Source organism: Hesperophylax consimilis, chromosome 11 (assembly GCF_061612785.1).
Source record: "Hesperophylax consimilis isolate HC1 chromosome 11, BYU_Hcon_1.0, whole genome shotgun sequence".
NCBI lineage: Eukaryota > Metazoa > Arthropoda > Insecta > Trichoptera > Limnephilidae > Hesperophylax > Hesperophylax consimilis.
The window spans coordinates 33,971,243-34,259,600 of NC_142846.1; the positions used below are offsets into that span (position 1 = coordinate 33,971,243).

The following is a 288,358-nucleotide window of genomic DNA, read 5'->3' on the forward strand; positions in this document are numbered from 1 at the left end:
TATTATTAAATACATAAAAGAAAACCTAAAATTAAAATGAGGTACGTGGAGAAAAATGATCCTGTTAAAAAAGTGATAGCATGCCAATTTACTGATAAAATATTAGTCAGTCAGAATTTATCGAGTTCACGTGTTTTTTCTTAATAAATATCATGACGGAATGCGACAATATCAGTATTTGTAAACACGTGTTCTGCCTTCCTCATAAAGCATCGCTTTTAAATGATACTTTGTTATGAACTCATTCGTTAAAGGCCTGCAGTTCCGTTTTTAACAGGAAAATGAATGATTTTACCAGATTTATAGTAAGTTAAAATTATTTTACATCAATAAGTTTTCTCAATATATGTAATTCATTAGAAGGTTGTGGGAAAATATTTAAAAGAGGGTTTATATATTTTTTTCTTATTAATTATATCTGCATTGATATTAACATATTTTTCTTATTTGTAATATTTCAGGTTTTTTTCAATCTGCGATACCTTACAACCTGTATGAAGTATTTTTAACCCCATATTTACATACAAAATATATATCATTTTTCCACAAATGATGATGCGAAACATTTAGATTTATTTATTGTTTTGGTGTTTAATTCGTAGAACTCCATTTAATGTTTTGTGAAAATTTAATTGAAATCAAATTATAATAATATAATTATTAAGTTCTGCAAGTATTTTTTGGTTTTTATTATTGTTACAGCTGTTTCGGCTTTCAAGGCCATTTTCAAACTATGGTTATAACTACGTTTAGACGACTTATTTATATGATTCAATTTTACCCCCTCCCAATTTAGAATTCAAATTAAATAAAATAAATAAAAATTAGATTTAGTTTATAAAACATATAGTGATTTCAAGCAAGTTATTTGTCTTTTGATATTAAAAAAATTATCGGCAGTCAATTTGAAATGAAAGAATTGTATGTTTCATTTTATTTAGGTATGTGATTCATAAATAGTAATAAATAAATAAAATATTAATCTAAAGATTTTATGTGAATTTCATGGTATTTGCAAAAAATTCCAGATAAGCACATCGCACATGTGGAGTAGCAGGTCCCCTTGTCAGGGAAAACCGTTGAAGATTAAAACATTGCACCAATCTCTTGATTTGGGAATCGTTTTGCAGGAATCAAATTTCTATTTAATGAAATATACTCTGGTCCAGAAACCTTTAACTTCTCTCGGGCCACTTGAATACCTTTTCACCACTTTTACATCTTTTTATGCCACCGCAATGTGCAGAAACCGGCGCTTTGTCAGCCATATCGATACTAATAACATTTTTTTTTTAATATTTGAACTTTAACAATACTAATTTGGGAAATATCATATTTCACGAAAAACCCCTCATAATTCAAACCAACCTACTATGTTAACCCCTCCCCTCAATGTAATTTGCCTATGTATATAAACCCTAGTTTAAGACAAAATTGTACCAGTCTGAAGATGGCCCTAACAGGCTGAAACCGGTCACGCTCAAATAAAAACAAGTGGAAAAAAGTTTAAAATTGTGTTCTTTATATATATTGATACTAATAACACTGACTGTGACTGGCGAAGGCACTTAGCCCCTATTAAAGGAAAACGACAATAAAGCCTTACAACCAACGCCATTTTCCGGAATATTAAAGAATTTTTACGGCAATCAGTGGCACTTGAACCCTACCGTATGATATTGGCAAGTGCTATCCATTTCTTATATATAATATATTTTGGTATTTTTGGCCGTTACAGTCTTTCAGTTAAGCTCATCCCCAGAAGGTCTGCATTTTCAGAAGTCTCCTTGCCTCTTAAAGAAATATACATTTTTTTCCAGCTAAACTGCCCCCTTTCGTTTGTGGAGTTTCCAAAAACCGTCCAGGATTCATCGGATCCACAGAGTAATCCACAGGAAGTCACCGTTTCTGTAAACGCAGTCAGTAAAGATAATTCGGTAGACTCTCCTAAAATGGGAAGGCTCCCCAAATGGGACGACGAAGAAACCTTCAAGTTCGTGGAACTCTACAAAGAAGCTGAATGTTTGTGGAACTCTGAAATACCGCAGTACCGCCACAAACCTTCAAGAATAAAAGCCATAATGGCTATTATCGAAAAGATGGATTCTTTTGGACTCGTGAGAAGGGGTGAAAGCACATCGGTAAGTAATCAACATTATATTTTTCATCGTGTGGTTATAGAGATGAGAGTGGATATAATTTATAGGTATTTTATTAAACAGCATTCGGTTTTAAAAAACTATTATACCGGTATTCAGTATAATAAACAGGACAAAATTTTCGCGAGCCCAGCCTTGAATTACGGGAAAGGAACAAAGCAATCGCAAGCATAAGCAAACAGTTCGTGCAAAAGTTCCAATCATTTGAGGTGTATGAAAGCCATTTTCGCATTATACAGTTTTGCCGTCGTAATTTATTTGCTTACTTGTGAAAAATTTAGTTTGCGCAAATTAACTTTCGTGCAAGCCGTTTGCGCGGTATAATGTTTTGCCGTCTTAACGTGCATGCCTACTTGTGCGAATTAGGGTTTGCGCAAGTAAGATTGAGCATGTAGACGGACTTTAAAAGATATATTTATTTTTTGAAGATGCTTGTAGCATTATTCACGTAGGTACTTACTTACAACTGTACTAACCAATCAAACTGAACATTAGTTAAGTTAAAATTTGGCTTCTCTGAATCTCCAAATTATCTGCATTAATAATCAAGACCTTGCTCAGCGGTGCAGTTGTTAATCGATACTTGTTTAATATCAGCGTTGAACTGTCAACGTGACGTATGCGTAGTTTTTGTTGGAATTTTAATTAGATACTAAAAAGTTGTTGATATTTTTATAGCAATTGGCATTGATCCAGCGCTCAGTGAAAACATGCTGGTGAAATTAAATATTCCTTCGCAAATCGAATATTTTCCAACAAATACTTTTTTTAAAAACTTGACAAATAAAATGCATTTTACATGGTATTTACATGCATTCATAAATTGTTCTACTTCAACAATGTTTATCTTTACAATTAGATGAACTCAACAGAACCAGCTAATTTATAATATTAATTTTCCACCTTTCCACGCACTTTTTTCGTATAATAAATTTTAGTATAATCTGTTATATAGGGTGTCCAGGGTCAAGTGTAAACTTCTATGTAAAAATATTTTTGTATGAGAAAATTTAAATTTGCTTTCGAAAGAGTTATTTATCTTTTTTACTTCTACCATCATGTAGAACCACCTCCCGAAGTTAGCGCACTTCGCCCCCCGACACCCTGTATATGTCAATAACATAAGGTACTTTTTTTCAGAACCAATCACAATCCACAATTCCCGTTGATTTCGAACAGGATAATTGGGAAGTTTGTTATGTTGACTCTAATAAAAACATCAAGCAAGAGTCATCGGATGACTGCCTCCTTTCGTCTGTTACCCAAAAAGAGACTGATCCCATTGAAGAAACAGATCGGCATACACCTCCAATTTGTAACAACTCTCCCCCTATTGGTACAGATGTATCTAAATTAAGTAAGCATGGAGGTGTTAAAAGGCCCAGGGTGGAGTTACCTACCCCTGTCAAAGAAAATGAGCCAATTGAAGGGGTTGATTCTAAAGACAATGAGAACGAATATCATATCTTTGGAAAAAACGTAGCGATGCAATTGATGAAACTATCGACAGTGCAGTTTGTTCTAGCTCAACAGGAGATCCAAGCAGTTTTGACCAAGTGCAGAGTCTGAAAAGGAAACAAAAATCGTCATCTTGTTCAAAGAGTTCTGATGATTCCGATTATTGATTTTTGTGGTATAATTATTTTAAACAGTTTGAATCTGTTCTTACTCCGGCGCTCAGTGATTTTTTGGAGAAGGGACGCTAGACAATGAATTTGAAAAATCTTTCTCCTCAGGTTAATTCACCAGATATCAAAAGATGGGATAAAATCTCTTGTCTATATTGTCTGCAGATTATATTCACACTATAATTTATTTATTGCATCTCTCTTAACATAAAACACGTTGTTTTTTCACATAAAAATCAACCTCACTAGGATAAAGCCTGTATCGAAATAACAATTTACATTTGAGTGAAGCAAACATAAGAGTAAACACAAACATAAAGTAATTCTACATACAAACACTACATATTACTCTATCAGATATGTATAAAATCTCTTAACTATATTGTCTGCATACTATATACCACTCTTTCAGATATGTATACAATCTCTGAAGTATATTGCTGCACACTATATACCACTCTTTCAGATATGTATAAAAAAATCCAGCATATTGTAAAAAAACAGATGTGATGCTAATTTTTGAAGTACATTTAAAATTTGAAATATGTCATTTTCTTGACATGTTTTGTCTGTTTTATTTTTTCTCTCATTTTCTTTTCCTGTATTTGTAATCAACCGTTATTTTATTTTTACATATGTGTGACTGGATAAACGGTATAAGCCATGCACCTTTCTATTAATTATTACCTTGGGTTTGTGCTTATACATATACCCTTGACTGTTTATATGTTTTTTTATCTCTTGTTGTTTGTTCTGCTTCATCTCTCCGTTTTGCTTTTGTACTGTATTGTGTGTAAAACTTATATTTTGATATCAAAATATAAGTTTCTAATTTCTTTCGAATTCTAATTGGATTGTACCGACACTTATTCCGTATATTAACTGCTTTAATTTTTTTATTATTTAATATCATGTCATCCAATTTTATAATAATGCGTGTGTACGCGCAAGTGTATGCATGAGTACCACCAAAAGTTGATAGAATGTGTTGTCATCGACGAGGAATCAATCTGCCGAGTTTCAACTGGATCGGATGTAGTGCAGTGGGTTAATTTCCACTTCCAAGATTCCACTTCATTCGTACATTAATTCAAAATCATTATATTAATTCTCTATAAGCACATCACTAGCACATGTGGAGTATGTGATGGTTTGAATAATCACGAAAATAAATAAACGATAAATAATAAACGAACGTGCTCAAAAAAATTTTTTGTTTAGACAACGACGGAAGATTTATTGACAGACAGGCCTGGAGTAAACACATTCACACGGGACAGGGCGCAGGTACAGGCAGTCGAGTCTTGAATTCGGATACGTTGACAGCCCCGAGAAATGAATACAAACCAGAAGTGATGTGTGAGATTACAATTAATTAGTGAATTCAGATGATGTTAGAAAGCTTTGTTGGTTTCTGAATTAAAGTGAAATATTATTGAACCGGTTTTTGTGTGAAGTGAAAGTGGTTGGACTCAGTGAGAAAACAATTAATAATAATGACAATAATAATAATTGGATAATTTGTAGAGCGCCGTTTTGTAAAAACCCACCTCAGGGGCGCCAGGTGTTGTGCAATCGCGATTGTGTTATAAAGTTGTGTTGATTTAAACGTGATTTCGTATACAGTTCGAACTAGATTGCTTGTCTTAAAAACATGAAAATAATAAAAATAATGATTGCGTTTTTAAAACAGAGTGAATGTACTTAAAGGCGGGAAGTGTTTAATCGGGCTAGGTTATTGATTTGGCGAGATGGCATTTATCCACGGAGACCGAAAACCAGAGAAACAAATATATCATTAACTGTGGGTTCGAATCCTAACAGATTAGGGAGGTACAATTTTATTTACAGGAATATTTAATTACCCTTTTAAAGTCTTAGGGAGGGGACCAAAAGTGAACAAATTGCCAGGATTTCACTAAAAGGAAGAAGGAATGCCGGTAGGGGGTAGACCGAAAAATTAAACTGATTTAGCTATATAGTGTGTAACCAGGTAAGCTTCACACTAGGATTTGGAGGTGACTAACAGGGTGAGTTTTTTTATATTATTTATTAAACAACAGAAGTCCCTTTTAAAGGACGGATACAGCATCCAAGTTTACAACCCCTGTCGTCCAAATAATGTTTCGAAAGGGAATGTGTCAATCAGACTATCTACCAGCTGAAAAAGGGAGACGGGCCGATGACCTTTTCGTATATAGGCCGAGGCGCGGTGTACAGTCAGTCAAAGGGGGAGTTTTGCTAGCGTATGACCGCCCAAATAGAAAGCGATCGGATGCAACCAGATAGAACAAAATGAATATCTTTCGTCTGTTATTTGACTTTTCTAATTTAATACTTTTCATCTATTGTTTGACTTTCTAAGTTACGAATTGGGATGCACAAAAACAAATCTAAAGTCGAAAGAGGGAGATGGTAATCTCCGAAATAAAACTACCAACCGAACAACTTTTCTCAACAGGTACCTTTCGAGAGGTAGGCAGCCTCTTTAAATTAAATGCAAAAATCAAACCAATTATCCGTTTATACCTACCTGAGAGGATAGGTATTCAGTAGGAGTTACCCATACCTAATACACGAGGATGCTAGTAACCTCATAAAATAATTACTAGAACCGAATATTAAAATACAGACAGTCCTCATCCTAAATTTGGCATTTCGAGTAGACCTTACATATATCTCACATGATAATTGGCTGAATGGGTAGGCACACAACCTATCGTTGAAAAGCAGGCTAAATGTCGACAAGATCGTCGTGTGTTATCTATGTATTGACCTAGAAAGGGATGTAAATCCCCTACGGCGTGGGAGTTACAACGTTTTCTAGAGGTGGCACGTAACTTAGGACCTTGCGTGTCACATTTTCGCGACTAGATTCGTGACAAAGGATGTCATGGTTTTCCCCTTCTACACTCAGTAAAGTAGATTTTCCTGGAGGTGTATGAGATTGGGGCAATTCTGAAATTGGTGATGAGACCTGGTTTTCTTTATTCTGGCGTGACGGTTGCCGATTTGGAACAAGGGGAGACCCGGCCGGTTGTGATATCCAGACACGCAGATATCGATCGCCTTGCTCAAATTATCATCCATCAGTTTTGTTTGGTAAGAGGAGGAGTCAATCTTAGCTTGAAAAAAATTCATTTCCTTTCCTCTCCTTCTCCTCCTAAAATATATACATGGATGGCGCCGACAACTAACACCATAAATTTATCGTATGTATATCACATATATAAAATCTAACACTTTATTATACTCACATTACCCTATGACAGGTAGAATCACGTAGCTAGTTTGAAGAGCAGGCGACTTCAGAAAAATAAGGTTTATGAAATGGCTTTAAAACACAGCGATAATGGATTCAACTCACTCTATCTCAAAAGAACCAAGGGATACCACACATACATAGATAACTAGGTTTCTAAACCGAGAAACAAAAAACCAACACAACGTTCGGTGAAGCCTTTTTATACTGAACCGTCACGTGAAATGAGTACGTTCAAGGTCGTACGTCACGTGGACAAACTAGGATGTACACACTTGAAGGGGTGTGTAATAAAGAGAGGAGCAAAGGCTTGTAGAGACGGCAGGGGAGGAATTTTCCATCCCTGCGAACACATATGCAAAGCCTTATGGAAAAGTTACCTATGGGACTTTAAAGAAATTTATCGTAGAAAGAAGAGAAGGAAAAGTTTGAAGTAGAAAGGGCGGATCATTACAAGTAGCAGGTCCCCTTGTCAGGAAAAACCGTTGAAGATTAAAACATTGCACCAATCTCTTGATTTGGGAATCGTTTTGCAGGAATCAAATTTCTATTTAATGAAATATACTCTGGTCCAGAAACCTTTAACTTCTCTCGGGCCACTTGAATACCTTTTTACCACTTTTACATCTTTTTATGCCACCGCAATGTGCAGAAACCGGCGCTTTGTCAGCCATATCGATACTAATAACACTGACTGTGACTGGCGAAGGCACTTAGCCCCTATTAAAGGAAAACGACAATAAAGCCTTACAACCAACGCCATTTTCCGGAATTATAATGAATTTTTACGGCAATCAGTGGCACTTGTACCCTACCGTATGATATTGGCGCGTGCTATCCATTTCTTAAATAAAATATATTTTGGTATTTTTGGCCGTTACAGTCTTTCAGTTAAGCTAATCCCCGGAAAAGCTCTGCATTTTCAGAAGTCTCCTTGCCTCTTAAAGAAATATACATTTTTTTCCAGCTAAACTGCCCCCTTTCGTTTGTGGAGTTTCCAGAAACTGTCCAGGATTCATCGGATCCACAGAGTAATCCTCAGGAAGTCACCGTTTCTGTAAACGCAGTCAGTAAAGTTAATTCCGTAGAGTCTCCTAAAATGGGAAGGCTCCCCAAATGGGACGACGAAGAAACCTTCAAGTTCGTGGAACTCTACAAAGAAGCTGAATGTTTGTGGAACTCTGAAATACCGCAGTACCGCCACAAACCGTCAAGAATAAAAGCCATAATGGCTATTATCGAAAAGATGGATTCTTTTGGACTCGTGAGAAGGGGTGAAAGCACATCGGTAAGTAATCAACATTATATTTTTCATCGTGTGGTTATAGAGATGAGAGTGGATATAATATATAGGTATTTTATTAAACAGCATTCGGTGTTAAAAAACTATTATACCATTATACTATTATACATATCTGAAAGAGTGGTATATAGTATGCAGACAATATAGTTAAGAGATTTTATACATATCTGATAGAGTAATATGTAGTGTTTGTATGTAGAATTACTTTATGTTTGTGTTTACTCTTATGTTTGCTTCACTCAAATGTAAATTGTTATCCTCGATACAGGCTTTATCCTAGTGAGGTTGATTTTTATGTGAAAAAACAACGTGTTTTATGTTAAGAGAGATGCAATAAATAAATTATAGTGTGAATATAATCTGCAGACAATATAGACAAGAGATTTTATCCCATCTTTTGATATCTGGTGAATTAACCTGAGGAGAAAGATTTTTCAAATTCATTGTCTAGCGTCCCTTCTCCAAAAAATCACTGAGCGCCGGAGTAAGAACAGATTCAAACTGTTTAAAATAATTATACCACAAAAATCAATAATCGGAATCATCAGAACTCTTTGAACAAGATGACGATTTTTGTTTCCTTTTCAGACTCTGCACTTGGTCAAAACTGCTTGGATCTCCTGTTGAGCTAGAACAAACTGCACTGTCGATAGTTTCATCAATTGCATCGCTACGTTTTTTCCAAAGATATGATATTCGTTCTCATTGTCTTTAGAATCAACCCCTTCAATTGGCTCATTTTCTTTGACAGGGGTAGGTAACTCCACCCTGGGCCTTTTAACACCTCCATGCTTACTTAATTTAGATACATCTGTACCAATAGGGGGAGAGTTGTTACAAATTGGAGGTGTATGCCGATCTGTGTCTTCAATGGGATCAGTCTCTTTTTGGGTAACAGACGAAAGGAGGCAGTCATCCGATGACTCTTGCTTGATGTTTTTATTAGAGTCAACATAACAAACTTCCCAATTATCCTGTTCGAAATCAACGGGAATTGTGGATTGTGATTGGTTCTGAAAAAAAGTACCTTATGTTATTGACATATACAGGGTGTCGGGGGGCGAAGTGCGCTAACTTCGGGAGGTGGTTCTACATGATGGTAGAAGTAAAAAAGATAAATAACTCTTTCGAAAGCAAATTTAAATTTTCTCATACAAAAATATTTTTACATAGAAGTTTACACTTGACCCTGGACACCCTATATAACAGATTATACTAAAATTTATTATACGAAAAAAGTGCGTGGAAAGGTGGAAAATTAATATTATAAATTAGCTGGTTCTGTTGAGTTCATCTAATTGTAAAGATAAACATTGTTGAAGTAGAACAATTTCATATACCTAAGAGATCTACTCGTTCCAAAATCCTGTTTAAATGTAATAATACCAGGACCAAGCATTTCAAAAACTAATTTGTACCCAGATTACATGAAGTTAGTAATAAACAAGCAGAAGTGGCGGATCAATTTATCTGCACGGAAGGTAGATACAAAGAGGCTATAGTATCATATTTTCATTCAATATTAATTTAATCTAAGTCTACTTCAAATTATATACTTTATTTTGTATGCACTTGATCTCCTACTTTTATATCATTCTAGAGCTTGTGTTCATTTTATACTTTCTATCGTCATTTAGTATTAGTATAGTAGTCATATTAACGGTCAAGACAATTGTTTGGCAATAATAGGCAAAAATAGACAATAATAGGCAATACCTCGCAGTCAATTTATCTTGTTCGTTTAACAGCAAATTACAATGAGAAAAAATCAGTTTATTTTCTAGCCGTAAAGGTAACTTATTATCTTACTCCAGATTTGTACGTTAAGGCGAAGCTTAATGCTAAATCACTATTTTGATTAATCTTTATAACGAATCGGTGTACATTATCAATACCAAAAATATGCTTTAGATAAATTGAAGATTTTCCTATCGTTTCGCTTGAGTAGAATAAAAATAAAATAATAAATTACTCAATAAAAAATATAAATGTAAACTATATATTTTTTCCAATAAGTGGTGTTAGGTGTATTAATCAAAATTGGATGTTATTGATCTGGACAACGTTTACTTTCAACAAGACGGCGCTACGTGCCACAAAAGCAACGAAACCATTGATCTTTTACGGGAAAAGTTTCCGGACCGTGTTATCTCTTGAAGAGGTGATCACAATTGGCCACCGATATCTTGTGATTTAACACCTTGCGACTTCTTCCTTTGAGGCCACGTGAAAGAGAAGGTCTACGCCAACAGCCCAGCGTCGATTCAAGACCTCAAAGATGGAATTCGTGAGGCTATCGAGGACATAAAGCAGCCACTTTGCGATTTGGTTATGGAAAATTTCATGAAAAGGATATGGTCCTGTAGGCGTGGTCGTGGTGGTCACTTGACTGATTTTATTTTTCACTATTAACGGCATACCTTCCTCTTTATAATAAAATAAACATTCGAACATTTATATTAAAAAATGGCATTTTTATTTGAATATCAAAATAACACCTCTTATTGGAAAACCCTATAATAAAAAAATATGTTTTCAATAGAAATGTATGAACGAGTAAAGGAAACAATATGGTACTATAGTTAAGATTATCTGTGACAGTTTCACTTGATTTACTTTTTTGATTTATTATAAAATTATTTACAAAATAAATTAAAACCGGTTTGTGCTTGAAATCGAACGATTCTAGCCTATTACGTATAAGGTATACCAAGAATATACACAATTTTGGCTTGTAGCTTTCTCTTAAGTCGTAGCTAGGCGACAGTCGGCACGTTTCTATGCCATATCTCCCTCTGTTTTCATAATCTATAGATAGGAGAGGACTTGCCTTTCTCTTCAAATTTCTGATGCCGTAGTACATAATTATCTGTAAAAAACATAGTAAGTAAATTCTTATGATCTTACTAATAAAGCGTGTTTTAAATTTTATTCAACTGATAAACAATCATTGATAATAATCATAATATTTGGCTAGTTTATATAGCGGTGGTTTCGTGAAAAATCACATCAATGGCGCTGTACAAATATATTTATTAAATAATTCATTAATACTAGATGATGTATGGTAAATGGTTGTTAATCAGTTGTGTAAAATTTAAAACAAGTTTATTAGTAAGGTGGTTATTGTTTTTAATAGTAGGTATATTAACAAAAAATTCATAAATAGTAAAACGTAATTAAAAATTAAAATGCTTAAATTAAAAATATCACAAATTCAGTCAGATTCCTTTTATGGTAATTAAGGTAAATCAGAAGGTTTTATTAAAATTGCTTTTTATTTATTTAGTATTATAGCTAAGATTATCTGTGACAGTTTCACTTGATTAACTGTAGCGCCCTTCGTGGCAGCAGGACGCGTCCTAACGCTTCCTCCAACCGCTTTGTGTTTTTTTAGTATTTTCAAGGGACATTTCCCTGGCAACATCCCTTTGAAATTATTTTTAAAATCAATCCATCAACATTTGAACTTAAATAAAAATAAACTTAATAATTATTAGAACTTTAAAATATGTGATTTGAGTGCAGTGTTTTAAAGTGAATATTCTGAAATTTGCTCAAAAATATCGGACTTTCGAAACGAACGGCGACCGGTAAATGCACTCCAGATGTTTTCAACAAAATTCTCGGAAACTGGGCAAGCTTGGACACTGGCAAGTTTTTTACTAAGCCCAGGGCAATTTATTACCCAACCGTCGCTTTTTATTGCGGACAGAATGCACCACTTCAACAATTACCAGGAACAGGATTACATGGAGATAAATGATGGACTTGCCAAACGTCACAGCGGTGCTGCCAGGGTCTCTTATCTATGTGAGGTGTCAGCGCTTTATTAGCAGCAGATACATACCTGGACGCTGTTGTTGGACGCGGTGGACTCTCTTACTGCAGCAGCTGGTCCAGTTCCTTCACCACTTAGGCTCAGTTGCATCGAAAATAGTTAAAGTTACTTTTTAGTTAAGGTTAAATAAAAGTAACTTTTTTATCATTTCTCGCTTAAATGGGTTGTTTCAACTTCGTTTAAATAAAAGTTAACTAAATTGTTACAAAATAGTTACTTTTATTTAACCCAGCGATGTTCAGAGTTTAAAGTTAGATTTTGGTCAATTTTAGTTCAGCTGTCATCCGTCACCATCTTTCAAGGAACGAAATATTGTTTGAAGAGAAAATAGTTGAAAAAATGTCCGACAATCCGGGTTTTGATAATCGATTGATTTTAGAATATGTGGGAAATAGAAAAAAGAAACAATTTAATCCACGAACCGATCATTTTCTGTGGGAAGAGTTGGATTTTATCGCCAGATTTCGGATGTCGAAAAGTATGGTTAGGCAATTAACATCACTCATTGCTAATGACATCACGTCTACAAACAAGTAGGTTTATTTAAACTAATGTATCTAATAAGTTCTATTGATAATATACTAGCATAGTTATATTGTATGTAACTGACAAAATACATTTTTTTGTCATTTCAGAAATCATGCTGTTTGTGCTGTGGACCAGGTTCTAATAACATTGCATTTTTATGCAACAGGAACGATGCAAAGATGCACAGGAGACATCTCTGGGGTGCATAAAAGTACTGTCTCGCGTGTAGTAGACAGGGTTAGCAGAGCAATAGCCCGCCTTCGGTCACAATATATTGTATTTCCTCAAACAGAGAATGAAATTCAGCAGTGTGCCAACGAGTTCTACAGCATTGCTCGATTTCCCAACACAATTGGTGCCATCGACTGCACCCATATAGGAATTCTCTCTCCTGGAGGGAACAATGCTGAGTATTACCGTAATCGAAAAGATTACTTTTCATACAACGTGCAAGCAATAGTGGATGCCAACTGCAAAATAACCAACATTGTGGCAAGATGGCCAGGTTCTACACATGACAGCACCATTTTTAACAATTCCAGAATTAAAGGAAAACTGGAAGATGGGCTCTATGGAGCCAGACACCTAGTTGGCGATCGTGGTTATGCGGTAAAACCGTATTTATTAACCCCACTGGCAAATCCTGTTTCTGACGCTGAACTTTTGTACAATGAAAGCCAAATCAGGACAAGAAATGTTGTAGAAAGGACTTTCGGGATATGGAAAAGGCGTTTTCCTGCAGTAGGAATGAAATTGAGAATCGATGCCACAAGAGTGGAAGCCGTGATTGTAGCCACAGCGGTGTTGCACAACATATGCACTAACAACAATGTCACAGAGCCACCAGACTTTGTCACCATTCTCCAAGAAATTGACGGAGGACATTTTCCTGAAAATGTTGGACAGGGTAATAATGACATACGACAAAATCTTGTCAACAGTTATTTTGCTCATTTATTGTAATTTTTTGTATAAAATAATGTATTAATTAACTTAAAAATAAAAAAGATTTACAAATAATAATAGAAAGAAAGAAAATAAATGTTTTAATCTATTGTAACGGGGAAATCATTCTCCTTTCGGTTTTCCTCTTTGAATTTTTTTACTTCTAACTCGTGTATATGTTTCATGTGTTCAATTTTCAATTCAAAAATAGCTTCACGATGCCTGTCTTCATGTTTCATCTGTTTAATTTTTAATTCAAAAATAGCTTCACGATGCCTGTATTCCTGTTCGTGAAGATTTTTTTTGTGCTCGAGGTCTAAATCTGTAGACAAATCTACAGATTTTTTTTGTGCATCCGCCAACTCCATGAAATTTCTGCGGACATCGTTTGGCGTGGATAATTTTCTTTTTCTTGATAGGCCTAAAAAAATATTACATTACATTAAAAACGTTAGATAGTAAGTACCTACTACCTTTCTAAATTATTTGTCTAAACTACCTAGTTTAGACAAATTTACTGAAACATTTAGTGAGATGCTGTTAAGATAATAAGATTCTATAATACTTAAGGCACAACTAAACTCACTTTTCAGGGATGGTGTTATTGGTAAGCGTTTAGTCGCTACACCTTGATACTCCGATGCACAAGGGAGTGGGGGATCTTCCACTGCCACCTATAAAGACATCATTATTCCATGTTATTGTGGGAAGAATAATTAGCTAACAGTTGGGGGACAAGTTCCATACTCATAGCGGGTAAATGAGTTCTCCCTTTTCAACACGTATTGTGCTTATGGAAAAGTTTTACAAGACGAGAGATCTGGGTTCGAGTCCCAGTTGCAACCGCTATCTTTTATTTTTTCTGTGTCATGTACATTTTCATATTTTAATTTAGATTATTATTATTATCTTCTTCAATGATATATTACATTGATGAGAATAACCTTCAAAAGTTAAATAGAGAGTTTTCTTATAAAAAAAGTAGTATCAATTTTATTTGTACTTTTGTATGTAATTGTGGTGTCATTTCTCAATCAAATGCCACAATTAACTGTTATACTCTATTTTTTTATTATTTCTTAATTAACAATGATTTTATGATATTTAATCAGTGTTTAGGGTATATTTATACCGTTGATATTAAATAAATAAATAAATTGTAAAAAATATTAACGTCTTTCTTACAAATTCCATCAAAAATGGTGTCTGAACATCCGCTTCTTCCACAGTTGGGTGTTCCGGTGTCTTGGGTCTTATGTGCAGGATCGGGGCGCACGGAAGAATTTCAGCAGCTTCAAACAGAATGTTGGATTTGGTTTTATAACATATTTTGTCATAAATAAATGATTATTCGCAATCCATAACTGTGAATGAAAGTAAAGATGTTTGGAATGCTAATCATACAGTGGATAGTATATAGAACTTACTTATAGAAGCATCGTCATCAAATTCAGAGTTGATCCCTTCCATGGATATTTGCATGGCACCTTGCATCCACGTTGCATTATCGCTGAGCTTGGATGGTGGTGGACCACCCCCAGTCTTTCGGCGTTCTTTTGTGAATTGTGAAGATTCCTGGAAAAAACATTAACTCATCATTTCAATTTTAAAACAATCCACGACTTCAGAAAACAATGTGTGACAATCTACAAACCTTTCTAGCAGACTTTTTCAAGTTTTCAAACTTGTTTCTAAGCTGTTTAGTGGATCTATAACGGTTTGCGGGACAGGAGGCGTTATATTTGGTTGTCAATAGTTCCCATGTCTGGTCCTTCTCTTTGACATGCACAGCATCGCTTTTTTTATTCAAAAGAATATTCTTGTGGGCCTCCACGAGCTCTCTCAGCAAAATGACATCTTCGGCGCTAAAGTTTGAAGATCTCTCTCTGAAAGTAAAGTTCGTCGTATTGAGAAGAAAATAATATAACAAGTCGAATAAAATACACATACGACGATAATAAAACCTACTTACTTTGTGATTGTTTCCATTTTTATTATTTATGTTTAACTGAGCTGCGAAATAACCTCAAAACTTCGTAAACGTCAAAGATGCGTCAAACAAAGACAATGATAAAGCGCGTTGAACTGCAGTGTTGACACGCGTAAAAATAATTATGTGTTTATTTTTATTAACAAACATCAAATACAAGGAAAATTCGAAGCCATTTCGATGGCAACACTGGTAACTTTAAACTAACTATTTTAATGTTGGTGCAACTCAATTTTGTTGAATTTTAGCTTAACTTTAGTTAGGGCTTAAACTCAGTTTAAATATTTAACTTTAAACCTTACTTTAATTATTTTCGATGCAATTGGCCCTTAGGATTCTTGCTGCAGAGTCTCCATCTTCTATCTTCGTAGAACGTCACAGCGGTGCTGCCAAGGTCTGGTATCTGTGAGAGGTTAGTGTGTCAGCGCTTTATTAGCAGCAGACACATACCTGGACGGATGACGAACCTCGTGCTGGCACTGTTGGTGGACGCGGTGGACTCTTTCGCTGCAGCAGCTGGACCAGTTTCTTCACCACCTGGGATTCTTGCTGCAGAGTCTCCATCTTCTATCTTCGTGTCACCTGTTCCTTTACTTCATTTTACTTAACTTAACTTCACTCTATTTTTGTAATATTTATATTTTCTGTAATACCTGCATCAACTGTAAAGCGCCCCTGAGGTGATATCTCACAAAAGCGGCGCTATACAAATTATCCAATAATAAATAAATAAATAAATAAATAAAATAAAATTAACTTATTATAAAATTATTTACAAAATAAATAAAAAACAGTTTTTTGCTTGAAAACGAACGTTTCTAGACTCCGTTTGTCAAGTGATTTTAATGCCTATTACCTACGATATAAGGTATACCACAGACACAGTGGCGGATCCAGGGGGGGGGGTCACGGTGGTCATGACCCCCCCCTGGGCCCCAGCCCAGGGGGGGGTCATGACTACCTAGGTCCTGGGCCCATCCAGGACCTAGGTGGACCACTAATTAAAATTGTTAAACATAATGTTTTTATATATTTTTTGTCACAATATAAATTTTATTTAAGTACTTTCAATATTTAATTAATTTAATATAATACTTTGTTTGACGGCAAACGCATTATTCGGGAACGAACGCATCGAAAATTCGAATGTTACCGCGTCACCGCGCACCGCCACCGGCGCGCGCTTCGGCCGCCACCTTTCATATTATTATGACACATTTCGTGTAACCACGTATGACGCTTGCGCGCGCTTTGTTTCGACTAACGTCTAGCGTCTAGCAAAACCTAACCTCAATCGGAACGACTAAACTTTATTAATAAAGTGTTTACTTTTATTTGTTTACTAAGTTAAAAAAAATAAGTTCCAATATAAGTAATAGTGTTCTTAAAAATTGTTGCTGCAAATTCAATTCATTACAAGAAATGGTAAGTAATCTAATCAGTTTCTTCATTATGCCAGTGTATGTGTGTTTAAACTCAAATGTTATTTGTTAATGTTCTAAGGCTGGGGATAGACTCGTAAGTTTTTTTCCTGTAAATCGCTCTTGAAGGCGAGTTTGGCCAAATTCCCAATGTAAACGACACCAAAAGTCACTTAACGTAATTTTAGTAAGTTACAGAACTTATTCTTTCGGAAGTTTTTTGACAGGTCTGGACAGGTCTAACGCGCCCGCGCGAATTACCAGCCTTCCTATACTTCCTAAAGCAATTTTTAAGGCGAGACACAACCTCGTTCATCGAGGTTTTGCCCAAGGCTAACATTTTAATTTATTTCGGCGAAATTATAATTGAATTTAAAAAAAATAAAATTATGCCGCACGAGGGATGCAAGTTATTTATATTTTAGATTAATAAAAAAATACCTTACAATTAATATATTTTACGTTCAACGATTTTAAAACTTTATAACCCGTGTATAACTATAAAGTTAGCGGACTTAGCGGTAAGTACCAGATTTTATTTTTCTAGATGATGAATAAAAGAACGTATTAGTTACATTTTGTTAATATATATACATATTATATTTAACTTAATCAAGTTTCTTTTTATTAATATTTATATGTACCTATTAATAATTCACTTTCAGAATATTTTTGTTTGGATTGTAAATAAATAAAATCAATTCAAATTTTATAAATATTTACTTTTATTAGCGTTCCCCATAGTTTGAGGATTGTCGATAATATTGACTACGCTGCCGGCTCGGCCGCTGCTGGCAAAATAGAATGGACGGTATTCATCCACCAGGTAACAAGGTATTAACAAGCGTATGGAAGCATCGGCGAACGGAGATCTCGCTGGGCGCTTCTTACGTATTGCAAGCACCGCGTCATGGCAACAATATTTTTTTCAAATTACTTGCCTCGTGCAAATCAGGCCAAAATATGACGGTGCAAGGCGCTCGGTTTTAAAATTTATAAAGCACAAGAATCGAAATATTTCCAGCGTTTATATTCCTCTTAAATATGGAAGTACAGTACTTACATTTTGTTGTGTATAAAGCTTCGGGCTTTTAGACACAGATGGCAGTGCTCGTAGTTTTAGCCTCCGACGACAGAGGGCGTCTCAGCTTCAGGTTAGGTTTCATTTGGAATCCCTCTGGCAGACCGAATCTAGCTAGGACCGATAAAGGTTGACCAACGCGGTTATATTGTACACGCGATATTCTAAATAAACCAGTTAATAACAAGTAACCTATTTATTACTGAAAGAGGTATCTTCCATCCAAGGAGTGTTGGAAGTCTGTGGCAAGAAGTCCACGGCTGACTACCCTGAAGGGTAGAACATCACAGCTGGCGCAGTCGAAGGATAACTGGAGAATTTTTTTTTGTTGTCACACGGCAGCAAAATTTTGTCAACCGGGAACGTGAGGGCTAAGTCACGGGGTGACTTCCAATTGTGTTTTCCTTCGTGGAGAAGGGAGACAAGATTGGTTATCCAGGGCCGTAGAGGCCTAGGATCGACGTTTTCTGTTCTAGGAATTAAGAGGCAATTTACCAGAGGACCATTTTAACAAAGGAAAATAATCCATTGCCAAGGCGAGCGGTGGAGCTAATTTGGAACAATAAAACATTGCCAGGACGTGCGGTGTTTGCAGCATCTATCTATTGCCAAGGCGAGCGGTGGATAATAACAACTTTTGAAGGAATTTCTGGAAGATTGGCGGCGCAGAGAAGAGTTCCTGAGTTAAGTGGTTGTTTTTTTTGTTGGAGGTTATTGTTCCGGGTTTTGTTTTTTTTTCTTGTGTGTTTTTATTGTGGTCTGTGCTTCGTGTAGATATGGAATCGGGAAGAATTCCGAGTTTTAATCATCTCGAGGGAGATTGGTTCGTGTTTAAGCTTCGTCTAGAACAGTTTTTCGTTATAAATGATGAGATTAACGCGGATAAAAAAGGGCGTTTCTGTTAAATCTTTTGGAGCCGGATACACTCTCTTTGTTGATAAATTTGTGTTTTCCACTTAGAGTTACGGACGTTTCGTTTGAAAAATTATGGGCACTTCTTGAAAAACATTGTAGTAAAAAGCGTTCAGTATTCAAAGAACGCGAAGTATTTTTTTCAGCAAGACAAGAGGCGGGCGAATCCATTAAAGATTTTGGGGTTAGATTACGGTCTTTGTCAACTTATTGTGAGTTTGAAGCTAGGTTGGAGAAAAATTTAGTAGATATGTTTGCCATTGGATTATTACCGGGTCGCATTAAAGACAAGATTTACTTGGAAGGGCTGAAATTGTCACTAGCGAACTAGAGGAAATAGCTAATAGTATGTCAGTTTTAGACGTTCCAAATAATTCAGTTAAATCAGAGGTTAACATCATCAGTAAGAATACTAGCAATAGGCATTTTTCTAAGGGCAATAAACAAAAGTTTGCCGCGAGTTCATCTGTAAACAAACCGACGTATACAGTACCATCGGGTGCGAAAACCCAGTGCCGAATTTGCAAGAAAACGGGTCATTGTACTAATTCATGCAAATTTCGCAATGCGAGATGCTACAAATGCAATGAAGTAGGTCATCTGCAAAAATATTGTGTGAATAATAACTTTTCAAATAGTGTAAATCCAATTGTTGAGGATTTTTGTTGTAATAATCATGTGATAGCTTCAATAAAACCGTTCACAGCAGACATTATAATTAACGACAAGCTTTTTAGAGCGATGGTCGATTCGGGATCTTCGTTAAGTGTAATGCAGGAAGAAATCTTTAAGCGTCATTTTGGTTCATTAAAATTATTGGCGGATAACCGTATCATTACTGGGTACGCAGGGAATCCTTTGAAAGTTATTGGCAAAGTTATTTTTGACGTGAAGTTCAAAAATAAAAACAATAATGTTACATTTACAATTATTGCGGGAGGTTCAGATCTAATTGTAGGTAGAGATTTCATGGATATTTTTGGGTTAGAAATCGCTTCAGTACAAAATACAATTAATTCGGTGGACCCTGAAGAGGAATATAAGGATAATTTTATTCGTGAATTTCCGGATCGATCGGTAGACGATCTAGGTTCCGATTTCATAGGCTATATAGAAAAGTGTGAACACTTAGATGTAAAGCGTATAGTCGCAGCGACAGGCTCAGACCCAGAAATTCAAGGAATTTTAGGGCATCTTCGTAGAGGGTGGCCCAAGTGGGTAAATCGCAACAGTTTTTTATGGAAATTCTGGATTAAAAGGAATGAATTATCTATTGAAAATGATTGTTTGTTTTGGCAACATAGAATTATAATTCCAAGTTCGCTTCAGAATATAGTTTTAGATTTGTTACACAGATCGCATTTGGGCATTGTAAAAATGAAGGGATTAGCCAAAGGTTATTTTTGGTGGCCGTCAATGAACAAAGACTTAGAGAAAATCGTTCAAAGTTGCAAAGATTGTGCAGCAGTTAGGCCGTTACCACCTAAGAGTCATTTATCAGTCTGGCCTAATTCAGGATCAGCATGGAAGAGGCTGCATCTGGATTATTGTGGGCCAATTTCGGGGAAAATGTTTTTAGTTATTTGCGACGCTTTCTCAAAATGGGTAGATTGCGTGGAAATACCGAAAGCAGACTCAAGTCATACGATTAATGAGTTGAAGAGAATTTTTTCAAATTTTGGGTACCCGGACTGTATTGTAACTGATAATGGAACCGTTTTTACTAGTCAGGAGTTCAAAGATTTCTTAGAGTATAATAATATTGAGTTTTTAACAACGCCAGTGCGTCATCCCCAAAGCAATGGGCAGGCAGAAAACTCGGTAAAAACAGTGAAGAATTTTTTAAAGAAAATTCTTGTTAATAACGTATTTAAGTCAAATTATAAAGATAGATTATATGAATTTTTAAGTGATTATAGAAATATTCCACATTCCACAACTGGAATTGAACCCTCAGTGCTAATGTTTGGTAGGAGATTAAAATCAACCTTTAGTAGCCTTTTACCTAAAAGTTTTGAAGGAAACGTAGCAACCTCGACAGAGAATTTAGCGAATGCGAATATTAATAAAGGTCAAGAAAATCAGTTTAGGAATTTCGGTGGGGTTGTTTGTAGAAGTTTTCAGATAGGTCAGAAGTGTTTAGCGAGAGACTTCAGACAAGTGAATAAATGTTCTTGGGCAAAAGGAATTGTTGAAAAAAGACTGGGAAAAAACTGTATATTATTAAAATTGTGGGGACACAGATGTCGTGGAAAAGGCATATTGATCAACTGAGAGGATGTCCGCAGCATAGAGAGGAAGAGGCAGAGAGTGAACCTCTCTTTATTACTTAAACGTCAAACAGTGAATATGTCAAAATTTTAGCTCCTATAAAAACCCAGAAAACTATGTGTAAAGCGTGATATTAGCGAAATCCGACTTCTAATATCAAATTCGAACATACAATATCAGTTTCATGGATAATTTTGCCTAAAACAGTGCCTAAAAGTGATAAAAAACTAAAATAAACACCACTTCTGGTAATCGCCGTGACACTTCGATATCGTAAAAAAACTAGGTGTTAAATGTGATATCTTTGAAATCCCACGTAAAAATCAAATTTAAATAACAACTATCGTCTAAATACAGTGCGCAAAAGTTTTAAATAACTTAACACAGTTAGATTAGTGCAAATCGCCGTTACGCTGTGTCTTTTTGCCAGATTAAATTGTCAAATCATTGATACCAACAACACCAACGGAAACGAAAGTTACTGTGAAAAAACAATTAAACTTAAACCAAACTTAAATAAAACTATAATAAAAAATAAAAAGAAATTATTATCATTTATAACTTTGAAATAATAAAAACTTTAAAAAATAAAAATAAAAGCACTCCAGTGACATCTATTGACACAAACTCAAAGCTAACAACAATAATCATACTTACGCCATCTGTCAATTAATCCTAGTGCCATTCAATAATAATTATTGAGAAACATATTTCTATGGGAGGTGCAGACCGGCAAAGACTATTTTTATTTTGAATTTGAATATTTCACACCAACAAAATGCCTAACGTCGATTCTCCAATGAATGAAGCCAACCCATTTGGGACATCTAGTCTAACGCCAAGATCGCCTAATCAAAGTAAAAGAAGGAATCGTGCCGTACGCACAACATCTGAGGTTGCGTCTGATCCTGAAGATTACACTACAAGCCCGAAAAAATCAGGGGAAATTAGTGATGATTCATTACAATTGGATCCTATATTTACTAACAACAGAAATGCAATGACAACAGTAAGAAAATATCTTAATACAATAAAAACAACGATTATTGAATGTAAAGGAAAGATATCTGTAATACAAAAAGAAACTATTTATGTTGTTATGGAAAACTTATTTGATTTCGTCGGCCATATGAACACGGAAATGTCTGAAATGAGGGGAGAGTTAAAAAATCTACAACCACTGGCCAAGCATATTTGTGAGATCAAAGAATTAATTATTAAAGAAAATAAAGCTGTCACAACTAAAATTGACAAAAATATTGAAGATATTAAAATAAATGCGGAAATAAAATCGTATGCGGAAATAACAAGAAATGACAAAAATAATGTGGAACCACCAAACTGCAAAAAACATGAACCAATAGTCATTGTTAAGCCGAAAGATAAACAACAAAAAAATACAGTTACAAAGGATGAAATAAAACAAAATATAGATCCAGTTAATTTCGGTGTCACCGGAATAAGAAATTTTAAACAAGGAGCAGTAATCGTAGAATGCAAAAATACAGCTGCAACAAAGAAGATGGAGGAGCAAATAATCTCAAAGATGGGAGGAAAATATGTCGTGAATACACCTAAACCTAAGAATCCTAAACTAAAAATCATTGGTTTAACAGATAAATTCACTCCGGAAGAAATTGTATCGAAAATTAAAATGCAAAATGATTACCTCGAAACAATTGAATCAAAAATTGAAATAAAATTTATAAAAGAAGTCAAAACGAAACGAGGTGACGTTAACTACATCATTTTCGCGGAAGTTGACGGAAAAACATACCATAGAATGTTACAAGAAGGCAGAGTAAATATTGGATGGGATAGATGTCGAGTATTCGACAACATTTCACTTTTAAAGTGTTACAAGTGCAATGGCTACATGCACAAATCACAAGATTGTAGAAATGAAAAAGCATGCACTCGTTGTTCCGGAACACATGACGACGACAGTGAAAACTGTCAAAACGACATCCAATGCATTAACTGCAAGAAAATGAATGATCGACTAAAATTACAACTGCCAACTGACCATTTTGCTTGGAGTGATGAATGTTCTGTGCACATGAGAAAAATTGAAGCGGAAAAAAAGAAAATTGATTTTTTATGTCACTAAAGACCTGCTCTATGGTAAACAGTAACATAAAATTATCTTCGGACAACCAATCAGATAACGAAGAGAGTTTTTACATCCATAACATACAAAGTTCGCCTGCTCACCATGAAGAGTTATCCGCCAGAGCCGGAAAAACCATCAATATAATGCATCAAAATGTACAATGCATTCGAAATAAAATCTTAGAATTAGAAAATATTTTGTGTGAAAAAAATATCGACGTTTTTTGTGCTAGCGAACACTGGTTACAAAAGGGTGAAGCGACATCTATCAATTTTAAGGGCTATAAATTAGGTTCAATTTTTTGTCGAGAGAGCCATATTCATGGAGGTGTCTGCATTTACCTAAACGAAAACATTGCTTTTACAGAACTAGAAAGTGTTAAACAAATAACGAAAGAATTTGTATTTGAATGTGTTGGTATTGAAATCCCAAAGCTTAAAATGATAATTTGTACAGTTTACTATAATGACTCTGATATAAATATTTTTTTTGAACAACTTGAACTATTATTAAACAAAATTTGCAAAAACAACAAAAAACAAATAATACTCTGCGGTGACTTTATATTATATTGATACAAGCTACAAGAACAAAAACGCAGATTCACTCAAAAACACACTAAAATCTCACAACATACGCTTGATTATTGATAAACCTACTCGTATACAAGGAAATAAAAAAAGTATAATTGATCATATAGGTACAAATATATCAAAAAGCTCTTACACATGGGAAGTCACAGAATTAGCTGTATCAGATCATATGGCACAGTTAATGCACGTAAAAACAGAATATAATATAAACCAAACGTGGTATACAAAAAAACAATTATTTAACACAGAAAACACAAACATTTTTAACAATTACATATCGTGTATATGTTGGGAACCACTGAAATCCTTTGAATCCATTAATGACAGCTACGAATACTTCATTAATGAAATAAATAATGGTATGAAGCTTTGTTTCCCCTTTAAACAGTATAAATATCCCCAAAAACGCAAAATAAATTGGGTAACGACTGGTATTAAGATATCTATTAAACAAAAAAGACATCTGTACATGAAACAAAAAAACACAAATGACCTCACAATCATAAACAATTACAAACAATACAAAAAAATTCTCAGTAAAGTAAAACAGGTAGCTAAACGGAATTACAATAGTAAACGAATTCAAAATGCGCAAAATAAAACCAAAACATCGTGGAACATAATAAAAGAGAACTCAAATAATTCTAATTCTAAAAGTAAACCAAAAATCTGTCTTAAAATAAATGATAACCTGGTATCAGAACCAAAAAACATTGCAAATGAATTTAACATTTTCTTTGCACCACCGCCACCACCACAAAACACATCTCTACATCCACAATCTGCCAAAACAGTCAAAAACAAACAGTCGCGATCATTCTTTATAACGCCTGTAAACAGGGAGGAAATTATTAAAATCATCGTAAAACTGAAAAATAAAAGCAGTGTCGGCACTGACAAAATCCCTATAAAAATTATAAAAGCATGTGCAGAAGCGTTAAGTTACCCGTTGGAAATATTAATTAACAAATCTTTTGAATCAGGAACCTTCCCAGAACAATTAAAACAATCTATTATTGTACCTTTGTATAAGAAGGGTCCTAAACAGGAAATCTCAAACTACAGACCGATATCCTTATTACCAAACTTTTCAAAAATATTTGAAAGAGCCATGTACAATCGCATTTATAACTTTCTCGAAAACTTTGAGATAATATGTCCACAACAATTTGGATTCCGTAAAGGCCGTTCAACAACACAGGCAGTTTTCAATTTTTTGAACAAAATTCTAGAAAATATTAATATTAGTAAAAAAACTGTAGGTATCTTTCTCGACCTCTCAAAAGCATTCGACAATGTTGATCATGAGCTTCTTCTAACTAAACTTGAACATGTGGGTATTAGAGGTCTAGCATTAAAATGGTTTGAATCGTACTTAAAAAATCGTCAGCAGAAAGTTCAAATTTCAAATATCAATGAAAAAATGGTCCAGTACATGGTAGAATCCAAATGGAGAACAATAAACAAGGGTGTGCCACAAGGAAGCATTCTTGGGCCTCTCCTCTTCCTTATCTATATAAACGAACTTCCAATAATTGCTGGCACAGAATGTTCAATGTTTGCTGATGACACCGCTTTGTTGTTTGAATGTAATGGAGACGTTGACGAATTTAACAAACAAGTTAACGAGACTTGCCAATTAATAGCAAACTGGCTGTTATCGCAACATCTATCACTCAACACAAACAAAACCCAAATTTTAAAATTTTGTCCAGTGCAAGCTACACCTATAAATATAAATGTAAACATTAATAATAATATTATCGAACCTTCCCAAACCTGTTCACTACTGGGAATGGAATTAGATATAAACATAAACTGGAAAGAACATGTCTCAAAAATTGTAGCAAAAATCAGTAGTTTTTCTTATGTTCTGGGTACCTTAAGAAAAATATTAAACACCGAATCAGTAATAGCCGCATACTATGGTTATGTATACTCAATAATAAAATACGGTATTATTTTTTGGGGAAACTCGGTAAACGCTAAAGATGTTTTCATCATACAAAAGAGATGCATAAGAAAAATTACAAACTCTGATCGTTTAGATTCATGTAGACCTATGTTTAAAAATCTGAAAATTCTGACAGTCACAGACATATATATATTGGAGTTATGCATGTTAGTACGATCATCTACAGACAAGTTCCCACTAAAAAACTCAACACATAAATACGCTACAAGGCTCACAGAAAACTTACTAATACCAAAAGCAAACAAAACAATATTCCAAAAAGGACCATACTACATGGCCATTAAAGTATATAACAACCTTCCACATAACATTAAACAAATACAAGATACACACAAATTCAAAACGTTACTAAACACTTTCCTTGTTAATAAATGTCACTACACGTTGAGTGAATACCTCACGTAAATGAAACACCTATTTTTATTGGTATATATATTTGTATTTTTTTATTTTTTCATTGGTATATTGTTATTATTTTATCTGTATAAACATTGTAATTAAATAAATGTGGTTAGCTGGAAGAAATGGGGTCTACCCATAAGCTATACCTTTTGTAATTTTAATTTTACAATAAATAATTTTTGATTTGATTTGATTTGATTTGATTTGATTTCGCGTCTGATATGACGAAATGCTGGGCAGATGAGGTTGACACGTCACTCCTTTTGAGAGATTTTAACCGGAGTTCTCTTGATTTCAGGTCTCCAGGGAGAAACAGAAGCCCACCACAAAATGAACCAGCACCATGGGCGGGACGACTTTGTCCCAGACGTCTTTGAAATGACCTCCAGGGAAAGAATCAGCTACTTATAGAGTCAACATCTTTTTGGAGTAGAGTCAGTGCTTAATGAATTATTTAATTTTGTGTGTAATGATATATTTTCAAATATTTAGTTCTTGATTTTAATAATATTGATTTTAGTGACATCTGTTTGCGATTGTATAGATTCGTGATTTTAAAAATAATACTGTTACAATGAAATATCGTAGACAGGTTTCTAGTTAACAGGGGGAAGATGTTGTGTATAAAGCTTCGGGCTTTTAGACACAGATGGCAGTGCTCGTAGTTTTAGCCTCCGACGATAGAGGGCGTCTCAGCTTCAGGTTAGGTTTCATTTGGAATCCCTCTGGCAGACAGAATCTAGCTAGGACCGATAAAGGTTGACCAACGCGGTTATATTGTACACGCGATATTCTAAATAAACCAGTTAATAACAAGTAACCTATTTATTACTGAAAGAGGTATCTTCCATCCAAGGAGTGTTGGAAGTCTGTGGCAAGAAGTCCACGGCTGACTACCCTGAAGGGTAGAACATCACACATTTATTAATAACATTTGCTGCACACGATTGGTCCTAAAGGAGTTCAAATTTTTAATTCATTAGGCCTCACTATTGAGAAGAGCACGCTGGAAGGCATTATTCTACTCTTCGATAGACTGGATAGACACTTCATACCTACAGTGAATATTAGAGTGGAACGATTCAAATTCTTTACCAGGAAGCAAAGAAATAACGGTCAACAAGCTGTTATTATTTGTCTATTTTGTCGTGACAAGCAAAGTGTTACAATAATAATGTCGAGTCAAATTCTGCAAATGCAGAATGCTACGGATATGGTTGGCGAGTGGAAACGTTTTAAGCAATCATTTCTTTTATATATGATGGCGAATAACTACAACGAGGAAAAGGAAATTCAAAAAGTTGCAAGATTCCTACACACAATATGTTGAAGACACAACCTATGTTGAAGACACACCTGACACCATGTTATATTGTGGTGAAATAAGAACACGACTAATAATTGTAATCTGTACTGTATTGGTTGACAATTGACATTACACGAGCCTACGCCGCCCGGGCTTGCGGAGCAAAAGACAATCTTAATGATATACCTAGTGTTACCATATCCAACAATACCTACTTTTTACTTGTATATATTATTATCAAAATTAAATTATAACTTCTTGTAACTGTAACTGACCGGACCTAAGTCCTCCATCACAACACAAGCAAGCATTTTCGGCTTTCTGTGGTGGTGGTAGGAGTTATTGTTGGGTTATTCGTAACCCGGGAATGTTTGTCTTTCTTTAAAAAAAAAAAAAAAAACTTGACCACGACTACGTGACCCCCCCCTGGCGCCAAAGCTGGATCCGCCCTTGCACAGACATAGGAATTAATAGACGAGAAGCTAATGGCGAGGGGTAAAATCAACTGTTGAAGAACGAAGGGAGTAAGGCTGACTGTGATTCGTCAATAAATCAATCTGACAGTAAATAGGCATCTCGCATTATAATATCACCATTTAGTTCTTAAAAGTAAAATCTGCTTTTGAATGAATAGACATTTCTACATGGGAGCGCAAATTACTCGCCACGTTACGAACTAATTTGCGAAGTCCAAATTCGGCAAAGTAAGGCAGCTTCTATTTTCAGAGTCGTAGTTAGTTTCAGAGTATTTAGTTAAGACCTTTTTACAAATGTCTCATAATTTACTTACCCCAGTAAACAACGATGAGCACACTTGAGAATCGCTACATTGTTATGTGATAGTATATGTTTCTAAAACTGATCCATATAATACGGTGTGAATAAGCTTAAAATAAAGTAAAATAATGCTTACTTATGGAATGTAATACGACAATTGGGTTTATTCTCTTTTTCACATCTATTTTTACAAGTTTTCATATCACAAGTCAACATTTTGCCGTTTTATTTCGTAAAATGAACCGATGATGCCTCGACCATAGTTCGCACAAGAATTATGACGTCACGTTTTCAAAATTCACTTGAGGCCATATGCGAGCCCAGCCGGCTTAATGGAGCCGGTATGGGGAGTGGGGATAATACGCTTTTAATCACTTAGGGCAGGTCTACTAATATTCATATGTCTATGAGGTATACCAAGAAAATACACATTTTTGGCTTGTAGCTTCCCCTTAAGCGTGCAGCGGAATTCGACAAGATTAATGAAACCAGAAATGGAAAATAATGCATTCAACTCTTCTGATTTAGCTTAGGATTTAGTTTGCGGGGAAAGTATGTAGTTGCGACTTACAGATAGTCCTATGATAGACGACAGTGGCAACGAATGCCTAATAACCCACGAACAGAAACATCCAGTTAAACACCTCAGACACATCATAATCTCACCGGCCACACTTCTGAGAGCACATTTGGTAAATAGTCCAAAACAGAAAAACACAATACCAAAGTAAACACCATAATCGAGCTTACAATTCCACTTTTCCCCATTTTAAAGAAATGTGTATATATTTTAACAAAGCCCCGAAAAGCCAAAAACCCGGTAGAAATATCAAAACAAGTGGTTTGTACTGTTATATCAATTGTTTTCTTTCAAAATCTATTTTCAATTTTTTTTTTACGGAAGGTATTCGATAAATTTTATTTTTAATAGGTAAATAAAAGTGCCTGCTCGTATTTCGATTTTTTCTGGATGAAATGAACCTACGATTGAAAAACTGGTGTCTCAATGGAGAAACATAGTTCACATTAAATAGGAATCCTTGACTTCCACTGTAGAGTTTTGGAATGAAGTCATGCAATATAAAGATGAAGCTAATAATAACCCCTTCGGTGATTTATGTCAGTTTGCAATGTCTATTTTAACATTGCCGCATTCAAATGCGGACATTGAACGTGTATTTCAGCCAAATGAGTCTGGTCAAAACAAAACTCCGAAATCGTTTGGCGGTGAAAACCTTTTGCAAAGCGGTTTGGTTTAAAAAGTTAAATTTATGTTAGTTTTTTTGGCATTTTTTAAAGTAATTTAGCATTTTTCTATCATATTTTTCCCATCACTCTATTTCTCAATAAATACTAAGTTAAATTTATGTTGGCTTTTATTTTGGCATTTTTTAAAGGAATTTAGCATATTTCTGGCATATTTTTCCCATCACTAGCATATTTTCCAATTTGTATGTACCATTTCTAATATACCGGTCTGAAATATGACTATTATTATTAAGAGTTGTACATCTTTCTGACAAATATGTCAAAAAGATGGCCACTTTTTAAAAGCTCCTACCAAATTTTGACCGCTGAAAAACTACCAAAAATTCATTGAAATAGGCACTTCTCTTTTTATTAATTTTCTCTTATTCCGCTTCACTCTGAATACGCAATATTTCACTTTCAAATAAATGGATTTAGCTTAATTAATTCAAAACATGATTCATTATGTCGGGGGAGACGGAAATATTCGCACTTTTAATTTTAATTTCGTTTATTAAGTCACTTCCGCGATATGTCAATTAGTATGCGGCGCTGCCGACGGCGACTATATTCATATTAAGAGTTGGATTATTTTCATAATATCGTAATTCATACCTACAAAATATTTCATAGACACTGCTGCCAACCAAAAAAAATTTAGTATTGCCATATAAAATAAATAATATCATCGTGTATAATTAATCCATATTAATATGTAAGTCAATGTATTATTTATGACAAATAATCAACATATAATTAAATAAAATAACCCGAATAACAAACAAATATAATAAAATGTGATTAAACGTATTCCGTTTAGGTAGTTTAGGTTAGGTTAGGTTAGAACATGGAAAATAGGTATTAGAATTAAATCACAAACCAGTCTATCCAAAACCTAGCGTAGCCCACATACTATTTGAAAACTGGGATGTAACTCTAAAGGGGACGCGAGCAGGCGTTAATAAAGGGGCATTTTTTTGTTATAGAAAATCACAGTTAGATTAGGTTAGGTTATATTATATTAAATTTAATATTTTCAAGATTTTATTTTATTTAACTGAATTAGTTCCTAGGTAGGTACTGTAACTAACCCACGCCCTGGCTAGGTAAATAACTAGTTGTGGTATTTCCGGCAAATGTCACATTATTTTGTTTCTTTGAAATCTCGTGTGACATGTCGCGTAAGTGACTTAATAAACGAAATTAAAATTAAAAGTGAGTATTTTTCCGTCTCCCCGACATAATAAATCATGTTTTGAATTAATAAAGCTAAATCCATTTATTTGAAAGTGAAATATTGCGTATTTACCGTGAAGCGGAATTCGTAACCTTTACCGATTTTGGTAGAGCTAGGGGTGTAATACTCCCTTTTCTACACAAGGCTTAAAGGCAAAAGCTACAGCTTTCTCAATACACTAATATCAATGTATGTAGGAATGTTGCTTCAATTGGTAAAATCGTAATATTAGTTATACATGTCAGAAATTGGTGCAGTGTCAGTGCATATACTGTTTTACCTTGTCTAAATATCGGTAGCTGAGCGTAGAACTCACCGGCAAGACAGGCCAGTACGTCAACAACAATAGGCAAAACAGATCTTGACGACAAAAACTTGCCGGCAAGATTTTGTCGTAAAAGTTGCTTTTTTATCAAAGCCTTACCTATGTTATTAAGCATCCAAAATTCTGGTCCAACTTTGGTGAATATCGCATTTGAATCAATAGTGTTTCTGCTTCTTACAGCAGATTTGTTAGCAGTGGGTTGTGACATCTTCTCATGCCGCACTTACAAAGTGCAAATGCACTATTTGCACAATATATGTATTTGAACAATATTCTAGTTTTCCAGCTCTGCGAAGGAAGAGGCGAAGCAGGCAGGAGAGCGCATAAAAACGTACTAAATCACTATCATGGGATAGAGCGCGTCGCCATTGAACTCAGTGGTGATGATTCATCACGAGATTCAAGAGCCATTCAAAGGATTAAGGTCATTTTATTTATGTTATATTATCAAGATATTTTTTATGTTATTATTCAATGAGCAGGCAGCATTATAGCGCTCATATCTGATTTCACCATAAGTTTAACAGTAATTCAGTTTTTTTTTAAAGTTAAATAAGTTAATTCTTCTTCAATTCTTCTCTCCAAATAAGAATCCGATAAAGCTTTAAATTGGACTCCATATTTGGGAAGTATATTCCAGGAGAGGTGGCACATATATATGATATATTTTTCACATCTAGTCCGGTGTTAGATCGAGGAAGGCTTTCTTGATTAAATATATAATTAAGTGTGCTCTTTTAGCAATCCCAGAGATATGCGGTTCCGCGTTCAAGTTTTCTGATATTGTAACGCCTATGGTATGGTAACAGCTATTGTTGTAACGTCACTGATTTCTGGGGTATTCTATTAGTTTGTATGCAAGCTTAGGGTTAGTTTTTTCAACATTGAGTTTTAGATTTCCGATTTAAATTTAATCCTAATATTATTTCTCATAATTTTAATTGCATCCATAAAAATATCCCGACTAATTGTAAATGTGAAAGCTTAGAATTAGTTACAGAATATGTCTATCTTGGTGTTACAGTAGATTGCTTTTTCAAATTTTATTTATTAATCTTAAGTAAGCTCACATCTTCGTGTGTGCTAATAGTTTTATAAACATATAAACATGTACATTGTTTGGCAAACATAATCTTTCTTTAAATATTTCAATAAAGTCACAAAAAAGAAACATTAATAATTGAGATAGACATATTTTCTTAATTCATTTTTGAACTTATTAATATTTTCTATCACAGCAATTTCCTTCGGGATTTTGTTATAGAGTTGAACGGCCTGGTACATCAGAGATTTTTGGGTGCTTGTTTTTTTTCTTGTTGGCAATCTAATTTCCTTAGAATTTCTCGTTCCGTGTCCGTGTATCTCGTTATTGTAATTTATTTTTCTTTTCAGTTCCTTAGACATCATCCCTATGTTAATTTTATGTATAAAAATAAGTACATTCAAATACACAGTTTGCTTCACCGTCAAAATATTCAGCTCCTTTAACATGTCTCTTATCCGTGTGTATATGTTGCGCTTAAGTATTATTCGCATTGCTTTATTTTGCAGTATTTGCATTTTTTTCATTTTTTCTTTATTGCAGAGAAAAAGAATACTTGAACAGTAATTAAAGTGTGGTGATATAATTGTATTGTATATTATCTGGCATGTTTCTTTATTTACTTTGTTTCTGATTCTACCAAGAAATGATATTTTTTTTGCAATTTTTTTAATTGTATAGTCTGCATTTTTTGAGAAGTTCAATTTTGAGTCTATAATAACACCTAGATATTTAATTTCTTCCACTTTTTTATGATTTCTCCATTTATAGAAACCTTTGGTTCCTTATGCGTATTTGTTCTGCCTATATGCATGTATTTTGTCTTATTTACATTTAGTTTTAATTTATTTAGTTTCAGCCATTTTGACAATGTTTCTAAGTCACTATTTATCTTTTTGATTGCTTTCTCATAATTATCTTCTGCAATATAAATTAGTGCGTCGTCTGCAAACAGTCTTATTTTGCAATGTTTTAATATTTTTACCATATCATTTATGTAGAGTTTAAACAATATCGGACCCAATACAGATCCTTGCGGTACACCCAGCTTATTTTCAATCAGATTTGATATATTGTTTCTTATCTTTGTTGTTTGTTGTCTGTTGCTTAAGTAGTTTTTAAACCATTCCAGTTTTTTCCCTTTTATTCCATATTTTTTTAATTTTTAATAACTCTTTTTCTATCTATTGTTTCAAAAGCTCTCTGAAAATCTAAAAACACCGCAACAATATGCAAGTTTTTATCTTTATCTTCCTTCTAATCATCAATTACTAAATTTAACGCTGTTTCACATGAATTATTGTTCCTAAGTCCAGATTGTTCGTCACAAAGGATGCTATTATTTTCCAAGTATTCTTCAAGTTGAGATTTAATTATGTATTCCATCACTTGCTCATATTTTGGTAACATATTTACAGGTCGAAAGTCTTCACATTTTTTTGTGTTCGAAATCTTTGGAATCGGTATCACCATAGACGTTTTCCATGATTCAGGAAACTTCCCTGTTTCTAACGATTCGTTTATTAAACTAAGAAACTCTTCTCCTATTACAGGTAATGCATGTTCTAATATTTTAATAGTGATCCCATCTTGGCTGGGCTTTGATTTGATTTTGGACAGTATTCTTTGGAGTTTCTGGCCGTCTATTTTCTTAAACTTTAATTCGCAAGTTTTTTCTTCAAAATTGAAAATTTCTTCTTCTTCTATGATTGGAATATTTTTGTTAATTTCTTCTATACTTGTCACAAAATATTTATTAAACTTATCAGCCATGTTGTTTTCGCCAGCCAATTCGGTTGGGAATATGATATCTTTTTCCACATCTTCACATTTATTTTTCATCATTGACTTAAGTGTTTTCCACATTTTCGTTGGATCTCCCCTTTCCCGTTGAATTTTGTTGATGAAATGTTCATTTTTTGTATCCTTTATAAGTTTTGAGTACTTGTTTCGAATTGTTTTAAATCTATTCCAATGTTCGTTATCCTTTGTAATTTTTGCTATTTTATAAGAAGTATCTCGTTCATATTGCATTTGTCTTAGTTTTTTGGAATACCATTGATTATTGGTTTTAATTACTATACGTTGTTCAGGCATTATTTTATTTATTGCATCAGTCATATTGGTTATTATAGTTTCACCTTTTTTGTGAAAATCTAAGATATTTACATCTTTCCAATCTTGAATCAATAATTCTTGAATCATTTTACTCTTATCGTATCTTTTCAGGTTTCTTCTTTTAATAACCTTTTCGATATTTTTGATGTTTTTATTTTTTGCCATCACTATATTAATGATGCTATGATCTATTTTAGGTGTATCTAATATTTTTACATTTAGTTCATAATCATTTGATAAAACAAGATCTATGAGTGTACAGGTTGATTGTGTTATCCTAGTGTATTCTTTGACCAACTGTTTCATTCCTGTAATGTTGATGATGCTTTTCATTTTCTTTGTATAAAAATCTGTTTCGCATTTCATGTTTATATTAAAGTCTCCAATAATTATATTAAGATCAAATGGGACAAACATATTAAAAAAACCTGTAAAAGACTCAAATCAATTGCTGGCAGAATGTACACATTAAATTTTTTCCTATCAATTGAAACACTTAAAATAATTTATATGTCAATGGCAGAATCTATTATAAGATATGGATTAACCATATGGGGAAATACTAGTATAACCAATCTGAAACAAGTCCAAGTTGTACAAAACGTAATTGTAAAATTACTAGTCGTCCCTAATATTTTTAAACAGAGACATAATACACCGTTGCTGTTTCAGAGTGCCAAAATTTTACCTGTTAAGGCTATTCTATGGCAAAAAATCATAATTCAATATATATTTACCCCGCAGCATAAAGAAAAATTAGAACATAAATACAGTACTAGATTCACGCGCAATGACGGGTTAATAGTTCCGAAATTTAATAATAAATACGGACAGAGAACGTTTGAATACAACAAACCGAAGATATTTAATTTATTACCTGACACTATAAAGCAATGTAAATCTATGAATAAGGTTAAATATATGGTGAAAAATTGGCTATCGGAAAAAAAATATTTACTTTAATATGTATGAAAAATTGTATGAAAAAATTGTTGATTCTGTAGATATAAGATGTAAATTATAACTTATAAAATGTATATGCAACTAAACTTTAAGCACCTGTTGACAAGCCAATTCAATTGGCTTAGCAGGACTTGTTTGTTGATATGTATTAACTATTTATTCAATAAAAAAAATAAAAAAATAATAAAAAAATAAGCCAATCCTTAATGCTGATGCAAACCCTGATGTATGGCATGAAGGCATGAAACTGGCAGAGGTAGGATGAAAGTAGACTTAATGCTGAATAAATGAGATCCCTGAGGTTTTTTGTGTTAAAACTATGCAGGACCGTGTTATAAATGTGAAGATCAGAATCAAATGCAGGGTTGATGTAAACATAATGACTAAGTTTAAGAAAGGCCAAGATAAGATGGTTTGTATATGGCGTGAACGTGAATGTTAGAAGAAGTCGGGGCAAGATAAGATGGTTTTATATGGCGTGAAAGTGAATGTTAGAAGAAGTCGGGGCAAGATAAGATGGTTTGTATATGGCGTGAAAGTGAATGTTAGAAGAAGTCGGGGCAAGATAAGATGGTTTGTATATGGCGTGAAAGTGAATGTTAGAAGAAGTCGGGGCAAGATAAGATGGTTTGTATATGGCGTGAAAGTGAATGTTAGAAGAAGTCGGGGATGCCCGAGGGAAACATACCACAACCAAGTGGATCAAATACTTGAGTCTGTTCATGTCAAGAGTCAGAATAACAGAAAAAGCCAAACTGCGCCTAGCGCCAGTAAAAAAATGGCGACTCTTGACAGTAGATGTCTTGTAGACGCCTAGTTAGATGATGACTGTAATTAATTATATTCGGATGATTAGTATTTTTGTGTAGCGCCGTTTTTATGAAAAATTATCTCAAAGGTGATGTATGAGGACTGTTAGGTATAAGGTATTGTCAGCGCCTGTATAATTTAAAAAATAAAACATCGTTGAAATGGCGTTTTGTGTCGAAAACTTAAATTTAAACTCGAAAAATTTGTGTTCGACCGTAAATTAGTGGTTTTAAAAATAAATTTAAGTCCATAAAAATAGATTTTTTCAATAATTCATATTTTTCTATATTTCTGTATATTCTCATGGTAAGGGTAAAGGTAAGATTATTTTTTTAGTAATTACCATTAAGTTACAGATAATTGCCAAACTTGTCTCTAAAATCGTGAAAAATCTAATTCTTTTTTGTCCCATATTTTATAATTTAAAACACAAATACATAAAGTAGCACATATCTCTACTAGAAATTTTCTATCCATTCATTTAAATAAAAATCAGTTTGTTATTGGTAAGTATTTTGGCCTCAAATCCTAATTTTAGTTTGAAAAGGGTTGTGCAACCGTACCCCTTAATTTGTGACAATTTTTATTCAGGTTATAACTAGCAAAATCGAAAAGTGTATTGACGAAATTGTCGACTTAATCCTGGGCCCAGGTACTTGTTAAATTATTAATTACTAGTAGAAATTTGATATGTGGTGTTTGTTTCGATAACGTGAATTTTTACGCTTTTATAAGAATAACGCAAAATTCCTCTTTTTCGGGAAACTTATTTTTCAATGCATTTTTTACACGTATGTTATATAATTAAGTAGGTATACAACTCAACTAACCTCACCTCGAAAACGCTGCGTGCAAAAATGCTTAAAAATAGTATTAATTATTCCTCCATGTCAATGAGGAAGAATTATTACTATAAATGTAAAAAAGGCCTCCATGGTTAAATGCCATGGAGGCCAGAGCACGGGTAAGCCACCCAGTGAAGCCAACATTACTGGATTGTACTATTAAATGTAAAATATTGTAACAAAATTATTACTCGATTCAATATTTTTAATATATTCGTTATTTTAGAATTCAATATTATATTATCTTTTGTTGTATATATTGTATTTTTATGTCTTTCTATCTATATTCCATACATTCCCATTCGGAATGTGTGGCGAGCGATATGGTGAAACAGGCCAAGCCTACACAAATTATGAAATTATAACTCGTGTGTGACTAGCATTATTATTTAGTCACTAAAATAATAATTGTCCTGATAAAACTTGATTCAAGGAAAACCGGTTGACTATAAATATAATAAGTTCGTGGCTTGATTCAAAGTGTTTGTTTGATTTAGTATAAGATCTAATGTTGTTTTTCAGACGATATGAAAGAAGAAGGGCAGGGGGAGTTGCGGAGGAGGCCCCGCCTACTCCCACCCTCCCATCCCTTCTCCAACACTCCTCTGGGAAGACTAGAAGACTAGAAGACTCCATAACATTATAATAACTGATCCTCATTTGCTACTACTGATCATCACATTTCTTTACCTTCAAAATCTTGAATTTTAAATAAATGTTCGTTGACCTTAAAAACCCAGATTTTTGGAGTTAGTTAGCGAGATAAACTGCAAACATCTTATTAAATATGTTTTCTTTGTGAATTACTAAAAATCAATTTTCCTATGTAGGTATATAAATATTTATTTATGATTCCTATCCTATGTATATCACGAAGTCATTCTAGGCTATTACGAATGTGGGTCGCAACTCTAACGATTGATAACGCCTGTGATTTATAAACTGTGCATTTAATTATTTAATGTTTTATAAACGAAACGTTTATTAATAAAAAAAATTTAATCTTTTCGTTTTCGAGAGGTTCATTCAGAAATACATTTATTTGCTGTGTTTTTAATACTTGTAGTGACATCTATTGAACTTTTATTGTACTAATTAGACGTTCCAGGAACAATGGTTTCGAGTCACCGAACCTCGGTAGTGTGCAGTCGTGTTTACTTCCAGTGCTCTGTGTTTGATGGCTTGTTGACGGCGGGGCGGCGTACAGATAAGATTTATTTATTGTTACCTTTTCGTATTCATTATTTTTGTTTCTGTTATTGGTTTGCGACGCAGTTGCGTGTATTATTTCTATCATTTATTATTTCTAAAATAATAATTATTGTTTAATTTTTTTTTTAATTTTTTGAAATGGAGGAGGATGAAAATCGACCTCCAGACCCTGAGTCCATTTCTAATATTGCAGACGTCTACGATTCGGATGATTCCCAAACTTCTGTAACCATTCCTTCCCGAAAACGACGACCTCCGCTTTGCCTTAATGTACCTCCTAAAATTAAATCTCTTTCACAAACAAACAAATCCCCAATCTCTCATGGAAGTTATAATGATACCATTCCTACAGAAGCAAAAGCCATTGAGCTTATGTATTCTATTTCATCTTCAGCTCCATTTATTGTTAATGTCCAAAGGACTGAACAGGGGAAAATAATTCATCCCCTGGATTTTGGTAAATTTATTTTTAGCTTAAAACTCAATAACCTCGGTATTATAAATGGATCAATAAAATCGGAAGGTCGATACAAACTATCCATAGAATTTAAATCCGCCACATTAGCTAATGATTTTGTTAAAAAAATAGATTTTCTTTCAAATAATAAATTTAAATCTTTCATACCTACTTTCAATTTAACCAGAATGGGCAGAGTAAGAGGTATCCCAACCGATCTATCAGAAACAGAAATAGTAGACGCTTTTAATGACTCTCAATTAACTCCAAAAGTTTTAAAAGCACGTTGTTTGAATTTCAAGGATACTTCCACCGGCACCACTATATGGAAACCTTCCCAATCCGTTGTTATTACTTTTGAAGGTCAAACATTACCATCCCGTGTATTTATTTATTATTACGCTCTTCCCGTTGAAGTATACAGATTCCCGACGATCCAATGTTTCAACTGTTGCCGTTTTGGCCACTCAAAACCTATTTGTCGTTCCCCTCCTCGTTGCTTGCATTGCGGAGAGGATCATCCCTTTGAGCAGTGTCAAAATACAACGAATAACCCTATTTGTATTAATTGTAAGAGCAACCATACTGCTGTTAGTGTGGCCTGTCCAAAGTTATCTAGACAGAGAAATATCAAACATTCAATGGCTGCAGACAACATTTCCTACTTTCAGGCTTCTAAATTATTCCCTCCTACGAAAAAATCTTTTGCAGAGACAACGTCTAACGCTTCTCTTTTTCATTTTTCTTCCCCTAAATCCCCCCTATCATCTTCCCACAAAGAAACAATTTTCAAACCGATAAAATCTAATCCAAAATTTATTCCTTCTTTCGATAAAAAACTACATAATGATCTTTTACTTAAACCGAATGGGAATAATAAATCCCAGGCTCCCAATGGGACTGCCTTAAAAAACTGTTCTACTTCCGATATCTTACCTAAAGTCATGATTGAAAATTCTTCTTTTATTCAAACTTTAATTACCCTATTAATTACGATCCTTTCAAATAACAATAAAGTACCGTCCAACGCTGCCGATTATATGAAATCTTTACTCTCTATCCTTCCCGATGTATCCGCAACTGAGCAAAATACTTCAATGGAATAGTAGAAGTCTATTCGCCAACAAAATTGATCTTGTACAGTTACTTGATGAACATAATATTTCAGTTGCTGCCATCTCCGACACGTGGTTAAAACCCTCATACCAATTTAAGATTCCTGGATATCATTGTCTAAGACATGATAGACTGGATGGCAAAGGTGGCACTGCTCTTATTATACATAATTCTATCCCTTTTAAACTAATTATTTTCCACACTCTATCCAATAATTTTCAGATAGTAGCAGCTGTTGTATCTGATTTACATTACTATCAATATATATCCCCCCCTCTATAATTTGTGTTGAAAACGAATGGTCAACATTTATATCCCAGATTTGTCCCCCGTATATGATACTTGGGGACTTCAATGCTCATTCTCCTTCTTGGGGCAGTGAGTTAACAAACTGTTCTGGCCATAATCTATTAGAATTTATGGATACCTATAATTTATGTATTCTAAATGACGGATCTCCAACTCGTTTCACTGCCCCTCAACATCGGAAAAGTGCAGTCGATTTATCTCTTTGCTCATCTTCGGTGATTCCCATATGTTCTTGGAACATTCTTAAAGATCCACTTTCTAGTGACCATTTTCCTATAATAATTACCTTCCACCATCTATCTTCCACGCATTCCTTTTCGATAAACAATAGTTTTAAATTTAAAACGAAAGACGCGAATTAGAGAAATTATTCTTCAGAATTAGACTCCATTGTTCAAGCATCTAAGTCTTCCCTTGTCAACACTAGTTTAGAATGTGAATTATTTCCTAACATGATAATAAAAGCTGCAGAAAAATTAATTAAAAAACGTAATGTTAACATTAAGATAAAATATTCCACCCCATGGTGGGATGAAGAATGCACTAGTGTCGTTAAATCCAGAAGAGAAGCAATTTCCATTTTCCGTAAATGTATGTCTTTCGAAAATTACCTTTCTATGAAACGTGCCCAGGCAGAAGCGAAACCCGTTTGGAAAAACAAAAAGCGGTCTGGATGGCGAAAATTCTGTGAACGCTTGTCTCCTGAATCTCCCCAGTCATCCGTATGGTCCAATTTAAAAAAAATCTGTTCGTCATATACTCCGCAGCGTTCCAAACATATTCCAGAAGAAATTATTATAGGTTTTGTTGATAAGATAGCTCCTCCGTCAGTTGCCAGATGTGAGGAAATGCCTTCCTTTATTTCTTATCCATCTCACTCTAGCTGGCTGGACTCTCTTTTCTCAGTAAGTGAATTAAATCGAGTAATCAATTCCCTTCCAGACTCTTCTCCAGGCCCTGATAGAATCTTATATAGTTTCATTAAAGCATTCTCAGACATGTCGGTTGAATATTTTTTATCCCTAATTAATTAAATGTTCGAAACAGAATTTATTCCGGAAGTCTGGAAAGTTCAAAAAATCCTTCCGATTTTAAAACCAGGCAAAAATCCATCTGAAATCTCATCCTATCGTCCTTTTGCTCTTTCGTCATGTTTAATGAAAGTAGCAGAACACTTGATAAAGAACAGATTGGAATGGTTTGTTGAAAATCACAGAATTATCTCTCCTAATCAATAGGGCTTCCGGAAAAAGAAATCAACCATAGATAATTTAAGTGTGTTAACAACAGACATCCGTATATCACAGTCCCTTAATTCTTGCACTCTGGCCACATTTCTTGATCTTTCGTCAGCTTACGACGATGTATTAATTAATATTTTGAAAGAAAAATTAATTAAAATAAAAATTCCCTTAAAACTAGTTCAATTTATTATTCATTTACTAACAGACAGATCCATTATTATCCACTTTTCCTCAAAAACGATAAATCGCACACTATGGAAGGGGTTACCTCAGGGGTCCGTAATCAGTCCATTATTATTTAATATATATATATAAGTGATTTAGACAGTATAATTCCTTCATCTATCAAGCGACTTTATTTTGCTGATTTCCTTATATATTTACCACACAAAAATCTATCGCGCGCTGCGAAGGAATTGAACTTGGCTTTACATAATATTAAAGTTTGGTTGTTGACAAATGGGATGAATTTAGCTACGTCTAAAACCAATGTAGTGGCTTTTACGCGCAAAAGAAAAATACCCCCCTTTTCGGTCTGCTTTGATAATGTCCCTCTTCAAATCGTTAAGCAAATTAAATTTCTTGGACTACTTTTGGATCATAAACTTTCCTGGCTCCCGCATATTTCAGAACATTTCAAGTGTGAAAAGGGGCTAAATATTATGCGAGCTGTTTCCAGAGTGTGGTGGGGATCTCACCCTACTACTCTTAAATTAATGTATGGTGCTCTAGTGCGAAGCCATTTGGATTATGGAAAATTTCTTTTCGATCCTCTTCCTAAATATTTGGACAAAAAACTTGAAAGAATTCAGTCCAAAGCGCTCAGAATAATTATTGGAGCGATGAAATCTTCTCCAACTAATTCTCTCCGGGTAGAGTGTGTTGATCCCCCTTAATTTTGAGGAGACAATTCCTGGCTGATAAATATATTTTTAAATCTTTTTCTATATCGCGTCACCCTTTAGAAAAAAGCCTTGATTATTTGTTCAATAACTTAAACAACGAAAAAAGATCGACAGATAAAAATCGACTTCCTCTCCTTCTAAAAAGTTTTCTTTCATTCAAATCTCTGTCCTCTTCCCTCCAAAATCTACAAAAAGATCCTATCCTTCCTATTTTCACTATCCCATTTGATTCTATCAATTATATCCCCAACGTTATAACTTCAGACTTCCGAACTGATATTTTAACCTCATCTAATCAAAATGTTGAGGAAAAATTTAAAAACATTACATCTTCTAAGTTTCCAGAATTTTCACTCATTTACACAGATGGTTCTACATAAGTCTGATAACAAAGATTGTGTAGCTGCGGTACACATTCCCGAATTCGATTTAGATGTGTCTTATAAATTGCCTAAAGAAATTTCTATATTTACTGCGGAATGCTTCGCAATGGAACAAGCTTTGAGTCAAATCCAGCTTTTTAATATTCGACGAGCCTTACTGTGCACTGACTCACTAAGCGCAGTGTTGAAAATTTCCTCAAATATCCATAAACCAGGGTGCTTTTTATGCTGGAATACAAAATCATATTAGAAGTAAATTTTGGTTCCACGGCAAGAAAAAATCCAAAAGATTTATATCCTGTATCTCGAAAATGAGAATTGTTCATTGCTCCATTGAATCCCATTTGTTTAAAATCCGGGTGCCACTCTGTCCACTCTGTCCACTCAGTCCACTCTGCCAGTGCGGCATGGAAAATGTGACTCTTGATCACGTTTTCTTTAATTGTAAAAATCATTCATCTTTCAAAGGCATTTATCGTTTACTTATAAAAATCACCCACCAATCTCCCCTTAGTATTCCTTATTTACTTTCTCTCAACAATTCTCGCATTTTCTCAGTTCTATACAAGTTCATAGACTTGAATGACTTCAATATTTGAGATTTCCTATTCCCGTTTAGATTTATTCCCTTAACTTTAACGGCACATAGCACTCTCTTTAGGGTGAATTGCCTAATACAAAAAAAGACTATATTATTTATAATATCAGAAACACCCTTAAATCTTTAAATGAATTAAATTTAGAGACAATATTGGTTTGGGTCCCTGGCCATTTAGGAATTGAGGGTAACAAGAAAGCCGATTCTCTAGCTGAACTTCTGTTTCTACAATTTGAACAATTTCTGGCTCTAATCCTTTAGATTTTAGAATTCCTATTTCTGACGTCATCCCAATTCTTAAATCCAACACGATTCGCTCCTGGGAAGAAAATTGGACTAATACGAAAACCCGAACTGGTGCTTTTTATGCTGGAATACAAAATCATATACCAAGTAAACTGTGACAATATACGCGCTAACTTCTCCTCCGGCATCTAGCTCAGAATCATACTTAAATATATTGCTGTTCTTATACTTACCAATTCGTATGTTCTGCCTTCTCGCCAACTCGTGTCACTTGGGTGGGGAACGGGGAGGTGAATTTAATTATGAACATCTATTAATTATAAGTCTCGATTTTAATAGGGTTTGTCAAGTGTTAATACTAAATCTAAATTATACTTAGATCTACTTACATCTATAACTTAACTAGTTGTCATATGGTTCGGATTACTTCTTCACTATTCGCATTGTAATTGTTCACTGTAGCTACACTGTTGTCACTGAGTTCATTTTGTTCGATGGCCTTAGTAAGGCCGAAGTCCTAGGTGGCAGCTTCTGCAGTTCTGCAGCTCAGGCCCTCCCGGCCGCGTCTGGTCATCGCACTTTCTTCGCCTCCCGCCCAACATTACGTCGCCGGGCGGAGGACAACACTTGAAAATCACTTTCTCTAACTCGACTGTAACTTCTTCATCCGCCGCCCAGCATCACACCGCTGGGCGGGGAGCGCGTACTTCACAACCACTCCTGTCTCGATCTCCTCTCTCTCCCGCCTCGATCTTGACTGTCCTTCTTTCTTGAGCTCGTAGGACCTGTCGCCCTACCCCGCACTTCTCACTTCTTTCTTTACAACCCCCGTCTGTCAACACTTTCTTTGTCTTTGGGCGCACACTGCGGGACATACTTATTTTAACGTTCAAATTTATTTGTGACGAAATTTGATTCGTCACAAAACCTTGGTTCCACGGCAAGAAAAAATCTAAAAGATTTATATCCATTTAAGGCATTTATCGTTTACTTATAAAAATCACCCACCAATCTCCCCTTAGTATTCTTTGTTTACTTTCTTTCAACAATTCTCGCATTTTCTCATTTCTATACAAGTTCATAGACTTGAATGACTTCAATATTTGAAATTTCCTATTCCCGTATAGATTTCCCATAAAATTATAACCATCTCCCTTAACTTTAACGGCACATAGCACTCTTTTTAGGGTGAATTGCCTAATACAAAAAAAAATGAGATTGATGTGAGATTTTCACCGCCCAAAGTATATATTGTAGTGATTTAATTTGGGGTATTAAACCTCCTTCTTTAGCCCATTTCGGACAGCATTACAGTGTCTATCATCAGGGAAGATGATAGAATTCTAACGGAGTTTACTTTTTATAAAAGAATTTTTATTAATTAATCTGCCCTGATGGTGAATACAGTAATGCTGTCCGAAATACAAGCGAAAGGAGATAGAGAATGGGAAGGTTGGGACGTGCTACCTAGCTATTCAGATCTATTCATATTTTATTGATAAAAATAACACACTTATTATTGTGATAAATGTGTGATTTTATATTTAGTGTAGTATCTAGTAAAATATTTTTAGTACAGTGTATTTATTAAATAATACACTGTACTAAAAATACGAATAATTTGAACAGAGTTTTAGTAAATTTTATTAATATACTATTAAAAACAATAACCCCCTTACTAATAAACGTGTTTTAAATTTTACACAACTGATTAACAACCAATTACCATACATCATCTAGTATTAATGAATTATTTAATAAATATATTTGTACAGCGCCCTTGATGTGATTTTTCACGAAAACAGCGCTATATAAACTAGCCAAATATTATTATTATTATCAATGATTGTTTATCAGTTGAATAAAATTTAAAACACGCTTTATTAGTAAGATCCTTAGAATTTACTTAAGTACTATGTTTTTACAAATAATTATGTACTACGGAGCTAGAACATCCCTAGTCAGAAATTTGAAGAGAAAGGTAAGTCCTCTCCTATCTATAGATAATACAAACAGAGGGAGATATGACATAGAAACGTGCTGACTGTCGCCTAGCTAGATTGTTTTATCAGCCAATAAAATTTAAAACACGCTTTATTAGTAAGATCCTTAGAATTTACTTACTATGTTTTTACATATTCAAACAATAAATAAAATCTAGTCATAAATTTGAAGAGAAAGATGAGGTTCACAAATTTTAAGACACCAAAGCTCACCGATCCAGAAAAAAATTCGTAATACAAGCAGGCACTTTTATTTACCTATTAAAAATAAAATTTATCAAATACCTTCTGTATTTGAAATATAGATTTGAAAGAAAACAATTGTCCATAGTATAACATATTATATAACAGTACAAAACACTTGTTTTGATATTTCTACCGGGTTTTTGGTTTTTCGGGGCTTTGTTAAAATGTATACATTTCTTTTAAATGGGGAAACGTGGAATTTTAAGCTCCATTATTGTATTAACTTTGGTGTTGTTTTTTTCTGTTATGGACTATTTACCAAATGTGCTCTCGGAGGTGTGGCCGGTGAGAAATATGATGTGTCTGAGGTGTTTAACTGGATGTTTCTGTTTGTGGGTTATTAAGCATTCGTTGCCACTGTCGTCCATCATTGAACCATCTGTAAGTCGCAACTACATACTTTCCCCGCAAACTAAATCCTAAGCTAAATCAGAAATACAGAAAAGCTTCTGTTCATGAGCTATAAGTTGAATGCATTATTTTCCATTTCTGGTACCATTAATCTTGTCGAATTCCGCTGCACGCTTAATATGCATATAAATTATAAACAGCACTTGGTTTCAAATGAATTACTACAAGAAATAACTATTTATGTGGTGGGGGATGGTAAAGAAGCATCGAAGTTCCATTTTTTCTCAATCAAAGTTAGGTGTGAAGGTTAAGAAATACGTGCAGAAAAAACATCATTTTCCGCTGACATTGTATTTCCTGCACCAACTCGCTCTGCCGAGCCTACCAAGCAAAATACAGTTCACCACAGCACTGTACAGTCCTGCAAATTACCCTGGCGTCACAGCCCACTGACTACCTGCGCTCCCCGACCACATTCTCCACCCTACTCTGCCCAGCGACCTACCCGTGCCCCGCCCCACCCTGCCGCAACCCTCCTGACCTGCTTTACCACCCACAACCACCTAAATAACAAATGGAATCATACCTATTCGAGCTGGAGAAGCTGGACCCTCCATTGGACGCTCTCCAAGCCTACATGAAAAACATGACTAGAACCATCACAAGAACGCACCCAAGAAAGGTGACGTTCTACCCGGATGAAGTAAACCCCTCGGCCACTACATTCCTATCAGGCACCCCGAGAAAAACCCCGCCCATCGCCACCCAACCGCCCACCACCTCCGCTTCCACCTCCACCGCCTCCACCTCGGTAGACCACAGCTTGGCAAGCAGCACCGCGCTACCTCCATCACCATCAAAGGACTTCCCGCCTCTCTGGACCACCCCGAACAATTCAATCAAGTCAAAACCGCCCACGCCTCCCCAGACCCTCGCTACCACCAACCGCTTCCAGTCCCTGGCCCCGCCCTCCTCCTAAGATACCGATTCGGACACGATTACCACTGACGGAGCTGAAATTTCAGATTTGACAACCATCACCACCACCCCGACTCCCGCCCGATGTCCCATCAAAATCCCGCCCATCATAATAAAATCTGAATCCAACTAGAACACCCTCAGGAAGAAGCTGGAGAACGCCAGTGTGCGTATATCCCACGCCAAAGCTATCCCGACGGGCGTGGTGGTCCACACCGCCGACTCCTCCAGCTTCAGACTATCTACTAAAATTCTTCAAGAGAATAAAACAGATTTTCACACCTTCGAGCTGCACGAGGACAAAACCACAAAGGCAGTTTTGGGGGGAATCCCGACCCAGATCTCTGAGGAAGAATTTCTCCTCGAACTACAAAACCTCGATCTCCCGGCCATCTCCGTCTTCAGGATGAGGTCGAGACCCGACCGCACAAACGTCCCGATGGTCCTCGTGCAGCTAACCCACGCCGAAGAGGGGAAAAAATATTCAACCTTACTCATATTTTCCACCTACGCATAAAAACTGAATTTCTGGACCACAAATCAGCCCCAACCCAATGCCACCGATGCCAGCTGTTCGGACACTCCGCAAAAGGATGCCATTTCCCCCCCCCCCCCCGCTGCGTCAAATGCGCGGGGCCACATTTCACCGCCACCTTCAGAGAATAAAACAGATGTGCCAAGCAGAGAGACGACTCCCTACTACCTGCGCGAATTGCGCCGGCCCTCACCCGGCCAACTTCAAGGAATGCCCCAAACGCCCAGCACCCTCCACATCCATGCCCCGTCGAACTGAGGTACCTCCCCAAGTCACTTTCACCTCCCACCCAGTCCAAGCATCCACATCCTATGCCCAGGCATTGAACCCCCCACCCCAAATACCCCTCCTCCCCCCCCCCTCCAACCTCCCCCCTGCTCCGTCAAACTCTCCCCCCACCCCCCAGCCCTCAGCAACCCCCTTTAGTTTTTCAGATCTATTTCAAAATAATTTATTTTCCAAGATCGGCGAACTCATCGCTGATCTGCTCCCTAAATTCCAATCTGCCACCTCGCCGGCAGACTACCTCTCGATTCTTTTTACAGCAGCCCCTCAAATCATTGCCCTCTTTACTAATTAAATGGCTAATTCTACCAAGCCCTCCGCGCTACGTTTGGCATTCTGGAATGCCAATGGTCTTGACAAAAACATGCACGAACTACGCATTTTCACCAACACACATAATTTAGACATAGTACTCATAAATGAAACACACTTAAACCCCTCACACACACACCAAAAATTGCAAACTACACACTGTACCGAACTGTATTCCAGATGAGCGGGCCTGTTACACTATAAGAACGATCATAGTAAACGGCTCAATTTGACCTAGAAAGTTCGATTAGACGATTTCTAACATAATATGATAATAAGAGGAATTATTGTCTGAATTATTATGTCTCAATAAGAGGAATTATTTACAATAATTAAATGCAATTGGAGGAATTATTTACTATATCGACCAAAGACATTACAAATCGTGACACACTATTTAATAAAAATAACAATAAACATGTCGAATTCCTCTGCATGCTGCTCTTTAATAAATATCGACTGGAGACAACTATTTAGGTCGGAAGTAAACATGCACAAAATAGGTTTTTAGTGTTTAATTTGGGTTATTTTAATAATTGGTACGTAATCCTATTGTAAAATTTACAAGTGTCGGAGAAATCAATCTCCATGTCTCGTGAACTGAGGGTCTAAAGTACCTGTGGGATGGTTTTTTTCTTCCCGATGAGTGGGCTGCCTATAACAACTTATAGGGCTGAAATACTATCTTTTTTGTATCTTTTTTTGACTAAAGGTATTTTTTTTTTTATGATTGTTATATTTTTTAAATTAAGGTGTTTGTAAATTTATACTATATTTTTTTTGTATATTTGGTTGCAATTTATTTTTTTATAATAGGGGGGAAGGTAATGGAGACTGGGAATGGATAGGTGGGTTTGTCGTCGGGGTTTGAACGCCCGAGACATGCTGTGCTCGGATTTGTGTGCATAGGAAGTTTTGCATAGAATGATTTAGCTAATTCTACCACATGGGTTTTAAATGAGGGGATTTTCGTGCCTGATTAATTATGTTATTACGGACAAACCAAGGGCTTTTGGTGTATCTTCTAAGTGTGGCATTCTGGAATGAAGCAAGACGATTTGTGTTACCTGTGCTCCAAATGGGTGAGGCGTAAGACATGATGGGGCGTATTTGTGTTTTGTAGATGAGTAGTTTGTTTTGTATGGAAGTTTTTGCGTTTGAGTGAAGCAACGGGTGTAGGGCGTTGGATGTTTTTTTAGCGTTTGTGAGAGTGATATTTATGTGTTTTGTCCATGTGAGTCGTCTGTCAAGTGTAACTCCAAGATATTTGGCCGATTTTTGCCGTGGTATAGTTTGGCCGTACATCGTTATTTCCTCTCGCGGGCCCGGCCGCCTTTTCTACGAGAGAAAAAGACGGCCACGCTCTTTGAGGGATTCACGTCTATACGCCATTTATCGTACCAATCTTGGAGTAAGTCTATGTTTTTTTGCAGTCGGTAAGTAATCATCTTGGGTGAACAGTATCTAACCATAACTGTAGTATCATCTGCGTACAGAGCTTTATGAGAAATTGAATTTTCAGAGAGGTGAATGTCGTGAGAGTAGACATTGAAGAGGATTGGAGAAAGCAGAGACCCCTGCGGGACCCCTGCTGTCATAAAGCGTTTTATTGAAAGAGCGCCACCGTATTTTACTTGAAAAGTACGTTGGCGTAGAAATGATTTGAAGGCACCGAGTAGTTGGGGATCGATGCCTGTTTCGTGGAGTTTGAGAAGTAGGCCGTTTATCTATAGTTTATCGAAAGCTTTGGCTATGTCCAGGAATATGGCGCCAGTTGATCGCTTGGTATTGAAGCCTCCGATGATAATTTCGGAGACTCTGAGGAGTTGGTGGAGGGTGGAGTGATTTGATCTAAAGCCGTGTTGCTCTTCAGGTAATGTTGAAACCTCGTCAATGTGCTTGAGGAGCCGTGTCAAAAGAATCTGTTCGTAGATTTCACCAATGTTTGATAGAAGGCTGATTGGACAGTGATTTTCGCAGAAGAGGGGGTCTTTTCCCGGTTTTGGGATAAGAATGACGTGCGCGTGTTTCCAGTTTTTCGGGAAATAGCGTAGTCTAAGGGATGTGTTGATGAGATTTACTATCGCTAGTATTCCTTTTTGGGGGAGGGCTTTAAGAGCGAAATTTGTGACGCCATCGGGGCTGGGGGCTTTTTTATTTTTCCGGCTTTTAATAGCGCGGATGACCTCGGCCGGGGTAGTGAAATGTATGTTTGTATTGGGGAGATTATTTAAAACATTATTGATTTTGCGGTTGACATTAGCAATGTGATCTAAATCGGCGTGTTTGAAGCTGGGGCTGAATTGATTTTCAAGACTGTCAGCGAACGCATCCGCTTTGTCTTGATCGTCGAAGACGAGACCGTTTTCGGCGTGAATGGGGTGGTTAGGGGTGGGGGTGGCTTTTTGAGTTTTGGATAATTTCCACAGAGAGCCGTCCTGTGGATTTATCTCTTGAATTTTCATATTCCAGGTGAAATTTACGTGCTCTTGAAGTTTTTTTCTGATGAGGGCTTGGATTCGATTTGTAGCGTCGAGAAAAATCTACATTAAATAATTAATAATAAACCGCTCGACCTACTCCCGAATTATGTACCTGCATTCCAATTCGCCTCGTAAACAAGAGCAACCTACGTACTTCAAGTACCTACCTGCCTATCGACGACAATAATACGGCAGTCCGTCTCGGATACTACGAGAACTCGCCAGAAGGTTCGAGCCTACGGCCTAGGCATAATTGCCACGCCGTCGAAAGTTCGCGAATGATCCAGATCGAGCGAGTGTCTTCGATTTAGTTGCCATCCATCTACCTACTGCTACCGTCGGCCGTCTAGTATAAATAGGCCCGACGCAGCGAGCATATTATCAGTGTTCAGTAATTACTATCGTTCGGCTGCACCTACCTACGATTACAACGGCTTAGTCTCGCGCGCATTCCTAGTATTTGTACACAACAAACGTCAAATATTGTGATTGTAAAATCAGCTGACAATTTATCAATAAACGCTATACTGAGTGAGAGATCTATTCATTTATACACCACGATAACTACAGATTTATAGAAGTTTTCAAGGAGGGATTTTGATATTTTTGCCAGTGGCGGCGTAGGATATTTTTTGTTTTTATTAAATATTTTACTGAATTTGGGAGGTTTTCCTTGAAATTTATTGGGGAGGTGTGGGGAGGGGTTTTGAGGCCTCGTCTATTGCGGACATTATTGTCTTCGCGAAGTCGTCAACCGCTGTATCTAAATCTGAGGGATTTTTAATGTTGGGATTTATGGATAATTTTTCCCCGACTCTCTTCGAAAAGTAGGTCCAATCAGTTTTTTTATTAATTTTTGAAGGGAATTGAATGAAAGGGAAAAGGGAAAAGAATTTTACCCCCCCCGAGAATTCGTTGAGGTTAGCAACACGGGGTTATGGTCGGAGGAGAGGTCACAGATGGTTTCGATACTGTATGTCCAGGATGTTTTGTAAAAAATGGCGATGTCTAAAACGTCAGGTCTGTGTCCGATGCTAGAGAAAAAAGTTGGCTCTACGGGTCCTGCAATGTTTATGTCGGGATGAGAGTTGGCAAAGTCATGTAGGATACGTCCGTTTTTGTTGGCGAGCCTACTATTTCCAGTCAGGGTGTTTTGAGTTAAAATCCTCCGCTAGAATGAATAGTCGGCGTTGGTCCACGAGAAGTAATTCAAGATCCGACTTTTGTAAAGTCTGAATAGGTGGGTTGTAAATTGAATTAATTCTCAATGGACCCGAGTGTTCGTGAATACGGTAATGGAGGTACTTTCTATGGTAGTCAGGGGGGGGGTGATGTTGTGTTTGTGGGCGATTTTAGTTTTCACGAAGATGGCTGTGCCGCCGCCTCGTGAGTGTAAACGGTCGTTTCGGTACAGTGTGTAGTTAGCGATTTTTGGTGTGTGTGAGGGGTTTAAGTGTGTTTCATTTATGAGTACTATGTCTAAATTATGTGTGTTGGTGAAAATGCGTAGTTCGTGCATGTTTTTGTCAAGACCATTGGCATTCCAGAATGCCAAACGTAGCGCGGAGGGCTTGGTAGAATTAGCCATTTAATTAGTAAAGAGGGCAATGATTTGAGGGGCTGCTGTAAAAAGAATCGAGAGGTAGTCTGCCGGCGAGGTGGCAGATTGGAATTTAGGGAGTAGATCAGCGATGAGTTCGCCGATCTTGGAAAATAAATTATTTTGAAATAGATCTGAAAAACTAAAGGGGGTTGCTGAGGGCTGGGGGGTGGGGGGAGAGTTTGACGGAGCAGGGGGGAGGTTGGAGGGGGGGGGGGAGGAGGGGTATTTGGGGTGGGGGGTTCAATGCCTGGGCATAGGATGTGGATGCTTGGACTGGGTGGGAGGTGAAAGTGACTTGGGGAGGTACCTCAGTTCGACGGGGCATGGATGTGGAGGGTGCTGGGCGTTTGGGGCATTCCTTGAAGTTGGCCGGGTGAGGGCCGGCGCAATTCGCGCAGGTAGTAGGGAGTCGTCTCTCTGCTTGGCACATCTGTTTTATTCTCTGAAGGTGGCGGTTAAATGTGGCCCCGCGCATTTGACGCAGCGGGGGGGGGGGGGGGGGGAAATGGCATCCTTTTGCGGAGTGTCCGAACAGCTGGCATCGGTGGCATTGGGTTGGGGCTGATTTGTGGTCCAGAAATTCAGTTTTTATGCGTAGGTGGAAAATATGAGTAAGGTTGAATATTTTTTCCCCTCTTCGGCGTGGGTTAGCTGCACGAGGACCATCGGGACGTTTGTGCGGTCGGGTCTCGACCTCATCCTGAAGACGGAGATGGCCGGGAGATCGAGGTTTTGTAGTTCGAGGAGAAATTCTTCCTCAGAGATCTGGGTTGGGATTCCCCCCAAAACTGCCTTTGTGGTTTTGTCCTCGTGCAGCTCGAAGGTGTGAAAATCTGTTTTATTCTCTTGAAGAATTTTAGTAGATAGTCTGAAGCTGGAGGAGTCGACGGTGTGGACCACCACGCCCGTCGGGATAGCTTTGGCGTGGGATATACGCACACCGGCGTTCTCCAGCTTCTTCCTGAGGGTGTTCTAGTTGGATTCAGATTTTATTATGATGGGCGGGATTTTGATGGGACGTCGGGCGGGAGTCGGGGTGGTGGTGATGGTTTCAAATCTGAAATTTCTGCTCCGTCAGTGGTAATCGTATCCGAATCGGTATCTTGTGAGGAGGGCGGGGCCAGGGACTGGAAGCGGCTGGTGGTAGCGAGGGTCTGGGGAGGCGTGGGCGGTTTTGACTTGATTGGATTGTTCGGGGTGGTCCAGAGAGGCGGGAATACCTTTGATGGTGATGGAGGTAGCGCGGTGCTGCTTGCCAAGCTGTGGTCTGCCGAGGTGGAGGCAGTGGAGGTGGAAACGGAGGTGGTGGGCGGTTGGGTGGCGATGGGCGGGGTTTTTCTCGGGGTGCCTGATAGGAATATAGTGGCCGAGGGGTTTACTTCATCCTGGTAGAACGTCACCTTTCTTGGGTGCGTTCTTGTGATGGTTCTAGTCATGTTTTTCATGTAGGCTTGGAGAGCGTCCAATTGAGGGTCCAGCTTCTCCAGCTCCAGTAGGTATGATTCCATTTGCTATGTAGGTAGTTGTGGGTGGTAAAGCAGGTCAGGAGGGTTGCGGCAGGGTGGGGCGGGGCACGGGTAGGTCGCTGGGCAGAGTAGGATGGAGAATGTGGTCGGGGAGCGCAGGTAGTCAGTGGGCTGTGACGCGAGGGTAATTTGCAGGACTGTACAGTGCTGTGGTGAACTGTATTTTGCTTGGTAGGCTCGGCAGAGCGAGTTGGTGCAGGAAATACAATGTCAGCGGAAAATGATTTTTTTTCTGCACGTATTTCTTAACCTTCACACCTAACTTTGATTGAGAAAAAATGGAACTTCAATGCTTCTTTACCATCCCCCACCACATAAATAGTTATTTCTTGTAGTAATTCATTTGAAACCAAGTGCTGTTTATAATTTATATGCATATTAAGCGTGCAGCGGAATTCGACAAGATTAATGGTACCAGAAATGGAAAATAATGCATTCAACTTATAGCTCATGAACAGAAGCTTTTCTGTATTTCTGATTTAGCTTAGGATTTAGTTTGCGGGGAAAGTATGTAGTTGCGACTTACAGATGGTTCAATGATGGACGACAGTGGCAACGAATGCTTAATAACCCACAAACAGAAACATCCAGTTAAACACCTCAGACACATCATAATTCTAACCGGCCACACCTCTGAGAGCACATTTGGTAAATAGTCCAAAACAGAAAAAACAACACCAAAGTTAATACAATAATGGAGCTTAAAATTCCAGGTTTCTTCATTTAAAAGAAATGTATATATTTTAACAAAGCCCCGAAAAACGAAAAACCCGGTAGAAATATCAAAAAAGTATTTTGTACTGTTATATTAATTGTTTTCTTTAAAATCTATTTTCAAATTTTTTTTGTTATGAAAGGTATCTGGTAAATTTTATTTTTAATAGGTAAATAAATATTACGAATTTTTTCTGGATCGGTGAGCTTTGGTGTCATAAAATTTGTTAACCTCATTTTATAATAACCACATCAGGTATTCAGGAAAATAAAATTCAATAAATGCTGTGTTTAGCGTGTATTATTATTTAAACTCAAGTATATATATATTTTTAATTATGCTCCGGCATAGTGGAGATGGCAGCGCTGGGCCTCGGAGAATCAGCTCGATGCCACGCGTCTCAAAGCTGAAGACTTTGCCAGGGTCCTAGCCAATCTACACATCAAAGAAAAGCTATCGCTGAGTACCATTTTAGTTCACAAGTCAGTTGTGTGTACCTTAGAGTCTTTCGAAGACAATAGACAGCTGAACTCCAATCCGATAGTGGAGAAGATATTAAAAGGGATATCTTTAGCTGGACTAAAGCCTTCGAAGTCCCCCATTTGGGACCCGAGGGTTGTATCATCATGGCTGGAGAAGAATTTGCCTCAACATATTACTCTCTTTGAAGCATCAAGGAGAGCTGCTACCATCCTGCTTTTGGCATTAGGGCGCCGAGTCCACGATCTAACATTGCTCCATTGCACGGCTGAAAGATTGTCAGTGGACATTGAAGGCATCTCCATTTGGACAGTGTTTGGTGCCAAGAAGGATTCGGCAGACTGGCAGCAATCAGGGTGGAGACTGGCTGGCTCGGAGTCTAGGAACATAGACCCTGTCAAAGGAACGGAGAGCGCAGTCTATTATTACCTAGTCTATTTATGACAACTTGTGGGACGGTGAAGGCGGCCTCTAGGGCAGTAATTGCAGGTTGGATTAGGGCAATCAGGGATACTGACGTAGAGGATCCACCTGGCATCATTCGTTCAGCAGTGGCATCTCTGAATTGGCTGCAGAATTATAAGATGGATGATATACTGTCGCGTGATAACTGGAGAAGTCCCAATACCTTTACCAGGTTCTATAGAAGGGAAATTGTAAAATCGGCTGGCCGAGTCAACATCAACCCATTTGTTGCTGACATTTTTCAACCTCTTTAACTGGTTAGGTTAGGTTAGGTTACTGGTTAGGTTCTGGAAATCTTGCCTAAAAATTTAGTACTTGATTTTTTTGCTAAAAATAGTTTTAGCAAATTTATTTAAATATTATATTTGATTCACATTAGCACAATGTCACCAGGCGATAACAAACAATATCTCACTTTATAGATTTTAAATAAAGCCTATGCTACATAATTGAAAAAGTTTTACCCTACAATAAAACTTATATTATGTACTTAGCTTTATTTAAAACCTAGGCAAGGGCTGCCCATAAATAAACCTGGGGCTGCCTGATGAGATCTAATGAAGCCATAGACTAATAATACTTCAACTAGCAGTTAAAACCTAGGCAAGGGCTGCCCATAAATAAACCTGGGGCTGCCTGATGAGATCTAATGAAGCCATAGACTAATAATACTTCAACTAGCAGTTAAAACCTAGGCAAGGGCTGCCCATAAATAATCCCGGGACTGCCTGATGAGATCTAATGAAGCCATAGACTAATAATACATCAACTAGCAGTTAAAACCTAGGCAAGGGCTGCCCATAAATAAACCTGGGGCTGCCTGATGAGATCTAATGAAGCCATAGACTAATAATACATCAACTAGCAGTTAAAACCTAGGCAAGGGCTGCCCATAAATAAACCTGGGGCTGCCTGATGAGATCTAATGAAGCCATAGACTAATAATACATCAACTAGCAGTTAAAACCTAGGCAAGGGCTGCCCATAAATAATCCTGGGGCTGCTTGATGAGATCTAATGAAGCCATAGATTAATAATACATCAATTAGAAGTTGTCCCTGGACCTTACGTTCCCCCCTGAATGCACAAACCTCTCAAATTCTAACCAAAAAAAAACTAAAAAATCTTCAAACCATTTATCTACCAAATACTGTTAAACCAAAACAAAATCCTTTTTTGTTCAAATTCCCACCTACGTCAAATGAAGAGGTTATAAAAATTATTGACAATCTTAACATTCAAAAGGTTCTGATAGTCTTAACACTCATATACTAAAAATCATCAAACACAATATCGCATCGCCTTTATCAAACATTTTCAATAAAAGTTTTTCTTCTGGGGTTTTCCCCGACCATCTTAAAAAATCTATAGTAGTACCGATCTACAAAAGTGGACCCAAAAACCAAGTGGGCAATTATAGGCCAATATCCCTATTGAGTGCAATCGCAAAAATTATACAAAAAATCTTTAAAAATAGATTAAGTAATGTAGAGAGTCGAAAACTTTTAAGCAAAAATCAGTTTGGCTTTCGGCCGGGGAGAGGAACGGACGACGCTATAGCGCAACTTACAGAACATATTTCTGGAAATATAGATCGCGGAAAGAAAAACATTGCACTGTTTTTAGACTTAGCCAAGGCTTTCGATACAATTTCTCATAAATTACTTCTCAAAAGATTACAAAATATTGGTGTGGTAGGTATGCTGTACGAATGGTTAAAGAGTTACTTAACGGGTAGAAGCCAACAACTCAAAATAGGCAAAACAGTGAGTACCTCACTAGACACCAACTTTGGTGTACCACAGGGAAGCACACTGGGACCTTTTCTATTTATAATTTACATCAATGAGTTATGCGAGCTACCAGTAGGCGGAAAAATTATTACGTTTGCAGACGATACGGTAGCTATATTTGAAGGAGAAGATTGGACTGAAACTCATAAACATGCTGAAAGTGGAATCAATGCGATAAAACAGTGGCTTGACAAAAATCTACTAACACTAAATATAGCAAAAACTAGATACATAAGATTCAGCTCAACTATAAAGGGACTACCTAGTACATCATACATAATAAAAACTCATAAGACTAATTGTATTTCATATAATATGGACTTTAACTGCAACTGTGAAGCTTTGGAATGTGTAAACAACATCAAATATCTAGGTGTTATTGTAGACAATCATCTTAATTGGAAACATCACATTGACAACCTTTAAATTGGGATAAGAAAATTAATTCACATATTCTTAGCATTACGCAACATAATTAAACAACAAGACCTAAGAAAAAATTATTTCGGACTGTGCAACCCCATCTTAACGTATGGTTGCATTGGCTGGGGAGTGTCAGGAAGAACAATTTGAGATCCGCTTGTGAAGGCCCAGAAATCCATAATTATAGTCATTATGCGTACACCCTATATGTTCTCAAGCGATGAACTCTACAAAAAATTTAATGTTTTTGATATTCGTCAAAACTTCATAAAAAAGATTATTATCCATGTGCACAAAAATCTAGAATACTTTAATAAAATTGATCATAAATATAGTACAAAAAGTCACACCAGAAAAGATCTCGTGGTCCCAGGGAGCAATACGGCAAAATATCAAAAGACATATACATATCTGGGACCGAGATTATATAATAAAATCCCCCCAGATTTAAATATAAAAAAATGCAAAATGTCCTATATCGGTGCAATAATAAATAAATGGTTGATTGGCTTAGGTAGGGAGGAGTCTGAAAAACTATTATATAATGTCACTTAAAACTATACATGTTTACCTATGTCATATTTATTAAAAACTTAATATAAGACTGAAAAACTATTATATAATGTCACTTAAAACTATATATGTTTAACTATTAATGTCACTTTTAGTAAAAACTTAATATAAGACTGAAAAACTATTATATAATGTCACTTAAAACTATATATGTTTAACTATTAATGTCACTTTTAGTAAAAACTTAATATAAGACTGAAAAACTATTATATAATATCACTTAAAACTATACATGTTTACCTATTAATATCACTTTTAGTAAAAAATTAATGTAAGTATAGTTAATTTTAAAAAAAGAGTAAAAATTAAATTACATTTGGCATTTCAAAAACATTTGGTTCCTTAGAACAGGCAATCTGCCTAGCTAGGAACTAAATTCGACCCAACAAAACGTAATAACACTTGTACCTACTAATTTTAAATATATTATCTTATTATGCTATATTATTACTATTATGGCTCCTTTAAATGTATCTAATGTAAAAAAAATTTATAAAAAATAAAAATAAAGATACTCGAGTCGGGCCATGCCAAGAGTCAGAATAATAGAAGAGTATGTATGAGACGATGTATGAATGTGAATGAGGCAAGAAGTGTGTGCCAGGACCGAGTTGTTTGGCGGTCCGTCCTCTCTGCCTACCCCTGCGGGGAAACGGCGTGATGGTTAGTTAGTTGGAGATAAAATAATTTTATAATAGGTATCGAAAAAATAAGACTAATTAAATACTGAAATTTGAATGCCTATGCTATTTATTTGAAATGCCGAAACAAGACAATAAATAAATAAAATATTGCATGTATTCACAGAAATTAAAAAAAAAAACAAATGACAGCCGTCACGGGACGCCTGGCAGATGTGAAACATCGAAATTGATTTTTATTGAAAGAACTAATTAAATAAGTCTTGATATTTTTGATATTTAAACAGACATTTTATTATTATTAAAATAAACATAGGAAATATATTACAAATTAATAATACATCATCATTAAGAATAGATCTATTGCCAAATTTAGTGAGAATAGAAGATGTCATTGACCTGGTTTTTCAGATCCAATCATATTATCTTTTTGAGTGGTTACTTCAATGCTGAGTATCATGAACCGTACTCCAATAATAGTCCTCATGAACTGTACTCCAATAATTGTCCTCATGAACCGTTCTCCAATAATTGTCCTCACGAACCGTACTCCAATAATTGTCCTCATGAACCGTTCTCCAATAATTGTCCTCACGAACCGTACTCCAATAATTGTCCTCATGAACCGTACTCCAATAATTGTCGTCATGAACCAGATTCCTCAACTATTCGCAGTCCCGCGCTGTAAGGAGAGAAATTTATTTGCTTATACGACCAGCTGGGCATTTCACATGGATTATAAGAACATAATATATACCTAGTAAGCTATCGAAAGAACCTAAGAGTGGCGTCAGACAGGAAGAATGATACTGTTCAATCTGTACATGGACGAACTCACCGAAAGACTAAACAATGCAGGTGTAGGCTGCCACATCGGAGGACAGTGTCTGAATAACAACAGTTATGCGGACGACATGGTCCTGATGGCACCATCTAGAGGCGAACTGCGAATTCTTCTGAAAATCTGTGAAGAGTATGCTGAAGAAACAAATATGTTTTATTACAAACGGCTCTATTGGTCATAAGACAAGGGCAAGGACCGAATAATATTCCTCCAGCTACCCTGAACGGTGTGAACTTGAAGGTGACCGAAGGAAATAAATACCTTCTAAACATAATAAGCAGACGGACGATGGTGAAATCGATAGACAAAGAAGAGCTCTCAGCGTAAAAGCAAACATACTCAGTATAAGATTACCGCCGTAAAAGGGACGCTCTTCCTTTCTTTCTGAGCAACGTTGTACACGTGCGAACTATGGGCAAACTACAAAAATAGTAGTATAGAAAGACTACGGGTCCAATACAATAACGCCTTCGGCACAATGTTTTGTCTCCTCAGATACTGCAGCGCTTCCCGTATGTTCACGGAGGGGCGAGTTCCCGGATATGCAGCCCTTATTAAATCCAGGGTTGCAGGAATGAGGGATAGGATAAGCAGCTCTGGAAATATCCTCACCATGGAAGCCCGCCTTACTCCATACTCCAGCATTGACGCACACTGCAGAAAAATACTAGCTCCTATTATAGTCATGGCTCCCTAAAGGCTTCAACTTACTATTATTATCATTCTATTCTGTTTTATGTACAATTCATCTGTTTTTTTTTTTTTTTATCATATTTTTATACTGTATTTATCTCTATAGGGAATATGTGGGACTGCACTAACCTCTCCACATACCGGAATAAACACTTATAATAATAATAATTATTAATCAACAAACGATTGTAACTAAATAATAATACCAAATGGTAATTTAATTTTTCGCTGCTTCACCCGCCTTCCACTTTGCCAGTGACCATGGGTTTCTCCAGTTTCGATTTCTCTGTTTAGCAAGCAATGTGTCCAAAGTACATAATACTAGTTTATTCCTTATTTTGAAATTAAGTCATAGGTTTATATTTTTAATACATTTTAACTATTTAAGGGTAAGCGGAACGTACTTTATATTGTACGCGTTCACAGATGGCACTAATTTAATTATTTTATTAAATACACTGTTTGCACGTTATGCTTTAAAATGTTAAGATGAATTATTAGTTTGCGCCCGTACATATGCAATATAAATATGATAATAAATAGTTTTCCGCATAAAAACTCAATTCTTTCCAAAAAGGCAAACAAATACAATATCGTATCGGTGATTCAAATAATTAAAATGTGAGCGTAGAGCAAACCCCCGTTATTAGAGTTTTATTTCAGCTTGCTTGCAAAAGGCGTTTTTTCCTAAAATAATTAAATTAGCGCCTACTATAATAATAATAATAATAATAAATTCTTTATTCCGGGATGTGGGGAGGTTAGTGCAATCCCACACATCCCATAGTGGATATAAGTACAGATAGTATTTACATATAGTAAAATAAATAAAAAAGAGATTAAAAAATTAAAAATTAAATTGAAAATGAAATGAAATTAATGCAGAGAAGCACGGGAATCCATCGGATATAAGATTGTGGGAGCAAGTATCTTTCTCCAATGGTCTTCAATGCTCGATACTGAAGTCAGACGGGATTCTATGATAAGAATGTTTCTGGAATGGTTTATCCTTTCCCTCAGTCCTGCAATCCTGGTTCTTGACAGAGCTGTAAATCCTGGAACTTGCCCTTCTGAAAACATTGAGGAGGAAGTGCAGTGCCTGGGGAGTCCGAATATCAATCGGTAAGCGTTGTTATATTGCACCCGAAGCCTTTCCATTGTTCTTTTCTTGAAATTAGCCCAGAGCTCGCATTTGTACAGTATGGTGCAAAAGGCTAAAGCTGGGTCCAGACATGTTCTTTTCTCCGTACCGTACCTCCGTTTCGTATCAGCGTCGCGATCAAGAACGCTAGCTTGGACGCCCGTTCGGTACGGTACGGTGGTACGGCGTCTCGATACGGATAGAGGTACGCTCCGATCCATCGCGAGTCGGTTTTTCGACCCGTTCAAAGGCGATACGGTACGGGTCTGTGCCAGTCTGGACGTGTTCGCGGCGTGCATTGGTCGTGTTCTCTGTCACTACCCGAATCAGCGTGAAAAATGCAGTGGAATAAGTGGCCTTTTTTGTTTTTTTTCGTTAAATTATTGTGAATAACAATGAAGGACGCGCGAGCAATCGTCAAATTCTCAAACACTTCCGCAGTCGACGACATGGTGGGAGGAAATGAACACGCGATGACGCGATGATCGCAGCGACGTTACGGAGATACGGGATCTTGATCGCGACGCGGATACGAAACGGAGGTACGGTACGGACAAAAGATGATGCGTCTAGAGTTTTTGGATCGCGACGCTGGTACAAAACGGAGGTACGGTACGGACAAAAGAACATGTCTGGACCTAGCTTTAGAAGAGCGTCCTTTTCACTCGTGGACTACAGAGCCGAAATCTTCTACTGCGCTTGTTACATTTTATACTCAGTACACGCCTGTGCCTGTCAATATCTTCATCATCCGTTAACTTGTTGTTGATGACATGTCCTATGAAAGTGCAGATAATGAATTTTTCAAGTAGATGTATATCGTATAATTAAAGTTCATTATTTTCCCATTTTAAGTCCTCCTCACAAGGGATATCTGTTCCGAGGAGGACTGAAGGTTATTGTGTTGGTGTATTTATATGTATATAAGTCAAATGTTAATAAGAGTAATGTTGTCACCATTATTTTTTATAATTTCCTCATCTTCGTGTTTAATTAGCTATATTTTGGTGTTGTTTAAAATTGTTTATCTCCGTGGTATTTTTAATTGAGGGGAATTATATAATTTTGTTAGTTGTATCACAGTTACAAACATTTCAAACTCTTTTTACCTACTTTGGGAGTGGAAAACCCAATATTGGTTATATTCTTGCACTTCTCCGCGCTTTGAACCAGTGCCAAGAGTCAAAAGTTTAATTTAAAAAAAATAATATATAATTTAAAAGGTTTATGGGAAGATTATTATGAACTGAGCAGAAAAATTAATTTGCTCGTATTTTTCCACATTAATATTTATTTTTCAAATCCAATTTCAGTAAATTAGATTTTAATTAGAACTACGCTAACAAAGTTTAATTGCCATCATCCAAATTCAGCTATAGAACGAGTTAATTTACCTAGAAATTTAGGAGGTAGAGGTATAGTCAAAATAACTTCTTTGAAACATAATCAGGTAGAAATGCTAAGAACTTTTTTCCATAGGAAAGCTCATAGCTCAGAAATGCACAAAATAATTTGCAAGGCAGATATAAATATTACATTTTTCGGAATAACTTATTGAGTAAAACCTCAAAGTATAATATTTAAATATTGAAGACAATATTAGTGATTCTTAAACGCAAATCTGAAAGACAAGGGTCCTGGGTTCGAGTCCCAGATGTGACCGTTTCTTTTTCTGATTTTTCTGTTTCAGATTTGCGTTTAAGAATCACTAATATTGTCTTCAATATTTAAATAAATATTACACCTTTAAATTTATACGATGAGAATGCCAACATTTTTATAAATCCCAACCAGGAATTATTAGATTCCTGGTCAAATAAAATTTTACACGCAAAACACTTCAATTATCTCAACCAAACGTATGTTGACAAAATTTCGTCAAAAAAATGGTTGAGTATTGGAGAGTTGAGCGCAGAAATAGAAGGATTTATGCTTGCCATTCAGGATAGAGTCATTAATACTAAAAATTATAGAAAGCATATAATCAAAGATACAAATCAAATTGATGATTTGTGTAGAAAATGTTTGGCTTTTCCGGAAACTATAGAACATATTATATCGGGATGTTCTATATTAGCACCGTCCGAGTATACATTTAGGCACAATCAAGTTTTAAAAATAATTCACCAAAATTTGGTAATTAAACATAACTTGATTGACTGCCGTAATATAGTACCATATTATGAATACGAACCAAATTCATTTTTAGAAAACGAATTTTATAAAATATATTATGATAAAACTATACTAACAGACCGAGCGATTAGTCATAATAGACCCGATATAGTTTTACATGACAAAATTAAAAAAATAACTTATATCATTGATGTCGCTATTCCAAATTCCTGTAATATTCAAAAATCTGTTAGTGAAAAAATAAGAAAATACACAGATTTAGGAAATGAAATAAAAAGAATTTGGCATTCTCAGACTATAAAAATATTACCATTCGTTATTTCGGCTACTGGCATTATACCTAGCTCTCTAATTAAAAATTTAGGCGTATTAGATCTATCAAAAAAATTATATATAAAGATGCAAAAGTCGGTCATTTTGAATACATGTAGGATAACAAAAGATTTTTTAAATATTTATGTTGAGGGATCAGTAGGATTTATAGGCCCTGTTAGAAGTTCTACCGAGCCGAACCCTCTGATATGAAAATATCTGGAGTCAGTGAATTATTTTCCCATTTGATCTCTGGTGAGTTGACGTGTTGTTCTTGTATTGTTTTGTATTTATTTTGCTTATATAATGCACTTACATAATGTTGATTGACTAGATGATCATTTGTGGAAAAGTGAGTGGAAGGGTTAAGTTTTTCCTTTGGGGAAGATTTAACCCGGACAACTAAATCGGAAGTTAAAAAAAAATATATATAATTGAAGAAAATTTGAGGAGGGGTTGAGAATAGCTTTGAAATTTAATAAATTTGACGTTGAGTGAAATTTGAAATTGGGAAATATATGAATTGAGGTAAATTTGAGATGGGATTGTGTCTATATACTATTGCGATGTAGTTTAACTGCTAATAATCTAATGTACAATACTGTGTGCGGTGTTTTTTTTACTTATGACGGCATAGTAAAACTTTATATAAAACAAAAAAGATGTTCACAAAACATTACTTCATTTACTGATTATTATCACTTTTCGTATTACTTCTACTTATTATCTAAATATACTGAGAACATCTGTAAACTATATGTACGAGAATAGAAATAAATTAATTTGATTCAGAGATATATTTGAGATTGGGATAGATTTTAAATTGGGTTAGATTTGGGAACATTATAGTTACTTAAACCCCCGCATACCCAATTTCTACCGATTTATAACAAGTTTCTCGTTAACTTTTCCAGTTCCAAAAAAATATATGTTTTTTTTGAAGATGATATCCATACATTTGTGATGCAAAATATTAATTTTATGAAATTCCTTTGATAGAAAAAAATCGCAAAGTAAGCTCCGAAAATTATTTAAAAAACGTTTTGTTCTGTTATTTAATATGTTATAGGCATGAAAAACTTCACATTGTATCTTTAAATGAAATGATTTTTGCTCTATTTCAAAGAGTCGTGTTTTATTAAATATTTTCACCATTTTCGCTTAATTATTATCGTTTTTAATATTAGCGCGCTCCCTCTAACATTCGTATTTATATCATATCCCCCTTTCAAACCATCTTTGAACGCTTACTACGGGACCTTAAGAGTAAGCTACAAGCCAAAAATGTGTATATCCTTGGTATTCCTTATATAGTAGGTAATAAGCATTAAAATTGCTCGACAAACGGAGTCTAAAAACGTTCGATTTCAAGCTCAAAACCGGTTTTAATTTATTTTGTAAATAATTTTATAAGAAAGCAAAAAAGTTAATCAAGTCAAACTGTCACAGATAATCTTAACTATATTGCTGTATTTTTTAAAAGTTGTTTCCTTTACGCGTTCATACATTTCTATTGAAAAAAAATATTGTTTAGTAGTTTACATTTATATTTTTTATTAAGTAATTTATTTTTTTATTTGTATTTTACACAAGCGAAACGATAGGAAAACCTTCAATTTATCTAAAGCATATTTTTTGGAATTCATAATGTACACCAATTTGTTATAAAGATTAATCAAAATAGTGATTTGGCATTAAGCTTCGCCTTAGTTGATATCTCGTGCAGGGAATAAGTGGTGTGGATAATAAGTCTTCGGAATATCAGAAGAGTATATTTGAGAAGACTTGAATGTAATTAAAGCAACGAGTGTATGTCAAGATAGCGTTGTGTCATATTTCAACCTCTCTGCCTACCCAAGCCAAGGGTTGGAAGCCTGATTGTTATTTTTATTTTACATATTTACCAACCATATTTGTCTGATTCCAGGTATCGTTTGGACAAACTCCTGACTGCAAGGTTGCTCCTACCACAGTGAGCGCTTTTCTAAACATATTTTTGCATATCATTTAAAAAATTATAATAATTACTAGTGGATCCCCAGCAATTCTTCGCTATTGCTAATGTCTTTCGGGCGCCTTCCACCACTCACTACTGTATACCACTAAATTACTGTTAAAAAACTACATTACATCGAATTTAATTCGACTCCGTATTTCATTACGGTGCAGAATATTGCGTCTAGTATTCCTCGGGCATCCCCGAATTTTTCTAACATTTAAACATCTACACTCTACACCAAAGATATTAGAAGAACGAGATGTGCTATGAGCAGTTCGTACTGAGTGGAATTGTTTTGCCGAGTGTCGCCGGTTTTGTTCACCAATACTACTGCACACCTTCGCTTGCGCTAAGGTATCCGCACTAATACATAGAACAGATTTCTGTGCGTACACGTCCCGATACCGTTCAAAGTACCCTAATTAGGTAGTACTCCGGCTACGGTCCGGCGGCCAACATAGCATATCTCGTTCTTCTAATATCTTTGCTCTGCACTCTTGGCACTAATAACAACAAATTTTGAAATTTTCAGCGATATCAGTCGACTACTTTTAGAGTTTTGCGAGCACAAACATACGTAGGTATAACCTGTGAGAATTTAACTCAACGATTTGGAATACATTTTATAATATAAGACGTTGTCCTGCCACAGACCGCCTTCTAGGTAGGGGAATTTGTGGTTGTGTGTACTTTTTGGAAAAAAAATTACATAATATGATTTAAGATTTTCATGTCCAAAAGTATTTTTGTTATTTGTTTTTGGGGTGTTATGCCGTGTTGCGCTAACTCCTTCTTTAGTCAACGTTTCGGACAGCATTGCAGTGTACATTATCAGGGCAGATGTGTTAACCGAAAAAAAAAACATATTTTTTAAATCTGGACAACAGCGCCATATATTTCAAGCTGGAACCAACCATTAACACTCACAAAATTTCATTGAAATCGGTTGAGTGGTTTCGGAGATTAGCGTGTACGAACACAGTGGCACGTGATTTTTATATATTAAGATGATGAAATTAATAACTCTGATGGTATAGTGTGATGATTAATAGTAAAAAATATTATATAACGTTGCTGCCAGTATGGGGTTGTTTACGGAAAATCATATTATTAAAGTAACTACTTATTCTCTCTTTTCTGTCAGGTGGAGGGAAGTCCTAAGACTTCACTAACAAGTATCATACCCTTTCTCACAAGACTTGATTAGTTATGCGGTATTCACATAGCGACTTATTCAGAATGGTGGTTTCTCACCAGGGCGATGATGGGAGTATCTACCACTCTGGAAATTTTGATTAGTGGTTCGGATCCCAAGCGTTTATGGAACAGTTAAACAAATTGACTAGATCGTTACTAACCTCAAATATAGGACGCAATAACGATTTGATTGGCAATAAATTGTAAATTTTTACGAATATTGTAGGTATCTACAATTCTGCCATGGTAACTAAAAACACAGTATCTTTCTTGAGTCTCTCAAGTTGTTTAAGATACCACGGCAGAATTCTATAAGCTACGTGCCACATACACCCTGAGAGGCAAACTTAACTCTGGCTTCGACAAAGACCCCATGCATGATGTATTGACATTGTCATAATTATCTGAAGAAGTGAGATTTTCAATGGAGATGTTTCTTGCTTTTCATTGCTAAATCAAATTTTATTTGGAATTTTCTTTCCAGAGAGTAGTTTGCTGCAGGAATCTACCGGACTATTACAATAAAGAGATAGCTGATGCTTGCGACGTTCAACTTAAAACTGAAGGACCTCCAGATATCACACCTTCAGTAAGTACGAACATAGGCAGCACTATCCTCAGAATTCAGACTCCTTTAGAAAAATTGAAATATTATGTTTATATACAAGTACAATGCACATAAATACATTTATAACATAATATCTTCTTAATTCTTCATCAGCTTTTTACCAGTGGCGATCGTTTGTAACACCTTAAATGAAGCATTATATGTAAAGTTTCACAAATTCGTGCATGATGTATGTGTGCACGAGAGGCGCTGAAGTCATCACTAGTGCCGCTGCTTGATCAGTACGTGTCTCCATATAGATATTAATTTATTAAGTTGAGGATTCGATTACCGCTCAGTTTTAAGATGATTTTCGACAAGCGAGATAAATTATACTACCGCTAAGATGGGCAAACACTGGAGTAGATGGCTGGACAAAGAATATAACATGACTTCGTATTACTATAGGTTCCTAATCATAAATTTATATTAGTTGACTAATGGATATTTCTTTTTGCCTATTTCTCTGCGATAGCACCATATAATTAAATTTTAGATTTTGTATTTTGAATATGTATTTTTTTATTATAATTCTTATTTCGAAAAAGTCAATTAAAACGATTTTCTATTAAAATATATATATATATTTTTTTTTAAAAGAAAAACAAACATTCCCGGGTTACGAATAACCTGACAATATTTTAAAATCTCCTACTACAACCACAGTAAGCTGAAAATGTTGCTTGTGTTGTGATGGAGGACTTAGCCAGCCGAGGAATTGAACACACTACGCCTGGGTGGGACCCAAACGCGATGTCAACTCGGCCACCGACCGGTCATATTAAAGGTATTATAGGCAAATATCTATATATCTTTATAGCTGGCTGAATTCTTCGCATAATCAATTTCAGTGGAACCGAGAAAAATCAAAATATATTGTAATCAATTTTAAATAAGACAATAAAATTATTTTCTGTAAAAATATTACATTTACAGGCAGGTAGGTAGGAAACACTTCAAATTTTGAACATTATGACACCTAAATTCAAAGCAAATCCCATTTCTAGAGTTCACTGAACCGGAATTACAGTCACACAATCAAAATTAGTATTTTCAACTGTCAAATTTTTATTTTAAATTTTACCGATTTTTGATTTCTGAATTTAGAGATTTGATGTTTTTGATTTTTTTTAGTGTGAGCGAGTTACCTGTTTCATGAAGAAGAATAACCACCTACTTGCCGAAAATAAGATCGATAAAGCAGCTTTCACAAAATTCGTGAAAATGAACTTAACAGAATGGCCCCCAACAACTATAGATACATCCGTGCAGAAATGCTACAAGGAAAGCGAAACGGCCAAGTGCATTCCACAGACTTTCCTATTCTGCGTTATGATTACGTTGATGAAGGTAATAAATTAAGTCATGGATTTTTTTTAAATATCCCGTTGGATGATGACCGGAACTCAGGGGAAGCAACAAAAAGGTCATAAAGACTAGCTGATACAAAGTTGTCTTCATTGCTGTAGGCATTAAGTTGTGTATCGTATGGTCTTGTGACAGTTGATACCCCAGTCAGTTGATCCCCGACACTTGATCCTTCGGAAAGTTAATCTCCGATAGTTGATCCCCCCAAGTTTTGATCATCTGACAGTAGGTCCCCCGGATAGTTAATCCCTGGCAGTTGGTCTCCCCGGACAGCTGATCCCCCAAACAACACCAACACCAAATATTATATTTACTAATTTTGCTTTTTCTTTTAAGGAATGCCCAACAGCCTCATGGCTGAAAACTGAAGAATGCACAATTCTAAAAAAGTACTTCGTTGGCTGCCCAAATGCTGACATATATAATATATAATATTATCAAGAAGTGAAACTGTGAGCCAATTTGTTAAATAAAATTCTAAGAACATTCAATAAAATGTATGACGACCAGGAGTAGGACGCCACGCTGACCTGATGCCCCTAAATTATTTTTTTTTTTTGATTTCCTCTAAAATATTGTTTTAAAAATTCCACTAATAAGCTTGTGAAATACAATGTAGTAAGGATATGCGTTTCTTATATTTATTCTTAATTTAAAAAAATACACCACAAAATTTAACACAATTTTTATTCATTAACTTCACACAAGTCCCTGAAGAAAATAATTTCCTGCAGAGCCTACGTCATCTTTGAGGATACTGTTTGAAGGGTATTTTTAAGGAAAATAATGAGAGGAAGTTTTGGGGAAGGTAAAAAAGGTACGAGGAGTTTGTAGAAATCTTGAGGTCCGTGTCTCCATGAACGACGGAAGCACCAATAAAACCATCCGTCCCACTACGCTGCAAGGCAATGGGTCCAGAGAGGTCAAAGGGTCTACATCAACTGGCCTCTCCCGATCTCTCCGCCAAAAACTGGCACCGAGTCACCAAATGTAGAGAACACCCATGACAGCTCCCTCTAAAAATATTTTGCTGAAGTCACCTCTCAACCCCAATTATCTCAAAACATTATTCCTCCAAACTCGTCATACAGGAAGACTGTAATGAAAAAATCTGCTTCTCGTCCTCTTAAAACCCGCGGATATGATCACCTTGGCCATTCTTCAAACAACATCATTTCTAATGACAATTCTAACATTATTCAAACTCTCGTCGTGTTACTTATCTCTATAATTAATAACAATTATTCCCTGCCATTCAACGCTGCCTCTTTACTCTCCTCCTTAAATTCTCTTGTTTCCAATGGCTGCCCTGACAGCAGGGATTCTTTAATGGAATATTAGAAGCGCCTTATCTAATAAGGCTGACCTCATCCGCCTTCTACAATTACACATAATTTCTATTGCTGCCATCTCTGAGACTTGGTTTAAACCGTCTCAGCTCTTCAAAGTGAGTGGTTACCAATGTCTGCGGGACGACCGCATTGATGGGAAGGGTGGTGTAGCCCTTATAATCAAAAACTCCCTGTCCTTCACCCCTTGAGAAGAGGAATTTTCCCTTCTGAATGGAAGAGGGGCGTGCTCAGGATTATACCTAAAGGGAACGGCAAACCACTCACCGACGTAAAGGCTTATCGCCCGATAACCTTGCTCCCAATCCTCGGCAAGATCCTGGAAATACTAATTCGGCAGCGACTTCGCAGTACACTTTCACCGTCCAGTGAACTACAATTTGGTTTCGTCCCGGGTAAATCCACCGTGCACGCCATTTCGTTTGCGCTTAACTGGGTGAAGGTCTGCACAAAGAGGTACGTTGTAGCAATCTTCTTAGATATAACTGGTGCCTTCGACTTCGCGTGGTGGGACATGATACGCACAAAGGTTAAAAGTAGGAATTGTCCAAAACGCCTGTTTAAATCGGTTGACAACTACCTATCGGGACGAACTGTCTCGATATCCCATGGTGATTTTACTATAGAACGCGAAGTAAATATGGGTTGTCCCCAGGGCTCCGTTCTGGGACCTGAATTTTGGAATATTGACTTTGACGACTCCTCTAGGTTACCCTTGCCTGAAGGATGTATCATGATCGACTACGCGGATGATAAGATGTATCTTGTCTCGGGGAACAGCAGAAAGGAAATTGAAGAAAAGGCTGGTGATGGTTTGAACACCCTCCTTAAATGGGGGGAGAGGAATAAGATGACCTTCGCTCCCCACAAGACAAAGGGTCTCCTGATGAAGGGCTCTCTCAGTAGAAAAAGAAACCCTACCATCCGGATGGGAGACACCAACATCAAATTTGCAGACACGGTCAAGTATCTAGGTGTAACACTCGATCGATCGTCCTCATTTCTGGCTCATGTTAAAGATGTTTCAAGCAAGGCTCAGGCGCTGTTCCTAAAGCTGAGGAGACTCTCCACCGCTGAATGGGGACTACGCAATCCGGCACTACGTGCTCTGTACAGGGGCGTATACGTTGCGCAAGTTTCGTATGCTGCCTCTGTTTGGGAGCACCGCCTGGATAACTGCCTTATACTCCTCGCTCTTACTAGGGGCCAGCGAACTTCTTTGCTGGCACTATCTGGCGCATACCGTACTGTTGCTTCGGACGCTTTGCCAGTTTTGGCCGGCATTTTGCCAATCGATCTGGAGATTAGGGAAGTCTTAACCAAGCAGAGACTTTCCAGAGGATCCCCGGCAACCCATCTTGGTGTCGTTCTGACACCAGGTGGACCGGGAACTCTCCCTGGACTGCTTCGGACGATGAAGGACCTTTCGCTCAAAGAGTGGCAGGTCCGTTGGGATAGGTCGAGCATGGGAAGATGGACCTTTTCCTTCTTCCCATCAGTTAAACTCAGAATGGAAGGGGCCTTCCTCAAACTGGACCATCACATGACGCAGCTCCTCTCAGGACATGGGGAATTCAGGGGGAGGCTTCACAGCCTTGCCCTGTCTACCCATCCCAATTGCGCTTGTGGCAATACTTACTAGTCGGCCGAGCACATTCTGTGGCACTGTGAGATCTTGAAGGATGCCAGAGACGAAATGATAGACGGTCTGAATGTCCCCATTAGACCGGTGTGGAACACCGATCTTGTTTCTAACAGAGTTAATTTCGAATGTCTGAGGAAGTTTACTAGGATCTGGGTTGAGAGATGGTCTGTGCTTAGAGTCGCTGACTAGTGTGATAACTGAGAACCCCTGGTGTATTGCTCCTGCTCCATGACTAATTCTTTTACAATTCTCCGATTATTGTTTATGCATTCTGTTCTTCTTATTTTTATTATTTTTCTTTCCTTACTGTACCAGCTGCTTCAGATGATTTTCTTTCGTTTACATTTCTTTTAAACAACTTGTATCCTATTTTCTTCTAATTTTCAGTTTTCTTTTCTTATGTTTTGTGTCTAAGGTAGACACACTGTCCTTTTTACAGACATTGCAGACACTCTTTATATATCTTTGCTTAGCTAATTATCTCTTTTACTTTGTCTTTTATCTTATACTTCACATACTGTCCTCTTTACAGACCATGCAAATGTTATTTTTATGCTTTCTACTTTTGTTTTACTTATTCTACCGATGTTCTTAAGTGGCACTTTTGGATTGTTTATTGTTTTTCTTTTTTTCTTTTCTTTTCTCGTCTTTTTTATATGTATTTTTTTTGGTTTTCTTTCTTTTTTTCAGTAACGGCAACGAGTTTACAGGCTAGAACTGAACTCCGTTGTTTGTTTTGTATTGTTTACTTTTCCCCAATAGGGGTTGGACAACGGGCCTCGTCCCCGCATGCACTGCTGGAGCTTCTTTTAATTTCTTGTTTTTACCGGGGGACTCCGCCAATCACCTGCGCCACCCCTGAGGAGCGTTGGTGGTCAGAGGGGTGACTGTGCGGATTGGGGTAACCTCCACCCTGCCTCCGACCTCTTGACGCTTCTTTCCCCTAGGTTCTTTAGGGTTTATCCCTCTTTTTCCCATACTTATCTTCAGGGCACCACCGGGTGGTCGGCTAAGGGGTGTGGAAGTCCTGACCTGCACCAGTCACCCCAACCACCACCAATCTCTCAACAGGACTGCCAGACGTGGCTCGGCGAAACTCCCCCGTCACTCTATTATTTCACTTTGTTCTTTTTGTGCTTACAGGTACTGGAGTGTGGGTTCCCTCCACCAACTATTTGCCTGAAACTTGTTACTTGATTGTTTGATGCTTATTGTTCTGTGTTGTCTTTGGATTAATACCTGTAAGCGCTCGCATACCGCTTTCTAACACCGTATGCGGGGACATTGAAGGTCTAGCTTCATTTATATACTTTGTAGAGCCGTTTATTCAAAAATTAGATTCATGCGAGAGCTCCGAAGGGGTGACCATAAGTCACCTATACCGGGGTGGGACAGGGCGGGTGTAACCTTCAATGTCCTTCACCCCTATTTCCATTAAACCCCCAGATTCATACTCCCAATTACATATGTATCCCTCTACATTCCCCCTTCTAACCCATTTGATATTTCATTATGGATCCACATGTTTAGAAAAATATCCTTTTCCCTGGTCATACTGGGTGACTTCAATGCCCACTCCCCTCTCTAGGGTTCTTCATCAACGGATCCCTCAGGAATCAAAATAATTGACCTTATGTACTCCTTGAACATGTGCCTTCTAAATGACGGATCCCCAACAAGGTTAAGTCTACCTGGGCAGAGCCCTAGTGCGGTGGATATAACTCTTTGTTCCCCAAGTATATATCCACTAATTTCCTGGAGAACTTCATCAGACACTATCCAATTATTCTAAATCTGGCTCAAGGGTTAAATTTTATTTATTTATTTATTTATTCCTTTAGATTTACACACAGTACAATATGATACAAGATATAATTAAAATATTTTTAGTGATTATAGATTATTGTACCTTATCAGGTCGAAATTATTGGTTCCTAACTAGGCAAATTGCCCGTTCCAAGGAACCAAAAATATGTGAAAGTAAATGTGTGATTTGTCTACGTCCATAATATATCTCATTAATGTTTTAATTTGTGATGTTTAATCGTTACAATTTTATGATAGAGTCGAACTTGAGCTGTTGTGTATGTTTCAATTGCGTATGAGCAATAATTAGAATAATGGAAGATAAATTTAGTGTGTGATCAGTCTATGTCTATACTATACTTAATACTAACCTCTTCAAAAGAAAGCTGAAATTTATCACAAAAAAAGCCGACTGGTGCCATTTTAGAGAATCTGTCCAGGGTCACACTTTTTCCCTGCCTACCCCTTCTTCAGATAACTGCACCTCCTCTTACAAATCTTGGTCTGATTCCATTCTAAAATCTGCAGACAAGTCTATTGCCAAATCATCCCCTGTAGGCACGAAGGCTCACCCTCCTTCATGGTGGGATGAAAAATGCCTTCGAGTGCTGAAGGGGAGGAAAGCGGCCAATAAGACATACTGCCAACAGACGACAATGGAAAATTTCCTGAAAGCCAAGAATGCCCAAGCTGTTGCTAAACGTAGGTACATTCCGTTTTTTAAAAAAAAACAGCTGGCGTAATTTCTGCACTAATATATCCCCTGCTACTCCGGCTGGGGAGGTTTGGTCCATGGTTCGCAGGTTTAAGTCTTCCTTTTCCCTGCCGAAGTCATCTCACAATTCTGGTATTTGTATTTCTGACTTTCTTAACAAAATTGCTCCCCCTTATGTACCTAATCTTGACGAAGTGCCTATTTTATCTTACTCCCCAAATTCTTCTTCTTGGTTAGATGCTCCATTTTCCATAGACGAGTTAAAAAGAGCCACGGAAGACCTAAAAGACCTAAATCTTGAACATATTCATCCGCCACACTGATGACGATTCCCTTTCCTACTTTCTCTCTCTCATCAATATCTTCCTGGACTCTGGTATTATTCCCCCGGACTGGAAAATTCAATAAATCATACCCATTTGCAAAAGTACCAAAGATCCAAGTCTAGGCTCAAGTTACAGACCGATTGTTCTCTCTTCAACACTTTGCAATGTAGCTGAAAGAATGATTAAGAATAGATTAGACTAGTTTATAGAGAAAAATTATATTCTTCCCCCTTCCCAGTTTGGATTTAGAAAGGGTAAAAGTGCCCTTGACAACCTTTCCTCTCTTGTTACAGATGTCAAATTAGCGTTATCTAAAAACGAATATTGTATTGCAGTATTTTCAGACATCTGTGGAGCATACGACAATGTATTTATACCCATTTTTAAAGAAAAGTTACTGGCGATTGGTATTCCTCCTAAATTGGTTCAATTCATTATCAATTTGCTATCTGAGAGAACTGTTTTTGTAGATGGATCCGAATCCTCTCCCCACATAATACAAATATTCAAAGGGCTCCCGCAAGGGTCTGTCTTAAGCCCAATACTGTATAATATTTACACATACGATCTGGAAAAATCTATTAATTTCATGTGCAACATACTCCAATATGCTGACGACTTAACGTTTAACAAAATATCCCCCAATCTTTTCATCGCAGCATCAGCAATTAACAACGCTCTTAGAAAAGTCTTGTCGTGGTTAAATAGTAATGGTCTTGGACTTTCCCCTGCCAAAAGCAAAGTTGTCATCTTCACTCGTCGACGAAAGCTTCCGGATATTCAGGTGAGATTTGGCGATGAAGTCATTCCTATCTCTAAGGAAGTTAAGTTCCTCGGAATGTTTTTGGACTTCAAGCTTACTTGGAACTTTCATAAAAAATAACGTTGTTACAAAATGTGAAAGCAACATCAATCCCCTTAGATTTCCAGCCGGAGTGTGGTGGGGATCCCCCACAGCTTCTTTAAAACTTCTATACAATGCCCTCACCCGAAGCCATCTCGATTACGGATCTTGTCTGTTTGATCCAATATCCACTTCAAATTCTCATAAATTAGATAAAATCCAGTCAAAATCTCTTTGCCTTGTCTTAAGAGCCATGAAATCTTCTCCAATCAACGCAATGCAAGTGGAATGTTACAAACCTCCCTTACATATAAGAAGGCGATGCCTAGTAGAAAAATATGTTCAATTAAATCCCATCCCTATAGCGTAGGGAGTGTGGCGAACCCATCGCTCAGGGAGTGGAAACACGACCTGCAATAGCCATCCCAAGCTAAGGTGTGAGATACCGTGCTCAGGGCTGAATGACACTGGGAACAGTGTCACGAACGGTTCCTCCGAGACACAAGGTCGCATCTCGGAGTATACAGACCTTACCCCAGCATTCGGGGCTCTGCTGGGGTGGACCTTTTATTTCCCTAGATACTCGTGGGACCAAATATGGACTGTAAAAACAAAAACCAAAACAACACTGACGAGGGACCTTTAAGGAACCTAGGGGGAGTGGAAGGAGGAGTTGAGGCCGCCTCGGTGGACTCATCCCTCTTGGGGCCTTTGAGGAACCAAGAGGAAGTGGAGAGGAGAGATGGGACCACCCTGGTGGACTCTTCCCTTAAGGGGCCCTCTGGGAACCATAAAGAAGGACCTCCGACGGACGCAACACGGCGGGATCCCCCAGGGGATCCAGACGTGGAAATGCAGGGACCATCAGGGGACCTGGAAAATAACTTCTTTAAGAACCCCCGACTCCAACTGGGGCCCTCGGGGAACCAGCGGAGAGGGGGGGACTTTGAGAAGAGACTCACTCCAACAACCACCGCTGAGGAAGACAAGGTAAAGTCCCTGTCAGACGATGTGAAAAAAATTCACATCAGTAAGAAACTCAGTGGGGCTGCGAGGAGAAAACTCAAAAGAGAGAAGCAGGGGCGGCAGGAAGGAAACCGGGAACAACCAGGGACTGTAAAAGTCCGCTGGGGACAACCAGGGACCTCGAAGGCCGGAACAAGGCAAGGCAAACCAGGGACAGACCGGAAGCTAACGGGGACCGCAGAAGGTAACCGGGAGCAACCTGGAACGCCCGGGGAAAAGAAGGCTGGGAAGAGGAGAAGAACCTCACCAGAACCTAAACCCTTGGGGCTTTCACCGGGAAATTCCAGGAAAAAGCCCCGAGGAATTCTCACCTCTGCTACCTATGCGGAAGCCGCTGGAAATTAAATTCGAGTGGCTGTTGTACATAGGAACAGAGAGGAAGAATTTACAAAAGAGCAGGAGGCCCTCGTGAGTGAGGCGGCCGCGGATCTGATTTTGAGCATCCCAAAGGGGCAGTTCAAACCCAGATTCGACGAATGCTTCACTCAGAGGGGCGTCCTGAAAATGACCTGCTCCGACAAGGAGTCAGAGACATGGCTGAGGGAGATGGTGCCGACCATACGGAAATGGCAGGGCTGCGACCTGGAGGTGGTGGGGTTGCAGTAACTGCCAAAGTACGTAAAGGTTATGGCAGTAATCCCCGAAAATGGAGCAGTAAGCACCGAGAGGTTGCTACAACTGCTGGAGAACCAGACTCCCCGGCTACACACAAAAAAATGGATCGTCCACGACTCGATCAGGGATAAGAACATGTATCGCCTGATCATGAGTGTGGACGAGGAAAGTGTGAAGGTGCTGAGGGAGATGGGGATGACGGCGCATGTCGGGATAAGGAAGGCCACTTTCACGGTGCGCTCTCCTAACACCGAGGAGCGTAAATAGGAGGAATGACTTAAGGATTAGGCAGTAATGGCTAAAAACTTACAGTTCATTCAAATAAACTTGCACCGCAGTCCGGCAGCGACTGCAGTGCTTAGCAGTAGAGTCACTCGGGACAGTGTGGACGTCGCGCTGATCCAAAAACCCTGGACTTATAGGGGGAAGATCAGAGGACTAAACATGAACCAAGGTCTAATCTATTATAACGAGTCGGGGGACAGACCCAGGGCCTGTATTCTCATCAGAGGGATACCAGGCACACTGCTACCCGAACACTGCAGTAGGGACTTAGTGGCTGTGAAGCTACAGGTCACCCTGGACCAAAGAAGCAAGGAAGTAGTTGTGGCATCAGCATACATGCCCTATGACTCTGTGGAACCACCACCCTCAAGGGAAATAACGAGACTCGTCCAAGACTGCAGGGAGAAGGGTAGGGAACTGATACTCGGAGCAGATGCTAACTCGCACCACACTGTGTGGGGGAGTACGGACATCAACAAACGAGGACAGGACCTCCTGGAATACCTGATGACAGTGAACCTTGAGATTCTTAATAGAGGCAGGGAACCCACCTTCTTTATAAGTAACAGACAGGAGGTGATAGACCTGACCCTAGGAACATTAAGAGTCTCAGGATGGAGAGTATCGGACGAACCATCCCTGTCGGACCACCGACACATAGAATTTAAACTAGAGGGAGAAACAAGCAAAACGGGGACCGATACATATAGGAACCCAAAAGCAACTGACTGGACTAGATACTCGGAGGAACTAAATATAGGAATGACAAGATTCCCAGCTAAATACGGCTGCCCCGAAGAAATTGAGGACGCAGTAGAAGTACTGAAGGACTCAATGATAAGGGCATACGAAAATAGCTGCCCTCTGAAGACAAGTACCAGGGACAAAACACCGTGGTGGAGCAGAAGACTGCAGGAGCTACGGAAAATAGTAAGGCAAGCTTTCAACAAGGCCAAAAAGTCAAGAAACTGGGATGCCCACAAGCAATACCAGAAAGAGTACAAGGTGGCAATCCCGAAAGCCAAAACATGCTCCTGGGAGAAATACTGTGGGGAGGTGGAAACCATCCCACAGACTGCAAGAATCCAAAAAATTCTTGCAAAAGACCCAGGGGCAGCAAAAGGCCCATTCAAAAAAGCTGATGGAGGATATACCAACAGTTGGGAGGAGGAGTTGGAGGTACTGCTGGGGAAACATTTTTCCGGCTACAAAAAGTTAGAAGCAGATGATACCGGTCCACCACCAGCCCGAGTTACACGGGAAGGTAAGGACTGGGACACTGCGGCTAAAATAGTTACTCCCTCCAGAGTTAAATGGGCAATCAGAGGGTTTGACCCTTTTAAAAGCGCAAGAGAGGATGGAATCTTTCCGGCACTTCTACAGAGGGGCCTAGATACAATCCTACTTCCGGTGACGAAGATCCTGAGGGCATGCTGTGCCCTCGGATACATCCCCATACCATGGCGGAAGACAAGGGTAGTGTTCATACCCAAACCGGGGAGAGCTGACTACGACACAACCAGGTGCATTCCGCCCAATTAGCCTCACCTCATTTCTTCTGAAGACAATGGAGAGGCTAATGGACAGGCACATAAGGGACGGGGCACTGAAAGAGAAGCCCCTCCACGAGTTACAGTTTGCTTACCAAGCAGGTAAGTCAGTCGACGAGGCACTGCACAGGTTGGTGTACAAACTGGAGCAGGCACAAGCGACTGGGGAACTGGCGGTAGGGCTATTCCTGGATATAGAGGGAGCATTTAACTGCACCACTATTAAATCCATTGATGAAGCGGCAGAAAGACATGGACTCGACAAAACCACCAGAAGGTGGCTGAGGAACATGCTCTCAGGCCGGATACTTACGGTGACAAGGGGTGAGGTAAGCATCAAAGTGCTGGTGACACGAGGGTGTCCACAGGGAGGGGTCTTATCACCCTTGCTGTGGAGCCTGGTGGTGGACAACCTCATCCGGAAACTCAACAACAGGGGCCTATATACACAAGGGTATGCGGATGACATTGCAACCATAATAAGGTGTTGGGATGCAGACACAACCCGAGGCCTTATACAGTCAACACTGGCAACAGTGGAAGAATGGTGTGAAGAAACAGGACTGTCAGTCAACCCAGACAAGACAGAACTAGTAATCTTTACGCGTAAAAGGAAACTAGAAGGATGGAGCAATCCAACCTTCTATGGAAAGGAATTAGAACCCTCTGACACGGTTAAGTACCTCGGAGTCATCATAGATGCCAAACTGAGCTGGAAAAACCAGGTGGAAACTGTAGGCAGAAAGGCCTGTGCTCTGATGTGGGCAACTAGGCGAATCTGCGGCAGAACGTGGGGTCTCAAACCTAAAATGATGCAATGGCTTTACACAGCCGTTGTAAAACCAAGGATCATGCACGCAGCCCTGGTCTGGTGGAGGAGAACAACACTGAAAACAGTGATGGTCACACTCAATCACATACAGGGACTTGCATGCGGAAGCATCACAGGAGCCATGAGAACCACTCCAATACTAGCCATGGGAGTGCTGCTGAACCTACCCCCACTAAACATAGAAATAGAGGGGGCGGCGATGGCGGCAGCCTACAGGTTACATTGCAATGGCCAATGGAGAGGAGAGTTGCACAGAAACAGTCACACGGAGATAGGAATAAGACTGAGGGCAATTAGTCCGACGGCTGGGATGAAGCAGGACGGCAAACAAGCCGAATACTTCTTCGGACAGCTGTTTAAAGTGACGTACCCCACAAGGGAGGAATGGGACACGGTCCCAGGTCCAAACTCCAAACAGGAACTAATCTGGTTCACAGACGGGTCCAAGATGGAGGAAGGAACAGGGGCCGGGGTCTGTCTACAGGGATCTAAGAGGGAACTCAGTATACCTCTAGGAATGCACTGCACTGTGTTTCAAGCTGAGATGAAAGCCATCTTAGCCTGCGCACAGGAGAATATGAGTATCGGGTACAGAAATAAGAACATAAACATATGTTCTGATAGCCAGGCGGCCTTAATGGCACTGGAAAGTAACCGATGCGACTCCAGACTGGTGATGGAATGCAGGACTATCCTTATAGAACTGGCGACCATCAATAAAGTAACCCTGCTCTGGGTACCAGGACATAAAGGTATTGAGGGCAACGAGCGGGCTGACGAACTAGCAAGGAAAGGGGCGAAAGCACCACTTGTGGGATCTGAGCCGGCCGTAGGAGTAGCAGCTTGCCACACCAAACTACATATCAAGAGGTGGGTCAAATCCCAACACTGGAAGGAATGGAAGAAGGCACCCGGAATGAGGCAATCTAAAGTACTCATAAACGGACCGGACCCTAACCGAACCAGGCAACTACTCGATATGGACAGAAACTCACTGAGGGAACTGGTAGGACTATTAACGGGACACTGCCATCTCAGGAGACACATGCAACTGTTGGGAGTGGAAAACACCAACATCTGTAGGAAATGTGAAGAGGAGGAAGAGACTCCAATTCACCTATGGTGCCAATGCCCCGCTCTGCTGGGAATAAGGCTCAGATACCTGGGAAGACACAGTGTGGAACCAGAAGACATCGCCACATATCTAATGACAGCCCTGGTGAACTTCATAAAAGGGACCGGGTTACTGGCAAGGGAATGAGGTAAAATGGGAGATAGTACAATGGGCCTATGGCCTAAGTGCTCGCGGGGAACGTAAGTAAACCGCCTCCGACTATAAAAAAAAAAAAAAATCCCATCCTTTGATTATATATCCCTCTACTTCAATCCTTAATGTATGAGGTTAATTCAAATCCCCTTTGGAAAAATCATTCCCCTCCCCTTTTCTATGATTGCTACAACTCTTTCCTGGATTTATCTACAAACACCTCTCTCAATGAATCTCTTCCCTTATATCCATGCCCCTATGAAAGCCTTACTTTCTATCCGAAGGTCCATCAATTTATAGGAATTAGTAAAAAAAAACATTAAAAACTCAACTCAATTAAATAATGCAGAATTTAACAAAATAATTGAAAACAACTAGCCAATTAAATAAAAATTTTCGCAGATGGTTCACACTGGTTCCAATGGGGGGCCAGTGTCTATGTTCCTCACAGAAAATTGTATTTCCTGTTGTAACTCAATGTCGTTATACTCATCAATGTAATATATCAACGAAGAAGATAATACTAATAAACCCAAATGAAACATGAAACAGTAGAAAACACGTCCTTATTTATTAAATTTCCCTTTAAAAAGATAGATGTCAAAAATATGGGAAAATTTAGTTGAAAGATGATATTGCTTATTTTCAAATTTGAAATATGAAATTGACAAATATGACTCTTAATTAATAGATCCCAATGGTCAAGTTGGTTAAGACGCCCAATAAGACAAGAGATCCGATTCCTAGTTATGAACGTTATCTTTTTTATTTTCTGTGTCTGTTTCGTGTAGATTATTTAATACAGTATAAGTATTAAATATATACAGTATAAGAAGACAATCTTCATTTAACTTTTGGCGATGTGATTTGATATGTTTTCGTTACTCATTACTTTACGAAGGAAAAACTATTATTTATATCCTGAAACCATTTTTCCTGAAACGTCTAATTAGTACAATAAATGTTCAATAGATGTCACTACAAGTATTAAAAACACAGCAAATAAATGTACTTCTGATTGAACCTCTCGAAAACGAAAAGATTATTTTTTTTTATTAATAAACGTTTCGTTTGTAAAACATTAAATAATAAAATGCACAGTTTATAAATCGCAGGCGTTATCAATCGTTAGAGTTGCGACCCACATTCGTAATAGCCTAGAATGACTTCGTGATATACATAGGATAGGAATCATCAATAAATATTTATATACCTACAAAGGAAAATTGATTTTTAGAAATACACAAAGAAAACATATTTAATAAGATGTTTGCAGTTTATCTCGCTAACTAACTCCAAAAATCTGGGTTGTTAAGGTCAACGAACATTTATTTAAAATTCAAGATTTCGAAGGCAAAGAAATGTGATGATCAGTAGTAGCAAATGAGGATCAGTTATTTTAATGTTATGGAGTCCCAGAGCAGTGTTGGAGAAGGGATGGTAGGGTGGGAGTAGGCGGGGCCTTTCTCTGCAACTCCCCCTGCCCTTCTTCTTTCATATTGTCTGAAAAACAACATTAGATTTTATATTAAATCAAACAAACACTTTGAATCAAGCCACGAACTTATTATATTTATAGTCAACCGGTTTCGCTTGAATCAAGTTTTATCAGGACAATTATTATTATAGTGACTAAATAATAATGCTAGACACACACGAGTTATAATCTCATAATTTGTGTAGGCTTGGCCTGTTTCACCATATCGCTCGCCATACATTCCGAATGGGAATTTATGGAATATAGATAGAAAGACAGAAAAAGACAACATATACTACAAAAGATAATATAATATTGAATTCTAAAATAACGAATATATTAAAAATATTGAATCGAGTAATAATTTTCGTACAATATTTTACATTTAATAGTACAATCCAGTAATGTTTTTTTATTTTTTTTTTATTTTTATTATCAATATAAAGTTTCTTTTACAGGTTTTTTTTTTCGATGTCTGTCTCACTAGGATAAACCTGTGTCGAGACAGACGTATTTGATACATTAAAAATGTTTACATATTTTTTGATACATTAAATATTTCACTTCATTAAATGATATTGTGAAAAAGATAGAAAATAAAATAATAAATAATAATAATAAATGATACATTTGTTAATCAGCATCTAGTTGGAGTACATACTTATGTAGGGATTTTTATAAAAAAATTTATCATGGATCTGTCTTGGCTGATGATCCAAGATTTGATGTCTGTTTTATATTTCAGAAAAAAATCGTTCAGTCTAATGGCTAGTGGGAGAGCATTATATAGCCTTGTTGCAAAATATCTAAAGTTTCTCTGGCCAAAAGTTGTTTTAGCGAAAGGGATTTGTAAGAAATTATGTCCTTTTGTTCTAGTATCACGAGCAGTTTGGATATTGTCAAAAGTAGTTTTGTGTTTGAAGAGGTATGTTAGTATGTTTTTGGCATAAAGTTGCCTAATGTCCATAACACAGATTTTCCTAAAGATTTCATCCGAACTGCTTGTGATTGGTAGTTTGAGGATAATCTTTATTATAAGTTTCTGAGCTTTAGATATTGGATCAATGGCGGCAGCGTTTGCTCCTCCCCATGCTATGATACCATACTCTATTAAAGATTGACAAAGTGCATAGTAGATTGTTTTGAGCTGGCTTAGGTTGAGAAAGTTGCGAGTTTGTCTAAAAAAATAAATGAATTTTCTAAGTTTGTTTGCTGTAGAGGTTATATGTTCTTTCCACTTTAAATTGCTATCAAAAATAATACCTAAGTATTTAATTTTAGTTACCTGTTCTAAATAAGGGCAATCACATATTATCGGATTTGTCAGGTTGCAAGCACAAATTTTAATTTGATTTTCTGGGTTTCTTAAGGAAGGATTAATACTAAATTCAATGTATTTAGTTTTGGTCACATTCATTGTTAGTGTATTATTGTTTAACCATCTTTTAACCACAGTTATGCCCCTGTTAGCTTTTATGTATACATCATTCCAATTGCTTGATTTGAAGAGGAGAATCGTATCATCAGCGAAACTTACAATTTTGGCATCTATTTGAAGATTACATAATTCATTTATGTATATTAAGAACAGGGTAGGACCTAAAACACTTCCTTGAGGCACGCCGTAGCTAATTGGTAATTGATTGCTATTGCAGTTGTTGATTTTCACACTTTGCTTTCGGTTTGACAGGTAATCGCTAATAATAGTAAGTTCATCACCATTTATACCAATATTAGATAGTTTTTGTAAAAGTTTAGAGTGAGAGATAGTATCGAATGCTTTGCACAGGTCTAAAAATATTGATATGCATTTTGATCCCTTGTCTAAGTTTTCATTTAGAAAATCGGTAACTGTTGCCAGGGCTTCGGAGGTGCCTTTATTTTTCCTGAATCCAAACTGGTTGAGTGATAGTATGTTATTTTGTTCAAGGTATTCATTTAGTTGATTATTAATAGTTTTTTCAAAGACTTTAGATAGTGAATTTAGTAATGTAATTGGACGATAGTTCGTTATGTCCGCTCTAGAGCCTCCTTTATGTATTGGGATTATGATTCCGTGTTTTAGATTGTCGGGGAATCGGCCTTTTAGGATGCTTAGGTTAATAAGATTTGTTAAGGGAGTGGTTATTTCTGATACAAGTTTTTTTAAGGCAATATTTGATATATCGTCTAAGCCAGTTGAAGACGAGTTTTTTAATGAGTTTATGATCAATCTAGTATCTTCATTTGAAATTTGTTTTAGACTAAAATGCAAGTTGTTGGGCAAATTTGTATTACAGCTCAGTGAACTGGAGTTGGTATGGTTTACATCGATATTTTTTGCGAGTTGTTCACCTATTTTTGAGAAGTATTTATTTGCATGATTAACAATAATATCGGGATTATTAGAAAAACTAAATATTTTATCATTTACTTTTAGTTGTTTTAAGTCATTCGTAGGATTAGGTTGAGAGTGGGTGGCTTCTTTAAGTGTTTTCCAAAGTTTTTTAGGATCATTATTACAGTTTTCTATTTTCTGTTTGTAATATATCTCTTTAGCCTTTCTTATTATTTGGGTACAAATGTTTCTATATCTTTTATAAAAGTTTCGAAGTTGTATATCATAAGGATTGTTAATAACGTTTTTGTGGAGTTTGTTACGTTTACGGATAGATTTAATAATAGTGTGGTTAATCCATGGCTTAATTGGTAAAATATTATTTGGTATATGTTTTATAATTATGTTTGTATGTTCGTTAATGGTAGTCTGTAAGTAATTGATAAAGTACGTCCAGGCGTCTTCTGGATTTATAATGTTAAGTAATTCTGACCATGATTTACTCATCAGAGATTGACGAACACAATCATAATTGATTTGAATGATTTTTTTCTTATTTGTTGTGTTTTTATGTTTGTCTTTTCTGTTGCATGTTTGTATGGAAAGAATAGTGGTGTAGTGGTCGGTAAGTGTAGATTCATATACAATAGATATTACTGGGCAGTTGGATTTGACCATGATGTGGTCGATGCATGAAATGGAGTCTAATGTAGCACGTGTGGGAGTGTTTATGGTGCTTTGGAATCCATGGTAAGTGAGCGTATTTAAGTATTCTTGGCACTGAGGATGTTCGTTTGTGGGCAGAATATTTATGTTGAGGTCACCAGCAATAATACAATTTTTAATATTACATAATTCAGTTAAACAGTTATTAATTGATTTTAGGAATGGTGAAATATTATAAGAGGATGGAGAACGGTATATTGCTAAGATACATGTGTCATTTTTGAGAGTTATTTGCAAATAGTTTGCACCGCTGACTTGGATTTCCTTGACAGATAAACCAATCAGGTCAGTTCTGGTATAGACAACAACTCCATCATTTTGTTTAGTATGTATTGAAGTGCTGTAGTGATCATACCCTTTCAAAATTTTAGGAGCATAATTTTTTGGTATCCAGCATTCAGTAAGAATAATTATATGAAAAGAGGTTCCAATATTATCAAGTTGTAGCAAGAATTCGTCAAAATTCTTGGAAATTGATCTAATATTTTGCTGTAAGATTTGAAGAGAGGATGAGTGTGTTTGTAGTACATTTTTACAGAATTTAGGATTTGACGTCCTATAATTGGTAATACATTCCATTTTTAATAATATCCATTACAGTAAGGGTTTTCTCTAGAATTAAAAATCTACAATACCATTTTTTTAATGTCACTTTCATGTTTGACTTGAATGATTTTTTCCCCCGGACCCTTACGAACGAGTAATTTATTGGCTTTAAACCACACAAATTCGAATTTTGTTTTGCTTTCCACAGCAATTCCTTATAGTAAGGCGTAAGCACTTCACTAATATAAATAGGTGATTTTGGGTTAAGTATTTTGGCTGTATTTTTGAAAGATAAGACCATATCTCTCGTTTTCTGGTTGTAGAAATTTACTTGCAGTTTATCGGGGGCGTTAGTTCTGCGGTCCTGGGTCCTGGTCACAAGGCGTAGATCCTGCTGCAACAATGGCATACCAAGGGAATTGGCTACCCGAAGAACGGCTTCAGCTGGTTGTTCTCCCGGCCGCAATTCAACACCCGCCATTTCCACACAGTCGCAGAGATTATTTTGTTCCATAGTGGCTAGTCTGGTTTCCAGGCTTGAAATTCTTAAGTCATTCTTTATATTTATTTCACGTGTTGGCTTCACTGGGTGGCTTGCTCTGGCTCTGGTTAAATGCCATGGAGGCCTTTTTTACATTTATAGTAATAATTCTTCCTCATTAACATGGAGGAATAATTAATACTATTTTTAAACATTTTTGCACGCAGCGTTTTCGAGGTGAGGTTATTTGAGTTGTATACCTACTTTATTATATAACATACGTGTAAAAAATGCATTGAAAAATAAGTTTCCCGAAAAAGAGGAATTTTGCGTTATTCTTATAAAAGCGTAAGAATTCACGTTATCGAAACAAACACCACATATCAAATTTCTACTAGTAATTAATAATTTAACAAGTACCTGGGCCCAGGATTAAGTCGACAATTTCGTCAATACACTTATCGATTTTGCTAGTTATAACCTGAAAAAAATTGTCACAAATTAAGGGGAACGGTTGCACAACCCTTTTCAAACTTAAATTAGGATTTGAGGCCAAAATACTTACCAATAACAAACTGATTTTTATTTTAAATAAATGGATAGAAAATTTCTAGTACAGATATGTGCTACTTTATGTATTTGTGTTTTAAATTATAAAATATGGGACAAAAAAGAATTAGATTTTTCACGATTTTAGAGGCAAGTTTGGCAATTATTTGTAACTTAATGGTAATTACTAAAAAAATAATCTTACCTTTACCCTTACCATGAGAATATACAGAAATATTGAAAAATATTGATTATTGAAAAAATCTATTTTTATGGACTTAAAATTATTTTTAAAACCACTAATTTACGGTGGAACACAAATTTTTCGAGATTAACACAAAACGCCTTTTCAAAGATGTTTTATTTTTTTAAATTATACAGGCGCTGACAATACCTAATACCTAACAGTCCTCATACATCACCTTTGAGATATTTCTTAATAGAAAATAGAAAATAGAAAATACTAATCATCCGAATATAATTAATTACAGTAATCATCTAACTAGGCGTCTACAAGACATCTACTGTCAAGAGTCGCCTTTTTTTACTGGCGCTAGGCGCAGTTTGGCTTTTTCTGTTATTCTGACTCTTGACATGAACCGACTCAAGTATTTGATCCACTTGGTTGTGGTATGTTTCCCTCGGGCATCCCCGACTTCTTCTAACATTCACTTTCACGCCATATACAAACCATCTTATCTTGCCCTTTCTTAACTTTAGTTATTATGTTTACATCAACCCTGCATTTGATTCTGATCTCCACATTTATAACACGGTCCTGCATAGTTTTAACACACATAAACCTCAGGGATCTCATTTCTTTAGCATTCAGTCTACTTTCATCCTTCCTCTGCCAGTTTCATGCCTTCCTGCCATACATCAGGGTTTGCATCAGCATTAAGGATTGGCTTCTAAAACTCATGTTGAAAAAACTAACCCTAAGCTTGCATTCAAACTGATAGAACACCCCAAAAAGCAGTTACGTTACAACAAGACCTGTTAACATACCATAGGCGTTACAATATCAGAAAACTTGAAAAGGGAACCGCATATCTCTGGGATTGCCAAAAGCAAACTTGATAATATATTTAATCAAGAAAGCCTTCCTTGATCTACTACCGGACTAGATGTTAAAAATATATAAAATATATGTGCCACCTCTCCGGGAATATGCTTTCCAAATATGGAGTCCATATTTTGCGAAAGACATAGATCGGCAATATAAAGATAGAATCAAGTAACTAAGATTATCAACGTTAAAAGAAAGGGGTAACTAGATTGAGACATTCAATTTTTCATCTGGACGTTATAGTTATCTGGACGTTATAGTTATCATGGGCGTTAAAGTTACCCTGGTATCCAAGAAATCTTCACCACAATCTTCGGACACTCAAAATCAACATAAACCAATTTAAAGCTCTATCGGATTCTTATTTAGAGAGAATAATTGAAGAAGGATTAACTTATTTAAATTTAAAAAAAACTCAATTACTGTTAAACTTATGGTGAAATCAGATATGAGCGCTATAATGCTGCCTGCTCATTGAATAATAATATAAAAAATATCTACATAATAAAAATGACCTTAATCCTTTGAATGGCTCTTGTATCTCGTGATGAATCATCACCACTGAGTTCAATGGCGACGCGCTCTATCCCATGATAGTGACTTAGTACGTTTTTTATGCGCTCTCCTGCCTGCTTCGCCTCTTCCTTCGGAGCGCCGGAAAACTAGAATATTGTTCAAATACATGTATTGTACAAATAGTACATTTGCACTTTGTAAGTGCGGCATGAGAAGATGTCACAACCCACTGCTAACAAATCTGCTGTAAGAAGCAGAAACACCGTTGATTCAAATGCGATATTTATCAAAGTTGGACCAGGATTTTGGATGCTTAATCACCAGAGATGTGCTTTATTTCAAATAAATCCATTTCAAATGGAAATGCAAAATGCAAAATGGGTATTTTCCTTTTTGCATTTTAAATGCTTTTCTAAAAAACCATTTTGCATTTTGCATTTTAAATGCTTTTCTCAATGCATTTTCCATTTTAAATGCTTTTTTGCAACATTCTTCCTACTATCTCCACTAATCTTTTTTTCATAAGCCCAAAATATCAGTCGGTCCTCAACCTCGCTATGAGAGATAATTTACATTTGTCAAGTTGCTCCCTGGTAGGAGCCCTGGCAATTAAGTGATACCATTACAAAAAATACTGAACATGGCCATGACGCTGTAATATTAAATGTTAGATAGCAGTTTCTATGTTTTTACGTTGGCAACATTAGTCCCGCGCAATTTTTTTGTGGTTTCATTATCTGTAGTCGTGGTGTTTTTGGATTTACCATCATGTAATATGTTTGTTCTACATTGATGTCCATTATCAAATGACAAAATTGTTTAAAAATTCAATAATTATTTTAATTGTTTGACCTGAGAAACCATTTTGCATTTTCAATGCATTTTGAAAATAGGTATATTGCATTTTGCATTTGAAATGCTTTTCTAAAAACCATTTTGCATTTTGCATTTTCAAATGGAAAAGTTTTGACCCATTTCCATTTTGCATTTCAAATGGTTTTGGGTACCCATTTTGCACATCTCTGTTAATCACATAGGTTTAAGGATTTGATAAAATAGCAACTTTTACGGCAAAATCTTGCCGGCAAGTTTTTGTCGTCAATATCTGTTTTGCCTATTGTTGTTGACGTACTGGCCTGTCTTGCCGGTGAGTTCTACGCTCAGCTACCGATATTTAGACAAGGTAAAACAGTATATGCACTGACACTGCACCAATTTCTGACATATATAACTAATATTACGATTTTACCAATTGAAGCAACATTCCTACATACATTGATATTAGTGTATTCAGAAAGCTGTAGCTTTAGCCTTTAAGCCTTGTGTAGGAAAGGGAGTATTACACCCCTAGATCTACCAAAATCATATTTAGTATACCCCGGCACGTCCTATTGTGAGTTGCGCATTTTTTTTAATTTTTGATGAGTAACACAACATTTACATTCTGTGATGACACAGTTTACCAACGTTTTATATATTTTTTGCATATTTTTCATTAGTAGATTGACCATGTTAATACATTGAAAGAGAGAAGTGCCTATTTAAATGAATTTTTGATAGTTTTTGAGCGTTCGAAATTTGGTACCAACTTTTACAACGTGGCCATGTTTCTGAAAAATATGTCAGAAAAGGATACAACTCTTAAGGCGATGATTCTCTCGAGATTACCGTCCATTCTCTGCTTCAAAGCCCTCCAAGCCGTTGGAGTTTGTGTGCCCTTTGAGGGGCAATGATACAACTCTTAAGGCGATGCACTACGTCGTGTAATATTTTAAATTGATCCGCTATCAATAACAACCCTTACGAAGATGGCGATAAGGTTTAAATTCCCGCTTAACACCATCCGCCTGTTTTGATTTATGCATCTGACGGCCGGCATAGTCTAGTGGTAACGCATTGGACTGCCATTCCGAAGGTCGCGGGTTCGAACCCGGCGTGCGCAAATAAATTTTATTTGATTAATTTGTGTTATATCACAATTAATTAATTAAAATAATATATACTATATTTGCGGCACGTTCCAGAGTGGAAGATACTACCAAATAATAAGATAAGATAGTAATAATAATAATAATAAGATAGTATCGCCCTGGTGTAAGACCACCATTCAGAATTGAAACATTGCTCCAAATGGCTTTAGCCGTGTTTAGTGACTAGATCTGAATAGCCAGGTACTTCCCCACCTTCCTCTTTCCCTTCCCCACTTACCTTCAGCCTCACAACATCCCCCAATTGGGGACATAGTCTCACTGGCTCCAGACGGGAGCAGTTGGGACTCTTGTGAGGTATTCACTATAAAAAAAATAAAAAAATGCAAGAAAAAAACATGGCCAAAAAGTGCCTTTTATTTTATTTTGTGGATGTTCAGGCATAAATATTATTTTTTAACTTAATTTGCCACATTATACAATAAAATCATAACCGAAAATGAGTTCGTAAGCAGGAGATTGTGAACTTTAAAGCAGTTTTCATAGGCCTTTACATTAATCTTTTCGGGGCTTATTAAAAGACTTATCTAAAAAATACTCGATTGTTTCCAAGGCCAAGATGTATTGTACTCGCAGTATTTAATTAAAGCATCTGAAAAATTTCTAGGCGACCAAATTTTCAAACCAAAAACACATGATTTTGCATTACTACGTATGGCATCGCCTTAATAATAATGTTCGTATTTCAGACCGGTATATCAGAAATGGATATTTGTCATATTTTGATGGATTTTAATTCTGACCATAAGTAAAATATTTAGTGATTTGCTTGAGGAATCAACTCCTTAGAAAAGGCTGTGATGGACTCGCCCTGGGATAAATTTTTTTATTGTTGATTTATTATGGTGGGAAAGAAATTTTCAGTTGGCCTCACGACATAGGAAATTACCAGATGTTGGACAACTGATTTTAAAACAAGTGTTTAGATTTATTATGGTACTAGAGAAAAAAATAGGAACATGCACTGTATCGCCAGAGACCTCCGTGTTGGTAATTGTAAGCCGAGCTAAAATGCTGGTAGGCCAACACGCCACTGGACTGAGGGGAGTCGTGTTTCACCCTTTGAACAAAGAATTGGACATTTTACTTGAGATGTAACAATTTATTGGTTTTGAAACGATTTAAATTAATGTGACGGGTCCTAGGGCCGATAATTGATGTGTTCCTTTAGTGCATTTCTGTCTTTTGAATACAAAAAGCATTCAGAATTCAAAAGAACATAAATTAGAAATCGCATATGGCGATTTGGGGGGGTTGGTTTGGGGAGGGGGAGTCTGGATTTGAAAGCGCGGGGAGACGGTCGAGACAGTCAGCGTTGAAGAACGGGAGAAGGGAGTCGTGGTTAGGGAGCGCGGGCGGATAGACAGTCAGCGTTGAAGAACGGAAGAAGAAAGTCGATAGTCGAGGGTGAAAAAAGCGGTTCAAGAGAGTCAGGTTTTGAAAACGTTGGGAGGCGGGAAATAAAGTCAAGGGGGTCAGAGTTTCAAGGTCTGGGAGACGGTCAGGAACAATCAGGATCGGTCAGCGTTTTAGGATAGTCGAGTCGGTAAAAACTAGGAAGCGCGTCAACAAGAATTAATCGTCGGGACGCGAACGCAGCTAAAGTCATTTAGTGTAGAAGGTGTGGTTTTCTAACAGCATGAGTATTTTACTGCATGTGACTGTGTTTGTTTTTTATAATTGTTTGGATTGTTGACACTAAGATGTATCGGTAAGTCTATTATAATCTAATTATTAACACTTATTTCCCTAATGTAAACCAAATAATTCAATTGTATTTTGAAGTAGGGGTATTTAACTTGAGTACTATAGGTAATTATGTTGAAGTCTTGAACGGAAGAACTTGGGACAATGGTCCGGACCTGTTAGCAAGGGAGGCCATAAATCACCTATTGTGAGACCGCCTGGGCACTGGGTTAGTTTTAACTTTGGATTATCGAACAATGCGCATTATTTTGAGTCATAAGTTGGACTATTTTATGCAATTTAAAATGATTTAATAATTCTCCAGTAATAATATTTAACGATTAGGTTATACGGAATTCATAAAATATATTTAATTAAATATAACTTATTCAAACATCACTCTTTTCCTTCATTTTTGAATCGGGATAACGCAGCGGGTTAAAGCTAGCCGCCGAGAGAATTCATCTGTCTGGCATTCCTATTCTATCAAGTGAGATTTTCATCTTTCATAAGGTTGGCGGGGACGGAGTGTACGAATTTTCCGTAGGCTGTCCTATCTTACCAAAGCGACAAAAGCGAAGGGAACGAAATTTGTGATTGGCTTGCCTAATAGGGACTCTTGTGTTAGCAAAGTCGATAACCCTGGATACCGAGATAACGTCTATTTTAGTATAGCAGCGCCGGCTTTTTCCCCTGCTATTGGTGTGGTTGAGTTATTCCCGTAAAAAGCACCGGTTTCTGTCGAAGGTGTTGGCGGACCAGCCTTAGATAGTCACCCTGAATAGACCCCTGTTTCGAGTATTTTCAGCTGGTGAGAGGACGCTTTCACTGAGTTCAAATCGAAGGGAACGAAAATTGCTAATGGGCTTTCCTACTTGAGTTAGCTGGTAGACGAAGGAACAAAGCGGATAAGGGCTATGCTATTCTTGTCTGGCGTATGTAGAGGATTTTCTCGCTCACAGAACGAAGGGATCGTGACGAATATGAAGTTGTTTCGGCGATTTCTGACGTCCTTCCTGTCAAATTCAATAAGTACTTACCCCACTATAGGAGGAGAAGTCATCCAGAATTAGGTTGGAAATTGACTCCGACTGAAACCGTTTGAGCTGACGGAGATCGGATGATTTCAGATTCACGACCTGATGATTCCAGTATCCCTGATTCTTAGCGCCGGAAGTCGAGGATATCAATTTCTACCATTCTTTGATATTTGAAGCGAACGGAGGGTAACAAACGATAGAGCGAATGACCATGACTTTGAAGTGGGGTAAAATCTCCCGTCTAGGAAACATTCGTTATGTCGGATGGACGCCCTCATCCAAATTAAATATTGACATGACTATTTTGAGTGTGGACGAAAGACTTGAAGTATGTTCTGTATTGTACATATGATAAATATGTGTCATTACCTCTACTGGAACGAGAAGCTGTATAGACTGGAGCCAGAAGCTATTTGGAGTAGCGTGACTGCAGAGGCGAAGCCGAAAAAACTGAAGCTGAATTCATCATTATTTTTACGAGCGTAAACCAGAGGGGTGTTCACGGGACTCCCGAACTCCTGACGTTGCTGATGCAAACCACTTCAGTATATGTTTATGTTTGAGGTTAGTAGAGTGGACTCCTAATTTTCGGCATGCTGGCGAAGCTTAACTCATCATCGATTTGGGGGAGGTTGACGCGACCTAGACCTCGCGCTACCCACGTGACCCAAATGGTTCCTGACACCAGGCTATCATGCCACCGGACTGGAGCAGCTCCTTATACCTAACGGTATAAGATGAATATTCTTCAATCATCATCATCATCAACATCATCATTCACCAACAAGGACCCACATCCCACTTTCATCACCCTCCGGCAGGAGGCAAAACATGTCATTATTTCATCTGTCGCTGAGCGATATTCAATTCATTTCTGGAGGTGTTGGGATTGGACCATCAACTTGGCTGCTCTCGAGCTGGTCACGTTGATGGATGGGATTTGGACGGAGACCAATCGAAAGCAACACATGTTTTGTCTCTAGCTATTCCCAAAAATACCTACTCATAGAAATAACTCACAAAACTAACAATCCATAGTCAAATCATTAACTTAGAATCTTGTGTATCTTGAATTGAATTGTCTATAGTGAATTTCATGTACTTAATTTGTAATTAATTGTCTCATTATATTAACACATTATCGACTGCAGCATCCTGAAACGTTTGGGCGAGCAAACAAGGTAGGAAAAGGTAGTTAAAATCAGGGTAGTCGGTCATTGTCTTATTTTCAAACCATACAGAATGTAACACGCCTCATCTAAAAAGAACCAAAGTTACCACAACCAATTAAAAGGATCCTTCAATGAATTAATCCCTGTCGAAACAAAAAATTGACACAACGTGACATATTAATTCGTTAAGATTGAAGGGTTGATAAACCGCGAGAAGTTGCAGATCAAATCAAACGTAAACAAAAGATTAATCCGTTAACAAAGAACCGAGGGGAGACCTTAAAAACATTACAAGGCGCGCAGTGAAATTGAAAATCCATCAGCAGTTAGCATTAAATTTGGCTTTCCAAGAACAATACTAATCTATTTACAAAAGGCGTGTGTGAATTTTATACAAATCTACAGTTTTATTCCCGAGACAAGATAAAGGTCACTGCAAAACGGTCAAACTCTGCGTAGTAATTTTAATCTCGGTATTCCCATTGAAAGCACAAACTATAATACATGATGAACTAATGAAATTAATTAAAACTCTCAGATCGAAGAATTATATTCAACTACATATTCATGGTGGAATTTGTGAATGGTAGCCCTGATTTAATTAATCTCGTTGAATTTCATATACCTACGAGATCTACTCGTTCCAAAATCCTGTTTAAATGTAATAATACCTAGACCAAGCATTTCAAACACTATTTTGTACCCAGATTACACGAAGTTAGTAATAGACACGTAGAAGGCTATAGTATCATATTTTCATTCAATATTAATTTGATCTAAGTCTACTTAAAATTATATACTATATTTTGTATGCACTTGATCTCCTACTTTTATATCATTCTAGAGCTTGTGTTCATTTTATACTTTCTATCGTCATTTAGTATCGTCATATTAACGGTCAAGACAATTGTTTGGCAATAATAGACAATAATAGGCAATACCTCATAGTCAATTTATCTTGTTCGTTTAACAGCAAATTACAATGAGAAAAAATCAGTTTATTTTCTAGCCGGAAAGGTAACTTATTATCTTACTCCAGATTTGTATGTTAAGGTGAAGCTAAATGCTAAATCACTATTTTGATTAATATTTATAACGAATCGGTGTACATAATCAATACCAAAAATATGCTTTAGATAAATTGAAGGTTTTCCTATCGTTTCGCTTGAGTAGAATAAAAATAAAATAATAAATTACTAAATAAAAAATATAAATGTAAACTATATATTTTTTCCAATAAGAGGTGTTATGTGTATTTATTGGATGTTATTGATCTGGATAACGTTTACTTTTAACAAGACGGCGCTACGTGCCACAAAAGCAACGAAACCATTGATCTTTTACGGGAAAAGTTTCCGGACCGTGTTATCTCTCGAAGAGGTGATCACAATTGGCCACCGATATCTTGTGATTTAACACCTTGCGACTTCTTCCTTTGAGGCCACGTGAAAGAGAAGGTCTACGCCAACAGCCCAGCGTCGATTCAAGACCTCAAAGATGGAATTCGTGAGGCTATCGAGGACATAAGGCAGCCACTTTGCGATTTGGCTATGGAAAATTTCATATTCTAGACTCCGTTTGTCAAGTGATTTGATTTTTTTTTAAATTAAATAAAAATCAAATTTAATAATATAATTATTAAATACTGCAAGTATTTTTTGGTTTTTGTTATTGTTACAGCTGTTTCGGCTTTCAAGGCCATTTTCAAACTGTCATTTTCAAAAATACTTGCAGAACTTAATAATTATATTATTAAATTTGATTTTAATTAAATTTAAAAAAAAATTAAATGGAGTTCTACGAACTAAACACAAAAACAATAACGATTTGAATGCCTACTACCTACATATAAGGTATACCAAGAATATACACAATTTTGGCTTGCCGCTTCATCTTAAGTCGAAGCTAGGCGACAGTCAGCACGTTTCTATGCCATTGCTCCCTCTGTTTATATTATCTATAGATAGGAGAGGACTTACCTTTCTCTTCAAATTTCTGACAAGGGATGTTCTAGCTCCGTAGTACATAATTATCTGTAAAAACATAGTACTTAAGTAAATTCTAAGGATCTTACTAATAAAGCGTGTTTTAAATTTTATTCAACTGATAAACAATCATTGATGATAATAATAATATTTGGCTAGTTTAAATAGCGCTGTTTTCGTGAAAAATCACATCAAATGCGCTGTACAAATATATTTATTAAATAATTCATTAATACTAGATGATGTATGGTAAATGGTTGTTTATCAGTTGTGTAAAATTTAAAACAAGTTTATTAACAAGGGGGTTATCGTTTTTAATAGTAGGTATATTAATAAAAAAATTTAAACTTTGTTCAAATTATTGGTATGTTTAGTACAGTGTATTATTAAATAATACACTATACTAAAAATATTTTACTAGATACTACACTAAATGAAAAACACACATTTTTCACAATAATAAGCGTGTTATTTTTATCAAAAAATATTAATAGATCAGAATAACTAGGTAGCACGTCCTAGCCTTCCCATTCCATATCTCCTTTCACTGTGTGTTTTGGACCGCATTACAGTATTCATCATCAGGGCAGATGTATTAACGAAAATTCTTTAAAATAAATAAACTCCGTTAGAAGTCTATCATCTGCCCTGATGATAGACACTGTAATGCTGTCCGAAATGTGGGCTAAAGAAGGAGGTATAATACCCCAAATTAAATCACTACAATATATACTTTTGGCGGTGAAAATCTCACATCAATCTCACTTCATCTTAATTATTAAATGCAATAATAATAATAACATGGCATTTATATAGCGAAGTTTAGTGTTATTTCATTTCAAGTGCGCATAACTATAACAAACTTAAAAATGGTAATTCAGTATTAGTGGTTCTTAAAATTATTCCTACAGTGTGCCTTACCCAATACAGATCTAATATTATAACACTAAATACACTGTTTATACAAAGTGATGACAAAACTTAGAATAACAATAACAGCAGGACAGGACAAGACAAGAATATTAAAACTAAACATAATATAAAACAGGAGGCAGTTTGTCTTCAGAAATGAGAATTTTCTGAGCAGACATTTTAAAAAGGTACAATAAGGAGACAACCGAATCCAAACAATTACCGGAAGTTTTAGAATATGGCTTATTATAAAATATTGAAAAGAAGTTAAGATTTATGACTGGTAAGATTTTTTAAATAATTTTTTTTTAAAGCCCGTTTAAATTTAGCTAAATTCTGTTGATTAGTAAGAGCTGAGGGAAGTCTATTCCAGATGAGCGGGCCTGTTACACTAAAAGAACGATCATAGTAAACAGCTCGATTTGACCTAGAAAGTTCGATTAGACGATTACTAACATCTAGATCTGCTGACCTTAGAGTAAGCTGTCTGATAATAAGAGGAATTATTGTCTGAATTATTATGTCTCAATAAGAGGAATTATTAACAATAAGTTAATGAAATTGGAGGAATTATTTACTATAGCAACCAAAGTCATTACAAATCGTGACACACTATTTAATAAAAATAACAATAAACATGTCGAATTCCTCTGCTTGCTGCTCTTTAAATATCGAATGGAGACAACTATTTAGGTTGGAAATAAACATGCACAAAATAGGTTTTTAGGGTTTAATTTGGGTTATTTTAATAATGGGTACGTATTTCTTAAGCTTCAATGCTTCTTTCACCATCCCCTACCACATAAATGGTTATTTCTTGTAGTAAATTAATTTTAAACCAAGTGTTGTTTATAATTTGTATGCGTTTTAAGCGTGCTGCGGAATTCGACAAGATTAATGGTACCAGAAATGGAAAATAATGCATTCAACTTATAACCCATGAACAGAAGCTTTTCTGTATTTCTGATTTAGCTTAGGATTTAGTTTGCGGGGAAAGTATGTAGTTGCGACTTACAGATAATCCAATGATAGACAACAGTGGCAACAAGTGCCTAATAATCCACGAACAGAAACATCCAGAGAAACACCTAAGACACTTAACTATTCTAACCGGCCTCGCCTCGGAGAGAACATTTGGTAAATATTCTAAAACAGAAAAAAACACCAAAGTTAATAAAATAATCGAGCTTAAAATTTCACGTTGCCCCATTTAAAAGATGTATATTTTTCTGAAAAGCCAAAAACTCGATAGAAATATCAAAACAAGCTTTCAAAATCTATTTTCAAAATTTTTTTGTTACGGAAGGTATTTGATAAATTTTATTTTTAATAGGTAAATAAAAGTGCCTGCTCGTATTATGATTTTTTTCTGGATCGGTGAGCTTTGGTGTCATAAAATTTGTGAACCTCAGTTTATAATAACCACATCAGGTATTCAGGAAAATAAAATTCAATAAATGCTGTGTTTAGCGTGTATTATTATTTAAACTCAAGTATATACCTATATCTTCTTAATTGCTACCAATTCCAGCATAGCGGAGGTGGTAGCACTGGGCCTCGAAGAATCAGCTCGATGCCACGCGTCCCAAGGCTGAAGACTTAGCCAGGTTCCTAGCCGATCTATACATCAAAGAAAAGCTATCGCTGAGTACCATTTTAGTTCATAAGTCAGTTGTGTGTACCTTAGGCTCTCCCGAAGACAATAGACAGCTGAACTCCAATCCGATAGTGGAGAAGATATTAAAAGGGATATCTTTAGCTGGACTAAAGCCTTCGAAGCCCCCCATTTGGGACCCGAGGGTTGTATCATCATGGCTGGAGAAGAATTTGCCTCAACATATTACTCTTTTTGAAGCATCAAGGAGAGCAGCCACCATCCTGATTTTGGCATCAGGGCGCCGATCTAACATTGCTCCATTGCACAGCTGAAAGATTGTCAGTGGACATTGAAGGCATCTCCATTTGGACAGTGTTTGGTGCCAAGAAGGATTCGGCAGACTGGCAGCAATCAGGGTGGAGACTGGCTGGCTCGGAGTCTAGGAACATAGATCCTGTCAAAGGAACGGAGAGCGCAGTCTATTATTACCTAGTCTATTTATGACACCGAACTTATCTTTATTTAAAACCTGGGCAAGGGCTGCCTGATGAGATCTAATGAAGAATGAAATTGTGGCGTCCCTGCCACTGGCGCCGCCAGACGGATGCATTTGGGACTGCCAGGTGACATTGGCGGGAGATTTAAATTAAGAATTACACACGAAATTGGTAAGAAACTGCAAAATGGTAATGTTTGTCTCACTGTTTAAGTTTTATTGTAAGGTAAAACTTTATCAATAATAATAATAAAAAATAATTGCAAAACAGAAAGCCAAACTATGAAAATACGCGCCACTTATTTCCAGCTATGAAGAGCCAAGTGCGCCTCTTTGACCGCCCTACTATAATGTGTTAAAATTGTGAACTAAATATGCCAAAACGCCGCCAGTGTCCGAGTATATACGATGTTCAATGTTTAAATAAGAAAATATATACCTACAGGAGTGTGCTGTGAACTGTGTCCGCATTCAAATGATGACTCGTTTGTGTTAGTATTTCTGTTAGTGGCTAGGCACTGCTTTTCAGAACAAATTTAATAGCAATCAGTGACATCTGTTGGTACCTATCTGTATTAATCAGTACCTACCTGAGTTGACTTTCTTTCATGCACTTGTGAGGAGTAATATATGTTTATGCATAATAATATAATAACTTTACAAATGTTACTAAAAAACATGATAATATGTCCGAACATCAAATAAGGTATTTAGGTAATCCCAACCACTAAAGCCAGCACCCGAAAACTGGCTTTATTTTTTATATCAATAAATTCACTGTTTTTCCTACTGCCTACCTTCATCAAAAACTCTGTGTTTGTATTGCAGGTTATAATCCTGTGTCCGCTGGACAAGCTGTGTCCAGAACACTGGTGCAGGAGAACTTCAACAGGCTGGCTAGTCCCGAGGTGGCGCTGCCCTACAGCATCAGTTCCCTGGCCCATTGCAGCCACGTTTACTGTCCCCTCTACGACTACGTGCCCCCGAACCTGGTCACCCTGTTCATCACTAACCTGAGAGAAATTCTTACATGCAATATCCATTCGGTAGGTTATGGCCCTCAGGATCTATGACCTCGCAAAATATAAGACAATTGTGACAAAATATAAGACAAAGGTGTAACAGCACGTACTGGGTCATCTTAAAAAGTATGTTCATATTGTGCATTTGCAGACGCTGACAATCCTTAACATGCAAGTTAAGTACGCCCACATTGGGCGCCAATAATGTTACCGTGGGATTAAGTGGCAACAAATAAAATTAAGGAAGGGTTTATTATCTCGAAATAAAAAATAAAAAATACTAAAATGTATTACCACAAAAAAGACATAATAAAAAAGAAATTAATTAGCATCCTACTATATAATCTGTCTGGCAAAGGGATTTGACAGGTAAAATGAAGGTGTGTTACCAGTTCCTTCTTGATGCGAAGTAGTAGATTCCGGTTCTTCACAACAACTCCCAGTTTATAATTTATCCAAAAAAGAATGTTGTAGTTCAATGCAAAACAGTCTCACGCTGCTGGTCTCCAAAAGGGTCCCTCTTAATGAAAATCAGGATCGGCAGATGACATCCGATTCCATCAATCCAATTCCATCAATCCGATTCCATCAATTCAATGCTCCATTTGCAAAGCTGATGCTCACAAAAATTGGCGAATGTGTTCGTCGAACCTCAGCCAAGAGGAATTCCCTCTGCTCTGGGCTGGTGATCAAAGAATGGCGACTGCTTCCAATGCAAATCCTTGCTCCCTCAGGTTTGGCAACTCTCCAAGTCAGAATTCCAGGGCTGTCAATTTGACCAATAGCAAAATGATAATGTATAGGTACTTAAAGGTCCCACACACCGAGACCATAGATGCGATGTAAGTATGAGATATAAGCGATGCAAACACACCTTGTTACAAATCTTATATGTAACAGTGTAATCTATGAAAAAACAGATTATGAATACTTTTATTTATACCCTTGACCAGCGATTCCTGAACATATTTTAAATAAAAAACCTGGATGTCATTTTGCTGTTAGAGAATATTTTTTCAATTAAAAACAAAACATATGTTTTCTGTTACGCGTCGCCACACTGTCCCATGTCATGACGGATCATGTGATATGTGCTCTATACCGTATGTTACTGTGTTGCTCAAACGTGAGGGAGTACGTAGCACGTGACGGATCATGTGATATGTGCTCTATACCGTATGTTACTGTGTTGCTAAAACGTGAGGGAGTACGTAGCACGTGACGGATCATGTGATATGTGCTCTATACCGTATGTTACTGTGTTGCTAAAACGTGAGGGAGTACGTAGCACGTGACTCACTAGATCACAGATCATCTGGGTAGGGTACCTACAACTCGACACTGTTAAATTTTCAGTATTTGGTGTTCCAAACCTATTTGTATTTTCTAAAACTTTATTATACATAAATGTTATAAATTAAATAAATGCTGCCAATTATAATCAGTCGAAAATATTTAAGAAGATAGATTAATACCTTTTTTGCAATTTTGAATTATAATTTGTTCGTTTAACAGCACATTTCAATAAGAAGAAATCAGTTTATTTTCGAGCTGAAAGTTAATTTATTATCTTACTTTAGATTTGTAAGATAAGTCATAATCATATAAGTCGTAGCTCTGCGACAGTCGGCACGCTTCCATGCCATATCTCTATTTATATTATCTATAGATAGGAGAGGACTTACCTTTCTCTTCAAATTCCTGACAAGGGATGTTGTAGCGAGGCCGTAATACATTAATATCTGTAAAAAACATAGTAAGTAAATTTAAGGACCTTACTAAAAAGCGTGTTTTAAATTTTATACAACAAATAAACTAATTTGTATAGCGCCGTTTTCGTAAAAAATCATCTCGAGAGTACTGTAAAGATATATTTATTAAGAACTTCATTTATACTAGATTAAAACATTTATTAAAAAGGGGAATAATCGTTTTTAATAGTTTATTAATAAAATTTATTTAAAATCTGCTAATATTTTAAAACTCTGTTCTAATTATTCGATATGCACTAAATGTAAAAATACACATTTATCACAATTATAAGCGTGTTATATTTTTTCAACAAAATGTCAATATATCATAATAACTAGGTAACACGTCTCACTGATTGATAGACTGATTTCGGTTTGGACCATGATTCTTATCAAGATTACAAAATATCCGAGCGTTTGGTAAAATAGAGCCTGAAAAAATGCCTTTTAAAGTTCGAACCGGAGTCTCAAATTAAGGCCCATAAGAATGTGAATTTTTCGTGACTGCAACTTTTTCAGATTTTTGACTGATTTCGGTTTGGACAATGATTTTAATCGCGATTACAAAATTTCAGCCCGTTTGGTACCATACAGCCTGAAAAAATGCCTTTTAAAGTCCGAACCCAAGTTTCAAATTAGCGCCCAAAAGAATGATAATTTTTCTAAAAATGGAAATTTATGCATATTTTGTGACTGATTTCGGTTTGGACCATGAATTTTATCACGATTAAAAAATTTGATCCGTTTGGTAACATAGAGCCTGAAAAAATGCATTTTGAAGTTCGAACCCAAGTGTCAAATAAGCGCCCATAATAATTATAATTCTTCATGAAATGAAACTTTTTTCAGATTTTGTGATTGATTTCGGTTCAAACCATGATTTTTCACAAGATTACAAAATTTCCGCCCGTTTGGTAGCATAGAGCATGAAAAAGTGCATTTTAAAGTTTTTTTTTTGTATTAGGCAATTCACCCTAAGGCTGGCCGCATACATACGTTTTCCGTATTCGATTTACGAATTCGTTTTCCGTATTCGGAATTCCGTGAGACTAGCGCAAACGTTCGTTTTTCTTCATTCGGAATGTATAAACGTCAGAACCAGTGTTGCCAACAAGGGCGATATATCGCCATTTAGGCTACTCAGAGCGAGAATCGGCGCCGAAAAAATCTAAAAGGCGACTGGTCGCCAATTAAGCTACTTCAAAAACATCAATTTTAAACATGTCCCGAAATTCTCTAGCCACCCCCCCCCCCCATGAAATTTATTTTTCTGGGGACAAATTTTATATTTTCTTGAAATTCTCTAGCCACCCTCCCCATGAATTTTTTTTATTTTCTGGGGACAAATTTTATTTTTTTGAAATTCTCTAGCCACCCCCCCCACGAAATTTTTTTATTTTCACGTAAAAACATCAATTTTAAACATGTCCCACCTAACAGCAAATTCGGCTACTTTACGCTACCTTATGTATGAGAAACGGCGATATTAGGTCAAGATCCGTTGGCAACACTGTATTACGAATGGAAATTTCCGTACGTTTGCGTCGGCACAAACAAACTGTATGCAATAGCTGCGTTCCACATGACGTCATTAGGTTTTTTCCATTCGTTTTCTCCGAACGCGCCGGCTGGCATTCGGAACGTGCGTAAGGAATTTGTTCCGTTCGGAACTAAAACGAACGTGTGCGGCAGTTAATGTATTTTCTACTGATTCCGTGCATTCGGATGTCCGAATACGGAAAACGAATTCGGAAATCGAATACGAAAAACGTATGTATGCGGCCAGCCTAAATAGAGTGCTATGTGCCGTTAAAGTTAAGGGAGATGGTTATAATTTTATGGGAAATCTATACGGGAATAGGAAATCTCAAATATTGAAGTCATTCAAGTCTATGAACTTGTATAGAACTGAGAAAAGGCGAGAATTGTTGAGAGAAAGTAAATAAGGAATACTAAGGGGAGATTGGTGGGTGATTTTTATAAGTAAACGATAAATGCCTTTGAAGGATGAATGATTTTTACAATTAAAGAAAACGTGATCAAGAGTCTCATTTTCCATGCCGCACTGGCAGAGTGGACTATCTAGGACCCGGATTTTAAACAAATGGGATGCAATGGAGCAATGACCAATTCTCATTCTCGAGATACAGGATATAAATCTTTTGGATTTTTTCTTGCCGTGGAACCAAGGTTTACTTGGAATATGATTTTGTATTCCAGCATAAAAAGCACCAGTTCGGGTTTTCGTATTAGTCCAATTTTCTCCCCAGGAGCGGATCATGTTGGATTTAAGAATTCTGATGACGTCAGAGATAGGAATTCTAAAATCTAAAGGATTAGAGCCAGAAATTGTTCCAAGTTTAGCTAGAGAATCGGCTTTCTCGTTACCCTCAATTCCTAAATGGCCAGGGACCCAAACCAATATTGTCTCGAAATTTAATTCATTTAAAGATTTAAGGGTGTTTCTGATATTATAAATAATATAGTCTTCTGGTTTATGGATATTTGAGGAAATTTTCAACACTGCGCTTAGTGAGTCAGTGCACAGTAAGGCTCGTCGAATATTGAAAAGCTGGATTTGGCTCAAAGCTTGTTCAATTGCGAAGCATTCTGCAGTAAATATGGAAATTTCTTTAGGTAATTTATAAGACAAATCTAAATCGAATTCGGGAATGTGTACCGCAGCTCCACAATCTTTGTTGTCAGACTTAGAACCATCTGTGTAAATGAGAGAAAATTCTGGAAACTTAGAAGATGTAATGTTTTTAAATTTTTCCTCAACATTTTGATTAGATGAGGTTAAAATATCAGTTCGGAAGTCTGAAGTTATAACGTTGGGGATATAATTGATAGAATCAAATGGGATGGTGAAAATAGGAAGGATAGGATCTTTTTGTAGATTTTGGAGGGAAGAAGACAGAGATTTGAATGAAAGAAAACTTTTTAGAAGGAGAGGAAGTCGATTTTTATCTGTCAATCTTTTTTCGTTATTTAAGTAATTGAACAAATAATCAAGGCTTTGTTCTAAAGGGTGACGCGATATAGAAAAAGATTTAAAAATATATTTATCAGCTAGGAATTGTCTCCTTAAAATTAAGGGGGGATCAACACATTCTACCTGGAGAGAATTAATTGGAGAAGATTTCATCGCTCCAATAATTATTCTGAGCGCTTTGGACTGAATTCTTTCAAGTTTTTTGTCCAAATATTTAGGAAGAGGATCAAAAAGAAATGTTCCATAATCCAAATGGCTTCGCACTAGAGCACCATACATTAATTTAAGAGTAGTAGGATGAGATCCCCACCACACTCTGGAAACAGCTCGCATAATATTTAGCCCCTTTTCACACTTAGCCGAAATGTTCTGAATATGCGGGAGCCAGGAAAGTTTATGATCCAAAAGTAGTCCAAGAAATTTAATTTGCTTAACGATTTGAAGAGGGACATTATCAAAGCAGACCGAAAAGGGGGGTATTTTTCTTTTGCGCGTAAAAGCCACTACATTGGTTTTAGACGTAGCTAAATTCATCCCATTTGTCAACAACCAAACTTTAATATTATGTAAAGCCAAATTCAATTCCTTCGCAGCGCGCGATAGATTTTTGTGTGGTAAATATATAAGGAAATCAGCAAAATAAAGTCGCTTGATAGATGAAGGAATTACACTGTCTAAATCACTTATATATATTAAATAATAATGGACTGATTACGGACCCCTGAGGTAACCCCTTCCATAGTTTGCGATTTATAGTTTTTGAGGAAAAGTGGATAATAATGGATCTGTCTGTTAGTAAATTAATAATAAATTGAACTAGTTTTAAGGGAATTTTTATTTTAATTAATTTTTCTTTCAAAATGTTAATTAATACATCGTCGTAAGCTGACGAAAGATCAAGAAATGTGGCCAGAGTGCAAGAATTAAGGGACTGAGATATACGGATGTCTGTTGTTAACACACTTAAATTATCTATAGTTGATTTCTTTTTCCGGAAGCCATATTGATTAGGAGAGATAATTCTGTGATTTTCAACAAACCATTCCAATCTGTTCTTTATCAAGTGTTCTGCTACTTTCATTAAACATGACGAAAGAGCAATAGGACGATAGGATGAGATTTCAGATGGATTTTTGCCAGGTTTTAAAATCGGAAGGATTTTTTGAACTTTCCAGACTTCCGGAATAAATCCCGTTTCGAACATGTAATTAATTAGGGATAAAAAATATTCAACCGACATGTCTGAGAATGCTTTAATGAAACTATATAAGATTCCATCAGGGCCAGGAGAAGAGTCTGGAAGGGAATTGATTACTCGATTTAATTCACTTATTGAGAAAGGAGAGTCCAGCCAGCTAGAGTGAGATGGATAAGAAATAAAGGAAGGCATTTCCTCACATCTGGCAACTGACCGAGGAGCTATCTTATCAGCAAAACCTATAATAATTTCTTCTGGAATATGTTTAGAACGCTGCGGAGTATATGTCGAACCGATTTTTTTTAAATTGGACCATACGGATGACTGGGGAGATTCAGGAGACAAGCGTTCACAGAATTTTCGCCATCCAGACCGCTTTTTGTTTTTCAAAACGCGTTTCGCTTCTGCCTGGGCGCGTTTCACAGAAAGGTAATTTTCGAAAGACATACATTTACGGAAAATGGAAATTGCTTCTCTTCTGGATTTAACGACACTAGTGCATTCTTCATCCCACCATGGAGTGGAATGTTTTATCTTAATGTTAAGATTACGTTTTTTAAGTGTTTTTCTGCAGCTTTTATTATCATGTTAGGAAATAATTCACATTCTAAACTAGTGTTGACAAGGGAAGACTTAGATGCTTGAACAATGGAGTCTAATTCTGAAGAATAATTTCTCTAATTCGCGTCTTTCGTTTTAAATTTAAAACTATTGTTTATCGAAAAGGAATGCGTGGAAGATAGATGGTGGAAGGTAATTATTATAGGAAAATGGTCACTGGAAAGGGGATCTTTAAGAATGTTCCAAGAACATATGGGAATCACCGAAGATGAGCAAAGAGATAAATCGACTGCACTTTTCCGATGTTGAGGGGCAGTGAAACGAGTTGGAGATCCATCATTTAGTATACATAAATTATAGGTATCCATAAAATCTAATAGATTATGGCCAGAACGGTTTGTTAACTCACTGCCCCAAGAAGGAGAATGAGCATTGAAGTCCCCAAGTATCATATACGGGGGACGAATCTGGGATATAAATGTTGACCATTCGTTTTCAACAAAAATTGTAGAGGGAGGGATATATATAGATAGTAATGTAATATCAGATATAACAGCAGTTACTATCTGAAAATTATTGGAGAGAGTGTAGAAAATAATTTGTTTAAAAGGGATAGAATTATGTATAATAAGAGCAGTGCCACCTTTGCCATCCAGTCTATCATGTCTTAGACAATGATATCCAGGAATATTAAATTGGTATGAGGGTTTTAACCACGTTTCGGTTTTGCCATCTGGCAACAACTGAAATATTATGTTCATCAAGTAACTGTACAAGATCAATTTTGTTGGCGAATAGACTTCTACTATTCCATTGAAGTATTTTGCTCATTTGCGGATACATCGGGAAGGCTAGAGAGTAAAGATTTCATATAATCGGCAGCGTTGGACGGTACTTTATTGTTATTTGAAAGGATCGTAATTAATAGGGTAATTAAAGTTTGAATAAAAGAAGAATTTTCAATCGTGACTTTAGGGAAGATATCGGAAGTGGAACAGTTTTTTAAGGCAGTCCCATTGGGAGCCTGGGATTTATTATTCCCATTCGGGTTATGTAAAAGTTCATTATGTAGTTTTTTATCGAAAGAAGGAATAAATTTTGGATTAGATTTTATCGGTTTGAAAATTGTTTCTTTGTGGGAAGATGATAGAGGGGATTTAGGGGAGAAAAATGAAAGAGAGAAGCGTTAGACGTTATCTCTGCAAAAGATTTTTTTGTAGGAGCGAATAATTTAGAGGCCTGAAAGTAAGAAATATTGTCTGCAGCCATTGACTGTTTGATATTTCTCTGTCTAGATAACTCTGGACAGGCCACACTAACAGCAGTATGGTTGCCCTTACAATTAATACAAATTGGGTTATTCGTTGTATTTTGACACTGTTCAAAGGGATGATCCTCTCCGCAATGGAAGCAACGAGGAGGGGAACGACAAATAGGTTTTGAATGGCCAAAACGGCAACAGTTGAAACATTGGATAGTCGGGAATCTGTATATTTCAACGGGAAGAGCGTTACAATAAATAAATACACGAGATGGTAATGTTTGACCTTCGAAAGTAATAACAACGGATTGTGAAGGTTTCCATATAGTGGTGCCGGTGGAAGTATCCTTGAAATTCAAACGACGTGCTTTTAAAACTTTTGGAGTTAATTGAGAGTCATTAAGAGCATCTACTATTTCTGTTTCTGATAGATCGGTTGGGATACCTCTTACTCTGCCCATTCTGGTTAAATTGAATGTAGGTATGAAAGATTTAAATTTATTATTTGAAAGAGAACCTATTTTTTTAACAAAATCATTAGCTAATGTGGCTGATTTAAATTCTATGGATAGTTTGTATCGACCTTCCGGTTTTATTGATCCATTTATAATACCGAGGTTATTGAGTTTTGAGCTAAAAATAAATTTACCAAAATCCAGGGGATGAATTATTTTCCCCTGTTCAGTCCTTTGGACATTGACAATAAATGGAGCTGAAGATGAAATAGAATACATAAGCTCAATGGCTTTTGCTTCTGGAGGAATCGTATCATTATAACTTCCATGAGAGATTGGGGCTTCGTTTGATTGTGAAAGAGATTTAATTTTAGGAGGTACAATAAGGCAAAGCGGAGGACGTCGTTTTCGTGAAGGAAGGGTTACAGAAGTCTGGGTATCATCAGTATCGTAGTCGTCTACAATATTAGAAATGGGCTCAGGGTCCGGAGGTCGATTTTCATCTTCCTCCATTTCAACAAATTAAAAAAAAAATTAAACAATAATTATTATTTTAGAAATAATAAATGATAGAAATAATACACGCAACTTCGTCGCAAACCAATAACACAAACAAAAATAATGAATACGAAAAGGTAACAATAAATAAATCTTATCTGTACGCCGCGCCGCCGTCAAAGTAAGCCGTCAAACACAGAGCACTGGTAAACACGACTGCACACTACCGAGGTTCGGTGACTAATCCATTTTAAAGTTCGTACCCAAGTCTCTATATAGCGCCCATAAAAATTAGAATTTTTCTAAAAATGGAAATTTATGCATATTTTGAAGACTGATTTCTGTTTGGAACATGATTCTAATAGCGATTACAAATTTTCTGCCCGTTTGGTACCATACAGCCTAAAAAAATGCCTTTTAAATTCCGAATAAAAGTTTCAAATTATCGCCCATAAGAATGATAATTTTTCGTGAATGCTCCTTTTTTCAGAATATTTGAATGATTTCAGCCCGTTTGGTAACTACATTTTGAAAAAATGGCTTTTAAAGTCCGAACCCAAGTTTCAAATTAGCGCTCATAAGAATGATAATTTTTCTAAAAATGAAACTTTTTTCAGATTTTATGACTGATTTCGGTTCGAACCATGATTTTTATCAAGATTCCAAATATCCGCCCGTTTGGTAGCATAGAGCCTGAAAAAATGCATTTTAAAGTCCGAACCCAAGTCTCAAATTAGCGCCCATAAGAATGATAATTTTTCTTAAAAAGGAAATTTATGCATATTGGCATTGCGTGACTGGAACTGTTCGGTTCGGACCGCGATTCTTATTGCGATTTCAAAATTTCAGTCCGTTTTGTACCATTTAGCCTGAATAAATGCCTTTTAAAGTCCGAGCACAAGTCTCAAATTAGCGCCCATAATAATGATAATTCTTCATGAAATGAAACTTTTTTCAGATTTTGTGACTGATTTCGGTTCGAACCATGATTCTTATCGCGATTACAAAATTTCAGCCCGTTTGGAAACATTCAGTGTGAAAAAATGCCTTTTGAATTTCAAACCCAAACCCAAGTGTCAAATAAGCGCCCATAATAATGATAATTTTTCATGAAATGAAACTTTTTCAGATTTTGTGACTGATTTCGGTTCGAACCATGATTCTAATCGCGATAGCAAAACTTCGGCCCGTTTGGTGCCTTATAGCTTGAATAAATGCCCTTTAAAGTCCGAACCAAAGTCTTAAATTAGCGCCCATAAGAATGATAATTTTTCTTAAAAAGGAAATTTATGCATATTGCGTGACTGGAACTGTTCGGTTCGGACCGCGATTCTTATTGCGATTTCAAAATTTCAGTCCGTTTTGTACCATTTAGCCTGAATAAATGCCTTTTAAAGTCCGAGCACAAGTCTTAAATTAGCGCCCATAAGTATGATTATTTTTCGTGAAATGCAACTTTTTTCAGATGTTGTGACTGATTTCGGTTTGGACCATGATTCGTATCGCGATAACAAAATTCAGCCCGTTTGTTACCATAGATCATGAAAAAATGCTTTTGAAAAAAGATTTTGTGACTGATTTCGCTTCCATGATTCTTATCACGAATCGTAGTTGTTTCTGTTCGGAGATATTGATTTGATTCCATTTCAGAAAACATTTCACATAGAATGTATGCGAAATTTCAGTCCCTTTTTTTTAATAAAACTTAGTCAAACATTCCCAGGTTACGAATAACCTGATAATATTTGAAAATCTCCTACTACCACCACCGTAAGCTGAAAATGTTGCTTGTGTTGTGATGGAGGACTTAGCCAACCGAGGAATTGAAAACACCACGCCTGGGTGGGACCCAAACGCGATGTCAACTCGGCCACAGACCGGTCACTCATCATAGAGCCTGAGAAAACGGCTTCCAAAGTTCGAACCCAAGTCTTGCAGTTGTGCCCGTAGGAGTGCACATTGTTTCAAAAATGCTTCTGTTCGGAGATATTGTTTTTGACTCATTATTAGACATTTTTTCATAGAACGTGTGCGAAGTTTCAGTTCGTTCAGCATCATAGATCCTGAGAAAACGGCATTCATAGTTCGAACCCAAGTCTTGAATTTGCTCCCGCAATTCTGATTTTTTTTTCAAAAATACTTCATTTTGCAGATATTGTATTTCATTCCACTTCAGACCACAATTCATAGAACGTGTGCGAAATTTCAGTCCGTTCAGCATCATAGAAACTGAGAAAATAACATTAAAAATTCGAAACCAAGTATTGCATTTGTGCCCGTAAAACTGCAGCAATGATACTGAGATATTTGTATTGATTCTACTTCCAACCATGATTCATAGTAGGTGTGCAATCAGTAGGTTCTGCATCAAATTTCAAAACCAAGTCTTGCATTTGTGCCCGTAAGGCTGAACATTGTTTCAAAAATGCTTGTGTTAGGAGATATTGTTTTTGATTCCATTTCACATCACAATTCGTGTGCGAAATTTCAGCCCTTTCAGCATCATAGAAACTGAGAAAATCGAATTCCAAGTTCGAACCCAATTCTTGCATTTGTGCCCGTAAGACTGATTTTTTTTTAAAAATTCTTTTCTTCGGAGATATTTTTTTGATTCCTCTTCAGACCTCAATTCATAGAACTTGTGTGAAATTTTATTCCTTTCAGCACCATAGAAATAACATAAATTCGCATTTAAAGTTCGAACCCAACTCTTTCTTTAGTTCCCAAATGACTGAACATTTTTTCAAAAATGTTTCTTTTCGGAGATATCGTAATTGATACTTTTTCAGACCACAATTCATAGTACGTTTGCATAATTTCAGTCCTTTCAGCATCATAAAGCCTGAGTTTTCTGAGTGCATCTTAATTTCGAACCCAAGTCATTTTTCCAAAAGTGCAACATTACTGAGATATTATTATTGACTCCAATTCCCAAATACGGAAGTGAGGCATGGAACTGTCAGAGATAGGATGAAAGTAGACCGAATGCTGTAGAAATGAGAAATGAGAACCCTGAGGCGTAAGTGTGGTAAAACCATGTATGATCGTATGAGAAATATGGAGATCCGGCAAGAGTGCAAGGCTAACGTAAGCGTAATGAGAAAGCTCAACAAAGGGACGCTTAGATTGTTTGTGCACGTAGAGCGAATGAACGAAGAAAGGAATATAATGAGAACATACGTTGCAAATGTGAATGGTAGCAGAAGTTGGGGACGCCCGAGGAAGACATGGCACGACCAAGTGAATCAGATACTTGAGTCACGCCATGTCAAGAGTCAGAATAATAGATGAATATGTATGAGACGATGTATGAATACGAATGGGGCAAGGAGTGTGTGCCAAGACCGAGTTGTTTGGCGATCCGTCCTCTCTGCCTTATTTAAACAAACGTATCGCTATGAAAACTCGCTATAGAGTTTACAGTTTAGGAGATTCTCTTTCAAATTTAAATCACATTCTCTCTATATTCATTTTTCACAAGAGGAAAAAAGTTTTAAATTTGTTCCAATATATCTTTATAATAGAATTCCACCACGAATTGTATCAACATACAAATATTAAATACATATTCTTAACTTCTATTTTATAATATCCTTTGTTGTTTTACGAGCTATATTTCTTTTCAAGGTTTTATTACTTACGCGATTTAAATTTCTTATATTATGGTTTCAGTCTTATGATTTAAATAATACCATGTAAAAGTCAAAAGGGGTTACTACTGCTATTCGTCTAATCGGGACCAGCCCTGAGCCAAATGGCGCTTGGCACAAGTAAAATTTTAGCGCTCGTTGTCAAAACCAGTAGATGCCTAGGTCCCATGTAGTAGATAGAGGTGATCACTGTAATCAATTATATTTGCATGTTTGCCTAGCGCGGTTTTTATGAAAGATAATCTTAAGGGTGGTGTGTTAGTTTAGATATTATAAGCCTTGGAAATTCGGCGCCCGGCGCAGGCTGATCCAATTGCGCCCGCATAGGGCCGGCCCTGCGTCTAATTTTTGTTATTACTTACTCAACATCATAATGAATATCTTTTAACAACTTCTTTAAAATGTATTTTGTGTTCATATTCTTGTATTTTTGTGCAGGGTCAAATTAAAGCCTATTATGTGGTCGCAGTAAGACAAAAATCCTGGGTTCGATTCCCAGTTGAGACCGTTACTTTTTATGTTTCTGTGTCTTATTCTGTCTCGTGTTTCGTTTGGATTTATTAGTATTATCATCTACTTTAATGATAAATCAATGCTCAATACATCGGTGGTACTGACCCTGTTTTGTGTTACCATCCATTGTCTTTTTGAAAATAAAAAATATTTTAATATGTGCTGAGTTTTTCATTTTCCTTTTTCTGCATTGCAATATTTTTATTTTTAAAATATTATTATTTGGGCTAATGAATGAACGATGTTCGCTGATATGATATTGTCTATGGTCGCACTTTTTTTAAATGGCCTTGAGATTTCTCTGTCTATACGGCTAGCATTACACTTGTAAGTTTTTTCGTAAATTTACGACTTCTAGCCAATGGGCATCTTGCATTTTGAAAATCCAATGCGCCCATTGGTTAGAAGTCGTAAATTTACGAAAAAACTTACAAGTGTAATGCTAGCCTACGAGTGGTTTTTATGGTTACGACCTCTCTGGACCGTACGACCGTTTTATTTGTGGTCGCCTGTGGTCAAGTTGGTGACAAATTCTCGCCCTACAAAAAGCACGAAGATATCGATCTAGAGATTGGTTTATTTATGGTTGTGTATCTATGGTATGTGCGCATTTGATCTGACATCTGACACAATCTGACAGTTGTACGATGGTTTTACGCTTTGTAATTATTTTTTCGCGTTTCTATTACATTAATTGAATCTTAAATATATATTTCATTGTAGCATAAATATCAAAAAGTTCCGTCAATATGGCTGGAACTTCGCGAACTGCCGTTTCCCAAATTCTTCGTAATAAGGATGAAGTCGTCGGTGAAGATCAAACTGACGAAGAACCAAAAAAGAAGTCCAGAGAGGACTGGCGTAAAGCCAAGGAACTGGAAGAAGCTCGTAAAGCTGGTACAGCTCCCGCTGCAGTCGATGAAGAAGGTAATCTTTCAAACTGGTCTAAATGAGATATCATATATTTTAAGGTTATTCTCATGGGCATGATCATTGTTTTCATTCACAGGAAAGGATATTAATCCCCACATCCCTCAGTATATATCGTCAGCTCCGTGGTATTATGGAACAGCCGGACCAACGCTTAAACATCAAAGGCCTCAAGAAGAAAGTGAAACAGGTTACTCCAGGCTAGACGAATTCTACAAAAAAGGAGTTGATACGGTATGAAAAAACGAGATTTGAAAATTTATTATTCTGTATTCCGGCAAGTTTTCAATTAAATTTAACATTTTCTTCTCTTTTCCAGTCATCCGTCGCTGGGAAATACCGAAAAGGAGCCTGTGAAAACTGCGGGGCCATCTCACATATAAAGAAAGATTGCCTGGAAAGACCAAGAAAGGTATTAATTAATACTGCCCCGATTCCTACAGCTAATTTATGAAAGAAAGTTTGAATGGATTGGTAATTAATCTAAATATTAAACTTTTTTAATGATCAGTATTATTTTGTTCTCTTAACCCGTGGAATGGAATATAAGTATGTCAGTTAAATGTAACTAATACTCCGCAATACAATAATTATTAAATAAAAGATAAGTCCATATTACAAATTTTCTAAAGACACTTTTGAATTATTTTTAGGTGGGAGCCAAGTTCAGCAACACGAAGATCGCCCATGATGAATTTGTTCAGCCGAAGTTGACGTTGAGTTTTGATGGCAAAAGGGATCGCTGGAATGGTTATGACCCTTCAGAGCACAAGGCTATCATAGAAGAGTTTCAGAAAATAGAAGAAGCCAAAAGGGAAATGAGGGCTAAAAAACTAGACCAAGGTAAGTTTGTCAAGAAGTATCAAAATTATGCTTTAAGGTTATCGCACGCATACATATTAGCTCGGCATCGGATCGGCACCCCTCGCCTCATTTCACTAGCTTGTCCCGAGGGATTTTTTAAAAGCCAAATGCTCCAAAGATAATGAAGCGTTCATTTCGTAGTATTGGTAATAATACGTTTCTTAAATTCTTTTCCCTGATATTTATGTTCGAAGTTTTGTAAGCAGACTTTCGCAATTTAATTTTTTCAAAATAGCGAGTGGTTACTTTACAAGCTCGAGCAAAAAGCCCGTGCTGGGCGGCTCACTCACAGCACAGTTTGTGCACTGTCTTCTTCCACTTTTTGAACTATAATCTGTCAATGTCAAACGCAAATATGATGCAACATTACACATTGAACCCGTGTGAAGCCGGGGCGGGGCGCTAGTTGTTAATAAATGTGTGAAAAAAAAAGTAATTTTTGAATCATTATTTACACATATTTTCCTTTTTTTGTTAATTATTTTATTTATCTATATCTAATATGTAAACAAATTTAAAGAAATTAATTTATTTAAACATATGGTTAAAAGATACATTAGATTTAGTACACCAATGTAGATTTGTAATTTTTGGTACAAAATTAATTCAATGGTTAGAGCCAATTTTTTAGCTTAATTATGGCCAATAAATGTGGCCAATGGTTTAAGGGGTGGGAAAGGGGGGTGGTTTTTCGAAATCTCACATAGACAATCACCTTCCTCCTGTTTTGAAGGCCAAGTGTGAAGATTTGTTTAAAAAATAAACCCACACTGGGTTAACCCTTCTTTATATTGTATAATACTTTCAACATTTTACTCTCATTGGAACCTCATAATTTATTTAGACATACACAACACAATTTACATACCAACAGCTTGGAGGGCTTTGAAGTAAAGAATAGACGGTTACCTCAAGAGGGATTCCTCTTGCGGTAAGAATAACCTTCTCGAATTTAATGCTTCAAAGACCCAATCATGTCCGATTACATCTAAAAGGGATGGAATTGACAATCTAGTTTCCTCAACGGAAGCAATCTTCCCAACATGCTTTCCATTTATACGCTTGGTGTAACTCTAAGTGACCAGCTCAGGCACCGAGGCTCCATCAAAGCCAGAGTCAAGGTAGCCTCTCAGAACATGTAGGAACCATTGAGGCATGGGACTGGACGTAAATCCAGCTCCCGTTCCGGACACTGATAAAAATTTGAATTTAAAGTTACATATTACATTTTGTTGCAATTTTTAGATCCTTCTGCTGTGGATGAAGAAGAGGATGCAGAAGAAGATGAAGACAAATATGTGGATGGAGTGGACATGCCGGGTACTAAGGTAACTCCTTGTTTACATAGCTGATGCAGTAGTAGTGTTCAAGTACTAAGGTAACTCCTTGTTTACATAGCTGATGCAGTAGCAGTGTTCAAGTACTAAGGTAACTCCTTGTTTACATAGCTGATGCAGTAGTAGTGTTCAAGTACTACGGTAACTCCTTGTTTACATAGCTGATGCAGTAGCAGTGTTCAAGTACTAAGGTAACTCCTTGTTTACATAGCTGATGCAGTAGTAGTGTTCAAGTACTAAGGTAACTCCTTGTTTACATAGCTGATGCAGTTTTTTTTTTTTTTTTTATGGTGAATACCTCACAAGAGTCCCAACTGCTCCCGTCTGGAGCCAGTGAGACTATGGCATCCCCAATTGGGATTTGGGATGTTGTGAGGCTGAAGGTAAGTGGGGAAGGGAAAGAGGAAGGTGGGGAAGTACCTGGCTATTCAGATCTAGTCACTAAACACGGCTAAAGCCATTTGGAGCAACGTTTCAATTCTGAATGGTGGTCTTACACCAGGGCGATACTGGTAGTATCTTCCACTCTGGAACGTGCCGCAAATATACTATATATTATTTTAATTAATTAATTGTGAAATAACACAAATTAATCAAATAAAATTTATTTGCGCACGCCGGGTTCGAACCCGCGACCTTCGGAATGGCAGTCCAATGCGTTACCACTGGACTATGCCGGCCGGCAGTAGTAGTGTTCAAGTACTAAGGTAACTCCTTGTTTACATAGCTGATGCAGTAGTAGTGTTCAAGTACTAAGGTAACTCCTTGTTTACATAGCTGATGCAGTAGTAGTGTTCAAGTACTAAGGTAACTCCTTGTTTACATAGCTGATGCAGTAGCAGTGTTCAAGTACTAAGGTAACTCCTTGTTTACATAGCTGATGCAGTAGTAGTGTTCAAGTACTAAGGTAACTCCTTGTTTACATAGCTGATGCAGTAGCAGTGTTCAAGTACTAAGGTAACTCCTTGTTTACATAGCTGATGCAGTAGTAGTGTTCAAGTACTAAGGTAACTCCTTGTTTACATAGCTGATGCAGTAGTAGTGTTCAAGTACTAAGGTAACTCCTTGTTTACATAGCTGATGCAGTAGTAGTGTTCAAGTACTAAGGTAACTCCTTGTTTACATAGCTGATGCAGTAGTAGTGTTCAAGTACTAAGGTAACTCCTTGTTTACATAGCTGATGCAGTAACAGTGTTCAAGTACTAGGGTAACTCCTTGTTTACATAGCTGATGCAGTAGTAGTGTTCAAGTACTAAGGTAACTCCTTGTTTACATAGCTGATGCAGTAGTAGTGTTCAAGTACTAAGGTAACTCCTTGTTTACATAGCTGATGCAGTAGTAGTGTTCAAGTACTAAGGTAACTCCTTGTTTACATAGCTGATGCAGTAGTAGTGTTCAAGTACTAAGGTAACTCCTTGTTTACATAGCTGATGCAGTAGCAGTGTTCAAGTACTAGGGTAACTCCTTGTTTACATAGCTGATGCAGTAGTAGTGTTCAAGTACTAAGGTAACTCCTTGTTTACATAGCTGATGCAGTAGTAGTGTTCAAGTACTAAGGTAACTCCTTGTTTACATAGCTGATGCAGTAGTAGTGTTCAAGTACTAAGGTAACTCCTTGTTTACATAGCTGATGCAGTAGTAGTGTTCAAGTACTAAGGTAACTCCTTGTTTACATAGCTGATGCAGTAGTAGTGTTCAAGTAATAAGGTAACTCCTTGTTTACATAGCTGATGCAGCAGTAGTGTTCAAGTACTAAGGTAACTCCTTGTTTACATAGCTGATGCAGCAGTAGTGTTCAAGTACTAAGGTAACTCCTTGTTTACATAGCTGATGCAGTAGTAGTATTCAAGTACTAAGGTAACTCCTTGTTTACATAGCTGATGCAGCAGTAGTGTTCAAGTACTAAGGTAACTCCTTGTTTACATAGCTGATGCAGCAGTAGTGTTCAAGTACTAAGGTAACTCCTTGTTTACATAGCTGATGCAGTAGTAGTGTTCAAGTACTAAGGTAACTCCTTGTTTACATAGCTGATGCAGTAGTAGTGTTCAAGTACTAAGGTAACTCCTTGTTTACATAGCTGATGCAGTAGTAGTGTTCAAGTACTAAGGTAACTCCTTGTTTACATAGCTGATGCAGTAGTAGTGTTCAAGTACTAAGGTAACTCCTTGTTTACATAGCTGATGCAGCAGTAGTGTTCAAGTACTAAGGTAACTCCTTGTTTACATAGCTGATGCAGCAGTAGTGTTCAAGTACTAAGGTAACTCCTTGTTTACATAGCTGATGCAGCAGTAGTGTTCAAGTACTAAGGTAACTCCTTGTTTACATAGCTGATGCAGCAGTAGTGTTCAAGTACTAAGGTAACTCCTTGTTTACATAGCTGATGCAGTAGTAGTGTTCAAGTACTAAGGTAACTCCTTGTTTACATAGCTGATGCAGTAGTAGTGTTCAAGTACTAAGGTAACTCCTTGTTTACATAGCTGATGCAGTAGTAGTGTTCAAGTACTAAGGTAACTCCTTGTTTACATAGCTGATGCAGTAGTAGTGTTCAAGTACTAAGGTAACTCCTTGTTTACATAGCTGATGCAGTAGTAGTGTTCAAGTACTAAGGTAACTCCTTGTTTACATAGCTGATGCAGTAGTAGTGTTCAAGTACATAGATGGAAGGGGTGCATTGCGTGTGCATTCCATCCTCTACCTACGATATGGACAATTATAAAGTATATATATTTGTATATTTATATAAGCTTGAGACTCATTTTTGGGGATGCTGTGTTTAGGGTTTTTCATATTGTAGGAGGAGGGTAACATGGAGGCCGGCAAATCATTCACAGCCGAGCTGTTGAACACAAAAACGAGTCGCAGAAGCGGCCCGTTCTCATGGGACTAGTGATGGGTATATCTGGAAATATTCTGGAAATGGAGAATATTGCTGGAATTTTCATCTAAATGGTGAAATTCCCAGAAAACCAAAATTCTCAGATTTGAGAAATTGTGAGATTTCATTTTATTTACAAATGTATCATTTTAATTAGAGCACGCTGAAGAGCGGCCGGTTGATAAGCTGGCGCAGCAGCACTGCCATTTGAATTACGAATGGTACTGAATAGGGTATTTTCACAAACTATGAATACCGTTAAAAATATGTGGAAGATTTAAAGATTATTTTTCTGGTTCTGAACACTAAATCATACTAAAAATGTGTCATTTTAATATTTTCATCCATAATTATTGATTTAAAAAACTGCACATTCTGAGACCGATCCAACAGGATGCAGCGTCATTATGACATATTAGCCAATACTGGCTGCTAAGACGGCTATCACCTATGTTGCCCGTCCTGATGTCAATGCCGCCGAATTCACAAACATGTCGTTTTGGCGGAAAATCGAAAATAGCACATTTTAAATCGTGTAGAAAATTTATTCGTCGACATAAAAATCAATAAAAACATCATCAGTGTAATTTTTTTCGATAATAAAAAAACACAGTGAAAATACCCTAATGTGTCTCGTCTGACGTCACGAGACATGATTGTACTTTATGTTTTACCCAAGTTTACTTTGAAAGTTTATAACTTTTTCATTTTTGGAGATATCGAAACACTAATTTTACAGTTATTATTAATTGTTTAAATTTAATACATTATCATCATAATAAAAATAATTAGTAAATAAACTCATAATAACTTTCTTGTTACCAAAAATAATTTCCCGTCTTTGGGGAATTTATATTAGGTGGGGGAAATATTTGTGAAGGAATATTCAAAGGTGCACATCACCACATGTGACAAAGGCCAAGCGTGTACAAATTAATGTTGGTCCCGTTGGCGTGATTCCTGTCAAAGGGATCAATGACGACAGTTCCTAGGAGCATCTTCCATTAAAATACCAGTAATCTTATATTTAAAAGTTGTGTTGCTGACCTTCATACCCTCCCGCCAAGTATAATTCACCCTACACTCTTCGGTTGCAGGTTTATTAGTTCATTGCGACTTCATAGTCTGTTTGGATGTTTTACATCCTTGCTGCCTTCCCTGCCTAGTGGAGCCACAATGTTACTATGTACATATACCATACACCTCCATAAATTGATTAATAATACTTGTCTTGTATTTTTATTGTAATTTTCCAGGTGGATTCAAAACAACGTATCACAGTGCGTAACTTGCGTATCCGAGAAGACACGGCCAAATACCTGCGTAACTTGGATCCTAATTCAGCGTACTACGACCCTAAAACTAGATCTATGAGAGACAATCCCAATCCTAAGGATGCAGAGTAAGTTTATTATTTAGTCATATTATTAATTATTCCCAATTTAGTAGTACCCAATTATTTCTATAATAATTAAAATAAAATAACTTTGTTTGAATACCACTTTATTGTTTACACGGTGTCCGGAAACTCGTAGTACAAGCGGGAAACTGGAGAATCTACACCACATGGGGAACCCAAATAAACATAAAGTTTTTTGATTTGAGCATTTTCACAAAAAAAAAAAAAAAACCAAAATAATATATTTTTTGGCTATTTCAGGGTTAAAATTTTTTCGTCATTCGATCTGAGACGCCGACGCAACGGATAGGAATTATTATTAGCATAGGTAGGTACTCACATTTGTAGCGATGTTCCGATCTCCAATTCAAAACACAAACACGTCAAATTATTTTAAATGTTTACCATTAACTCCTGGTAACTCCTGGAGACGAACTCCTGGTAACAATAAAATCACTTAACAGACTAGACTGCATAATATTAACAGAGACGCATTCATCAAGTGATATAAATTATAATATTCCGGGTTATACATACTATGCAACAAATACCCAAATTAATAAAAACAGCGGAATCGCAATATTTATTTCAAATAAATATGTTGTGACTTTTTACAGAGAAATCCACATGCACAATGTAAACATTTTAAATATGGAAATCAGTTTCCAAAAGTACACCTATAGCATATTCGCCATATATAGAACCCATGCCTCAATATTACCAACCTATGTAGATGAACTAAAACACATTCTTCTTGCGAACAGAAATAAGAAAACTATCATTGTCGGAGACATTAACCTCAATATCGCAAATGATTACTCATCCTACGACAAAGATAATTATCTGAATATGATGGCAGAATTAAATTATATTTCGTGTATTAATTCATTTACGAGAATTATCCCAGGTCAACGACCTTCGTGCATAGATCATGTGTTCACAAATATTCAAGATATAAAAAACATAGTATCTGCAGTCATACAAACGACAATCACAGATCATTTCGGGTGCATTTTTACGTACAATCACGATAAAAAATGTTTACCAATACAAACTCTAACTCCGGAGAAGGACAACGGCCGACGCAAAACGCTCAACATAAATGCCCTAATACATAATCTAGATAAAGAAAAATGGCACGACATCTTCAATTGTAATGACACGAATAAATGCTTCGAACTATTTGAAAAAAAACTATCAATGCACGTAAGTACTGCACAATTCATTGATTCCAGAAAACAATCTTCAAAATTTAAACCGGTTAAGCCATGGATAACTTTTGGATTAATTGTATCAATCAGACACAAAGAAGCACTATACAAAAAATTTATCCGACAACCTACAAATGAAACACTAAAGAATCACCTAAAAGCATACAAAAACAAACTCACTTATTTAATAAAAAACACAAAAGAAAACTATTTTCGGCAAAAATTGGAAGCAACGGAGAACGATGCAAAAAAAGTCTGGCATGTTGTAAATGAAATTATAGACAAGAAAAAACATAAAAAAAATGAAATACATAGCATCACAAATAACAATATCAAAATACGATGCAAAGAAAATCCTTTAGATACCGCTAACATATTCAACAACTTCTTTGCAAACGTAGGCAAAAACCTTGCAAATCAAATTCAAAAAGTACCGTCCAATGACGTACAGAACCTTAACATTAAAATCTCAAACAAAATTGACATGTTTCACCCTACTTCAGCACAGGAAATCGAGCAAATCATTTCAAGCATGAAGGGAAGATCAGCACCAGGTTTCGATGGAATTACTGTCGAAACACTAAAAATTATCAAAAAACATATATCAAAACCCTTAACACATTTAATCAACATAAGTCTCCAAAGCGGAATATTCCCAACTGTATATAAACAAACCATCATCACTCCAATTCATAAATCTGGCAACCCTGAAGAAGTGTCAAATTATCGTCCAATATCGCTGATCTCAAACATTGCAAAAATCTTCGAGAAAATTATCAAAAAAAGGTTGACTGAATTTATTGACAAAAATGACGTAATTCACGGCAACCAATATGGATTTATGAAAAATAGAAGTACCCAAGATGCAATTGCCAAATTATCGAACATAATCCAGGACACATTAGACAAATCTTTGAAATGTCTCGGAATCTTCATAGATCTTAAAAAAGCTTTCGATAGTATTTCTCATGATAAACTTATTGAAAAATTGAATTGTGTTGGGATAAACGATAAAGCTTTAAAATGGATAAAAAGCTATTTATTTGAACGATGCCAAGTAGTCAAGATAAACAACTCACTTAGTCTACCACTAACAAGTAATTTCGGGATACCGCAAGGCACAGTCCTAGGCCCCCTACTATTTATAATTTATGTCAACGATATTTTCAAACTACCACTTAACGCAAACATAATATCCTATGCCGACGACACAGCTATCATAGTGAATGGGATCGACTGGAATATAGTTAACGAACAAGCAAATAATTGCATGAACACATTGAAACAATGGTTTGATACAAATCTTCTCTCATTAAACACTAACAAGACATACTATATACATTTCTCAATTAACAAACTACAAACACTCCCTAACACTCAAATAATTATTCACAATAACAAATGTAATAAAAACATCTGTATCCAAGGCTGTTCAATATTGAACTCAGTATCAGAAATTAAATATCTCGGAGTGATAATAGAACAACATATGAAGTGGAAAAGACATATATGTGAATTGGTCAAGCGTATCAGAAAGTGTGTATACATATTCATAAGATTAAGAAATATTTTAAAAAGAAATAACCTAAAAAGAGTATATTACGCACTAATCCAGTCGTTAATTCAATACGGAATTATTGGATGGGGGGGGTCATACAATAAGATTCTGACACCGATCAAAGTGGTCCAGAAGCTAATCCTCAAAGTAATCCTCAAGAAACCCTCCACGTATCCAACAGAAACGCTATTTACAGATTTCGGGGTGCCCCGAGTAGAAGATATATTCAAGAAAAATGCAATTATCCAAATTTATAAAGATAATATAATCAAAAAATTTGAAACCCAGTTATCTAAAAGATATCAATACAATATCAAAATTCCAAAATGTAAAACCAAACAAATGCAAAATAACTATAAATATTTAGGAATAAAGTATTTCAACAACCTTCCGATTGAAATAAAGAAATTAAAGGATATTAACATACTTAAACTAAAACTAAAGTTACTCTTTCAGAAATAATCAATTAAATAATTGCCTGTTTTTCCCTTCATTGATATTTATTATCAGTCTATACTCATCCACTGTATTTAGATTTTGTCTCTTTATATATTGTTCCTATCATTTATATACTTACTTATAGCATAATGATATTTTATTTTTCTTATAATTAGTGTAACTCTCTCACCAAGCACAAGAACCAGTTTCTTCATTGGTGAGATTGCGAACATAAATATATTTTGTAATGTAAATATATACTTTATGTACTCACATTATATCCTGTACCCACTTTATATATATATTAAATAATAAAAAAAAAAAAAAAAAAAAACTTCCAAGCACAGTTGGGTCCGTCTGATGATTGATTATTGCACTATTTGAATCATGTCGGAGTTAATTTTTACCTCGTCGAAGGCATCGATGATAAGTCTCAAAATCAAAACATTAAAAACGTACAACTGTTTTCAAACACGTCGAACGCATTGATGATAAATCTTAAAGTATCACTATCAAAACAATAATAACGCGTATTAAAACACACAAATTTCGACCACAATTCGCTTTTATGTTTAAATTAACGAGAAAACTTCTTAAAGCAAAATGCAATGTAAACAATGTATAAACAATCACATAAACACGGCCACCTGCGGCAGCCCATAAACCAAAACTGACCTACTTACGATTTAACAGAAATGGAACATCTGCTTATCGTGCGCCTCTTTCCTTCATATGTTAATTGAACCCAGCATACTAGAGAAAGCTATATTTTGCGAATATGTCAGAGATAGGTATGAATATTAGAACAATAGATGTTTTAACCCTGCAGAGCAGAAATATTTTATGATTACACCGGATTAAATGAAGGGTGATTTCAAAGTAATGCTTTAAATCCGGGTTTCTTTATTCGTTTTACTTTTAAATAGTTTTAATTAGTTGGGTACTTTGATCTTCAGTAATAATTTATAAGAATTTGATCCAAAAAAAAATCAACTTCTGACTCGATTTTCTCGAAAACGAAAGCTCAAATCAAAAAAAATTATACTATAAAATCGACTCCAAATGTAATGTAGATTCACCAGTTTCCCGCTTGTACCACGAGTTTCCGGACACCGTGTATATTTATAACCAACCGGTTTCAGTTCATAACATATTGTAATGTGTTTTTATTAACCCTGATGAAGGTTCGGGTTGAACTGAAACCGGTTGGTTTTAAATTTATAAAATAAAGTGGTATTCAAACAAAGTTATTTTAGTTTAATTATTATAATTATGTATACCCACAAAGTGTTTGCTACAAGTGAAAAATTATTTCTTGTTTACCTATATTTAATGTAATGGCACAAATAATCTGCTTTTACTGTAATAATATAACAATGTGTACTATCCAATATGTCGATTCCATAGCAACTAAAGCATTTTAGGGTTGAGTATGTAGATAATGGAAACAAAGTATGGTGATTATTATTATATCCCTAGTGTGGTGATTTAATGTATCACATGTAAGAAAATGTATTATTGTATTATCATGTATTCTATAAATAAATAAATAAAGGAGGTAGGCTCTGAATCATTATTGGTATGAAACTTTGCATGCACAAGTGTAGCCAACATTGTTCACCCATTCCGCTTTTTGCTTCTTCCTACACACCAAACACGTAACCGTCCATGCAGTTTTGTTGTCACGCTTCCGTACCATTTCGATATATCCCATTGTTTCTATTGTCTATAGTTGAGTAGCTTTATTTGCAGCACTTATAACAATTTTTCTATTGTCTAAAGTTGAGTAGCTTTCTAATATGTGATTCCCCTTATTTAGAACAGGTAACTAAAATTAAATACTTAGGTATTATTTTTGACAGCAATTTGAAGTGGAAACAACATATTACCACTACAGCAAACAAACTTAGAAAATTCATTTACTTTTTTAGACAAACTCGCAACTTTCTCAACCTAAGCCAGCTCAAAACAATCTATGTACTATGCACTTTGTCAATCTTTAATAGAATATGGTATCATAGCATGGGGAGGAGCAAACGCTACCGCCATTGATCCAATATCTAAAGCTCAGAAACTAATAATAAAGATTATCCTCAAACTACCAATCACAAGCAGTTCGGATGAAATCTTTAGGAAAATCTGTGTTATGTGTAGACAGGATGTTACAAGGCAACTTTATGCCAAAAACATACTAACATACCTCTTCAAACACAAAACTACTTTTGACAATATCCAAACTGCTCGTGATACTAGAACCAAAAGACATAATTTCTTACAAATCCCTTTCGCTAAAACAACTTTTGGCCAGAGAAATTTGAGATATTTTGCAACAAGGCTATATAATGCTCTCCCACTAGCCATTAGACTGAACGATTTTTTTTAAAATATAAAACAGACATCAAGTCTTGGATCATCAGCCAAGACAGATCCAAGATCAAAAATTTTATAAAAATCCCTTCATAAGTATGTACTCCAACTAGATGCTGATTGACAAATTTATTATTATTATTTTTTATCTTTTTCACAATGTCATTTAATGTAATGAAATATTTTATGTAGCAAAAAATATGTAAACATTAATTTATGTATCAAATACGTCTGTCTCGACACAGGTTTATTCTAGTGAGACAGACATCGAAAAAAAAAACCTGTAAAAAAACTTTATATTGATAATAAAAAAATTAAAAAAATAAAAATTTCTTTGCAGCACTTATAACAATGTTTCTATTGTCCAAAGTTGAGTAGCTTTCTTTGCAGCATTTATAACAATGTTTCTGTTGTCTAAAGTTGAGTAGCTTTCTTTGCAGCACTTATAACAATGTTTGTATTGTCTAAAGTTGAGTAGCTTTCTTTGCGGCACTTATAACAATGTTTCTATTGTCTAAAGTTGAGTAGCTTTCTTTGCGGCACTTATAACAATGTTTCTATTGTCTAAAGTTCAGTAGCTTTCTTTGCGGCACTTATAACAATGAGGGTAACATAACATGAATGCACCACTGATCATTTGATTGTAAACGGAAGACGGAGAGAATATGTGAACCCCTGTAATCATTGGAATGACAATTTAATTTTTTTATTAAACTTGTTTTCAGAACAGACTACACTGGAGAGAACTTTGTGAGATTCAGTGGAGACACCCAGAAACACGCCGTAGCTCAGCTGTTTGCATGGGAGGCACATGACAAAGGAGTTGATGTTCATCTACTGGCTGAGCCCACTAAACTAGAGATACTGCAAAAGGAATATGACAAGAAAAAAGAACAGTTTAAGAGTCAGGTGAATAAAACAGCTATTTCATTTATGTGTGTCAGAATCACGTATATTATTTGAGACAAAAAGTTCTGATGAACAAATCAGTATCGGCACTACTTCGTATCTCACACCTCACCTCATTTGAGGTGGGCCACCTCAACACCTCATTTCAGTATATGAGTACCTCAAGTCAGGTCTCCTGAGACAAAATGATTTCAAAAAATGAAAACATTATGTCGGGGCCACAACGTTTTCCATCGGCCACGGAAAATAAAAACATTGTGGCCCTGCCCCAATACTTTTTGTTTGTTTTTAATTTTTTCAGATGTTTTGAAAACATTTTGACTGCTGACGATCAGTAAATGTATTTCTATTGTACACCGAATGAGAAAGACAAATTAAAAGATATCGCTGTCATAATATATTGGATTTCTATCTGTAAACTAAGACTAAATTCATCCAAAACAGAATTTCTCTGGACAACAACAAAGAAGCGCCAATCAATATTAGACCAATCTCTTCTCATTACTTCTCCTTAAAAATGGTATATAAGTTGCACTAGATACAGATCTTTCACCCGTGTCAAATCAAATCTATAGGGAGAGATATTCCGGCTAATGCCACAATGATGGTTGGTTGGTGGTTGTACCACAACTTGACTAACTAACTATTGCAATGGCATAAATACATGCAAGTCTCCCTAAAATGTACACTGACAGACTTCAGTCAGTTTTCAATGCTGCAGCAATACTGATAACCAACCCTTCCAAATATTCTCACATACCAAAACATCTGCGAAACTTTCTTTGGCTTAAGTATCCTGAGAGAATCCAGTTAAAACTATGCTGGATGGTTTATAAAGCCATACATAACGTGGTGCCACCCTACTCTGCTATGGAACTATAAATCCCAAAATGATGGCGTAATCATTTACATCAAAAATTACACACAACACTCTGTTGAAGAAATCTCAATCACAAATTCAAATTGTCTTAAACTCGAAATAGAAAATAGTGTAACGATATTATCTATATACCGATCACCGAGTGCGTCTAATATGTATAACACTTTTAAAATTTCATTTCAAATGACGTTAATACTAGGCAAACAATCCTTCGATCAACATCTTCAACAGTCGTAGGTAGACTCTCTATACCTATGCGCAATCCCAATACCAATTTCGGAGACAGGACTTTTACAGTAGCTTCACATTTGTGAAAGGTCGAGCGATCATCTGATTTCAGAGAAAAACTAAAAACTCAACTTTTTAAATTGTTGTATCCAGACAGTATTTTGTCATTGGTATTTCAGTCCGAGGGATTTTTTTTCTTATTTTTCCCTGATCACCTACTTCCTTTATAACAGTGTCTTACACATAAACTATTTTTATATAGTTTTATTAATAATAATAATAGTTTATAACTTACTTTTTTAAACTTTATACCGCTGACAACACAGACTGAAATCATAACAATATGTATTTGTAAATGTAAATAAGTATATTAGTCATAAGTCTAGTTTTAAGCCATAGTTGAAAGTTATATTTTAGCAGCATTGTGTATTTAGTCTCTACTCGATCTACTAAGTACCCACTCGGTCGTAAACATGTTCAGTCTTACTTATAAAGATTCCGGATTGCTCGGACTATATCATCTTTTAGGATGTTGTGTGTAGGGCCTTTTTTAAAGAAAGGAAGGAGAGGATGTTCTGGGAAGGTAAAAGGTATGAGGGTTGGGTAGGAATCTAGGGATCAGTGTCCAGGAGTGACGGACATTAGAATAAATCCCTCCCTCCGCGGCGATGGGTCGAGAGATCAGCTGGAGAGGCCAAAGGGTCTCAAACTCATTCTACAATGATGTCCAATAAAAGAAGCCAACCTAGGTTGGTGGTGTAATGTTTGTTTGGTGTAGTTGCCTTCCAAGCAGTGGGTTGGATTGTAATTCGTATTACTTATGCCACGTTAAACTACTTCTGTTTTTAGCTTTCTGTTAATGTAAACATCTCTAATTTATACCAGTCCTTTGTGTAAAATTAAAAATTTTGCTGCATTACTGATGTAAACAGAATGACAACCGCAGGCTACAATCTCTTTGACAATCATAACTTTTCTAAGTGCTAAATACTGTTATTTCTTGACATTCCGCAATGCGCATTAATATAATGATAAATATTTCAGGTGAAAGAATCAGTTCTGGATAAGTATGGGGGGGCAGAGCACCTGCAGGTCCCCCCCAAGGCTCTCCTGATGGCCCAGACGGAGCAGTTCATGCAATACAACAGAGATGGTACACTCATACAAGGACAGGAAAAACAAGTGGCCAGGTATGTTCACTCAAAACTCCCTTTTAACATTTTTAGATTAATCCATACAAAACCTGACTGTGCATTCCTTTTTTCGGTTCTTGTCACATTTTCCTCGAGGAAGGCTCCCGTGTCCCGTTTTCAGAAATGCTACATCCATCAAATTAATAGTGAAATATTTATAAAGATTACACAAGCCAATTATATCCAGATTTAGAAACTTATCCACCCTGCAGTCTGATTGGATAAATTTCACAAAAATAATAAAAAGGGAAGAAGAACAAAAGTAATGGATATAACAGGGGCATCGCCAGCTTCCAAGCAAGGAGGGGGACAGTTAATTTTTTTTATAGAGCTTACAGAGAAGGAACAAAGAAGTAGTCAGAATAAAGTAGAAATATTTACATAGAAGCTGACGTGTACCCGGCGTTGCTTGGGGTTATGAACAGGTCCGTTTTAAGCCGTGAAGGGGCCTAAAATATTCTTTTGCATTTGGTAAAATAAAAATTAAATGTATGTTTTCTTTTTTAAATGTGTTAGACTACCTAAATAAATATAAAAAAAGTCAAATAGCACATTAATCCAATTACTCAATAATATTGGAACCCTGTGGAACTATCATACCCTCTTATATCATATCATTACTTACAACTCACAAGTCACGGAAAAGCGCTAAAGGGAAAAAAAATTCCGCGGTATCCCCTTGGAGTAGGTATGTGGTGAGGGTGAACAGAATCATTATATTCATAACATTTTTTTGTCACTAGAGGGCGGTAGTTGTACATTAATGAACTTGTTAAAATATAACGTCACATGTGCGTTTGTCGCAAAGCAATGAACGTATAATATGAATGTGAAATATTAAGTAAAAAAACAACTTAGTAAAAAGGTATGACTTATTTGCAGAACCTACTATGTTGGTAAAGCATTTAATTTGACATTTTTTATAAATGTTTCATCATTCACTTGCTGTTGTCATTAGTGTTGAGGAACATTTCCGATACATATAGTTTGTTTTACACGGTGTTCTCAAACTCGTGGTATAAACGGTAAAACCCTTTATAGGTCATAAGTCCATTGAAAGAATCCAACATAAATTTCTCAGAACAATTAACTTCAAATTAGGAATTCCCTCTGACGACATTGATTACGATTCATTATTACAATTAATGCATCTCTTATCGTTAAAACATAGAAGAATACTTAATGATATAATTTTTTTATTTAAAATAATCAATCACCGGTTTGACTCCCCTGAATTAACTTCGTTGATAAACTACCATGTTCCCTTGTCATATAACAGATTTTAGGCGCGAAGATCCTACAGTTGCTAGCCTGAGTAGCGGGAACTATCAGGTTGGTTGCTGGGCCAAACGTAGTTAAAAACGCGCAAAAGATCCGCTAGAGTTCCCCCCACCCCCGGCGACCAAGCGCCTCGTTCCTCCTTCTTACGCCCCGACCTCTGACCTAGCTGGACGTGTGCTCGTTCCGGCGCCCGCGTTCCCAATTTCGCACCGCTCGGTCGAAAAGCATAATGTACGAGAATGGCGCGCTTTGAACATCGACAGGCTGGCACCGTTTGTTTGAAACACGGCGCTCAGCCCTACAATCAACAGGATACCCCGACAACACCACGCTGTGAGTCTCTTACGTTTCCTATTACCCCTTGAATGTGTCCGCTAATAACCTAAATTCGTCCACGCTGCCTGTCGGTCTAGAGAGAGAGAGCTGTTAATTATTCCCCAGAGAGAGATTAGGGAACCCTTTGATGATAATTCCAGTTAGGATGTAACAACCTGTATTCTATTGTTATTCACCCATGTAATGTCCATTTTGCCGCTCAAATACAATGTTGATTCATAAAAAACCTAACCTCTTTCATTTGGGAATAGCAGTCGTATGGGAGTGTTTTGTGTAGACGGTGGGATATGGATTCTTGAGCCTCGCGCTGACCCCGAACCCTGACTATGAGAGAGACGTCTCATGCCCCGCTCTGAGCTGGCCGAGGGAAAGTCAGGGCCCCCCAGGTCCGACGCGCGACACCCTGTAGACCAACTAGACTCAAGTCACCTTATTATTGCAACAATACTGGAACTAACGCAGAACAAAATTCAATAATCCATCGCTTGCACAGATTAGGCAATGAATATTCCAACATCGATCACGCTGATTGTCTATTATCATATAAAAGATGCATAAAACAAAAATTGTCGAATAATACCATACCATCATAATGTTTATGTACTTCAGATTAAAAACTACTAGTACTCGATAGGTAGAAGCTGATATCAGTGCATTATATATCATAGTCATCATAGGTAGGTACTATGTAAAACTTTATCGGACTGTCAAGCAGTGTCGCACATTATTATTATACACGTGATTCTCCTATTTATTACTTTTGTTTCCTTTTCATATTATAAAATAGTATTTATTTTATTCTTTTCATTTTCTAATAGTATATACCTTTCTAATTTTTATTTTATTTTATTTTTTACAAACTCTTATTGCCTTTCAGACATTTTATAAGCACTTCATTCTTGCTTATACTACTTTATTGTATATTATTACATATAATTTCTTACTTTGACTTAATACTATACTACAGATTGCTACTTATATTTTATTTATATCTCTTTTTTTCATACTTTTAACCTTACTACTATTTACTGATTAAACCATTATACTTAGATTTATATTGTTGCATTCCTTATGTTGCTGTACTATTCTCTGTAATTTAGTATGTGAATGGCACATGTTGTGCCGTATATGTGAAAATAAATAAATAAATAAGCTAAAAATGGATAGTTTTGAGACCTGCAACATTAAGGTTTATATTTCTTTATGTTTACAAGTTATAATCCCTTGGGTTGTAATCATTCTGAGGTAACGCACAGAGGTCTTGAATCGAACCAACCGCCCCAAGTTCGCACATGTTGAGTAAATTTACGAAAATCGCGTCCTGGTCAGTTTCTCTATAAAATTATCAAAGCAGTTATTCCCCTGTAATGCAAATAAATAAAAGTACATTTGTCCTTACCAACCTGTCGTTTTGTAATGAAAACAATAATTTTATATCATTTTTTTTTAAATGGACCGGAAAAAAACCCGCTGGAAAATCGAAAATTTCAAAAAAGCTAAGCAAAAAAAAGTTTTTTTCTGTTCATCAAAATGAATATAGAATACATAAATAAAACCATTAAGGGCGTATCGTTAAAAAAAAGTTGTCCTATAAAGGGATAACTTGTGAATAACCTTTCATTTATTGTCAATTTTGGGTTATGACTTTTTTTATTTGAACTTTCGTTTTCGAGAAAATCGAAGGTGAATTTATTTGGTAAATTTCTTAATTTTATATTTGATAGAATATCTATACATATTAATAACATCATTAATAAATTGACCTCGAGAAATAAAAGAAATTTTATTTTTTTATTTATATATTTGTTAAATTATTCTGTGTTATTTAGTACAACTAAACAATAATCTTTTTTCATTTATTCGTTACTTGAAGCATACCTTGTTTGGAGTATTTTTTCTGGCTGCCATGGATAAATCATATATTGATCTACAAAGAGAAAAATAATATTATTGTTTGGAACTTTACAACACAACACATAGATAGAATATCTTTGATTTGACAACGTGTGAATGGTTACGTGTTTATACGCAGAAAGGCGATGGTATTGTTAATTTCCTTGAAAAGATTTTTTTATCTGTTTAATCTAAAGATAAAAATAAAAAACGGTAATAAACTTGTTTACTCCTCATAACGAAAATCGTAATTTTTCTCCCATAGTGCCATGACGGTCACCGGTGACCGCAGTTAATTTTCTTGATTTTCATGGAAAATTTTGGTAAAAAAAAAAAAAGGAATACGTTTTGATGGTCGCCGATGCCATCTGAGTATTTTATTTTCAAATTTAAAATGGTAATGTTTCTTCATTTCCACAATGGCGTTCAACGTGTTAATACCCCCTTACCATGTAAGGTAGGAACAGTGAAAAACTAGACTTGTTTTCACTTAAAACGTCCGATTTTACCAAACCAACAAATGATCTGGAGTGAGATGGTAATTTTTGGTTTAATTACCAAACGTGCCATATGAAAAAACGTTCACTCTCCCACTTAGTCAGAGCGCGTAAAGACAATGAATTCTCTCACACACACTTGCATAAAGATGCCGCCAGTAAACAACATGCCGTTAGTGCTAACCGTTAGGAAAAGGAACGCATATTAAATGTTGTATTTTACGCCTTTTAAAAAATTTGACACTTGAAAAAATACAATACGTCAAATTTACATGAAAAAAGAGAATTTGTAAGTACTTACTGTTTTTGTAGCTTCCTTAGATTATTGCAATTCTTTAAGTGAGTCGGTATTCTACTTTTAGACCCATTAATGAAACATTTTGATGGCATTTTCGAAATATATACGCCGTAAAACAGGGAGCATATAGTTTCACCGCCATCACCGGGGGCTTCCATCCCGGAATAAGTAAAAAACTGTGAAATGTGTTGAAAATTTGGTGCAAGATTTATTTATTTATTTATTTAATATCAACGGTATAAATATACCATAAACAATGATAACATGTCACAGTCAAAATATTTAAAAAAAAGAATTACAAATATATGTGGCATTTGATTGTGAAATGACATTAGAGAGTAAGTAGGTAAGTAAGTAAACAAGAGATACAAGTACATAAGTTTGTATAGTGCAAATAAGGTAGAATTAGATTAAATTAATATTGATTGAAAAGATTTGATAGCATAGCCCTCTTGTACCTACCTTGCGTGCAGTTAAATAGATCTGCCACATCTGCGTATCTATTACTAACTTCATGCAACCTAGGTACAAGCGAGTGTTTGGAATACTCAGTCCTGATATTGTTGCATTTAAACAAAATTTTAGAACGAGTAGCTCTCGTGGGTATATGAAATTCAATGAGGTTAATTAAATCAGGACTGTCTATACTACCATTTACAATTTTGAACATAAATATTAAGTCGGATATAATTCTTCGATCTGAGAGTTTTAATAAATTTAGATTTTTCATCAAGTAATTATAATTTATATTTTCAATGGGAATACCGAGTTTAAAATTAATGTGTCTTAGGAATTTATGTTGAATTTTTTCGATTGAATCTGAATGTAATTTGTAGTGGGGGGACCAGATCGAGGAGTTATATTCGACTTGACTACGAACCAGGGATGTATACAAAATTTTTAATGTTGAAATATTCTTGAAACCTCTGGAATTTCGAAGAATGAAGCCTAGCATTTTCATTCCTTTATTATTAATATTATTTATATGCGATATGAAGTTTAATTTAGAGTCGAAAGTTATCCCCAGGTCATTAATTTCTTCGACAGAGGTAAGGATTGAGTTATTGAGTTTATATGAATGAATAATTGGTTGATTTATTCTGTAAAATTTAATTGAATAACACTTATTTATGTTCAGATGAAGTTTGTTAAGAGAACACCAATTAATTAACCTGTTCAAATTATTTTGTAGACAGATACAATCTTCAGCACTTTTGATTATTTTAAATATTTTTAAATCATCTGCGAAAAGTAACGTATTAATATCTTCATCAAATATATTTACAATATCATTTATGAACAGTAAAAATAATATTGGGCCTAAATGAGACCCCTGTGGTACACCACTGGTAGCTATAAATTGATTGGAAATGAACAAATTGATTTTTACAAGTAAAACTCTATTAGTTAGATAGCTAGCAAACCATTCTAAAAGTTTTCCGCCAATACCGAGCTTACGTAGTTTGATCAGGAGAATTTTATGGCATACTTTGTCAAAGGCCTTGATAAAGTCCGTATATATGGAATCGACTTGAGTTCTGTTAGCTAATGCGTTTGATATATAGTTTTCATATAACGAGAGATTTGTCAGAGTTGATCTACCTGACAAAAATCCGTGTTGATTCGGAACAATGAGATGGTTAATACATGGTGAAATTTTATCAAGTAATAGTTTTTCAAAAAGTTTAGGAATTACAGATAGCTTACATATTGGTCTATAGTTAGTAACATCACTTTTATTACCCTTTTTAAATATAGGAGTTAGATAACAACGTTTCCAAATATCAGGGAAGCACCCTGTGTCAAGGGATTGATTAAACAATAGAAAAATCGGCTCAGCCAGTGAAGTAATGCAATTTATCAGAATATTGGGATGTACATTATCAGGTCCAGCCTTTTTGTTTATGTCTAAGGATTTGATTTTACTTATAACATCGTTTATGTTGATGTGTATGGCAGGGATATGTATGCTCTCGTTAAGCGACGAAGGTGGTATATAATTGTCTGGGATATCTTCGTCATAGACGCTTTTAAAATAATCAGCAAAATAGTTAACTTTTACATTCATGTCAGTACTACTCTTTTCTTTGAAGTGCATTGAAAGGGGTAAACCTTGTTTGTTTTTTCTAAGAGAGTTAACGTGAGTGAAAAAGTTTTGTATATTAGAAGGTATAGAGTTTTCGATTCCATTTATATAATTGAAATATGAATTTCTTGATAGTTTTTTACATTGAGTTCTATAGTTGTGAAATATCTTGTAGTCGATAAGAGAGTTCGATTCTTTAAAGTTTTTGTGTGCAATTTTTTTACAGATAACTAGGTTTATTAGCTCGCCACTGAACCATTTTGGGAACTTCGCTTCCTTGAAGTGTGAAAGTGGTACAAAGCTTTCAATGGCCTTATTAATAATTTTGTAAAATAATTCAAGATTATAGTTAATAGTATTATTATGGTGAAGAAATGACCAGTCTTCATTTGCAAGATATTGATTCATGTTAGAATAGTCAGCTTTGGAGAAATTATAAGTTAGGTTAGGAAGAACAGTTGTGTCATCTGGTGAGTTAGTAGTGATGGTTATGCTTAGGGCGGGGTGGTGCCAGTCTAGGGGGAGAAGCTCGTCAACTGATTTAGCAATATGGACTGAGGTATCACTGCAGAATACTAAATCCAGCAGCCGATTATTGGTATTGTAGACTTGATTGACTTGATGTAAAGAGAGTAAGTTCGTCATATCTATTATTTCGCGGGCATTTTCTGGTAGGCTTAAGTTGTTATAAGAGTCCTTATTCATCCAATCAATGCAAGGGGTATTATAGTCACCAAATAAAATTGTTCTGGCATCAGGGTATTTATTTTTAAAGGTTTCGAGGTCATCTATGTGGTTTCTGTAGACTGTGATATTGGATCCAGGAGGAATGTAGACACATCCCAGTAGAATTTTGCCTGATTAAGTATTTATTTAATTTTTAATATCCACAGATAGCATAACGATAATAAGAGGCCGTACTTCTACAGATGTGTGTATTATATACATATTTTAAATTAAAAATATTGTGTAAAGCCGTTATTAATGCGATAATCATAGATCCAAGTTTTAAAAGTGGGTTGTATGGTGTATAAATGTTTTTATTTTTTATTGTCGAATGCCTACAACAACTACAAAAAAAAATAGGCAGACTGAAAAATAATAGTCCATTAATTGGTAACAAAGAATATGAAGTCTGAGAATGACATACGAAAGGTAGTATTAAGCCGTTTTAGAGAGCCGTTTTCCAGCAAATCACCACTCTGCCCTATAACCCACTCTTAAGCGTTTAGTTTTGAATAAATCGAATTAGTTGTAAAATCATTAGTTGGAATTCTCGATTTTTCAATGACCAAATAAGTCACGGGCAAACATTCAATTTTGCAGGTTTTGTATTTCCGTTAAAAAACGTGCAACTTCTAATCAAAATCTGTTTGTGCTGTTAAACATTCTAATAATAATAATAATAACTTAGCATTTATATAGCGCAGTTTAGTGTCATTTCACTTCAAGTGCGCTTTTGTACATAAAGACATTCTGTAGTTACTACTCGGCCCCTTAGGGTCAAAAAAACTTATCTCATTTTTCTCTACTTTACAGGAGAGCAAGAAAACATAGTTCTCAATTAATCAGTGTTGTATACTTTTAAACAAACCAAACATATTAATAATTTCTTCTCATTTAGTTAAAGGATGGTATTTTGTGCTTCTGAACCATCTTTTAAATATAAAATAGTAATTCATTTTACCATCCGTAACTCAGAATCGATAAAAAATTGAGTTACGTTTTTTTGACTCTAAGGGGCCGTACTGGCAGTGTGGTATGATTCAAGATAAAACTTTGATATTGACTGCTAATATAATCTAATGAAGTCACTAAATCGGTAAGCTGTGTAAAAAAAACTGTAAAAAGAACTAAAAAATTGTCAATGTCAAAGTGCCAAAAAATGAATCGTTTGTGTCTAAATCATTTGGACACTTATGACGCCACATTACACATTGCTTGCGAAGCCGTGGTGGGTTGCTAGTATTTTATAACTTAAGTGAAGAAATTTACTTAAGCTAACTTTTGTCTTTCGAATTAGATATCTACAGTTTTTGAAAGAGTGATTGACTCCACCACCATTGTGATTTCGTTACCCGGTACAGTTTCCAAGTACCTACTAGACTAGAAAAAATGAACAAATCATTAATATATGTACCTGTATACATGATGTTCGGAAATTCGTATTACAAGAAAAGCTGGTGAATCTACATCAAATAGAGAACCCAAAATATATTCTTTTTCAAAAATTTTAATTTGCATTTTAAAAGACATTAAATATCTGATATCAATCCTCTAGCACTGATTTTTTTTTTCAAATTTGACCGAAAGAATTCCTTGGGACTAAATTTACCTTAAAAGAAAGCTCTAATCAAAAAAAGTTACACAGCAAAATCGACTCCAAATGTGATGTTGATTCACCAGTTTCCCGCTTGTACTACGAGTTTCCAGAGACCGTGTATAAAAGCAATATTTATGTTAATTCTTTAATAATAAATTTATCTGTTTCCTTAATAATGTGCACTTATTAATTTAAGAAAATATGAAGATTTAAAAAACGACAATGAGGTCATTTACTTCATATACCTATATATAATTGTTTTGGTTTCTCTGTTTTCCAAACGTTGTGTACCTACACAAAATTTAAAAATGAAATAGATTGATAAAAAATGTTCTGTAAATTCAAGTAGATGGGTAGGTACCTAATGTTGTAAATTATATGCTTCAATTATGGTTTTATTGTATAATGTTACAAATTGAGTTCTTCAAAAAATGATTGTAAAACATTTTAATGTTTTTGCATGAACATCAAAAAATAAAATAAAACATACTTTTTGGCGATGCTTTTTTCTTGAATAAATCAGGACAGGAGGCTGGTGTTAAGGCGAAGCAATGCTAAATCACTATTTAACGAATTGGCTTACATTATGAACACCAAAAAATATGCTTTAGATAAATTGAAGGTTTTCCTATCGTTTCGCTTGAGTAGAAAACAAATAAATAAATAAATTGCTCAGTAAAAAATATAAATGTAAACTACTAAATTTTTTTTCAATAGAAATGTATGAACGCATAAAGGAAACAACTTTTTAAAAATACAATATTTTAGCTAAGATTATCTGTGACGGTTTCACTTGATTAACTTTTTTGCTTTCTTATAAAATTATATATACAAAATAAATAAAAACCAGTTTTGTGCTTGAAATCGAACCTTTCTAGACTCCGTTTGTCAAGCGATTTTATTGCCTATTACCTACAATATACGGTATAGCAAGAATATACACACTTTTTTGGCTTGTAGCTTCCTCTTAAGTGGGAATTTAAACCTTATCGCCATCTACATGAGGAGGGTTTTTGTTAGCGGCCTGATTCCAAATGTTACACAGCTTGATGCATCGCCTTAACACATTGTACAATTCTTATCAATTTTATTTGAGCTTCAGAAAAAAATATTGTTTTGTTGTGATGTTAATCCACCGTAAAACTTTTGTGATATAATTATGTATTTCTAGGAGTAAATATGAAGAGGATGGCTTGATAAACAATCATACCTGCGTGTGGGGATCTTTTTGGAAGGCGGGCAAGTGGGGCTACAAGTGCTGTCATTCCTTTATTAAGGTAATTAATAATAACACTTGCTTTAAATACGTTTTACATTCCTACCTTTTTTTCATGTATACTACCCAAGTAACCGTTGCACAAAGCAATGAAAGTAGTACATTTATGTTTTACAAAGCTACACAACGGTTATCGGGAACTGTCAACATGGTCTAAATGTCATGGAGTGCCAATATTATGTACGAGCTGTTGAAAGGCCCTGGGCCCTGATGCTAAGCCCTGTGGGCGGCTTTTGGTTGGGCTTCGCCCAGTTTAAGTGTTTGTGACCATTTATATGGCTTCGCCCATTGATGTATTATACTAGATTTTCCCTCTCTAGTTAATTTAATTTTAAAAATAACCCCACCTAGGAGTAATTTCACAATACACCTTCCGTCGAATTCCGCCGCCTCACCTTAGAAAGCCTAGATTTTTATTTTTCTTTAAAGTTTTTTCTCGTTAAACCACAATCAGTTTGTCAACAGGATGTAGGTATTCAATTACAATGTAAATATGTAATAATATTATTACTAATTATAAATATACATAATTTTATTGCTACTTATTAGATATTCATATTATTATTATCGGCACACAGTCTAAAATAACACTAAATCTATATGCTATTAAATAACAACTATTAATTTGTAGTAATGATTAGTATGAAAGATTTCTACTTATAAATCATGTTTTCAGCAAATATCTGAATCTATTTGGGAATTTATAATTTTTTATGTTACTTTGCAACATGTTGAATATTTTGGGCACGTTATATTCTAGGGTTCGCTGTCCGTATTTATTACTGTATTTTGGAACAAGCAGCCTTCATTCTTTGCGAACCTAGTGTCGTGTTCATGTTCCAATTTATTTTTATATTCCGAGTCAGATATATGCTGAATCAATATTTTGTACCATAGGCCTACACAGGCAAGATATTTAAGTTTTAATACAAAAATGAAATGTTACGTCTCTGTGAAAATTTTTTTTTTTAAACCAATAATTTAACCATGGAATTTTGAACTGATTGTAGGTAATATAAGTTAGTTTTACAAGAATGTCGCCAAGTGGTTATTCCATACCGTAGAGTTTATTCTGCGAGTGAGATGTAAATGATTTTTTAAATATTCACAGATAAAATAAATACATGTTCCCAAAATATAACAGAACACAAACTTATTCCTCAAATCCATAATTCTTCAAATAATGTAGTTTGTAGTTTATCAGCCAATAAGAGAAGCCTGAACAGCGCGCATCACAAATATGGAGATGAACTTAACAATCCAACTTAGTTTAAACTTGCTGTACAAACGTTCAAAATCGTAAGCGAAACCACGGATATTTTGTGTCAGAGGTGTTGTTGTAATATAGACATAAAGACGTCAACCCACATATTTAGGCCACTTATATTTGCTGAATCAGGAAAAGAATAAATAAATAACAGAAAATGTTTTTTATTTTTGTTTTTAAATTCTGTACAGGTCCTATAAAACCAAAAACAGGAAACGTATACATTTTTATTACTGTGCATAGGTTTGTTTGGTGCTTTTATGAGTGGAAGAGGGTGCATGGATCAGATCTTCTCATTGCGTATGCTCACTGAGAAGTTTCTGGCAAAAAACCAAAAACTTTTCTGTGCCTTTGTAGATCTACAAAAAGCATACGACCGAGCCACGCCGAGAAAAAACTTATAGAAGGTGTTGTCCAAGTATGGAGTGAATATGAATCTCACTCAGGCAATTGCGTCTCTATATGAGGGAAGCGTTGCATGTGTTAGGGTGAACGGTGGTTTTATGGAGTGGTTTGATATCACAAAAGGCGTTAAACAAGGCAGCGTAATGTCACCGTGATTATTCAATCTATAGATGTATAATTGTATGCAAGAATTGAAAGTGGTGGGATTGGGTGCGAATGTGAGTAATCTGAAAGTATGTTGCCTGTTGTATGCTGATGATGCGGTGCTGATTGCTAACAGTATGTAAGATCTACAGTCTCTCGTGTCTAGGATGAACGAAGTATGTATGAAGAATGAGTTAATGATGAATGTAAGTAAGTCTAAAGTAATGTTGTTTGAAAGAGAGAGTACGAAAACAGTGTGCAATATAGTTGTGAATGAGGAACACTTGGAGCAGGTGGATGAGTTTGTGTATTTAGGAAGTATGTTTATGAGAGATGGGAAGGCTGAAAGAGATATTGAAAGAAGGGTAAATGCAAGTAACTCCATTAATGGAGGACTGAACGCAGTTGGTGCTAACAAAAAATTGTCCCAAGAAGCGGAGAACCTACCACGATGTATGAAGGTTCCATGTGAGGCATGGAACTGGCAGAGAAAGGATGAAAGTAGACTGAATGCTGTTGAAAGGAGATCTCTGAGCATAGCATTACTAATTTCCTTGCTAGCTAACTATCCTGATCTCACACTTTGTTGGCTTGCTAGCCAGTTTCTATTTTCTTTGTGCCCTTCTTCCAGAGATTTTCTCCTCCCCAGCTCTTTGTACAACGAACCTCGATTTAGCAAAATTATTTAATAAATTGTTTATTTTAGATGTCTTACTGCGTTGGTGAGGCTGGAAAATCTGTAGTAATGGATGCAGATCAGAGCACAGCTTCCAGGACTTCCTTCTTCAAAGCTCCGGCTGCTGTGATAGAGGAAGTTCCCGTGGAAGAGAGGGAGAAGAAGAAGGTTAAAAGTGAATCCAGCAGCGATGGCAGTTCCTCTTCATCTTCCGATTCGGAGAAGGATGTGAGAAGCAAGACAGAGAAGATCAGTAAAAAGAAAAAGAAGAAGAGAAACAAGAAGAAAGAAAAGAAGCTGAGCAAAAATGATAAATTGGCTAAGGTACGTCTTACTAGAATTGATTTATTTTACAAGCCATTTGTACATAATAGACATACATGAAACATTTTTTCACAGCAGTGAATCGATTCAATCTGATTCCCCTAGTCTTGTGAATTGATTCATTTTAAACATTCTTTTACTTCACAAAAAAAAAGCCCTAAATTCTAATTTTCTTTCTGAAACACTGTTGACGACAACGGAGGTATTTATTTTATTAATACAGGATATTAGAAAGAAAAAAAAAATTAAAAATGTGATACAAGTGGATATTAGAATGTGTAAATCGATAGAATATCTACCCTTGGTTAGTACACGCTTATTTTGAATCTATACAAGACCATAGATTGTACGCTCTATGGTTCAGAAGTATTAAGAAATAAAAATACAATTTCACATTCTTTTAAAATATACTCTGCGTAGAAACAGAAGTAACAAGGTTTATCCAGTAATAATAATAATTGGATGGATTTTGTGGCACCATTTTTGCGAAAAATCACCCCAAGGGCGCTTTACAAATTTTACTTTCTACCCGGGCTTTATCTGATTATTTACAAACAGATATATAATAAGTTAATTTGCTCTTATTGTTTATTATTTAAGTTTATTGTTTTCACACTCTTATTTGACATTTAGTTGGTTATCTTTTATTATACTTTTGTTTTTTTAGTATTTTCAAGGGAAATGAGGCAACATCCCTTTGAAATTATTTTTAAAATCAGTCAATCAACATTTTAAATTCACTTAACAATTAGTAATCCGAACTTTATAGTAATGTGATTAGAGTGCAGTGTGTTCAAAATGTATGTTTGAAAATTCTGCTAAAAAACATTCAAAATTCGCTGAAGTTGAACTTGCGACGAGGATCGGTAACTGTCGGTACGCCAGATGTTTTCAATGGAATTCTTGGAAACTCTGAATCATCAATCGCCCTTGATTATTTTTCATAATAAAGGCGCTACACAGAAATACAAATCATCCAAATATTATTGATTAGTGTTCACTTACCTAGACCTAGACCTAGGTGTTGTCTATTGGTTTTGACAGGGGCGTCAAAATTTCACTCGCACCAGGCGCCATTTGGCTCAGGGCCGGCCCTGCTAAACTCTTCAGCAAAATCCCGCCCTCATTAAAAACTCACAACTATATTATAATACTTAAATCTCAAATAAAAAGCTGGATACTTTTATAACATAGGGAGATCAGAAATAGAAAATATACTGACACCAAATACAGACTGAAACCAAAACCACTAAGTGCACTAAAAATCAATATGTAATATATTTATAATTATTTCTGAAAAAACACTACATAATATATTTATAATTACTTCATATTCCATATATCCATACTACAAAATTTGAATAATATGTAAACTAAGTCCTGAGAATATCATTATCTCTATTTGTTACAAAAGCACGTAGTTTTGGATCAGCAAAGGCATGTTTTACTGAATGTTTGGTTATTGCAGGCCCTCAAGGCGGAGGAGAAGTCCCAGAGGAAGGCGGACCAGCTGCTGGCCCTGGACGAGAGGAAGCGACCGTACAACAGCATGACGGAGGTGGCCAAGCCCACCGACGAAGAGGTGGAGGCCTACTACATGAAGCGCAGGAGGGACGAGGACCCCATGAACCAATTTGTCTTGTAAATTAATTAATAAAGTATTGTTGTACCTGGAATTGATGTTTTCTTTGTTGTTTCCTGTCTTTCCAATTGCTATCTTTTCCCCTCTACTTTGACAGAAGTTAATCAGTCAAAAACTAACATTGAGGACTTAGTGAATGTAGTTTGGCGAATGATTTAGAGGGAATATTATTTATGGATACAAGAGAAATAAGAATTATACTTCTTTTTTTTGTAAAAACTTAAATTTATTTGCAGATTTCTTTAAGGACGAGTTGTTCACAGCATTTGAACAATTCATCAAATTTAAAAGTCGATTAACAAGTGCTGTTAAGGTTCTATTCAAGTTCTGTTATTATTTCAGTTTTGTGAAGCCCCCGGTCAGTAAAGATAAAATAGAACTTGAAAATTAACTTGTGAAACAATTCATTAAATTTCAACATTCATTTTCGGGTTCTGTGAAAGTCCTATTCAAGTTCAGTTCAGGCTAGTTGCTTGACAGAACTGAAATTATAACAAAACCTGGAATTTGAAGAATTGTTCAAATCTCCTAAACAACCGTCCTTCGAGTGAAGACAGAGACAACATTATATTTGAAAAACCCCATTTTACTGATAGCTCACTCAACTTGAATAACATCCATGTAGAAGTAAATGATGTTGTAACCTTTATTAACCTTTCCCTTACTGTGCTAAAAACATCCACGCGTTCCGGTGCTGTGTAGTCAATACACATCTCAAAATAAGCGATTTATTATATTTTATATCAAAAGTGATAATAATTGTAATTTATTTGCTGAAAACATGAAAAACCATCAGCAGATGGTAAAAAAATTGGCTGCCGGCTGGCACAACAGGCGCTGGACGGGCGCTGGACACACACACAGCTATGCGGTCGTAGGTATCGATGGTCTAAATCAAAATACAACTGCGGACGTGTGGATTTCTCATGTTCCCGCATAGCGAACTAAAGCGGGACATCAATAGCGTGTCATTTCCTCGCACACTCTTCGCGTAGCAGTGTCACACAGTTGATTGTATTGGTGTATTTGTTCCCGATTTTTAACAAAAATCTCTGATTTTTTATTTAATTTGAAAACTATGTAAAATATTATTTTTTAATTCAGTGCATTTTATAGCGGAGGAATACCTAAAATCTGAACCCAGAATTTATTATATTTATTAAAGTTATTAGAAGCAATGTGTAGTAAATACACAGCACAGATGAGGAAAGGTTAAACAGCTGGATGTTAGGTTGCATGATCTCTGCACACGGCAGATAAGCTATGTAGCTTGTATATCAGTATTGCAGATTTCTGTTTTCGCATTTACATTTAATTTTTTTTTGTTTAATTTTTCTTCTATAACAGGCTAGAAAATTTAAACTGATTTGTTTACTTATTTTGTATTTTAATAAAGATTATTGACCAAAAATATTTTTGAAATATTGTGTCAGAGTTTATTTGTCCTAATTATTTCAAAACATGCATGTTAAATGAAAATGATATAAAATCATGGGCATTCAAATACCCCATAATATACCCTAGCGAGCGGGATTGTGACTTTAGTAGAAGCGAGTGGATGAAGGTTAAATTAACCTTATTGCTGATTATCTCTTATCGGTTGACATAAATATTGATAAGTAGCTTGCCCCGGACCACAAAAGTAGACCTACGCGGGAAACCCTTAAATCAGCATAGGCCACTTTTTTGGATTTGTGATATCGCAAAAAAACGTTGTTTTATTATTCTTCTAATTATTTTTTAGTATTTTATATATTATAGCTAGAGTAATAAAACTTCTTTCTCTGACTTTCTTCTACTAAAGAATTTAGAGTGATAACCCTAATTTTTAAGAAGTTGTAAGTGTCGAAGTTTAGTGACGTTTTAACAGGTTTTTTTTGTTTCTGATGGATGATTTGTCAGTACACATATGAATGTATTGATATATATTTTTGGGAGGAATGCAGATCACGCCAAACTCTAAGGCGCGGAAGAATAAATTGAGGGAGATACAGCCGATCAAAGTTTAATAAAATTGCACTTCGCGATCTGAGGGTAATTTCGGTTATACTCCCATAAACCGAATATTACCCTCAGATCGCGAAGTGCAATTTTATTAAACTTTGATCGGCTGTATCTCCCTCAATTTATTCTTCCGCGCCTTAATTCTTTTTTTAATGAGTTTCTACACACTTTTCTCATCTAGAAAGTGCATTTTTATTCAATTCCCAGAGTTTGGCGTGATCTGCATTTCACCCATATTTTTATATCGGCATTGCATGTTAAATTGTTACTTATTCTTTTCCGCTTCAATACAAAAAATATTAATGCGTTTTGTATTTGGTGTAAAATATTAACGAATATCTGAATCTTGTTTCAACGTGGTCAGTTGTTTGTTTACATAAATGTAACAATAATTTATAGATTATTTAGTCTCCTTATTAATTTGATACCAAAAACATAAGAATTTATTCATTTTTGAGGTCACACTAGCCAAAAGAGACAAACACATGACAATTCACATAAGCCTGAAAAAATAACAAAAAGATAACATTTTAAAGACAAAAAATGAGCAAAGTAAATTATTTGGAATGAGCCGCAACTAAATTTGAAAGTATTTTAATGTATTTAACAGTGATACTTTATTGAACGAAATAAAAAGAAGCACTCAAAAAGATGCACAAATATGATATCGTTTTTCTAAATTCCCGCTAAGCGCGAACATAGCGCGGACTCTGGCGGACACATATAGAAACAAATTAATTAAATGATGCAGCAGTTTCCTGTACCCTGTACCCGCTTATGACGAATTCCCGTACACAAATGTCATTTCCTTCGTGAGGGGCGTCCGCTGTGTTTGTTATTCATTTTGAATAGAAATGATGGCCGAATCCGACGCTACAGTTGACGCAACGAGACGTTTAAACGTCAAGAAACAAACCCTGGACGATGCATACGCTGCCCCAGCCAATTTCCTGGAAATAGACGTAGTGAACCCGCTAACAACCATGGGTGTCGCGAAGAAACGCTATACCGATTACGAAGTTCGAATGAGGGTAACGTATTACAATATTACTAAATTTATGTATAGTTAATTGGATTACGGCAATCGTTATTCAATATTCGTGGTGTTATTTTAGGTTGAAGCTCCCAAGGCCACGCCAATGTCAGTTCATTTAGTACCGAATATGTTTGTAATTATCGCCTTCGTTATCACCCAAATGTTAACAATTGAAACTTTAATTATTTCAGACAAATCTCCCTGTGTTTAAAGTAAAAGAATCCAGCGTACGAAGGCGGTATAGTGATTTTGAATGGCTGAGGAACGAACTCGAAAGAGACAGTAAAGTAAGTGTGCAATTATTATTTCATACATTTCTATGTGATTCATTGATGATACGGAACTGTCACTTTTCGACTGTGACGTATTATCAACTCTTCGTTTGTTTGTGGCCACTATCAATTTGGTAAACAAAAAAATATTTGTTGACGAAATTTGATTTTGCTTATTGATTTATAATCAATAAATAAAATTAAGAAGCATTTTGCATGACATAGATTTTTAATTTAATTAGCTAGCATTTTGAAACAATGACACTTACCAATAATTTGAGACTCGCCCTTTGTTTGCTTATTGTGCAATGCAATGATTTTCATAGTTCACATTTTGAAATGCTGATTTATATTTTAATCATAGTGTAATGTCAATGTGTTCAATTATCTGCTAATTCATATTTTTTTCATTCTATAAGTCTGTTTAATATCTGTTAGGAATGCTATTATAAAATGTTAAGGTATAAGATAGCCTTAGTCAGAATTACTCATTGAAGTTTCTTTTGAATGTGATTCAACTGGGATAAGGCATATTGAAGTGCTAGGATTTACACTTGTCGCATTTTTCATCATTCTTCTAGCAAATTACCAAAGTATGAAATTACATGTTACAGAAGCATCTCGATTTAGTTGAAATGTCTCCCAAATCACATGTTACAGAAGCATCTCGATCAAGTTGAAATGTCTACCAAATTACATCGATTTGGTTGAAATGTCTACCAAATTACATGTTACCAAATACCTGTTTAAGCTATTATTCGCCAGCATTTCTTTAAGTATACTACTATTGAATATAACTCAGTAGTTTGGTCTCCATCTTACAAAATTCACATTAACAACATTGAGCGAATACAAAAAAAAATTCTACGTTTTATAAATTTTAAATTAAATATCTCTGTCGAAGACTTAAAATACAATTTCTTATTAAATACTCTAAAAATACATACATTAGAAGATAGACGTAAAATAAACGATTTAACGTTCTTATTCAAAATACTTAACTCTAAATTTGACTGTTGTGAACTCCTGCAACTTATAAACATACATACACCCACAGTAACAATACGACAAAATACAATATTCTACAGCAGCACACATAAGCGTAACTACATTGCCCACTCTCTGATACAACGACTTCATACCATGGGAAATCATTACTTGGGTGATGTTGACATATTCAATACCAACTTAGCAAGTTTTGTGGATCATTTAAAACATTTATTTCAACAATACTCCTAAACACATCATGTAAACCTACAAATAGCTGTAATTTTCTGTTTTTGTTTCTTATGTTTGTATGACTTGTTGCATAGCTTTTATCAAATGTAATTTTATTCTTATTTTTTATGTTTCAAAGTATTTGTCAAATTAAAATTATACTACCAACCATGAAAAAGCCCTCTGGGCGTTAAATAAATAAATTAAATCATTTATTACAATATACCTAGCTTTTCCGGAGAAACTACTTATGGTAGATTATATACTATTTTTATAAACATGAACACATCATCTGGTAAGATGGTACAAATGGTGGCAAATGCATTATTTTGCAAAAAGGTTATTAGGAAAATAGAATCTGGCTGGCTGGCGCACGAAAGTTTTGCATCGGCGGTCAAACAGTTATATGACAATTTCTGCTCTATTTGAACAGCAGTCAGTATGAGAGCATGTACATAATTATAATTTATTTATGGAGAAAAATGTTAATGTTAAAAGTTTGTGTTATTTTTTTAAAGCTTGGGTTGTGTTCTGTTAAAGCATTGATGCACAACCCGCAAGCCCATTTTGTGCAGCCTTCTGTTTAAAAGGTTGTGCATCACTGGGTTAAAGGGTAGCTTATTTGAAAAGTTGTAAGCACAGAATGATACTGAAAGAGGTAGTTCTTTACTTATGGGAGTTCTGTGGGAGTTGCAGATCGTAGTTCCACCCTTACCTGGAAAAGCCTGGAAAAGACAAATGCCATTCAGAGGGGATGACGGCATCTTTGAAGAGGAGTTTATTGAAGATCGTAGAAAAGGTAACTTGGCAATTTGAATCCACTTCTCTAATCCCATCTAAACTTTGTGTAATTGTGCTCACATGCAAGTATCATTAACATTCATTTCAACGTTAATAATACACTATTCAATATTTTTATAGTGGAATAACTTATCGAGTAAAACCTCAAATTGTAATGTGATTATTTAAGGCGATGCCATACGTCGTGTAATATTTTGAATCGAGCCGCCATCAATAACACTCCTTACGTAGATGGCAACAAGGCTTAAATTCCCGCTTAACACCATCCAGCTGTTTTGATTTAGGCAAGAAAAAAACATGGCCAAAAAGTGCCTTTTATTTTATTTTGTGGATGTTCAGGCATAAATATTTAAATGTTTTCCAATCATTTTATAAATAACTTAATTTGCCACATTATACAGTAAAACCATAACCGAAAATGGGTTCATAAGTAGGAAATTTTGAACTTTAAAGCAGTTTTCATAGGCCTTATAAATTATTTTTTCTGGGCTTATAAAAAGACTTATGTAAAAAATACTCGATTATTTCAAAGGCCAAGATGTATTATACTCGCGGTATTTATTTAAAGCATCTGAAACATTTCTAGGCGACCAAATTTTCAAACCAAAAACATATGATTTTGCATTACTATGTATGGCATCGCCTTAATATAATTTCTAGATGCGACTGAATCTTTTTCTGTTTCACATTTTTTGATTGATTTGTTAAGGTTAAACGCAACACTCGTTGTATTCTACGTGTTCACAGATGGCGTTAATTAATTAATTTTGTTTAAATACGCTTTTGCAAGGTATTGCTTTACAATATTAAGACAAATCATTTGTTTGCGCCCGTATATACGCAATATAAATATGAATCAATAGTTTTGTTCGTTTAAAGACTTAATTCTTTCGAGAAAGGCACACAAATACAATATTTTACCGATGATTCAATCCAATATTGTATTTGTATGCCTTTCTCGATAGAATTGAATTTTTATATGGACAAAACTATTTATTCATATTCATATTGCGTACATGAGGGCGCAAACAAATAATTTGTCTTAATACTGTAAAGTAATACCTTGCAAAAGCGTATTTAAACAAAATTAATTAATTAACGCCATCTGTGAACACGTAGAATACAACGAGCGTTGCGTTTAACCTTAATATTATTTTCAATGATTTAAAAAAAAAAGTTGTTTTCTTTTTTTTTTTTACCTTGTAAAGGAGTTATAATATTGTAAGCGGTTCACAAGAAAAAAAAATTTTTTATAAAAGAAAATCGATATTGTGTTGGAATTTTTTATTTCAAATAAGTTTTTAAGGTTACTGTGGATTTAAAATTAACGGGGAAATGCTACTAGTTTACCTGTCTGCCACACCTCTATGCGAAATGACCAACCATTCATAACAATTTTTATCTTATCACTTAATCAAGTTCAGAAAACACCTTCATTGCATTTTATGTGTATCATTGTAGTTGTGATTAAGAGGCAATCTTGTGGTTCTTAACCCTTTGATCTGGATTTTTCTATGTTTGGCTTTTGTTGTGTAATACTCACCGATTCTTCCATTTTAGGTTTGGAAATGTTCATAAATAAAATAGCCGGACACCCGCTGGCGCAGAACGAAAGATGCCTTCACATGTTCCTGCAAGAGCCCACCATCGACAAGAACTACGTGCCCGGCAAAATTAGAAACACATAAGATATAAAATAATCTGCAATATTGTGTGATTTGCTTCACTGTCGACATTTTCCCATCACACTAATCCTCTCACTTTTTTTGCCCGAATGGCGCATTGCCTTATCCAAATCTGGTTTCTTTCGTTACATTTTCCTATTTTATTGTCTGATATATACAAACTTGCAAGTAAACTTACATATGCACCGGTGAGGTTTGGAGTAGAAGAGATATATTGCATCAAATACATCTGTACTTTACACCTTTTCATGTGTATCATTGTGGTTTGGAGTGAAAGATATCTTGCATCAAATACGTCAATACTTACACCTCTTATATGCATCGCTGAGGTTTTGAGTAGAAGAAATGCCGATACATCACTTAAATTAAATGCAGGTGTAATCTGTACAGATTGACATTAATATTGCAGTCAGTGGCATCGCTAGTGTAGATTTTGTAAATCTGTGGATTTAAAAAATCATCATTCATTAATTAGTTCCTCTTTTGGTCGCCTGGGAAGTTAAGTATGTCAAGCTATAATTGCTTCTCCCCTTGTATGCACCGCAGGCTTAGAGTAGAATTTTTTTTTTACATAAATTTCCCCTTCAACTAAACTTGCAGGGTGTTTTAATTTGCTTAGCCCCTTTCTTGCGTTTTACAACTTTAAATGTATTTTTGTATTGCAAGTGATTCACCAGTTTTGTCTATGGAATTTTAAAATCATTTATGAAATCTGACTATGGATTACATCACAATTCTATGCAATGAATATGTTATCATGATTAGAGTATTAACAGCAATGTTTGTGTATTTTCTTTTGGTTAGGCTCATTTGATAATACATCTGATAACATGAAATGCCTGTGCATGGTAAATAGCCGTCTAAATGCTCATGGTGTTTGTTATGAATTTAATATCTCTCTAAAATTTAAGCAATCTTTATTATTAACCGATAATTTAGTTATAGTTATCATTGGACGTGTCTCTCAGCAAGTTTCAACAGTAATTATTATTTATTTACTCATTTAACACATATTTACTTGTACTTTAGAGCACTCAACTTAATGTTTCCACTTAACAAATTAAATTATTTACCTTTTTTTTTACAAACACAGTAAATTATTATAACATATACCTACACTTCGCTTTAAACCAATAAATTACTTTTTCTTAAGCTAATTTAAAAGTTGAATCTATAGGGGGACAATCCAAGAATTAAATTCTCTATGTTATGAATGTAATTTTAATTTCTGCAATGTGTTTTAGTTTATAGTTCTATGAGCATAATCTTTGGCTAAAATTAGGTTTTTTGCAGTGTCATTGTAAAATATTTTCTTGTGTATATATGGACTGATTAAATGTTACATTTCTTAATTTATTTTTATCTCAATATGTTTAAAAAGTAAAAAAGAAATTGATTTAGCTTTGGATGGGCATACGCATGTTTAATTTGTTCTGAGAACTGCATATTTGATAGCGTTTATGTATCTAATCATTCCTTTATTCTAATTTACACATTAAAGAAATCGGTCTCACATTTCTTAATGACATTTTTAAGAAGAAAAACATATATATTAATATATAAAATATATTATTATTTTTAAGGAGTAAAGAGCAAAGGAATATATAAGATCAAGATATTGTAAATCCTTTATTTGTGCACGGCAAAATTAATATAATGTTTTTTCTCACATTTGATAATATTTTGTATTTTTGTGTTAAGAGGATACAATGAATACAAAATAGACAAACAAAACTAGCAAAATAATATTTACGTACTGTATAAAATAATGTTAAATTTTATGTTATTAAATTTGTGTTCTTTATCATATCTAACATGGTTTTATTGTTGTCATTACCATTACTTACAACTGTTATAAATAATGAGAGAATTGAAGTTGAAACAGCCATCATTTCGTGCCTATTCAGATAAACTGAATTTAAATATTAATTGCCTTATCAGGTTACATTAGTGGTTATTACAATGTTACACAGAAATTGGGAAGATAACTGCGAAACACAATATCCTACAATACAGATTGATCTGAATTAGTTATAACAACACAACTTAAAAAATTCACTAAAATAAAATAATAATGAAGTGTTGATATATTTATGGAGCGAACATTTAAATAAAATTCATCACATAGCTTTAGGTTTTTTATGCAATTATTTCTATCCTAATTTAGTATGATATCCGACATAAATGTTCACAAGGGCGTTGCGGTCGGTAGTAGTCAAAGATATTAGAAGAACGAGATGTGCTATGCGCAGTTCGTAACTGAGTGGAATTGTTTTGCCGAGTGTCGCCGGTTTTGTTCACCAATACTACTGCACACCTTCGCTTGCGCTAAGGTATCCGCACTAATACATAGAACAGATTTCTGTGCGTACACGTCCCGATACCGTTCAAAGTACCCTAATTAGGTAGTACTCCGGCTACGGTCCGGCGGCCAACATAGCATATCTCGTTCTTCTAATATCTTTGGTAGTAGTAGTTTGTAGCTGAAACATTTTTACCCTCAAAACAGGAACTAATGTTTGTTTCATTGTTCATGCAAAATATCAACAATGTTTAGTATCTTTATGATTTTAATTAATTCAGAAATTAGTACTTCGTACTGTCCCTAAATTCCAGGAATTGTATTACAGCTCAGGGTTTTCAACAAGTTCTTTGGAGTGAGCCTTCTTGATGGTAACGTTGACAGTGGATCTTGCAAAGGAGTCCATCTGCTGCCACAGCTTCTTTCCTCGCAGTTCGTTCAGCTCCGACCAGCTGTCCTTTGCTTGCCTGAAATACCATGATTTTATCACCAGCATCCGGTCAAACAAAATAACCATTAACAGTCTCCCAGTCACCAACTTGATATCTATGATTTATGTGAAATAATCAACCACTCAGAACATTAGAACGTCAAAAGACGTAAATATGATAATAGCGGTCAAGACGTTAAAACGTCTTTTCACGTAAACGCGCGAGATTTTACAAAAATCGATTTATTTCCATCACTAGTATACGGATTGCCATGATTTAAAAAACAGAGTATCGATAATGAATAACACTACGCGTCTGTATTCAAGAATATCTATGGAACGTAGAGGTGCATTAGCTAAGCCGATTGAATCTGTCATCTTGTTCGTTCATAATTTATTGCGTTTCTAAATAATTTATTAAAAATATTTTAGTTTGGACGGTTAATATTTTGAGGTTACTAATAGTTTTTAATTATATTTCTTCAATATATAAAGTGTTATTTCTTTATGATACTCAGAAAAAGGTACATTTTTCAAGGCTTTGAAATAATGGTAAGCGATTTATACATATTTTTGACGTTTTCATAAAATTTATATTTAGAAACGCAAATATTTACGTATTACAACACAATGCGATAGTGGATTTCATAATCTTTCCAAAACATTTTTTAGAATGAGGCTACGTTTCCCAAAACGTGAGTTATGAAGCTTTTAGCAAAACTCGTAAATAACACAAAAATTATCACGTTTTGACAGTTCTCAAAGGAACACATAGTAAATAAAAGTCTTTGTCTGAGAGGTTAATTAGAACATAGAAGTCAATAGAAAAATGATTTCTGTTAAGGCCGAATCACACCTGCCGCACGCTTTGTTACTCGGCTGAGCAATTTATTGGGGAGTAGAGGTGATCACATGTAGAAGAGACAGTGAGCGAGTCAGTTCTTTGAGATTATTTTAAGGTTTGTTAACATGGTTTCGCGAAGGTGGAAAAGAGAAAAAAAATTAAGAGAGTTTTACAACAACAAAGGTCACTCCTAAAAAAATTTGTTTTTCTTTCACTGACTGACTCGACTGATCGCACTGGCTTGAGTGAAGCGCCGAGTATGCAGGTAGAGGAGGTACTCACTCGACCGAGTCATTGGGCCTTGCTTTTATCCTCTGTCTCGTCTCAATCACTGGGCCGCTACTAGGCCGAGTACTGACTACTGATCACATCAGCCGAGCACTCGGTAGGTGTAATTCAGGCATTAGGATGTCAGAGCTACATTTTCAATTTGGCAATTTATACCTTAATTCTTAAATGAAAAATGTCATAGTCCACGTCCCACTCGAATTTTCTAAAGATATAGTGAAACAAATTTAACGTTAATTGTTAGGTAACCAAATTTGGTCGCAAACATCATATGAATTTGGTTTATTAATAATTAACAGGTTAAGAAGTTTTCCGATACCTTGGAAAACCTTATAAGAGAGTTTCACTGCAGTGTGAACTTACAAGCAGAAGTCGGTCATCGGAGAAGTTCCTGCTAGCACAGCCTGCAGCAGCAGAAGACAGGGCAGCACCACTATCTGCAGGAATTGGATCTGCTCCGTGGCCTGATTGGAGCTCTTGGTACGGTCCATCATGCTCAGCGGCGTGTAGCCCATCTCCCGCTCTAAATCTCCCTGGGGAATAGAGTAAAAATATAAATCGCAAATTCTCAAACAGTGATTTATTCTTGATCCGAAAATAAATGCTATACATTGTAATACGTATTTATAATGCGGGAGTTAATAATAATAATAAACCAATGTTTGGTTCCAGTGTCAATTTTAAGATATACTTCACACGCTCTGTCCAGATATTGTTGCCATTGTTGATCGATGATTGAATATGAGTTCAGAACCAGTGAGAGTGAATCCAGAATTGTTCCATTATATGTTGCGAACTCTTAGTAAGTCAAATGCCTTCGGAATCGGATTTATTGGACTCTTTTCGGTCGGACTCACTGGGGCTTGTAATTTCACACTGTTGCGCTTACCGAACAGAAAATCCTTAGTATATTATAAATACCGTAAATAGTCAAGTTTATACAGCGCCGTTTACGGACACACAAAGGGTGTAAAGAAGAATGATATACAGGGTGTATCGGCACGTACCCGACAAACTTTAACCAGCTATTCCTTAGCATATTTGGAGTAAAAAATCTTATGTGCACTTTGCTGTCCGGTAACGTTTTTTTTTAATAAAAAAATTATTATTCATATTTTCACCACATGTCACCACTGTTTTATCCTTTGATAAAGTTTGAAAACCCATCTGGCAAATATTTTATTCGAATTCCGTTGAATAATGCACGTGTGTACCTATATTGGCGCACGTTTACAGTCACAACGAAATAGCACGGCACCATTCGTCTCATTTTTAACTATTATTATTTAGTGTGTGCGAAAGAGCGAAGACGCTTTTTGACACACTTGCTTATAACAGCTGTTTAACACGAAACGCAACGCCAATGACAGTGATGTAGTGTGGAAATTTTAAATTTTTTTGTTTTTAATTGAAAAAAAAATGCTACCGGACAGCAAAGTGCCCATAACATTTTTTACTCCAAATGTGCTAAGGAATAGCTGGTTAAAGTTTGTCGGGTTAGTGCCGATACACCCTGTATACCGATTTGAACCTTCTACCTGGGACTACTAAATTGTACAATCAATAGGGTATTTCGTGTGAATAAAATTGAAATGTGGTGTGTGATGATCATTTTCAAAGTGGGGGTCGCGACCCGCGGGGTGTCGGGAGCAGACTGGGCACAGCCTCTTCAAATTAAAAAATGTAACAAAAAATTTAAAATTTTGGAAAAAAAATCATTTTCATCTACAACATCAATTATGTCGTATTTTTTAATCGTAGTACTCGAGCCCACTGAAAAGTCACGGACCGCCACTGGTTAGGAGTTATCATTAAGGTGAAACGGAAGCGACAATTCTCATACAATCTGTTAAAAACAACCAATATTATTTTATTTATTTAGTACTGTTTTTGAAGTGAAACTTCTATACGCGCATTATGCATTTTCGAGGACCGGAGTAAAACCGACTCATGACCGTCACGAAAAACCGTGATCATTTCGCTATAGGAGCCTAGCTAATATTATATACCTAGTTTAGGTCACTCTCCAAATTCAGCTTCGCGGCCTAGAGGCAGAGCGCCCGACTGTTGTCGTGAAGAACCGAGGTTCGATCCCCGCTTTAACCAATTTTTTTTTTCTTTTTGTGATTTTTTTAATACGAGGAAAAGTGATAAAATGCTCTCGTTCTGCGACTTTGTCAGGCATACATATAAGAAGATATCTATATGATTGTTGTCAAAAATGCACATTTATATTTTTTTATTGAGTAATTTATTTTTAGAATTTTTGCAATCGAACCTTCTAATTCTGTTTGAAACGATCGATTGAAGGAAGCGAATTTTGTATCGTAATATAATATCATATACAAACTCCGTTTTAAAAATAAGCGCGGGACAAGTCAATTGAGAAGTACACGTTGTATACGCGGTTCTCGTCGCGCGAGATACCTCTCCTCGCGGTCTAGAGGCAGAGCGTTCGACACTCGTTATGCAGGACCCGGGTTCGAATCCCATATTTTTATAACTTTTAATTTTTTTTTATCACATGCTACTCATAAATATGTCAATATTAGGAATCTAGTTAAACGTTCATTTGTTAACAACACGCCTATAAATAAATGTATGCTTTACTATAATACTAATGTACAGCATTCTTAATAATAATAATATGAAATGAAAAGAGAGAGAAGAATACTAAAAGTTTCACTTCCGTCGTGCGTAGGCTTGTAACACACTGTATTTTTTTTTTTGATTTTCTAGATTCTTATATTCCATGAAGTGGTGAATCATTTAAATTTACTGAATTTAAAGTTAATATTCTTTATACAAATAGAAAGGCGTCATTACCCCTCACAATATTTACCTCATATGGGTTTTCAAAATGTTACCTGGCTATTATAGACTTAGAGGCCTTGTGTTTTTCTTGGTATGGAAAAAGTTGTTACCTAAAAACCCTACTAAAATTGCATGTTTTGGAGCATCATATTCTTCAGCTTCAGCATCACCAGCAACCGACGGCGGCTATATACTACATACAGGGTTTTCCAATAAGAGGTGTTATTTTGATATTCAATCGTAAAAGATCAATGGTTTCATTGATTGTGTGGCACGTAGCGTCGTCTTGTTGAAAGTAAACGCTGTCCAGATCAATACCATCCAATTCCGGCCATAAAAAATCATTAATCATCTCTCGATAGCACAACTCATTCACCGTAACTGTTGCTCCAGCCTCATTTTCGAAAAAGTAAGGTCCAATGACTCCGCCGGACCATAAATCGCACCAAACAGTCACACGTTGAGGATAGAGAGGCTTTTCAACAATAACTCTTGGGTTTTCCAAGCCCCAGATGCGACAATTTTGCTTGTTGACGAAGCCACCGAGGTGGAAATGGGCCTCATCACTCAAGATGATTTGCATTTGATTCACTCAAGTGAATTTTAATAATTTCAATGCATTGTTGAAGCGTGTATCGTTCCATTTTTATTAATGGCGTAGTTTCTACTTGTCAAATGTCAAAAAATGACAGCTTCAAAAGCAACATCTACCGAAATAGCGGGCTATTCAAAATAACACCTTTTATTGGAAAACCCTGTACATGTCTGTTTGTGTTATGTTGGGATCGGGGGGGAATTCAGCTGCGCCTTATTGTAGGGAATTCCTCCGCATTCGCCTGTGGAGATATGGAAAATCGCAGAAAACCATGAGGAAACGGCTGTCTCTCAACTTGAAACAGAGGTGGCCTTCACTATCGTCGGTATATGATGTCCGGCATTTTGAGGTGTCTGGGTGTGTGTGTCTGTTTTTATGTTAATATATACTTATGGGAAGATAGAGAATAAACATACATACACATAAAAATTATGAAATATCATATAAACATTATGTATTTGGGAAGGAAGTCGGGAGATTAGGAAATACCTACTGCTCACTGCTTATTTGTAGAAATGTTTGGTAAGTCTGTGTGTAAAGTGTATGTTGTATGATTCACGGTGTTGTATGTTGTTTTTTATGCAATTTTGTTGATGTTTGTGTTATTAGCCAGAGCGAGCAGTTCGTCAGTCCTCACCACCTCGGAATTATCCATTGAGATTGGTCGTGATAAGCTACATCAAGATGATGAGCTTCAGTGTCTTTGATTTGCATCGGGCAAGCTGGTATTGCACGCACAGAAGACTTTGGAGCAGGGCCATTAAATCTAGGTCGTCCTCGGCTGAAGTTGGTACTCGCTCGTGCTCCTGCTGTGTGCAGGGCTAGGGGCGCGGCTGTGGGGGTGGTTGGGGCTCGGACTGCTGTTGGGCAGGGGCAGAGCCTCCGGCTATATGGGCCCAGGTACGTCCATCCGTCCTCGCCTGAGAAGGTGGCCTGCTGGGGCTCTGCTGGGCGTTGAGGCTGTCTGGGTCGCTGCTGGAGCGAGGCGACTAGCACGCGCGAGTTTTGGCAAATATATTTTTTACTGTTTTTTTTTCGATCAAATTGTTTGTATTTATAAATAAAAAAACAATTTGTATAACAGATATACCTTATGTTCTAGCGCAAACCAATAATTAATCTCAATATTCCAAAGAATAACGTATCAAAAGTTTTTATTTCGATAATATTGATAATAACTCCATCTATCGATGTGAAGTTTCTAAATATATTTTAGAATATCCTTCAATAAAATTATTGAAACAGGTGTAATGATAAATATAGCGTAATGTGACTAAGGCCTAAAGTTTTTGTATAACTACAACTTTACCTGATTGTAGAATTCTTCGTATAACTTTTCCGTTATCTTTTTGACAACCGTGAAAGGCTTCGCCTGCACCGCCAGGTCGCAAGATGTCATCATGATGCTCTTGATAAGCCTTCTGTGCTGAGGGTTGCTCCAGTCAAAGGATCCGTCTCCGACTATGGGGGCCATTTGGGCTCGGATACGGAAGTGTATGGCCAGGTCGGTACACAATATGTTGTAACGGATCTCATCGAGAATTTCCCTGATTTCATCATCAGTGAAAGCTGATAGCACTCCCTTATCCTGAAAAAGTTTTAGTGCTTTACGATTTGTTCATTTTAATAATATGACGAAATAAAAATCGGAGATGAAGCCTGGAATTTAGTGGTGCCTACAGGAAACTGTAGATTAGCATTTAGAATTGAAGAACCTTGGGTAGAGAAGTTTCAAACTCCCATCACATTTGATGACCATCAAATTGACAATAAACACCATTTTGAAATTTTAACATTTTATTGTTCTCCGTTACTCCAATTCTCGGCCCGTTTCAGTTGGAAAAAGTTTTTTAACAGTTTGTGATTATGTATCTGTCAAGCGTAATGGTCTTGTTGTTATACTTACCACCTGATCACATTTGATCAACAGCCACAAACGATCTGAGAATCGACATCTAGCGTGTAACGTTAAAATGTAAACAATTCTATCTGGCGATAATTGATGCGATTTGATGGTCATCACAAATGTGACAGAATTTGATACCGTCCAACCTTAATTTTTAATAAAATAATGTTAACAATCAATTGGTGTAGTTGTTTATAATGTTTATCTTACCAAGAGCATTTTTTGCGTGATAAAATAATGATGGTTTTCTAGTATTGAATCCACGTACATCGCTGCCAAAGGATGCTTGCTCTCAACCAGGTAACTATTGTTAAACCCTGGGTGATCAATGTCATGGCAAAAACCACCAAGGATAAGGGCCAGCCCCTACGGAGTTTAACATTTACAATATGAAAAACACATTCGACATCTTAGTAAGTATTTAAGTTTTATATACCTAACGTAGCATGTCTCAAATACAGAATTTAAATAAGTAAATTAAAATGCAGGTGTATTTGCACCCCATTCTAGAGTGGAAGAGTCTCTCAGTACTGCGGTGACATTCTCCGCACTCTTCATGCCGCCTCACAATATTCCCCAAATTGGGAGCGCCATAAATCCCACTCGCTGCGTGCAGTTGAGCATCAGTTTGGACAAACCTTGTAGACATTATTATCTATTATTACTCGCCTCGATTTTGGTGAACTTTTCTGTATTTCTCATTAACATGTTATACATTGTGTGCGCAAAAATGAATGCATGTTCTGCATTATGGTAAGGGTTGTCTCTGTAGGCCTCCAGCACTGAGAGAATAAACTCTGATAAAACATAGCTTTCCAGTTGATCTCCCCCGGGCAATCTCTTTATCATGTAGAAGACAAATTCTGGAATTTGATCCTTGCAGTCTGATTCAACGTACCATTCAAACCTAAACAGATGATAATTTGTATAATTGCATTGTCATTATATATTATTATTTATGTATGGAAGATTTTATGTTGAAGTTAACAAGTTTAAAAACCAAAAAGCCTTGTATCCTCTCCCTCTTCATAATTATAAACAACTCAGGAAACAGAAAGGTTACAGCGCCGCTTTATTCACACATTAGAAATAAAATTGTGTTTTTTACAATTTTTGTGAATAGTCCAACAGCAAAAATACTCTCTGTGGAAGTCTGGAAACTGACCAAATATGGCAACCATGTAAGGCGAAAGTATTGATGCCATAAATAAACCACACTGATGCTCTCAATACCCAATAAGGGGACTTTCACGAAGATTGGAATTTACAAACCCTTTATATATAAAGTATTTCATGAAATACATATGTAATGGTGAAGGTGGACTCTACAATAGTTTACCTATCAACTTTTATGTATTATAATAATAAAAAATAAACTAATAGGCGGTTTAGACATCGTTGATGTTGTAGCAATTAATATTTTTATAAATCTCCGGTTTTTAGAATCAAAGGACATAATCGAACTTTAAATCACAATTTTAGAGGTTCTGTATACATATATATGTTTTCATCCACCTTATTGAAAAACATTATTTATTTAAAAACTTATTTTGTTTTGTGATAAACAAAATAGAAATCATCCAAACTTTGTATCGAAAACAGCTGTTTCGCGGGTCGTCCGGATATTAGCTCTTAACGACTTAAGTCTTTCAAAAACATTAATGTTCATACTCTTCAAAATTGGGGGGTAACACTGGTGAGATAATATTTTCCAACATCAAATCCAAGTCAAGTGCACAAGGCTTCATGTGCTTCTCCAAGAGCTCTGCATAAACCCGGTTCAGATTTTTCTATAAAAATTAACAAACCTTGTATAAGATGGCTCATTTAATTTTCCATCCATTGAAACCTATCAAAAGCAACATTCAGAGGATCCCTATACCTATGAACCCAATGATGTGTAGGTAAATACATTCTGTTCTTATTTTCACCATTAAGAAATAACAAATTCTTTCCCATTCTGGCAATACCAGCGTCCTGAGACATTTTTTTAGATTTTCATTGAGTAGGAAGTTCAGTTGTGAGAAGGGGGGTATAACTCCGATCGAAAATTGGAATAGAAACATTGTGACGTCAAATGATTGCCTAACCATATCCACCAATGAAAAACTCTGAAAGTCTATGGAATAAACTTTCTGGGTTTTTCATTGGTGTATAGTATAATTTCTGACAGAATCACTGTCAGAAATTTCTACATTTTCTTTGTCTGGGGGGTCCAGAGGGGGATCTGGGGATTTGTAGGGGGTCCAGGAGGGAAATCTTCCTCCATTATTCACAACACTAAACAACTACAACAATAGTATGGAAAATAACAGAAGTAAAAAAAATTATAAATATCTGGAAATCAGCAGCGAAAAGTGACTCCTGGGAGATCAGAAGGCAGAAGAAACCTCAAGGCACAACACACTACACATTTTTTTTGACAGAAAACAAAAAAAAGCCAGTACCTATTTGTTTCATACAAAAAGCCCTCACTAGATATCGATCTAGTGAGTGGTTTATTTATGGTTCAGTTTTTGATTGTGTTTTTTTATGATTTGTGTAATTTTTTTTGTTACTGAAAGCCCATACCCCACTACACAACCTAACCTAACTTTCGTTTTTGATTTACATTTTCTTGGCAAGTTTATATATGAATAGTGTAAATTCGTTTGAGTTTTGACTTTGATGTAATTAATTTTATATTAATTTTTTGAACTGATGATAAGACAATAAAGTTGGTACCTACTTACCGATGCTTTACATTTTCGCTGTAAATATGAATACTGTATAATCTGCCTACAGTAATTTGCAATAATTGAGAATGATTCTTTATCTTCAGAAGTGAAAATTTCCTCATTGAGCTTGTTCATGACAGAAATAACACCTAGAAAAAGAAGAAAATGTTTTTGAGCATTTCAAAACAAGATAATAATCCGATATGATTTGAGATTTTCCCGGCCAAAAGTATTATCGTCATATTATTTTGATAATTTTCTCAAGTCAGCTGTTATGATAGACACTGTAACGCTGTCTGAAAATTAAGCTAGAGAAGGAGTAAGCGCAATATGACATAATACCCCAAAAATACATCATTATAAAGAAAATAATCCATTTTCTAATGCCTAAATTATTTAAAACCTTAAAATGATTATTGAACTTAATGACAAATAATTGATTTGGCATGAACAAGAGCATTGACAATGTTCGAAGATTTCATAAATTTATTTAAAACCGGTCAATCTGAAAGTCTCACAAAGTTAACTGATAATGTCTGACAAATTCAGATCAATGTCAGGTTTTGTTTATTTGTACTGATGTTCAAGAGACCCTCTCCGAACATCAGTAAAATAAAGTAACGAAGCCTACGATACAGTACTTAGGAAATTAAAGCCAGTGATGTGTCTAATACAATTATTACGGGTAATAAATACCGTGCAAGCAAACATATACCGGGTGTGAACCTGGAGCTTTCAACCGTCGGCTTCAAGAGTGGATCTGTGTTAGTTTAGACGGCTTTAGTTTCAATTGTTTGGGTTTGAACTAAAGGCATTTTTTGGAATACCTTACCTATTACTCCATTTTTATCTCGGAGTGGTATGCAGAGGACAGAACGCACAATGGCCCCAGAAATGGAATCCACTTCCTTATGGAAACGTCCGTCTGAGTACACATCCTTTACATTAACTGAATGCCCGCTCGTTGCTGCCAAACCGTGGGGCGTATCAGTGTTTGCTAAACTGAAATATAGATTAGTCATTATTGATTAACTATTAACTCTACAAGATACACACATACGGATATTGCCTTTTATTTATATAGAAGTAAACTAATTTATTTTCTTTGGACATTTACTTCATAAAATTAATTTTAAGGTAATTTAATAACGACTATTTATTAATTTTACGTGTCAATTCATTTGATGACGTACAAAACTTATTCCAGAATGCACATTAATGGTTTGGGAAAATTTTTGTCATTTTTATCAAGTCATGGTGTTTGAAAGAGAGTGTACGAAAACAGTGTGCATATAGTTGTGAATGAGGAATACTTGGAGCAGGTGGATGAGTTTGTGTAGTTAGGGATCTTGTTTACGAGAGAAGGGAAGGCTGACAGATATATTGAAAGAAGGGGAAATGCAGGTAACTCCATTAATGGAGGACTGAACTAACAACAAAATTGTCCAAAGAAGCGAATCTAGCAATCCACAGTGGAGTGCTGGTACCTACCCTGATGTATGGAAGTGAGGCATGGAACTGGTAGAGAAAGGATGAGAACCCTGAGGTAAAACCATCTATAATCGTGTGAGAAATGTGGAGATCCGCTAAGAGTGCAAGGCTGATGTAAGCGTAATGAGTAAGATCAAGAAAGGGACGCATAGATGGTTTGGGCTTGTAGAGCGAATAAAGGAGTGTAAGGAGAATATACAATTAAATGTGAATGGTAGCAAAAGTCGGGGATGCCCGAGGAAGACATGGCGCGACCAAGTGAATCAGATACTTGAGTCTTGCCATGTCAAGAGTCAGAATAATAGAAGAGTATGTAATAGTCGATATATGAATGTGAATGAGGCAAGGAGTATGTGCCAAGACCGAGTTGTTTGGCGGTCCGTCCTCTCTGCCTACCCCTGCGGCGAAACGGCGTGATGGTTAGTTAGTTAGTTAGTTATCATATGAAAATATGTTATTTTAAATTACGAACCTAGTTTTTAGATTTTTCTTTAGAATAGCACTAGCAGTACTATCCCAACCTTCGTCGTATATGTCAGCCATCATCTCGCCTCCAACAAACTCTCTGTCAATGATGTAAAGCGTACTCCTCATGGCTTTCAGGCAATTCTTTGATATGGTCTTGTCAGTGAGGGAAAATATTATTATCACGTAAATAAATATTATTGTTAAAGAATACCGGTAAACTATAGTAAAATAATACGGTAAAAATAGTAAAATAAAAATATTGCAAAGCGAACATGAAGTCGAAATACAAATCATGGTGAGATTTAGGTTTTTAGTTTTAGTTTTAGTTCCTGTAAGAACTAGCACTGACGAAATCTTCACCAATCTTAACATCATGTCAATTAAACAACTATATTCTAAAACTATACTCAATTACATTCATAAGTTCAAAACCCAAGAAATAACAACAAACACGTACAATAGAAACACTAGATCTCATGGTCAAAAACTTATCCAACAAATAACTACTAATATGTATAACTTTTGGGCAAAAAAGCTTCTTATATCATAGTATTAAACTACAATAAAATACCACTCTCACTCAAAAACCTCAACATTATAACATTTAAATCTCAAATAAAAAGCTGGATACTTAAAATAGGGAGATCTGAAATAGAAAATATACTGATATCAAACACAGACTAAAACCGAATCTACTAAACTGAACTATACAAAATCTTACTTATTTTAAAATTATTAAAAAAAAATAAAAAAATTATGCTACATGATATATGTTTATAATTAAATTCATATAGCTAGTCTTGTATTTGTAACAAGTTCACTCCGATAATAATATTTGATATTGTTGTTACTAAAATACCAACAAGCATTTCGTAAATCATCTTGTCCAAGCTGACTTGATCAGAAAAGTATTGCATTAGTAGGGACAGCAGCTCCTTGTTGAGATGCAGCTGCTGTTCAATGGACACCCTCTTGTTGGCCTGATGCACCGCCGCCCCAATCCACCCCGCGCAGCATTGGGCTGCTCTTAAAGGCTCCTGAAATTCCTGCATTATTATTAACCAAGCACTATTAGAGAGAATAATGATTTGGATGGACGCCTTTATCAAACTAGTCATACCCTCAACATCTCCGAACATGTGTATTCAATAAATGCATAATACCTGGCGATGCGGTTATGGGTTCCAATCTTGGTGTAAATCGTACCGAGCAGGATATCTTATTACTTAATAGTTATTGTATTATAACTATTCGGTAATAACATATCTAAGGACCGTCTATGCGATTATTTAACACTAGCTTTAGCCCGCCACTCGTAGCTGTTGCTCAGTCTGTCTGTGCAGATAAAGAAACAATTGTAATAGCGCGTGTTGCTTTTACGTCCAACAGTTGGCTCTGTTTTTCAAAAAAATCATTTTTATCCAATAGATGGCGCTGCTTTTCAAAAAAGCATGTTTTTAAAAAGCATATAATTTATATGAAAACACACGCTTAATCGAATGCAACGTTGTGACTAAATTTCAAAGCAATTGGTGAAGAACTTTTGGAAATTTAAGATTTTGAGCAAACGAACACTTACATTTTTATTTATATAGATTAAAATTATGATGTAGAATTTCAGAACATAAAAGAGATATATAAAGAACTCATCGAACTTATCAGGTACTGCAGGTGGGTAGGCTTTTCACATTGTACTCTTAGGTATTTTCACTTCCATATTCTTTGTGAATGCTGATCTAACCCCAGGAACAGGGAAATGTTAGTAATGAAATAGGAAAAGTGAGATTTGGGTAAACCCAATTTAATCCAATATTGAGATATTGGATTCGATTTGCGGCATGCGGATTTAGGTTGCAAGTTAATTTTTTGGTGGCAGGTAGCGATAAATAGTCAGATAGGTCCAAGGGGGGATGGGTGAAAGGAGATTCAAATAATAATAATGGGATTGAAATAATAATTCAACATCTGAATAGGTAACCAACTTATTAGTAACTGGCGTGAACAATAACAGTAGTTTGAGATTCCAACGGCCAAAATAATTATGATGAATAATATTTGGGGTAATAAGCTGTGTTGTGTGTTGCGCTTCCTCCTCCTTTAGTCAACCTTTCGGATATTCTTACAGTGTACATGCAGTATACATCCACATTTGCCCAGATGATGGACACTGCAAGACTGTTTGAAGCTTTGGCTAAAGAAGGAGACAGAGCAACACGGTTTATTACCCCAAACATCAATCGTCAGCATAATACTAGTAAGATTTATGACCATAGGTTCGACCGTAAAGCATCCTGAAGACGAACGTGATTTCCTGCTCTCAATTTATTTTTTGCATATTGATCGACCAAGTATTGGTTTTTTAAGTAAGGGGTTAAAATTGTTATGTTTTGTCACTATACGATAGCAACAGTAGTTCATGCATGAAACCGTTTTACGTAGAGATGCTCCACTAATAGGGTGAACTTGAGAAACATTAATGGCGCATCCGTCTTCTCTCAGCATCAAAGGATACTGTGAGCTGTCATAAGATCTGTTGAACTGTGAGATTTTTTGCAAACTGTCGGTATGGCTGTGCAATACAATATCTCTTTTTATCAAAGTGTTGTCCAGCTATTAATACTGCTACTTCACTTATAGATGGGGCATTATAACGGCCGCTGTGTTAGTCAATTGAATTTTTATTTAACTGATCATAACGCCGTGGCTTATAAGAGTAAATTGCTGTCGTGTTACAAAAAAAATAATAAAACATTTGGCTTAACCGACGCGATCCCTATTTATCTCTCAAATGATTTTTACCTGAAACGCCAAAAATGCAAAAAAAAATTAAGAGGTCAAAGGACTTGCAGTATGTTTCGTAATTCATATGTTTGAAGTTAATTGGTTCAAACGACATAAAAGTTCAATTTTGCAGGAAGTAAAATGATTGATGTGTTAAGTATATTTAACCACCAATAAGCCAAATTCGCTGAACAGTCGGGTGTAATTTTTCACTTTTAGGGTTATGTAGGGTAAATAACAAAATCAACTTTTATGGTAAATCATAACGCCAAATCATGAAAAAATGTCAATTTTGTGTGATATGAATCCACTCGTTTTTTGAACCTAGTACAAGTTGGCTATCGATGTAAATGCCATCTACATGGGAGTTGACTCATTCGACCCAACTTCAAATTTTAAGAAAAAAACTGTATATATAACTCAATTTCGGCTAGGGTGACATACCATAACCTTTTTATTGTCGATATCATCTTAATACTGTATCGTCATTAAGTCGATGAAAAAACCTGCGTACTTAATAAACATATATTTTTTTTAAATAGTGTTTGGTTTGAACCAAAACAAAATCTTACGCTGGTGAAGCGCCCACACTTATGGTAGATGTTCAACTTAATGCCACAATGTGAACCATCAGCGGACTTTAAAATCTACACCTCTCCCCTGACTCCCTTTACTTGCAATTTAACCCCGCCAAATATCAGGCGAGAGATTGCAACACTGAGGGAATACAAGAAGGCGTTGCAAATAAGCGCAATAGTATACACTCCAGAAGATAGGTGGAAACTTGAGTGGCAATCGGCCGACATGAGAAATGCCCACCTCATGCACAACCCCACTGAGAAACAGCTTGAATTCTCAGTATTCTCACTGCCTTGTAAACTCTGCTCCGCCGTCAATGGGATAAGGTCCTCCCTCCCACAGCCGCTGTGCCCATATGATGCACAGGTGGGGCCATGTGTAATTGCGGTGCGGTACAGATCACCGAACATGTGGTCAAAGAATGCTTGCTGCATTCATTCTCGGGTGGGATTGATGAGCTCCACTGGTTGACGCCTGAGGCCCTAGACTGGCTCACTAACCCAGATATCCCCTCTCTGGCCATCCCCCCACAGTACGAAAGAAGAAGAAGATCTTACACTGGTTGCAAGGTAATTTTTAAATTGCTTGATAGCATATGTTGATACATAGTCAAAATTTATTGATAATTAAAAAATAGAGATACCAACGTCATCGTATGGCTCCAGATTTATTCTGTACAGTTCCAAAACGGCATAGCAAGTATTGTCAGGCTGTACAACTGGGAGACACAGGGCGGTCTTGGCATCCGGCCAAGTCATTCCTTCAGAGAACCGTGTATCCTTTGCATCATCTTCAATGATCAATATTTCCTTAGTTGCCGCAGCGTGGGCGGCCATTGTTTTACCCTCCTCTAAATATTGTAGTAAATTTTGTCATATTAGATTTATATTCTTGGATGTATTTAAAATCGATTTTTGCGATAATTAAGATTGTCTGCTGGGATAAAATATGTAGCGTGTGGTTTTATTGGGACAAACCACATTCTCAATAAATTATTGACTTTTATATTCAAGAATATAATGATACACATTGTTTTATTTAAAAATATGGTTAACAAAATTTACTTAGTCTAATTCCAATCTAAATTATGTGGAAGATGTAAGATTTTTTTAATTTGTTAATGTTTTCCTTTCCCTTCGTGTTGAGCAAGTTAGCCATGGTATTTAGTCCGATTTCTATTTCAGGGAGTTGGTATATAACACACAAGTACGTAGATAATTCATATTCATATATTATCACATCATACAGATAGAATTTGTAATAAAATTGTCTAAGATCTTACCTATTGGCCAGTTAACTTTGTGTCTCTCAACATTATTCATGTGGTGAGGTTTGAGGTAGATTTCATTTTTGATGTTATCGACTAAATACACCAAAACACCTGAAAGATGTTATTTGAATTTTAGATGTAATTATTTTTTATTACGAATTTTAAATGAATGCCTTGCATTTAAATTTATAGTGAGATATGTTATTATATAAAGACATAAAGACCTGTGCTCTGGGTGGACATTTTCAGAATGTTTGCAGTATCAAACAACAGAGCTGTAAAGTCGATATTGCTTGATAGGAATATTTGAAATTCGGACACATCTCTGTGCAAGGAGTTGTCCTCTCCACTGAGGCCTCTTCCCCTCCGAACAACTTTACAAAATGGAGCGATAATCCTCTTCATTGTCTTGTCAACTGTTCGTCTTCGGCTGGATTTTGAATTTTTACGACCGACTAAAACAGTATCATCCTTCCCTTCGTGTTTCGTGTCATAATCTTGTTTAAAATGACTTATGTCGTCAAGAGACATATTTTCTGTGGTTTATAATTAAAATTTTCACAAAGGAAATGACTTTTCTCTCGGACAGCAATTCTGTATGCAATAATATTTTTCAAGGAAATTAATAATATAAAAAAGAAGAATTTTCAAATAGCTTGTTCTATTTAAAATACTCAATAATAATAATTTTGTAGATTAAGAACTATTTTTATCAGTAGAAATATTTTTTCCTAAAATATGAGGTCCCCTTTTTTTTATAATAAAAATAAAAAAAACAGCAAATATATGGATATTTTGCACATTAATGACCATTATTATAGTGGTAAACTTAATAATAATAATACTTTAAATACATAATTTGATAACACTCATGGTGTGATTTTATGAACTAATCGTAGGAAGTCAATTATTATGATGGTTTATCATTAACCTTAATTATTACATAGTGGTTATTACTTATTGCAAATTGATGATGAAAAAGCATTTTTTCTGCTTATAAAGTGTAGAGGTTGGTTTAAAAAGTCACTAGTTTTCCATGTTTTCTCATCAAGTAACAATGTTGTACTTTATTTCTGTCATTCTCTCTGTGCTCCTGGTAAAAAAAAATTTTTATAATAATAATTAATCTTACACCATATTACTCATTTTGTTTATCGATAAATATGTATGATTTTTTTTTTATTTTATCTTCCATCTTGAATATTACTTGACTGAAAATAATTTTATTGCAGATTTCAGTCAATGCCCAGGACTGTTCCCAGGGCCCTCCTAGGATTGTGAGTATTTATTCCAGTTATTCGTTTGCATTGTTATTTGAAGCTAGAAATGTATTTCTTTTAATAAACTGATTTCTAATTTCTATTTTTCTACACCGCGTCGGACGATTTAACTTGATGGCAGCCAAGGTACCCTTGCGGCTCAAATTACTATTAAAAACCAAAGTGATTTGTTCTATGCAAATAACATTTTTATATGTTTCGGTACTGTTACAACCATTTTTTCTAACCTCTCCGTCTAAATACGACATCTAAAGAGATGGATCAAACATTTTACCCTACCCAACAAATGTTCACCAGTGATCAACTTTCGGAATATAAACAGGTTGTGTTTGACAAAAAGAAATAGAAAAAAAATAATATCATCACTTTTATGTACATAGTTACCTACTAAAGCAAAAAAAAATACTATCAGATTTTATATAATACTAGTGGGCCCATGCAGACTTTGTCCTGCCACAGACCGCCTTCTATATAGACCGCATTTTATATAGACCTCATTTTATGTAGACCGCATTTTGTTTGTTGTTGCTGTTGCCGGATATTTTATGCATTTGATATACATATCCAACGTAGATATTCAAATATGTTTTAAGATTTTCATGGCCAAAAGTATTTTTGTTATTTGTTTTTGGGGTGTTATATATGTATTTGTTGACCGGTCAGTGGTTCACAACACAAGCAACATTTTCGGCTTTCTGTGGTGGTAGTAGGAGATTTTCAAACATTGTTGGGTTATTCGTAACCTGGGAATGTTTGTCTTTCTTTTTAAAAAAAAAAATAAATAAAAAATAAAAAAAAAAATTTAAAAAAAAAAAAAAAAAAAAAATTGCAATAACACATCTGCCCTGATGATGCAATGCTGTCCGAAACGTTGGCTAAAGAAGGAGTTAGCGCAACACGGCACAAAACCCCAAAAACAAATAATAAAAAAACCTAGATATTGTTTTGACGTTTCATTTGATAATTTCAGCAGATTGTGATTATGGTTCAGTACGATTGAAAATTATATGTTTAAAAATTATTCGTTAAAACACTACTAAACTAAATTTTTGATCTAAAAAACAAATTTCAACATACACAAAATATCACTAACAAACGAGTTAGACAAGCGTACAAAGAAAACATAAAAACTCCGACTGTAAATACAAGCTTTGGACAAAGACACTATCAATACCATGCTATAAAAGCTTTCAACATCCTAACACTTGAAAATAATAATAATAATATAATAATAATAAAGTGTTTATTCCGGTATGTGGGGAGGTTAGTGCAGTCCCGCACATTCCATATAGATATATAATAAAATTGAGGAAAACAAAAATAAATTCAGACGCAAAATGGATTAAATAACAACAAATACAATATTACCAAAATAATTAAACCTACACGTAACACACAAAACCAATATAAAACACACATCACTCACAAACGCACAACATTTAATATAAATATACCGATTTTTTAAATAAAAATTCTACGAGTTGTTGAATATTTTTTTTATCCAAAACATGTAGAATGAAAGGTTTGAATATTTCAGCGTCCGTCAGACTGTTGCCCCAACTCCGACCCCAATAAAATGGATAGCGCCAATGCCGAGGAGTGTGGTCTCTCCATGCCCGATGGTCCTGGTGGTCCTGGTGGTCCTGGTGGGCCTGGAGGACCCCCTTCAGTAAGTATGACGTGTCTTATCGTTAGTTTTCCCAGCACGTTGGCGATGCGTATGTTATTATATAACCCTAATCTGGCCTGATAACCCTGCGCTGAACACCCCATTTCAATTTTCTATTTAAAATGGACAGGAAGGTATATTTATTTATGGCAAATGCAATGTACAGAAAAAAACATAGGTAGGTATTTAGCTATTATTGTAACGAATTAAGTCAAATATATGCTGAAATTATTACTTAGTTCATAAATGTATACATGGAAAATATCATTGATTTTAATTCTGGAGGATGAATAATTAATTGGTTTTAAAACAAAGTGTATGAAACGCAATGTGCGATTACTATTGCCTTTTTCCACGTTACAGTGTGAAGTAATCCAGTGCATTCTGAGGAAGAGCAACCTCCTCACGGCCGACAACAAGGTGGACAAAGCCGCCTGGAAGGCGAATGCCGAGCAGCAGCTTTCCTCGGATTGGAGCCCGGCAATCGCCACGGCCATTTCCACCTGCGATGCTGACACCACGGTCGATGACTGCGAAGCCAGAAAATACTCCAACTGCCTCAGGGACAAACTGTTCTTGGTAAGTTATCAATTGTTTCAGATGCAGAGTACCATTATTTAAGCAGGGAAAGAAGTTATGACTGCCTCACTTAACTTTTACAATGCTAACAATCAATTATAACTATTCAACTAAATCAATTCCATCATGCGCCAGGTTTTGACCCTATGTATGTGATTACATAGGCGACATCACTGTAGTGAGCGGGGAGTGCGGCTGATGGATCATAATGTATTACACTACAGCCGCGCGGATCACGCCTTGATTTTGCTACTTACAATACGGCAATGCTATAAATTTAAGGTTGTTTTAACATAAAATTAAAAAGTGTAAAAAAATGCCTTAGAATTCCTTCCTTAACTGGAAAAAAAACATCAATCAGATGGAATACATAAATTATATTATGTTTCTCTGTTATTCCAGAATTGCCCAGCATCCGTTTTTGTCCAGTCTGCAGATTGCTCTTCCCTAAAGTCTTTCATGGGGAGCTGCCCCATGGGGGGACCACCAAGGCAGTGATTTCACCATCATTTTTGAATTAATTCATTTTATGTATTGTTATTATCAGCGCCCTTGAGGTGATTTTTCACAAAAACGGCGCTCTACAAATTATCCAATTATTATTATTATTATTATTATTATTGTTATTCTGGTAATAATGCAAATAAATAGGTGCACGTCTTGTGTATCGTAATATAATATCATTACTTTTGATTTAATCCATCACCTATCTAAGATAAAACTCCGACATTTAAACCCAGTTACACTTGCCTGACATTGTATATCACCATCCCATTTGAATTTTGTAATGATGCTGATACACAGTTCTGCATATGAAAAAGCTGAAAATCCTCACACTTTTAGATTACGAAACACGTCTACATGGCATTTCTTGTATTCTTCTTTTTATTGTATGTTTGTATACCTATTTCATGAAGAAGAAGGAGAATCAAAAGTGGTCCTTCTGCTAAAAAGGTTGGGCATCACTGTCATAAATAAACCATTATCACTGATCTAAATTCTTTTATGTAACTCTAAAAGTACATGCTGCAAATTTTTGAAACAACAAAATGATGAAATTAGGATAAGTGCCCTCTCAAGTTCACGAATCAACAGTTTTCTTTTAAATTATTTTAGCATAACCCTTTAAGGACGCTCCAACACGAGCGTGCATATTCAATGAAAAAATTCCCGCGCTTCGCCTAATCAACTTTTCGGAACGAAGACGACGGCAAACGATAGTGCACAAAATTAGCTACCCACTAATTTAGATTGTTCCCGTCATCGGCCGGCCAGTTGATATTAGTGAGGCGACCAGGATGGCAGTGTTTTTCTCCGATGAGAGCGGTAGACGTAAGTGATGTTATTTTGTACATTTTTTAATTGATACATCATGCAATTGTTATTAGTTTGTTGTTTTAATGCCGGTGGTTGTATTTTACAAGTATTTACATTGAAAACTTGAGATTTGTAAATAGAATCACACTTTTTGGATCAGGAGTCACGATCGTGACGGTTAGGCCTAACGTGACTTTAGGCAGTTTTTGTTATTGACTAATACTTTGTTGATTTGATCACTATTATTCACATTTTTTGCAGAGATGGAGCTGAATAGTGATTTAGTACTGCAACTGATAGGAGATGGCAACAATTCAGAAGTGGATGGCATGGATGACGATGAAGAATTGCCTCCCCAAATGCCATATGACCATGTTGATGAAGAAGCTCCACCAATACCGACCCCATCTCAACTCCCACGCAGGATTGTAGGCCAAAGAAGCGCCGGCCCGGTTAGAAGAAGACTTCGGAGACAGGTGCCATTTAACCAAAAAGGACACAGCTACCCGCAGCGTGACGACCCAGGAGTAATTCGAGAACCAAATAAATATTTTGAAGACTACTTTGACGACGAGTTTTTCGAACACTCTGCCATGTGTACCAATAACTATTACATGCTCCACACTGGCCGTATTTTAAATACGAATGTCGTGGAGTTAAAGAAGCTCATAGGAATTCATTTTATCATGGGATACATCCCATACCCGCGGATGTACATGTACTGGCGAGAAGGAATGCGATTGGGCTTAGTTGCGGACGTAATGGCCAGAGACCGATTCAAGACTCTGCGTACAGCGTTACACGTTGTTGACAGTGATACACCTCCACCAGGGAATAACAACACACTTTGGAAGGTACAACCTGTACTAAACCAGGTTAAAAAAGCATGCGATAGACTGGAAAGGCAGCCGAGATTTTATTCTATAGATGAGCAAATGATCCCTTTTAGTGGTGTATGCCCGCGTGGGCTGCGACAAGTCATCAAAACTAAGCCACGACCCCAAGGTCTAAAAGCTTTCGTGGCTACAACTCACGATGGGCTCATGATTGATTTTGAAGTCTATCGAGGTGCTAGCACTCCGATTGGAGACAGATCATTAGGAGTTGGGGCATCGATAATATTGCATCTTTCGAAAAGCATTCCAAGAGGAAGTTGCATTTATTTTGACCGCTACTTCTCGTCCATACCATTACTTGAAAAACTGAACGCTATGGGACTGCACGGCACAGGTACGCTAATGATGAATCGAATACCTGAGCGGAAAAGCATAGATTTTAAACAAGATCGTCATATGCAGCGCGGTGAATCTCAGCAGTTCGTGAGCGACGATGTGGTAGTTGTCAAATGGATGGACAACAAATCTGTACTAGTTTCTTCAAATTGCACATCTGCAGACGAAACAGTAACTGTGAAACGCTGGAATAAAAATTGTTCAGCTTTCATTGATGTCACCGCTCCTAAAGTAATCGCTAATTACAATCAACACATGGGCGGCGTTGACATTCTCGATCAGTCTATTGAATACTACCGCACATTTATGAAGACAAGGAAATGGACCCTAAAAGTCATACTCCATTTCTTTGACTTGGCCATTTCCAACGCATGGCGCTTGTATAAATTAGATTGTGCGGCAGCTGGGGTTCCAGGCAACAAAGTTATGGACTTGTTGGAGTTTCGCATGCAAGTTGCAGATGGACTTACCAACGCACCTATTCGCCAAAGGAGGATTAGCGAGAGTGATGGTGAGGCTGTTGAAAATTTAGAGCCAAATGTGAAGTATAGGCGATCGAACCAACCCTCTCAAGCTAAAAGGTACGACGGCTATGACCATCTTCCATGTTTTGACGAGATTGAAAATCCTCGTGCCTGCAGAATGGAAAATTGTAAAAGCAGGTCAAAGATTAGGTGTGAAAAGTGCGATGCGTATCTCTGCCTTTCAAGGAAAAAAAATTGCTTTGCAGTTTATCACAAAAAATAAGATTGAATATCGCTATTTTCAAGTCTGATTGAAAAATAGCAGTCTTTTTATTATTAATTAAGCGTGGAGAATATTTTTTTGTCAGATCTCAATTCTAGCTACACAAACACATTGAAGACTTATTCTTACATCTTGTTACTATGATTATAAAATGTATTATGTGATTACCTAAATAATAAATGTTATTTTTGCTAAACCGAATTTTATTTCTGCTAAACAAGCACAAAAAAGCCGAAATTCTAACAGCGTCACGACCGTGCATTAGTAGAGTTCTAGCCCAAACGTCACGATCGTGCAGGGGTAGTATATGACCTTGGGGATAGCTAGGATTTTTTTTATTATTTTTTGCATCTGCCTTATAAGGCCGTTTTGTAAGATAACTGCAAAAAAAATGTGATTTTAGAAAAAAAAATTTCAGGCCTGAAAGGGATAATGTTTGAAATTGTGGGAACACAAAAAAATCCAATCTATTTATCAGTCAATGTTCCTTTCAACAGCTGTAGAACTATTTGTATAATACTCATCAAACTTCAACATCACAACACCCATACCCTAAAGCTGTACTCGTTTTGGCAATAGCTCTTGAAGGCACTGAGAAATTGCAAATAATACGTCATGACTTCGAAACCTATGAGACAGGTGTACGAGCGCAGTGCCGTTAAGTTGTTACAGGTTTCAGCATGTAGGGTGAAGATTGCCCTGATGATAGCCAACCTTCGATAACCATCGGAAGAAAAATAATTGTACATCAGAAAATCAGTGTCTCTTTTTAATTTTTTTTTTGTATTTTCTAGAATTTCTAGGTCAGCCCATCTTGAGATATGAACCTTTTAAATATTAATTTATCTGTCAACAAGGTAAAACAAAGCCACGCCAGCCCCTTCTGCCGCCATTTATTCATTTAGTAGGTACATATTTTATATCCATAGATACACAACTGTAATTATTATAATTTGTAGGCGCATTTGCGGGATATGTATTTAGGTGTATTTATAACATTATTTCTTTTCAAATAACCCAAAATGAATATAAATTTTCACATCAACAATAGAATTTTAGCAGGTAGCAGGGCCGGCAATATGCGGGCGTAATTGGAGCAGACCGCTCCGGGCGCCAAATCGCCAAGCCAGCGATAATATCTAACACCTAACAATCCTAACACATCGCCCTTAAGATTATTTTTCGTTAAAACGACGCTACACAAAAATACAAATCATCCGAATAGATCACCTACCCAGGGTTCTACTGGTTTTGACAACGGGCGCCAAAATTTTACTCACGCCAGGCGCGGTTTGGCTCAGGGCCGGACCTGGTAGACTTAATTTAAAATGATTGGGGTAGGCCAGAGGTTCCCAAAGTGGTCTATATGGACCCACAGGGGTCGATATCGGCTTGCTGGGGTCCATGTCACCGAGAAAAAAATTTAGGGGTCCACAAGATTCAAATGGGAGTACATAATATGAGCCGACCCCCATTTACCTCAAGTCAACATTTGCTTTGCTTAAATATTTTTTCCAACTAATAAACGGTCACTTATCTAATAATGAGATACTGGCCCAATTAAATTTTTTTGTACCAGAGTCTCACTCTCGAGGACGTCATCACAATCTTCTATATAGTAGAGCAAGCCGCACTAATTTATTAATGAACTCACCTGTGGGGAGAGCTACGTGCTTTTTGAATGCGGTAGATAAGAAATTAGATTTATTTTTTGTGTCCTATAGCGCATTTACGAGATTTTTGGCATTGCATATACACTGCATAAATGGTACAATTATAACGTCTTAGGCTTTATTACCTGTAATTGTTATAAATAAATGTACAAATTATATATATAAATAAATAAATAAATAAATAAATAAATAAATAAATAAATAAATAAAAATATATATAAATTTAGGAGTTCCATAAATGACACAATACACCTAACACAAATAACAGACTAATAATAATAGACTGAGAAATTACTTATTTGATATTTGTATTTTTATATTTCGTAAAGTTGTTTATTGAGTTAAATAAACAAAGTTATACATTCCTTTTCTCGTCAGAATTAATATATTGAAGCAAAACATTGCACATCGGAAGCTGCGAATTTTCCTAGATCCCCAACTTGTTTTTGAAAAACGTCCAGGGTAATACTGACGTTCAACATTTAAATTTACTTCACACAGACTTCAAAACTAAGTTTGAGGACATTTTGACTATGGAAATGGAACGTCAAAGAATCGGAAATCATGTGACAAGAAGAAATGACTGGAATAAGCACTGACAAAGAACTTAAGGGGCAGTTCTGTAGGGCTAGCTACAGAAAGAAATTCCCGTTGCTTATCCTGCTTCATTTTCATTTGGTGTAATACCTCACAAGGGCGCCCCTGTCTGCACAATGCAAAGACAGAGGAACTATTCCGCCACCCGGTTGTTGGACAGGCAAGGGAAGGGAATCTTTTTAGGAAAAAATAAATTATCACATGGGAAGTTAATAGTTTTAGGAAAATTCAATATTCGGCAGGCAGGGGGTCTACGGAAAAATAAATATTTGGCAAGTGGTCTACGGGGCAAAAAAGTTTGGGAACCTCTGGGGTAGGCCATTGGTGAAAATTTGGATCAACACAATTATTGCAGTAAGCTTTGTGCTATAATTTTAATAATAATGCTCGGTAACGCTCATTGTGTGACTTTATGAATTAATGAGAGGAAGTCTGAACTAACATAATTATGTGAGCTGTTATTGATAAAAAACTAATGTTTCTACTTATAAAAGAGAGAGATTCACATAAAATGTCATCAGTCAACCTGCGTACTCACATCAAGTAACAATGTTGTCCATTACATTTCTTACCCTCTCTGTGCTCCTGGTAATATTAACTGTGATTTTACTCTTGAAATAACTAATACGATAATTTTTAAAAAAATTGTTTCTCTTTTCCCTGCTAATTCCATTTTTTTTGTAAAATATCTTGATCAACTGGAAAAGTTGAAACAGTTAAAAATATATTTGCACGAAATTTTACTTTATGTTTTACAAAAAAAAAATTATTGCTGTACAGATTTCAGTCAATGCCCAGGATTGTTCCCAGCCGCCTCCCAAGGGAGTGGTGAGTATTTTTTTCGTCCCATATTAAATATTTAAAACAAAACCAATAAAACTGAAGACACAATAAGTAGGTACCTACTGTTGACAGATTTCAAAAATTTGAATTTTTTATCAATACTTCTTTATATATCAATATTAGAAGCAATGCTAAAAATATTGATTGTGTGCGAACGGTAGCCCTTGGGATTAATATAATCTAATAAAAATGTAAGTTACTACTTATAGTTATTATAATATGTGTTCGTAGATTATGAAATTTTACCAAAATAACATTTATTGATTTTCTGAATAACATTTTTTCTCATCCAAGTTATTAACATGCAACAACTTGAATTCTCTAGCATCTGCCAGATTGCTGCCCCGGCTCGTGTCCAATGCCTACGAAACATGCAAATGCCGAGGCATGTGGTCTATCTGGAGATCACGGGGAACATGGGGGGCCAGGTGGACACCATGGACTTCCGGTGAGTTGACTTAGATGCTATCAATCATCAAAAAATGATTCACCCGTGTTCACTCTTTCCTAAGCTCAACAGCTTGACTCTGGAAGGAACTGGCAGCTGTGTGCTTATCTTTTCCTTCGAAATTGTAAATATTTTCACGAAACCCGTAGATTAAGATTAATTTCTTTTCCCTAAAATATGTGACACTTTTATTATGATCAAAATTTACCCACGAACCTGGTACGCAATAATATGATATTCTTTGTTGAGAAGATGAAAAAAGAATGGAAGTCAATATATAAGTAATATTTTGTGTGAAAGCACCATAAAACAATACAATAAAGGTACTTTCCTGTTATTTGAATTCATTACTTACTCTAGATAATAGGAAAGTACTGAAATAAGTATATTCCAATTATGTACATATTAATCTTTACAACGCTGGCCGTTTTAATGCAATACATTCCAGTACACAGCACGTTTTTACACAGTGTATGTGTTTTAGTGAAACTTCATGCAACTTCCGCTTGCGGGAATAGCTGATGGTCGACAGTCGAGTGGATCAGGTTAAAAATACCATTTGGATTGCGATGCACTTGTTTATAAGTTTCTATTTATTTTTCCAACAAACAGTGTGAGGCGATGCAATGCCTCTTGAAGAAGGATGGTCTCCTCACCGCCGACAATAAGATCAACAAGACCGCCTTTAAGGCATTCTCCGAGAAGGATTACTCCGCTGAATGGAAGCCGGCCATCGCCAAGGCTATGGCCGCCTGTGATGCTGACACCAACAAAACTGATGACTGTGAATTCAGGCGATATGTCTTCTGCTTCAGGGATAACATCTTTATGGTTAGTGTAACCCTTACAAGACAGACAATAATTCCTAATAAGTTGATGTTATGACTCGTACTTATGCTCAACACCTTGGGCTTTGAAAGTCTTTGGTCGATTGTGAATTACCCGATCATTTGACCAGATCACAAATCACCTACTAACCCAATCAATCGTAAATCTTTTTCATATTAGATTCGATCATTCAGCACCCGTTGCAGTACCAGCAGGTGTGCCTAGGCGACTCGAATCTCATTCTCGGAATAGAGAAATATAGATTTTTCTTAGTGACACAAAAATAGTTCATAATGAGTGTACATGTCCCTAGACAACGCGTCTGTAGCATTCATATTAAACTATAAACAAAGAAAACATATGGGAGTATAAAATAGCTTAAACTAAATTTACATAGGTGCATTTAACATTTATTTACACATTTACATACAGCAGGTAGGTTTATCTACCACCTACCTGAAAGCACCCTATCAAGAGTGAATACTTTCAAAAGATCTACCTACTCGAAAGTACCTATCTATCAAAGATTGGATACTTTCGAAAAGTCTACCTACTACATACCTACCTCAAACAAAAGTAAAGGCGGCAAATGGATCTATCCATCTATTCCACCATTATCGTCAATGTTTTTTTAATAATAATAATAATAATAATAATAATAATTTTTATTTCAGCTGGACAGAGCGGTGTGTGCAATGCTCTGCCTGCCATAAAAGCTTACATTTAAGTTAATACATAAACATAAAATGAACAAAGAAATAAATAAAAATAAAAATAATAAATAAAAAATAAAAAATCAATACATTGATGTGCACATTAGGACTTTATGGTGGCTTGAGTGACATTATCCATCTCTGGTGTAGAGGCGCTCCCTGCCACTGGGCAACGGCCTGGACAAGAGTGTTGTCCGATCTCTGGTAGCGCTGACTCGTCCCGGCTATTCTGTGGCGCATCAAAGCAGCGAACCCATGCACCCTTCCTTCGGTGAACATCTGTGAGGCGCTGCATCGCCAGGGGAGGCCAAATAGGGCTCTGTATGCGTGGTTGTACTGTACTCGGAGTGTGTTCATGACGCCTTGTGTGTATGTCGTCCATAGTTCGCTAGTGTAGAAGCTCATACAATATGTTTGGAAAAGTTGCTTCTTCACCGGAGGACTGCATTTGTTGAATCTCCTGGCAAGCATGTTAGCTCGCACACTCAGTACTCTTCTTTGACGTTCTATGTCTTTTTTATCATTTAGGTCATCGGTGGGGATTTGCAACAATAACATTTGGCTGTCATCAGTTGTTTTGTTTTGCTCTATCTAAAATTAATTTTTTTCCATTCTATTTTGTTTTCTGGCCAAAAAAAAAGTGTAGTGTGTTGTGCCTTGAGGTTTCTTCTCCCTTCTGATCTCCCAGGAGTCACTTTTCGCTGCTGATTTCCAGATATTTATAAACTTTTTTACTTCTGTCATTTTTCATACTATTATTGTAGTTGTTTACTGTTGTGAATAATGGAGGGAGATTTCCCTCCTGGACCCCCTACAAAGCCCCCAGATCCCTCTCCGGACCCCCCAGACGGGGAAAATGTAGAAATTTCTGACAGTGATTCTGTCATTTTGACTTCTACCAAAAAAAGGAAATTTACTCCTTCTTCCCCAATAAAACTTGACTCGCCTTCGACTTCACAGTCCCCACCAGCACTTTCTCAACTTCCTCCAACAAACTTTTATTCTCTTCATTCCCGTGGCCCATTCATAGTATACGCCCAAAAAACTGAGCAAGGAAAAACCATCCACCCTCTTGAATTTGGCAAATTCCTATCAAATAGCAAGAATCTTTCAATCAAGCCTGGAGGTGTAAAAGCCGAGGGTCGCTTCCGAATCTCCGTCGAATTCCTCTCAGGGTCAGCTGCCAACAGTTTCATAAAAAATATCTTCATTTCATCTAATTCAAAGTTCAAGGCATATATCCCTACTTTCAATGTCACTCGCATGGGCTTGGTCAGAGGTATCTCGACCGATCTGTCCATCGAAGAAATTCTGTCTTCACTTTCAACCCCCCAACACATTGGCAATCCCATAAAAGCCAGGAGGCTAAATTACAAGGACTCCTCTGAGGGTATAATTTCTTGGAAGCCCTCCCAATCTGTCGTTATCACCTTTGAAGGTAAATCTCTTCCCTCCCATATATATTTATTCTTCAACTCATTACCAGTTGAAATGTATACTTATCCCACCACTCAATGTTTCAATTGCTGCCGTTTTGGTCATACCAAAGCTGCATGCAGATCTCAACCCAGATGTTTTAAATGTGGAGAAAACCACGCAGCTGACCAATGTCCTTCTTCATCCTCACCTAAATGTTTTAACTGCTCAGGCTCACATACAGCTATCAACACATCTTGCCCAGAACAATCTCGCCAAAAAAATATTAAAATTTCTATGGCCTCTCAGAACTTGTCTTTTCTGCAGGCTTCTAAACTATTCCCGCCTGTCAAAAAATCATTTGCTGAGGCTTTATCCAGCAACTCCTCATCCAACCCTCTTCCCTCCACTACAACAACTTCTTCTCGTTCAACTAAATTCACATACAAAAACGCTATCTCTAAACCGGCTCCTGGATACGATCAGCCACAACACAACTCACTGCTCTTAAATCCCAATGGTTCACCTCTTTCAAATGCCACAAATGGGTGTGCAAATAATTATAATCCGTCCTCAATGAACTCTCTTAAACTTTCTGAAAAACTCTCCCAAGACAATTCTTCATTTATCCAAACTCTTATTATGCTTCTAATTGACCTTATTTCTTCTCAAACTAATCTACCGTCCAACGCTGCTACTATTATTTCCACATTAAAATCATTTATTCAAAATGACTCTTCAGGATGTCAGAATACTTCAGTGGAATAGCCGAAGTGCTATTTCTAACAAATCTGATCTCCTTAACCTATTAAATTCCAACATTATTTCTTTGGCTGCTATCTCGGAGACTTGGTTTACTCCATCCACCCACTTTAATGTGGGAGGGTATTCCTGTCTCCGCGACGACCGCCCGGAAGGTTCGGGCGGCGGTGCTGCCCTTTTTATTAAAAAATCCATATCATTTTCCCCAATAAATAATATCAAACCCCCCAATGCTGACTTTCAAATGGTTGCAGCTAAAATAAAGGACACATCCTTTATTTCAGTCTATCTTCCCCCAACAGCCCACTTCAATAAACAAACTTGGTTGCAAATTGTAAGTCAACTAAGCCCTCCTTTCTTTATATTAGGCGATTTTAATGCCCATTCCCCCGTCTGGGGTTCTGCTTTCTCCGACCGAGATGGTCGAAGTGTGATGGATTTCCTAGATCAATCCAACCTTTTCCTTTTGAATGACGGATCTCCTACTAGGATCTCACGCCCCAGCACAAACCCCAGTGCAGTGGATCTATCGATATGTTCTACTAGTCTGGCTTCTCTCTCCTCGTGGGTGGTGTCCCCCGACCCTTGCTCCAGTGATCATTTCCCAATCACCATTACTTATCAAACTTCTTTCCAATCAGACAAGTCTCATATTTCGACAAAAATTAAAACGAAACACACCAAATGGGATGAATTTAACTCTCATATGGACAAGTTCCTATTAAATTCACCCGCCACCGATATATTTTCCGTCAAAGATGATTATAATAACTTCAAATCAATGCTCATAACTGCAATAAATAAATCAAATCCTCCCCCTAAAACTAAATCTCTCAAAAAACTCCCTCCAACTCCCTGGTGGGATGAGGAATGTTCCAAAGTAGTAAGAATTCGGAAAGCTAAATCTCTTTCCTATCGTTACAATATGACTATGGAGAACTATCTTATATACAAAAATGCTGAATCCAATGCCAAAAGGGTATTGAGGTCAAAAAAAAGATCTGGGTGGTACAACTTCTGCAGTTCAGTATCTCCGAACACTCCAATTTCGGAAGTTTGGTCTATGATCCGAAGATTTAGATCCTCCTTCAGTTCACCATCTCCTCGAGCGTCTCATTCTAAATGGATCGATGAATTTTTGGACAAAATTGCCCCCCCTTCTGTACCTAACTTAGATGAAATAACGCCCATCTATAATACTCCTATGTCTAATCATTGGCTAGACTCTCCGTTCACCTTAATTGAGCTAAAAAATTGTTTATCAACAGTCAAGGACTCATCTCCAGGCAGAGATGGTATACCTTACAGCATAATCAAAAATAGTAATGATAATGTTCTAAACCACTTCTTAAGCATCTTAAATAAAATCTTCCAGACTGGTATAATGCCTGATGACTGGAGTTGTCAAATAATCATCCCTATTTTAAAAACAAACAAATCATCAAATTCTGGATCCAACTACAGGCCAATCGCTCTTTCATCCACCCTCAGTAAACTTTATGAAAAATTAATTAAAAACCGATTAGAATTTTTTGTCGAGAGTAAACAGCTTCTCTCTCCATCTCAATTTGGATTTAGGAAAAAAAAATCCACTCAAGATAACCTTGCCATCATCAGTACTGATATTAATCTATTATTAATCTATTTCTAGATAGAAAAATTTTCATTGAACTTCCAGATATTTTTCCTCAAAGTAGGTCTATTTGGAAGGGTTTACCACAGGGCGATGTATTGTCCCCCTTACTGTATAATATATACACATATGATATGCATGTCGCTATTCCCCCACAAGTAAAAGTTATTGAGTTCGCAGATGACATAGCTTTCTTCTTATCATCCAAAATCATCCCTCTCGCCGTCAAATATCTTAACGAAGCCATGAATGCCCTTTGCACATGGCTCACGTTAAATGGTCTTGAACTTTCAATCCAAAAGACTCAGTGTGTCACCTTCTCAAATCGCCATAAAAACCCCCCCGTTCAAATTTTATTTAAAAATTCTCCAATCCCCAACGCTTCTGAAGTAAAATTTTTGGGAGTAACATTTGATAGGAAACTTAAATGGTCTTCCCATATTAATAATTTAGTTACTAAATGCGAAAAAAATTTAAATATCATCAGATCATTATCTGGCGTTTGGTGGGGTGCTCACCCTACTTGCATTAAGTTGCTTTACAACGCACTTATTCGAAGCCATCTTGACTATGCCTGCCCACTTTTTAGTACTGCCTCAAAAAATGTACTTGATAAATTAGACAAAATTCAATCTAAATCTTTGCGAATTATAACTGGAGCGATGCAATCGTCACCCATCAATTCCCTTCAAGTAGAATGTTCTGATCCTCCTCTTTATTTAAGGCGTCAACTATTTGCTGACAAATTTGTTCTTAAATGTTTAAATTCTAAATGTCATCAGGTTATCCCCAGCGTCTCGTTGTTCATTCACTCAACTCATTCATCTACAATCAGAGCTTCAACTAAACCTCTTCCTGACATCTGTAAAAATTTTAAGTCTCTCTCAGAGCTTCACATTATCCAAAATGATCTACTTCCCTTATACAAATTAAAATATAGTCACGTCACCCTATCCCCAACAATAATAGAAGGGATCGGAATCCTTAAAAGCCATTCCAATCTCCCGGCCCGAACTGTCAATAATATGTTCAATGACATTATTTCATCTAAATGGCCCAACTTTTCTCTTTTATTTACTGATGGATCCAAATCTCCCGACTCTCCTAACTGTGGTATAGGTATTAACGTTTACCACAATAATTCTAATGACAGAATATTTCATTCAATTTCAAATCAATTTTCAATATTTTCAGCCGAGTGCATTGCAATAATAGAATCTCTCAAATATATAATCAAAAATAATTTTGAACATTCCCTCGTTCTCTCTGACTCTCTCAGTTCCCTCCAAAAACTTAAATCCAGTCCTCTTCTTCATCCTGATGATCACTTTGTATGCCTTATTCGAGAGATGATAGCCTCCATTCAAAGCTCTGGTAAAACTGTAACTCTGATTTGGATTCCTGGACATGTTGGTGTCATGGGTAATGATATTGCGGATGCCTTGGCAAAACAAGGAGCGTCCAACCCTGTTGTTACCCTCGTAAACCACATTCCCCTATCTGACATTTTTTCCATCATCAAAGATAGATCCCGCAATGTTTGGTCGGAGTATTGGCACATTGCTAGTCAATCCAAGGGAGCCTGCTATGCCTCAATACAAAGGACTATTCTATCAAAACCGTGGTTTCAGCAATTCCCTCATTTTTCCAAAAAAGAAATTTCTTCACTCATTCGAATGAGGATCGGACATTGTTCCGTTCCTTCCCATCTTTTTAAAATTCACGTTGTTGACTCCCCAGATTGTACATTCTGTGGTCTAGAAGTGGGAACTTTAGATCACATATTTTTTGGTTGTCCCTCTCTAAACAAATATCCTCTCTTCTATCAAGCCTTATCTAAAATTGCCTCCCCTCCATTCAACATCTCATCTCTTCTAAGTCTGAACTCGACTCCAATTTTCATTATAATTTTGAAATTTGCCAATTTAAATAAAATTAATATTTAAATTCACCTTTCATTTCTCAATAATTTTAAATGATGGCCAAGAACACCCTTGAAGGGTGAAAGCCAGAAATAATAAGAAAAAAAAAAAAAAAAAAAAAAAGGTCATCGGTGATGACATGCCCCAAATATTTGATTTCGCTGCAAATTGTCAGGTTGACCCCGCCGAGACGTATGGGTATATGAACGTATATACGTATACATATGTACGTATACGTACCATTAATAATATGTATTTCTCCATTACTCATTTCTTGAAATCATTAATACTGTTTCAACTTTTTCCTTGAGAAGCATTCATCTTTATACATATAAGCAAAGGTTTAAAGGTAAACTGAATGGCTACTTAAAATTACTTGAAAAATATGATTAATTTCTTTTCACCCATCATTTTGAACCCATGTTTATTTATGTTTCTTTGTTATGCCAGAACTGCCCAGCTTCCATATTTGTCCAGTCTGCAGATTGCACCAGCCTGAAGTCTTTCATGGAGAAATGCCCCAGGCCAGGCCCACCACAGTGATTTCATCATTATTCTTCAACTAATGAATGTTGTATGTTGTTGTATTCTTACTCTGGTAAACAATATTGCAAAATAAATAAATGTATATCATAAAAAAGTGCCTATCTTTTAAATAAACCACTGATATTCAAAAGTCGCCATGTATGTATTGTGACGACAGTATTTTTCCTACTTTACATTTGAAAAAATGTATTTCCATTGTAAAAAACCAATCGGCTGACTCTACTCTCATAATAACATACATGTTTTTTTGTGAAATTATGATTTTTTAAATCGTACTGTCTTAACATTTATATCTACTTATTTTTATATTAAAGAAACAAAACAGTACATTGGTTAGTGTGGTGAAACAAATTGCAGATACTAAATATTTCATAGTGGGTACCTGTGATATGTTTCCTTATGAGGTCTTATATTTATGTGTTAAATGCATAGACATATGAATATTAGTAGACCTGCCCTAAGTGATTAAAAGCGTATTATCCCCACTCCCCATACCGGTTCCATTGGAACCGGCTGGGCTGGCGTATGGCCTCAAGTGAAATTTGAAAACGTGACGTCATCATTCTTGTGCGAACTATGGTCGAGGCATCATCGGTTCATTTTACGAAATAACATGGCAAAATGTTGACTTGTACTATGAAAACTTGTAAAAATAGATGTGAAAAAGAGAATAAACCCAATTGTCGTATTACATTCCATATATAAGCATTATTTTACTTTATTTTAAGCATATTCACATCGTATAATATAGATCAGTTTTAGAAACATATTATACTATCATATCGAGAAACGTCTGGACGCGAAACACAAAGCTGGTTGGTTGCTGGGAAGTAAATTATGAACATTTATAAAAGTGTCTTAACTAAATACTTAAACGAAATATTCGACTCTGAAAATACAACCGAATTTTTTTGCCGAATTTGGACTTCGCAAATTTGTTCATAACGTGGCGAGTAATTAGCGCTCCCATGTAAAAATGTCTATTCATTCCAAAGCAGATTTTACTTTTAAGAAGTAAATGGTGATATTATAATGCGAGATGCCTATTTACTGTCAGATTGATTTATTGACGAATCACAGTCAGCCTTATGCCCTTCGTTCTTCAACAGTTGATTTTACCCCTCGCCATTATCTTCTCGTCTATTAATTCCTATGTCTGTGGTTAAATGTATATTTAGTAATTACATTACATTGTATTCACAATTTTAGAAGTCTTTTTTCATATCTTTATAGGTAATTAGCTACACTATAATAATTATTAATTTTTATTTGACCTTTCCAAATGCGATATATATCTTCATACCACAATTCTAAATAATAATTTAAAAAATTATGTTTAATTTTTGAAGGCTTCGTATTCTCTGAACCCCATCAATAAAATTAAAGAAATCTTTTATTATGTTTACTGTTTTCTTGTAGATTTATGGTTTTCAAAATGTGCCCCCAAAACTCAGTGTGCCCACGGATATCTTGGCCTCAAATCTAAAAATAAGTTTTGTGTGAAAAAGGCTACCGTTCCTTTTGCGTGAATATTTTTTTTCATAAAAATCACTTTCCCGCCACCGATATATTATCTGCCGAAGATGACTATAATGACTTCAAATCAATGCTCATAACTGCAATAAATAAATCAAGTCCTCCCCTAAAACTATACCTCTATCGGTATGTAGTCCGGAAAGCTAAATCTATTTCCTACTGTTACAACATGACTATAATCACAAATCCGGGTGGTATAACTTCTGCAGTTCAGTACTCCGAACACTGCAATGTCGGAAGTTTGGTCTATGATTCGAAGATTTCAATCCTCCTTCAGTTCAACATACCCGGGCTCTTATGAGGGCTGCAAAACCTGGTATGGTAAGTATACATTTGCGAACCGAAACGCGAACCGAGCCACGAATGGAAAAGGAACGAAGCAACTGTAAGCGGCGTTTCGCGCCATTTGCGGTTGCTTTATTCCTTTCCCATAAGTTGAGGTTCAGTTCGGCAGTTAGGCTCGCGTACGCATACATAGCATTAGACTTATCAATGACAAGTCTTTTCAAATTAATTCCTCGGGAAATCGAACCTTACTCCGAGAAACTAATGGTACCAATTACATTCAGGCCTACAGAAAATATTTATCTATTTATTTACGGTAGAAGTACCTATAAACACTGAATAAAACATTTTTTATAAAAAAAGGGATTACAAACAATTATACACTGTAAACGTACTATTATGATAACTAAATTTTACAACTAAACTTTACGATCAGGGTATAATAAACAGTGAGACTATGGCATCCCCAATTGGGGTATGTTGTAAGATGGGGAAGAGGAAGGTGGGGAAGTCCCCTGGCTATTCAGATCTGGTCACTAAACACGGCAAAAACCATTTCAAGCAACTTTTCAATACTGAATGGTGGTCTTACACCAGAGCGATACTGAGAGTATCTCCACATATTCCTTATATTATTACATAATAAGAATTAATCAAATATATAATAAAATTTACTCATGCACACCGGGATTTGAACCTAGGCGCTAGGAATTGCATCCGACGAATAGTGGTTTGATACATTTTTTGCATTTCAATAATTAATTATTTATTATATTTAGGAAGAAGATGTACTAGTAAATCTAAAAGAAACATGAAAAATTTTCTTTACCGATAATTAATAATTGCATTCGGAACATGGGAATGGTTTTTATCTCGAGTAATTTTTTCAATATATTTGATTTTAGTGATGATAAAACACTTCATTCAGAGAAACGGAATGTTTTCTTTTCATAGCTCTCAAGTAGGTGATTCTAATAAAATTCTGCAATAAACAAAAATAAAATAAAATAAAAATAATGAATAATTGCATTTGGAAGATGGAAGTGGTTTCTCTCCCAACAGCCCTAAGAAATTTTCTCGATAATTTTGTTTTTTTGAGATAAAATACTTTATTCAGAACATGCGCATATTTCTTATCCCAGAATTCGCAAGAATGTAATTCATTAAAGCGAATTTATGAATGCATTTATAAGTACAATAAGAAATGGGAATGATTTTAAACCTGAGTTTGTTTAAAACTTAAGATATGCCCAGGTTTGTCTGGGCTTGAGCCAATTTGTCTTTACAAATTTGAACATAACCACAACACCTGCTTTTGTCCGCTGCGAATATGAAAGCGTTTTAAAATCTATTTTTTCTGATCATGACTGACTAAACGAATGAATATACGAACTGACCGGTCAGTGGTTGAGTGGGCATAGCGCTTGGGTCTCACCCGAGCGTCGCGTGTTCGATTCCTCGGCTGGCTAAGTCCTCCATCACAACACAAGCAACATTTTCGGCTTTCTGTGGTGGTAGTAGGAGATTTTCAAACATTGTTGGGTTATTCGTGACCCGGGAATGTTTGTCTTTCTTTTTAAAAAATTAAAAAAAAAAAAAAAAAAAAAAAAAATATAACATGACTGCAGTCAGAACTAGAGATTGATTTATCTCCGCTGTGAGCGTAGAGTGCGCATTATGTTTATACAGGGTGTATCGGCACTAACCCGACAAACTTTAACCAGCTATTCCTTAGCACATTTGGAGTAAAAAATGTTATGGGCACTTTGCTGTCCGGTAGCATTTTTTTTTCAATTAAAAACAAAAAAATTTAAAATTTCCACACTACATCACTGTCATTGGCATTGCGTTTCGTGTTAAACAGCTGTTATAAGCAAGTATGTCAAAAAGCGTCTTCGCTCTTTCGCACACACTAAATAATAATAGTTAAAAATGAGACGAATGGTGCCGTGCTATTTCGTTGTGACTGTAAACGTGCGCCAATATAGGTACACACGTGCATTATTCAACGGAATTCGAATAAAATATTTGCCAGATGGGTTTTCGAACTTTGTCAAAGGATAAAACAGTGGTGACATGTGGTGAAAATATGAATAATAAAATTTTTATTAAAAAAAAACGTTACCGGACAGCAAAGTGCACATAAGATTTTTTACTCCAAATATGCTAAGGAATAGCTGGTTAAAGTTTGTCGGGTACGTGCCGATACACCCTGTATATTCATTAAAATGGTCTGAGTGAACAGGTGAGTGGCTGAATCAACTGCAAAAGTTATGGTAAATTTTTTGTCAGGATTGAAAATAACAAGAAACGATAGAAATAGTCCACTATTCCTGTGGGCCGAACAAAAATGCGCGGCTGGATGCATTTGGCCCAGGCTAATTATATATCCATAAACAAAAACAAAAACCTAAGGCATATAGCTTAAGTATTTTTTAAAGTGAAATAAAGCTAGGAAATCGTTTGTTACGTGAGTCAACTTTTGGAAAAAGATGCAAGACTGGTAAAGCCAGTACGAATCTTAGTCATAATCGTCAGCCGGTTCACAAAGTAATACTCAACAGTTTGCCGGTCCACAGGTACGAAAATGTTGTGAAACGCTGATCTGCACTATAGTTTTTAGTTGGTTTCATTCGTGTATTTGATGACGTAAAATTTACCAACTTTTAAGTAGGTACTTTAAATTCGGCTGACTGGCGAAAGCACCAGGCTGGAAGTCGGCAAACCCGTTTTTTCACATATACTAATAGACCCTTATCGTAAGAAACCATTTTCGTTCATCTATCTTATGAAATAATTTAATTAATTAATTTAATTTTAAGAACCCTCCAAGAGGCTCACCGGCAAACCAGCTTTTTAAAGCTTTCTAAACGTCCATTCTCACTACCAAGTAGTTTCATGTGTGTCTCCAATAATTGTACTGTACCGGGATTCCAGTCTAACTGCATTTACTAGGGGCTAGGCACTTGGAATAAATATAACCATTTTAAATTTTCGCATTTATTCATTTTCAAAATGGTAAAATATGTGCCTAATTCAGGCTGTTAACAATAAAATGAAGAATGGGACCGTGAAAATATACAGTTGCATTGCATTATGCAGCATTACAAGTTTTACCATAGTCATTATGCATGTCATATTATTATGTGTGCTACTTAATGCTAAAAGTAACGACAATAGCAATTTCCATAGGACAAACTGGTCAAATGATAATGTATATCATATAATGATACTTCGCTGCTCACTTCAATGAACTCCGTCAACAAAACATATTTTAAATTTCAAAAAATAAATAGTTTCTAAAATTTTACAGAATATTTTATAGAATAAGAACAATTAATTATAATTGCCAGACACCAAAAATATTCACTTCAAAATAGTACACTTGGAAGAAACTAGTACATATTAAAGTTCTGCAAAAAGCATTAACTTAAAAGTAACAGAAATGTAAATTTGTATCCAATACATTGAATGTTTCAAAGATATTTTGTTTACACTTGATTGGGTCATTTCTGAAAGGATCAAAAGATTAAAAAAATATATAATATTAAATTCAAGCCATCAGCAGTACAAGTGTGTCACATAGAATTCATTGATATAGAAGTACACTAAATAGGCCATTCCAACTGATGGGAGCCAGAGGAAACAGCCAACGCCATTTCCTGGCAGAAGTTATGAAGCAGAAGGAAAGTTCAGAGAACCTGATGATCCTGATCGCTGCTCAGTAAACATGGACAAGGACATTTCAAGTAACATTTCAATACTATCTCAATAGTATCTTTCAGTCTATGAAAATTGAATTAAAAAGAATTGATGAGAATAAACCCACATATTTATTTAAATTACCTCCATCGAGTACGTAATCTACTCGGCTTTTATAATAACTTGACGAAGTCATCTTGAAAACCACACCACTGGCGCTCCCCTTGCAGAAGTCTATCAATTATTATTAAAAACCAACCCAGAGAGATAATATCACTTTACAACTACATTAGTAGAATTATGCCATTTTTTAAATGGTTCCACCACAGTTAATGGCTCCTAAAGTATATATTCTATATCAGTATTAAGAAATTCATAGATGTGTGAAGTTTGGGGCGATCTGAATTTAATTAAAATGAATGTAATGTTCGAACATAGTGTGCTGCAAAGCTGTTTCCTATATAGAGTTAACGTTGACAATGAGACGCATCACAAGAAAGCGCCAAACCCAAAAGTTCTCTGAATACTTTCCCAGTAATAGCGCTCCCAGTTTTGTTTAGTTGTTTCCACGTCGGCTATGGGCACCCCGACTTGCTTCACCGACACCAGCGTGTGATCAGTCTGAAAAAGAAAAGACAATTATCAAATAAATATTACGTTAAACGGTTAGTGATGTTGGTGAGGGTTTACAATGATACCATGGATACCAGGATGTCAATTACTTGAAGTTCTCTTTTGCATATATAAAACAATAATGTTCTCTCGTGTCAACACTATTTATAGCTGCGTCTGTTTTTTTTTATTACACACCATCCACATAATGAGCCTGAAGATTATAAGATCTCCGTGCAATATAAAGTATTATGTATATCAAGTCTATGTCATCCAGAATTTCCATACCATGTAAGGGAAAGGTGTTCCTTTGAATACATATATTGAAGACATTTTTCAAAGACTGCGTTTTTCAGCTAGGATGTAGATATACATATATGTATTTATAACAAATATAAGACAAGGGACAGAAATTTATGTGAAAACACAACACTAGTGATTCATATAATATGCTGAATTTCAATTAATTTGTTTGGGAAAACCTGAACTCACTTGTTATTATTGCCCAAGTGTTGTACTAATTAAATTAAATTAAGTTAACCTTTTCACAGTGATCCTGATAAGTAACAGATAAAGTGACACTTTTAATTTTCCATGAAAAGGAACGTACATATTTGAAGTACGTGATATTTATATGTATGGAAGGATAAAATGTATATGTATAAACATATAAATGTAAGAAGTTTGTAGAATAAATTGATCACTCATTAGCAAACAATGCTAGTTACCTGTTGTTCGATGGATATTGTAACTTGAGAGTGGTGTGACTCTGGCCATTGTTTATATCTCCATGATTGAACTATTTTCTTGCCAGGGACGAGGTCAACGAATTCCCCGGTTATATTACCTCCAAACAGGACGAATTTGCCCCCCTTTTCAGCATCTAGTTTCACAGGTCCTTTGGTGAAAGCCATGACCATTTCCACCTTAGTCAAAACATCATAGAACTCCTGAGCTCTACACTGGAATTGTTTTGTTATTCTAATGGTCTCAACTTGTAATTTCAGTCCTGTTGAAGGTTTGGCATCTGATATAATGGGGGCCATGTCTATTTTCTTGTTGAATCCGCTCGTGATACTGGATATATTGTCTGGTTTCACGGTCTTGTCATCTTTCTTGGGAAGGATCATCCCTTTGGAAAATTCCACCCGTAATGAAGAGAGATACAGCTCCAGTTGGGCACGGATTTTGGCCCGTCCAATATTGTGCACGTATTCCTTAAGCCGTAATGATTCATCAGTATTTTCCTTGACAGTTACTGTAATCTGAAATTATAACAACATTGGTAAAACTTGAACACAAACTTAGTAACATAATTTTGTAATCAACAATAACAAATCCGCAGCCGCAACTGTGGTGTATCAATGGTAATAAACAATAAAACTTAGTTCAAATTTCAGGTATTTGGTCGACGATAGTGTAGTAATGGTTATTTTCTTATAGACTTATGTATTTACTTTATAAACACGGCATAATAGCTGAGGAGGACTTACTTTACACTGACATTACTTTATACATTTAAAACAATAGAGGCCCTAAGTGAGATAATGAGTTCAAATAATAGTTAAAATTATAAGTTATAGATTACTTTACCTCAATATCGTCAATACCATTTTCTTCGGAAAGGTTTGGAATTTTGATATTTCCTTTGATCACTTCTCCACTGGCTCCTGCTAGGCTTCCTTCCCAGTTCAATAGAATATCCCATTCATAAAAGAATATTAACTTTCCTTTCCTGTTGTTGGCAGAAGCCTCGCCAGTTATTTTGTCTATTTCGGTTATCTTGCAAATCATCTCATTCTCAGAGAAGTCAAAACCAACCAGAAGTTCTTTCAGTCGGTCTTTTGACCAAGGGCCAGCATTTTTTTCGGTCCAATGCCAATTGTTCACGTTAGTAGCGTCAGGTCGCTCCTCCACAATCCAGCGAGGGTCCCCTTCACCCCACTTGGCCATTTTATCTTATTCAAACTAAAACAATTTGAAATTTTCATATAATGTACAGGGTTAATGCAACAATTGGACCACAAGGTTCAAGAAAATTTTGTGCAAGAATCACGCTTGTTGATGTGCGCTCGGCATTTTATTAAATTAAAGCATTTCAAATTTGTCTGATAGTACAAAAAACGGTTAAAAATATGGTGCCGACGTATTTTTGCATTTAATTTACAAACCTTGAAATATTCTAGAACACAACGAGAAAATGACAAATCTCGAACTGACAGAAAGGAGCAATTTGCAAACTTGCGGAAACTGACAGTAGAGAAGTCTTCCCATAAATATACCACTCTCAGTCTTCCGTTTCTAGAAAATATTTCCAGAGATTTCTAGAAACAAACTGCCAACTTAACATACAAAATAAAATGCAAAGTAGGTACTGATAATTAAAACCTAAAATAATAAAAGGGGGTGATAAATAAATTAAAAATGCTTTTTGAAAAAAACATTGCTTGCCTTGAAACGCTGTTTTTAAATTCTCACACGAATAAAAAATAATTAGGTAGGTACTGGTAGATCTACGAGCAACTATATTCATTTAGTAGCTATATTCACAATGCACACCTTTTTTCAATACCCTGAAGTTATGCCTTGAAGACACATTTGTGTAGGAGGAGCGCCATACAAGCGCGCGAAGTTCGAAACTAAGATTCGTTAGATGAAAAATATTTATGTAATTTATGCGCTATACACTCCTCATGGCTTTGCTAATTTTATCATTTCAACATGGTTCACCATGCGTTCCCAATATCAAAGATCTAGGTACAATTTTATTTCATGAAAATTTAACATTTATCGTACATGAAATATTTGAGATAAGAACATTAAAAGATTTTACGTCGTTCTATTATTTTAAGATTCTCTTCTCTCCTCTGTGTGTAATAAAAAGTATAATTTAGAATACGTTTCCACTATTTTGTCCCCATACTGTAAAACATCATCTATATAAATAAAAATGTGAATGTTTTATTTATATATATAATATAGGTGATATAATATAGGTTACCCTGTGACGTCTTTCTGCATGTTTTTTTTTAAACAGCGCCATTTGTTAGACGTAAAAACAACAAGCGCTATTTTTTCTCTATCTGCACTGACAGACTGAGCCTAAGCAACGCTTGGCGGGGTACAGTTAGTATCACGTTTTGTTCTGTTATTTAATATGTTATAGATATGGAAAAATTCACAGTGTATCTTTATGCAAATAAAGCATTTGTCGAGAGATTTTTGCTCATTTTCAAACAAGTCGTATTTTATTAAATATTTTTACCATTTTCGCGCCCTTTCAAACCATCTTTGAACGCTTACTACGGGGCCTTAAGGTTCAAAAATTTCAAAATTATCCATACCATTTAACAGATTAATTATGTTATTGAAATTTCTTGATTTAGAATATTTATTTTACAGAAGAACCATGAGAAATTTGGTACTTTTATGTAAATTAGTTATTGGCTATAGATCACATTTTTATAAGTTTTAACAGCAGGCAGTAACAAGCTGACGTACTTTCAAATTGTATTTGTGATTTCACTATAGCGGATCACTTTGCGATAGTTCTCAAAATTACATACAATAGTGCAATTACAAAATCAAACAACTCGGGGAAAGTATTTCGATAATATTCCAAAATCGAATTGATAAAAATTGCGTTTTACTAAGACTTGTTTTAGGTATAATAAATATTTTCAAATCCTTCAGTACTTTCAACACTTTTGTTCAGTATGCAATGTTTTCTTTGTATTTCAAATGCGCTATATATATATATTTTTTTTTTAATTTTCTGTAAAAACAAATACTGTTTTAGAAACTAAATAAAATTATCTTTCCGGTGTATTCATTTAAAATAAACATTTCTATTTCTAAATATTAATTTTATTATATCAAACCTGAAAAGTTTTGTCAATAGCGCTAACTACATGTTTACTTAATTTTTCATTCGAATCGTAGAAAAATCGATAGAAGTTGATATTTCAAAAACAGTTTCATTTTATTTGGGGAGTTTGTAAGAAAACTGTTACTTCACTTTTATCTCGTTGATATAATTAAAATTCAGAAATCATTTTAAAGTTAAATCGATTGTTACGAGTTACGATAGCGACGCAAAACATTAATTTTTAATTTTGGCTATTTTTACGATTTTATTAGTGGCATCCAGTATAAATATTTGAAGTAAACTGGGAAGAAGTATTATTTCTCTTTCTAACGTCAAAATAATTACGTATTTCCGCAAGATAGAAAAAAATATAAAAATACTTTTATAAAATATGGACGCCCGGTTATAAGCCGCTGGAGGGGTTGGTGTGATTGAGGGATGAGTTCCGACGAATTAATGATAATATTTTATAAAATATGGACGCCCGGTCATAAACCGCTGGAGGGGTTAATGGGATTGAGGGATGTGTTCCGACGAATTAATGATAATATTTTATAAAATATGGACGCCCGGTTATAAAACGCTGAAGGGGTTAATGGGATTGAGGGATGAGTTCCGACGAATTAATGATAATATTTTATAAAATATGGACGCCCGGTCATAAACCGCTGGAGGGGTTAATGGGATTGAGGGATGAGTTCCGACGAATTAATGATAATATTTTATAAAATATGGACGCCCGGTTATAAAACGCTGGAGGGGTTAATGGGATTGAGGGATGAGTTCCGACGAGTTAATGATAATATTTTATAAAATATGGACGCCCGGTTATAAAACGCTGGAGGGGTTAGTGGGATTAAGGGATGAGTTCCGACGAATTAATGATAATATTTTTTTCTAGAGCGATCCTACGGATGTAAGTTATTTATATTTAAGATTAATCAAAACAGTACTTCCCGTGGGATCCCTCTTGTAAGATTTTAGTAATACGTTCATTAGAAATAATTAAAATAAACTCTTACAGTAGAATAAACTATAATAAAGAAAATAAGAATAAACCTGACCTGCTAGGGCAAATTCGACCGTAGGTCCGTCCATTATGCTGGGTCGCGCACCGAATAATGTCTGTATACGACTTCATCACTTAGTTTTACCAAATATTTAAGATTTCCACTTTATTTTAGAGATTTGATAGGAAAAATTCTACGTCGTCGTCTTGTTAAAAGCAGTTTTATCTAATGGTGTGTTAAAATTCAAGTTGCAGATTCATCTGCTGACGCATTTCGTAGGAAACTGTTCGCATGTTCCGAGTGTAGTCTAAATTCTAATTTCACACCGTATGCTGCACAATTCCGAGGAAAACCATTTGCTTGTTCCACGTGTAACGATTATTAAACTTGTGGATTCATACGTAATTTGCCCTTAAGTTTAAACCAGGCTTGTGTTTCGAACGCAACTAAAAATCATCCATAGACGCAACCCAAAAGAAACCGTTCTCGCGTTATACATTTCTAGAAGTAGACTCATTCGTGAACATGACATTTGTTCACGCATTTCATATTTTTTTATTCGAAGAATTTTTGTCAGGTAGGTATGATATAAAAATAACCCCCCACCAAAGTATAAGTGCCACCCGCGGTTGACACCACAGATATCCAACCCTCGGCCAATATAGGCAATATAGGCCCCCGACGGTGAAAAGGTTCCCTACCCCTGAAGTAGAAAAAAGACAGTATCAAATAAACTACAGTATCTGCGACTTTAGATTTCGGGAAATTATAAGAATTACCAAATTTACATATTTTTATTATTATTTACCGATTGTTTAGAAATGAAAGGAAGGAATAAATAAAAACAAATTTATCTTGGCAATACATTTTGGATTTTTAAAGGTCTTTTGAAACTATAGTACCTACCTACATAAGAAAGTTTAAGGAAATTGGTTAGGTACTCAAATGTAATTATTAAATTAATAGAAGAGTGCGAATGTGAAAGTACGTAAACAAGTTACCAAAGTAAATAACCAATTTTATTTTTGGAATAACTTATTTAATATTGAAGACAATATTAGCGATTCCTAAACGAAAATTTGAAACAGAAAAATCAGAAAAAGATACGGTCACATTTTCCTAGAACTCGGGACCCTTGCCCCGGCAAGGCAAGGGTCTTTGGGATCTTTAGGATCTCCTGCGCAGAAAAGTTCCACACTGAACTTCCCTGCAGACCGTTACCTTAATATAACGAGCTTAATTTTCTGCGAAGGGTCCTACAGAACTCGGTTTATGTCCGTTGCATTCCGACGCGTGGGACAAGAGGCTTAGGCGAAACAGATTTTCAAATGCTGACCTTGATCCCGATGTTTCTTTTAAACAACTTTGTTGTTAAACAACCTGTTACCAAAATACTTTACAAACCAAATTATAGGTATATACAATAAGGACAATCACTGGCATAATATAAGATCGTGCAATGAAATCAGGCTACCAACAAAATTGTCAAAGCCAAAACCCAAAATAGTTTATTATTTAATATTTCTTTACAAAGTAAAGAAATATTATAATATAAATATATAAACCACAAGAACTACACCAAATAATACATTTGAAAATAGATTGTACAAGATAAAATGTAATAGTACCTACCTATGCCAGTTATAATTACCTAGTAGGTAATTTGTAAACGAACAAATAACTCAAATAAAATTAGTACATTAAGGCTTCGATCTTCATAATTGAAATAAATTAAATTAGTATTGTGAAAGATGTTTTCAAATACATTATAAAACTGGATTTGGACGCTGAAACAGCACAACAGCCAAAGTCACAATAATAAGAAAACAGAAATAAACTGCAGAACTAATAATAATAACATTAATACTTCCACAAAGCACAATAACAATACACAAACAAATGCATTAAAAATAGTTTTTCATTTCTAAATTCCTCTCCTGCAAAAAAAGTTTGAAGAACAGCTAAAGCTGCTCAGCAGTTTTAACGAGATTTGTATATGTCTTCAATTAAGAAAAAATACCTTAGTAATGCATTTTGATAACATGATAAAATATCAATCATTAATAATAATAACAAATAAATGTGTTCTGCCAACTGAATTCGTATTCGAATTTGTCAATATGTCCATAATCACGTTTTTCGCTGATATTAGATAGGTACCTACATCACTAGGTACTTACGTAAAAATGTATTGTTGATAAACGTTTGACGATACCAAATTTTAACAAGTAGATGCTGTTACTACTGTTGCGTGCCTCCATATTACAGCCAAGTTGGTCAGAGAGAGATGGAAGAGCATTATATTATCATACATGCCTACGTAGCCTAGGTAGGTACCGTCTAACTTTAAATGAATAAATCAAGCCCCAAGTCTTTCAGCGATTATTTTTACGAGTGTCAGTCGTCGCTCCGGTCGTCTTGTAAGTTCTGTTCAAAATGATTCCCTTGCGAAAGTTCTTAGTGACTAAGGTAAGAACTAATTTTATTTAATAATAAGTAATAATGTCCCCCAAAATTTGGTAACAACAAATTTTGAATCTAGATGTGTAAAATAAAGAGTACATAACTGTATAATAATATAATACGATTTGATGCACGTGTACATATGTTTCAGGCAGTGCAAATAATTCGCTGGTTGGAATGAAAGTATTTATTTATTCAAACATCGATTTACAAATAAAAGTTTAGTGTTGGTATTCAAAACACACTTCTGTTTTTACTTCTCTAAATTACTGACTGAATAAATATTGCTTTATTTATTTATCAGCTCAATATATAGTTATGTATTTATAAATATATTTACTAATGATGTTTGTAAGTAACTACTTAGTGTTAATTCAGTAAAATAATGGAAACATAATCTGATATCATATTTCTTGGGTACGTTTGATCTACCCGACTTTACAGAGAATAGCGATTCAAATAACATCTCTGCTTTAGGAAAATAATAATTTGGCTATTCGTTTAAAAATAATGTTCTATTTATTATATTTTATTTTTTCTGCGTTAAAACATGCAATCCTTTCTCTAACATTGTTTAAATAAATATAATTTGATGAAGAATTTAATGGTTGTTTAAGGTGTCGGCACAATGGCGCTCCTCCAATATGGTGGCTGCCTGTCTAAACCCGCAGAGATTCCAATCGTCTGGGTCCGGACCGGTTCTCCACCAGCCACTTACTACTCTGACCGAAGATGAATTAGCCATGAAAGATATAGGTGAGCAGTTTTGTCCCGCCTTCAAAAAATACACAGGAAAACTTCTTTTCATGAATTACCTAATAGTATGAAATATTGTTTTTTCTTGAATGAATAGTGTGAAACATAGTTTTTTCATGAATTCATAGTATGAAACATAGTTATAGACGAGTTATTTTTACGAACAAAGGTAATATTATTTCAATACACAAATTTCATTCAGTTAATTTGATTTGACCAATTGAAATCAATTCACCATTATGTTCAGTTCAGAGAGTCTAAAATTAAGCGAGTCAAAATAATACATGGACATGGTTTTTCTGCTTTGTGTGTATAGTATGTTGTCCAATCTAAGTGTTAGATACTATTTGATAGTTCCCTTGAAACCTCTCCTTCTTTCTCATAAACGACACAATGTAACAGAAAGAGAGGTTAAAACGGATCACTCGGCGATACGACCATTTCGGTTTTTCGGTAGTGTGCAAAATGTGACAACAGTGCCGGATTGAAGTATTCGGAGTTACCTGGGCTTTATTCTGATTCAAGGGGTGGGAAAAGGGGATGGGAGTGGTTTGTCTAAATCTCACGAAGATAATAGCCTTATTGTTCTTCTGAATGTGCACAGTTGACATTCAAAACAAGAAGCTGAAAATTATTAAAAAATAAGATCATGTACGATAGGAAGACGGGGAGGGATTTCGTAGTAAAACTACAATAACTTTTTGGTTTAATTAACTGACAATAAACATTTGAAATATCTTCTTCAATAATAATTGCATGATTATTTTGTCGTGTCATTTTAATTGTAGGCAATAGCGTTTTTTCCGTAGCGTAATTATTTTGGAGGGAAATATTCATTATTTGAGTCTCGTTATGTCATTAAATAATTATGCTAGAATCGAGTGATTATTTTATTACTCTATCACGCTCTATACATTACTCCAATGGAAATTAATATTTCTTGTAGCATGTTGGTTAATGGCTTATGGGTATTCATTTTAACCCTTTTGAACCTGCTGAAGGATCTCTCTGAAAATTTTCTTAAAATATTCGTCAGATAACGGCAGGGATTGAATGGTGGTCATTCACCAGGGCGATGCTTAAATTGTCTGACATTATTCACTAAATTAGGTATTAACATTATGTGAAATGGCGTACACCGGGACCACGGGACTCAAACCCGCAATATCCGAATTCGTAGAGGAGATAGGGTTGTAGAAAACTACAGAGAAATAGTAAGTGGACATATTATAATATGCTGAGGCCTTTTAATTATTCTAGTCCGGACCTGGCTAGCCACAATAAACCAGATAGATAACCTTCATTCAACGTTGTACACTCAAGCAGGGTCAAGTCCATCACAGAACATCGGAAAACTCCCGAAATGGTTAATATATAACATGTATTTAATACCAAGAGTGTCATCAACTTTTATTTGGTCACCGTGAACTGAAGAATTTGGGAATGGAATATATTGAACAGGACCATATATTATAAGGAAACATGTATGAGCAGAACGAATAACCTACCTACATTAAAATAATGTTCATTATTCTTTTTTTATGAGCGTCAAAATTAGCAAAGAGGATTATCAATATTTTGTTAAAATGATATAAGTTGGAACCTACGAGCGCGTGGTGGTGGATATTGTCAGATCGCAATGACTGAAGCCGTGTTTAGTTACAAGATTCGAATAGCCAGATACTACGTACGTACATCCCAATCTTCTTCCCCAATCCCTTCAGCTTTGTGAGGCTACCTACCACATATTTCTACGCGTATTCCTACTGGCTCTGGGCAGTTGGAACGCTTGTGCAGTATTCGCATTAAAAAAAATAGAAAAGGATGTATGTGCCTTTTATTAGCAGCTTTTACCTGGGTGTAGTTAATATAGGTAGCAAGGACCATGTAGAATGTAGGGAAGAGAACCTGCAATCATTTTTTTTCTCTTGGCTTTTCATGCAATAATACGTATAGTTTCTCGTGTTTGTTTATCTTATGAGTAAAGCTGTTGCTAACAAAATAAAATCATATACAAAACATTCCACGTTGCACAAATGTACACACGACCATATTGCAATAAAATACATTCACGAAAGGGGCAAACTGGTTATTTGTTTTTTTTTGTGTGTTTTGCACGAGTTGAGCAAATAAACAATACCGTCAATATAACGTTATCAATGGTTTATTTTGTATGATCGATTATCATTAGGTATACTAAAGACTGATTATTAATTTAATCGTAATTGTTCGTTATCTGAAAACCTCGTATTTAGTAAATGTATTTATCTATTTTAGTAAAGCCCCCCACGAAAAAAAGATATCATTTATCATTCACACTTTATTCAAATAACTTATCTTTAATTTATTAATAATTAATAGTTTACTTTATCGTATAAATATCAATACAATAGAAGGTGTGTTCAAGCATTAACTATGTTCTATCACTGCCAGCTTTAATTCAGGTTTGAAGGGGTTAAATTAAGTATTGCCCGACTTCTGTTAGTAGGTACCTAGGTACTGAAGTCAAACCATGTTACGTTATCGGGTTGAAGGTTTTGACAAATTTGTACGTGCCGTGGTTGTGATTTTGATTACTGGCCATTTTCTTAATATTGTCATTTTAGCTAGAAAAAATTTCGTTAGATATTTTTGGGATTTTCGTGAAGGGAAGGGAATATATCGATGAACAGGTGAAGGCGGAGGGTATCCCGGGGTCAATGGTAGGTATCAACATCACTGTTTCCTTTCACATCATCATAATATATAAAGAAAATTACAAAAAATACCGTCTCAACTTACCGCAGTCCGAAATCATAAACCTATAGCATGTAGGCAGCGGCGTAGCTACCTAGGGGCTACGCGGTGCAGTGCCCCGGGGCCCTCAAGCTCAGGGGGCCCTCGAATCTTTACCAGAAATCTCGATCGAACTGAACTTTTGGAAATTTCTCCTATTTTCAAAATAAATATGACAGGTTGCAACTTGCAACCCCACTTTAATAATGACAACTCAGTTGAGAGAAATTCAATAGTTATGCCTAGGGAATTCCCCTAAATTCTTTCTGTAGGTTGGCAGTGTTGTCAATTTGACGGATAGTGATATGTGCGTCATTTCCCAACGACACTTGTAGCGTATTAAAATATGGATAAAAAGAAGAAACCCAGTGGTGCATTTAAACGCGAACAACGCCAAGAAAGAGAAGATAGTAAACAAAAATTGACAAGTTTTTTAGTCAGCCTTCTGCAAGTACATCTGGCCAAAATATTTCTATTGATAGTGACTCAAATAATGTGGTAACTGCAGTGTTGGTTGAGAAGCCTACTGAAGAAGATTCGACAATTATTGCAGTTGGAGATACCTCCGCCGCCGATCATGTGAACCTGGATGATGTTTGCATGACACACATAAGAGCGGAGGGTTTGGAGGAACCAAAGTTGAGGTCTGTAACCAGAACAATAGGTGTTTTTCAAAATCGTACTACTTTTCGTGTTCTAAATATGGGCCAGTTTAATCGTTTTAAAAATACTAGACGCTGCCTATTGTCAACCCTGCTGGTTATTTGCTTCACAAAGGAATAATATTTGGTGTACGGGAATTCGAGATTGGAAGCATTTATCAGAAAGAATTAAACAACACAGTTGTTCGAGTGGCCATTCGGAAGCATGTGCTATGTATGAATTTTGGAAAAAAACGATACTAATACTATCGACAAGGAACTTGAAAATGAAATTCGCAAAGAAGCATCATTTGTTCTTCAAGGGTTATGCGATATCATACTTACCCTAGCAAAGAGTTATTTGGCTTTGAGAGGACATCAAGAAGACTTAAGTCAGGAAGGATACCATCTGTCTGTATCTGTCCTTTGTAGAGCTTGTCGCCCCATATGATCACATTTTTCTGCAAGTTTTGGATATGCCCAAAAGTAATAATAATTATTTCTAAGTTTTTTTATCGTTTTATTTTGTTTAACTTGACTTGCCTTTTTTGAAATTGTGTTTTTTATGTTTTTAGGATCTACAAGATATCTGAGTGCAACAATTCAAAATGAAATGATTGAGAGCTTGGGGACCAAACTCGAAACCCATCTACTTGAACAAATTAGAGCGTCACCGTTTTTTGCCATCATAATGGATACGACTAAATAGAGGGTCAATACGATATCTGCAATAAAACTTCGTTATTTTGATATTATCAAAGCATTATCAGAAATAGTTCTAAAGAGTCCTAATAAAGATGAGCGTAGTGAAGCAGAGAGTATTAAAACAAAAATGCTAAATTTCGAGTTCGGGTTGCTTTGCGAATTCATGCACAGTGTATTCATTCAACGACATCAATTATGCATCCAAAACTTTACAAAAATGCGACATCAATTTGGGCGAGGCGAGTAAAGTTTTAGCAGAGACCAAAGCAAAGTTGCAAATTTATAGAAATGATTTCGAATTATTCAAGTGCGAAGCCAGTGAAACTGCAAGAAAATATGGTATTGATACACATTTTCAAGAAAAAAGGCAAAGAAAAGTTAAAAAACATTTTGATGAATTAGCTGCTGGTCACCGATTTTACAAACCGAGAAAAAATATTTAAAATTGAGTTTTTCAATAATGTACTAGACATAGTAATATCTCAATTAGATACACGTTTTATTGGTATGAGTGCAGTCTGTCATATATTCGATTTTCTAACACCAAAATTTTTATTACATGTTGATGAAGCAACAATACAAAAGTGTGACGAATTCCAAAGAAAATATTCAGATATAATAGGCCCTAGTTTTTCACTTCAATTTATTAATATTTACCATCTAGTTTTACCTCAACTAACTCAACCATGGACTGTTCACCAATTATGTAATGAAATAATGAGCAAATATGGAGTAGTAGAATGCGACCTAACGGAAGTATTTACAGCAATGTTATTATTCTTTACAATTCCTGTCACTTCTGCAGCAGCTGAAAGGTCATTTAGCAAATTAAAAATAATAAAAAATTATTTAAGAAATAAGATGGGCCAAACTCGACTCCGACATTTATCGCTAATAGCAATTGAAAACAAAACCGCATCAAGCCTGGATTTAAACGAAGTCATTGATACTTTTGCGAAAACTAAAGCTAGGAAAAAGTTGTAAATATAATTGTTATTTAGTCAGTTGGTAGGCCCGACCTTTATATAATAAACCCTTGAATCTTCTCTATTTCGTTTTATTAGCCAAACCTACACCAAGAATTAATTGTAATTTATGTTGTTACTGATTAATATTTTTCTTACCTGCCCTGCAGTCTGCAGTGCACAAAAAAGAACTTAAGTAGCTTAGCATTTTTAAAGTGTTTGTATATTTCATATTTTATTTGATAAAACTTAATCAGTTTACATAGCAGTGGGGCCCCATTTTTTAATTTGCCCCAGGGCCCTTGGTTACCTAGCTACGCCACTGCATGTAGGTAAGATCCAGTCGCGTGAATATTAATAAACATACTTATTTCAATTATGTGGAAGATTTCGAATAAATTCCGCTTTTATGTTTATTACCACGAATTAAGGGAAAGGAACGAAGCAAGTGCAAGCGGCGTTTCGCGCCCTTTGCGGTTGATTTGTTCCTTTCCCATTATAAGTTGAGGTTCGGCTCGCGTATGTATACGTAGCATTAGATACGCGATACTGGATTTTTAACATGTTGGTATGATAATTACTGTAAAACCACAAATTGGTCAACTGTACATATAAGTTCAATGTTTATATAACTGTATATATAAGTTCAATGTTCAAGTTGAATGTCTATATTTATGAAAGTATTCCCGAAATGATTTAATGTGCTAAAAACGAGTTGTTCACAATATGGAGGTATTAATTAACACTAAGAAACATATGTAAAATTATATTTTCCTTTACTTTAAAATAAATGTTTTTTTAGATAAAAATATGAATGTTTACAGTATAATAATATATTATGCAAGTTATTTATTAAAAAAATAATCATAATAAAATAAAGATAATAAAATAATTACTTAATATTTACGGCGCGGTCGGTTTTACCGAGCCAAGTTAACAATTACCTAATTAAAATAAACATTCATCACTTAAAATGGTGATCTCGTAACACCATTTTATAATTTTATTAATATCACATGCATACACACGTAGACATTAGACGTAAACATATAGTTTTGAATGTAGGTACCTAGATACCTACCAAAGTCGTAAAATAATGATAAACCCAGCAAATCACAACCCAGAATTCTAATAATGATAAAACCAGAACTCTAATAATGATAAACCCAGCAAATCATAACCCAGAACACTAATAATGATAAATCCAGCAAATCATAAGCCAGAACTCTAATAATGATGAACCCAGCAAATCATAACCCAGAACTCTAATAATGATAAACCCAGCAAATCATAACCCAGAACTCTGAAAGGACGGAGCAATTCGGGAATATTTTCAAGCCGCGGGGGGAAGAGGAGGAATATGTATGAAAAAACCAAACCTACTTAAATTTTTAATGACATATACTATTCCTTGTCTCATCAAATACCCCAAAAATGTCATAAGCCGTTATAACATAACATTCACAACACGAAAACAGCATTATGCAGCATTTTGCATGCAAATCATTCCAAAAGTTTGCCATACAAGATGGCTGCCAGGCAATTTACCCTCACCCTAGAATTGGCTTCAATGCAATTCAAACAGAATCGCACTAATGCTCTGTCCATGACAAATCAGCACCGGCCTAAGAAAACCGACCGGTAAAGCCGTCACTCGGCCACCTCTGCCAGCACGCTATCAAAAGATAACGTGTAGGTGAACACCAAATTAAAATGAAAATGAACGCCCGTTGTTATACGTGGCGTCAATCACAGTAATTAGACAGCTGATATTAGTTGTTTGCATCGTTACGTAATATTTATCATTACATATTACACTCGTCACGTATTCATCTGCGTCACACAATTATTTTTATTTTGAAGATGGTGTCAATAGTAAACAACGAACAAACAAATTACTTTCGACATACATATTTCGTCATCGGGGTTTTTTTCCACTTTTTTCGGTAACCAAGGGTTAAAACAAACGTTTGGAGCCAGGTGTACGCTTCGATGCATTTTAAAAGACAAACAACTGATCCTAGCCCTCTAGTAAGTTGATCTATAAAATTACAACATCGTAATCGATTTACTCGAATACGAAAGCTAAAATCAAAAAAGTTGTACCAGTGTCCACTTTTCCGCTTGTATTAAGAGTTTTTAGAGCACCGTGTATAATATACATGTAGGGAACCTGGGGCGGAACGGGAGAGCTATGCTTTGATTACAAGTTAAGAGAGTTTGAAAATAATAACACCTTTATTCGTCAATTTCAACGTTTATTTACTTATTTCTCGCCAAATTATCTAAATTATATATCGCTTATTTAAGCTAAACTTATCAAAAACTATCCGACGTGGACGTGGCGTTACTAGGGGTTATCCTTAAGAGATAGACATATACCATTGCAGACTTTTCTGTAGGCCTGTTCAAGATATACAATTCTGTAGTAGGTATATTATTTTGATGTATCTTATAAGGTTTAGCCAGCGTTGGCAATGTAACCGCCCGAGAATATTTTTTACGACTTGACTTGTGGTTTAGAAGAACTAAGCACACAAACAGACAGACACGGATGGCGACTTTATTTTATACTATTTCAAAAATAATAATTAAATTCTGAAAAAAGGGGAAATTTTGCTCACCCCCGATGTTCAGTGGGAAATGAACCGTGGGGTACTAATTATTGACGTTCACAGATGAGAACACTGTCTAGACTAGCACAGGCCATGTTGTGTGCTACTTCCCTGACGTTTTATCAACAACAACTTCAGGATTTTCTCGTCTTTTTTCTAACGTAGGTACCTTTCTAATGTTGATGATGGCACTTCATACCGATTAAATGCTGCCGCATATCCCAGTCTCCACTGACCAGGACTGCCGGCTGGTTTTTCTTATGTATTATATGAACGGAGTATTTGTTTCTCTACAGGATGCCCCGAGGACAATATACCCATTGCACCCCACTCATCAAAAGTATTTTGAAACAAAACTGTAATGCTAATTTACGAATAAAGAATGGTCTGCCGAGCAATAATTAGAATCTGCAAGGTTTTACTGCGACCTTCGGTAAAATCTAAACTACGCGCACTCTCACAATAACAGTAGGTAGCAAATAACTGTCGTTCGTGTCGTATGTATTTCCAAGTGTAATATTCCTGGGTAAATAAGAAATAGTAAAACACGCATCCTTCAATTGAATTCAGATTCTTGCTACTTATATACTTTGATAAATTGGTTCACTCGAGACAGACGGTGGTCTGACCGGAGTAGGTAGGTACCTACCTACCCATGTAAAGCTGGCTCTACACTCGCGCGCGAAGTCGCGCCGTGAATTCACGCCGTGAATATACGCCGCGATCCGCGCGTGAACTGTGTCCATCCACACTCGCAAAGCTTCAGTCTTGTTCGCGACTTTAAACCGCAAACCCTTTGTCGCGGGCCAAAAAACCGACAAAAATCGGGGAATGGTGCGAAGCGCGAATGCGAGATTGCGAAGGCGTGAACAAGATCCACACTCGCGTTTCGCGGCCGTTCGCGCCGCGAGTGTAGAGCGCGCTTAGGATAAATGATACTGCACTGTAATAAAACGGTACCTATACAGATTTTCGGCAAAAAATATCCCAAGATTTTCATTGTTTATTTCTTGGTTTTAATAATAATTGTTTTGTCGAGCCGTGTTGAGCTACTGACAGCCAAAATGGCCGCCGACGTATTCAATCTTCATTATTTCATAAATGGAAGATGATTATTTATCTACGGAAAATATTGATAAATCATTAAATAAAATCATACAAACAAGACAATTTAATAATGGCCCTGAACGCCGAAATATGAATGTTCGAATAATAATACGAAAAATACTTGTAGAACTTCATAGTGACATTATTAAATTATATTTACTTTAATTTTATTTTAACAAGTTAAATGGAGTTCTACGAATTAAACACAATGACAACAAATAAGTTCGCATAAAATAGGTACTAATTATTTATTCAGGACTGCTGACATGTAGTCTACGTCTACACTATTGACAACAAGTGTGTAGACCTACCGCAAGCGATCATATTCGAGTTGGCGCCATCTCTATTTGAAACACTATGAAGAAATGAAAACATTTTTTTATTTGTGTAAGTTTGTGCTAAATTTGAAAACCGCATGGTCTTTATTTTATAGTATCAGCGAAATATGTCATCAAAAATTGCAGCCGTAGGCAAATGCCTAAGTTACCTATGCCCAAATACGGCATTGGCTTTATAAACATGTTTTGAAATTTGCACAACTGCTAAACAACCTTGTGTGGTAAACCGTTGTTTATTAGTTGTGTAAAATTTTAAACACATTTATTAGAAAATATGTTAAATTTTGTTGATTCAGTTTAAAGTTGTCTCTCAACATCTCCTCTTCGATCCACAAGCAAATGCTTTTAATAGAAGAGTCGCATAAATCATAAGATATAAAATAACCCTTTGTAAAACCTGAATTATAATGAACAAAAGTTTTGTTTATAAGAAATAAAATTAATTTAAACCTAATCAAAAACAGTCAAATTACTTCTGTATTTATTGTTATCACGTTTCATTTTTAGAACTCAATTTGAATTATAAGTTTTTTTTTTTAATATATTCAATAATACGAGGGTAGTCATGAAAAGTTTCCGACCTTACAAGAAATAAGTCTTTTTTTACAAATTTATTTTTATTTAACGTAATTTCCTTGTAAGACTATAAACTTCTCCAAGCGATGCTCCCGTCTCTTTAACCCATCCAAATAATAGTTGGTGTCTTTCTTTGCAAAATAGTTGTTTAGGAAGGTGATGGCCTCTTCATTAGAAGAAAATTTCTGTCCTCCGAGCTCAACTTTTAGCTGAGCGAACAAAAAAAAAGATCTGGTGGGTAAGTAAGGAGGGTGGTCAAGCAGTTCAAACTGCAATTCGTGGATCAAACCACAATTCGTGGATTTTCTCCATGGCAACGGCTGAGGTGTGAGATGGCACAGTGTCTTGCTAAAACTAATTTTTTTCTTTTGCAAATGTGGCCGTTTTTCCTCAATTTCCGCTTTCAGCTTGTCAAGTAATGTCGCGTAGTAGGCTCATGTAATAGTTTTTCCTCTTTCAATATAATAATTACGATAACTCGATGATTATCCCAGAAAACAGTCGCCATCACTTTCCTGGCCGAAGGGACAGTCTGCCTTTTCTTCTTTCACAGTCCACTGTGTTGACTGTGTTTTTGTTTCTGGGGTGTAATGGTGTATCCAAGTTTCATCTACAGCACTTAATCGGCGGCAAAACTCTGATTTATTGCACCTAACCAACAGAACAAATGTTCATCCGAACACGTTTTTGGTCAAGAGTTAGCAATCGCCGCACCCAGCGCGCGGTCAGTTTTCTCATCCCTAAATTTTCAATCAATATGTGACAAACACGTACTTTAGATATGTTCATAGCCTCTGATATTTCTCTATCCTTAATTTGACAGTTCTCTAGCACCATTTGGCGAACTTGAGCAATGTCCCAAACGTTCAAAAGCACCTAAGCCGGTACGGCCACATTTAAATTCAGTTGCACAAAATTTTACAGTGGTAAATGAGTACGGGGACACAATGTCCAACTCTAATTTCCAAAATAAAAGTTTTTTGGAAATGTTCTGGCAAGTATTTAAATTCTGAATAAACATAATAATATTAACAAAGTACTATTTATTTTTTAACAGTTGCAAAGCTTGCAAGAGATAAAATAGCACCTCTAGTCAGAAAAATGGAAGACGAAGGAAAGATAGATGATACCGTCCGACAGATGCTGTTTGATAATGGGGTAAGTAGCTCTAATTCTGATTATAAATACTATTAGTTGTTATTATATTACTTGCACTTACCTTCCTGCATTCCACACCGACAACTGTATTGTTTTATAGAATTCTAACATTATTGACAAAAAAATACCAATATTAATTATTGGAATATCTTTTTGTAAATTACATTGTTTGACTTTGTCAAACAATGTAATTTATTTAATTTAATCACTTTGACTTAGTCCTCGAATTATTGGTATATTTTTGTTTTTGTAGAAAATGTTGCTTGACAGACATAGAATTTTAGGTACTTGTTATTTAGCCATGTATTTCAGTTATTGGCCCTGCTAAAACTTAGGACGGGTTGTTTCAGAGAATTTGAACAATTCTTCAAATTTCAAAGTTAATTTTCAAGTTCTGTTATTATTTCAGTTCTGTCAAGTAACTGGCCAATAATGATATGATGGCAGAACTTGAAGAAGACATTCACAGAACTCGCAAATTAACCTTGAAATTTGGTGAATTGTTCAAATTCTATGAAACTACTCATCCTTAATGTATCATATAACATTTAAATTATTTGGTAGGCTTGCAATCGGTTTAGTGTTGGTAGCAGTATGTATAGGCCTTACAAGAGACTGCCCAATCAGCGAGAAATATCCACTAATGCATGTAAATATTGATTGCATTACAAAACGTATATTATCACTCACACAAAACAATGGCATCCTTAAGTTTAAACAGTTTTACATATATGTAGGTATTTTTAAAAATTTCGGTTTGAACTTTTTTTGTAATAATTGCATATTTTTGTGTATTTCAGTTGATGGGAATAGAAACACCAGTAGAATTCGGAGGTTCGGAGTGCAACTTCACCACAATGGTGTTGATTGTAGAAGAATTAGCCAAAGTGGATGCTTCCGTAGCGGCCTTCGTGGATATTCACAATACACTTGTGAATTCCCTATTTTTAAAATTAGGAACCCCAGAACAAAAAAAAAAGTACTTAACGCTTCTCGCCACAAAATACGTGAGTATAAAATAATCTAACTAAAAAAACAGATCTCCACATAACTACATAACATATGTCACGGTACATACTCGTAGCTTCATGAACAGATTCAGATGAAAATATTATGTCATAGATAATTACACCATTTTCTGTTAATCAGACTCTCAACTACATGTAAATATTATTGGCATAAATTTTAAAGGTGCAGTGGTAATGAAATCCAACAACTTTCACATTCTTTCCTTTCCTATTTGATATTAGTGAAATTCCACCTCAAGTGTGCTCTACTCTAGATTTTCTATGAAAGTTATCAGATGGATCGAGGAGACAAAAACAAATCGTTGATAATCTGTACTCTACATCTATCCTCTTCACCCCAATCCCCTGCCAAAACAAAGTATCTGCCTAAAAGAAATCATTGGGTAGGTTCTTTGTTATCCACCTGGAAATAATTTGCTTCTTTACCCTGAATAAATAAACTTCTTCACTGCGTCAAAATTTTCTAAAATATAAATATGTACAAGTATTATTATACCGTGTTCAATGTCACTCATATACGTGTTTTTTACAAATACCTATTTAGACATGCCCCATTCCTCACTCATTTTGTAGATATGAATTTGGAGGTTTTTTCTTATCTCCTGAAGAACCAAAATAAATTTTGCCAATTTTTCTGTTTACTCTTTGATAAAAACTACGTATGGAGAGATAAAAAAATAAGAGATAATGTTGCGTAAATTTATTGTATCAAAGATATGAGTTGGTCAGTTAGTTCAATTATTGATAAATTAATTGAAATTCTCTGAATTATTGATACTCTGAAAAAACTTACAATATGTCTAATCACTGCCTCAATAGAGCATTGGTATAGATATGTAACATGTATATAATGTTGTGGTGAATTAAAATTAGATGCATATTACCTTTAATAATAAAACGTTTCGAATTCTATAACTCGAACTGTATACGAAAACTATTGAGTTATTCGATTATGACGATCCAGCTATTGTTTCAAATACCACCATAATGGTAAAAGAAAAGATTTATTACCTGAGTGCTTTATTTATGCTGATAACTAAAATAGAAAAGTTTGTTATTGTCGGGAAGTGAACGATAGGCATCGAAAAGAGGGGGTAGATGTGGTGAACATTGAATTCGAAACAAGATAATAAGCAGACTAATAAACCTTTTAAAACATTTCCACTAGGTACTGATAATTCATTTAAACGCTTTTTGTACATTTCAATTAATAACAAATAACAAATCCTAATTAATTAATTAATTGTTCAATGTATTTTGAAAATTACAATTGTTATTTATGAAATACATAATATTTAATTGAGACATTTACACATATATATCAATAGAATAGATAAATTTTGAATTATTATTAAAAAAATAAATGTATATCTTCTCGATTATGCACATTGATGGGATAATCTCTTGTCCGCCAGAGTAACTAACTAAGCAACCATCACGCCGTTTCTCCGCAAGGGTAGGGAGAGAAGACAGACCACCAAACAACTCGGTCTTGGTACACAGTCTTGCTTCATTCACATTCATACATCGTCTCACACATGCTATTCTGTTATTCCGACTATTTGACATGGCCCGACTCACATATCTGGTTCACTTGATCGTGCCGTGTATTCCTCGGCAGTCCACGACTGCTTGTACCATTCGCATTTGTGTCATATATTCTCCTTACACTCCTTTCTTTGTTCATTCGCTCTACGTGCCCAAACCATCTAAGCGCTCCTTTCGTAAATCTTACTCATTATGCTTACTTCAGTCTTACATTCTTTGGTAATCTCCATATTTCTCACATGATCATACATGGTTTTACCACACACGCCTCAGGGATCTTATTTCTACAGAATTCAGTCTACTTTCGTCCTTCCTCTGCCAGTTCCATGCCTCACTGCCATACATTAGGATAAGTACCAGCACTCTATTGTGGACTGCTAGCTTCGCTTCTTAGAGTATCCATAAGGATACTATTAAAAAATCATTTCTCTGAATACATATAAGTAGCTATTCTGGGGAAACTTCTTAAGGTAGATTATATTTATACTATTTTCCAGTGGTGATTCATAACTTTTCATGACTTTTGGTGAGATTGATAAACATTATTATTACAACAAGGTATTTTTTATAAATATAAACACATTATCTGGTAAGACGATATTTTTTGCAAAAAAGTTATTACCTAAATAGAATAAGAATCAGATTTTCCCTAAAAAAAATTCCATAACATCTACGAAGTTTCAAAATATTCAGTACATTTTTATGAATATCGGTGGATTTTAACTGGATTCGGTAGAATTTCTACGAATACCGGTAGATCGATTGCCGGATCCATACGCTCGCTGAGTGTGCATAAGCAAAACAAGTAGGGCTCAGACTCTCGATGAGGGTTTCGATTTATTGGTTGACATCTCCAGAAAAGAATTGGTGATGCGTTTTATATTTTCACATAATTATAATTCTTCTTTAAATACTGCATCTTCCACTTGTTTGCCCTTGGCGCGTTATACTTTTTTTTTTAAATGGCACATTTTTAACCGGCGTGCTCGCTCTCTCGCTCTCCACTATTCACGCGTTTATGGGTGTCCTTTGCACTCACCCTCCACTTTAAAATTAATTCAAATCAGGTCAGTTGCATTCGATCTTCTGAGAAATGATGTGCGCAAAAGTATATACAGGTTGGCATTGATTGCAGAAATAAATTTCTAGTGCGGCCTGGCACTTTACAATAAATCAAAACCCCCATCGAGAGTCCGAGGTCTAATAACAAGAAATTTCTAATTTACAAAATGTGATACATTTTCGAGAAAGTCAGAGAGTACAGAAGTTGGCACAACTGAATCTGTTGATTCTGACATCACTGGTCACAAAACTCCACAAGTCAACATTTCATTGTGCTTTTATATGGGGATTTATTTATCATTAAAAACAATACAGGATTGTAAACTACATACCATTTAACATTACATATATATATACAGGGTGTATCGGCACTAACCCGACAAACTTTAACCAGCTATTCCTTAGCACATTTGGAGTAAAAAATGTTATGGGCACTTTGCTGTCCGGTAGCATTTTTTTTTCAATTAAAAACAAAAAAATTAAAAATTTCCACACTACATCACTGTCATTGGCATTGCTTTTCGTGTTCAACAGCTGTTATAAGCAAGTATGTCGAAAAGCGTTTTCGCTCTTTCGCACACACTAAATAATAAAATAGTTTTACCTACCAATAAAACTTATATTATGTACCTAACCTCATTTAAAACCTTTATTGAGAGAAGCATTCTCAAATTCCCTTTCGCGTGGCACTTTCCCGCTCTTTTTCAGCACCTTATGTTGGACAAGTGGTCACCAGATGCTACACAAAAGTAAAGCGTCCCCTATGCGACTTTTGTTTACGGCATTCTTTCTCATTAGTTCTCACCAGGCAGTGATTGCCTAGGTTTTAAATGAGGTTAGGTACATAATATAAGTTTTATTGGTAGGTAAAACTATTTTATTATGTAGCCTGAACCGTCATTTAAAACCTTTATTGAGATCTGTTTGTTATCGACTGGTGACCACTAACGCTAATGTGATCTATTATAATACGTCAAAAACTGGAATACCTACTCACGTGTTACAGTGGGTGGAATAGGGAGGCTACAGACAATGCCCTATTTACCTCTAGGGGAGTATTAACTTCCCTTCTGTAGAATTTGGCAAAGGTGTCCCGGCTCCTCCAGTTCCCTCGAGCCAGGATGTCATCCAATCTAAAATTATCCAGCCAGTTAAGTGACGCCACTGCTGCCCGTACACTTCCCGGGGCAGCTGTGATCTTAGCTTCTTCTAGAATTGTTTTGACCCAACGGGCGATGACTGTTCTTGAAGCTGCCTTAACTGCTCCCGATGTAGTGATGAAGAGTTCTGTTAAATTCTGCTTTGTTTCCCTCCGTTCTTTGGAGGTTTCAATCAGTTTCTTAATCCAGTATGCTGGGTCTATATTTGGCTGATTTCCGTTTCTCAACCTCCAACCTGACTGTTGGTATGTAGCAGAGTCAGTTTTGGATCCGAAAACTGGCCATAACGAGACCCCTTCCTCATTTATGAATAGTTTGTCTGGCGAACACTGTAACAAGGTCAGGTCATGCACTCTTCGTCCCGAAGCTAACAAAAGTAAAGTCGCTGCCCTTCTCGAGACTTCAAAGAGACTCAACTTTTTGGGTGGGTTAGCTTCTAACCAGGTCAACACCATTCTGGGATCCCAGATAGGAGGCTTAGACAGTTTAGGATGCTTTAATGCTGCGGCTTTGAGAACTTGTCTGACTAGAGGGTGTGAGCTTAGGTTTCCTTCTTCCGGGCTACTGAAAGTTGTTACTACCGATTTATGGAGTCGAATTGTGCTGGGAGAAAAATTGTCTTCTAAACTAAGATCTGTTAAAAATCTTGCCAGGTTACTTCCTGTAGGGACATTCGGGTTTACCCCGTGATTTAATGCCCACTTTTGCCACCTAAGCCATGCCGGTTTATATGTTTTAAGTGTGGATTCTCTCCAACCTGACTTTAAAAATTCTTTCTGTTTGTCCGACCAATCTGTTAATGACTGACTCCACCCCGGCACTTCCACACCTCCAAAATAAAATCCTCTACTTGTGGAGGGGGTTTCAAGGTTCTGGTGTCTATCAGCACTTCTGTCAGGTTCATTATGGTGAAAGGAGGGCTCGTCGCTCGACTTTTCAAGTCTGGTCTCCAGAATACTTTCTTCCATCTCGGGGCTACAATCAGGTATAGGCCCTTGGCCCGGTTGAGGTGTGCGAGAACTCTCGGCATGAGGCACGGAGGGGGGAACACCCAAGCTAGAGGAAAATCCCACTCTCGAGTCCAAGCGTTGACAAAACTTGCCTCTTTGTCGAATACATTTAGGGACACATAATCTTCTACAACGTGAGCTGTCTCCGATGCAAACAGGTCTATAGTTGGTCTCCCCCATTTTGCAAAAATCAATTTTGTTGCTGCTGGTAAAAGATGCCACTCCGGAGGTTCGCGTTTTCTGGAGAGTTGATCTGCCACCTCGTTGAACCTTCCTGGTAGGTAGTGAGCAGACAGTGAAATGCGATACGTGTCTGTCATCTGAAGGACTTGACGAGTCGCTTCGAGCAATGTCTTGGATCGTGTGCCGCCTTCGTTGCGAAGGTACGCAACCACCGATTTGTTGTCTGACTGGATCAGGAGACCCGAGTCTGACAGCTCTGGCCCGTGAGGAGTAAGTGCTGCCAGCACGGCGAGCATTTCCTTGACATTGCTGTGGAGAGGTTGCTGTGTTTGGGACCAAGCTCCACTCAATCTGAGGTCGTCTAGCTGCGCACCCCATCCCCAGTCCGAGGCGTCGGTCGTGAGGGTATGACGAATCACTGCTTGATGCATTGGTGACCACGTCTGCAGGGACCTGCTCCACCATCTCAGCTCCTCTATCGCTGTTCGAGGAATGGGATGGAGTCGTCTCGGTTTGAATGCAGGCAGCTTGCGACTGGCACACTGTAACATGCGAAGGTTAAGCCTGCCTCTATGAATGGCGAAACTAGCAAAATTGAGGGTACCCAAGAGGCTCTGGGCCTGCTCAAGTGACCACCTTCCTAGATTAATGTATTGTTTCAGTAAATTTGTTATTTTCGCTATTTTAGTTTGCGGGAGGCCTTTTAAGCCGTCCCTTGAATTCCATGAAATTCCCAAATATTCAATTTTCTGAACTGGACACAGAGTGGATTTACTGAATTGTATTATCCACCCAAGAGTTTGTAACATTGAAATAGTTTCGAATGTATGCATTTTCAATATATTTTCATTTTGATGTACTATCAAAAAATCATCTAGGTAAACAATTATTCTGAGACCTTTGTCTCTTAATTTTTGCGCTATCCAATTGGTAAGTGAAGCAAAAACCTTTGGAGCTGAGGCTAGTCCAAAAGGCAAACATGTCATTTGAAGCAGTTCTCCATTAAAAATCAGTCTCAAAAAACGGCGATGATTCTCATGAATTGGAAGGTGAAAGTAGGCTTGAGAAAGGTCCACTTTAACCATCCAGTCGCCTGGTTGAATAAATGTTGCAACCTTATTAACATTAATAAGTCTGAATTTGCTAATAGCTAAGAAATTGTTCAAACGACGAAGGTTGAAGACCGGCCTAAATGACCCGTCTTGCTTCGGTATGAGAAACATCCGTGACAGAAAGGAAGGCGATATTGAAGCTGATTCCAATATCTTTTCCTTTTTCATTTTGTCTATTTGTCGTGTCATTTCGTCTGTGATTTGGGTTTTATAAGTTGAGCTTACCGTGTCTGCCACTATACTTAGAGGGGGTTTCTGCCGAAAGGGTAGCTTGTACCCTCGCAACATGGTTAGCAGTGCTGGTGGTGCTTCTAATTCTTCCCATTTGCTTATGAAGTGCTGCAATTGCCCCCCCTGAAACGCCTTCTCCGGATAGTCATAGCCTATCCTTGTTGCCAAAATTCCTTCTTGGTTTGGCTGGTCCCCTCTTGTCCGCACCTCTTGCATCTTGATTCGATCGCCCTCCGCGGGGGGCTTTGTTGTCTCGGAAGGGCTTGTTGTCCCGAAACGTCCTGCTTTCCCGAAAGGGCCTGCTCTCACGAAAAGGCTTCCTCACTGGCACTTTCTTGGGCATCTGCGAGCTGGTTGATGGCTGAGGGTCGAAGCTTGAATGTGGGAAGCATTTATCCAGTCCTCCCATCCGCTGAATCTGGGATTCTAGCTTCATTGGTTCAAAAAGATAACCCGCTGCTGGAGGAATATTTTTGACTGCCTCCCGTACGTAGCGGCTCTTTATCTCGTTAAGGATTGCATCCCTACGATGCTGGATCGCATTTGCTCTCCTTCCACAGACCATCTGCAGGACATCTTTGGTCACTGTCTGATATTGCGTATCCGGGGCAAATAGCGACTCCACTTTCTTGAAGAGGGAACCTGCTGACAATTCCTTGCCTTCCTCTGCACTCCAGTTTACCAGTTCCTGAAGAGATTTCTTGAGGCACTCATTTTGCTGCAACAGGGCATGGCTTAGTGACCCGCAAAATTTGTCAAGTGACCCCGCGTATTGCTCTGCCTTATTCAAATGCAGAAACTCTCCATTAACCTCCAACTGGTTGAACATGGGGTTGGCCAGGTATTTTCTTACGACCTCCCCATACCTTACTTCGTTCCATTCAGGCGAACCGAAGTGTTGTAAATCTTCGATTTTCTTTACGCGGTTTGCGTCCGCCTTAGGAACTGTAGGTTCCTTACACGTGGTTTCCGCCATCGATAGGTTTAATTCCTTGAATTCATGATTAGGATTTACTAATCCCATCCCTAGCGAAGATCGCGAATTTCTCTCCACGTGTATCTCTTGATCTTCCGATGATGCGTCCTCGTCGGAATCCAAGTTTCTCCTATCTTCGTATGTTTTAGCCGCCATAAAATCCTGAATAAACGAGCTAATGTGCTCCACTTGAGCCGTGAGTTTATCAATGCGATGTTTTTTCGTAGATTTGGTCGATTTCGGCAACTTTCGTTTCGGCTCATTTTGTTTTGGCAAAATGATCTTGTTAACTTCTTCTACCGTCATCTCTACCGAATCGGATGATGACATCTCGGAGCCACTCATTGTTAAATTGGACAAGAAACCAAAACACAAAACACAAGGTACACAAAACACAATGTAAATAAACAAACAACACAAAATGGCCGACGAACTTTTCCGTCGTGTTCACCACGTGTTTTATCTTTTTAAACAGTTAAAAATTATTTCTGTTTTAAAAATACTTCGAACAGCCTCGCTGTTATAATATAATGTATTATCTTGAAATAATTATTCACTTAAAATAATTATATACGGGAAAAATCGTTATAAATTCGGAGCTACTTCGCAACGACAACGCCAGCGACGGAATTTAAAACGCTAATGAGAAAGAATGCCGTAAACAAAAGTCGCATAGGGGACGCTTTACTTTTGTGTAGCATCTGGTGACCACTTGTCCAACATAAGGTGCTGAAAAAGAGCGGGAAAGTGCCACGCGAAAGGGAATTTGAGAATGCTTCTCTCAATAAAGGTTTTAAATGACGGTTCAGGCTACATAATATAGTTAAAAATGAGACGAATGGTGCCGTGCCATTTCGTTGTGATTATTAAAGTGCGCCAATATAGGTACACGTGCATTATTCAATGGAATTCGAATAAAATATTGCCAGATGGGTTTTCAAACTTTGACAAAGGATAAAACAGTGGTGACATGTGGTGAAAATATGAATAATAAATTTTTTATTAAAAAAATGGTGCCGTGCCATTTCGTTGTGATTGTAAAAGTGCGCCAATATAGGTACACGTGCATTATTCAACGGAATTCAAATAAAATATTGCCAGATGGGTTTTCAAACTTTGACAATGGATAAAACAGTGGTGACATGTGGTGAAAATATGAATAGTAAATTTTTTATTAAAAAAAAACGTTACCGGACAGCAAAGTGCACATAAGATTTTTTACTCCAAATGTGCTAAGGAATAGCTGGTTAAAGTTTGTCGGGATAGTGCCGATACACCCTATATTGTTGTATATTGGTACAGTAATTAAGAAACAATAATAGTAGGTATATAACCTGCTTCACCATGAATTTGTATTGAGGCAAAAAAATTTAACAAAATTAATTCATACGATATCTAGGTATGGTTTATAAATACATATTTATTTATTTATAATAAAATCCTATTTTAGTAGACAAATTTTACTCATCGTCAAACACTTACACATAATTTTTTTTGTTTTAAATGTTATTTTTGACATTTTCTTTACCATAATATGATTGTATTTTCGAATTGGTTTCAGCATCAAGGGATTTTAATTTAAATATTATTACACAGTCATCACGATCAGGGTGTTATAATTACCAGTATGTTGTTGACATAATGCATTGCATTTTTTTTAAGTAATGCAGCTTTTGGAGCACTGATAAGTTGTTTGTCAGGTCACGGAAGTATTTTTTGCACTTTTGTACAATACAATAACAGTAGTGACGAGTTGCTGACGTATTACCTAGTGTTCTTCAATATTAAAAGCTGTTAAACTTACCTCACACAGAACACCACAGATTTGGTGCAATTCGGGGAGACCTCAAAAATACAAACTTTTAAAATTATTTTGACTATTAAAACTAACTGATATTTAAGTAAAAAGGTGATGGTTATTTAAAAAAAAAAAAATAAGGACTGGCGTTCTTTATTGTGAAGAATAAAATTATTATGTATGAACCTCCCTCCTTTAGAAGATCTTAGGAACAAATTTGATCTCATTTGCTTTTTCAAAATTATTAATTCACTGGCTCTACTACAACTTTACCCTCTCAATATCCCTTCCCGTAGATTCAGAAATAATTAACTGCTCTTCCTCAATCATCATTCAATTAATTATGGTTACTAATCACCATTGTCCAGAATGTGCAGACTCAACCCAAGGCAAGGAAGGCTTGATTTGTTGGTACAAGTCTTAATGATTTTTGTCTGTCTTTGTCACACTTATCAATGCTGGTCCACCTATTTACAACACCTACAAAGTGGTGCTCTGATTACATGTTATTATAGTATTTGTTGTGGTTTTTAGGCAGGTAGTTTCTGCTTGACCGAACCCCTTTCGGGATCAGACGCCTTCTCGCTGAAAACAACAGCCAAAAAAGAAGGAGAACATTTTTTGATTAATGGATCCAAGATGTGGATCTCCAATTCTGACGTCGCTGGAGTATTCCTAGTCATGGCCAATGCTAATCCATCTGCTGTGAGTATTTTATCATTGATTGAGCATAGCAAAGTCCTGTTTTAACTCAACCGCTTTGCATTTAATCTGTGTGTAAATTTGTTCATACATTCCGTTTCCGTTTCAAGATGGTGGCCATTTTAATGGTTCAGTAGATTATATTTGAAATGTGAAATCGATCTGTTAGAGAGGGTATGGAGACGATTTACAAAAATACCAAAAGCTTGAAAAGACCGGCAATATGAAGAGACTTGAGTAACAATGATTACCAACGTTAAAAGAAAGAAGAAAAAGGGGTGACTTGATTGAGACTTTCAAAATTTTATCTGGACATTATAGTTGATATGGCACACAAGAAATCCTCTCCACCAACAAAGATGAAAATCACCGTGGATATGAAAAAAATTAATAAAACACCTTTTGCATCCAATCCTAGGAAACACTTCCTTGCAAATAGAGTAGTGGATGCATGGTACTAATAAAAATCTATTTAAAGCTCGATTGGATTCTTATTTGGAGAGAAGAAAGGATTAAGTATGTACAAGGATTTCTATGAGACTATGGAGAGATTTCTCTTCCCAAAAGCAAACAAATAAACTTAAATACATTTATTTGAATTTCACTTTTGTTTTAGTGAATGAAAGCAAATCTTGGAAGTGTAAATTAACCTAATTCCCGACATTTTATCTAGCTGAAAGTTAGCATATAGACTAGTTGTCGATGACAGTGCATTCTATCAACTTTTGGTGGCAATCATGCACACACAGGTGGACATATATACTCTGAAATCGGTTGACATTACAGCAGTTAATGTGTGCAATAAATCGGGATTTGGCTCGGTTGGTAGAGGTATCAACTCCAGTTCCTGGGTAGGAAGGTTCAATCTTCAGTCCAATATGTATTATATCGGAAAAAACTGTTTTTACAGGTCGATTTATTTTTTATCTGCTTAAATTTATTGTAGAATAAAAAAATCTTATATTGGTTATCGATTAGTTGTGGTCGTAGATCAGTAATACAGTGTGAAAGCCTATACAAGCTTTTTGAAACCATTATTGGAAAGAATGTTGGTATACAATATTTATGGTGTCTTACGATAATGCTTATATATATAATACTTTTCTAGGGATACAAAGGCATCACATGCTTCATTGTGGAAAGAGAAACGCCCGGATTAACAGTAGCCAAGCCCGAGAACAAACTGGGAATCAAGGCATCCGGAACGTGCATGGTTCACTTCGACAATGTCAAAGTTCACGAATCGGCCATCTTGGGAGAGTACGGGAAAGGATACCAGTATGCCGCTGGTTTCCTGAACGAAGGAAGAATTGGAATTGCTGCGCAGATGATTGGTCTCTGCCAAGGATGTATGGATGCTACTATCCCGTACACCATGGAGAGGAAGCAGTTCGGAAAGAAGATTTTCTCCTTCCAGGTAAAGGATTAAAATTAGTACATAGTTACTACCCGGCTTTGGTAGAGTTTCAACAAACTTGTATAGTGTTATGTACCACAGCTTTGTCATATTTTATACATTGAAGAGAAATCTTGATTTCTGTACGTTATCTCAGATTGACACATTTTGACTTACAAAAGTATAGTTGTGAGTAAGATTATGTTCTATTAGTTGATGTACTTATTATTAATGGTTTTTACAGGGAATGCAATTCGAAATTGCCAGAATTTCCACCGAGTTGGAATGTGCACGGCTTTTAACCTACAACGCAGCGAGGATGAGGGAGGCGGGTTTGCCTTTTGTCAAGGAAGCGGCCATGGCTAAATACTATGCTTCAGGTAAGAATCCATCTTAAAAAATGTAATTAATGTGGAAACAAAAAATACATATATATATATATATATATATATATATATATATATATATATATATATATATCACACCGCCTATTTGGCGACCAGCATGGGAAAATATGCATTTAAAGTGGCGACCACCGACATTTGGCGACCGATATACGGTTGCCACTTTGTTTTCTCAAAATTTTTACACAGTTCAATAATAGATGTCGTTACAAGCATCTCAGCGAAATTAGTCCTGGTCGCCAAATTGGGCTGGGGGTGCACGTTTTCGAATATTTAAGTTCCGGAGTCTGTCGCCAGGCAGCTTGGCGCTAGGTGATATACACAGCCACGTATTCCGCATTTCATTCCTGGCCTTTAGTGGCGACTGGGTATGACGAATTCTTAATTTCACAACAAGCCTTTAGTGGCGACTGGGTACGACGTATTCCGCATTTCATATCTAGCCTAAAGTGGCGACCTTTCATAACTAGACTAAAATGGCGACCGTGTTCGACGTATTCTGCGTTTTATTCCTAGCCGTTAGTGGCGACTGGAAACGACGTATTCTGCATTTCATATCTAGCCTGTTGTGGTGACCGTGAAGGGTACGTTTTTTTGCATTTCATAGCTAGTGGCGACAGGAAACAATGTTGCCGGTTCGTTTCAACTCGCGGTGGCTGGTTATTTGCGACGTTGCAGCACATGTTTTGCCAGTGGTCCCGAATGTCTTACTATTTCAAATGTATCTATTTTCAATTTAATACCGAGTATTGACGTCTGTACGTTTTAGAGTTTATTTGGCGACCAACCATTTGAATGTCTTGTTTACATACAGTATTGATTACTGTCGATACAATGAAAGCAACTCGTTCTAAATAGAAGTTAAAAAGCACAAATAGAAATTTAGAAGGTGGGTATGGGTAGCACTTCCCTGGAAACCATTTAATGACACAACACCCCTGACATAGGCCACACCAAGTGGTTGGCTACGTTTCGTGATTTAGCAGGTGTGTCTGTTTTCATGGGGTAATGTTTGCCCGGGTCTGGGTGGTGGGTGCGATGACTGTTTACAACCGGTTACCGCGGTCAGGGCCGCTTGGTAATGCCGGGGCCTGAGCCTCAGACTGACGACTGAGGGTGTGCTGCCCCATCAACTAGTTGGACAACTGTTGTGCCGGTTCGTGACCGAAGCGGACCCAGCAACAGAGTTCGGGGACATTTGGGGCGACCTCTCCAGCCGGATTCTCTCGGCTCATCGCCTTGCGCCGCAATGGGTGGGTTGGGTTCATACCAATCATCACTACTGTCCACTATAATCCCTAGTTTACTACACACCCCTCATACCCTTTTCTTCCCAGACCTTCCTTTCCCTTCATAACATTGCAGAAAAATGTACAAATAAGAAAACAATTAACTGGTAAACATTAAACAAACAACCATAAGGAACTCCAGTCCATTATTTTTATATTTTATTATTAAATTACAGCATTTTAATTCTATGGTATCATCTTCTTTGTATTCAATTTATTAAAATAAAAAAATTAAAAAAAAACTAATTTCAATTTCTCTACAAAGTCTCACATGGCGTCTCCAATAATACTAAACAATAGGTACGCATGTACCTAACAACTGTCTTTACAATACAATCACCTTTCTGAATGCTTCTGGTAATACTGGCAAGTATCTCAGATTTAAAGTAAAATACAAAATGATCATACAAACAAAAATAAATAAAACCGTTACATTGACAAGTTGGCGGATAACAAAATTCTTATTATTAATTCATAAATATAAATAGCATACTAGGGTTGTACTGCAATTATTTGTCATAAATTCACAAGTAATAAACTAGTTTTTTCGATCTTTTTATAGTTTTTTTTAAATCAAAATCGCATTCCAGGTTGTACTCCTAAGGGTAAGGCTCATTAACAATTTATTAGTATGTAATTTTATTTGAATAAATGTTAAAAATATAAAAATTGATTATTTTTTCGGTATGGAACGCATTGTTGTATTTTACATTGTTTTATATGGGAAAAATTATTTCGCAACGAGTGTTTCACATAACGAGTAAGATTCTGGAACGAATTAGTCTCGTTATGAGAGGTTCCACTGTACTTATATAACCACCCTTTACAAAATAGTTTTATTTTTATTTATTTACTTATTAATTGACGCCTTGAAGGCTTTTACATGAATACACGTTTACAAGGATACTTTATCAGGATCACAATATTAAGTGTATATAATTTAGTACATAACACTTGTTTAATTTACATATAAATGACATGGAACGTAATATTAGTCATTCTTGTTTCTTATTTTAAGCGGATGACATGAAATTATATAAATGCATTGACTCCGTAAATGACTGCAACCAGTTACAAGATGACATTAACAAAATTGAACAATATTGCGAAAACAATCAACTATTTCTAAACCTAAGCAAATGTAATGTCCAATTAATTATACTTACAAATTAAACCTTGTACCATTACAATGGGTAGAAACAATCAGATCTCTTGGACTAATACTACATTCTAAAATTTTATTTAAGGATCATATTGAAAATATTTTAGAAAAAGCTTATAAACAAATGGTCTTTATTATAAGCATAGCAAAGCCTTTCCCGTAGCACACACCCTAATTATGTTATATGTCATATGTAAGGTCACAACTTGAGTTCGCCGCAGTCATTTGGAATCCTCAATATCAAACATATGTATATTGATCGTATCGAAAATATCCAAAACAAATTTATAAAACACCTATCGTATCGCTTTAGTGATCATCGGTTTGACCCTATCGCTTTATATAAACGCATAAAAATCTATGATGCTTTATTCTTATACAAAATCGTGAACTGTCTTGTTCGTTCATCATATCTGTTAGAAAAGATTGCATTTCGTTGCCCCAAACAAAACACCAGATCGAACGATTTATTTAGAATATCTCACTGTAAATCCAAATACGCGCAAAACTCTATAATAGGACGTATGTGTGAAACTTCTAATACCTTACGAGATTTTCAACTTGAAATCAAATAAATTGCAACTCACTAAATTAATAATTAATAACTAAAAATACTTTTACTTTTGGGAAAATTATACTATTATGTGGAGGGAACTTTACTTCGTGTGGAGTCGAAGATACTTACGAATCTTTCAGGAAGGATCATGAAAATTTAAACAACTTGTTTAATTGGTGTATATGCAATAAACTGGCACTTAACATTAGTAAATGTCAAATAATAAGATTTTATAAAATAAAGAAACCGACAATTTATGAATACAATCTTGACAAAATTATATTAAACTCAGTAGAAACAATAAATGATCTAGGTATTATTTTCAACTCAAAACTTACATTTATTAGCCATATAACTAATATTATTAATAGATCAATGAAGATTTTAGGATTTATTATTAGAATAACCAAACAATTTTGTAACATTGATACTATTCGCATTTTATACATAACGCTAGTGAGAAGCATTTTGGAATATAACTCTACGATTTGGGCTCCACATTACAATATCCATATTCAAGCTATTGAAAAAGTCCAGCATAGATACCTTAGGTATTTTAATTTTAAATTAGGTATTCCAAGAGAATCCGTGGACTATAATTTTTTATTGAACTGGACTAATCTCGTAAATTTATCAGATCGCAGAAAAATCTGTGATCTATTAATATTATATAAAATAATTCACTCGGTCCTGGATACCCCTGATTTAATAGAACTAATACGATTTCATTGCCCTGGTCGCGCTAACAATAGACTGACTTTACCGTTCTACTATAATAACACACATACATTATCACATTATTACTCACCAATCAGTCGATTACACATTTTGGGAAATGAACATGCCAACATCGGCGACATTTATTTCTTAAAATTAGCGCAATACAAACATGCACTCAAAACTTATTTTTCCATAATGTAACGTTATATACGCAATATGGACATGTTGAAATGAAATGATGATATTTCTCATTGTTCTTTTTTTGTTATTTTTGGTTGTGATACACAAAATAATTGTATGTTATTTTTAAGTTTAAAACTACTATAATGTAATAATATTATTTTCTTACTTTGTACTCTATTATATGTTTATTTATAAAAGGCAGTATAGCCGTTTATGTATTTAAAATAAAATAAAATAAAATGTGTTCAGTGATGAAATCAAAAGTTCCTCGCACATTTAATAATTAATAAATTAACTGATTCGTTTGTCTTCCGTAGTTTGTTTTATTATTTTCAATTAGTACCTATAACCATGCGAAAACTCTATCTTTAATAATATTATGTACTTCTTTAACATTTCATGGAATTTAATTGGTCTATAACATATTCATGTTTATTGTTATATTTCACTGTACGACTATAAGTTTCCTAAATAAATTTAAATAAAAAACAATTTAAAAAAAATAAGTTGAAAATAAAAAGTAGGTACAATATAAGTGGGTACAGAGTAAAACAGAAATAATAATATAAAAGATATTGAACATGACGTTAGCAATGTAAATATTTTTTTCGGAAGATGCAAATTTAATTTTATTATGGTTCGGACGGTGATATAGCGGGTGGGACTTCAACACTTCTAATTTTAAGCTGCCATATAATGTTGGAGATTTATTGCTTTTCCTACTTGAGATAGACAATAGATAAGGGTTTCAGTAAGTAGTTTACCTAACACTTAAAAATAAGTCCTAAAAATGATATTTACAATGCAACATTTTAGAATTTCATAATATATTTATTGTTTTTGTGTTTAATTCGTAGAACTCCATTTAATTTTTTTATAAATTTAATTTAGATTAAATTTGATAATATTATTATTAAGTTCTGCAAGTGTTTTAGTTTTTTATTATTGTGACAGCTGTTTCGGCTTACAAGGCCATTTTCAAACCGAAACAGCTGTCACAATAATAAAAAACTAAAACACTTGCAGAACTTAATAATAATATTATCAAATTTAATCTAAATTAAATTTATAAAAAAAAAAAAAAAAAAAAAAAAAAAAAAATAAAAAAAAAATTTCATAATATAGTTGTAAGACACCGTGTTTATAAATATACCATGCCAAAAATATTACTGTACTTTACAATATAAGGCTATGACATTATTTGTGAACATGTGAGGATATAATAAATGTTTTTATGCTACTTTTAAAAAAGAAATGACGAATAAATATAATTCTTATGACAAAAACTATTTGGAATAGGAATTGTCGCATTCCGGAAAAAACAGATACCTAACTGAGTTTTGCAAATATTTTTGTATTTATTATTGTGACGGCTGTTTCGGGGTTCAAGTACTTATAAAATTTCAGCTACGCCACACGAAGGCAACTTATTTATATGATTTTATTTACCCCTTCAGTATTCTTATTTGTATGATGTTTTGGTGTTTTATTAACACACTTTGATCGGGTTATTTTTTCGCCGGCAGACCGCTGAAAATGGGCGAAAATAAAGGTCCCGTGCGAATTTCTTTAATTTGTTTTAAATCGCTATATCTTCGAAAATAATGGAAATATTTTAATAAAATTTTCTACATACTAACTCAGCATACCCAAGCTATAAAATTTCTAGCCGAAAACCAAGTATTATTTCTAATGCAACTTAATAAATCGAAAACAAAATCATTGTTGGGTCATTAGGGTTCAATTTTTAAAGTATAAACTAGGTTTCAATTTTATAAAATTAAAAATTATTATATTTTCACCAAGCCCAAATCATTATAAAAACAAAAACAATTGCCACATCACTAGTATCGTCAGAGTAACACATTATTACCCATTCAAATACCACGTGTGCAATTGCCACCCAAAAAACCATCGGAACATGCTAATAATATTGGTTATTTTTTAAAATGAAATTTAAAATAATCTCCTCGGAACACAACCGTAGGACAATTTGCTTTTTAAAAACTGCTATGCACTTGTAAATATTTATTATGGTCCGCCTTACTGTGTTCGCCGATACCTGCTTTTGTTAGATGCGCCAGACACTCGGTAGTTGAGTGGGTGCGGAACCGAGATAGAGAGATTTGTTTCGAGTTCCAGGGACATAAAAACTCTCGTTCCAGGAATTGAACTATTATAATAACAGAATATGTTATCTAAATTACTTATTTCATTGTACTTCAAACGCAATACCTATCAAGTGTCAGGTGTTAATAATATAGGTCATTTTAGTTGAAATATCGATGTACACAAAAGACTCCAAGATAAATACTAAAAAAAGACTTGCATTACAATTTGATAATTACGTACGTATAGTTGGAACCTTTACAGAGAGATTGGTTTATAATATTCATATAAAAACATCGGATAATTTCTTCTTTTCTGCCATTGAAATGAGGCGGGCGCAGAAGGTAGAAATACACTTCCGACGTTAAGCATCAATGGACCGAACGCGAACGGGAAGAACTACCCTTCCCGATTAAAGTGTGTTAAGCTAGCTTGGAATGGCTTTAGCTGTGTTTGGTGACCAGAACTGAATATCCTGGTACTTCCCCACCTTCCTCTTCCTCGTCTCATTCCCCTCACCTACCTTCAGTCTCACAACATTCCCCAATTGGGGATAGGCCATAGTCTCACTGACTCCAGACGGGAGCGATTGAGACTCTTGTGTGGTATTCAATTAAAAAATGTACTAATAGACGTAAAAAGTAGAAGAACAAAATAATATAACTGGAAGTGGGTGTACAAGCGTCCTGAGGGGTTTTACATGTAGGTAGTACAATATTAACATCACAGAAAGTTTTAAAACAAAGTAAAGTTAGTAATAATAAAAATAAAACTATATTAGATAAACAAATACAACAAAAAAAAATTAAAATAACACAGCAAACAGAGAGGTTATTAATTTTCTTTTGAATTAACTTAATGTTTATAAGGTAAGGTTTATGCATAGCACAAAGGATTGCAAATTATTATAAGCAATAATTATTGTAAGGCTGCGGTTACACTTGGAAATTTTTTTTACCGTAAGTAAGTTAAGGCAAAATTATCTATCGAAACGTCACCTATAAAGTGACATGCTGCCAATGGGACTCGAACCCACGGCCTTCTGGTTACCGGTCAGCAGCTCTACTTCTGAGCTATGGCGGCTTATTTAATACCCGCCAAATTAGTCAATGTGTACTTAGTGTTCTGCAAGCAAAATTATTGCTTATTAATTTTTTTCTTACCTGAAAAAACCAACTTCATTTTTGTAGGTAAAGGAATTATAAGTGCTTAATTCTCCCACTTAAGGGCGTCGAGATATATGTCTTGATTAATTGACTAATTTGGTGGGTATTAAATAAGCCGCCATAGTTCAGTGGTAGAGCTGCCGACCGGTAATCAGAAGGCCGTGGGTTCGAGTCCCATTGGTGACATGTATTTTTTCTCGGGAGCTTTTTCAATTTGTAAGTTTTTTCTCTTACAATAATATTGCTTATAATAATTTGTAACCGAGAGGTTTACAAAAATCTTCTTTAATCATGGTTATTATCGGTTAAACTTGATTAATCTTAGTTTATCTTGGTTTATCTAAGTTAATCTTGGTTAATGTTTTGGTAGTCTTAGTTAATAATATGGGTATTCTTTGTTAGTAGCCTCCATACTCAAAAACTAAATACAAAAAACAAATATTAATATAAGTACACTGATGCTCGAACTCTGAATTTTGTAAAATAAATGGTTAAGCAACCTAACTTTTACTATTGTCTAATTACCTTGTCATAGTTACCTAAGATTATTTTTGAGAAATAGTTCTTTGCTAATTAGCGCCATGCACTAGTCACCAAACCTGCTGGAGTGTTATTTATTTATGCGACAATTTGTGTTTCCATTTTTAATTTTGTACCTATTCATGTATGGGATTTCAGCACTGTGCAATGCCGCGTACAGTTCAGACTTAATGAATCCACCCATAAGCGACACTTTGAACTTAAACTCTTGTCTCTAACTGCTCAAGGAAAACCTCCCTCTGCGGGTGTAAAACACTCAGCCAACCTCCAATCATACAGATGAGGTTAAGGAAATATCCGAAGAAAGAGTTGACTTTAATTAGGTAGGTAGGCAGCTGGGCAGGTAGGTACATTGAAAAAAATTGAAAAAATCGTCATAAATATCTTGCAATACTTAGTTTTAATAAAGTAGTGCGTATCTCTATTTGATAGCCTATTACTCTTGGAATTATTTGACTTTTACGTGCCTGAAAACTTGAGCAGTAGGTAGTCGTCATCATGACACGAATTGTTCAAGATACCAAACTGCAGAATAGATTTTCAAGCATAGCATAGCATGACAATATGAATTTTTCTATTGAATAATATTGTAAAAACAGTATATATATTTAATTACTCTAAATAACCTCAAAACTTGGTTCGTATACCTACCTGTATTCCCTAATGTGTTTATTGTTCTACATGAGAAATATTTTACGTATGCAAATTGCATTGTGTATATATCTACTGATTAATCTATTGATCAATACATTATTTTAGTAATTGTGGAATGATTTGCCGGCCTCTGTTTTTCCTCCCTCATGCATCATGGGTCTCTTTAATACCCATGTACAGTCTTTCCTCTCCTCAAAAAGACATGTTCAGGCCCAGAAGTAAATTATATTCCTCAGGGCCTCAATGTAAAAAATGGGTTTAAGTAAAGTAAACATTTTTTTCCTGCAATAAGTTATATCTTAGGCCCTTGAAGTGGTTTTTCACAAACACTCTACAAATAATCAAAATATTTTTTTTACTAGGTAGGTAGTTCCTACGTGCTTAAGTGTGAACAGTGTACACTAAGGACGGGTTGTTTCGGAGAATTTGAACAATTCATCAAATTTCAACGTTCATTTTCGGGTTCTGTGAAAGTCCTATTCAAGTTCTGTTACTATATGATTGTAGGCTAGTTGCTTGACAAAACTGAAATAAAAACAGAACTTGAAAAAATCTTTCACAGAACTTGAAAATGAGCGTTGAAATTTGATGAATTATTCAAATTCTCCGAAACAACCGGTCCTAAGAGTGCATAATAATAATTGGATAATATTTAGAGCATCGTATTTTGAAAAATCACCTCATGGGCGCTGAAACTATGGTATGGTGATACTATGGCATATCCTTACAACGACACCCTTCGAGGATTTTCAGGATTAGCATAACTGATGAATTAGCAAGTAACCTTCCCCAGGACTTGTTGAAATTACAACTAGCTTATGGCAGGATTATTCGTTTATTATATCTTAAAATATCACGTGACATTAATATTTTTTCAAAGACAGATCATTTATTTCATCTTATGTTGTTTTTTTTAAATGCCACACAATAAAGTCTTTTACAAATTTAGGTACGTTTTTATAGGTAAGTAGTGCAAAGTAGTATGACAAGTTTAAAGTACATAATATAATAATAACTGTGTAAAAAAAGTACATAAAAAATAAAATATGATACGTAAAAGATAGATATAATAGTACAATATTCTTTAATTGGCAAGTTGAAATCTGGGTAGCCTGTAGAGTCTACGAAGATTATTGTTATTTATGATGATAGAGAAATTATTATAAGCATTCCAGCTATTCTTTGAACACGTATCCTCAGTGATTTTCATATATTATTATGAAAAAGTGTTATTACACATAAAATAAATAAAACAATTTGTTGAGCACGAGACCACAAAAAAATTAAAGAAAAGCTAATAATCATGCGACAGATATAAATATATTAGGAAGATGGCCAACTATATAACAGATGGATAACTTTTTTTCAAAATAAATGCAAAAGATATTATTATTTGTCAGCATAATTCACATCGAATGACGTTATATGATAATAACAGGATATTATTGTAGTACTTATATTATGTAATCATTACATTTATCTTAATAATCTATGGCTTGTCATTGAAGTAAAATCATGTATTATTTCATAGTGCTTTCACACAAACAAAAGTATTGAAATCCGTAAGTCTAAACCTAAACTTTAGGTTGCACAGTTTACACCCGCGCTGTGCAAGCGGGTTCCTTTCAGAGCATCGGACCATCATAATATGATTATTTGCCGGAAATTAAAACAAAAATTATGTCCTAAATGAAAAGAAAAATGATTATTGACAGTAGATGTAATATGGACGATGGTCCCTTTACTTAATCAATTGTTTATGAAATTACTAACTCAACTCTTTTTCTTGTTAGAATGGTAGAATAGAGTCATAAAATAGGTACATAATATTCGTGATAATTACTAATATCAATGAACGAAATCGTTTTATCTAAAATCAGAAAAAATTGCAATCGCCCAACAAACATTTGGTAGGGCGCTAATGTCAGATGTTGTTAGCTTTGACGAAACCGATTCCAATAAATATAAGGGGGATCAATCAAATTAATAATAATATGACCATTACGTGATAATTTTATCCAACTCAGTTCTATCTAAACAATAACTTGTTTATTTACGGTGATAAGTTTATTGTTCGCCAAACAAGTTGAGAAAATGATTAGTTTACTAATGCGGATTTTGTGTTGTTTAGATATATAGAGAGATTATCTTGCCTTTATCGCGAGATTAATTTTAAAAGGGTTCCCAGATTTTAAAATAAAATTTTGAAACATATTTATATTAGATTAGCCTGGCTTTACACACAATTTTTAGAATTCGGATGTAGGTAGTAATTTTTATTTTATTCTTATCGTCAAGTATGCAAAATTTCATCAACATCGGAATAAAACTGTAGATTTGTATAAAAAGCCAAACCAAACATCTTTATATATTATGCATGTAGATGGATATATAGGCCCTGTCCCAATCTTTTTGTTTTTGTCGGATGTTTTGAAAACATTTTGTCGCTGAGATGACCGCCGCTAACTATGAAATTTGGCAAAATTTCATTGTTGTTTCTAAGCATAGAAAAATAATTACTTTTCTACCAACCTTACGGTTTCACTGTCAGTGAATTCAATTCATTTGGCTAATACCATTTGTTCCCACCCAGTCAAGGCCTGGCTGGTTTCATTGGCTGGCTAAGTCCTCCGTCACTGAATAAGCAACCAACATCTGCCGCTTATAATGACGGTAGTAGGAGATTTTTAAATAGTGATAGGTTTTACGAAATCCGAGAATGATTATCTTTCTTTTAAGAAATAAACCTTTTCGCAATTGTCGTCCATCGTAGAAAGGCAGCTACTAAGTCAGAATACTTATTGGTGACAAACATAACGCTAGAGCCAAAGCGGTTCGTTAAAATACAAGCCAAAATCGATAGTCAATTTTGACAGACGTGAAGGGAGATAATTACGTTATTTTCTGTTATTTCTAATATAAAATGTATCATAAAATCGTCCACCATTTTGAATTTTCGGAATGCTATTCTTTTAAAATTAAATTTGCATCATTCTAGACAAGCAAATTAAATTAATGTATTATGTCGTCAAATTAACCTTTGTTTGTATGGACTCGTCTTTTCAATGACAGCGTATCGTTATATACATAGGATATACACCGGTGCCAAATCAAGACCAAATCAAAAGGATTCTGAAAGCATCGGAATATAAACGTATGGCATACGGGAATATACGGAAGTCGTTAAATGTTCGTAATGAACGGACGCCTTATTAAAAACGTAATGTACTGTGATATTCGTAAGATATATGCGGTTACCAAAAGGGCAGCAATATGAGAGGGTGTCCAAAAGACTCTAAAATGTATGTACCTTGCAAAAATATGAATACCCTTAAAATACGATTTCTGGCAAATTCTGTTACGATCACTTTATTCTATAACTATATATAAGTGAACATTCACAGCGTTTTTGTTTCTAAACCTACCGTAAGTGGTGGTAGTCAAAAGGATGCGAAGTGAAAGGTCGCCACATCGGTAGCGGGATTTATATATATATATATATATATATATATGTATTATATATATATTTCTTGCCGCAAGGGAAAGGGTTTATCGTAATAATTTTAACCTTTAGGTAAACTCTCTTCTAATAACAATAGGATAATTTGTATTTGTGAAAATACAAATACAACTTGCTAGTTGCTAGGCATTATCATATTATGTACAGATACAGAAACATCAGGTCACTCCAGATTAACAATGTTTAACTTGCTATTATTTTGTTCAGAAATTGCTGAAAACACCAAATTATTATCAAATTAACGCTGGGAGTTCAAAGACAAAATATTGATTGGTTATTAATTGGCAGGTCACTCCAGATTGCATAGTATGTAATTATTATCTTGCCCAGTAATTACTGAAAATATGTTATTATTATCAAATTAACGCTAGGAGTGCAAAACAAAATATTTATTTATTATTAAGATGATTTGTTATCGTTTCATTGAGACGATGATGTCTGTAAAAGTGATGTTGTGTTTATATATTGCATCATTAATGTACCATTGATTGGGAAAGAGAAAGTGAAAATGCAATTAAAATTAAATTGTTAAAAGAGAAATGTTACTATGTACTGCAATATTCAGAATCTAGTGGTAGATATTCTCAGTATCGTCCCTGTCCTTGTGAGAGATCTTCTATCTATATAGAGAATCGAATGGTTTTTAGCAGTGCTTTTAAAAGTGACAGAACTTAAATAGCCATTACTTCTCCCTTTCCCCTTTCCCCTTCTCCTTCCTTCAGCATTACAACTAGGGTTGCCAGATGGTCCAGATAAAAAAACCGAACATTTTTTATCAAAGGGTCCCCCCTTTGATTTTTTGTTTGGTACAATTTGTTTAAAATCAAGGGATCCTTTGATAATCATAAACCCCTTTGATTTTGGCCAAAACAAACAGAAAATTTCTTATGGCGAACACAATAAAACACTTAGCAAACATTAAAACTTTTACTTATTATTACTTACTATTGGTAAGCAAAAAATCACTTTTTAACATATTTGGCACTAGATGCTATTGCTTTAAATAATCGTTTATTGCCTAAAATTGTATCTTTAAATTCAGTGCAATTGACATTTAAATTGAAGAAAACACATTATTCGATTTTTACGGTATTCACACCTAGTCGATTTCTTTCTTCATTCCATACATTACCCTTTACACTAAAAACTCTTTCTACAAAGGCATTGGAGACGGCAACAGTGCACACATATTGTACAATTTTCAAAAGATTTTGCTACCACGCCAAAATCGCTCACGGCTTTTGCTCTGTAATTACATAATTTATAATTTTGTCTCGAGAGTGAGGTATATATGTCGCGTATTTTCAAAAAAACCGGACATTCTATTGTCCGGTTTTCCAAAATTTTCTAGACCAGACAGCCGTTCGAAAAACCGTACTGTCCGGTCCAAAAGCGGACATCTGGCAACCCTACTTACAACATACCCCAAATTATAAACATCATATGCCCGCTGGCACTAGGCAGTTGGGACTGTTTATTTTATTTAAAGCTTATTGTAATTGCAGAGATCGCCCAAACTCTAACCTCCAAATGCGTGGACTGGATGGGAGGCGTTGGCTTTACCAAGGATTTCCCCCAAGAGAAATTCTACCGGGATTGTAAAATCGGAACTATCTACGAAGGTACCAGCAACATGCAGCTTCAAACAATCGCTAAATACATTGAGAAGGAATACACAAAGTAAATACTATTCCAGCCATAATATTGATATAGTACACCTAGGAATAATAATATTGAGTACTGTAATATTATTCATTAAATGCAGAAAAAATATTTTATTTTACACATAGAATATGGTATACCTATAAACGTATTAATTTTTTATTTTAATGTAATATGTTTAAAACATTTTTTTAATCTTTTTTTGTAATAATAATTATTATTGTATAAAACTTTATTTGTGCCATATAAAAATATTTTAATAAAAAAACTCATTCCTCATTGCAATATATTTTACTTATGTGTGACTGGATAATTTACAATATCTCTGAAAATGTGGCAGAGAAAATAATAAGAAACAATAAAAGATGATTGCGATAAGAGGAATATACATGATAATGTATATATGTATAATAATTTGCAAATCTTAGAGTCCTAATCCAAGATGAATGGGTTTCTAAATAATGTTATTATGTAGAACACCCTTATTAAAATATTGTGCAGGAAATTACTTGCAATCTGCACAAGAATTCACAATAACAATTTTTGTAGTTAGACTAACATTTTTTTAAGAATTTCGGTAACCTCAGGCAGTCTACTTAAATATAGAAATAATGAAGTTGACATTATGATGCCTTATAACAGTTTTATTACAGTCAGACTTGGGAAGTAGTAACGATGGAGTGCAAAGTTAGCTGGTGACCATTGGCAGGCAGAGAAAGAAGGGGCAGCTATTTTTTACCTGCAGTAATAATAAAACATATTGGTCATAAATTTTGAATTGTGAAGTTATTGGTCATACATCATACCACTGCTATATTAGACTCAAGCTGACCAGATACTAGCCATGTATCAACTCTTATATTGAACTGAAAGCATGTTTTATATAGGATGGCCTTTGAATCAATTTAAAAAAAAATAATCTTCACTAATTAATTTGTAATCACTTATATAAAAATTCAAGAACACAATGAAACAAAAATAAAAAAATCAATGAAATAAGAAAAGATGTTTATGTTGGTATTTATTTATTTAACAACGTTCAAATAATATTCTTTTTATGAGAAAACAAGTGTTTGTATCTCTTCCAGAAACTATAACATAATCTAGTGGCTAACGATATCTTTAATATAATACAAGTCAACATGTTGAGAGAGCTGATGCTCAACGATCTTTAAAGGGATCTTGAGGAAGCTTAAATCCAACTAACCTGGCCGTGTCTTCAACGGTCCTCTCACCTTTGCCGGTGTACTCCTTGTTAATCTCTAGATATCTCCGTATGCTCTGTAAGTAGAAGAGATAAGTGTGGGCCAGATACTTGGCTTCCTCCTGCGCCTTGCACAGCTGCAGATCAGTTGTCTGGTACTTCCTGCACTCACCCAGAATGTACCTCACTACTGGCTTATCTTTTATTTTTTTATCGAAGCTGGCTTTTCTAATTTCTCCCATAAGCATCCTCACCAGCTTTAGGGTGTGTGGCATCTTAGCCATGTTTTAATTCTTCCAATGGCCCCGATTAAACTGACAACAAACAAACAACAACACTGTAGTTTGAGCTTACGCAATGTGTAGTTTCTGTATTAAGTTGGCGGTTATGAACTCTGTACCGTCTTCATATTCCGGTTCTGTTTCTTGTTTTATCCAAAAGTTATCTGTGATGTTTTTTAGTGAATCAGGGGGAAATATGTGGATTGATGTATCGTTAAAAATGTCATTAAACTTAAAACTGTTAACTAAACTAAATTCTTGGACATACGAGAATATGTTTAATATGTAGGGGACGTTGCTATTGAGCTCTTTCTGCGGCTGAGATTCGATGAGTGATATGAAGCTATTGCATATAAGAATGCAGTTCTTGAGGCTGACACCCCAGTTGTGCCACAAGAAGTTATTAGTCAATTGTTTTGGACAGTGCGGTAGGTAAACGATTGTTAAACCTTCGCTGCTTAATGTATGTTTCCCTTCTTCATTATTTTCGATGAGAGTAAAGTCCAAACCCTTTAATATTTCACATTCATCACTATAGAAAATAGGGTCATGCAGTGAGCACTTCACTTTAAAATGTTCTTTTAGGCACAGCACTAACGCAAGTTGATATCGTGAAATTGTACACTCACCTATATGACCTAGCCCCAAACAAAGGATGTCAACAACTTTAGAATGTTTTAAAACTTCTAAACCCTCCTTTAGAGTGATAATGAAGGATTTGTAATAGTCGGATACCTCCAAATCTTCTTTTGCTGAATTTAAGCGCCTGCAATGAAAAGAGATATGTTTTATATTTGGAATTGTTTGTACAGGATATATTCACTGGTATAAAGGATCAAACCGAATTAAAAATATCGAAAAGGCGAAAAGAGCATTATCACAACATTATGTTCAGCGCAAACTGTCAAGTTACGTAATTCGTAACCTAACCTTCAAAGACAGATTAGTGGCATACTGTCATATTGAAAATCAAGAGTAAACCTATGTCAGTTACAATGTGCGCAATATTTGTTTTTCAAAATTCAAAGCCGATTTGCAAGCGGTATGGTTTTCAGATAATTCATAACCTAAAAATAATTGGGACGACAGAAACAATTTGTGAACAATTTATCTAACCTGAGAGCAGTTCCAGAATCAATTAAACAATCTTCGAAAACGCCACCGGTAACAAATGGAGATATCTGTTTATTATTTTTAGATTTTCCCTTCCGTCTTTGACGGACAACACGAAATCCGTCAGATGAAACATTGTTGGCAGACATTTAAAATTACCTAAATAAAAATTCAGTTCCTACCTAGCCATAATATTTTTTCAGCAACGGGTACTTACTTACTGATTATTTATTTGTTAAAAAATAAACCGAATCTTATTTTTCGGTGCAGATCTTGAAAACTTATACTGCGCATTCGGGGGAGTCGCAATTTTGTTATAATGATTGATCATTTTTACCGCCAGACCATAGACCTAAAAAGCCTTGGACAGAGCTTTAGTGCGATTTTGTATGAATGGCATTGAAGCCAAATCTGGGGTGAGGGGAAATTTCATGGCAGCCATCTTTTGTGACAAACCTTTTTAAATTATTTGTATGCAAAGTGGTGCATAATGAACAATTATAATTTTTTTGAAGGAAACAAACAATTAGGGGTGTGACATTATATATTAAATGAAAATAACACACTTTGTAATACACCACTTTTGTATTGAATTAGTTTGGCATATCTCAAGCTTCATGGGCTATTATATTAACTAATTATAATTACATGCAGACACATAGTAGTCCAGTCAAGATGTACATCCGTGCTTGCAAAAGGTCCAGTCATTCTGAATTTTTTATATGTTGTTAGGACCTAAACCAGTATTAAAACAAAAATTTTGCAACTTCGAAAGTGCTGTGCGAGCGGCGGTGGACCTAAAAAACCAGGAAATTTTCGGATTTTTTTCAGTTTTTGCTCAATATCTCAGTAAAGGAAGGGTCTGACCGGTGTAGTTTGTATAGATACTTTTAAAGTAGACTAAATTTGAAACCAAAACAAGCTATATAAAGCCATTGGTTTTCAAGATACAGTTCTTCAAAAATAGGCAATTTTTTCCAAAAAGTGAAATTTTTTCGAAACGGTCACTTATTTTGTAAAATAATTTCTAAAATACGCATCTCACGTCAAATATTGTATGAAATAAAGTTGTTGTAAATTTAATTAACTTTCATTTGAAACTAGATTGATATCTGTAGACTAAACGGTTCTCTCAAAAATAGCAGATAACAAAAAACAGTCATAAGTGGGTTTTGGGTGAAATGCAAATAAACTGCTCTCGCGTCTTATTATGGTTATATTGTGCTGTGAAGTAAATCCATTAATCATCGTGGGTTTATCCTAGGGTTATAATATAATTACAACTATTTCAAATTTCAAGTACCCATTAGTACCTATACCCATGGGTACCCATATGAATGGGCACGCATATTCACGAGCTGTTCGAGCCCACATTTTGGCAAACCTCACACTGGCCAGCATTGTTTTTTTATGAGGTTGACATAACTCATGAGGAGCGAGACGAGACTGAAAAATTGCTGCGAGACGCTGAAAGGTCTTTCACTATATCAGCAAAAGAAATTGATACCTACCAAATACTAAAGGCAAAATTTAAAAGTGCCTTGGAGAAAATTAAAGCGAATGGTCCAACATCACAGTTGTGGGTCCAATACTTTCGTATGACCACTTTGATAAAACTATTCATCCAGGCAGAGCGTGCTGGTGATTGGAACCTTCATTTGTACACTGTCCACAAGATGCTCCCTTTTTTCCACGCAGCTGGACATTTTTTGTATGCTAAGAGCGCGCACCTCTATCTTCAGGATATGATGGCTCTATAAGATCGGATGGATAAAAGTGAATACGACATGTTCACAAAAGGATCCTTCACCATTCGCTGGTCTGACAAGTTTTGGTTTGGGTCGTGGTCAGACCTAACAATTGGGCAGAAGCTGATGCGATCCATGAAAACCTACGGTGGGTTGACCCAAGGAAGAGAAATCTCCGAAAGTGTTCAGGCAAGGTGGACAACAGGAATGGTGTTTATGTTGAACATTTGTGAAGAACTGGAAAATTTTTGCAGCTTATCATGTCATACTGGAGAGCAGCATGTAGACATGAGACCTTCTCGAATCATCCGAGATAATAGTGATGTGGAAAAACTAAAAAACTGGTTTGCTCTCCACCCCCCATTTCCCTAAACTGACAGTTTAATTTCTATCAGAAGTGGTTTACTGGCAGGTCCTGAAATTAATTGCCACACAGCCCAGAGAGTTGGAACGGAAGGAGTAATGAAAATTGTGGGGAAAATGTACGACAAGGTAGTAATAAAACGGAAAAATAAAGTTACCACGCTGGCATCGATCACCTCAACCGTTAAACTACCGGACAAAAACAGAAGAGTGGCTGTGGATCCGCTCACAATTTTTCAGCGAGTGTGTATTGCAAAGAAATCTGAACAGGATTTACAGGATGACTTCAAGTATGAGTTGGCCCCGTTCCCGATGTCTCTGTTCAATGAACAAGGGATGCGCAAGGGCACAAAATCTACTCTGTACTCTGCCTTCACTCCTCTTTCCAGCCACACGCCGATAGATGCCAGCACTCATGTCATTTTGGATGTTGGCTACCTCTTGCACAAGGTCGTGTGGCAGCGGAAGAGCACGGTTCGAGCACTTTTGGCGCGTTATACCACCTACGTCCGAAACCACTTTGGGAAGAACGTCTCCATCGTTTTTTACGGCTACCCCGAAGATGCTACCAAAAAAAACACCAAAACAGCGGAACGACTCCGGCGCTACGCAGCTCATTCCAGCTACGAATTGACTTTCGATGAATCCACAGTAATTCAAATTGCTCAAGAGCATTTATTGGGCAATGAAAACAATAAGAGACGCCTTATAACTCTTCTCTGTGACGCCTTTCAGAAGGGGGGAGTAGAAGTGGCTGTTGCCGAAGAAGATGCTGATCGAGAGATCGTCATGATGGCGTTATCAAAAAGAGCAGATGCCGATCGGGTCGTCATAGTGGGAGAAGATGTCGACCTGCTCGTTCTTCTCAATGGTTTAGGCGTTGAAGAGACAAACGTCTATCTTCAGAAGAGCACGAAGGGTGAAGCTGGTTGCTTTCACTACTCTACGACCTCCTACAACAACCAGGACTCCCGACAATTACCAGGAACGGTACTATTTACGCACACGTTTGCCGGGTACGATACCACCTCAGCACCGTTTGGCCAAGGAAAGACCAACATCAGCACACTTCTGAGCAAGAGTGAACCACTTGCTGAGCAAGTGGAGGTCTTCCTTCGGCCAGACTCTACCCCACAAGCCGTGAGTGAAGCAGGCATCAAGTGCTTCGTGGCTCTATATGGGGGTGACATCGCGAGGGATACTTTGGATTTCCTGAGGTATAAGACGTTTGTCACTTCAACAAACATAAACCTCGCCCGTTTGCCACCGACGGAAGATGCTGCAGGCCACCATGCAGCAAGGTGCTACCTCCAAGTGCAGAAGTGGCGGGGAGTCAACTTGAATCCCACTGAATGGGGGTGGAAGCTGTCTTCTCAAGGACTCACCCCCATTCCCACCACGATGGATCCCGCACCTCCTGCCCTTTTGCGAAAAATTTCGTGTAAATGCAATAAAGGATGCTCTGGGAGCTGCTCGTGTAGAAAGGCTGGGCTCCACTGCTCAGTCCTCTGTCAGTCATGCGGTGGCAAATTTTGCATTAACGTCCCGGATGTGGAGCTGAAATGCTCGGACGATGAAGATGACCCGACTACAGACTGGGCGCCTCTCCCAGCTACGATAAAAAGAAAGACATGATTTGGCAACCAAGACACAATACCTACATGATTTATATTAGTTTTATTTTTTGTGTACATGTAATTTGTCCTTATAGTAGGTACCATGATGTTTGTACAAGCATTTTGGTATGTAGGTATATAAAACAATGTTTGAAGATGACGTAATTCCCGATAGATGTAATATCTTTTCTTTTTTTCATCAAAAATCTGTTAACTGTTTGATAAATAAAACCATATAAAGACGTGAGAACAGTTTATTTGCATTTCACCCAAAATCCACTTATGACTGTTTTTTGGTTATCTGCCATTTTTGAGAGAACCGTTAAGTCTACAGATATTAATTTAGTTTCAAATGAAAGCTAATTAAATTTACAACAACTTTATTTCATACAATATTTGACGTGAGATGCGTATTTTAGAAATTATTTTACAAAATAAGTGACCGTTTCGAAAAAATTTCACTTTTTGGAAAAAATTGCCTATTTTTGAAGAACTGTATCTTGAAAACCAATGGCTTTATATAGCTTGTTTTGGTTTCAAATTATAGCAAATTTAGTCTACTTTAAAAGTATCTATACAAACTACACCGGTCAGACCCTTCCTTTACTGAGATATTGAGCAAAAACTGAAAAAAATCCGAAAATTTCCTGGTTTTTTAGGTCCACCGCCGCTCGCACAGCACTTTCGAAGTTGCAAATTTTTTTTTTTAATACTGGTTTAGGTCCTAACAACATATAAAAAATTCAGAATGACTGGACCTTTTGCAAGCACAACCCCCTTTTCATGTTTAACTTGACTGGACTATAGTATAAACAAAAAAAAATACAATGAGAGAAAGAGACAAATAGAGAAGAAGACATCATATTGGTGGCCGAAAGAGATACAAATAGAAAAGAGGGAGACAAAATACTATAGGAGGGGCTGTTAAGGGGAGGGGAAAACAGTTTCGAACAAATTTAACATTTGGCGACGAAAAATTAAAAATAATTATCACCAAAAAATAATAAATAAAAGCATATAATTCATGGTCACAGTGAAAATTCACCATTATCTGCAACACGGCAGGCATAAATAAACGTGAATAAAATATAGTGAAAAGTTTCATAAGAAAAAAAAGTTACAACACCAAAAATATTTCTGCAAGTTTTATTATGAGAAAACACAAAGATCAGTGATATTTTATTTTCCATGTACATTCTCGTACTTTTTGTAGTGAGGCAGGTTATATCCAACATAAATATACCTACTATTATTGTCTCCTTATTACTGTGCCATTATACATTTTTTCTATTATTGTTTTTATTTATCTAATGTTACCTTGAATATATGTATCTTTATAATCCTGTTATCTCTTTGATAATAAAATAAATAAAATATCAATAAAAGTGTAAAATATTTGTATTATTTTCATTTTTATGTTTACTCACTTCGTTGTCCAACAACTTATACGGTAAAATTCTGGAACCGAGAATTCATCATAAATAATTTTTCTGCCTGTTTGTGTTTCTCCTTTGTGTTGAATACGGTGTATCTATCTCGCTCTAAAATTGCCCTAACGCGAGAGAAAACGTCTTAAGTGGGAACTTCTTAAGTGAGTTTGAGAATGTAATAAAAAAATTATTTTTTATGATGCCTGAAACTCTAGATGGATGTGGAAATCATCGTAAACGGAAATAATCACTCACGCAGTAATCAACACTACTGTCTTCGCTGAATGCGTATTGCGAACTCTTCAGTACGTATCATCATGCGGCCAACATCCTTTGATGTATGCATGAAAACCGACAATAATCGAGTTGACCGGCTAACATTGGCGGCCACCGCATGCATTGGGCCAACGTTTACTAGGCACATTACATCAGACACTTTTAATTTTAATTTATTTTTTACAAGGTTCTGACCGGTTTATTTATGGTTCTGACTATCCTTTGAACCTTGTTCAATCATGGTCCATGGACCTAAAAAGCCCTGGACTAAACACATTATTTGGCAAAAATCATTCCGGTACTAACTACCACATACATGCACTTATATTTGGATGTAGTTCTGCAAACTGGATCCAACCCAGACGAGCATAGTTTTGATATAATTCAGTTTTAAGGAAAAGTCAGATTTAAAAATCATGTGTAATTATTTAACTATCCATATTTGTGTTACTTGTAGAGGATTACGTGTTATTTTGAAACGTAATATGGAGGATTTACAATGATGGAGGAATAAAGAATATAATTTTTTCAATTCGGTGAAGTTTTTTTGAGAGGATTTTATCAATTAAATCAGATTCATAGCCGTTGTTGATTTAATGTAAAAAACGTTAATGTTAAACTGTGTATAATTTAGTTTATATTTCCATTGTACTGAAGAAGGTTGAGCGTAACCGAAACCGGTCAACCTATATAACTCAAATAAATCGCTTTAACAAAGTAAAAAAATATTTAATTTATCAAATTATTTTAGTATTTTTTTTTGTTGTTATCTAAACCTTTTTTGTTCTTTGTAGGCACTAAATCATGTAAACTGTAAAAATATATGTAAAAGTCCATTGTATTGCCGAAATGGCGTTGATGAGTAATAAAATAAAAAAAATTATTAAACAACAATTTCAGGTTTCAAAAAAGAATCTTTACTGAACCATAAGTCAGAGTTAGCTACCCAAAATTGATAGCCTTATAGTCAAAGTAAGGCTTGCTTGAATAATAAAGTGAATTCAGCAGATTTTCAAAAACAGAACTGAAACGCACAAACAAATTTATAGACAGACCAAATGCAAAACGGTCAAGTAAAAACAGGATTTCGCTACGCTCAGTCGAATAGTAAAAAAATTCCACCACGCAAACATTTAATTTGCTCATAAAAATCTTTGTTTCTTTCTCTTGTTTTTACTTTTCTTAACATTAACTTCTGTGGGCTGGGCATCAATGGCAGGAAAATCACATTTTTTTGCTTTTACAGGACTTTGTTTTCTTTTCAAGTCACGGGGTAATTCTTTAGATATTTCCCATTCATTGGAATCATGATTGATATGTCTGCTTGGTTCTGTCTTGGTTTTTGTACTCTTTGTCTTTTGTAAATTTTCTCCTTCTTTGTAAGTGGAGTCATGCTTATCGTAAGTAGAAGCCAGACCTTTATTTTTTGCTTTTAAGATTTTCAAGATATTTTCTTCATGCTCCTGCATCCGAGCCAACTTGCCATTTAATTGGAGTCCGTGTCTGGCACCCCTGAAAATCAAAACAAACAATTATTAGAATTGGCAATTCATTTTGTAACTAATTAATAATAATGTAATTTATTAATACATTTAGTGAATGCACACGGCTCCAACACCCTATTCCGCCTATTTTCAAGCATCCATCTATAGTCAAACTTGGTTATTACTCATTCTATCAAAAATGTTTTTTTTTTTAAATCATATGTATCTACCTACTCCTACTATCAACATATTCGCTAATAAATGTTTAATAAAGAATAACACTAGAAGTGCCTTCCATACAAATTTGAATGGAAACAGATGTTGCATTTAGCCCGATAGCCCAGCGCTCCCTGGTGTTGTAGATCCCCATCCCATTTGAATTTTTTAAACACAGTTTGTACTGGAAATTTTAACCTCGATTAGGCAAATATTTGCATCACGAAACACGCCCACAATGCGCCTTTTCTGTTGTTCTTTATTCTATGAGAATTACTTTTTAAAAGAAATATGCTTTTATAGATTTTACAAAGTGCCCAGTGGATGGCCGATAGCCGACATCTTACACAGGTAGTGCCATAAAAATATGAATTTGTCCCTAACAGAATTTAATAAAATGCCGCCATCTTGGTTTGTTATTATTTACCTAGAGAATTGGGTTTTTTTCTGTCCAACAATCTATTTACTGAAAAATTATTTGTACAGTATATCAGTGAATCATCCTCGTTATAATAGCCAACAATCATATGAAGATTAGCCTGAACTAAAATATCATTGGGTAATTGCTCATCTCAGTCATGATTGTTATAATCAAGTTCAACTGTATTTCTGTATAAAATATTCTTCATCGCCTTTAAAAATGGGTTTGAAAAGCAAAAATTTGCAGAAGAGATTTTATTCTTTAACAACTTTACCTACTGCCTGTAATATTTACATATGTGGAATAATTTTTTATTTTTGTTGAAAGTTCTTACTTGTGTGCCGTTCTACCTCCGCAAGCAGCAAATAATTCTTCATCCGTGAGTTTCTGGGGCAACTTGTTACTTTCCTGACTCTCTTCATCAGTACTTGAATTGCAGACAATGTTCCCTTCTTCTGTGACTTCCATCGTGCCGTTGGTGAGCGTTGCCCTCTTGGTAAAATGTGCAGAATATTGCGTTTTTGCTTTGGAATCAAGTTTTCTATTCTTTTCCTTGACAAATTTTTGTGTTGATATTTCTAAGATTCCTTCATTTTTTGTCAGTATCAAATCCACTTCACCGTTTTCTTTTTTCTTTATCTGAAATGAACGACAATACTATTGAACAAATAGACATTGAAAGTTGATTATTTGGGCAGAGTTTGAAGTTTGTTTTGTATGCACGGCTGACATCAGAGTTGGCCCTATGCGGGGGCAATTAGAGCAGTCCGCTCCAGGCACCGAATTGCCAAGGTGCTGCAAATAAATTCAAATCATCTGAATATGATTGATCATAGTTATCACCTACCTAGGCATCCACTGGGCGCCATTTGGCTCAGGGCCGGCTTGGCTGATATTGCATTAAAATCAAACTCAAGATATAATATTGGCTTCTAGTCTCACTATCTTGATAATATAACATAACATTTATATAGCGCAATTTTGGGTTATTTCACTTCAAGTGCGCTAAACTATAATAAATTTAAAGTAAAAATTTAGTATTCAGTGATTATATTCTTAAAATAACTCCTACAGTGCTCCTTACATAATATTCATCAAATAATATAATACAACAAAATCTACAGTATGTTCAAAACAATGACATGACATTAAAAATGTTCAGTACATACGAAGTAATGATAAGAGAATGAATAATTAACAATGGCAATGCTATTATAGCACAGGATAAAACAAGAACATTAAAACAAAAATATAATATAAAACAGGAGGCAGTTTGTGTTCAGAAATAAGAACACTCTGAGTAGACATTAAACGTAAAAAGTTTCAATAGGGAGAAAACTGAAATCAAACATTTTCCGGAAGATTGAGAATGTGGCTTATTACAATATATTGAAAATAAGTCAAATTTTATGAACAGTAGGATTTTAAAATTATTTTTTTAAAGCCCGTTTAAATTCAGCCAAATTATGGATATTAGTAAACGCTGAGGGAAGGTTATTCCAAATGAGAGGGCCAGTTACATGAAAAAAGTGATCATAGAAAACGGCTTGATTTGACCTAGAAAGTTCGATTAGACAATTAGTAACATCTCGATCTGCCGACATTAGAGTAAACTGTCTAACTCTACTCTTTCAGGGCATCGAAGCTAATGAAGTCGATCCAAGTTATTAGAAGTGGGGTTATATGGGATTAAAACATGTAATAAAACGATTGAGTGGATACCTCAATATTTTCTGCAGCCTTATTGTACAGTTTTTGCCACCAGTGGTTGGTAAATTCTTCAGCAATATCATGTCCAATGCCATGCGATCCATGTTTCGGTTTGGGTTTCAAAGCCTGCACAATGCCATCTTCAGACTTTCCCAAACCTTTTCCTGCAAAATAAATATAATGGCATGAATACTGATATAACAAGAGCGAAGTAGTTTTCATTTTTTTTTAAATTTTAACCTTAATTAAGTTTACCTTCTGACCAACCATATTTTTCAAGTTGTTTTCTAGCGAAATCCATCTAAAATATTTCAAGAATAAAAGTAACCCAACGCAAGGTCTTCCGAAAGTTACCAACATAAAAGAATATCTATAAAATATGAATTTGTATTAATTGCGAGATATATTTACTCTATTTACTAAACTGACATCTGACATCCGTGTGACCATAAATATACCACTCCGTGTGACACGTGTGACACATGACACATGTGACATCTGACCATAAACAAACCACCATATATAAACCACTCACTAGATCGATATGATCGATATCTTCGGGCTTTTTGTATGAAAAAGCTTGTACACTACTTAACCACGGATACAGCCTACGGAGCGGTGGTGATAGACAAAGTATAGAAACTCAAAGCCATTTAATGGAAATGTTTCATTAGGGCAAGGTTCATCTGACTTTTACAGCTAATTTTCTCAAGAGAGTTGTCAGTAAAACTTGTTAATCTTAGACGATAAAACCCAAAATGACTTGAAATTTTAATTTTTTTAAAAAAGCAACAAGAAATTATAATAAATGAAAAAAAGAATACTGAAGAAAATTTGCAAAACATGGTTGTGCTTATCTACAAAAGATGAATTCTGACATTTTTCTGCTTCTTTTGAAAAAAACACAAAAAACTGTTGAGTTGATATTTAAAAAATATATATTTCATCAAAATAATAAGATAAAACAGGATAATCATTAATCAATATCATGAATAAGTTTGTCGATGAAATAAATAACATTTATACGTTGTGGAGGATATGCCAAAGTGTTGGTACTAAGCACTTTTTGACGAGCCATCGTCTTTTGCGGTTGCAAAGTGACGCGTAATTTACGTGGGAATAACCAAAAATCTGTCAATTCTCTTTAAACTTGAACTTAGGTAGGTAGTTAATTTAGGTCAAGTTGAATATATGTTTGTAATTTGCTAAAACTACACTGGTTTTATATTATTATCAGGAAGAACTTTAACAAGAATGTTCAAAATTAACCCGAGAGATGATTTTTACAAAAAAGAAAATATTACGATATCCACATTTTTCTAAAGGAGTTTCGACCAAATAAATACAAGACAGCTCGTTATACCATTGTTTTATTGTGTCTACAGTTAAAATAAATATCAAGAGGTCGTAAATAAATAGAACAGCATAAATAAACAATTCAAAAAAATTACACGTCTTGAAATAAGAGCCGGTTCTTGTTGTCAGAACCGGCTTGTATTTATTTATTTATTTATTGGATGATTTTTATAGCGCCGCTTTTGCGAAATATCACCTCAGGGGCGCTGTACAGTTAATTCAGATATTACAAAAAAATATATAAATATTACAAATTGAAATTGAAATTAAGTTAAATAAAATGAAGTACAGAAACAGGTGACACGGAGATGGAGAATCTGCTGCAAGAATCCTAGGTGGTGAGGAAACTGGACCAGCTGCTGCAGCGAGAGAGTCCACCGCGTCCACCAACAGTGCCAGCACGAGGTTCGTCATCCTTCCAGGTATGTGTCTGCTGCTAATAGAGCGCTGACACAATGTCCTCTCATGGATTCCAGACCTTGGCAGCACCGCTGTGACATTTGACGAAGGTAGAGGATGGAGACTCTGCAGCAAGAATCCCAGGTGGTGAGGAAACTGGACCAGCTACTGCAGCGAAAGAGTGCACCGCGCCACCAACAGTGCCAGCACGAGGTTCGTCATCCGTCCAGGTATGTGTCTGCTGCTAATTAAGCGCTGTCACAGTATCCTCACATAGATAACAAACCTTGGCAGCACCGCTGTGACGTTCCATCTCCTTGTACACTTGTTTCTGGTGATTATGTTAGTGGTGCATTGTTCCGAAATAAAAGGCGGCGGACGAGATAATAAATCACCTTGGGCACTTGTTAGGGCTTTCAGAGTTTCCAAGAATAACATTGAAAACATCTGGCGTACCTACAGTTACTGATTCTCGTCCCAAGTTCAACTTAAGCGAATTTAGAATATTTTTAGCACAATTTTCGATTATTCATTTTTGAAACACTGCACTCTAGTCACATTATTATTAAGTTCTGATTACTAATTGGTAAGTTAATTTAAAATGTTGATTCACTGATTTTTAAAATAACTTCAAAGGGATGTTGCCTCGTTTCCCTTGAAAATACTAAAAAAACACAAAGCGGTTGGAGACGGCATGACGCGTCCAGCTGCCACAAAGGGCGCTTCACAACCATCAGAATCAGAAGGGTCCTGTGGGAACCGGGTCGGAACCAGGTACCCGGGTACCCGGCGGCATCACTAATAATATTATCATTTTTTTTTTCAACTTTTATTTTTATAAACAAGTTTTGTTGTGAAAGAAAATTGCACAGCAGTACTTGTTAATATATAAACTGTTTTTATTGTAAATTGAATACAAAAATTATTGAATATGTAAAAGAAAAAAATCAAATTAAAATGGATTTCTACAAATCAAACTTAATAACAATAAATATATAGCGTATTATCATTCAGTGCGTCGCCATATAGTCGCCACTCGCCAGCTTCCAAAGTCAGGGGAGGGGCAGCTTATAGTTTTTTATAGAACTTACAGCGAAGAAACAAGGAAGTACTAAGAATAAATTAGAAATATACAGCTTGTTAAGGGACGCACTAGATTTACCTTAACCAGTGATTCCTGATATAATTTTGGTTTCCAGTGACTTTTTTTTTCACCTAAAAACGTACAAAATCAGTTGGTATTATATAGCTAGGGTCAATGTAAGGGCGGTTATTCGGTGAATGACCAGTGAAGACAAATGGAAGAATTAAAAAATATATATTTATGAAAAAAATGGAAAAATTTAAAAAAAAGTCACTGGAGAGCAAAGTACCTTTAAAAGTTTTTAACCCCAAATAATGTTAAAAATCACTAGTTTAATCAATTCAAGTACGTCCCTTAACACTCTGTATACACGGTGTCTGGAAACTTGTAGTTTAAGCCGGAAACTGGGAATTCTCCCAAAAAACCTATTTTTTCGATCTTCTCGAGTTTAAGTTCCTTGCGGTCGAAAGGAGATGTTAGACGTCCCTCCTGAGTGATTTATTTCTGCGTACCTAGTACCTACCATCATGGCATCTACTTCAATAAAAATGTGTTAAGTTGTCGAATGATATGATGTTTAGATTTACGGATCTATACCAAAGCCATGCTTATCTTTGGGATCAGAAGCAAGAAGATAGCAAAAATAAGAATACCGGTGACACTGCAATTAATAATATTATTTTTGAAATGTTACTTTAACTTAGTAGTTAATATTATTAAATAACACGTCTCTGAATGTTTCAAAAAATAATTATTGTTTTACCTTCATAACAAATTTTAGAGCATCAACTATTGCAACTAACACTTCTTTTATAAACAATGATATTGTATTTATTGGAACTCTGTGCATATAAGCCAGACTTGAAAAAGAATCCCCCGTTGCCAGGTATCTTAGTTTAATTTGTAACTTAGTTTTTGCCGGGATAGCCGCGCGCATAACTGTGTCCTGTTTTTGGATTTTTCTTGAATCTGAGACAACATTACATCAAATTGTTCTTCCGAAATTGATAGCGATAGCCTTCGGTATCTTCTAACGCCTTATAATTATATCCTTATAATCCATTTTTTAGCCCACATATTCTAAAGTTCGTTCCGTAAAAGGTCCGAAATCATTAAAATTCTTCTTTCGTATGGTGGGGGGGAGTCATAGGGGGACATCTAGGTCTGCGAGCCATTCTAGGGCCTCAGGCGTCGCCATGTGAACCTTATCAATCACGCCGGGGAACGAATGAGTTAAATTGAAACGTCTGAATGATATCTTGTTCAATTATTGTCGTTCAACTAAAATCGCTCTGCGTGAACGGGGTATTAACAACACTAAAAAAGCACGACTTTGTATACAAATCAGTTCAAAAGCAGTATTACAAGAGGGCTGCCAGGCAATTTCCCCTCACCATAGATTTGGCTTCAATGCCTTTCATACAAGATAGCTCCAATGCTCGTCTAGAGCTTTTTAGGTCTATGTTAGTGATGGACATATTCGAAGAATCATCGATGATTTACTCGATTATCGAAATATTTCGATTCACTGTCATGGGCAAATCGATTCTGTCAAAAATCATCACACAGTCCGAGACGATCGTTTTGAAACGTCTTCGATATAAAAGCAGTCACATCGTTGGTCAGAATTCATCGATTTCAAAATCCGAGATACGTCAAAAATATCTCAGATTGCTTGACAAACGAGATAAAACTAAAAATATTTCGATCATGAACATGTTTCGATCCTGCCATCACTGATCCATGCCAGGCACAGAGCAAAAATAAAAATTGTCTACGACCCAAATTGACATACATAGATAAAGTAAGTCGATCTTTGTTTACTTCAGTCATTTCGCGTTTTCGGCGCCGGTGTTCGATTGTCAGACTTTCCGTTTGTTTTTATCGCGAAAATGAGTCGTAGAAAGAGGGTTAAGGTAAATGATAGTTATTTTTTAATTTGCAATATTACCTATATCATTTTAAATTAAAACTAAATTTGTGCCAACGAACATAATATGGATTTCGTTTGTATTTTGTCTCATAGGTTGATGGACGAGAGATGGAAGACAAGCTTAAGGTCCCCGAGGATTCTGAATCAGATTATTCCGATAGAAGCAAAAATGTGTCAAGCAGTCCGCTGCTCGTTCAAGAAACCATCTCCATCAGAGGATCATTGGATAATGCCTCCGGCGATGTTCCCCCTTCCAAAAAAGAAGAAAAACCAATTTCTGAAGAAAAGGTGGAAGAACCGGAAGAAGTGAACTTCAGAGAAATGCCGTCAGGGTAAATAAATACTGTTCTAAATAGAGTAATTTTTGACTTTCAATCTTTTGTATTTATTTATTAATATTTCCCGCCTAAAATGGTTTCAGTCTTGAAGGCGCAGCGTTTCAATCGAGGTTACCGTTTGACCGTCTGTCTTCTCTGGAAGCTGGTTGCTTCCCCGACTTGACGGGGCCCACTCTTCATGTCTTTATCCAGATCAGGAACCGTCTACTAAAAATGTGGGTTGAGAATCCAAAGTTGCAGCTTACAGCCGAAAATGGACTGGAAAATATGGAGGTAAATATTTCATAATATTGCGCAAAAAAAAACCACTTATTAGTTTTTGTAATTGCATTGCATATCATCGCATTAATTCGTAGAATGCGTAACTCCCAAATGTAAAATTTTACAGGAGGCACAAAAAACCTCGTAGTGAAAAAAAATGAAAGACGGCTTATTCTTTTTATTTATGTTTCGAACATATAATAGGTATATTTGGAAATTTATTTTCAATCATTAAACTTTGGTAAGTTAAGGCTTTCTATTTCAAATCGGAGTTACGAAGTTTACGTAAAAACCGAGAATGGAGATACGCATTTTACAAAAGATACATACTTTTCTGCGAACAGTTTTATGAACAACCTAGCGGAAAATTTGGGAGATAGGAATTTTACATTTACAAAATAAAACACAACAATGTATGTGTATGTCGAGGCAGTCTATTTAGATGCATTTTAATGATTTTAATGATGCGGAAGGTTATCGTTAAAGGAGTGGTAATCCTTTTCTAATGTCTGTTTTAAGTCTTGTAAATGCTGGTACTTTTCCTTCCTTAAGGGATTAAATCTGACTCTCAAGTGAAATCTTCAAACTCTGGAGATCATTACAGATTCGGCGACGGTTTTGTGCTGGGTGAGATCTACACTGACCGGGAGTAGTCGTGTCAGAGATGATCGTTAAGTGACGCTTGGAGTTGATGAAGGAGATTGTAGAAGAATTTGATCTGACATTGTCGATCACCCTTGTTGTCCTGTAGAAATAAAACTGATGTACTTACTAGGGTTTGCAAGACCCGGGCAAAGAGTAGCCATGACAGGAAACGTTGTGAAAGAGACTCCTCAGAGTGCGAAGATAGGTGGGAGAGACTTGAAAGTGGAACTGGTGAGCAAACATGTGCTTTAAGCGTAGAAACTCTTCATGCTCAGCATCACTTTGGAGTAAAGTGAACGCTTCATCTTGCCCGGCTGGTCGATCCCGAGGCGAGAAGAAAGGACGTCGATAGATGCGTGCGTTCCTGCGTACAATGCAGGACAATTGACCCTCCACCATCATCCCATGAAGCGGGTAATCTTAATGTTGTGACAACCTGGAGTCGCTTGGCAGTTGATGTTACTCATTTCGGTAGGAAATGTTTACTCACATTTATCGATTGCGGTCCAAGTAGATTTGCCGTGTGGCGGGAAATCGAGTCAGATAATGCAGCTTCGATTATCAGACATTTGGAAGAAGTGTTTCGGGAAAGAGGCCCGCCCAAAGTAGTTCTCATGGACAATGGTACTGCATTTTGTTCCTACAGTGTTACAGATAAGTGTAAGAGATGGAATGTTCGTCAAAGATTTTGGGCGGCATACCAACCAGCTGGAAACGGTATAGTTGAACGACATCATCAAACAATAAAGAGAACTGCAGCCAGAAGTGGAAGCAATCCCCTGCAGGCAGTGTTTCGGTACAATCTTTGGCTGCAAAAAGTCAGGATGATCGAGGTATTGCGCTGTCTAGTATAGTTCACACTTCACACTCGTGGAGACACCCTTCTGCGCAAGTGAATATAGAAGAGGAAGTATTGACTGAGCTCTAAGTGGGCGATCTTCTTGCGGTTGAACCAGTAGATGGGAGATGCACATCGTGCATGGAAGGGTGACAGGACTTACTTCAGTCAACAACATCGAAGTAGATGGCATACCAAGACATGTGCTTGACCCGCGGAAGATGCCTGACAGTGAACGGACTGTGTCTGAGGAGAGACGAGATGGAATTGCCGCACGTTCCACCGTAAATATTTTGGGTTTGTTTGAAGAGGACAGTGAAGAACCGGATCCGGATATGCATCAGGAGGAGATCCACTTGCAAAGAGATGGTGACCTTGAAGAAGATATAATCACAGAACAAGGACCTATTAGGTATTTACGAAACCGCAGAGGCACATAAAACAAGAGAGCTACGGCAGAGCGTCACACGGTGCAGAAGACGTCAGTTTAGACTACAGATACAAAACACTATTCGTGACTTCACAATTAAAATTAAGGTTATAAAATTTTCAAAATTGATTAATCAACTTATCTCAGTTAATTTCACGGTAAAACTATTACACCGTAAATAAATTTCCTCAGTCAAAAACACAACAAGCGTGCACGGCTCACCGGCCAATACTGAATTAAGGAGTTACGAAGTATTCGCGAGTAAAAATGGCACCATAATTTTACGCAGTTTTCTAATTTGTGTTTATCTAAGGCTGATTTTAGTGTCACGCTGACCGCACGCGCACCGTCGGCGCTGATGGTCGATATATATGAACTTCTAGGAAGCGTTTTTGAATGACGCGTAGCTATCAGCGCGCAAGGTGGTCAGCGCTGATGGCTACGCGGCCGTACGCGTCGCGCGTCGGCGCCGCGTAGCTGTCAGCGCTGACGATCGCACGAGCGCCTCTGCTTTCAGCGATCGTTCTAGTGTCGAGCGGAGCAGACGTCATCGCGTGTACAGTCATGGCGAATCGCGAAGTGGATACAGGTCGAGTTATCGATGAGGTTCGCCATATAACAAGACAAAGTCTCCAGCAACGGCTCTCTGCTCAATCAATGGATGAACATAGATTCTTCGTCGTCGCGGTTTTCATTTTTTTGGGATAGGTAGTGCAAAGCAATAATAACTAATACACTCCGCATTTTGGTCTTCGACTGTACAGTAAGGCGGTCAGTACGATACTGAAACGAGCCACGCTGAGCCTCAGCGCTGACGAACTACGCGCTGATCTATGAGCGCTGACGGTGAGCGTGACACTAAAATCAGCCTAAAAGGTTAATTTTTTTTAAATTTTCGAGTTTTACTAGTCGATGCGGGTCTAATTTTAACACCAGATGGCATTAAAAACGTATTTTCGAAAAATTTGGAGTTACGCAGTTTACGAATTAATGCGACGATATATACAATTGTAGAGAAGAAAACAATACACAAGAAAATAGGTGCTACAAATTTGTTGTATTTTCAAAGTAGGAGCAGACCGGGAATCACACCAAACATTTGCAGTATTTGTTCACAGTTGACATTTATTATTATTTAATGAGCAGGTGTCATTCTGCTGATGCGCTCATATCTGATTTCACAACAAGTTAAAAATTAAAAATATATCTCTCCATATAAGAATCCAATGGAACTTTGAATAGATTTATATTAGTGGCATCGATGACACGTTGTGGAAGTTTGTTCCTTGCTTCCACTACTCTAAATATAAGTAAATCCAAATGCAAGGAAGAATTTATAATGGGCCCTGCTTTTATTGACTAGAGGATGTACATTACCGGTTGTTAGCTGATCAGACAATGCATCAGGTTCTCACCCAGTTCAATCCTCTACTCGCTAAGGAGGAATCATAATATTTATTTATTTATTTATTAACCCCGATTATAGCGGCTTTTACAAAAGAAAACAATTGTTTTACTTATTATAAATACAGAATATACATAGATAAAAATAATATAAATACAAAATACATAAAGGAGAACAATAGAAATGGTTATTATAAATACAATGCAACAATGTGTATATATAAATATATAAACAATTAATTTACAATAAATCCCGGATAAACTAATACTTTAAAACTGTATTTGGTTATATTCAATCAGAGAAGCGCTGACATACAGTTTTAATTAAGTGGTGTTTGTATGAGGATAAACTAGCAATGTTTATAGATTCATCCAAAACATGTTTATTACCAAGTACATGTAGGCGATTCATTATGGAATTGAGTTCAGCGTTAGATCCTGTATTGTTGCAATGATAGGGTCAGTGATATTGTCAGGTTACTTCTTCTTCTTTCGTATGGTGGGGGGTCAGAGGGGGACATCTAGATCTGCGAGCCATATTAGGGCCTCAGGCGTCGCCATGTGAACCTCATCAATCCCGCCGGGGAATGAATGGAGCGGGCATTCGTTGACCACATGTTCGGTAGTCTGCACCGCACCACATTCACACATCGCCGACTCTTTAAGGCCCCATCTGTGCATCATGTGGGCACAGCGGCTATGGGAGCACCTTAACCTATTGAGGGCGGACCAGGTTTTGCGAGGCAGTGAGAACCCAGGCTGTCTCTCGGTGGGGTCCTGTATGAGATGGGCATTTCCCACGTTGGCCGTTTGCCACTCAAGTTTCCACCTATCTTCTGGGGTGAGAGGTACCAGAGGTGTCAGGTTACTCATAACCCAGGATGTAAACATACATGTAGTGTGGTTTTCACAATTATTGCACTGAAACACGTTTTTTCTTTTTCCAGGCTCCATATAATAGTGATCCAGGATTGTTGACCCGTGTCCACAGCTTCCTGGAAAGACATGGCTTTGTGAATTATGGCATCTACAAGAGATTGACTCCCATCCCGACGCCGGTGAAGGGGAAATCTTCTCCTAAAGTTATCATCGTTGGAGCAGGTTAGTTACTTTATACATATTTACTAGTAGACCTGGCATCCAAAAAGAATCTTTCAAATTTTCTCTTATTTAATAGATCATAATCAAAATTTCCTCTGAAATCACAAGTTTTGTAACATGGTGCTTAAATACATTTTTTATTTAAAATTTATTAACTGAACGCCCGTAGGGCTTTTACAGATAATAATACAAATCGAAATTTTACATAATACAGAAATATAATAATAAACATCAAATATATATATATATATATATATTTATCCCCTCTCGTACTATGTTGATCTCGCGCGACGGTACGCCAGGTATTTGTTGATCCGTTTGCATTTGTTGATCCACCCCGGATATGTTGATCCATTACCCAAGCTGGCATACATATGTAAATCCCTACAGATCAACTTGTGTCATCGAGATTTAGCTGTAAGCCACGCCCATTTTTCGGTCGCATATACATTTTACACGATTTATTTTGTTGATCTATATATTTCTGACAAACTTGACGGCTTGCATGCGTTGTAACTTAACCGCCAATTTCGCGCGCGTTGTCGTACTTTTTAGATCCTGTTAGTACATCCATATTCTATGAAAATGACTTTATACTTACAGAGGATAGACTGCCTCACGAGTATTTATATTGAAATGGAACTTTCGCAAACGTCAAATCCATGCTAAAAAAATCTTTTGAACTTGATTAAACAAAAATTGTAAATTTAATACATCATTTACTACGTTTCGTGACTTAGCAGGGGTGCTCGGGTTCATAGGGTGAGGTTTTTCTGGGTCATTTTATAAGAGAAATTTTGAACTTTGATTGAATAAAATTTTATTTTAATGTATCTTTTACCATCTCTCCCGACGTAAGTTTCTTATAATGATTAAGTTGAAACAAAGCGTAATATCCATAATATGTGCCTATTAAAATTGCGGCGATTAGATTGGTGAGAATTAAATTTTACAAATTTTAAATTATGATTGCTAAAAAATCTATTCTAATTTGTTTATTTCTAAACATGGCTAAAGTCATTTCAAGCTACGATTCCAACCAACGATGTTTTAGTATATGTTCGTCAATCAACAGGAGCCATAATGTCTGTACATCAGAGCCCTCGACAACTATTACAATTATGTGTACCGCCGCCCCGGGAACCATTTATTAGATAACCAACACCCCTACCATAGGTCACCGTCAACGTTTAGCGAGATTGTTGTTTATTTCTTATATTTTTTACAACATATCCACTCAGGAGGCCCTGAGGAAAATCGTAACCCTCAGGGCCTATGTCATCTTTGTGAATGCTGTGTTGGGGGAATTTTGAAGGAAAGGAAGGAGAGTGGGTTCTGGGAAGTAAATAGGTATGATGGGTGGGTAGTAATCTGGGGTTCAGTGTGATTGAGTGATATACATAAGAATCCAACTCTCCTACTGCGTTGCAAGGCGATGCGTTGAAAGAGGACTAATCGATCCGGCCCACCACGCAGTTATTAGGCAGGCGCATCCGCCGCCAAGCCCCTCACATACCTCACCCCATAAACTCGGGCACACCTGATAAGTCACTAAACATATCCAACAACTTGGGGAGACCTATGGCAGAAGTGTAGGTTATCCAATAAATGGTTCCCGGGGCGGCGGTGCACATACCCTCCTCCCAAATTGTAATAAACGTCTACTTTCAAATGTAAAACATAATTTAAAACGTTCCTAAATGACGGCCTCCGTTATCGAGGGGTAAGGCTATCGACTAGCAATCCGAAGGTCGCGGGCTCAAATAAATTTTACTAAAATTAATTTGTACTATTTTACAATTAGTGTTTGGCAACCAGATCTGAAGAGCCAAGTACTCTCCCAACTTCCTCATCTCCTTCGAGGTTCACAATATCTTCAGTCTCACAACAACCCCAATTGAGGATGCCATAGTCTCACTGGCTCCAGACGAGAGCAGTTGGGACTCTGGTGTGGTATTCAAAACTACAAATCTACAGCTAATTTCGAGAAGTTGAATAAAGTGTTTTTAGCACGGCAAAATGGCAAAATTTCAATATTATTGTAACAATAGCAGACTAACATGTAGACTAATATTAGACATTAATACATCAATGAATAACATTCATTTTACATGACCACCCAATGAGAAGCTGATTTTTTTCACAGTTTGTCTAGAACCGAACACGTGCATGTTATACTAATACCAGCTAGAGGAGAGCGTAAAACACTTCAATATTTTTTTATTTAAATATTGATAATTCTTCGATGCTTCATAATAATGTTTCATAAAAAAATACAAATCAATTCACACCACATCCAGACAAAGAAGCCGATATGTTTTTATACACAAAAAAGGTTTATTTGGATATTCTCTGTATTAAAACTTATTTCGTTAAAAAATAATACTTTATTGTGAATTTGATCAGACCTAAACTTCGTTGTTAAGATAATGCAGCTGCGTGGCCGCCCGCGCCGCGATATATCCATGCCGGCGTTCTTTTGTTATAACGACACCCTGATTAGAATACATTTAATTGTTTTGTCTTTGATTTTATAAATATTTTTAATAAATTAAAAACGGCTATGGAATTCCATGTTTTGCCACCGCGTTTCCGGATACTATTGATTACTTAACACGGCTAAATATTTCAAAACGACTTATTAACGATTCCAGAATGTACTTTATTTATTACTGTTTTAAAAATGTATCTGTTTCTTTAGACAATTTTTTTTTTATAAACTGCCTATAAACTACGTTTTATTACTTATCCACTGGAGCGATCTCTGTCATATTTTAGACCGGTCGGTGGCCGAGTTGACATCGCGTTTGGGTCCCACCCAGGCGCGGCGTAGTGTGTTCAATTCCTGGGCTGGCTAAGTCCTCCATCACAACACAAGCAACATTTTCAGCTGACTGTGGTGGTAGTAGGAGATTTTCAAATATTGCCAGGTTATTCGAAACCCGGGAATGTATGTCTTTCTTTTAAAAAAGTAGTTTATATTGTTTCCGTTTTAATGTTTTCGGGGGATAATTATACCAGTACAACTCAATTACTGTCAAACTTGTTGTAAAATCAGATATGAGCGCATCAGCAGAATGCTGCCTGCTCATTACATAATAATAATAATAATAATTGACCCCGTACTACAAATAAACCCAAGTTTTTTTAAAGTTTCTGTGAGTACAGCTCCCAAGTCTTGCTCAAGTGCATGTCCGTCCGTAACACTTAGTCAATGTAATTATTTGTTCGTTGTCCTCTTTCCTAATGTGAAGTTTATATTTAGATTTTAATTAATATATTTACACGTTGTTTGGGGTAAAGTTTTATCTCATTCATAAAAAAAAACTTTTTCTTCTTCTGTTTTTATCGAGATTAAAGCAAACTATGATATTAACATATATTTGTTTTTCTTTTTTTATTACATCAAGTAGTTACGGTTCGTGATTAAACAGATTTTCTTGAGGATATATAGTGTATTACGTTAAAAAAAATTGAAATTTTGAAGAGTAAGTTTAAACTAATCCTAACTAAATTAAACTAATACTAACCCCGGGGTCGGGGTCATTGCAGCATTTCACTCAATTGGTTTATGAGAATATAGCTTAATTTATATGAGATTGAAAAAAAATCATATACGAATTTGGTGGGCAGTTAAATTGTCTGACGTTGATTATAAGTATTTTTTTCGTAAACTTTATATGCAAGACGTAGAAAATGTTAAAGTCAAATTGGTTCAATTGGCTTTGGTCTCCTCTACCGATGAAGCAAGTGATTTTGTATTGTATTTCATTAATATTCATTGGGCCTCTGTGAAAAATTCTTCACATAAAATATAATCGAAAAAATTGATTAAATATAATTGCATTTGTAACCACCTTGTGGTGTTTTTTTAGTAGATTCCACTGAAAGATGCCGACTTCCGGTCATATTGTTTAAATAATATTAAATGTGAGATAATTCTTTTAAATAAGAAGATTTAATTTTATTTAGAGAACTTTAAAATATAACGATTTCCGGTAAGATGTGACAATAATTTAAACAGAATATTAATATTTAAAAAATAATGTTTATTCGATTTGAATGATTTATGCCAATCATTGGGACTTTCTTTTCAAGAGTTATGTGATTATAAAGTTTACGATTTTTTTAAAATCCTAATAAAAAGTGATAATCGATAAAAATTGTGTGAATTCATTGGTTATAACTTATAATATAGATCATTTTGTATGTCTCCATATTCAAATTCGGAGGTATGACTTTTTTATGTGACACATCTCACTAGAGCGCCCCTGTCTTTACACGTTAAATACAGAGAAACTATGTCGCCACCCAGTTGGGCAGCGTTATGGGGCGGGTTAAGGTAGGGTCTGTAGGAATGAATTTATTAATGCGGGTCTTAAAAAGGCCCGGATTATATGGAGGAGGAAAAACAGATGCCGATAGCTCGTTCCACATGCGAGCCGACTTACGATAAAACGAGTTGGAGAAACGACCCGTTCATATATAAACAGGCTCTAATAAAATACCCCTAGAATAGACACAGCATACGCACATTTCGTCATACATGATTTTACCGCACATATGCCTCAGGGATCTCATTTCTACAGTATTCAGTCTACTTTCAGCCTTCTTCTGCCAGTTTCATGCTCACTTCCACATATTAGGGTAGGTACCAGCACTCCATTGTGGACTTGTCGGATCGAAAGAGACTGGTTGAGGGATACCTTTTGGCCATAAAAATCTAAAATGGCGGCAAAAGGAATAATGTTATATGGTATATTTTGAACTTCTTACCACCTCTCCTGATTACGCTTCGTGACTTAGTAGGGGTGGCCGGGTTCTTGATTATAATGGGTAATTATTTAAAATGGGTAATCAATGGATGATTGAACGCGGTTGGAGATAGCGAAAAACTGTCCAAAGAAGCTAGCAGTCCACAATGGAGTGCTGGTACCTACCCTAATATATGGAAGTGAGGCATGGAACTGGCAGAAGAAGGCTGAAAGTACCGCTCGTGACTGTCGAGTATCACGCACGTGCACCGGGGATCAATGCTGCTAGCTCCTTTTGACAGGCTCTAATAAAATACCTGTAGAATAGATTTCGTCATACATGATTTTACTGCACATATGCCTCAGGGATCTCATTTCTACAGTATTCTGTCTACTTTCAGCCTTCTTCTGCCAATTCCATGCCTCATTTCCATATATTAGGTTAGGTACCAGCACTCCATTGTGGACTGCTAGCTTCGCTTCTTTGGACAGTTTTTAGTTAGCTCCAACCGCGTCCAATCATCCATTAATTACCCATTATAACCAAGAACCCGGCCTCCCCTACTAAGTCACGAAGCGTAATCAGGGGAGATGGTAAAAGATACAGGTTCAAAATTTCCTACATAACATTATTCCTTTTGCCGCCATTTTGGATTTTTGTGGTCGAAAGGTATCCCTCAACCAGTTTATTTCGATCCGGCCCGCCACGCAGTAGATGGGAAAACGCATCCGCCGCCAGGACCTAGACAAACCTCACCCTATGAACCCGTGTACCCCTGCTAAGTTATGATTTTTTTATGGATTTGTTTTTGCGAAATTTTCGTTTCGATCTAAATACGCATACATTTCTTATAAACAATTTAAGCAACACACGTCATTTTGATTTGAAACGGTACCATTTCACAGTCATTTCATGCGATATTCGACTCTAGAGACTAATACTTTGAGTTCAATATCACAAAAGATTACGGAATCACATAAAATCTTGTGATGAACAGTCCACCGATTGCCCCTTGATTGGTTCATTTAGTAAAACCATATATAGGAACACAGATCAACTTTGTCTAATAACTTCTTACCTGGATCAACATACTACGGGAATAGATCAATATATATGAGATCAACATAAGTATGCCAATTTGGGTAGATCAACATAAATTATGCATCCGATTTCCATACAAATTTTGAAAATTTTATTAACAGTATATCAAATGGTTTTTCTGGCAAACTGGCAACATTGATAATTATTGTACCACTGTTGTCAATTCATTCAGATGTATTCCATAATAGCCAAGTTATATGGTGTTAAAGGTGGATCAACTTAGTCTAACAACTTCTTACTGGATCAACATAATACGGGAAGAGGACAATATATATATATATATATATATATATATATATATAAAGGATGTCCCAAAAATATTGAAGTCTAGAGGTAGAGCACTCCTAGGGCTACCAAATCACCCCCATGTATGTTATGCGATTTTTTGTAGTTTTCGAGTTATGATTTTTTTCATATTTTTTTGTTAACCTTGACTTGCAAGAGATTATGGTCACAGAGAATTATTGAGATACATTCTTGATATTTTTTTTCTTATTAGGTGAATAGTATGTCATGTAGAATAAAATAAAATGTGAGCAGATCTGATACCATTGCGTCTAAAAAAATGTTGAACCCCAAAGAAAGTTGAAATTTTAATTTTAATTTTAAAATTTTCGAGGTGGCTTTAAAAAAAAAACGAAAAAATTCCGCCCATCGAAAGGTTGCTTGTTTCATCATCTGTTTACCCTGTAAATTTCATTGAGCTATCTCAAAATTTGTTCGAAAGCATAATAAGTCCAAAAACGCTGTCGAAAAGGGTGAGCTAAATAAAACTAAACATTACTCGCTGTCCTAGTTCTTGTATGTTCAATAGACCTTTTATTGCAAAACTGAGTTATGAATGCCAATATGTTCATTAGCCTATTGCGCATTAATGAAGCTAAAAAAAACATATTTTTTGGTTTTTAAGTGACATTTTAAGCATTTTTCGAGTGCCAATATCCACTCACGGAACAATATTTCAGTTCTTATTTGTTCAATCTCCTGGATATTAAACATTCAAACACTCAAAGTTATGAATATAATATATTTTTTAAAGTTCATAGATATTTGTTCAACATCCCGCAGAATGTTGAGGTCTTGAATGTTCAATCTCCACCGTCAACCAATCAGGAGCCGGCTAGTTAAAATGTGCGGCCATGTTGATTTTTTGTTGTTTTCTAACAATGAAATTGTTCCACTAAAAATACGTTTAATTGCGAATATATTCTGTTATTGAACTAAAAAATGACTTCACCGACTCCAGAATCAATAAACCTTAGAACAGTAGCTCAAATAGAAAGGTAAGCCTTAAAATTTATAGTCATTTATAGGCTTTTTCACCATATTTTACATGTACTTCTTGAATTTGCTAGGAAAATATACAGAATGCTTCATTTATTATTTATTTATTCAATTATTTATTTACAAACTTAGGACTTTTACCTAAAATGAGTAAATAAATTATATTAGTGCATTAAAACTTATTTTTATTCAAGAAATACAACAAAAGAGCCAGGAAATGGAAATGTGCAAAAAGTCGACTGTCCTCATAGTCTGATTGAAAGACATCTACGACACATATTTTGTCTGTTATCACTGCTGAGATCGCTGATGAAAACGAAGTCCAAATATTTCAATTATGAATTCATTCTATTAAAAGTTTCAGATTTTTTGTTTTTTTTAGTCTCATAAAAAACAATAAACATATTCTTATGTAGAACTACAATAAAACCAACTAGGCAAACGACTAACAACAATAAATGTAATAATGAAATAAAAGAAATTTTTTTGTTTAAAACCACGAATTTAAAATTCGCGGTTTTAAACAAAAAATATTCTTTTATTTCATTAAAATGTTAAACCACAAAGTGATTGCTTTCTACGAAAATATAAAAAAAAAAAAAATAAAATAAAATAAAAAAATGTAATGTTAAATAGCGCACACCCATAACCCAAATCGCGGGATGTTATAATTTTAGGATTTTAAGAGCTTAAAGTATTTAAAAAAATAATATTTTACTCACGATAATCAACATAAATAATAAGTTCACGGCAAATAAGACCTTCCGAAAGAAAAAAAAATCTTTCTAATAATATTTTGTAAGTAAACTTTAAAAATTACATTTATCAAATGTAGGTAACGAAACAATAAAAAAAAAACAAATTTTCAACTGAAAATTGAACTTCAATAATTTTACGCATCACTCGGGATTTTTTTTTATGGAATTCCGCATACAGTCCCTACTGCTCCCAACCATCTGGAGCCAGTGAGACTATGGAATCCCCAATTGGGGTATATTAGTATATTGTAAGGCTGAAGGTAGTGTGGAGGGAAAGGAGATGGAGAGGAGAAAGAGAGGAAGGAAGATGAAGGAGAAGAGAGATGGTATGTGAGTATCTATTCAGATCTGATCACCAAACACGGCTAAAGCCATTTCAATTCTTATGGTGGTCTTTACACCATATCTTCCTCTCTGAAACATGCCGCAAATAGACTATATGTTATTTTAAATGAATAATTTGTGAAATAACATAAATGAATCAAATAAAATTTACTTGGGCACGCCGGGATTTGAATCCGCGACCTCCGGATTTCTAGTCAAGAGTACCCCTAGACCACGGAGGCCGTAATACGTACGATATAAGAATATTTCACATCACGCATGCACCGACAACCGATAGTAGTATATTAGCGGTAGGTACCTTTGTACTTGTGCATTGTTTTCAAACTTCCATAATATTGGATGATTTATATAGAGTAGTTTTTGTGAAAAATCAACTCAAGGACTCTGTTTGTATATTTTAAAGTAATACTTTAAGTCAACTACTAACTAAGATAAAAGTAAAGTGTTTGAAATCTGAAAATCACCCTGTATATACAATTTACCACTAATTGGCTAATTGAACAAAAAATACCTCAAACTTATGGGAGCCGAATTGTTCAATCTCCAGACGATATGTTCAATATCCAAAATAATCATTCATCATTTTCAAGCCATGTTCAAGTCCACCTTTAAAGTCATAATATGGGCATATTATAGCTTCAATCTTCGAAAAATGATCTTTAATAATTTCCTGTTACACATATCTATTAAACGAAATGACCAAAATCGAGATTTTTTTAGAATTTGCTTGTAAAAACAAAAAAAACGTCTCCTGTAAAATTTGCTAAATGGTCTATTGAACATTCAAGAACTAAGGCAGCGTATTGTCATTAATTGTTTATTATTGAATCGCAAAATTTTTTCTAAATCTCGACCTTTGTGCTGAATACAAACCCTACATCTTCTTAAAATGTTTTGTTTCAGTTACATGAACGCCACTCTGGGTTTTTATTGTTTATTCTGCCTGTCTCAATTTTGCTTGTAATTCTGCTAAGTTTCTAAGTTCTTTGATGTGGCAACAACATGGTGTGTGTTGGCCATCCGCCATCTTGCATCACTTGCCATTCTTTACTTGAAACAGTTAGTAGGATACCATTTATTACATATCTCAAATCATCCATTAAAACAGTGCTACCGCTACGAGAGTAATTTCCAGCGAAACACAACATCATAAAACACCGTTTACAAGAAAAAAAACCATATATTCAAAAATGACAGTTAACACTAGTCTAAACCCGAGCAGCTCAATTATTGAAAAATTAATTTTGAATGCGACCATAAAAAAATGGCTCACATTACGTTTTTTCTTCTAAACACTGGACTAAAATTACTGATAATTATGAAAAAACACGAGCATTATTTTTGTTAGACAAATGTTTTATTAACTTTGTTGTCACCTCACTTTTTGTCGTTTCATATAAAAATAATTAATAAAAAATTCACAGTTTCATAAATTTACTTGGAACCTTTGGTTTCATAGAGGTGTACATTTTAATTCTATTGGAGGATAAGATCGTATTTCTCACCATAAGTGAGACACAGCGATTTCTACGAGACAATATAAGCTGTTCCCAAAATCGAACAAATTGACTCTACTGGTAAAAGCTGTTTGTTCGAAAACCGAACAAATCGAAAGTACACTAAATAGTTGTTTAAACAAAGTTTATTATTTTGATTGAATTTAAAATGATGTCAAAGAGTGAATTAATTTGCAATTATTTAAGATCCACACATCTGGTGTCCAAACCTAAAAACTTAACACTCAGACTCGGTGGTCTTCAATCAATGTGGTGGTGGAAATTATAATTATAATAACTTCTTTGAAACATAATCAGGTAGAAATGCTAAGAACTTTTTTCCATAGGAAAGCTCATAGCTCAGAAATGCACAAAATAATTTGCAAGGCAGATATAAATATTACACCTTTAAATTTATACGATGAGAATGCCAACATTTTTATAAATCCCAACCAGGAATTATTAGATTCCTGGTCAAATCAAATTTTACACGCAAAACACTTCAATTATCTCATCCAAACGTATGTTGACAAAATTTCGTCAAACAAATGGTTGAGTATTGGAGAGTTGAGCGCAGAAATAGAAGGATTTATGCTTGCCATTCAGGATAGAGTCATTAATACTAAAAATTATAGAAAGCATATAATCAAAGATACAAATCAAATTGATGATTTGTGTAGAAAATGTTTGGCTTTTCCGGAAACTATAGAACATATTATATCGGGATGTTCTATATTAGCACCGTCCGAATATACATTTAGGCACAATCAAGTTTTAAAAATAATTCACCAAAATTTGGTAATTAAACATAACTTGATTGACTGCCGTAATGTAGTACCATATTATGAATACGAACCAAATTCATTTTTAGAAAACGAATTTTATAAAATATATTATGATAAAACTATACTAACAAACCGAGCGATTAGTCATAATAGACCCGATATAGTTTTACATGACAAAATTAAACAAATAACTTATATCATTGATGTCGCTATTCCAAATTCCTGTAATATTCAAAAATCTGTTAGTGAAAAAATAAGAAAATACACAGATTTAGGAAATGAAATAAAAAGAATTTGGCATTCTCAGACTATAAAAATATTACCATTCGTTATTTCGGCTACTGGCATTATACCTAGCTCTCTAATTAAAAATTTAGGCGTATTAGATCTATCAAAAAAATTATATATAAAGATGCAAAAGTCGGTCATTTTGAATACATGTAGGATAACAAAAGATTTTTTAAATATTTATGTTGAGGGATCAGTAGGATTTATAGGCCCTGTTAGAAGTTCTACCGAGCCGAACCCTCTGATATGAAAATATCTGGAGTCGGTGAATTATTTTCCCATTTGATCTCTGGTGAGTTGACGTGTTGTTCTTGTATTGTTTTGTATTTATTTTGCTTATATAATGCACTTACATAATGTTGATTGACTAGATGATCATTTGTGGAAAAGTGAGTGGAAGGGTTAAGTTTTTCGTTTGGGGAAGATTTAACCCGGACAACTAAATCGGAAGTTAAAAAAAAAATACGGCACAATGTTTCTGGATTAGCAACCAGGGGGCTTACTCTGTATCTCTAGAACAAGGCTGCCCAACCTTTTTAACAGTTGGGCGAAATTTACGATTTTGAATCACTGGCGGGCCACTGAATACCTGACGGTTCCTATTTCCATGGGGGGGGGGGGGGCAAAAAATATTATATCAAAAACCATGTATTTTTGTTTAAAAAGTAAGTTCAACAGGTTAGATTTTTTCGTCGCTGATTCTCGTTCTGAGTAGCCTAAATAGCGATAAATCGCCTTCGTTGGCAACACTGGTGACCTCGCGCAAGTTGCATTGTTTGTTTTACCGCGGGCCCGCGACACTTTTTCAAATTGGCGGATTGGCGGGTTTTTTGAAAATTGTTCACGCGGGCCACTTATAATTCGTTCGGGCCCACAATGTGGCCCGCGGGCCTGGGGTTGGGCAGCCTTGCTCTAGAAGCTTTCCTGCCGCCGGTTTAGCCTCTTCGCAAACCCGTATTAACCCTTCCCTTACGATGTTCAAAAATTCCTTGTCCTAAGGTGCTATGCACTCGGTAAATATTTATATATTGTAATTACTTAATCCAATAAATAAATGTATTGCAGAGGAATACCAAAGAATTTGAACTCTGTGTTTAGTATATTTACAGAGATATTTATTAATTAGAGACGATGTTCTCTCAGTTGACAGCACCGGTAAGGAATGGTTAAACCACGAACTTACTGGTTTGTTAGCCTGAAATATACAGAGTAGGCCCCAAGTATTTGCCTGATCAGTTTAGTTAAAACTGTGTATAACGGTTTTCATAACTTCTTTCTCATTTGATTTTACCATTGAATAGAGAATATTATGTATTTAGGGTATTTTATTTATGGTTTTTACATTTCATGTTTTAATCCTGATTTATAATATTTACCTACGTCATAATTTCTTGTTTGTTTTTACATTTTCACTTTTTAATCCAAATTACTAATACTTCATATCTCATTTATTTTCATGTTTTAATCCGGTTTACTAATCCATACCTCACATATCATTTGTTTTTAAACTTCATGTCAAACCTCCTATGGACAAAAAGTTTTAAATTCAATGCTATTGAGCTATTCAATTCTCTACCTATTGACATTAGAAACACACAAACCAAAACTTTCTTTAAAATTAAAATCATTGATTACCTCCAATAAAAATATACATTAGAAGTATTTCATAACATATTAAAAAAATGTGCCTACTGTGTATATATATGTATAATATGCTTTCTGGTTAAACTGAAATTTTATTAATTAATTTCTTAAAATTATTCTCGCTTCGCCTTCATCTTCTACATTCATTCTTGAATTGTATAATAAAAAATAAAAAATGCTGATTTTATTTTATCTGGCATTTTCACAATATTGTGTAAACTAAAACCTAGTTAACAACCACTCTGTAAATTGCCATCTCAACACAGGCGTTACACACCTAGTGAGATGGGCAATACGTCATTATTGTAACTAAATGTAATATTAAAATAAAATAAATAAATAAAAATAATTCCGTAATTAATTTTCCAGGAGTTTCTGGTCTGGCTGCAGGTCGCCAGCTGCAATCAGCGGGATGTGAGGTGATATTGTTGGAAGGAAGAGATCGAGTAGGGGGGCGCGTTGTGACCTACAGAAAAGGTCCTTACGTAGCTGACCTGGGTTTGTACACTGAATTATACATTTTTAACCATAAATACCAACCCAAACAGATATTACCCAACTCTCTGTAGTAGCTGATCACTGCCATTTTTAGTATTCTTGCCGTGATGCAACAATTTGTAATGTTATAAATTAATTTTCAATGTATCGAAGAAAGCAAACACTTTGTGGCTTGACATTATACAAAATGAAACAAACACTTAGTTTTAAACCACTTTAATTTCGAGTTATATTAGTCGACCGGTTTCGATTGGACTCAATCTTCATCAGGACAATAAAATATAATACTAAATTATAATACAGAGTGATAAAAATTAATATTGAGAGATATTACTCTGTACTCAATAGAACATATTTTATATAATTTTGCTTTTTCAGTCGTTATATAAAATATGTTCTATTAAGTACAGAGTAATATCTCTCAATATTAATTTTTATCACTCTGTATTATAATTTAGTATTATATTTTATTGTCCTGATGAAGATTGAGTCCAATCGAAACCGGTCGACTAATATAACTCGAAATTAAAGTGGTTTAAAACTAAGTTTTTGTTTCATTTTGTAATTTTCAATGTTATTAATGTTAGCCTAAGAAAATGGATACATAGTATTTACGGGTTAATTTATTTTTCCTGTCAAATTTATGTTTAGATTTATAACCATTCTTAATTATAATCATAAAATCAGAAACCGTCCTATAATTTTGTTTTTCATAAACTCACAATCATTATTATTGTCAATGTTTAATAAGATGCCAGTGAATGTAAAAAGCGAATAAACCTTCACCACTGACCTCAAAACACAAAAAAATGATTAATAGATCAAGATTTTTTTATTTTGAGATAGTTCATAAATAATGATTATTGTATTATCCATTGATTGTATGCATGTAATTGTATAAATAAGCTTAAGAGTGTGGTGACTGTGTTATATCTATTTTATGCCTTTTTCTATTGTAGTCACTTGAAATATTATTCTTCTTTATCTATTTTATGTTGTGGCTTCTCGTTACGTGTGCTTAAGTGTTAATATTGTGAAATTGACAGTTTAGCGGGTGCTTGTAATGAAGAATAAAAAATAAAAAAAAATATATATAATAAATATAACTCATCTTCAGGAACATCGTTCATAATGAGTTTTAAAATTTTTTGTAACTTTCAGTGGGACTCTCCTACACACTCATTATTACAGGCGACAATAATATTCATCTCGAGCGCGTGACATCACCAAAACTGATAAATTCTTAGATCTATTAGCCAGCTTTGAATGCCGCTAATGGATCGACGTCCCAACTCACGATGTTGGTGGTACATTAGATGTACTCATTTCGAAGAACATTGGTCCACCGCTCCTAGCAGATATAAGGGATAAAGGACTGTCAGACCATTGGCTTGTTTACACGGATATTGATTTTAACCCGCCATAAAGAACATAAAAGTACCATATAGAACAATTGTATCGGGGGAATGATGTAAATTTAGCTTTAGTGATTTTCTGGAAGAGTTACAGACCTCTCTATCATGTACACCCAATGTTTGGGAAATAAAGACGCCAACAGAACTTGTCGAGACATGTAATAAAACACTTTCATTTCTGTTAAATAAATATACTATTTACTTTAACAGAAAGTAAAGTGTTACTGGGTACTATTTACCCAGCGGGGTAGGTTAAACTGTAAATCATACAATAAACTTAAACACCCTTAAAAAATACTGGAGCATTCGGAATGATAATATTTTTGGATTTAAATCCTGACACACTCTGGTACATTTATTTGCACCTATATCGTTACATCTAAAAATTGTTCATTTGATTAATAATTGTCAATTTATCAGCGTTGAATTTGAAAAGAACGCTTAGGGTAAAATTGTACTGAATTACAATGCAGTGTATTGTTATTATATTACTAATAATCATGTTGAATCATTGATCCTTTTTTATTTCAGGGGCAATGGTGGTGACCGGTCTCGGTGGGAATCCTGTTACAACACTTTCCCTGCAAATGGATATGGAGCTGCATAAGATCAAACAAAAATGTCCCCTGTATGAAGCCACTGGTATTCAAGTTCCGAAACATAAGGATGAAATGGTAAATTTTATTTTTTTTATACGCCAATGTATGGTTTGAAAAAGTCACAAAAACAGTTAAATTAAAAACACTTAAAACAAATTTAAAACAATCAGTATAAAATCCAAACTTAGTCCGCCTCAGCAAAGGAACCACTAGTGAGGAGAACTAGAAAAAACCTAGATTATTATGTAAACTCATAGACATATGAATATTAGTAGACCTGCCCTAAGTGATTAAAAGCGTATTATCCCCACTCCCCATACCGGTTCCATTGGAACCGGCTGGGCTGGCGTATGGCCTCAAGTGAAATTTGAAAACGTGTCAAACGTCATCATTCTTGTGCGAACTATGGTCGAGGCATCATCGGTTCATTTTACGAAATAACACGGCAAAATGTTGACTTGTACTATGAAAACTTGTAAAAATAGATGTGAAAAAGAGAATAAACCCAATTGTCGTATTACATTCCATATATAAGCATTATTTTACTTTATTTTAAGCATATTCACATCGTATAATATAGATCAGTTTTAGAAACATATTATACTATCATATCGAGAAACGTCTGGACGCGAAACACAAAGCTGGTTGGTTGCTGGGAAGTAAATTATGAACATTTATAAAAGTGTCTTAACTAAATACTAACGAAATATTCGACTCTGAAAATACAACTGAATTTTTTTGCCGAATTTGGACTTCGCAAATTTGTTCATAACGTGGCGAGTAATTTGCGCTCCCATGTAAAAATGTCTATTCATTCCAAAGCAGATTTTACTTTTAAGAAGTAAATGGTGATATTATAATGCGAGATGCCTATTTACTGTCAGATTGATTTATTGACAAATCACAGTCAGCCTTACGCCCTTCGTTCTTCAACAGTTGATTTTACCCCTCGCCATTATCTTCTCGTCTATTAATTCCTATGTCTGTGTGTAAACTACATTTTTAGGAATTATAATGAAACCAAATATAAAAAAGGAAAAAATTATCAGAGACATCTAGGAATATGTTATGAAGTAAATCAAACATTTAAATCAATAATATATGTATGCGCAGATGAATTAATGTACATAAATAAATTAACTCTTCAGGTGCATTATTATTTTCCATAGTCTCATGAGAATTGTCAATAATGAGTCAAGAGAAATGTCATTGTTTCCCTTTATGTTTGGACAAAACATTTATTTATTTATTATGTGCATCTATATAAAATGGTTTACGTATATATTTTTGGCTTTGCCTGTCTCACTAGGAAATCCTGTGCCGAGACAGACCAGTTTACAAATATTTTATAATATTAAAATAAAGTACATTTTTCAATAAAGCAAAAAAATATAAAACAAAAAATTTCAGGTTGGTAGGTAGTGGTAACAATGATGAGATAGAGGATTATATTTGGGTGAGGTGACTAATTATTGCACGACCTTTTTCTATGATCCATTGTTTGATCAGGATTTTGTATTTGTTAATATTATTCGATTTTCTTGTTTTTTCAGGTAGGTTATTTTATATTTTAGACGCAATCTATTTGAAATTTCTTTGACCAAATGTAGTGTTTGTTTTAGGTGTTTGTATTGTAAAAAAATGGTCTTCGTTATTTGATACAATACTTTCATTTGAAAGGTCTCATTCCAAATGAGGTGACCACGCCAAAAATGGTGTAAAAAAACCCACAAAATGGTATTGGATGAACTTTTACCGAAAGTGCGTGAGCTAGCAGATATGGTAGGCGTTTCAAAAAGTGGTATGCATCGCATATTGACTGAAAATTTGAACAAAAATGACGTCGCGAGGGGGGGGGGGGGGGACACATTAATTTTTGTAAGGTTCACCAAATTTTTTTTTTTTATTAAATATCAAAATAATATACAAAAATCAAAAAGTCCCAATAAACTACTTTAAAGTAGTTTGTCATTGGGTGCTTTTAACTTAAACAGATTATATCAAATGTATACATTCATATCATGAGAGGTGTAATACAATAAAAATAAAAACATAAAACAATTAAAGCGTATGCAGTTAGAAATAGTTTGTATTAGAGTCTAGTACAAACTATTTCTTTCAGCTAGCCAATTTTTCAACAAAAAATTTCTTTTTATATTTGTACATTTTTTGATTTCTGCAGGTAACATATTTAAACAATTTGGTATCATGTAGTCTAGCGTTCTTTTTCCATATTTGTTTACATGCTTTGGTACGATTAGTCCTTCATTTAATGTAAAACGAGTATTGTAAGTGTGTTCCAGTCTATTTATGTACATAGGGCTATTTATGTGCTGAAAAATTATTTTATACCACATAATTGCTCTTACCGAGAGGATTTTCAGATTTTGATAAAGGTGTGGAACATTATGCCTTTGTTCATATAAACTTTTATGAGCTAATAATTTAACAAGAGAATTTTGAACTGATTGAACATGATTTATATTTGTTTTAGAGGAAAATCCCCAAGCTGTAATTCCATACCTTATGATAGATTCAGCTAGTGATAAATAAATTATTCGAAGTGTGCATATTGGAACATAAAATTTTAATTTATATAATCTACTAATAATAGATCTCAGTCGTTCACAGACTTTATTTATCTGTAAATCCCATTTGAAAAAACAATCAATAATAACACCTAAATAAACATTTTTTTTAACCAGTTCAATATTTTCACATGTACTCAACGCAGGGATACCAACATGTAGGCAATCTGAATTGTGTGTTTTAATTTCGGGTATAATAGTATTTACCTTGGCATTGGGTGATCTAATGTGTATCAATTTAGTTTTTTTTGCATTTATGATTAGGCCAGAGTCGTGAGACCATTTTAAAAGTTCAATGTAATCTTTTTGTAAAAGTTCAATACATAATTGCAAATCACTGCAAGAAAACACCAATGCAGTATCATCCGCGTACACAAAGTGTTTTACATGTTTAAAAATAAATTTAATAAAAGATACATAAATTATATATAAAATAGGACCTAATATGGAACCTTGAGGAACACCTGCTAAGATTTTTCTTTTTTTACTTAATGTGTTCAAAAGCTTTATTTGCATGCACCTGTTGTTCAAATAATTTTCAAATAGTTTTAGAAGTTTCCCTCTTATTCCTATGATTTCTAGTATTTTCAACAATTTTTTATGGTTAATAGTGTCAAATGCCTTGGAATAATCTATAAATAAGACTAATACATGATGTTTATTATTTAAATTATTATTTATCAAGCTGGCAAACTTTTGAAGTAGCACTTCTGTGCCCTTTTTTTTGGAATCCATATTGGTTAGTATCAATAATAGAAAAATCTTCCAAATATTTTATTAATTTAATTTGAATGTATTTTTCAAGAATTTTTTCGAGTGATGGCAAAATACTGATTGGTCTATAATTACCCAAAATGGTGTGATCACCTCCTTTATAAATGGGTCTGATAATACTACATTTTAAATCATCTGGAATTTTTGCTTCAAATAAGATTCTGTTTACAAAATGGGTTATAATTGGACCTAATGTTAATATATGTTTTTTAATATCGCTCATTCTGATATTATCGATTCCAGGAGAAGAGCTTTTAAGTTGCTTCACAATGTTTTCTATATCAGCAATTTTAGCCCTAGGTAGGTACATGCTTTGAGGCATCTCCTCTGGTTCAAACCCAGTTGTCCTGTGATTACATTTATGTAACATATTGCAAACATTGTCAGAGAAATAATCAACAAAGTCATTTGTTACGCTTTCTTCGGTCCGATCTTTCATCAAATATTTGGATGCAACTTGGTCACAATCATTTTTACATTTCTTTCCTAAAATTTGATTACATTCGTCCCATGTTTTTTTTGAGTCTTGAAATATATTTTTGAATTTATCATTATAGTATGAGGTTTTTAATTTTATTAACAATTTATTTAAAATATTTCGAAAACACTTATATTCTTTTTCATAGTATTTGTTCGTTGGAGCATTTCTCCAACGTTTGTATAAAATATCTCTTTTTTTAATTTTATAAAGTGCATCAGTAGATATCCATTCATTTATGGCATGCGGTCGGTTTTTTGATTTTTTGCTTATTTCAATTGTGCTTTTTTTATACAAGTCATCAAAATAATTTTTAATTTTCAAATAAATAACAGAACATTCGGTTTCCTTTAGAAGCGATTTCCAATCATAATTACAAATATGTTTATCAACCAGTTTTTGCGAAAGAATTTTAACTTTATTATAATCATTTGAGTTTAAATTATCTACCGAGTTATAGCGTATACTTATAGCTGTTGTGTTGTGTTATTGAACAATCAACTTCACAGTGTTGCTACCCACTGCCGTTTTTGTTTCTATATTATATATATATGTATCCTCGATTGATTTAGAACATTTGCTTTAGGTGGAGCGAGAGTTCAACAGGCTTTTGGATGCAACTTCCTACATATCGCATCAGGTGGACTACAACTACTTTGGTAACACTCCAGTGTCACTTGGACAGGCTCTGGAGTGGGTCATCAAATTGCAGCAGAAAAATGTCAAGCAAAAACAGGTGGAGTCTTTCATTGATTTAAAATATTTAATTCTTTTGTACAAAGCGGTCACTCTAAGGCTTGCTTTATTTTAATTTTACCATATGTTAGTTTTTGATAAGTTTCTCACAAGTGCGATTGCATATTCGTCCAACTTTAGGTAATTAATTCTCACGTAAGTTGTTCGGAAGTTTAACTGCGGCCCATACACTTGTAAGTACGTTTAATTAGGGTAAGATGGCGTCCTGTCAACGAGTTGCTGCTGTCATAATTAACTCAATTTTGTTAATAAAGACGAAAGGGCCCAAGGAAAGTGTCAGAATAGAAGCTGACTTGAGAGACAAAAATTCTCCAGGCGCTTTCGTTCCGATACAACCAAGAATGGAGGACCAAGCAGTTCTGTGATTTTATCCAATTTTTTTTTTTTTTTTTCATTAACTCCACGTAGGACACCCTGAGGAAAATAATTTTTTAGGGAAAGGAAGGAGAGAAGAAGTTTTGGGAAGGAAAAGGGTATGGGGGGGGGGGGGGGGGGTAGGAATCTGGGAGTAAATGTGTCCAGGAGTAACGGATGTACGGATCCATCCCTCCCACTGCGGTGCAAAATGATGGATCGAGAGAGTCCGGCTGGAGAGGTCAAAAGGTCACCCTCAACCAGTCTCTCCCGAACAAATGCATCTGCCGCCAAGACCTAAGTCACCAAAAGTAGCGAACCACTTGGGGAGATCTATGGCAGAGGTGTTGGTTATCCGATAAATGTATAATTATATCAATAAATAATTTCTGGGGCGGCACTACCCATACTCCCCTCCCAATTTATGAACAGATTGACAGCCAGATAATAGTAACGGAAATCGAATTCGTCATGTTAGAAAAAGAAATATTGAGGTTAGAAAGGATTGGACCGTTAATCAAAAAGAAAGAAGTTCATTTTCGGAAAGCTTTCCACCACCTCAAAAATTAATACATAATATCTCTTTGATTTTTGGAATCGTTGGAAAGTTAAGTTTTCATAGAGCTTATTTGTTCAAATAAGAGCTCATTTTTTAGTATTTACATTCCATTTCTTATGGTAAGCGTCTCTACTTATCAAATCGATTTCATACGCTGTAAGAAGGCTGTTAAGTTAATGTAAAGATAATAATTATATTATTTTTACATTGATGGTGAACAAATTGGTTGGGATGGCAGAGTTGTTAGATACCTTTCTCCTGGATAGAGGAAAGGTTCTGAGTTCATATCTCGGTCACAACCTAATCTTTTAAATTGGATGGGTTGGCAGAGTTGTTAGATACTTTTCTCCTGGATAGAGGAAAGGTTCTGAGTTCATATCTCGGTCACAACCTAATCTTTTAAATTGGATGGGTTGGCAGAGTTGTTAGATACTTTTCTCCTGGATAGAGGAAAGGTTCTGAGTTCATATCTCGGTCACAACCTAATCTTTTAAATTGGATGGGTTGGCAGAGTTGTTAGATACTTTTCTCCTGGATAGAGGAAAGGTTCTGAGTTCATATCTCGGTCACAACCTAATCTTTTAAATTGGATGGGTTGGCAGAGTTGTTAGATACTTTTCTCCTGGATAGAGGAAAGGTTCTGAGTTCATATCTCGGTCACAACCTAATCTTTTAAATTGGATGGGTTGGCAGAGGTGTTAGATACTTTTCTCCTGGATAGAGGAAAGATTCTGAGTTCATATCTCGGTCACAACCTAATCTTTTAAATTGGATGGGTTGGCAGAGTTGTTAGATACTTTTCTCCTGGATAGAGGAAAGGTTCTGAGTTCATGTCTCGGTCACAACCTAATCTTTTAAATTGGATGGGTTGGCAGAGTTGTTAGATACTTTTCTCCTGGATAGAGGAAAGGTTCTGAGTTCATATCTCGGTCACAACCTAATCTTTTAAATTGGATGGGTTGGCAGAGTTGTTAGATACTTTTCTCCTGGATAGAGGAAAGGTTCTGAGTTCATATCTCGGTCACAACCTAATCTTTTAAATTGGATGGGTTGACAGAGTTGTTAGATACTTTTCTCCTGGATAGAGGAAAGGTTCTGAGTTCATGTCTCGGTCACAACCTAATCTTTTAAATTGGATGGGTTGGCAGAGTTGTTAGATACTTTTCTCCCAGATAGAGGGAAGGTTGCGAGTTCATGTCTCAGTCACAACTTAATTTATTTATTTTCTGTTATTTTTTCTATTTTCATATTCTTTGAAGATTGCCTTATTTTTACAATAGTCAATAATACTGTGAATTAATACTTGTTGTTTTGTTTTCAGAGCCAGCATTTGAAATCGGTTATTGGTCTCCAAGAAAATCTTAAGGAAAATCAAACAAGGTTTGTTTGGTTAAGTTTTAAATTTTAATTAACTCCTTATATTAATTAATACCCCTTACCATGTAAGTTCGGAACTGTGAAAAACTTGACTTGTTATCACTTAAAACGGCCGATTTTACCAAACCAGCAGTGATCCGGCGTGAGATGGTAATTTTTGGTTTTATTACCAAACGCGTATGAAAAAACGTTCACTCTCGCAACTTAGTCAGAGCGCATAAAGACAAAAAATTCTGTTATCCATCCAACCTACTTTAAAAGGAATGTAACGTTATGTGTATAAAACTGCTATACATCACTCAAATACTTTTACATCGATTTTTTATCAATATCAAATTTGCAGAAAGAACACAACAAACGCGTGCAACTAAAATTGGCTCTACATTAAAACTTCTTTTGGTCAAAGAAATTATTTATATCATGCACAACTTATGTTTAATATTCTTCAAAATCATATCAAATCTACTAATTCCTTAGTTAAATTTAAAAAGTTATTTAAGATTTTTGTATTGACAGGCTTCTTAATATTTTTTCATCCTTGTCCTTTCTTAAATAATAAGATCTTATGGAAGTCCTATTTGCTAAAAACTGAATGTCACCCTAGCTGTCTTTATTATCTACTTGTTTCTTCTTGGGGTAAATGATTAATAAGTAGTTATGGTTCAAATATTATTACAATATACTGTCAATATAATTACTTATCTGGTAACTTGTTGAATATATATTTTTTTCTTTCTTTTAAAAATATTTTATATTTGTATGTAGTATTACTTTATGTTTGTGATTACTGTATGTTTGCTTCACTCAAATGTAAATTGTTAACTTCGATACAGGCTTCGTCCTAGTGAGGTTGATTTTTATGAGAAAAAACATGATTTATGTATAGTGATGCAGTAAATAAATACATTTTTATTAAAAACCATTAGGGCTGTATGTGAAATAATAAATTTTAACTTAGTAACTGAATAACCAGTCAAACTACGCAAAATATATTATGTGCATAAAATACAATATACGAGGGAACGTTTTTAAGTTCGCGGAATGGGGGGTAAGGAGTGGAAATGAAAATCCAAATTTATTTTTCCTTTTCAATATATTCATCAGCTACCCTAATACATTTTTCGGATCTTTCAATTTACTTACGTATACCCTCAAAAAAAATGATTTGTCTAAAAAATACGCCGAAACTTCATCCTTCACTTCTTCATCACTTGAAAACTTTTTCCCACAAAGTTATTTTTTCAAGTTTGGAAAAGGGTAATAATCACTGGGAGCCAGGTCAAGACTGCAGGGTGGATGTGGCAAAATTTCGAAGCCCATCTTCTGCAGGGCAGCCATTTTCTCCTTGATGGCTTCCTTTAATTGCTCTAGAATTGAAGCGTAGTAAACTCCGGTTATAGAAACACCTTTATCTTTGTAATCGATCAACAGGATTCCTTCTGAGTCCCAAAAGACTGTCGCCATGATTTTCCCAGCCGATTGTGACGCCTTAAACTTCTTGGGTGGTGGTGTGCCTTTCTCGTGCCACTGCATAGAGTCATGTTTAGATTCAGGTCCATAATGATGAACCCAAGTTTCATCACCACTAACAATTTGAGCCAACACGCCATCTTTGCATTCCCTACAGAGGTCTAAAAATGCACGAGAACACTCCACGCGCTGTTGTTTTTGAGGCGGCATGAGCATTCTTGGCACCCATCTTGCGCTGACTTTAGTCATGCCAAGATGGTCGTGAAGAATTTTGAAAATGGTTGTATCTGATACTCCAACCATTTCTGCGAGCTGTTTCTTCTTTAGTCTGGCATCTTCTATTATTACATCTTCTATTTTGACTTTGGGGCCGTTCAAGTATTACGTAAGCAGATTTAATTACAATTATTTACCCCCTCCTCCCCCTTGTCGCCAAAAGTAAGGAAAGCTATTACCCCACCCCCCCTCCCATGCTTACTTAAAAATTGGTACCTATATGCATTTTTCTGTTAATGTATTCTGTTTTTTAAGCGGGTACCTAAACGTATTAATTATTTGTGGGAATCCCCTAATATATATTCGGTTTTCAAACATAGACAATGTGTGGGTTGCCAATGTGTAAAAAAAAATAACTACTGCTGAGCAGTGCTGACGTAATCACTATCTCGACCCCCCCATGTCATCAAAAATAAGCAAAGCAAAGACCCCCCTGCCCCCCCATAGTGCTTACATAATACTTGAACGGCCCCTTTTTGAATAATTTCCGGAGTGGGAATTTACCTCGATAGGCCTTCCTGGCCGTGGGTCGTCTTCAAGCGACTCCCTGCCTTGTTTAAAGAGGGTATGCCACTTGTAAACCATAGTTTTATTGGACAAGAGTCCCCGTAAACGTAAGACATCTCTTCCAGTACGATGTGAACTGATTTTCCTTGCTTGGTAAGGAATTTTATGACAGCGCGGAACTCGATTTTCTCCATATTCACAATTCTCCCTTTGATTGACTTGTTTAGTCAACGATAGCTCAAAGACTAATGACCTAATTACGATAAAACCCGGTATTTATACTAATAATGAGTTGCTCAATTAGTACTTAATTCAGCTACACCCCCACTAATCACCTACCTACCCATTCCGCAAACTTAATGACGCCCCCTCGTATGAACCTAAATAATTATATATCTAGGTTTTCTTTTTTACAGTTATTTTTTGGCTGTAGCCTGTTTTCTCTAGATAAGACCTTATAATATTCTCTCAGAGGTGTGCGACGCATGAGGTAGACAAGTGCGAACAAGTATCAAGCGGTAGTTGAACATTGACGGGTTACTTATTTATTCACCTTTGGGTGATGTGCGTTGTGTGGAGTTTCTCTATGAATAGCTAATGAGTCCTCTTTTCAACAGGATGCTGGAGATATACGATCTTTTGAAATCAATGAAGATGGAGAAGGACATTCTGGCCAAGTTGAAGGGCAACCCCAGCAGCGGTACCTGGGGCATTGTCCAGGAGTTCAACTGGCGCCGCCTGCACAAGGAGATGTCCTCCCTGTGCCACCAGTACGACCAACTCACTGACCAGATGAAGCAGATCGAAGATAATCTCCAGGAGCTGGAAGCTAATCCGCCAAGGTAAAAACATTCAACCTAACTAATAGAATGAAATCCACTTAAAAAGTTTCCACTTAAGAAGTTCATACTTAAGAAGTTTGGTTTTCCGGTCCCTTGAAGTTGAATTTAAACCATCGTCGCTCTTCAGGCAAAAGTCACTAATCCACTTGCAAAAGTTTTGATATATCTTTTGGATGCTTTTAATTTATATCTATTATTATGTGTTTAAATAAAAAATTCAAATTTCCATTGCATAAAATTTAACACTGTATTTTAAAGTTTATGTAACATATTTTAGCTTTTAAATTTGCATTATGTATCTCAAAAATTTGTGTTCAGGTTTGGTGACTTTTTCCTGAAAGGTGATGATATAAGGTTTTCTAATATTACCATCCGAAGTTTCGCTGTATGATTGTAGAACACAGTGCATAAAACATCTTTTTTTTGGCAGTTCCGTTTACTTGTCTGTGCGTGACCGGCAAATTCTGGACTGGCATTTTGCAAATTTGGAATTTGCTAATGCAACACCCCTGGGGAACCTGTCTCTTAAGCACTGGGATCAAGACGATGACTTTGAGTTCACTGGCAATCATCTAACAGGTTAGTGAGTAATTATCTATCCATCGGCGGTTATCCCTGGACGTGAATGTCGCATATTATGTGATCCTTGAAGTTTCACTAAATCACATACACTGTGTCAAAACGCGTTGTGTTATGGGATAGATTTTTGTTTCAAAGGCCAGCATTGTAGAGGTTAAGTATTATGCTGTGTATACATATACTAGTTGATCCTGAACTTGTGGGAAACGAAAAGCAATCGCAAATGGCGTGACACGCCGCTTGCAATTGCTTTCTTCCTTTCCCGTCATTTGTGGCTCGGTTCGTGTTTTGGTTCGCAAATGTATACGTACCATTCGATAAGTTCTCATTATTTCATCACCAGTCTCAGATTTTCCCAAACTTTTAGACAAAGGTAGTTCTGTCGATTTTGTTGTTTCATTCATCCATTATAAAAACTTTGGTCCTCTAGGTTTACATAAATATTTACTTTCGGATGAAACTTTCCTGTGATTTTCCTTGGTGTGAATACTATTCCGCAAGTAAATCCACAAAAAAATTATGCTCTAAAAGTATAGGACACACTCTTCTAGACACAAGCGCCAGCTTCTATAGAAGAGAAACATTAAAAAATCAAAAACAGTGAACACAATTTTATGAATTATTTTAGTTAACATTAATGATTATATTCTGTAAATTGATTAATTATTAAATAAAGAAAAAATAAGGTTTTTTTGACATATTGTTGATTTTGGGTTTGGACAGGTATTCTGTTTTCCTACTTAAAAGTTATAAGCTATCAACGAAAGAGGTCCAAAATGAATATTTTTTTATAATCTACTGTGGAAATTGGTCAGAAATTCAGTCATGAAAAATATTAAATTAAAAAACAAAAATAACTTGGATAGTTGGGCTTGGCTGGGTTTGCTATCTTCTTCAGCTCTTATGATGCAAATCGGTCAACAAAAATAGTGTGTTGGTAGTGAAATTATTGTCATTATTGATTTTAACCTATGTACAAGTATATTCATATAATTCTACAACTTTGTGCGACTTCCGGTAAACAAATGAGATGCGTTGTAGTAGGTGTAGATACGTCGTTCACTTCTCTTTGTATCTCATAGCAATGCTTGGCTGATTTTAACGGCTCCGTTTTTCTGAAATATTATATATTTTGAGAACCGCAGCTTGTAATAATTAATACTTTGGCTGATTTGTATTGAGACTTTTTTGTGAAAAATCACCCCAAGGGCGCTATATTAAATATATAACTAGCTTATTCAATTCAATTAAGATTTCTAATTATAACTAGTGACTTAAATCTAAGGCTTAAAGCTAGTGACTTACGACTAAGACTTAATAACTAGTCGCTTAAAACTAGTGACTTATGCTATTATGATATACATGTTAATAACTGTGGCTTATACATATTTTGGGTTATTTGGATTTACAGAGAAGTATACAATATTGTCTGTATAAGTATTGATATCTCAAGTGAATGAAATGAAATGATTTGAATTAATTAAATTGATCATCAATCTTTACTGCATTAACATTAACCCTTGAGACGTTGTTGATTTGCACGGATCGAACCTTCTAC

General features: G+C 35.6%; 11 protein-coding genes across 16 annotated transcripts; 5 read left to right on the forward strand and 6 right to left on the reverse strand.

The window, feature by feature from the left end:
* Positions 1-13,044: 13,044 nt before the first annotated feature.
* On the reverse strand, positions 13,045-15,716 carry LOC149420075 (uncharacterized). The gene is made up of 7 exons (XM_089636945.1): positions 15,639-15,716; positions 15,321-15,552; positions 15,094-15,241; positions 14,852-14,958; positions 14,253-14,340; positions 13,938-14,087; positions 13,045-13,112 (listed from the first exon to the last, which is right to left on the reverse strand). The coding sequence occupies exons 1-7, from the start codon at positions 15,653-15,655 to the stop codon at positions 13,045-13,047; spliced, it is 810 nt and encodes a 269-aa protein (XP_089493071.1). The 5' UTR covers positions 15,656-15,716.
* A 98,762-nt stretch (positions 15,717-114,478) lies between these two features.
* Positions 114,479-144,657, forward strand: Slu7 (Pre-mRNA-splicing factor Slu7). Of its 3 annotated transcripts, none has more exons than XM_089637154.1 (12): positions 114,479-114,594; positions 114,719-114,922; positions 115,005-115,159; positions 115,245-115,337; positions 115,579-115,768; positions 117,035-117,117; positions 121,258-121,403; positions 127,700-127,883; positions 130,036-130,181; positions 140,070-140,175; positions 142,697-142,990; positions 144,459-144,657. In XM_089637154.1, the coding sequence occupies exons 2-12, from the start codon at positions 114,745-114,747 to the stop codon at positions 144,633-144,635; spliced, it is 1,752 nt and encodes a 583-aa protein (XP_089493280.1). In that variant the 5' UTR covers positions 114,479-114,594; positions 114,719-114,744; the 3' UTR covers positions 144,636-144,657. The 3 variants fall into 3 exon arrangements, with proteins under 3 accessions (XP_089493280.1, XP_089493278.1, XP_089493279.1); XM_089637153.1 differs by lacking the exon at positions 114,479-114,594 and adding an exon at positions 114,607-114,637; XM_089637152.1 differs by lacking the exon at positions 114,479-114,594 and having other exon boundaries at positions 114,602-114,922.
* A 2,755-nt stretch (positions 144,658-147,412) lies between these two features.
* Positions 147,413-153,457, forward strand: Snx3 (sorting nexin 3). Its single transcript, XM_089637156.1, has 4 exons — positions 147,413-147,667; positions 147,864-147,959; positions 149,859-149,961; positions 151,524-153,457. Exons 1-4 carry the CDS (start codon positions 147,491-147,493, stop codon positions 151,649-151,651), a joined length of 504 nt encoding a protein of 167 aa, XP_089493282.1. The 5' UTR covers positions 147,413-147,490; the 3' UTR covers positions 151,652-153,457.
* Positions 153,458-154,092: 635 nt separating this feature from the next.
* On the reverse strand, positions 154,093-170,538 carry LOC149420078 (cAMP and cAMP-inhibited cGMP 3',5'-cyclic phosphodiesterase 10A-like). Its single transcript, XM_089636947.1, has 12 exons — positions 170,358-170,538; positions 170,146-170,244; positions 169,511-169,713; positions 166,367-166,540; positions 165,508-165,656; positions 164,384-164,546; positions 162,499-162,617; positions 161,497-161,734; positions 161,038-161,193; positions 160,231-160,509; positions 155,876-156,045; positions 154,093-154,417 (listed from the first exon to the last, which is right to left on the reverse strand). Exons 1-12 carry the CDS (start codon positions 170,536-170,538, stop codon positions 154,273-154,275), a joined length of 2,076 nt encoding a protein of 691 aa, XP_089493073.1. The 3' UTR covers positions 154,093-154,272.
* Positions 170,539-172,989: 2,451 nt separating this feature from the next.
* Positions 172,990-174,159, forward strand: LOC149420079 (general odorant-binding protein 68-like). The gene is made up of 3 exons (XM_089636948.1): positions 172,990-173,082; positions 173,446-173,661; positions 174,064-174,159. Exons 1-3 carry the CDS (start codon positions 172,990-172,992, stop codon positions 174,157-174,159), a joined length of 405 nt encoding a protein of 134 aa, XP_089493074.1.
* An 18,990-nt stretch (positions 174,160-193,149) lies between these two features.
* On the reverse strand, positions 193,150-201,607 carry LOC149420080 (activator of 90 kDa heat shock protein ATPase homolog 1). 2 transcript variants are annotated; one of them, XM_089637158.1, is made up of 4 exons: positions 201,532-201,607; positions 196,067-196,441; positions 195,202-195,738; positions 193,150-194,482 (listed from the first exon to the last, which is right to left on the reverse strand). In XM_089637158.1, the coding sequence occupies exons 2-4, from the start codon at positions 196,424-196,426 to the stop codon at positions 194,351-194,353; spliced, it is 1,029 nt and encodes a 342-aa protein (XP_089493284.1). In that variant the 5' UTR covers positions 196,427-196,441; positions 201,532-201,607; the 3' UTR covers positions 193,150-194,350. The 2 variants fall into 2 exon arrangements, with proteins under 2 accessions (XP_089493284.1, XP_089493283.1); XM_089637157.1 differs by lacking the exon at positions 201,532-201,607 and adding an exon at positions 196,645-196,744.
* Positions 201,608-201,703: 96 nt separating this feature from the next.
* Positions 201,704-239,900, forward strand: LOC149420081 (short/branched chain specific acyl-CoA dehydrogenase, mitochondrial). Its single transcript, XM_089637473.1, has 8 exons — positions 201,704-201,820; positions 202,432-202,570; positions 213,350-213,450; positions 214,251-214,457; positions 224,093-224,263; positions 225,369-225,677; positions 225,901-226,036; positions 239,465-239,900. Exons 1-8 carry the CDS (start codon positions 201,788-201,790, stop codon positions 239,641-239,643), a joined length of 1,275 nt encoding a protein of 424 aa, XP_089493599.1. The 5' UTR covers positions 201,704-201,787; the 3' UTR covers positions 239,644-239,900.
* LOC149420082 (uncharacterized) lies at positions 218,913-221,001 on the reverse strand. The gene is made up of 2 exons (XM_089637474.1): positions 220,779-221,001; positions 218,913-219,983 (listed from the first exon to the last, which is right to left on the reverse strand). The coding sequence occupies exons 1-2, from the start codon at positions 220,998-221,000 to the stop codon at positions 219,045-219,047; spliced, it is 1,161 nt and encodes a 386-aa protein (XP_089493600.1). The 5' UTR covers position 221,001; the 3' UTR covers positions 218,913-219,044.
* Positions 239,901-240,077: 177 nt separating the features above from the next.
* On the reverse strand, positions 240,078-242,845 carry LOC149420083 (protein FMC1 homolog). Of its 3 annotated transcripts, XM_089637161.1 has the most exons (3): positions 242,223-242,830; positions 241,736-241,872; positions 241,003-241,139 (listed from the first exon to the last, which is right to left on the reverse strand). In XM_089637161.1, exons 1-3 carry the CDS (start codon positions 242,366-242,368, stop codon positions 241,135-241,137), a joined length of 288 nt encoding a protein of 95 aa, XP_089493287.1. In that variant the 5' UTR covers positions 242,369-242,830; the 3' UTR covers positions 241,003-241,134. The 3 variants fall into 3 exon arrangements, with proteins under 3 accessions (XP_089493286.1, XP_089493287.1, XP_089493285.1); XM_089637160.1 differs by lacking the exon at positions 242,223-242,830 and having other exon boundaries at positions 240,078-241,139; XM_089637159.1 differs by having other exon boundaries at positions 241,035-241,872; positions 242,223-242,845.
* A 3,943-nt stretch (positions 242,846-246,788) lies between these two features.
* LOC149420084 (G patch domain-containing protein 4) lies at positions 246,789-251,924 on the reverse strand. Its single transcript, XM_089637162.1, has 5 exons — positions 251,913-251,924; positions 251,739-251,784; positions 251,496-251,647; positions 250,108-250,412; positions 246,789-249,164 (listed from the first exon to the last, which is right to left on the reverse strand). Exons 1-5 carry the CDS (start codon positions 251,919-251,921, stop codon positions 248,795-248,797), a joined length of 882 nt encoding a protein of 293 aa, XP_089493288.1. The 5' UTR covers positions 251,922-251,924; the 3' UTR covers positions 246,789-248,794.
* A 4,239-nt stretch (positions 251,925-256,163) lies between these two features.
* LOC149420085 (lysine-specific histone demethylase 1A-like) lies at positions 256,164-286,805 on the forward strand. Its single transcript, XM_089636949.1, has 10 exons — positions 256,164-256,238; positions 256,349-256,587; positions 256,677-256,866; positions 261,119-261,272; positions 274,098-274,226; positions 276,173-276,315; positions 280,667-280,816; positions 283,071-283,129; positions 285,997-286,221; positions 286,652-286,805. Exons 1-10 carry the CDS (start codon positions 256,215-256,217, stop codon positions 286,803-286,805), a joined length of 1,467 nt encoding a protein of 488 aa, XP_089493075.1. The 5' UTR covers positions 256,164-256,214.
* Positions 286,806-288,358: the final 1,553 nt, after the last annotated feature.

Bases quoted from the DNA above. Each gene is read 5' to 3' on its own strand.
- LOC149420079 (XM_089636948.1), top strand. From the start codon at position 172,990: ATGGATAGCGCCAATGCCGAGGAGTGTGGTCTCTCCATGCCCGATGGT. The intron at 173,083-173,445 runs GTAAGTATGACG...TCCACGTTACAG, and splicing joins GGCCTGGAGGACCCCCTTCA to TGTGAAGTAATCCAGTGCAT. The intron at 173,662-174,063 runs GTAAGTTATCAA...CTGTTATTCCAG, and splicing joins TCAGGGACAAACTGTTCTTG to AATTGCCCAGCATCCGTTTT.
- LOC149420081 (XM_089637473.1), top strand. From the start codon at position 201,788: ATGATTCCCTTGCGAAAGTTCTTAGTGACTAAG. The intron at 201,821-202,431 runs GTAAGAACTAAT...TGGTTGTTTAAG, and splicing joins GAAAGTTCTTAGTGACTAAG to GTGTCGGCACAATGGCGCTC. The intron at 202,571-213,349 runs GTGAGCAGTTTT...ATTTTTTAACAG, and splicing joins ATTAGCCATGAAAGATATAG to TTGCAAAGCTTGCAAGAGAT.
- LOC149420084 (XM_089637162.1), bottom strand. The intron at 251,648-251,738 runs GTAAACTTAATT...TTTATTTTGCAG, and splicing joins AAAATATGGTTGGTCAGAAG to GAAAAGGTTTGGGAAAGTCT. The intron at 249,165-250,107 runs GTAAGAACTTTC...TTTGATTTTCAG, and splicing joins GGAGGTAGAACGGCACACAA to GGGTGCCAGACACGGACTCC.
- LOC149420075 (XM_089636945.1), bottom strand. The intron at 14,088-14,252 runs GTGAGTTTAGTT...ATATTTTTTTAG, and splicing joins AATAACACCATCCCTGAAAA to GCCTATCAAGAAAAAGAAAA. The intron at 13,113-13,937 runs GTGAAGCTATTT...TGTTCCCTCCAG, and splicing joins CGAACAGGAATACAGGCATC to GAGAGAGAATTCCTATATGG.
- Snx3 (XM_089637156.1), top strand. From the start codon at position 147,491: ATGATGGCCGAATCCGACGCTACAGTTGACGCAACGAGACGTTTAAAC. The intron at 147,960-149,858 runs GTAAGTGTGCAA...TGGGAGTTGCAG, and splicing joins AACTCGAAAGAGACAGTAAA to ATCGTAGTTCCACCCTTACC. The intron at 149,962-151,523 runs GTAACTTGGCAA...CTTCCATTTTAG, and splicing joins TATTGAAGATCGTAGAAAAG to GTTTGGAAATGTTCATAAAT.
- LOC149420080 (XM_089637158.1), bottom strand. From the start codon at position 196,426: ATGGCCAAGTGGGGTGAAGGGGACCCTCGCTGGATTGTGGAGGAGCGA. The intron at 195,739-196,066 runs GTAAAGTAATCT...TTATAATTTCAG, and splicing joins ATGGTATTGACGATATTGAG to ATTACAGTAACTGTCAAGGA. The intron at 194,483-195,201 runs GTAACTAGCATT...TTTCTTTTTCAG, and splicing joins CAATATCCATCGAACAACAG to ACTGATCACACGCTGGTGTC.
- LOC149420085 (XM_089636949.1), top strand. From the start codon at position 256,215: ATGAGTCGTAGAAAGAGGGTTAAG. The intron at 256,867-261,118 runs GTAAATATTTCA...TTCTTTTTCCAG, and splicing joins ATGGACTGGAAAATATGGAG to GCTCCATATAATAGTGATCC. The intron at 280,817-283,070 runs GTGGAGTCTTTC...TTTTGTTTTCAG, and splicing joins AAAATGTCAAGCAAAAACAG to AGCCAGCATTTGAAATCGGT.
- Slu7 (XM_089637154.1), top strand. From the start codon at position 114,745: ATGGCTGGAACTTCGCGAACTGCCGTTTCCCAAATTCTTCGTAATAAG. The intron at 115,338-115,578 runs GTATTAATTAAT...AATTATTTTTAG, and splicing joins GCCTGGAAAGACCAAGAAAG to GTGGGAGCCAAGTTCAGCAA. The intron at 130,182-140,069 runs GTATGTTCACTC...ATGTATTTCTAG, and splicing joins CAGGAAAAACAAGTGGCCAG to GAGTAAATATGAAGAGGATG.
- LOC149420082 (XM_089637474.1), bottom strand. From the start codon at position 221,000: ATGCAAGAGGTGCGGACAAGAGGGGACCAGCCAAACCAAGAAGGAATT. The intron at 219,984-220,778 runs GTAAGCTCAACT...CGCATGTTACAG, and splicing joins TAAGTATAGTGGCAGACACG to TGTGCCAGTCGCAAGCTGCC.
- LOC149420078 (XM_089636947.1), bottom strand. From the start codon at position 170,538: ATGAAGAGGATTATCGCTCCATTTTGTAAAGTTGTTCGGAGGGGAAGA. The intron at 164,547-165,507 runs GTTCGTAATTTA...TCTATATTTCAG, and splicing joins AAGAAAAATCTAAAAACTAG to TTTAGCAAACACTGATACGC. The intron at 154,418-155,875 runs GTAAGTTCACAC...ATGGTATTTCAG, and splicing joins CCGATGACCGACTTCTGCTT to GCAAGCAAAGGACAGCTGGT.
- LOC149420083 (XM_089637159.1), bottom strand. From the start codon at position 242,368: ATGTCTGCCAACAATGTTTCATCTGACGGATTTCGTGTTGTCCGTCAA. The intron at 241,873-242,222 runs GTTAGATAAATT...TTTTCATTGCAG, and splicing joins GATTCTGGAACTGCTCTCAG to GCGCTTAAATTCAGCAAAAG.